This window comes from Cyprinus carpio, chromosome A18 (genome assembly GCF_018340385.1).
Source record: "Cyprinus carpio isolate SPL01 chromosome A18, ASM1834038v1, whole genome shotgun sequence".
Taxonomy (NCBI): Eukaryota; Metazoa; Chordata; class Actinopteri; order Cypriniformes; family Cyprinidae; genus Cyprinus; species Cyprinus carpio.
Genome location: NC_056589.1, coordinates 14,161,168 through 14,401,679, shown reverse-complemented (window position 1 = coordinate 14,401,679; position 240,512 = coordinate 14,161,168). Strand labels below are relative to the sequence as shown.

The 240,512-nt window shown below is 37.9% G+C and overlaps 3 protein-coding genes, 2 long non-coding RNA genes and 1 pseudogene across 8 annotated transcripts; 2 read left to right on the top strand and 4 right to left on the bottom strand.

The window, feature by feature from the left end:
• The first annotated feature begins 30,350 nt into the window (after positions 1–30,350).
• On the top strand, positions 30,351–32,417 carry LOC122148577. The gene is made up of 3 exons (XR_006162464.1): positions 30,351–30,540; positions 31,455–31,544; positions 32,296–32,417. It is a non-coding gene; the product is annotated as an uncharacterized LOC122148577 (long non-coding RNA).
• A 20,083-nt stretch (positions 32,418–52,500) lies between these two features.
• On the bottom strand, positions 52,501–74,696 carry LOC109110100 (TCDD-inducible poly(ADP-ribose) polymerase). Of its 2 annotated transcripts, none has more exons than XM_042775067.1 (6): positions 74,518–74,696; positions 72,131–72,999; positions 59,584–59,770; positions 58,633–58,820; positions 56,632–56,907; positions 52,501–53,545 (listed from the first exon to the last, which is right to left on the bottom strand). In XM_042775067.1, exons 2-6 carry the CDS (start codon positions 72,973–72,975, stop codon positions 53,098–53,100), a joined length of 1,944 nt encoding a protein of 647 aa, XP_042631001.1. In that variant the 5' UTR covers positions 72,976–72,999; positions 74,518–74,696; the 3' UTR covers positions 52,501–53,097. The 2 variants fall into 2 exon arrangements, with proteins under 2 accessions (XP_042631001.1, XP_042631002.1); XM_042775068.1 differs by lacking the exon at positions 74,518–74,696 and adding an exon at positions 73,936–74,495.
• A 13,257-nt stretch (positions 74,697–87,953) lies between these two features.
• Positions 87,954–89,840, top strand: LOC109109142 (translocon-associated protein subunit gamma). Its single transcript, XM_019122257.2, has 5 exons — positions 87,954–88,201; positions 88,523–88,649; positions 88,785–88,883; positions 89,336–89,467; positions 89,548–89,840. Exons 1-5 carry the CDS (start codon positions 88,069–88,071, stop codon positions 89,612–89,614), a joined length of 558 nt encoding a protein of 185 aa, XP_018977802.1. The 5' UTR covers positions 87,954–88,068; the 3' UTR covers positions 89,615–89,840.
• A 4,762-nt stretch (positions 89,841–94,602) lies between these two features.
• Positions 94,603–210,254, bottom strand: LOC109083017 (voltage-gated potassium channel subunit beta-1). 3 transcript variants are annotated; one of them, XM_042775064.1, is made up of 14 exons: positions 209,778–210,254; positions 150,821–150,864; positions 137,299–137,336; positions 121,511–121,590; positions 121,384–121,428; positions 112,498–112,542; positions 111,955–111,998; positions 107,836–107,922; positions 101,356–101,441; positions 97,549–97,669; positions 97,313–97,407; positions 97,039–97,159; positions 96,088–96,176; positions 94,603–96,007 (listed from the first exon to the last, which is right to left on the bottom strand). In XM_042775064.1, exons 1-14 carry the CDS (start codon positions 210,047–210,049, stop codon positions 95,918–95,920), a joined length of 1,257 nt encoding a protein of 418 aa, XP_042630998.1. In that variant the 5' UTR covers positions 210,050–210,254; the 3' UTR covers positions 94,603–95,917. The 3 variants fall into 3 exon arrangements, with proteins under 3 accessions (XP_042630998.1, XP_042630999.1, XP_042631000.1); XM_042775065.1 differs by lacking the exon at positions 209,778–210,254 and adding an exon at positions 205,084–205,591; XM_042775066.1 differs by lacking the exon at positions 209,778–210,254 and adding an exon at positions 177,650–178,709.
• Positions 161,955–163,342, bottom strand: LOC122148576. The gene is made up of 2 exons (XR_006162463.1): positions 162,815–163,342; positions 161,955–162,102 (listed from the first exon to the last, which is right to left on the bottom strand). It is a non-coding gene; the product is annotated as an uncharacterized LOC122148576 (long non-coding RNA).
• A 5,377-nt stretch (positions 210,255–215,631) lies between the features above and the next one.
• On the bottom strand, positions 215,632–234,141 carry LOC109110639 (annotated as a pseudogene).
• Positions 234,142–240,512: the final 6,371 nt, after the last annotated feature.

Sequence of the window (240,512 nt, the reverse complement as noted above, 5' to 3'; positions counted from 1 at the left end):
ACATAAGACACCAGATGTTGGCCCTGTTGTCTCAAAGCAAGGGTTAAAGAGACACAGTTCCACAGCAAGCAATGTCTGGCTCTTTACCTCACTTGTTGCTCAAATCAGAATTAGAGCAGAGCCTCAGACTGAGTACAGACATTCAGCTGCCTACGAAGTGTGTGTGTGTACCAAGAGATATGAGTCGTGATAATGGGCTGCAAATCTCAAACTAAAGACGACTCTGCTGTTCTCTCATCTACAGGACTGTGTGTGTGTGTGTGTGTGTGTGTGTGTGTGTGTGTGTGTGTGTGTGTGTGTGTGTGTGTGTGTGTGTGTGTGTGTGAGGAGGCTGTGTGTGTTTGTGATAACAGTGACCAACTGGCTGTGGTTGCAGCCATGTGTGTGAGTGACCCGGTGAACAGACCTGCTATGTCTATTAATGTGTGATTGAGTGGGAGGCTGAGTGTGCGGGTGCTTCTGTACATTTATCTGTATGACTACATACAACGGTGAATCACTATAATGATTTTATGCTAGTAATAGACATTTATGATACTGTGTCAGTAATTTTGTTCCAATTGTGAGTTGCTTGCCATCTACGGCCTACGTAGGCCGCTGCTGTCTAAGCTGAAATGGGACCTTATAAGAGAGTGATTTGAAGATCTATAAATAGGCAGTGAATTTGAGCTCACAGCCAAATCACAGTGAAGCACACAGACAAAACAATTAAATTCGAGAATATTTCTAAGCAAACAACATGATACTCTAATAAGCATAACAAATATTTGAGACATATGTCTGCAATTGGAAACTAAAAAACTGCTATAAAATATGGTATACTGTTTTCTGGGATATTATAGTGTATTATCCCAAGGTGATGGAAAACACCTCTCACTGATAGAAATGTATTGTGCATAAATGTTTAAAATATGTGTATCTCTGAATATTGGCACTTGCATGACAACTTGTTTGTAACTGAATTTTGGATGCTGAGGTAGGGGGGCCCAGGGGAGGATGGGAAATTGCATTTTTGCAAACTAAAATATTATTTAAAAAAATAAAATAATGTTAATATAATTTATTTATTAAAGGGATGATTGATTGTGATTTCACTTTTTTAACATTAGTTAGTATGTAATGTTGCTGTGCATTATCTGCTAAGTTGTAGCTCTGAAAGTAGAGCCCTGTATCTGCAAAGCCCGAGCCCGGCCCTGCAGCTCAGGCCCTGAAAGTCATCAGAATTATCAACGAGCCCGTGTTTTTATTTATTTATTTATTTATTTTATACCCAGCGGAAGCCTGCCCTATTTGCACAATAAAAAAAATGGGTCAGTTTTGTGTTATGTTTCTTTTCATTTCTTTATCAAGTTGATTTAGAAAAATGTTTGGAGCATTTTTTAAGCGAGTAGCCTAAAACATATTTAATCAATTAAACCTCTCAAATTAACGCTAATACTTTACTTGGCGACAATAAAATCCATATATAAAACACTTCAAGCATATCACACAGACAGTTTAATAAATGTTTATTTATTAAACCACAGTGAGTAAAATAAAATAAAAACATTGAAATACTGAGGCAGGCTCGCAAACGAAATGAGAAATAGTCTACAATCTAAACAAATTAAATTAATAAAAAACAAACTTGCAGGTTATCTTACCTCAAAAATGCACCACAGAATATGTCCATTCTTTTTTCCATTAACATGAAAATAAACAAATGGTTAGAACGTCTCTTACAGAGCATCGTGGTGAAAAAGAATAGCCTCCAGCTGCTTTTTTAACCCAGTCCTCCTCTCTTCTATCACCCTTCCCGCTGAGCTGAAGACACGTTCGCTGCTGCTGCTGACGGGACACTAAACACAGAGCGGTCTTGACAGTTGCGGTAGCAGGGTCTCGTGCTGTTTACATTTACATTACTTTAAGGCCTCTAATAGCTACTACTACAATTAAGTGTAGTATAATCGTGGGTCGCGCTGACGGAAAAGCGTGCGCGCGTGCGTGTGTGAGACTGTCATGTCAGTATGTCAGTTTAATTATAACGGGTTGAATGGTATGAGGTTATGAAATGTCTTTCTATGTTTGTTTTTCTATTGTCGACGTCAAACTCATGTTTTTATTTAATGTTTAAAAATATAAATAGAAGGATTCAAAAAAAGGCCCGCCCCGCCCGCATGTGAGCTATACGTGAAAATTGGCCCGAAGCCCGGCCCTAGGGGCAAATAACCGTCGGGCTCGGGCTGAAACAGGGCTTTAGTTCAACATTGAAATGCAGGGCTTTAGCTGAAAGTTCAACACAAACGTAGATAACATCTTTTAAAATTCTGGCGGTGCAATGCCTTGTTAAATTTGTATGGTTATTTTCTAATAGGAGTTTGTAGGGTTATACATGGACGCGCGTACGGTTGCTGTGTTGTATTAAAGCTTTAATAAGAAAAAAAGTATATTAAAACCTAACAGAAGCAGTGGCATTTACAAACAACAGCGTATCTAAAAGTATGAGACAACAACAAACAAACATACCATTAAGAGCCTTGCTTGCACAGGTTCTGCACAATTCTCTTCATTAATATTCTCTGTGTCTCAATCGGGCTCAAATTAATAAGCAATATAGACGACGCCCTTGTTTACAATGGAACCGCAACACATTTTGAGCTTGAGGGGCGGGATATTCAGACGTGCTCTAGAGGCGGTTTAGCGAATCACAACACACTGAGCCAGCTGACCAATATCAGCCCATCACGTATTTCTCAACCACTCCTTTAAACAAATAATAACAATACATTTAAATAATTATTAAATACACACAAAGAGATGCAAGACAGATGAATTTGTGCCAAATACTTTGACACAGCCTTTGAACAGAAACAGAAGGTTTATGGAAAGTTTTGGGAGATAATCTTATTTTTCTTTTTCTATTCTTATGAAGCAAAATCATATGGTAACACTTTAGAATAGGGAACACATATTCACTATTAACTAGGAGTTTTCCCTGAACAAACTCCTAATTTGCTGCTTATTAATAGTTACTAAGGTAGTTGTTAAGTTTAGGTATGGAGTAAGATTAAGAGATCTAAAGTATGGCCATGCAGAATAAGGTGTTAATATGTGCTTTATAAGTACCAATAAACAGCCAAAATGCTAGTAATATGCATGCTAATAAGTTAATAGTTAAAAGTTAATAGCTAGTTAATAGTGAGAATTGGTATTTAAAATGAAGTGTTACCAATCATATGTTATTTGTATTGTACTACTTAGCATAGTTTGTTCTCTGCCGCCCATGACCAAATCAGAACAAACCTGTGACTCATATTTGACCAGATATGAAGCAGAAGGATGCCAGATTAATAATTTGAACCAGAGTCGAATAATAACCTGGCAACAATGAAGTAAGCAAATGCCATGTGTTTGTCACATAAAGATCAATTAAATGAAAAGTCATCTTTTCATTGTCTAATTAAATTAGACAAAGACCTAATTTAAAATCAGTACCAATGAAACGGGTACACATCTGGACAGCCTATGTGTTGTAGTACTATGACATCGGTTGTCTATTCTGCCAACACATCCATCCTTCATTTGCCAGCCATTGTGATCAAAAGAAGCAATATCACACCATCTAACAGCAAACCAATTATGCAATGATTAACAAGAATGATACAGCATCATGCCAACAAAATGTCCCAGTTCCGCTTCTTTTAGCATGCCGGAAGACCCAGTGGGCTTCTCACCCCTCTGTTGAACAGCTCTGCAATTGAATGTGAGGTTTTGATCAGCAGTGTGAAGCTGGGGAGCATTAGAGTAATGAACACAGAACAGAGACGTGACTCATGGCCACATTCCCGATCAGTCGAGAAGCTCAAAGAGCTCATTTTAAATCACCATCTTACTGAAAGAACCAGGCTACTGGGAAGCAGCTATGTGGAATATTGTGGATCACTTCTCAAACCTCTGGAAATACAAAAAGGGTTGCTTTAATCATTGCAAGGACAAACAAAACCTATCCTAATTAACTGAACTGACATGTACGGTCTGGCTAATTTTTATTACTCTGCGTTGATGAGCAAATGAAGCGGTAATGTGTAAACAAGAATAGAAGTAGCACGCAAATTTCAAAGAGTAAGTGTTATGAAAAAAGTGTGTGTATGTGTAAAACAGAGAAACAGCCTGTCCTTCCTATCCTAAAGCATTTCCTTGATTATAATCATTGCTATGGCATCATGGAAACCAAACATCATAAAACACAAACAAGATGAGATACAGTACATACAAAAACTGAGGTGAGACACTAAACCACACACATTCACACTCTCTTTCACTCAGGGATGAGATCCTTTGATGTTATTTCAGTCAAAAAAAAAAAAACCTTTCTCCAGGCTCACTGAAGTTTATGCATTTGGGTCTTGAATGAGATCACAAAAAGTCTGGCTGAAATATGAAACTCATGTGCATAATTGTGACACTCTCCTTTCCTACAAAGCCACAACAGGAGGCTTTCATGCTGGCTTTTATTATTTATTATTTTTTGCAGTTTACTCCTCCTTTGCCGCTGCTGTTGCCATCGCATCAGTTGAGGAGAATCTTCAGTATGTGCCTGAAGCTAAATGTGTGACCTACTCATGTTTTCCCAGACTTCCTTATACAACCAAGAAACAAAACACACACACATAAAAAACAGCACAATAAACTGAGTTATTAATAATACATGCAGGTGTTAAAATGTGTTTGTGAGTGTGTTTCAATCAGTACACTAAATGTCTGAAGAAGGGCTGGATAAAACAAACATGGTATTACCGTAGTATGTTTTTCAGCTGTAAAGGTTAAATTAAGAATAATAAATAAAAAGTCAAGAACCCAAATAATCATAAATGAAAATCATTTTACATCAGAAAATGCCAAAGTCAAGCAGAAAACAGCTTCATTTAAAAGTTTTTTTTACTGGTAAAATCTCTTATGCTCACCAAGGCTGCATGTACAGTGGTGGCAGAAATTATTAGAATGCTAGTATTTTCACCAGCTAAAAATGGTTTTAGGTCAGTTATTTGTATCTTTTGCTGTAGTGTGTCAGTAGAAAATATCAGTTTACATTTCCAAACATTCATTTTTGCCATTAATTGTAATAATCCAGTGAGATTTTTGTTTGCACAAGGAGTCTGACAACAGCTAGTGCTCCACACAAAGATCTGTGGCAAAGTCTCCAAGATGCTTCAAGAAACCTACCTACAAAGCTTGTATTGATTGATTGTGATAGTGACTGAACTGGTGACTATGACAAAAAGATAGAAATAACTGACTTAAAACCATTTTTAGCTGGTGAAAATACTAGTGTTCTAATAATTTTAACCACCACTGTATGTTCTCAAAAATAGAGTCATACTGTGAAAAACCATATTTTAAAATATTTTAAAATAACTTTTATATTTGAAAATATATCAAAAATTTTATAAAATTTAATTTATTTCTGTTATGACAAATCTTATTTTTAAGCAGTCATCATTACTCTAGTCTTCGGTGTCACATGATTCTTCAGAAATCCTTAAAAAATGATGATTTGCAGCTCAAAAATGAAAGAATATTACCAATGTTGGCAACATTTGCTTTAAGGCTTAAAAACATACAAAACTGTGTTTTATGAAATTAAAAAATTGCCAGTAGTTTTCTGTAAGGGGTAGGTTTAGGTGCAGGGTTGGTGTAGGGTTAGGTAGTTATTTTAAATAAAATAAAATGAAACTTGGTGTTATGTGATGCTCAGGTAATATAATGCACACGGCAAAGGAGTAGAATCAAAAAGTAGAGCAGTTCAACAAGGAAGGGAAGGGCGGGGGTCCTGGAGGAGGACAAAGAGCAGGTGCAGGCAGGGGACAAAGGGAAATGATGGATGGGGAAACCAGGGAGGGCCTTGATGAAACCATGGGGACGAGCGATGGAGATGGAGCCGCATGAGGTGGAGAACCAGGTGGAGCCATGGAGACAGAGAACCAAGGTGACACCGTAGGCCTGGGTGGAGCCATGGAGATGGAGATGGAGGGTGATGAGGTGGGGAACCAGGTGGAGCCAAAACAGAAACAGGTGTATACTAATTAATAGTAGGGAGACAAACTAGGGAACTAATGCAGGGAGAACAGGAACAAAGAGAAAATTAAAACAAAAGAGAACATAAATGTGACACTTGGGATATTACCGTAGGCCTGGAGGCCTGAGGCAGAGCTGAAGGCTCACAGCAGAGCTAGAGCGACTCAAGACAACAGTGGAGCCGGATTGAAGGAGGAACTAGATGGTGCCTGGGGGATGGAGAAATGAGGTGAAGCCATGACTGACCAAGGCAGAGCCAGAGGGACGACGTAGCCCGGTGGAGACGAGGAAGCAGGAAGCCAAGGTGGAGCTGATGTGTCAGAGGGCCGAGGTGAAGTACGGGACTCAGAGCCTGGAGGCGAGGACAGGGGATCTTCATGCTTATGTGGAGCTGGTGATTGAAAGGCCCAAGGCGGATACGCACAACAGGATGAAGCGGACTGAAGATGAGACGAGGGACTGACAGGAACCAGCAGAGGCATGGATGTGGAACTGGCTGGTTCTAGAAGAGGAGGCCGGAGAAGGAGGCTGGATGAAAATGAGAGGAAGCCGTAGATGTGGAAATGGGTGGTTCTGGGATGGGAGGACGGAGAAGGGGGTTGGGTGAAGACTCAGGCAGGAGATTCAGGGCTGGGCAGACATACTTAACAGACAAGGGTTTAAATCATCCAAATATCCTCCAGAGAACATTTCAGAATCACACACAGTGACGGGGTTATAGGCGGAGTTATCCTCCCAGCTCTCGAGCTCCACAAGCATTCCCATGATGACATGCAATGTTGCTGGTTTGAAAAATGCTGCAATATCACACATTATCAAGAGAAACAGAAACAGGTGTATACTAATTAATAGTCAGGGAGACAAACTAGGGAACTAATGCAGGAGAACAGGAACACAGAAAATTAAAACAAAAGAGAACATAAATGTGACACTTGGGATATTAACAGAATATAAAATATACAGTATAAATATATAAAATTAATTAAAACTTGTTGGCAGAGACTGGTCTCTTTGTAGTGTTTATGTGTTTCAGAGTAGAGTATTACAGTAGAGCAGAGGCTCAGAAGTTATTTTTTATAATCACAACATGAAACACCAAAGGCTATTTATCCCCTTTTCCATTTCTAAAAGATACTTTGCATGTTTAGTCTATAGGCTGCAACTAAGATCATATTGCAGTACATCAAAGGAAAGCGTTTAGGGCAGTTTTGTGTTGAAGTGGCATGACACAGGCCTGATTTGAATCTCTAATCATTCCGTTGACTAATTCAGAGCTTCTTTCTGACAATCGCAAACATCATCACAAACAGCCCAAAGAGTCTGATTTACATTCTGCATGCGTCCTTTTTAAACCTGCAGGATCTCCAGTAGGGCCCCAGACAGACTCGAACTAGATGAATATATTCTGTAAACCCAGATTTCATCAGTCTTCATGCATAAATCCAATCCCATTATGCATCATTTGGCCTTTTGACCCTGTCAATCACAAAAATCTGACATGGATAATGATGCCCTGTGGGCGTGTCGGGGACTCATGAGTGGGGTTTAACACAGTTTAAAGCTACATTAACAATACCATGCTGATGGGGTCTTAAGCCCTACAGGGAGACCCAGGGGGTCATTTAAATTCACACACTCACACAACTTGGAGAACCACTTATCAATAATGAAAGAAACCATTGTGTGACCTCCGTCTGAACTCACACAGACAGAAAACGGTAACTGCTACACTGCTCCCTGGCTTACCAACTACATACAAAACATATTAGGTAAAATAATAATAATAATAATAATAATAATAATAATAATAATAATAATAATAATCTAAGTGAATTCCAAATATACACTGTAAAAAATGTCCACCTACTTGAACTTAAAAACAGAAGTACAGTTGCTGCCTAAAATGTTTAAGTATAATCAAATTGGTTGTACAAATTTTGGCTTTTAAAAGTCATGTAAACTATATATATATAACATTTAAAAATCGATTTGAATCTTGTATAACTTATAAAAGAAGAAGTTAAAACTGCTTAAATTTATTTGATGAGTTAAATTAATGGAAAATGTTGATGACATATATATCAAATAAGTGTAAATTATTGTAAAAATAATACCAACTGAAAAAGCAGAAAAATCCACATATAGTGGGTATAGAAAAGAAACACCCCCTTTAAAATAATCACATTTTGTTGCTTTGCAGCTTGAAATGAAGACAGACACGTTTTTTGTTTTATCTAGTTGTATTTACTCAGTGCAACTTATAACATGAAAGAAAGTAAAAATAAATAAATAAATAAATAAAAAATAACATCAGAAAAAAATCACTGATTTGGATAAAGGATCACCAACTTCTGTCAGTATTTTGTTGAACCACCTTTGGCTTTAATTACCGCCTTTAGTCTCTTTAAGATATGTATATAATAACATCAGAAAAAACTTTGCAGAACTGCTCAAGTTCAGTTAAATTTGATAGCAACCATTTTTGGACTGCAGTCTTCAAGCCATTCAAGAGATTTCCAATGGGGTTTAATCATGGAAGGACTTTCGCCTTTTTCTCCTTCAACAACTCTGTGGTCAGTTTTGCTGTGTGATTTGGGTCATTGTTATGTTAGAAGGTAAACCTTCCCATTGACAAATTCAGTCATGACTCCATGTGGCCTTTCTTTTTTTCTTGCAACCCTCTCATACAAGCCACATTTGTGGAGAATTTGTGATATTGTTGTGACCACAATGACCACTCTTTGTCATAAATTCCTGCAACTGCTTCAGAGTTGCTGTAGGCCTCTTGGTAGCCTCTCTAACCTGTTTCCTCCTGGATCTTTCATCCAGTTTGGAGCAACGTCCTGATCCAGGGAGGGTCTGTGTTGTACCAAATACATTCAACTTCTTAATAATAAACTTCACTGTGCTTTCCAGGCATTGATAAAGCCTTTTTGTGCCTGTCCACAACTTTATCCTGGAGATCTTTTGACATTGCATGCCTTAAGTTGCCACCCAGAGTTGATTGTTTGCTTCAATTGCACTACCAAGAACTGAAATGCTCCAGGAAAGCTCTTTCATGCTGATCACAGATGAAAGTCAAATGGCTTTGTGTGTCATTGAGAAGGTGATTAGCTAGACCTGACTGAGTTTACAAGTCATTAATGATCCTTTATCCTACTCAGTGAATTTTTTTTTTTTTTCTGACATGTTGGTGTTACAGTAGGTGGCCATCCAAAACGTTGGTTCTTCTGCCGCTCGTACTGCCGCCGCGGCATCGGCAAAGTGCATTTGCAGCTTTTGACCGCTGAGTGGCGCTTTAATCACAAGTTTTCAAACAAGCGCATCAAAGCACATTTTCGCAAATAGACGTCAGCTTTGCCTCACCGATGTTTTATATTTGACTGCAGTCGGGGAAAATGAAAGAAAAAATATTTAATATTCACAGATGAAAGTTTAGTCCTTATGAAGATATGTGCGTTTCTTAGAACGAATTCAAGCAGGATAAATATCAAGCCTATGAGCCTGTGCTTATATTTTCTCTACACCATATTTTAGATTTGACACATTTAAATAGTGTGCAGTATTATTTATATAATATGAATTATGTGTTATATTATTCAAAAGAAATTGTGGTTTACTTTGCATTGGAGCATTAAAAATGGTAGCATAGTGAGCTAGGCTTGCGTGTTTTATAAATTATTTTCTTTATTTTAGTAAAACGTGAGGCACTGAATAATTTCGCTTCCATTATTTAGGCCTAATTAAAACAAGAGACGAATAAATTAAACCTGCACAATTTAACTAAATCATTGAAACTCTAAAGAATGGACTGATTAATAAAACGTCCTCATGATTAAACTCAAGTTCTCAGAATACACACGATGTAAAAAAGAGCTTCATTAATTGACAACTTCAGTCTTCTTTACTTGCTTTTGTGTAATTTAAGTAAAAATAAATAAATAAATAAATAGATAAATAAATAAATACATTGTAGCCGCATTTAAATGCAGGTTTGTATAATATTCTGTAAAATATCAGTGCGCAAGATTTGCTCGGCGCGCATGTTGCTGAGTGCACACATGCAGCATTTATTCTTATTTGTCTACATATTTTATCTTCATTACAAATCTTGTTTGGTTTTATTTTGGATAATTGCATGTAAAAAAATAAAATATTTGCTTAGTAATGCATATGCAAAATGTGAATTATTATTCATATTCAAGTGTTTGTGCGAAAAATTATTATGCGTGCATGACAGGGAGGCGCCCTCTCAGTCACGTGATTTTTTTCCTAATAATGAAATAACTGAAAATTGTGGTTTCTCGCATACATGAGAAATATATCTACAGAAAGCTTGAAATGTCTTTTAAACGAATCAATTCAAAACGAAATCATTATGTAATCTGTGAAGGTTGCATTTCTCTCTAAAGACCATGTGGAGAGAGCCAGCACTGTGAATTTCATCTTGCAGTCGGCAAGAAAACATTTATTAATAAATAATTAAAATGTCTCCTTTTTTTACAATTATTGGGCTACTTCTGCCTGTGCTTTGTGGCAAATTTAATGCATGTGCTTGAGTGCGGGATATATTAAGGTTTATTATGGATTATAGATGTAAATTTAATATGAACCTGCGATTAGATGAATAATGACAAATGAAGGACTAGTAACTAGAAAAATCTTACATGGGGGCAGATCTATTAAATACCCTCTAGACATCTCTGTTAAAGTTTTTAAAGCCTTTTATACGCGTTTGCATAAATTCTTCTTTTAGAACGGTCTGTAATGGAGAGATGCCTTAACACTGATTTTTCCTCTGAAACACAAAAACGAAAATTGAAATAAATATTTTATGTTTTGAGAATGATTGGGCTCAACCCTCCCCGCGCGTCTGAGACATGCTGCCGAGCAGAGGATGAGCAGTGCGGTGTTATTCTGACTGGAGCGAGGAGCGGATCGTGATTTTCACTCGCTCCAGCACCGCTCCATCACGAGTACAATTCATGCCAACAGCCCGTAATATAACTGCATATTTAGCAAGAATTCACATGATAAACATATTTAGCTATAGCTTGATACACATAATCTCTCCGATCAGATTATAATGACAGCAATAGTCGAGCGTTGCAGGCTTGTTCTCAAGGAGTTTGTCTTCCTTTTACTGATTATTTTCGGGTTAAAGCGTGATTTAAACATTCACACACCAGCACATTCACCGCAATAATGCATTCAAACAAATGTTATTTTACAGTGCTGCTCCATATGTAACTGATTTTGAAATCTGTAAGAAATGCATATAAAATGAAAATGTACTGTTATTTTCATCACAAACAAAATTTGCACAGCAGAAAGCAGCAATTATACTTTTTAATGCTGACAATGTTATTAGTTTGGCGTTTGGTAGGAAAAAAAAGTTTGCACACAATAGCCTAATCCCCTTTGAAACTCTCTTGTTATTTTATTTATTTTTTATTTTATTTTTATAGGCTATGTTATGAACATAACATTTCAACTTTATCCACGGAGCGAGTGCGGAGCGGTGTTTCTGGTATCATTGAGCGCGGAGCGGAGTGATTATTAAATAATCGGCGCGAAAGGGAAATTGTTGCTGCTCCACTCTCACATACTCTGCTGCCGAGTGAGAGAGATGAACAAGACCGTCCGGTGTAGACACGGTTAGACAGTGTCTGCTATATTTACAAATAATTGATATAAGAAATACAAAAATAAATACATAACCTAAACCAGCGGCATAACGAGATGATGATAAATATAGAGTAGATATTATTTTTACTTTTTCTGTGTTGTGTATTGTGACTGTGTCTCTGTGGGGATGTTATTTTTTTTATGTGAAGATCTTTTAGCGGAGTGTGTGTTTTTATGTGTGTTGTGGTAGTATTAAAAAAATAAATAAATTAATAAATAAAATAAAGGTCTTTCCAGCATTAATGTAATAACATTAGCTACTGCTTTTTTTTAATCATCTTGTTTCAGTTATAAATTTGACTGGTAAATGATAAAGAATTATATTAAAACTTGAACAATTTATTTGTCATTTGAATCTTGATTTTAGGTAGGGAGGCAAAAAAATCTATTTAAATCATAAATCGGATTTTTTTTGTGAAAAAAAAAAAAAAAAAATCGCCCAGCCCTAATGCAACAGTTTTTTTTTTTTTTTTTTTAGTTAAGGCAACTCCCTCTGAAATTAAGTTATAATAACTAATAAACTTTATTGCGCTATACAGTAGTCAACATTTGAAGTGGATCAAACCTTTCTTTAAAGTTGGTTTTAAAACTAATATGTCCTAAAAACCTGTTCTGCAAGTTTGAAACCCTCATAAGACACTGTCCATATGAAAGACCAAGAGATTCACACTTTTATCTCGACCCCCACAAGCTATACAGAACTACCCCCCAACCCCCTCCAGCTGAATTGAATTCGGTCTGTTTTTTGGCTGTGAGGAGCGGTGTGTTCTCATGTTGCTGGGCTGAAACATGCCTGCACTCACATCATCCCTACTCTTTTTATTCATTATTTTCTCGCAGCCCATATTATTATTATCACTAGACCATAATAATAACAAATTATCTATTGATAATTAATCATTATTTTTGAGAAAATCGTAGACGTTTGTGAACGTAGACGTTTGAGGCAGGGTTTAAGACCAAGCGGAGTCCTCCATCAGCTGCTCCCGCTTCACAGCGAGCACGAGCTCTAACTGACCCAGCTTCACCTTCCGCATTTGGATTTTATAAAATCAGTTTGAGGCGAATGTTGATCATGAGCCCAACATTTAGCAAGGCTAAAAACACTGTAGGCTATTCTTAAATTTGGATCTCATTATATTGAAGTACAAATCCAAACACCAGAAGCAACCTACACTCTCAGTGTTCTTTCATTGAAAAGTATGCATTTTATTTATTCACAGGCCATACGGTTGAAATAATATTTTAGTTGAAAACTTTAAGTGCCATTGTTTAAAAAAAAAAAATGCATCATAGAAATGTTTCATAGACCTTCAGTTGTTATGCTTTAAAATCCAATGGACAGACATAGGCCTATATTATTGTACATTACAAATATTTGGATCGTCCCTTATTTTCTTAAAGAGTAATATAATAATAAACATTATAAATAAAGAATAAAAGAAAGAACCTCTATTAGCCCTTATTTTCTATTTCTGAAGTTAATTTGCAACTCTAATGATGATGTGACTCCCCTGACAGTGGCACGTTCCTCAAAAAAATAAAATAAAAATAACATAAAACCTCGTTAGAGCTATGTGAGCGATTAATTGTTTTAAAAAAGAAAAAAAATTGTGTGCTTGGTTTCCGAAATGGAAAATGAATACAGCTCGTAAAAAATGATATGATGAAAAAGTCATGATAACATATTTTTAATTCATAGAAATAATTTAAGCAATTAAAACCTTTTTTAAAAAAAAATACCATATTCAACTTGAATTTCAATACTATTAAACTGACTTTAAAATCTCAAGGAGTGTATAAGTTGAAACGGTAAAATGTCACAGTGCATGTTAAATAGTCTAAATGAACTTGTATCTTATATAGTATCTGAAGACCTTGATTGAATGTTAGCATAAAACTAACAATATATTTTGATGGTTTTTTTTTTTTTAATGAACAATTCCTGTATATAATATGTGACAGCAACCTTTATATCAAACACAGCTGAGCATCGCGGGATGCAGCTTGAGCACGCGGAGTGAATGCATGCACAAGTCATTTTCGGATGCAATGGAAAATAAAGCTAGATAAAATTATAGCTACACTAAACTTGTAAATAGTTAACAACATAGCCTAGATTAGGCCCATACTCTGTTCCTAAGTATATAATGTAAATTTGTTAACCCATAATAACACATTTTATTAAATGATTAAATTACAGATTAATCGAAAAAAAAAAAAATCATAATGAGTAAAAATATGTCAAAGTGGACCGCTGCTCGTGCCGCATGGCTCGTGAACGACTGCTGTTTCCAATGAATATGTGCGCGTGAGGCACCAGCGCAATTAAAGTCACAATTCACAATTTTTGGTCACATAGTAAAGGCATAATTCAAAAATGCAAAGTGTTAGCAGTTTGACAAATCAAGAATAATAACAGAGTGAATAAGAATTATTTGTAAATGATGCACCGTTCTCATTTCGCTCTGCAAATGGAACCTGAAGATTATTATTTAGACTAAAAAATCTGAAGGAGACTAAAAAATCTGAAGGATCTTTTAATCCGTGTATATATATATATATATATATATATATATATATATATATATATATATATATATATATATATATATACGGTCTTTCTTCAAATTTTTGATGAGTAGACTGTAGCCTAAGACTATCCTATTTTTTAATGGCTTTTTAAGGATGTTATAATGTATATTATAATGTTATTGTTGTTTTACGTCTTCCTTTCATTTTACAATTACAGTACATTCAGTTCGCAATCCGTCCCTTTGCGCCACCTGGCAGTAGTTTCGCGAATGACTTGGTACGTGCGGCGGTATTACCCATTTTGATTGTCCACCTACTGTATGTCTTTCACTAGGATATTAAAAGTTGCACGGAGTAAATACAGCTGGATAAAATAAAAAAACGTCCATCTTCCATCTAATCCAACAAAATGTGATTATTTTAAAGGGAGGTGATTATTTTCTATACCAACTGTATGTGAATATTTTAGGATGATTTTAGAAGAGCAGGTACCACAGCTGGCCGGTCGATCTTCATTAGTTAAGGTGACAACAAAGCTAAGTACAGCTCGGCCCTTTCTACATTCATATCTCAAAACTAATTGAAGCTGTCAGACATAATTTCATAAAAACAAAAGCCTTTTCCATCACAGAGAGTCCTTGCAAACAGGCATTAGCATATAAATAATGTACTGCCGAATAAAGCATGTTCACACCTTGATATGACAAGGAGAAAATCACATATGAATAAGTAAGTGTTTGATTAATGTGTGTTTGTGAAACATTACAATTTTCTTTATATTTCAGATCTTAATTAGAATGTGTTAGGATGTGCTTTTGGTGTAGTTGCATGGCAGAAAAGCATGTGGAGAAAAATAGAGCCCTTATATACTGCCCTCTTCCACTTCCTGCACCAACCACACACAAAAAGCATGTCTTTGTGCTTGCATGCTGTACGTGTAAATGTGCATTTTATGGCAACTGTGACACATATGCAATCATACAGAGATGCAAACACATTAACCCTCACACTGACAGAGGTATAGCCACGCTCACAGGCTCACCACAGATACAGAGTAAACATGCGTGCAAGACACACCGAGATATCAAGATCTCTACAGCTGAGAGATACACTATGAGGAAGAGAAAAACCACCAAACCCAGTACAGTGCTGTCAGCCCGATAAATATATATCATTACGAAAGCCACACACGCACACATAAAAACATAAAAATGCGTGCATATGCACGGCAATGGTGAAAAAATTATACACTTCAACTTTAACTTAATTGTGTTTGATTGAAAGGTCCCTGTACAGCTGTAATTTTAAAATATGTATCAGAATTTATTCATATAGCAACTGATGCATTTTTTCATAGGAACCTTGTCTACGCCATTCTCACACCTCTGTCACGGATGTTGTTGCCCACTAAACTATCTACATCTACCACATGTCCTCTCTCCCACGACCCATTTACTGCCATCTCACACCTGCATCTTCCTTTCTCTAGCTTTGAGTTTTGCTTTGCGTCACCTCAGAGGGTTCACTAGCAGGTCGCAACAATTGTCAAACTGAAAGTCTCAACTAGGTCTAGAGCTGTTTTCCAAAAAAAAAAAGCAGGTGTGACCCAGTTTTTTCACACCGATTTCTGATTTGATTGGATAAAATAAATATTATTTAGGTTTAGGTGTACAAAAATGGAGGCAATCTCAGAATATAAATATAAATCTGTCAGTAACAAGGGTACAAATACTTTGTTTTCTCAGAAAAACATAGGCACCTTCAAAAAATTAAAAATAAACAAGAATGCAAAAGCAAAACTAAACAGATTTGATTAAATATGACATCAAATAGAATGTAAAGCATCCAGACAGAGTCTCTTTTGCCTCCCTTGAGCTCATTATATTTTCATTAGGTTCCTAAACCAAGGAGAAATATAGATGGCAAGTCGAATTAAAGGAGGTAGTGCCATGGCTGTGATTGGCACATCTTGAAACAGGTGTGCTAATCTGTCTGAATGGGTCAAAGGGGAAAATGTACAAATTAATTAGAGATTTAACTACTTAAATACACACACACACACAAACACACAGTCATGGCCAAAAATATCGGCACCCTTGGTAAATATGATCAAAGAAGGCTGTGAAAAATTATCTGCATTGTTAATCCTTTTGATCTTTTATTTTAAAAAAAATTCACAAAAATCTAACCTTTCATTGGATAATAAGAATTTAAAATGGAGGGAAATATTATTATGAAATAAATGTTTTTCTCTAATACACATTGGCCACAATTAACGGCACCCTTTTATTCAATACTTTTTGAAACCTCTATTTGCCAGTTTAACAGCTCTAAATGTTCTCCTATAATGTCTGATGAGGTAAGAGAACACCTGACAAGAGATCAGAGACCATTTCTTCATCCAGAATCATTTCAGACCCTTTAGATTCCCAGCTGCATGTTGGTGCTTCTTCTCTTCAGTTCTCCACACTCATTTTCTATAGGGTTCAGGTCAGAGGACTGGAAGGGCCATAGCAGAAGCTGTGCTCAGTGACCCATTTTTGTGTTGTTTTTGAGGTTTGTGTTTGGATTATTGTACGGTTGGAAGATCCAAACATGGCACATTATAAAAGTCAGTCACTTAGTGATTTTTTTATCTGTTGGTATTTGATAGAATCCATGATGCGATGTGTCTAAACAAGATGTCCAGGACCTCCAGCAGAAATATAGGCCCACAACATCAAAAATACAGCAGTATATTTCATTGTACACATGGGGTACTTTTTATCCCTGTGTTCACCAAACCCATCTTGAGTGTTTGCTGCTAAAAAGCTAATTTTTTAGTTTCATCTGACTATAGAAGCCAGTCCCATTTGAAGTTCTAATTGTGTCTGATAACTGAATATGCTGGAGTTTGTTTTTGGATGAGCGAGGAGAATTTTTCTTGAAACCCTCCCAAACAACATGTGGTAATGTAGGTGCTGTTTGACAATTTATTTTTAAAGGTTTTCTGACCCCGAGACTCAACTTTTTTTCTGCAATTCTCCAGATGTGGTCCGTGGAGAGTATTTGTTGTCTGTGGATATCCTTCTCACTGTGCATTAGGACAATATAGAGACACGTCCATTTCCACACAGATTTATAACATTTTCTGTTGATTGGAAATTCTTAATTATTGCCCTGATGGTGGAAATGGGAATTTTTACTGCTCTAGCTCTTTTCTTAAAGCCACTTCACTAATTTGTGTAACTCAATTATCTTTTGCTGCACATCACAAATATATTCTTTGGTTTTTCTCATTGTGATGGATGATTAAGGGAATTTGGGCTTTGTTTTCCCTCATATTTATATTTCTGTGAAACAGGTAACCTTGGATGGATAATTTCATGTTCATAATCAACCTGGAGTGCTCAAAATCGTGAATATGAATGGGAATATACTTCTGAGATATTTTACTCATAAGAATTTCTAGGGGTGCCAATAATTGTGTCCAACGTGTATTTGAGAAAAAAAAAATATTTCATAATGATATTTCCCCCCATTTTAAATTCTTATTATCGAATGAAAGGTTAGATTTTTGTGAATTTTTTAAAATAAAAGATCAAAAGGATTAACATTGCAGATAAATTTTCACAGCCTTCTTTGATCATATTTACCAAGGGTGCCGATATTTTTGGCCATGACTGTATATATGTAATTAAATAATGAAAATAATAAATGGCTGTAACAGTTTTTAAAAAATAGTAATTAAAAATGTTCTCTTTCATGGGTTCACTCAATGCTGTGTAGCAGTGATGAAATGGGAATGCCCCTTGGGTGTGGTGATTGTCTGAAGCCCTTATGGAATCATGACAATTCATTGGTTAATGGCGCGGGTGCCAGCTCAACATTACTATGTCACCCACTCTCAGGGCTGGACTGGGATGCAATTTCAGGCCGGGAAATCTCACATTCATTTAGGCCATCCTAAACACAGATTCTAAAAACCACAGACAACCCTATTATTTATATGAGCATCACATAAAAAGGTCTAAATCCTTAGTCTGGGGCCTTGGGAAATAATTAAAGGTTGTCTCTTGAACTGGACCTTCACTTCACTTCCCTTTTCCTTTTCTTTGTTTTCCCCAATATCTCTGTCTCTTTCTTTTTTTCTTGTACCTGTCACTTCTTCACCAGTGAAGGTGAAGTGAAGTAATTTCGCTACATTCCACTGCTGCTTCTGGCCGCTTCCTCTCCTTCCTCGAGACCCACGCATCGATTACTCTGTTCAAAACCATTTGACGGGCATGTGGAACAGATAAGACGATTATAGCACAGCGCTGCCTGTCAAGACAGACCGATTCATGATTTATTATCTATTTATTATCGAATGACAAAATTGGAAATGATCACTTTGGTACATTAGAAAAAAAAAAAAAAAAAAAAAACAGGGCAGCGGGCCAAAGCTGCTGCCAGGCCACCGGGAATTCTCCCGGTGCTCCCGATGGCCAATCCAGGCCTGCGCACTCTAATACTAGTGACCACACAATCTGCTCCTCAGATTTTCTTCCTTCAGAAGTGGTCGTTTAGGCCTTCAGAAACGATTTATCAGGCCTGTGGTTCTGCTTATTTCTTCGAGTTTCTCTTTTGCACTTCAGCGACCGCATTCAGTGGAACCTTATTTCTCTTTGCGGTAAAGTGCTATGGAGTTTCTTCGTTGCCAGCCATTGTGCTCTCATTTTATCATGAGGAACGACCCGCGCAGTAAGTGTGTTAAAGGAGTAATATGACACTGCTAAAAAGAACATTATTTTGTGTATTTGCGAGAATAAAAGTTACACCTTCTTTCTTTGTGTGAACATTTGGGTGGTGTTATGCAAATTTTCCCACATCGTGATGTAGACATGTGGGGGCATGTTAGAATGAGCCTTTTTAGGAGGGTGTGGACAAGACTTAACTTGGAAAATTTTAAATCGCATCATATGACCCCTTTAAATGTATGGGTTTGTCTCACGTGCAAGGCTTTTTACAGCGCTTCAAACTGTAAATTTTGTTAGTTTCTGTTCCCAAACTCTTTGTGCAAGGCTTATGGTTTTTGAGAAGGAGTCTGTGATGAGTGGGGTGGGGCCGAGAGCCATGGGGGCGGAGCGATACTGGTAGATTAAATAATAATGAGCGACACTGTCACGATCTCCTACTGGAGTGCCCATGTGCTCCTATAGAGGGCACTCCATCCAATATCTGTAACCTTGCCATTGTTTCACGGACTACATCTCCCATAATACCCCATGCCAGGAACTGACTACACTTTCACATATTCTGACTCACACACAGCAATGACACTTTTCTGAAAGACATTTTTCGTACGGGTATAATTAAGGACATTTCATTTTTAATGGCACGCAAAAATCCTCATTGGACTCTTGTCAGTTATACTGACCTTGCTTTATGTTTGAGTAGATCTGCTTTTACAGTGAGAATCACAGATGAGGAACCCCACTTCCTTCAGTAGCCACCATGTCAGATTGACATCATGTAATGGCTGGCACAGTTCACAAAATGGCTGCCATACCAGAGCCTGTTCACGTCATGCCTACCAAGCCAGAGCCTGTTCACGTCATGTCTACCAATCTGGTGCCTGCTCACACCATGTCTGCCAAGCCAGGGCCTGCTCATGTCTTGTCTGCCAAGCAAGGGCCTGCTCACATCATGAGTCCCCGGCTAAGAGGACCCTTACGCCAGATTCCCTGGCCAAGATGGCCACCACGCCTGATTATTGACCTGTCATGACAACCACGCCAGAACCTCGTCACATCCGTGGCTATTATACAAGTTTCTCCTAAGATTTTTTTTTTGTTTTGGGGGGGTGCAGGGCTTGGGCCAAGACAAACAAGACTGATTGCCAGTGTGATGGACCCACCTTTAATGTCAGTGCGAGGTCTCTCTAGTAGTATATTATGATCGACAGTGTCATATGATGCAGCACTGAGATCTAGTAGTACCAGCACTGATATTTTGCCAGAATCAGAATTTAAGCAAATATCATTTATTATCTTAATGAGAGCCATCTCATTAAGATAATAAATCTTAATGAGATTTATTAAGAAGCGGTTGGAAACCAGAGGTAGAAGAGGGCAGTATAAGCGGTCGGAAAATTGTCCAGGTATCCATTTGAGTTTAAGTATTTGTTCAGCTGATTAAAGACTACCTTTTTTAAATAATCTTGCCTATAAAAGGAAGATTTGATATTGTTCTATAGTTGCTCAATACGGTGTTATCAAGATTGCTATTCTTTCTGAATGGGTTTAACAACTGCAGTTTTCAGGGAGTATGGAAAAGTCCCAGAAAGAAGTGAGGCATTCACCACTTCTAAGAGATCTGCTTCTAAACAATTAAGCACCCTTTTGAAAAAATATGTAGTAAGTGTGTCAAGATAGCAGGTTGACGATTTAAGGTGCTGTACTATTTCTTCCAAAATTTTGCTATCAATTTCTTCAAAAGCAGACATATCTGAAGTATCTTCTTTTTGATATTGCAGTCAAATCTGTCTGACCTCTGCATAACTTGGGGATGTGCTTATCGCCTTCCTTATATTATTATATTATATTATATTATATCTTCTCAGAAAAGAAGGAAGCAAACTCATTGCATTTGCTGTCGGAGAGCATTTCACTGGGAATCTGAATTGGGAGGAGGGGTGGGGGTTTGTCAGTCTCTCAACAGTAACAAAAAGAGTAAGAGTGTTGTTTATGTTACTGTTTATAAGGTTTGAGAAGAAAGTCTGTATAGCTGTGGCTAGGTTCACATTAAAAGAATGAAGGCTGTCTTTATATATGCTACTGTATAGTGAATTTCAAGTTTCGTCTTCCGCCACATCCGCTCAGCTTTTCTGCATTGTCTTTTCATACTCTGAACTGCTGTTGATTTTCTCCAAGCTGATTTTTTTCTGCCAGTCTTCTTGCTGACTTTCACAGGAGCAATGTCATCAATAACGTTTTTAACTTTTGAGTTAAAGGAATCAAGGAGAAGATTAACAGAGGCTGCAGAAATGCTTAGTGTTAGAGATATAGCCTTCATAAATAGCACACTAGTGTTAATGCATCTCTTTCTGACAGAGACCGATGTAGATTCAGTGGTAGCAGAGATCAATATATCAAAGAAAATACAGAAGTGGTCAGATAGTGCTACGTTCTTTATAACAATGGATTAAATGTTTAGACCTCTACTGATGATTACAGTATGTCCACAATTGTGTGTGGGTCCATGCACATGCTGCATCAGGTCAAAAGGATTTAAAAGTAGTTATAATTTATTTAGTAGTTTTGTTTTCTGCATTATCTATTTGAATTTTAAAATCTCCTGCAATAAAAAAACAGTCAAACTCTTGATTAAATCATTTTATAGCATTTCTGTGAACTCTTCAACAAAGGCTGGAGAGTATTTTGGAGGCCTGTAAATAATGAGAAAGAGAATGCGTGGAGCACCTTTCAACACAATCCCTAGATATTCAAAAGACAAGTACTGACCAAATGACACTTGCTTACATTGAAAGACATCTTTAAATAGAGCAGCTACACCTCCACCTCTCCTAACAGTTTTGCTAACACTCATGAAAGGGTGATCGGCTGTGACCTCTGGTCTTCCTGCAGAGGTTCAGAAAACAATTTATAAGTGGAAGGTTTTCGAGTTGTGGTGTTTGGCAAACCCGGTGAGCTGCCCGATTGGTTCGGTGCTGGAGTTTCTGCAGGAGAAATTTGCAGTCGAGGCCTGCACAGGATGGATTTATCAGTCCTGCTCCCACAGGATTCTGAATATATATTGTAAAATATATTTTATCTTGTCCTACTCCTGCCTGCAACATTCATGTTTTGTCCCGCTCCTGCCCACATAAAAGTAACCTATATAGATTTCTTTCAGTACATAGATGAAATGTACATGAAATAGTTCATGAAATTGGTTCCACGTGAGTGCAGGTCTCTAGTTTAAGGTCTAGAGGTTGCTACCACCCTAAGAGTTAATTTTGCAACTATCGCTGATTGCAGGTTTGCAGACGAAGTCCCCCTAGGTCGACATCTTTGGTCTCTTCATTTATGCGTGGGGTTAGGTGTTTCAGGCCGCTGGGTTCTATCGGTGTTCCTTCATGGGACTTTTCTATCATCCGGGAAGGCTTATTGGAGTCGTCGTTTGAGCCACTGGAGTCAGTCCTTGAATGGATTCTTGGACACTTGTAATGCTTCGTTGGCGCTGACATTGTATCTCCAGCAGCTACAGCAAGAAAATAGTAATGGTGGATTACTGCTTCTCACTGAGGATGGTGTCTATGCTAATAGGGCAGAGATTGTCACAAAGGGCTGGACAGAAATCTGGAACTGCTTGTTCAGAGAGACTGTTTATAATTTATTGGAATTATAAAAGAAAAATGAGTGGGTGGATTTTTACCATTATAGGTTGGTTGTTTTAACACACTGTGGCCACACAACTGTGTTCAAACACCTTATAAAAGTGATTTTTTGCATAATAGGTCCCATTTAAGGTGATGCTCCTGTGGGTGTTGGCTTCTATCAACACACAGGGGATTTGCAGTCTCTCTCTGTTAGCGAGTCATGCATGGAGTTTGCTCTGGGCCTTGTTAAGGTATTCCTACAGCCCAGACCCGGTTATGTCTCAAGGTCTTGTCCACATCATTTCGCTCCCAGCTGGTCGTGCTTCACTCCTTCTGTCCTCCTCCTTTTGCTTCAGCTGAGGATGAGAGGCTTCACTTGGTCTGCCCTGTTCGAGCTCTATGTTGACCGCTCTAGCTAATGGCGCAAGTCCTCCCAGTTGTTGGTGTGTTTTGGTGCTGGCCACAGAGGGCTTACCACATCAATTGGGTAAGGGATGCTATCTCACTTGCATATGAGGTGCAAAGTTTCTCTTCACCGCTAGGTATTCAAGCTCATTTTACCCGGAGTGGTGCTTCCTTTCAAGCTCTTTACAGAGGAGCTCCCCTGGAGGATATTTGTGTGGTGGCAGGATGGTCCTCTCCTCACACTTTTATCAGGTTTTATAGCTTGGATTTAGATGTAGCTCTTGGTTCCCATATTATCGCTGCTTGAACCACCCGTTAGAGGTTAACCTGGCCAGATATCAGGCCAGATATGGCAGTGCTTAGCATGGCAGGTGTGTATATCATTTCCATTGCATCATAGCTATGCATCGTTTAGTGAACCAACGAAAGAGAATGTCTTGGATTACTTGTGTAACCCATGTTCAATTTCGATTGAGTATTTGTTGTGTTTCTTTTAGTGGATCCTCACGCTGCCGACAGAACTTCTTAGGCAGGAAATCTGAGGAGCGGATGGCACTGAAATGGTGTGTAATTCCTAATGGCGGATGGCAATGAACTGGCATAACTTGTGTAACCCATGTCACAATTGGCACACCCAAGAGGTGTTCAAATTGCATCATAGCTACGCAGCATCTCGTTCCCTATTCAGAGAACATGGGTTACATGTGTAACCCAAGACGTTTTTGAAAGTAGTCTCTTGTGTCACCAAGGCTGCATTTTTTAAATAAAAAATACAGTAAAACAATAATATTATTGATTTCATAACATTAATATTATTATGTTATTCAATATTATTCCAATTTAAAGGTCTGCTTTCAAATTTAATATTTTAATTTGAATAATTTTGAAATCTAAATTCTTATTTTTATGGCAAAGCTAAATTTTCAGCAGCCATCACATGCTGAATTGGTGCTCAAGAAACATTTCTTATTATTATCCATGCTGAAAACAGTTGTGCTGCCGAATATTTTTCTATTCTCTGATGAATAGAATGCTCAAAAGAACATTATTTATTTGAAATAGGGTTTTTTATATCGTTTTATATTTCTTTGCTGTCACTTTTGCACTGTTCAAAAACATCATGATCATCCCCTCCTAGACAATGCAGCAAGAACATTTACAATGGAATAACAAAAAGCAGAGAAGTGACTTTGCATCTTCATTTTAGAAGTCCACCACATGCCACTAGCAAACACACAATCCAAAAACACACATTTTTGCCTTCTGCTCTGTCGTGTCTATCTGGAATGTGCTGGGTATGAATGAAATGGTGGGGGCCAATCTAGAAGCACAACTGCTGTGCTGTTTTTCTCGTGAGCTTATGCGGACAACACAACCTGCTATTATTATCAGCAACAGCGGGAGAGAGTGCTGAAATAGGATTCACAATCACACACTCGCTTTGCACCTCTCTCCTCATTCTATGAATTTCTGTCTGTGCTAAGCTGCGGAGGCATAGGTGTTGAGAGGTTTATTTCTGATTACAGTGGTGGTATAATTATGCCTGGCATTCACTTCAGCTGAAAAAGAAGACGTACACATGCATATCTCTCCCATAGTAACTCACAAGGGAAACCAGAGCTGAGTAGTTCAGGGCATGAGAATCTATTCCCAGGCCGGTGATGAGGGAGGCCTACTAAGGTCCTGTAGAGCAGGGAATCCCAAACATTTACATTAAGTTTTCATTTGAAATTTTCCAGAAATGTTTTAATAATTAAATATCATGTTTGCATGTTCTATAAAAATACCAAAGAATTTCTAATTTTCTATACCTGGAAAAGTCATGGAAATGTATAGCATTTTAAAAGAATTTTCTATTTATGTCAAGGTCTAAAATATATTATTGGGTTGAAATTGCTGATTAATTGCTATTTGTGGGTAAAATCATTAATTACTGGAAAAGTCATGTAAATTAATTTGAGACTAAGAATGTAAACCCTGAAGAACATGCAGTTATTGAAACTTCAGTTTAGGTCAGGTTTAGAATTTAAAATTGTATTTATATTAATGTTGTTTGTTTTAAGTAATGTATACTTATTCTAATATATTGTCCTTAATGTACATTTAAAAAAGTTTAAAAACAAGCAGCTTTGTCATTACAGCAGAAGTTCTAGAAATATCTCATCATACTTGAGGAATCTTTGTTAACTGTCTTGGACAATGTGGGGCCTTGGAGTATAAAAGTTTGAAAACCACTGCTCTAGGGTATATCCTACTCATTGAGATCGGAGAAGCCCACCCTTAAAAATTCTTGTCTTGGTCTTGGACCCTTTTTACTAATTTCTGTATACAAAGATCTACGTGTCTACAAACTGACACACCAATATATATGCTTGTAAACCAGATGACTAGTACATTAAAATTATTTTTTTTAGTCAGGACCTGACTCACTAACTAGTTTATCTGAGGTGGATGATGTGTGAATCCAAACTGTAGCACCATAAATGCTCTAGGTGAGAGGTGGGTGGATGCTGTATGAACTGAAAGACTGAATGTATGTTATGCAGTGTGTGTAAGACTTTCTACATCAGTAAATTCATATATTTTGGCATGTCGGTGCTTAACCACTTTGCAGCGGGTGAAAGAAGAGCACCAAGAGAAGCAAGAGGAAAATAGGAGGTATAAAATCATAGTTCTTCTGCAGCACTGACAGGTTATAGAATCTAACTACACTTTTAAGGGGAAGATGGGATTTGATGTAAGAAGTCTCTCTATTTGCCACAAGTCTCTTTGGTGGTTTACTGCAATGGGACGATAGACAGGAGATTTTTACACTTTCTGAACAAAAAATGTGAGTGGTGAATGTCAGTCCAAAACCTGCTATAATTCTGGAATGTCATGGGAGAAAATCTCAAAGCTCAAAGCACATGTCTCCTCAACAAGCCAGAATCTAGATGTCATATACCTCGCTATACAAACAATGCAAACATAATACTTTGGGGATTCAGCACTAGATGGTTCATGCACCAGATGAATGCTGTAACCCGTCAATATGGGCGGCAAAATGAATTGCATGCACCACGGATGCAGTATACGTGCAATAGGCCTAATAGTGATGTAAGTCAAGAGCACCAATGATAAATCAAAACTTAAGGCAAACATTGATTACCCAAACCTAAAAAAACACATTTATCTGCTAGAAATATTCTGTTTTATGTTCACGTAAGAGTAATGATATATTCATCCATCTATCTTTTTTTTTTTTTTTTTTTATATATATATATATATATATATATATATATTTTTTTTTATGTCTATCTATCCATCCATCCATCCATCCATCCATCCATCCATCTATCCAAATAATTATCATCTAGCATGAACCTAGCAGCACCACTGCACACACACCCAAAACTGACAGGAGTCCAGAGAGTGAAAATTTGTCATTGATTGCGTTTCAAAAATCTTATTTGCGCTATCACATAAGTCAGTTCTATACACTGTCGCACTTCACTGAATCCAGTGGCAGCTTTATAATGACCTTCTGAGAATGACAAACAACCAAGCCTTGCCACTCCACCCTGGAGTGAAAGAGACCTGTCATCGCAAATGCCACACCAAAGCCCACTAAACCTTGATCTGAACAGCACAATGCTGGCAACGTGTTTCCCTTTCATTTATGTTTGTGACTGTAAGCAACAATAACAGAAGAGGTCAGGCACAGCAGTGTCTTTTCTTTTTCTTTTCTTTTTTTTTTTTTTGAGGCAGCCTCAGTTTCTGTTACACTTACTGTAAGAAATCATGTGTTCATAATGGCTGGGCATGCCGCTGTGCGATCCAATCATTTTACTGTAAAGATATACGGTCTGCAGCTCGTTCTGATTATAGCGCTTGTGAAAAGAGAAGTGATAGAGATGTTCTTGCTGAGTGGGGAAGACGAATGATTAATTTGCATTTGTATCGTCCCATCTCTCAACAGTCATTTTCACCCCTTCCCTCTGTGTCGTTTATTTTCAGGTTAGGCTGTTGTGCTGATCAGCTCATAGATTCATAAATAAGTCATTACATTCTTTTAATCAATTATACAGTGTCTTGGATCATGGCTGATTTTTTCACATACACACAAATACAACACTGGGTTCTATGAGTTTGACCCTGTCTCAGTTAAAGCCTGTCAGTGATCCTGCTTACCTAACTATCCAAACACACACACACACACACACACACACACACACACGCAATTCTCTGCCTCCCGGAGAAATGCAGACATTTGCACGAAATCTGAAATCCCTGATCCTCCCACTTTCTCTCCCTCACGCATTCATTCGCATTAAGAGACAGGCACGCATGCATAGGCTTAAACACACACGCACATGCTGGCTTTAGGGGAGTATGTCTGCCACCAATAGGAACGTTTTCCCGTGACAGTGATGGCCCTCGGGGAGGCCTTTGCCCCGGGCACTGACACATTTGCTTAGCACTCAAACACACTTACGCATACACTGCCCTCCTCACACACATGCTTACACACATACCTTGTACTGCACTGGATGGATACTTCAAGACAGGAAAGGCCCTGTTTCTACATACCTACTCAGGAGAAAAATATAAAAGTTCACTTTGTATAACCTTCAATAAATAAAAGAAAAATCACACTTTCAGATTCAGTAAAAGTTTTTGACTGACAGGTTATGCCAACCACACATTTCTAAAAGTCAAATGAAAGGTGTAATTTCTGTGCTATTAGCAAAATTGCAAAAATAATGACTTTAGACAAGTCCTCATTTTCCATTGTCTGACAGACAGTTAGTCCCAAATCATGCTACTGTAGATGTAATGGCGAAAACAAATAGACCGAAGTTCCTTTTAATGCTGCTAGTTGTACAGCAATAACACACTTCCCATTTAAGCTCATTTGAAAGCCAAAATTAGTCTATTTTATGTCTTTTTAATTGATATGATGGCGCATGCCACAGTTCCCTATAGGACAGGATGAATTAAACATATGACTCATAGCAGGGGGCTGAAAATAACAGCAGAGGTCTTATCAAGGAAAGAGGCATAATTAATTTAAATGGAACATTTCTGCCTTCATCAAGCTTTAGGGGTTATCTTCTCATGCACACCAGGTAGGAAATATCAGTTTACATGCCATGGTCTTTTAAATGCCATGCATTTAAATAATTTGAGACACAAAGATGCTTGACAAATGACAAACTATGTAACTACACCTGAACTCCTATGTACGTTAAGCAACAATATAGCAGCATGCTATGCAGTATTTAAGGGAAATTGCAATTCCAGAACAACTGGCTCCAGAGTCATTTTCTTTGTTTTTGATCTTCCCTCATCCCCTATTAGCCATGAAATAGTCAAAGACAATGCTTATCATGTAAAAGGGTAGGTGGCTAAGGAATTTCTTCTTGATTTTTCTTTAATTTCTCTAAATTATGTTTCCAAGCAAATGGGTGAATAGAACAAGAGAGGACGGTTCATGACTGCAGCTTTGTGGATTTTCAAGGAGATAAAGACCCCCTGTGGTGCTCACTGTACCATGGGCCAATGCTGAGATTCTCATCTGGACCCACAGATTATATTACAGCAGGATGGCCGTTGACAGGGGAAATTATGGTGATTAGTCTACAAGTTGGGGATTGGGTTGTGTAGAAGATGGATTTTAGCAATCATAGGTGAATTTGACGCCTGAATGAGAATTCCCTCCTTCCTCTTCCACCTTCACACACACACTTTCTCGCGTGGAGGGAGAAGAAGGGCAGTGGCTGAGAAGTATCACCTTTGACTGCATGTTGATCTACAGCCCAACGCACACAGAGACAAACAAGCTGGAAATGATGGGGTGGAGCATTGTTTTCCATTGTTCTTATGGAAGAAAAATAATAAGAACACTTCTTTTTTTGCTATTGGTTTTTTTTTTTTCATTCAAGCTTTGAGCTTTAGCCATTAAACTATTTCAATTACAAAAACTATTATATAATAATAATAATAATAATAATAATAATAATAATATATATATATATAAAAGATGTGTGTATATTTACAAACCCGATTCCAAAAAAGTTGGGACACTGTACAAATTGTGAGTAAAAAAGGAATGGAATAAAATTTACAAATCTCATAGACTTATATTTTATTCACAATAGAATATAGATAACATATCAAATGTTGAAAGTGAGACATTTTGAAATGTCATGACAAATATTGGCTCATTTTGGATTTCATGAGAGCTACACATTCCAAAAAAGTTGGGACAGGTAGCAATGAGAGGTCAGAAAAGTTAAATGTACATATAAGGAACAGCTGGAGGACCCATTTGCAACTTATTAGGTCAATTGGCAACATGATTGGGTATAAAAAGAGACTCTCAGAGTGGCAGTGTCTCTCAGAAGTCAAGATGGGCAGAGGATCACCATTCCCCAATGCTGCGGCGAAAAAGTGGAGGAATATCAGAAAGGAGTTTTGTCAGAGAAAAATTGCAAAGTGTTTGAAGTTATCATCATCTACAGTGCATAATATCATCCAAAGATTCAGAGAATCTGGAACAATCTCTGTGCATAAGGGTCAAGGCTGGAAAACCATACTGGATGCCCGTGATCTTGGGGCCCTTAGACGGCACTGCATCACATACAGGAATGCTAATGTAATGGAAATCACAACATGGGCTCAGAAATACTTCCAGAAAACATTGTCGGTGAACACAATCCATGGTGCCATTCGCCATTGCCGGCTAAAAATTTATAGGTCAAAAAAGAACCCATATCTAAACATGATCCAGAAGCACAGACGTTTTCTCTGGGCCAAGGCTCATTTAAAATGGACTGTAGCAAAGTGGAAAACTGTTCTGTGGTCAGACAAATCAAAATTTGAAGTTCTTTTTGGAAAACTGGGACGCCATGTCATCTGGACTAAAGAGGACAAGGACAACCCAAGTTGATTATTAGCGCTCAGACAATCCAGAACCGGCATCTCTGATGGTATGGGGTTGCATGAGGGCGTGTGGCATGGGCAGCTTACACATCTGGAAAGGCACAATCAATGCTGAAAGATATTTCCAAGTTCTAGAACAACATATGCTCCCATCCAGACGTCTCTTTCAGGGAAGACCTTGCATTTTCCAACATGACAATGCCAGACCACATACTGCATCAATACAACATCCATGGCTGCGTAGAAGAAGGATCCGGGTACTGAAATGGCCAGCCTGCAGTTCCAGATCTTTCACCCATAGAAAACAATTTGGCGCATCATAAAGAGGAAGATGCGACAAAGATCAGAATGGTTGTTTTAGTTTGCTCAGTGTAATTTTGTAAGTTGACACTATCAACTAGTCGGTACGTTGACTTAACTAGAGTATGTGTCGCCTCAACTTAAAAACATATGCTGAACCATTAAGGTATAAGTTCTCATTATTTATCGCGAGATCACGTGAAGCGCGAAACAGGACTTGTTCATCGGCATTGCTGGCAGCTGGAGAGTTTGTCGGCACGTGGCAGATTTATCTTCCATCATCATCAAATCTGGTAAGTACATATTCTTTCATATTTGGGAAATGACTTGTAAAATTACATCTATGAAGTAATCATCCATGTATTTGTTTGCACTATCAATGTTTATTGATCACCTTGGACCGTTGCTAATCCAGTTCGGCCAGTTATGTAGCCTAGCTAGTTTATAGTCAGCAAACTAAAGCTAAAAATCTTTAAAACTAGCCAACTATTACTTCTTTTTCTTTTGTTTATTTAACGTAGGCTACATTATTTCATTAAGTTGACAAAATGTGGTGGTTGCTAACGTTAGATTTAATTTCAGGATATTTTGATATTTTTGTATTTAATTTATTTTTTATCACAATAGACAAAGTAATGTTAAAATATCTGCACCGAATTCAATTTGGTGTGTGTGTGTGTGTGCGCGCGCGCGCGCGTTTGTGTGTGACAGACTGAGCGGGAAATTTGTGGCATAAAAAAAATAACGCGCTTTCATGTTCACTCTCGTGTTGAAGTTCTTTACTCCTGAAATCAGCGAGTCTAATCACAATTTAAGCTAAGCAGCGTCGACGCATGAGTACGATAACGAGCTGACAAATATAATGTAATTTAATGTAAAACTGTGTGAGTGGTGCAGCAGAATTATCAGAATCCTCCGGTGTTCAAGCTGGATGCTCCATAACTGAAACGTTATTCTTAACAATGTCTTTTATACCTTTCTGGGCCTTGAACGTACATGAGTAACGTTAGTTCCCTTGCTGTCTATGCAGGGTCAGACAGCTCTTAGATTTCATAAAAAAAAAAAAAATCTTAATTTGTGTTCCGAAGATGAAAGACAAAAACTAATACTAAAGTAAAAAGTGAAACCGCTTCAATGCAACAGGCCAGTAAATGAACTTCTAATAACAGTATCTTTAAACTTTTTTTTTTATTTTCTTTGGGGGAAGGCATCAAATCAACGAAAGAGGGTTGCAGTACTGCAGAGGCTGCCATGGTTCATGCATGAGAATCCATCGCAATTCATAAAGATCTGTGAGGTATGTGGAAAGTATGGAGGCACGTTGGAGGCAGTTTAATAGTTAAAGTTAAAGGGATAGTTCACTTTAAATTGGAAATTCTGTCATATACTAACCTGGTCCCATTGACTTCCATAGTAGGGAAAAATATATACCATGGAAGTCAATGGGACCAGTTAACTGTTTGGTTATATTCTTCAAAATAACTTCCGTTGTGTTCAGCAGAAGAAATACATTCAAACGGGTTTGAAACAACATGAGGGTTAGTATATGATGACAGTATTTTTATTTTAAAGTGAACTATCCCTTTAATGTATTTTTTCTAACTATGTGGATGGAGTATGTATAAGATTAAATATAGCAGAGGCTATGGTATAGGACAATGTAATATCAGCAGTAGCACTCTTTGGACTGTAATTGTTTCCCTTGGGAACATCTTAAAAATTAATTTTCCTGGACTCTCAGTGATAAAACCCATGCATTTGAATGATAATTTATTCACACTGGAGAAAAAAAAATCACATACTAGCCCTTGTAAATGTTGAAATTCTTACATCCCCATGAAAAACAATTACTATCCAAATAAAGTTGATTTAGAGATTATATTAGAGAATGATTTAGAGATATTCTCAAAGTGATTAAACTGAGTATTCGAGCTCCACTTGGCATGAAGGTAGCACTTAACAATAATACTCATGTTGTGTTAAAGTCTTTGAGCTTCAGTGTTGTATGTGTGAAAGCACATTTTTAAGTTTGTCATTTTTTAATACAGCACACAGATTCCGAAGAAGAAATGATCAGGAGCATGACTCTAGGAATCATCACAGCGGTGGAAGATGTGACGGACCCCATTCCATGCGACTCTAATGATGTGGCCCTTGTTATAGAGGAAGCATTTGGTATGACTTGGTGACATACCAAATGCGTATGTGAACATGATGGGATTGCTTTATGCTCTTAACATAAACTACCCAAAAAACCTCAAATACACTTTTGAGGTAATTCAGCGGCTGCTGATGAACATTGGAGTGGATACGTGCAGTGCAAGAGTGCACTCTCTTAAAAATACATTGTTAAAGATGTTGTTGAGGTAAGGTGTTGTGTATTACTACCAAAGGCCTGTGTTTGTTGAATAAGAGTTTTTCTTTTCTAAGTTCTCTGCATCGATGGCCTGACATCTATTTTCAACAAGATCAGGGGTATTATTAATGTGAAAAGTCTTAGTGTTAGTTTACCCAAAATTAAAATTCTTTTGTTAGATAATCAACCTTATGTTGCTATAAACCTAAAAGACCTTTGTTTGTCTTTTGAACACACATCAAGTTATTTTTAATGAAATCTGCGAGCTTTCTGTCCCTCCTTTGACAGCCTACGCAACTAGCACTTTCAAGGTCCAGAAAGGAAGTAAAAGACATTCTTAAAGTAATCCAAGTGACTACAGTGGTTTATATATGTTTACATGCAACAGTATCTGCTTTCGCGTTCAAACAGGAAGCATGTGCTGTCATGTTCTTGTAAATATGCGAAGGAGAAAACTATTTAATAAATAAAATGGTATGAAACACTACCAATGATTCATAAAACTGAGCTTAAACCACTGAAATCACTTGGATTACTTTAAGGATGTCTTTTCTGGACCTTGAAAGTGCTAGTTGCATAGGCTGTCAAAGGAGGGACAGAAAGCTCACGGATTTCATTAAAAATATCTTAATTCGTCTTCCAACAAAGGCAAGTCTTAACGGGTATTGGATGGCATGAGAGTGAACAATTAATAATGGTATTAACATTTTTGTGTTAGACTTTTTTTCTAATGAATACACTTTCCATGCATTTTCTTAATAAATTTTCACCATTAAACTTTATGAAATTGCAATACCTTTTTATTTTACAGATTTTTCTATTGTTTTATTTTGAAATGAAATTTTTCTGTAACTACTATAAAATGTAGTTTTGAGTTTGTATTTACAAATATTCAGAATTGTTTAGAATTTCTACTAAGAGAAGTGTTCGCTTTATTTTACAGTTACAAAGAAAAAATTCATGGTAATCCTTTGAGTTTGCCCTTAACATTTATTGAATTGTAAGGGAAAATAAAATCGTTTGTATGGAAAAATCTGTTAATTATTTGGTTGAATGTGCTATTGCAAGTGAGGAAAAAATAAACAGTTTAGTACAGATAACTTGAAAATGTAAGTTAACGTATTTCAACTATTCTTTACAAGTCCAGGTTACCTGAAATAAGTTGTTGGGTCAACTATTTTAACTATGTCAACTAAACTTTTTAAGTTGAACATACTCAGTAGATTAAGTTAATAAAACTTAACTGAGTCAAAGCAAAAAGATAACTAAAAAATGTAAGTTGAGTGAACAAATTTTTTTTTACAGTGTGGCAAGTTTCGGTACTAGGGATGCAAACTTTTCACCTTTTGGTGAAATTAGCCGTTTTGAATTCAAAATGGGCCATTTGTGTGATTTGTGTAGATCCGCTGAGTTTTTAAAACTGTTTGGGTGGGGGGGTCTTTTTACAGTTCCAGACAGTAGTATCAACTTAATTCTTTAGCCGCTCGAAGTCACCCGCTTTCAAACGCTACTGTGTATTTTTGTGTGCACACTTTGGTTTCGAATTACAAAATCAAAAGTTTCCATTTACAACGTGTTTTGCAGCATTGAGTTTTGTAGCCAATCACAGCCATCTCTCTTGAAAGCAGTGGCAAGTCATAGGTGTTTACATTAGTCAGAATCCGCTCTGATCTAATTTTTGTTTTCACAAGTTTACGTAGTTCTACACGCTCACATATCTTCCTATTATAACAAAACAAAAAGAATGCATACACAATATAAATAAGATTTTCATTGTGTAGTTAGTTATTGATTATATCAGCAGTTTTCACGTGAGTAAGCTCGGACAGTTGCGCCATAATGGAAGTGCCCTTGGCTTGGTGTCTCTTACATATTACATTCACAGTTTGAAGAAGAGTTTAAGAGGACCATCCACGTGTACTGTTTCAGGAATGACAAACGCGAGTGTAAAAAATTATGAGAGTAAATCCACCAAATTTATCCGCTATTGACGGTGATAAGATAACTGTAGCAATGGATGAACAAACTATCTGACAAGACAAGCAACGTTGGAAAAATTTTTTTTTTTAAATTAAATCTAAAAAAATTGCGAAATATTTAATGCATTATTTAATTATTATACGATTGATAATTAACTTAATTTGTAGTTAACTAGTTAAGTATTTAAATGATTTACCATACTAGGCTGTTGGTGTCTGGGCTTATTTATTTATTTATTTTTAAATGTCATGAGACTTTGTGACTTCCTGCACTTACTATACTTCATAGTCATTTTATGATAAATCCAAAAGCAAGACGTGAGAAAAACTAGGGAGTTGAAATGGAAACTGAGCTAATGGTGTGATCCTCTGCTGCCATCTACTGGATATAATGGAAATGTCATGGCATTTTCATCTTAGGTCTTTGTTTTCCACCAGGAGACGATTTATTTTCCCCTGTCATTTTAATGAATGAAAGTTAACATTTAAAGTGAATTTTGGTAGAGTTAAAAAATTATAATAATGAAGGCTTTAAATTATTATAAGTCTTTAAAAAATGTGATTTAAAAAAAGGTGTTGTTTGTGCATGGAGCAGTGGGAGCAGCTGAGAATACTATCTTGCCATTGAACACGCAACACATGCCGCCATTATCCCTCCATGTCAACCAAGGTAGAAAAATGTGGCTGTTTTTTGTCCCATTCATTATTTAGAGAGCAGCAGAGCTAGAGAGAGAGGCACCATATTGAGACTTCTCTTGTCACACTGGAGCCACTTGCCACACTAACATCAAAAATAAATAGAGGAAAGGCTGAAAATTCTAAAACAGGCGAATATTGGTTAAAGCCAGGGAGGAAAAAAAGAAAAGAAAAAAAAAAACTGAAAATAAAGTGCATGTGTTTATTAAATGTCAAATGCACTTTGTTATTTTTGACTGTCATATGAGACAAAAATTATTTGTGTGAAAAACACTTTTTACAAAGCATATAAAAATAGCTAAATGAATTGTTCGTAGCCCAAGGATAATAATAGGCGTTCTTGACCTTGCACGCCATTGAATCTGACATTCACAATACACAATACTAAATACTAAATACTAAGGAGTTAATTTAAATGGGATACTCCCTATGTAAAGACAATTCATAAAGTAAGGGCAAAAAAAAAAAAAGGTTGGTGAGTGTAGTTTGGTAGCTCATTGACTTGAGTTTCAGTTCCTTTGTTGAATCAGAGAGTAAAAATATTCTTATGCATATAAATGGCTGATGTTCCTTGTAGACAGTCTTAAAAATATGGTACAATGTTCTAATTTAAAGGGGCGTTCTCTGCATCACTTTTTAAAAAAAATATATATATATAATAATAATTTGTCATTTCAAAAACATTGATCTGGTGCATTTTAATACTTTCCCATATTGTCACCCTGGCAAACTTTTATATGTCAGTGAAAATACAAAAGGTAAACTGGTTTAACAAGCAGGCCTGTTTTGGAGTTGTGAGAGAAAAATACAGGCAGAAAAAAGGCAAATGTAGAAAAAAGAATGTTTTTACTACACAAAGCAGGAAATGGCAAATGTAGAAAAAAGAATTTTAGGATACAAAGGCACCTGATTACAGACAGAAAAGCTGATCTTGTCATATCTTTGCCCCTGACTAGATCACGAAGGATACCTCCCTCTCTCTGCAGATATGTGAAATGACCCAGTGCAGCAAGATGAACCTCTTCTAGGATAAAACAATTGTAGGGTATTGTCAGGAGTAGGGGGTATGAGGGGATGTGTATCTCCACTTCTTCTTTATCAGCTGTCTCCCAGGGATCTCCTCTTTAGGATAGAAGAAAAAATTTATTTACTGACAGAGACACTATAATACAAGCCTTCACATATTACTGAGTTATTGTAGTTAATACAATCCATTAAAAAAATGTAACTCACATAAAATAAATGTTAACTGAAGTAACTGAAAATTCTGTTTCTAAGGCAACAATCTCGATTTAATGTGGCTTGATGTACTAAATTATAACTGAAATATCAATTCATAAAAACTACACACAAAAATAAAACATCAAATATGAAACTAAAAATTATTTTAAACTATTATTAATATTTAGTAAATCGTATTATATATTAGCATAATAGTATGACAATGATGCTAACTCACATAATATAACCAGAGCAATAAGTTGAATATTATTTTGTCTCATTCCATGACACTTTTGGATTTAATACAACAGATTCAGTCGTCATTTTGAGTCATTTCATTTAAAATACTTTCCCTATTAGCAGAATAGCAAAAACGCACAACTAAACACACTAGCTTGAACACAAGAACCTCCATATTTGGTGGAATTACTGATAGCTTTCAGCAGTTTAGTGAAAAGACTCGAATTTAAAAAGTACAGTTACATGTATATTATATGTATATATAGCAAATATACAAATATATATATATATATATATATATATATACTCATTAGTTTGTCCGTTTGCTACAAAAACGTTTCTAGTCGAGTATAAATCAAAGCGCGTGAAAAGCACGCTTAAGAGTGAAATTAGTGTTGTCAGGCACCATGGCGACAACGCGTTCCTACGCAAACAGCGTAAAGAATAGCGTGCACTTTGAACTGTTTGAACTGGCTCTATTCTCAGAGCGCATGAGCGTGATTCATTTACCCAGCCCACACACTGACAGAACAGCGTTTATTTAAGGATCCTCCTTAGATATTGTCGTGCCAATGTTTCGCTTCCTCGACAGAATGGGTTAATGAAATCTAGGTTGCGTGGTGCTTGATCGTAAATCGTGTCTAAAAACGCAGATGAGCTCGACTGCTCTGTGTGTGTTCGTGATGGCTGACCCGCATTTACAGCAGAATAGCAGGGATGCGTGTGATAAAAATAAAACAAGTGGGATTTGAAGGGATTTTTTTTAGAGAAAATCCTTGAAACCCCGTTCTTATGTGTCTCTCTACACTAAACCCGGGAAGGCACGCAACGTCCGTCAGAATTTACTCGAGCTCATTCAGCTCGTAATGGGTATTTTTGGATTTGTATCCTTTCAAGATTTAATAATAATGTCGTTAATGATAATATATTACATTTAGGATATTTAATAGTGTAGTAGCATTGCTTATTAATCGTTTGATTGGATGTCGTGTTAGTCCAAAAGAGGGCGACCACTGTTTAATGGCAGTGTGCCCGGGGCGAATGGGAAGCTTGCGTTTATAGAGTTCATCCAGGCACGCTATGTGTATGGGGAAGTGTGTAATGTAAATAGAACCTCGCCGAAAGGACAAGTGACTGAATGAGTGTGTTTGCGTGCGTTAGGAAATGACTGAAGAGTGTGAGTGTGCGTGCGATCCCTTGTGCGTGCCGTGGCGTAAATTTGGTCTTTCCGTGAGAGTACTGGATGAATTAGTGGAACCTAGAATAATAAAATAAAATTGAAAATGCACTCAAATTGTATTTGGTAATTTGTAAAATACATATCTTTTCGTGGAGGTATTGAAGATATCCGTATTGTAATTTTTGTTTTTACTTTTTTTTTTAGGCTATTTCTCAGAACCTCACTACAGGCTGCTTATGGTATATGGATGTTGTTCAGTCAATTAATCAGTCAAACTTTATTACAGACTCAAGGTCCAAATTTAAAAGACAACAGGACAGCATATAGGCTACAACCCATAACATCTATTACACACAATAATAATTTACTGTTGCTGAATGTTTGTAAGATTTTGTATTTCAGTTTAGCCTGAATAATTGTATGTGGAAACAAATAACAAACGCCATGCCTGTTTATTGCACAAAGGAAAATATGCCATACTAGCTAACCTATATATAACAGATCAAGTAAAAAAAAAAAACATAATAAAATGTGAGACAAATAATATAACACAGAAACACAAAAAGACACATATCGCACATATATTTTTGAATCATAGATGAATTATTCAACCAGTGCAGACTGATTTGTTAACAGCTCCTGTAAACAGTGACTCTATTATATAGGCCTACTGTTATTTCAGAAAAAATAAAATAAAATTCCATATACTTCATTCTGGAAGAGAGTTCAAGATGCCTCACAGTTAATGGAATATTCCTATACACTAAATAAGCTTACTGACATTCTCTGGAAATACTGAATATGCCCTTTCTTGACGGTTACTACACTGTGAATGCATTTTTATTTATTTGTATTTTTTTTCTTCAAATTTATAAATTGTACACACACACACACACACACATATATGTATTATACAAACACACACACACACATAACCATAAAAATAAAAATCAACAAAACAGGTATATGCCAGCTGTCCATATGGTTAATAATTAATCTATGACTGTCACAATGTGTGCTAAATGTGTCTAATTGTATATCTGTGTACGTTATTTTGTCAGATAGGCTAACATTTTATTTTGTTGTTTACTCATTCTGTTATTTAGTAGCGGATGTTTTCCTTTGAGCAATAAATAGGCTTGCTGAGGTTTGTTATTTGTTTCCACATAGAACTTTTCAGCCTTGTGCTCAGTCCTGGGGGATTTGTGCCTCCCAGGGAACCTAAACACCAAATGGTCTTTTCGTGCTGTCTGCACGCAAACGTGTATTAATCCAATCTCACAAATCAATTAAAGCTGATGGCCAGTATGTCGCTTTGCATATCAGGCCATGCACGGTAGTGGCGTGACTGCTGTTCACTTAACGTCCCAGTTCCGTGAGAGAGTGCTATAAGTATTAGGCACCTAACGTTGACTGGGCCACCTCATGCAAATCAACCCACACTTAAAGGAAATTGAGGAGGGGGGTGAGCGTGATGTAGCCTGTAATACATAAAAAAGTACAGGAATATGATATTACATTCATTTAATTTAATATAAAAAGACTGTTATTGGCCAATAATAGGCAATAGGCTTACCTAAATTTTTTAAGCAGACAGTTGAACTTGTGCGTGTCTGTGTGTTTGGAGTATGGAGGAAGGGAGGTTTAAAAGAGCCCTTGTGAATTGATTTGCATGAGAAATGCAGAGGCAACTCGGCTCCTCTCACGGCAGCGCGTTGTGTTACACATTCAGTGGCGGATGTCTTGACAATCCCCCGCCGTATCAGTTCAAATAACTGCTGTGACTTACTGAGCACAGTCACGCATCAAGCACAGGGGGAGTGGCATCAACCACTGCATCACAACTGCCAGAAATCCTGCCTGTTTTTCACCACAGAAAGAAAAACAACTGGTGTAAAATGTGGGCTACATTATGTTAATTGCTGCAGTTAAAACATACATATTATTTATAATTATATATAATTATTTTGGTTTTGTCTGTGAATTCTTCAAATTTAAATAAATCGAAAACAAAGCTAAAAGTATTCTGTTTATTTTTATAGTGTCTAAGTGTGGTTGTATTTAAGGTCGACTTGATTTTAATTTTAGTGCATGCATTGAATTAAGTCCATAAGTTCTTGGTTTTAAATCACATTAAGGAAGAATCAGTGCATAATTGAAAGCACGTCACTAACTGACCCTGGACACAATGTCATGGCCAAAAGTTTTGCCAGTGACATAAATTTTGTGTTTTGCCAAGTTTGCTGCTTCAGTATTTGTAGATTATTTTTTAAATGTTTCTATGGTATACTGTAAAACAATGATAAGCATATCCTAAGTTCCTCTTCAGGAACTCGAGCTGTGTCGAATCGCTTTGGGAATGCCCTCTGCGTGACCACACTCTGAGTCACATGTGTAATCAGTCCAATGGAAGGGCGAGACGCCATGGGCGGGTGACGTCATTGACCAGGAAGCTTAAAACCACATGCAGTGGAGCCTGTGTCAGCTTTCCTTCATTTAGCAAAGCGCTCTGTGTGTCAGTCCAAAACTCTGTGTTTGTAAGTCTTATTTACTGTTGTCTGTCCAAAGAAACAAACTAATAAGCTCCACTATGTCTAAAGCTCAGAAAAAGTCTAAGCATTTAGAAGGAGAGAGCAAGCCCCGTTATAGACTGTTCCTCCCTACCCACGCTACATCACGGGTTGGGATACAGACAGTCTGTGCGTGGTTTGTTTGGCAGCGGAGCACGCACAGTCGGCTCTCGAGGGGGCCGAGTACAAGTCCAACTCTCTAACCATTAGGCCACAGCTGCCCCAATCCTTCCTGTGATGAGGAAGGATTGGGGGAATTGACGGCGTCGCTTTGGCAGGGTTAAGTGAGCGTGGCTATAGGGCGATGCCCCGGGTTGAACAGACGCTGGCAAGCTATCTGTCCCCAGGTGCGGCATCATCCTTAAAGGCTCCAGCACTGTCCTCCAAGCTGCTGCATACAACATCAGCTCTGGTGGGCAAGGGGTACATAGCAGCAGGTCAGGTCGGTGGGTGTCTGCACACAGTGTCTGTGTTATAGGCGTACCAGGCAGACCTGCTTAAAGAACTAGACAAGGGCGAGGAGCTTAACTCTGATAGCATCGTGGAGTTAAGAAGAACTGCTGATCTCGCTCTCCGTGCCACCAAGGAGACCACTCATTCCATTCTGTAGTCCATGGCAGCTATGGTGGCAGCGGAGAGGCATTCGTGGTTGACCCTGTCAGACATGAAAGAAAAAACAGGGTCTTCCTCCTCAATGCCCCACTTGTGCCTTCTGGCCTATTCAGTGACGCCGTCAATTCCATCATCGACAGGTACCAGGAGGCTCGTAAACAGGCGGTGGTGTTTCAGCGGTTCCTCCCTCGCTGCATCTCAGTTCTGGGGGCTGCTGGGTAGGAGCAGTCCCCTCCGCGTACCAGCTCCTCTTACAGGAAGGCTCAGAAACAGAGCATTGCCGCCCACAATCCCCCGCCAACGCTCTGGGTCGGTTACTAAGCCTAAGCCAGATCTGCGAACCGTTCTTCAGGTTAAGAGGTTCTTGACCAAAAAGTCCTGACGTTTGGGGTTCAGGACAGGTGAGGGCAGGCCGTTCTGGGGAAGAGAGGTTCACACCGCATTACACGGTGCCCGTCTCCCCCCAGTGCCCTCAGGAGATCGACTTCCATGCATACTTCCATGTCTCCATCCTTCCTCATCACAGGAAGTTCCTGAGGTTCACTTTTGGGGCAAAGCTTACCAATATTGGGTTCTTCCTTTTGGCCTTCCGCTCTCACCCCGTACTTTCACGAAGTGTGTGGATGCTGCTCTGGCTCCATTGCGACACTAGGGCATCCGCATACTCAATTACATTGACAATTGGTTGAAATTAGCTCATTCAGAGCAGGTAGCGGTTCGGCATCGAGATGTCATTCTCACTCACATGAAAGAGTTGGGGTTAAGACTAAACACCAAGAAAAGTGTGCTTTCTCCATTACAGAGGACCACTTATCTGGGCGCGGTGTTGGATTCGACCATGATACAGGCACGTTTGTCCCCTGCTCGGATCGAGTCGATCCTCACTGCAGTCAAGAGAGTGAAAGAAGGCCAGTCACTCACTGTAAAGCAGTTTTAAAGACTGTTGGGTCTGATGGCAGCTGCGTCCAATTTAATATCTCTTGGCCTGCTGTACATGAGACCCCTACAGTGGTTGCTCAAGACCAAGGGCTTCTCCCAGAGGGGAAACCCGCTTTGCATGCTCAAGGTCATGCAGAGGTGCCTAAGTGCCTTAGACATATGGAGGAAACCTTGGTTCTTGTCACAGGGCCCGGTGCTGGAAGCTCCTTGAAGCCGTGTAACGCTAGCGACGGACCCTCACCGGTTGGGGTGCGGTCATGGGTGGCCACCCTGCCTGCGGTCTGTGGAGTGGTTGCCATCTGATGTGGCATATCAATTGTCTGGAGATGCTGGCCGTGTTTCGAGCACTCAAACACTTTCTCCCAGACCTAAGAGGTCACCATGTGACACATCACTGGTCTCGCACATCAACCACCAGGGAGGTCTGTGTTCGCGCCCCTTGTACAGGCTGGCGCACCAGATCCTTGTGTGGTCCCAGGGCAAACTCCTCTCACTGAGAGCAGTTCACATTCCTGGACATTTCAATATGGGAGCAGACATCCTGTCGAGGCAGGGGCCGAAGCCCGGGGAATGGATGCTTCACCCCGAGGTGGTGAAGCAGATATGGAGAGTTTTGGCTAGGCCCAAATGGACCTGTTTGCGACTTGAGAGACATCGCACTGCCCCCTCTGGTTCCTCTCTGACTTATCCAGCTCCTCTCGGACTGGACACTATGGTGCAGACTTGGCCGAGGCTTTGTCTGTATGCTTTTCCCTAGATTGCTCTGCTACCAGGAGTTCTGGTGAGAGTGTGCTGGGACGGGGCCCATCTGTAGTTAGTAGCCCCATTCTGGCCAGGCCGAGTATGGTTCTCGGACCTGATTTCCCTTCTCGACAACTCTCCATGGGAGATTCCCTTCAGGAGGGACCTCCTCTCACATGCAGAGGGTACGATAATCCACCCCCGCCCAGAGTTGTGGAAGTTATGGGTGTGACCCCTGAGGGGGCACAGCTCTTAGCTTCCGGTCTCCCAACCGAGGTTGTTAAGACCATCCTCCAATCCAGACCATCCTCCACGGGGAAACTGTACGCCTTGAAGTGGAAACTTTTCACTTCTTGCTGCGGAGACCACCAGCTCGACCCGGTTAACTCCCCAGTTGTACAGTGCTGGAGTTCCTGTAGGCCCAATTCTCCACAGGGTTGACCCACTCCACCCTGAAGGTCTACATAGTGGCCTTTGCGGCCTACCACGCTCCTCTATGTGGCCAGTCAGTAGGCAGACACACCCTAGTTACACGTTTCCTCCTGAGGCTGAGGCCTCCTCTACGATCTCGTCTCCCCACATGGGACCTGGCTGTGGTGGTGGGATGTGTCTTTAGGTATAATTTTGATTCATTTTGGGATGTGTCTTATGGTAAACTTACTATCTAGACTACCTTTCTTCTGGCGATATCTTCTCTAAAGAGAGTTGGGGATTTGCAGGCCCTCTCGGTGGCCAATTTCTATCTTGACTTTGCACCCGGTCTGGCTTAAGTGTTTTTGTACCCTCGAGTGAGGTATAAAGTCCCCTCATCTGCACCACGGCCTGTCGTACTTCAGGCCTTCTGTCCTCTTCCTTTCTGGTAGCCCAACCAGCAGAAGCTTAATTGTATGTGCCCAATGTGAGCACTGGATACATACATCCACAGAGCTGCCCTGTGGAGGAGGGTGGACCAACTGCTTGTTTGCTACGGTCCCCCTAACAGAGGTCTTCCAGCAACTACACAGACCCTCAGCCGTTGGATGCCATATCCATTGCTTATGAGTCCTCAGATTTCCCCTCGCCATTGTGGGTCAAGGCTCGCTTGACCTGAAGTATGGCTGCCGGTTGGCCAAAGTATGGCTAGTATTTCTAGCAGGTGTGTCTATGCAGGACATCTGCGACACTGCGGGTTGGTCCACGCCCACTATCTTCATTAGATTTTATAGTCTAGATATGCGAGCCACTCCAGGCTCTTCTGTTCTCTAACTACACACACAGGCAGGGATTTGAAATTCTGGTGGCTTGGGCATTCTCTTTATCAAAGCACTTTGACGCAGCTCAAGTTCCTGAAGAGGAACATCTCCAGGTTACGCTTGTAACCATGGTTCCTCAAAGAAATGAGACACTGCGTCTGGGTGCCATACTTCCTGCATCCCTGCCAGTGCTTGCTTCATTCCTAGAAGCTAACGCAGGCTCCACCTCTCATGCTTTTAAGCTTCCACTTCTCGCCCTTCCATTGGACTGATTACACATGTGATTCAGAGCGTAGTCACGCAGAGAGCATTCCCAAAGCGCTTTGACGCAGTGTCTTGTTCCTTCGAGGAACCATGGTTACATGCATAACCTGGAGATGTTTTAAAGGTTTTTATTTGCAAAAAGATATAATGAGTCAATATTTACAGTGCTGACCCTTTTTTTTCTTGACCTCTGCAATTCGCTCTGGCATGCTGGATATTAGCTTCTGGGCCAAATTCTGACTGATAGCGATCCATTCTTGCCTTATTCTGCTTGTCCACTCACCCTTTGAGAACTGACCACAGGTTCTCTATGGGATTGAGATCCAGGGAGTTGCCTAGCCATAGATCCATAATGATCTTCGAGCCACTTCTTTATCACTCTTGCTTTGTGACATGGTGCTCCATCATGCTGGAAAATACACAGATCATCACCAAATTGCTCATGGATTGTTGGAAGAAGTCGCACTTGCAGGACGTTATGATACCATTCTTTATTCATGGCAGTGTTTTGGGGCAGAATTATGAGAGCCCACTCCCTTGGTTAAAAAAATAAAAAATAAAAAAAAACACATGGACGGTCTCAGGATGCCTCACTTTTTGCACAACACAGGACTCATGGTAGCATTCACCCTTTCTTCTCCGAAGAATCGATTTTCCAGATGTCCCAAAATGTCGAAAGTGAGCTTCATCAGAGAAAATAACTTTGCACCAGTCTTCTGCTGTCCAGTCCTTGTACTTCCTGCAGAATTTCAATCTGTCTTTGACGTTTTTTCTTGGAGAGAAGTGGCTTCTCTGCTGCCTTTCTTGACACCAGGCCATTGTCCAAAGTCTTGGCCTCACTGTGCATGCAGATGCTCTCACACCAACTAGCTGCGGTTCCTGAGCAAGCTCTGCATTGGTGGTGACACGATTCCGTAGCTGACTCCTCAGGAGGAGACGGTCCTGGCGCTTGCTGGACACTCTGGGACATTCCTGAAGGCTTCTTCACTGCAGTCAAACCTCTCTCCTTGAAGTTTTTGATGATCCAGTAAATGGCTCTTTCAAGTGCAATATTCTTTGTAGCAATTTTCTTCCATGTGAGGTCATTTTGATGCAAAGTGATGATGGCTGCATGTTTTTTTTTTTTGTTTTGTTTTTTTTTTTGGGTGGTAACCATTGCTAATAAAAACACAATGATTGGCAGCACTTCTTCCCTCCTTTTATAGCAATCAGTCTGCTCATACAGTCTAATTAGTATGATAGTGATTTCACCTGACTAGTACTCATTCACACTTTCACATGTGCTGCTGTTATGTTTAGTCAATCAATGTTAGCTGGTCATTTTGTGTCACGATCAAAAAACAGCATCATGTCAAAGAATAGATTAAAATGTAATTGTTAATCATCAACAGTGTGTTCCTGGAGTAGATGGAAAAATCTAAGCAACAGGGTTTTCTTGTTGTTATATATCTAACCACAAGTAATCTGCCCCACGAGAACCACCAATCTCAAATCACATGTAACATTAATGGGATATTTCCACTTAAAATTCTTAACCCAGAACCATTCTAAATATTGGGATTATGTTTCATACTGTTTCACACTGTTTTTCACTGTACAATTGTAAACCTTGGGTCATCATTCTTATTTGCATATTAATTAAGTCAGTGATGTTGAATGAATGCAGGCACACAACATGTTTAAATAACCAAAGTAAGCACTATTTAGTTAATTATTGTTTGCCTTTTGCTATACAACTGACTATAATTTTCTAGTACCATTTCATGTTGTATACTTTTGGCACCACATTTAGTTTTAGCGCAGCAAAAGCAACATAGCTGTTAACATGCTCTGGAGCTGTATTTTCATAATATTTCAGGGTTGAAACATGTCCTTTCCCATTTTTAAATTAAAAATGTGAAACATTGCTTTACCCAGGATTAAAGTGGTCGCAGCACACGTTTTGAAGCAATCAATGTAGTAGTAGTTAATTTTTTCGATTGTCCAACAATAACTAACCCTATCCAGCCATTACTCTAATTATTCCATTACCTGAAATCTCTTTACATAATCAACTACAGTAGATTATAAATCCACAATATAACCTATAATCATAAGCCTTTATCAGGTTTGCCACTATCTTCCTCACCCTCAACTGCAACTGTTTTAGTGGGCCATTCTCCAGCCAGTTCTACCAAATCTGATCTGTATCAGCACCTCTCCGTTGGGTTATCTCCACCAGACCACCCCTGAGGTAGGCGGGAAAGGGGAAAAACAGTCTTCTAGCACTGAAAGAAAGAGATTCTTCTGTGAGAAGGCAAACACTTTCAGCAACAATAGCTCCTTCATTGGATTGGCTATTGTGTGGATGTTTACTACTAAGCTCTGTGAGAGACTGGTGGGAAAGATTGTTCTGGAAAGAGTCTAATCAAGCAGTTAAATGAGGGAAAGAGGGGGATTAAATGGATTGATTGAAGCAGACAGTAAGGAAGTAGTGTGTTTCTAGTTGATTAGAATCTTCCAAGTAAATGTGTGATGCATGATGATAAGGCAGGTTTCAGTTTGCCCCTCAATATTAAACATAATTGACTGATAATATCAGGACATTTGAAGCTTTGTGAACACAATGTTTAACAGGTGACCTTTAATGATTTTTTTTTCTGTGGAACAGGTTTATCTTTGTGAACGTTAAGGAGTTGCCATCACACATAATTTGTATAGATTAATAATTCACAAGGTTCTTTGCGTGTATTTTAACATTAATCAAGGTTCAGTGTCACTGCAATGCATAACCTCAAGTCAGCTCTATGGAAACCTTAGAGTAAAAGTTCTGACTTTATTTGTGGCAATATGAATTCATTTCTTATTTTAAACTTCACCCCACATTACCTTTTTTAATTTTTTACTCCGAGAGGGAAAAACAAGCTACCATGTGACACTGCATGTGACATATGAAGTGGTTAAGTTGTTTTTGTTGATTATTGTTGGGCATGGTAGAATTTCAACTCCAGTTTCCAATTAGGAACTGGTTTCAAGCCCAAGCCTCCGCGTCATGCAAACATAAAACACTGAATAAATCATGTCTGGTCAACATCATCTTACTATATCAGCCAAACGTGAATGGGAAATATTAAACACTATGAACATCAAACATTTGCCTTTTATTATTTTTATATTAGTATGCAACACATTTGTTTTACTTCATGAACTTAACATAAAGAGTAGCAGCATCACACGGTTCTGAAATAAACCCATTGTTTAAGACACAATCCACTATCCGTAATTAAAGCATTGCTGGAAACCCTACTTGAGATTCCAGCCAACAGCATTAAAATGGCAGCTCAGCAGAGGGACATGAATGTGAGGGGGATTTTAAGTTCTCAGCCTTTTTCTCCAAGGCAGATCATGAGAGGCTTCTTCTGCTTTAATTCAACATGAAGAACTGTTCAGTCCTATCACTTAAAAGCATACTCGCTTATACACACGCACACACATACATGGAATTCCGGTGACGCAGGTAGTGTGAGACTATGTGCCCTCACTGTTGCCGTGACAACCTGCCTGGGCTTGTTCTGTGTGTGTGGAATGAGCAGCACTCTGATGTTGGATCAGTTGAGTGTTTGTTCTTTGTCACCTGTTACCTCCTCGTCGATCTCATTGTCGTGCCCCCACACTCGGATACGCCAACGTGTCATCTCGCACGTGCCAAGCAGGAATGACACAAAGGCATGTTTTTGGAAATATGATTATAGGATTTGAGGTTGTAACTCGGAGACTATTCTTGGGGGTACGTGCCAGGTTTGGCCTCCATTTTTAAAGCTTGATTGGATTAGCAATATGCTTCTTTTTATAATGTTACTGAACATACTCAAAAGCAACAAGGAGCCTCTATTTGCTATGGTCCAAACCATGCATTTCCATCTTGCTTATGGGTTTATATAAGGTATTATGTACCTTCAATAAAAACTGTTACCAGTGACTAAGACTCAGGAATGTTTGAAGATGTTGGAGGCTGGTTAGGGGAAGTTACAGTTTTAAGCAACACCCTGGCAGGCTACCACTTGACACATCGGCGTGCATTCTGTACAACACAGGCCTGGAATCAAACTGGGCATTTGAATGTTAGTTTAGCGTGCAGGCTTTCATAGGAACATACATTTAAAAGACAACAATGTGGAACATCTGGTTCAAAGTGGACATACAGTCAAAAGTTTGAATACAGTTGACAGAATTTAAATGTCTTATGACTATTTGCTCTGAAGGCTTTTGTTTAAATGATTCAAATTAGTTCTGTAATCAAATATAAGTTTTGCAAATTCTTTACAAATGGATGAGTTGGAACAAACAGTGCAGGAAATGTTGACAACGTGTCCAGCATACATGAGAACTTCAAGATGATTCAAAAAACATTCCAGGTGGCTTCCTCATACTGTATAGTTGTCTGATAAGTCTGAAAAGCTGTTATCAAGGCAAAGGGTGGCTACTTCAAAAAAGTATTTTGTTAGATTTTTTTTTTTTTGTGTGTGTGTGTGTGTGTGTGTGTGTGTGTGTGTGTGAATTCAAATGTCTTGATTAAAGTTGCCATCTTATGAAGTTTTCATGTTACTTTGTCACTTTCTTATTATAATATATTTTATAAAATATATAAATATATAAATATAATAAAATGGTTTTGATTAAACATCTTTTGTTGCAATTTCTATATTTCCTTTTATGTTGCTGCATAGTTTTGATGAGTTTTCTATTACTTTAAAATGTGTGTTAAGAGTCATAAATAAAGAATAAGGACCTGTGACCATATATATGACTGTATGTATGTATATGTGTAAGGGGAAAAAAATCTGCAATGGCTCTAAAGAGTTTGTATTAAGCCAGATGTGCATGCCCAAACTATTTATTTTGTGTGTATTTAGTGTCAGTAAACACGACTTTTCATGTGTCCTTTTACTTCACACTTTATGTTAATCAGGAACATCCTGCACAGCGTAAACAATTTATTTTTCAAGTGCACACGTCAGAGTCCTGTGAATCACATTGGTGGCATGTTGATCAGCCCTGATTCTTGTGATAACCAGAAACTGATGCAACAGTCAACTCTACCCTGCAATTTTATCTTCAGAGATCATTTCCTTTACGATAGACACACCAGGTTCTTTCACCCTAATGCAGCTCCTCACTGACCCTGCCCTCTCTGTGTCCATCTTTTTCTTTCTCTCAGTCTATCGCTCTCTTTTTCCAGTGTGGTTGTGGGCGGGAGGGATGAGTGTTATGCACATACTGCCAGGGCGTATGCATTCCTGCAGGGCTCAGCATCCTGTTCCTTTTGTCTCCACCTCCAGCACCAGTCTCAAGCTGTGCGGCACGTACGCTGCCCCTAGCTTCACACCTCCCCCTTCTTTTTTACCCTTCCACTGGGCATCCAGCATATTCCAGAACCTCCCATTGCTCCAGTCAGGAAATGGTACCAGGGGGCTTGTCACAACCAACAACCCTGCCCAACCATAAACCAAGTGTTCATGAGGATGTATAAGTAGCACTACCTTCCTTAATGGTAGAAGTTTTGTTATTTGTTTCCTTGTCTTTTCATTTCACCTGCTTAGTGCTTCAAGTGGAAGGAAGCAAATAACATGAAAAGACAGTAGAGGCACAGTAAAAGACCCTCAGAATGAAACTATAATTGCTTGTGTGATCATAAAAATATTTCACATTTTCAGTCTCTAGATGCATACATGTCTTATTACAGCTGTGTTCAAATCCATCAAGCACTAAGCACGGACTGAGATCTGTCCTGCCTCCTCACATTTGCTCCACCTGAATACACTAGCAATGAGCCTCACTCATCCACCTCCTTCCTGTTCTCAATTCTCCTCCTGTCCTCACCTTTCCTCCCACCCTAATCCTCCAGATGGAGATTTTCAGAGAAAACAGAACTATGCGGTCTGTCAAGAGATGTCGAAACAGTATGAAATAACCATCATGTATGCACTGGCATGGTAATCATGTTTTAGGACAGCTAGCCTACTGAGTACGCAATTCATTCACATGTCTTCCACAAAACCCAAGAATTACTGCTCAGATGGAAGCATGAGTGAGTCAGCTATCGGCATAAAGCAGGGAAATTGAAGCTGAGCTCTGGACTTAGAGGAACTTGATAACCTGTTGGCCTCTAGATAGAGCCACTATATATTCTTCAGTCCAATTCAGCCTCCTATGAGTCCATTCCTGGATAGCCTTGGGTTAACCTCCCTGCTCCCCCTATCCACTGCCTGACCTACTCTAAAATCTAATTAGAGAAACAGATAATGACAGCTAGACAGCCCAAAGAAAAGTGAAAGAACAGCTTGATTGCTCCGTCAAACTGCCAAGTCCTTATAGAAATCCAAAATATTATTTTCCCACAAGAAGAAAAGAGATAAAACAGAAAAGGGCACTAGATAAAAGAAAATGACATGGCAAGATGAATTGGAAGCGTGCAAAGAAGAAAATCCAGGATGAAAATCCTGAGCTTGACCATGCATGGAAAACTCTGTTAAAGCCCTCTTCTTCAGGGCAGAAAGCAGAGGTCATGTGGAGCAGGGCTGCTTTTAAGGTCACATTAAGTTCAGGGCACAATCTCCTTCCCATATTTGGTCAGCCCCTGTTGCCCTTAAGGGTTTATGGCAGAAATATGAAATTATGAAAAAACTGAGCTGGAATGTTCATTGGTTGCAGCTGGGCGTCATTGGAGCAATATGGAACTGGGTTGAGCAGGAAGTATGGGGATTCAACCACCATGGAGCTCTCTATGAGCTCTTTTTGGCTCTCCCCAAGCATTACCCTCCTCTAAGAAGCAAACAAGAAATCAAATATTTGAAATCAACATAAGAAGTCAAATATCTGGAATCGCACACATTCTTTGCCTGTCTCTGCCAGACACACCTTAAACAAATATGTCTCTCTCCAATGTGAGATTTATAAATCATTTAGCAATCTGGTGACTTGGAATTACTGGGGGGATTGTGTCTGCTTCATCTCATCCAGTGGATGTCTGGTAAGTAATTCAAAGTTTTGGCCTTGGGCTCACGTCTTTGATTGCAGCTCTCCATGGCCTTTAGAAACACAAGATGGCACAGGCATTGGGGGAGAAAGGTCAGGGGGAAGTATGCAGAAAGAGAACTGGTAGTGGGTAGAAAGGAAGGGTAAGAGACCTGGTTTCCAATTTCTTAAGTTTATTCTTTTAGGGTCACATCCCAGCATGTTGTAATCAGTGACTTCCTTCAAGGAAAGACCCTTCTTGTCTTCTGCCTGCTGACTGTCCTTTGCCTTTCCTTGCCTCCTCGGTTGTTCCAGCTCTAAGGACGCAAAGCAATAGCGGCTGTATGCCAGTAATAATTCCACAAAAGTGGCAGACAAACAGCATCTGGCTTTTCTATGGGTTTCAGAGTTGTTTGTAAAGCCATCTAACAACACTTTATATCTGGTTAAAGTTCTGGACATCTGTCAGGGCCTATCCCACACTATGACTCAGATCATTCTTTGATACTGAAAATTACTTATCAGACACAAGGTCAAGGATGTGTTTAGTTCAGATGGAGAAACAAAAGGGAAGATTGAGGATTGGAATAGGGGTTGGGTAGCATGTTATCAGGCATATCGGCAGAGACTTTGAGGGACCTGATGTTTCCTAAACTGGCCAGCTTCAGGGTGGGAAGGGTGTTCCCTTGCTGCCTCTTTTCTCTTTCTGGTGCTCTGGGATTCATTTAGCATGGAGCTTAGGAACCCAGAGTCCTCTGGAAAGGAATGGCAAGAGAAAATGGTGTGGGTTAAGAGAGCAAGAGAGATAGATTATTCATTTGTAGAATATGCTTAAAGATTAATCACATCCAACTCCAGGGTTGGTTGATAAGCGTGTAGCATTCTGTAACAAGCAAATACCTGCAGTGAAATGTTAGCATTTTAGCAGTGTCTGACTTAAATCCCTTTCACTTTCTGAATGTCATGAGATGCCTTCAATGTTGTATCGTCAACTCCATCTATCTAGATACTCAAAGGATCAGCCTCTGTTCCTGTCATCATATTTTCATTTTCATGTTGGCACCACCCATGTAACAATGTTGTGTGAATTGTTAGAAAACCACAGGGTATGATTAAAAAGGTCAGCACAAATGGGGGCAAAGATGAAACTATATGAACCATAAAAATTGAATGTCGCATTACAACAAAATGCAAGTCAGGCTATATAAACAAACACCAACTTAACATCAGTCACATTCTCTTTAAATTGGTTTTATTTACTTGCAACATGGACTAACATAAATAAACAATTTATTTATGGACAAAAGGCACACAGTTCAAATATAAACAAGGAGATCATATTTACAACTTCGAACAAATAGCAAGTATGGAACGCGAATGGCAGTAATGGGAGCGGTGAGTTTTTTTTGAAAAAAAAAAAAGAATAAGAATGTGACGCTGCAACAACAGCCTCGAGTCCGAGTGGCAAGCCATTGACGTGACTCTTACTAATGTGGGTTCCAATCCATGGTCATCCATGGAAGCCACAGCAGAGACACTCATCCACACACATGATTCGCACGCTAAACTGTCCAGCACAGAGGAGGGATGCTGTACACACATACACACAATCCCCATTTGTATTCACTGGGGCATGAGAAGACGTGCACTGAAAGGTCACACAGAAACCCTCACACATGATTGAGGGTGGGAACCATATCCGAACGTATCCCATATGGTCCATGAGTTCTATTTGTATTGCCGGCACACAATTACTCCTGTCTCTTTTCAAACTGGCCGAATGTGCTCACGGGACTCTTGTGCAGGAATCTAGATGTGCAGTGATCTTCAAATAGCCACCGTATTGCCTACCTCTTCATACTGAATGATGAAGTAAGGATAACTCTGATCATCGCTGAAGATGACAAAGATCTGCGGGTCCATCCAGTTGTCCACACAGGAGTCAAATAAGTCGCTGGAGGTGTCTCTTGGATTCAGTGGGGGTGGGCGGCGCATGGAAGGGTTGCCCACTGTGAACTTCCCCGTCAAGACTTTGGCCAGAAACATGTAGTGAACACCGCGGGGCGAACGCTTGGAGAAGTTGTGAGAATAGACAGCCTTGCGTGCAAAGTAGCTGCCTTGGCCGAACATGGTAGCGTGCTTGCCGCACACACGTGGGTCGAAGTTGTGCTTACAGATGCCCTCCACCACATCCTGGGACGTGCCGTGGAACAGGTGCCGTTCGTTCAGCATGCGGTCCATCTCTGACATGTGCCGTGACATGTACTCCTTCTTCCTGTAAAGAGAAGGAGAAACAGACATTTCAGTTAACATTGTTAAAAGTCAAAACCAGAAAACGAAGCTAGCTTCAGACAAAAGTAAAGACAGAACAGACTAAGACTGTGTAAGGCAACCACGATTCAAACCAGTTGGCCAGTAACACAATGCATGGCTTTCATCGTATTGTAAGAACAATAATTTCATCCAAGTAGATGAACAATTGAAATTAAAAGCATACAAACCATCAACTAAAGAAAACATCTGTCACAACCTTCCAAAGAATAAAATGTAGCCATCATGTTTGTTAGCGCTGCAGTTCAGAGAGTTCTGTCAGTAGGATTTACAACACGTATTCATCAGTTTCTGCCAAAATACATGCAAGTAAGTGGCCAGTGAACTGAGCGGAGAATAGAGTGAATTTTAGTTACTTACACTGTGTATCTGATATGAATAACACACTTTGGCAAATTATATTAGAATGGATTATTATTGCTGCATCCATAGACAACAGTATGTATTTTACAAACTCAATGTATGGTTTTATTAGTATTTATGTTAATTTAAATGTCAGAAACTTAAAATAAACATTATGTGGTTGAAAACAATGCACAGCTGTGATTATATGACAAGCGCTGAATGCATCCGTCTCTGAATTTGGTTTGAATTTGGCAGTTACGTGATGTCACCGAACATTGTAAATGCCATATGTGGGACTGTACTCCCATGGGCACAGAAATAAAAATCCCACATGTGGGACCACACCATATCATACTGTTAATTCTTTGCCTTTACAACCTTACTTCTGGTAAATCTTCTCAATTCAGCCACCACTGACGGGTGTGGCAAAAAAAGTGAATTTTGAACCCTGATGCCAACAATTACTGTATGCAAACTTCTAGGACTAAAATAGAACACACAACTTTGTTGTGTCAGAGCACACCAGCTGCCCTTGCACAAAAACAAGACAACAAGCCAAACGCTGGAGCACTCAGCCTGTCATCTTGTCAAATGGAAACAGAGAAGTGGTGAGGGTACAGAAAGGGTGAGTAAACAGATGAGCGCCAGGGACCTGGGTGTACCCAGTCAGCAACAGGGCTTGATTAGCCTCAAGTCTGTGCCTCTATTGTTGTGAGCATAGGGGACGCAAGGTCAGCCTGGCTGAAAGAAACTCTCTGATCAGTAGAGTACTCAGTGTGACACCGCCTGGCCCTAACTGACATCAAATGACCCTACGGCCATTGACAAGCCCCAGTTGTCACAATCATCGACTGACACGCTCACGCGCACATTGCCAGGGAGAAGTGACTCCATATGTGTCAGTAAAGTCATTACTCGTGTTGTTTCAGCTTCTCCTTTCATCTCCTTTAAACTCTTTTACACCGAGCTACTCTGCCATCAGTCTGTTTTGTTCTTTCTTTTACTGAAGCAAACAAATCCTCTTTCATGCTTACCCAGTGACATTCTCTCTCTTGCTCGTTGGCCAACACCCTGGAAACACTCAGAAGTATTGTACAAAAGATCTTCACCTGCACAAGCATATGAACACACCAACCTTTATTCCTTCAGCTCTCTTTCCCAGGCTACTACAATAAGTGCTTGCAAGGATGAACTAATCGCTGGATTTGCCAAGCGTTGTGAGGTTCACTGCACTGAATCTTTGAATGAAATTCAAGAGTTTTGTTTTGAGACACGTAGTAGCATGTAAATAAGATATCCACACCTCTATATTCAGTTGGCTTCTCAGCGATATATGGGATTTCAGATTTCATTCACCTCAGTAAGCCAAGCAAAACCAGCAAACTATACATGAATGTTTTACATATTGATCAGTCTATTCTTGTCTAAGAGGATGGTTCTTGGCTAGATTTTTTCTTTTGTAGAGTTGAACAATTTTTAATTTGATAATATTAGTGTTTTATTATAATTTCTAAAATCTGTAAAAAGTCTTAAATCATGCAAATATGTGATTTTATTATATTTTATATAACATGTTGAAAATACAAAAACATAAAGGCTGGTGTAGGTTTTTATATATGTGTGTATATATATATATAATAATGACTTGGTACTAAAGTACCAGTGATTTTGGCAACACTATTTTATGCACTTTTTTTTTTTTTTTTTTTTTTTTTTGACAGAAAGAACCAGTTCTCACATAATTTTGTGTAAAAATGTTCATCACTCTAAAAATCGGTAGAAAAAATATGTTGTGACCTTATTCCTTAATACATACATTACAGAAACGATTAGTAATTTGTTGTGGCTTCAGTACAATGACTATATTACTTTTTATTTATTAATATTGTTGTCAAGAGTATAAATGGGTCGGTCTTTACACATTAAAATACTTAGCTGCCTTCATATTTTAAGAAAGGGGGTTAATTGTATTTAAGGGTCCTTGGCATAAAAAAAAAAGTTTGAAAATGCCTATGCTAGACTACCAAAATGTTATATACCTAATCTTCATCTCCTTCAACACATTATTGTATTTACAAACATACTGTCTACTGTGTGTTTGGAAACAGCAATCACTCCAGTAATGGCATTACTAGACACATGGAAATATGCAAGGATTAGTTAATTGTTCGCCTGCTTAAGATAGCAGTGAAAAAACAAGCATGCAAAAACACACCTCATGAGTCAACAGCAATAAATTTTTTTCCTGACTCATCCCTTTTCTGTAACCTGTCATCCGCAGATGAGGGGCACGAAAAGTCTTATTAAAATACACCAAGGCCCTACCACTAGCACCCTTTCCTCTCTCACTCACTTCCTCTATCATGTTCCACATTTCACACGCTAAGAAGTTCACCTCACAGACCTACCACAAAAACACATCTGTTTCCGACCAACAAAACTTAGTAAGAGCCGTTAACACGGTTGACACCTAGCAGCATGAAAGCAAACATCAAAGTCTTGTTCAGGGGTGTGGCTAAATAATCACTTTATAGACGTTTGTGAAACACGGATCTGTCCTGATAACCTTCAACCAGTTCGTTATGTCCGAGTTTACTAAACACTGCTTTGGCCCCGGATAAATAGTCTAAACAACTCTGAATAGCACAAAAGATCGAGACATTGTTTGAGAATCTCCTACCACACCTTTTGTACTTCTCCCAGAGGAAGGGGTTTTGGACACGGAGGATCTTCAGGATGCGGAACTTGGTCTCAGATATGGTCTTGTGGAAGAGGCTGTAGACAGTACGGTAGCTGCGGTCATCCCGGGAGACGGGCACCTGCAGGAAGTCCTGACTGGTATTCATGGGTAACCAAGTCTCAGGGTACACTTTAGAGGGGCCGCTTGACATAGGAGAGTGAGGCTGGTTTCCAGAACTTTCCAGGGAGGAGAGAAATGCTGAGGAAAGGCCACCAAGAGTCCTAAAGAAGAGAGGAAACATGAGATTAAATGATGAAATACTTAGAAATTAATGAATAAAAAATTATTTGGAAACATTAATGGTCATTTTTTTGCTGTGGTACTGAAATTGGTATTGAGAATCATGAAATTTCACTAATTTCTTCTGTGATTTTGGTACTTGTGTGTTTATGAGAGTCTGGAGGTTGTGGTTAAATGGAGGTCAGGGTTCAGTCCTGTGAATAAACATCGCACTTGATTTCTAGCAGGTAAAGGTTATCCCTCAATTCAGTGTGACTACCTTATGAGTCATCTTTTAACTTTTATCTTGTGCTACTTTCCTCTCTCGACTCCAGTGCTGGAACTTTATTCTGAAAGCGACTGAGGAAAACCAAATGAAAAGAAACTAGGGGAACTGTTTTGAAGAGATAACCAAACACTTTCTGGAAAGCAACTGTTAAGGGTCTGTTTGTTAAGAGTGTCTCTGTGTGAATGAAAGGGTGACTCATTCTGCTTGCTGAGCATTAACTCAGCTGGTGCAGGCAGCGGATCGGCCAAATTGTCAATCGCATTAATGAGTTCCACCCCTGTGCTCAGGACAATGTGTTCCTGACGCTGCAGGACCCTTTAGATGGGTGGACCAGCATTGCAGTGGCCTCTATCTGACAACAGGAGCAGACTGATGGGAATAAAGTTTACAATCCCTACTTGTCTTGCAACTTTTAAATATGAAAGTAATAAGATGACTAGCGTGTCTAATTTAAACATTAGTAGCAGAACTGTTAGTGACTTCAATTTATTTTTCATGATTCAGTTCAAACTGCCTGTTATTGTGATATAATACATAGTGATATATAATACTGTCAAAAGGCTAAAATAATATATCGCTCAGTCCTAATTCTGATCCATTAATGCTAGGGGACGAAGACTACAGCTAGACACATTGACTCTATTGAGAAAAAAAAATAAAAATAAAAACAGGGCGGAAAAGATTCAAAACTGCTGTTCGCTTAATTTACATGTAGATATAAGGGAACATACAGAAAAATATCCACATGTCTCTGACCCTTCACAGGCCTGAGTGACTTAGTAAATGTAAGAAATGAAAGACAGGACAGGAAAATGTCGCAAGGCCAAAAATACTGAGCTAGCCAGAAATCTGACTTTCATATGATCACGTTAGACTCTATTACACAGACCCTAACAGCTCTGGAACTAATTTAACCCTCGTCCCTTCTTCTGTATCTTTTTACATCTGTTGCATTCAAATTTTTTCTTTGTCCCTGCAAATAAGCACACATCATATTTCGTTTGACGACAGATGATAGATATAAAATAGTTTTCTCTCCTTATGAGAATTATGACAGACTAGCTTAGGCTGCAGTCCAAGTTCTAGCTTAAGGTGAGTAGTGATATTATGTTTCAGAAAAGTGTTCTGGAGGCACAAGCAGTACTTCAAGCTATTAAAATGAGATATACGCTTTAAACCCTTCACTGATGGGAATAACGCAGAGTCCAGTATATTCTCGGTGAGCAGAGAACCGCTTGCAAGTTATCTTGGTTGTTTCGGAGCACATCCAGAGAAAACAATCTGTATGTGAAATTCCTTTTTATTAACATGTTTTGAGGAACAAACCCATTTTTTGGTACAAAATTGGTTATTATGGGACATTCAGCATGAAATCAGTGGTGTCTAACAAGAGTTTTAGGGCACTTTGTGAGGGCTGAAGGTAAACGAAGATACTCACTGGAGGTCAGGGGTAAGCATGATGGAGGACCTGAACAGCGGTCGTTTTTTGATCTGCCGGCAGAAACCAAAAACTGCATTTTGCTGGAAGCCCTCATGAATGTTCAGGATGTACTGATTCTGCAGTGTGATGAAACGCACCTCCTTCAGACCTTGGCCACTAGCCTCCTCAATCAACCGAACCACTGGCTGTGAAACGGAGAAAGAGAGAGGAAATGAGTTCGACAGAGAAAGAGAGAGCAACAGAACATTTAAATGTGCTCCGACTCCTACTCAATTCATCCGGAGCACTGGTCAGAATATATCCATCATAGGAGATTTGTTTTAAAAGGAAAGCTTATGCAATGTTCTAGTTCAGGCACTTGTGAGTAGAACAGGATGTCTTCTCTGGTGTGTGCGAGCTTGAGACCCAAAGAGACCCAAAAGACAACGCAATCACACGTACATTTACTGAGCCAACAACACATCAAGAATGGGTTTAGGTTTTATTTCCATTCTAAAATCACAAAAAAGTCTGCATGATCTGTTAATGTTTTGAAAGATGTTGCTTATGCTTACCAAGCTGGCATTTATTTGAACAAAAATACAATAAAAACAGTATTATTGTGAAATATTCTTACTTTTTTTTTAATTCTATTGCAATAGGTTTTATGATGTATTTTATTCCTGTTACTGTATAAAAAAACTTAATCTTCAGCAGCCATTACTCCATTTTTCAATGTCACATGATTTGTCAGAAATCATTCTAATAGGCTGATTTGGTGCTCAGTAAACATTCCTTCTTATCTTCAATGTTAAAAACAGTTGTGCTGCTCAGGATTCTTTGACAAATAGAGAGTTCAAAATAACACCACTTATTTGAAATAGAAATCTAACGTTAAAAAAAATTATAATTGTCTAAAAGGAATTATAAAAGAAAGGGAAGAATGGATCAGATTGGTGTGATTCTCACCTCTGAATATTCCCTCCAGCCAAAGTTATCTCTACAGTAGTATTTCCACACAGTCAGGCAGTTAGGGGTGGGGCTTGTGTTTGTGGGTGTGGCTGTGGAGCTGGAAGGCGTGGACAGACGCCTGACGAGGTCAAACTCCAGGTCACAAACTCGCATGGCACTGAAGTCCAATGTAAACACTCGACCGCTGTGCGTGAAACAAAGAAAAACAGAAAGTAAACACAAAATCCCAAACACATATACATGACGGTCACTTACACAGAATAAAATTCAAATCCTGACAGCTAATAATCTGTTCTTGAGCCATGACTTCAATAAGCTTCCTAGGCCTTTCAAGAAAAACAACTTCTTACACCTAATTTAAATTCCACATAATTCCTTGGGCAGAAAACTCTCCCTTGGTCTTTGTGGTCATCAAATCCTGAAAAACCCAATGAGGGGTGAGACTGGCCTCCAGACAGAGGGGAATGGAACAGTGACCCCCACCACCCCCCCCGACTGCCCCCTGCGTTCAGACCTCGTCTTTTTAGGTCACCCTCCAGGGGCCGGCTCACTAATAATGGCCTCATCGATCACACTTACTCTCCAACACAAAGAGGATTTGGGGGTTAAAGGTGAAATGTCTGGGCAAAAGTGGTTCAGATAATGCTCAACCCACATGCAGACCCAAAATCCAACTGGTGAAAGAATAAGAGGCCTATACAAGGCCCTTTTTAATGGTCAAATCATATAAAACATTTACAAACACATATACTCAAATTGCTTCTGTTCAAAGCTAGTCACACACACACAAATCACAAATCATCCATTATTAATGCCCATTTGGCTTCCTAAGTGGTCAAATATGAAACTGCACAAAAAATGAATAGAACATATAACAAGATGTGAGAGAAATGACAAAGGGAGCAAAACCCTCTCATTCAAGCATACCTGTAAAGCTCAAAGAACCAGACAACTGCTGAGTGCACTAGACCAAAACTGCCCAATACACTCAAAATCAACACACCAGAGAGTTCTGAGAGCTAATCTCAGAAGCACACCAGAAGGACATGGAGCTCTGACAGGATGGGTGGACTGAAGCCTGAAAGATACACTCATAAGCGAACGTGGTGGACAGTTGCGAGGTAGACTAAACACTGGACGTCCAGAGCACAGCAGAGGGGGCCTAGCAGAAAGAAGACCTCAACAAGCTCATAAATACATACACACAAAATACAATTAAACAGCAAGAGGCCGCTTGTGAGCATTAACAAAAACATGACTATAGTAGACTAAATGAGCATAGTGAGCAAAAACAATCTATGTAGCAATGAATTGAAATAAATAAATAAATAAATAAATAAAGCAGAAAGCACCATAAAGTGCTGGGATGATCTCAGTCCTTTTTACAGATTTTAATGGTAACTAGAAAGACGACAGTTATAATCTAGGGATATTTTGGGTTGTATCTTAACCAACAAAGTAAGGTTTCGCCTTCCCTTAATCATGCTCACACAATGTCTTTTTGAAATCTCTTCTTTTGAAATCATGCCAACAGACACCAAATCTGATCTAAAAAATGCATGACAAACAAAACCAGGCCCAAACTTCACATGCACGCATGCGTGTGTAAGAGAGAGAGAGAGAGAGTGAAAGAGAAAGAGAGAGGGAGGAAGATGCTTATCATTGCTGTGTTAACTGACCTTCTGAATTGAGTCAGCCCAAAACACACGTATGCATAAACCAGCCATTCACACACACCAAATGTGGTTCCATGAGTCTCACCCACACAGAAGGAGTAAGTAAGAAGGTTTCCCAGGAGTCATTTCCAAAAAAAGCCCAATGTGTGCACAAATTAAAGGGTTACTTCATCCAAAATGTAAGATTCTGTCATCAGTTACTCAACATCATGTTGTTCCAAACCTGTATGACATTAATTCCTCCACAGAGCACAAAAATAGTATTTGGAAGAATAAAATTTGCAATCTCTGATGTACAAATGAATCACATGAATTTTGAGTCAGATTGTTGTTAATTAATCGATTGAGCTACTTCAGAACAGTGTTATAGTTAACTTAAACTATGAACAATTGTTTTCATTAATTGAGTCACTCAATGAGTCAGCCACAGTGGTTAACAGCTCATCGGAGTGGAAGATTAATAAGTAAGATCAGTGATTAATTAAAATTTGATGGTTTTTTACAATCACTATTGTGGCTTCAGATTACTTGATATATAGCAGACAAGTCACATGAACTAGTTTCAAGGCACTTTTATGGTGTGTTTTTTTTTTTGGTCCTCCATATTCACCTTATTCTTCTTCATTATATAAAAAGTGGCTAAAAAATTAACTGAAGGCTATAAGCCATACAGTTTTGGATCAACTTGAGAGTGAGTAAATGACGACAGAATTTCAGGCCCCGAAATCATCGCAAAACCTTCAGCATCTACCAGAATGGTCCTTACTCTCTTTTTCATAACGAAAGACACACATTGTGTCCTCTCAACTGGAACACCATGGGCTTCAATCATACACACCCAGAATCACTCCAAAGGAGCATGTTCGGGACAGCCTGTCTTTTACAGACAGTTCCAGGCACAAACACACAATCTGCCCTAGCAGGCGACTTCTGGCTCAGCCAACAAAAACCAACAGAGAGACCGGCTTCCCATGCTGGAGAGCAGAACACAGCAGTTTCAGCACCTCCCTCAGGTCATCAGAGCCAAGGAACCAGATAATACCAGTCTAGCAGGCAAACTTGAACATTTACAGGTGTTAATGTCCTTCAGAACACATAAAAGAACACTAAATCTAGGATTAGTCCCCCCCCACCCCCAGCTGCAAGGGGACAAAATGTAGATTGTTTGTGTAATCTCACGTCTGGGGGAAGGATGCAAGTTAATAAGGGGAGAATAAAACCGATAGCTCGAGAAAATAAAAACAAACAGCTTTGTCTCATATACCGGTAGCTAAAACACACAAAACCTGAACATCTAGACAAGGAATGTGAAAGCATAAGCCCAAAAGTGTTATAACTCAGAGGTACACCTCACTGGAGTTCTCATAAGATGACTTTGACATAAATAAAACCATTTATGACATATAGGAAGAACATAAAGCTGTAATGTGAATTGTATCCTTGCTTAAAAACCCTGCTTAAGCCAACCAGTGTTTTTAGCTGCTTTAGTTTTTGTAATTGTACTTAAACTTATTTTAGTAATTTTCTTTTTTTCAGTTACTAAAAACAATTTTTAAAGTATTAGTTTTAGGTAACAATAACTGGCTAAGAATTTGATTAAAAATGTTTGAGTTCATAATGAAATTTCTGAATTTTGAATAGAATATATGCTGGCAATTTTGAGCTCTTCTGTAAGATAACTTGGTTCTAATAAATGCAGGCGACGCAAGCAACAGTCTCTGTTTGCCTTCACTGCTGTGTAGGAGTGACAAATGAGACATTTAAAGAACTCATTTTGTGATTTTCTCACCTACAAGACGTGCAAAATATCTGAATCAATGATCCAAATCCTTCCCTTGAATGCAAAAGACATCAACAATATTATCTGATTTCCTGGATTCTATGTACAAAATGTCCGCCCTGACAACATCCCAGAAATAAAAACTCTCTTGCACAACAAATGTTTAGAAATCCACAGATGCAAAACTTAAGACAGGGCTGAACTGGAGTTTCTAAACAGAAAGAGCCACTCATGAGTTTCACAACCCAAATATCCTTCTGCAGGAATCATGTTGCTAGTTTCGCCCCGGGAAGTTGCTGACTCATGCTAAGTCATCTGCGCTCAATACAGCAATACAGCAAAGCCAGCATCTCTCCTCAGGGCTTGTGACTGAGAAGACCGGTGTGGAAAGCACACTTTCGGCATCTAAATCAGGAGCAAACAAAGGCCATTAACAAGAACGAAAGCTATCACTTCCCAGAGTGAAAACACAACAACAAAACAGATGAGAGAAAACTGGTTTGGGTAAATGAAGAGGCTCTTTATAACGACAGAAAGAAAGAGGGAGAGTTTGCAGTCTGTTGCTTTCTGTAATTTCTCTCTGTATCGCTCGTTCTTTGTCCAGAACTCTCTGCTTGTACAATGAGGTACAATGAGGAAAGAACAGGGCATTCTGGGATTAAGAAGGAATGGGTGGTTACAGAAGTGACTGCACTGGGAGGTAAAGAGCTAAGACGACATGAAATAAGAGAGTCCGAAAGGATTACACAGTGTCTCAGAACAACCAGAGCTCTCTTGCTACTATATTCGTGTGCAATGTCATTTATGAAGTCATTTGTCAGACACGATTATCTGTAGCAACCTGGTAAGCTGGCGGTGGGACGTAAGCTGGCAGTGGGACGTAAGCTGGCGGTGGGACGTAACGTGGCGTGGATTTCACAACATGGTGCACTTTAGCACGGACACATGCACATTTGTATAGTGCTCAGCTCATGTTACCTTTTTCTTTAGGAAAATGTGCATCAAGGTATGCGACACCTAGTAGCAGTGTTTCACTGCAGCACGCACACACACATTCGCGCCGGGTTTCCTGACAGACTAGGTTTCACTGTAGCTCACCCACACACACTTTTCATTTTCGCACAAGTGCTCGCTTCTTTTTCAAGCCTGGCACGCCAAGTTCAAGTCGGCCACCTGTGCACCACGTAACCATGGCAACCATTATCCGTCAGGGCGCCTGACCGACCGAGGAATAGCACAGTGATAACAATAGAAGTCCCAGTGGCCCCGTACCTTGCCTTGCAGACAAAGCGCGGTCACCCCATACAGAGGACCCCGAGACTGTTTCAATCCTCTCGTCCTTTCAGCCTCCTTCCCTCTCTCCGGTGCTATAAATAATCTTCCAGCAATTAAATTAAGTGCAAAGACTGAATCTCTCTGCACTCATCAGCACAACCTACTTATGAAGCCACAGGTTTTCTAGTCCACATCTGCACACACACAATTCTGAAAGCAAAGAGCTGTGCGAGCAGGGACAGAAAGATTGATAAGCGCAATATATATGTGAATGGGCAGACAGGAGAGACTATAATTAAAGGCAATGACGGGTGTTGAGGCAAACAGAGAGAAGGAGAGGGAGAGGGGAGCGGTTGATAAGCCAGTTTCACATCTCTTTATCTCTCTCGCTACCTGAGAGGTGGAGTCACAGGTGAATAACCTGTTCTGCTCTTCCTGCAAGCCCTGCTAAAGTGTTGCGTCACTTTGATGTCCCCCTGACCCAATCATGAGGCAGCGTTCATCGTTGCGGTTACCATGACCTGTAACCGCCTGATGATTCACCGGTGTCAGGCGCTGAGATCAGACATTTAACAGACTGATACACACCCTCATTTGACTCGACTCTGTGAGATATAAAAAGATTGAGGATGAGGAGCTTTTAAAACTCTATCCAGCAACATTAAATGACCTTGAATAACCAGAAAGTTAAATTGTTATATTGAAGGTATTTTTAAAATGCCTGTTTAGTGATTAAAAAAAATAAATAACTAAATAAAATAAGTAAAATCATTGACTAAAGCCTTAAAAACACTATGTTTAGCCAACGCTGGAGTTCAGAGGCAGTGGTAGGCCTATAAACTCGACATGCGTTTATATAAAGTGCTTTCTGACCTACTTTGTAATGCAATACCACATGAATCAGATAATAAAACTGTTTGTGTTCATGTACTTACTAAGAGTATGCTTCTGGCCTTAGTTTCACAATTTTAAATCCCATGTACACAACCGCATTTAAATGAAGTTTGAAATACCCTGAACGATTCTTCTGTATGCATACAGAGCCACTCCTGTTCTGATCTAAACCAGCGATAAGCAAAGCATCATTTTGGTGTCTCGCAGCTATAAACATGAAACGTGGATGCCAACAGTTTGTAGTTGTAGTAAAAAATATTGTAGTTTTTAAAAAATATATATATATTATTTAAATGTTAAATATCAATGATTATCATAATATATTGTAATAATATGCTTATAATAAACATATTCCTAAATAAATAACACACTTTTACGCTCAGTATTCTCCTTCTCTCGAACATATTCTGTATATTTCCCTAGAAAAAAAAAGTTGTTGGGAGCAACTACGAGTCATAAAATGTAAACTTCTGTGAATGAGTCAGATCAGAGATTTGACGTTTGACGTTTACAGACACCATATAAATAAATGAGAAGTATCGTAAGCCGAATCCCACCAGTCGCAAAAAGTCAGTAACTTAGGCCTATCTTATAAAACAGCATTTTTTTTTTTGGTGTAAACTCTAAAAATAGTTCAATCCAAAAGTATTGCTTAGTGTAAAACATGTTGAAGATTCATTAAATGATAAGCAGTTTCCTCTAAAAAGCTGTTTATTCAGCATAGTGAAGCCTCTCCTCCATTGACACCCATTAAAAAAAAAAAAAAAAATTAACGCTTTTTTGGCTAAAGGTTACAGGCTTGCCTTCTAGTGGCTTTGGTCAGATCACCCTTAAATGAAAGTGATGTCAATACATTAACAAGATGTTCAGTTTAATTTTAAAAATCTGTAGTAACATTTGAATTTTCTGCGTATTTTACTTTACAATACAGTTTGCAACTTGTGTAAATTCAACTGTAAATAAAAAAACTCTGAGTGTGCAAAATACGATTGAAGCCGCAATGAAAATGAAGTAAAAGCAGGCCCTTTCTTCAGTATTGTGGTGTACAAATAAGTGAAATGGATTATCATAAAATATGTAGGGTGGAGACTTTGTTCTATCCATTAGTTGTTGATGGGATGGAGGCAGATCTGAATGTGAACTTGCGAGTAATTGTAAGAAATGGGTGGGATTTAAGCAGACTAAATGACTGGAAAAGTCCAGCTTATGTTACTAGAATGAAGCCTGTTGTTTCACCGGAAGATCGATTTATGACATTTTGATTCAAATCAATTTTTAAAAAAAAGAAATGCATGGATAAATTTTTCTCAATTAGACAATAACATAGCTAGGATGCATTTTCAATTCACACAGTCTTTAATTTAAAAAAACTGCAGTCACCATTTAATTTTTTCCAGAGCTTTTCGACTGTATGATTCTTACTTCTGCAAATAAACAAACTCTGTGTGTACAGAACAATATTAAGAACTCAGAACAGGAGCGACAAGCACATTTAGCAGCAGTGTGTCACCAAAGTGAATTCAGATTTTTGGCCTTACATAAACTTGCCCAGTTTAGGCCATTCTCTTGTTATCCAGCACTTCTGCAAATCAGAGGAACTTGAGCCCAGCTGGCAGACTAAAGCACTATACAGTTCTGCTTTTCTGAAAGCTAAATCATGGTTCTGCTGATTTCACCAGCTTTAAATGCACACACGGCCAGGGTACTGAAGAGAAACAGTGGTTAAAGGGTCAGAGCAAGAGGAGGGAGGTGGCTGAAAGTGCGAGCGAGAGAAAGAGAACACATGAAGTGTGAAGGATTAGCAACCCCCTTAAAAACCCTGTGCGCCACTGAGCATGCCCAAACCCAAGGTCTGCTTCGGGACTGGCATGTTCCACACATACAACCACTTCTAAAAGACATGCACCGATAATTAGCCTTTAACCCGGCGACCCCGTGCCCCCCGGCACACATGCTCCAAACGCAAGTGAAAAGGCACCTCTGAGCTGGTGTGGTTTGCAGTGTCAGATGGTCAACTGGGAAACAAACTGACCAAATGCCAAATATGCTATACTGCATCTCATTCCAGAGCAGCAAAATACAGTCCGATCTTCTTACCTACTTAATCCCATACACACAGAACAACTCACTTTTTCATGCTCAGCTTGAGCAGCCTGCATGCCAGCATTATTCACACCCAGCACAAGCATCGTAGTCTGAGAAGTATTAAACAAACATACACACTCACATATGCACCTGATCACACACTACCAACCCTGAGATAAGGCAGTCACCTCTGCGGGTGGTAAATTCAGCAATGAGACATACTCAGCAAACAGACACTTTTAGAAAACACACACACAGTGACACATAGGGAAGCTGCAGAGGTCGTATCAGTAATGTGCAAACACCTTTTATAGTATATGCTATATAGTTATACATTTACACACTCAGACAAAGCCTCTGACTGTGAAGCTATTAAAGGAAGAGTTAAAAACAGAAAAGAAAATTCCTGCCATCATTTACTCAGTGTCATTCCTAACCTTTATGACATTCTTTATCCTGTGGAACACAGACAAAGATATTCTGAAGAATGTTTCCGTCCATACAATGAAAGTCAGTGTGGTCCAAAACAACATGATTTGGACCCCATTGGCTTTCTTTTGAAGGACACAAAAACACAGACATTTTTAGAATGTCTTTTTAATGTTGCACAGAATAAAGAATGGTTTGGAACAACATGAAAGTGAGTAAATGACGAAAGAACAAACCTCATTGGTTTATTCTATCAATAACAGAATTTTCATTTTTGGGTGAACTAGCCTATACCTTTAAATAAATAACAGCAATGGTTAAACCAGGAGATTTTTGGAAAATTCATAGCTTACATTGGCTTACGAGTAAGAACATTTATACAACAGATGACTGATTCCCTTCATAAATCTGCCAAACACTTGAAGTTGGGCAGCACAATCCGACCAAAATATATTGCTTCCAAAAATAATCGATGTAGCTGTCTATGTTTTTTAGTTTTATTGCGGTACGGAAGGATGTACCCGTCATTGAACTAAAATAATCAGGTGCAAATAGACATTTATGGCAAAAGTGGTTTAAGTAAAGACATGCAAGCTTCCACAACACTGATCCAGAAACAAGAGCTATCATTTAGTAATAACTTGATATGTTCACTAAAAATCTGCTGCAATAATGTCTCTGACTGGCAACTGATTATAAATTGCAAAGGGCTTTCCATTCTTCCTCTTCAAGGGAATAAATCAACCTCAATCAACACTCTTGACTTCTCGTTTTTTGTTTCCATACAGGGAGGATGGGCTCAAAAGAGCTGAGGGCAAGTAAATGCTCTCGTTTCCCTCTTGCTCTCTTTCTTTACGAGAAGTAAGAGAAGTCTCCAAAAAGTCTCAGGCTGTTCTGGAGGCCACAGACTGACGGGACGTGCGCTACTGAACACCATGCGGGACTAGGACTGAACTGTTTGTTCAGACAATCCAGCCACTATTTGGCTCTTTCTCTTTGTCCCTCTCAGCAAGAGAGGAACACATAAACATACTTTAGCTGCAAATTTTGACAGCTTTTGTTTATGTTAGAAAGCACATTTAAAAGAGTGTGAGAAAAGAGCACGTTATGATTTTACTCACAAAAGACAAAAAAACTCTGATAAGCGAATGAAACAGAGAAAAATGCCTGGTAAAAATACTGTTACTATGTTGTATCACATGGTAATATCATTGTACTTTAACAAAAACACTACATACTAGAATACTGTGAAAACACTACGGTATAGAGATAGTACCATATGGTAATACTATCAAATATAACATGGTACTAAAATAATAACATCAGGTACTTCCAAGAATACTTTGATACAGTCAGATGACAGTACCATGATACTTTGATGTGTACGATAGTACAGAAATTCATGTATCATGGTAATCACAGGGTACTCCAAGAATACCATGGTTGTATCTTAGCACAAATGTACAAAAAAAATTTACCATGGTTTGTTTTTGCACGTGAAAGTTCATTTACATGCTACATATCCAAAGGTATGGATGTTATTACCATGGTACATTTTTATAAGTGTAAGTGAGAAAGAATGCAGGAAGAACAAAAGAGTCAAACCGATGGTGAAAACTCAAGAGACTTCACCCGTGTGAATAATTTCATGGCCTGTCAAGGCGTTATCTCCTTTCTCACACAGGCAAACAAACATGCAAACACCTTGGTTTCAGGTCACCATGCCCTTGGTGCACAGTAAAGGGCCGTACACACCGGGACGAATATCGGCGCGCGTTATTCGCCAGCGTTTTTATAATTTTCGCTAAGTGACCGAGTGAAATGCAAATTCATTCCCTGCAGGAATGTAAAACAAAAGAAATACTAGTTCTCTTTTATCAAGAAACCGATGGTGAAAATTCAAGAGACTTGCACCCTTCCCGGCAAGTGTGCTACTTGGCGTATATCTTCTTTTCATGGCCAGTTTTGTGTTTCAAGGCGTAATCTCCATTCTCATTGGTCTGTTTCTCACACACCAAACAAACATGCAAACACCTTGGTTGGCAGTGCACACCATTGCCCTTGGTTTAGTCACGATGGCGTGGCGTAAAACGTCACAGTGAAACGTCGGCGAATATCGCGCGCGAAATTCGTCCCGGTGTGAACAGGCCTTAAGATTGTGTGACGAATACAATCATCTCACCGTCAGCTGCTCCCATGGAGACCAAACCTTCAGGATCAAGGGTCACGGTTCGCACACACTGCAGCACAATGACACAAAAATGAAAAACTATTGGGGTGCCTGCTCATACATTTCTTAGGATAAATACAAGAATGAAGAAAGCCTCTGATCCTGGGGATTACAGCAAACCAGTGTAAACAGTAAGAGCCTGACCAGTGAGCCTGTGTGTTGGCGTTCAAAAGTACAATGGCCCTGGGGTATTGGAACACTTTGGTCGCATTAATAATGATTTGCATTGCATTAAAAACAAACTTGCGACCTAAGAAGCACTTTTTAGAAATGTTTCACTTTGTCTGATTACTGTCTCTCAATTCTAAACCACATATCTACTTATCTATAAATTAAAACCCTTGTCTTTTTCTGAAATCTAAAACTGGAAAAGCCCCTGTCTACTATTTGTCTTTAAAATGGCAATATGTTTGATACTGTGCCTTGACATTCAAAAACACAGCGGCCCGAAGCATTTGGACATTTTGTGACCAAAACATAATGTCAAACCAAGATCTAAGAACTTAGACAACCAGAAAGGGTCTAAATACTGTATCATAACTCTAAACGGTTATCATTTAAAACCTTTGTAATTTTCTGAAACATTTCACTTGAAAAGTCCTTGCCATTTTTCTTCAAAATAAAAGATTCTGAGTTTGATTATTATTACTATTTAATCTAAATCAATGACAGTCATACATATTGTGTCTAAATTATCCAAATTTGTTCTGGGGCAACTTCACATAGCATCTATAACACAGACCCTCTCATTTCTGCTCTAAAATGGTCTGTATAACATTACACAGTGAATTCTTCTAGAGAGAAAAAAATAAATAAAAATCCTCCACACAAACAAAAAATATGGGTGGGGTCAGCAGATAAGGGTGTGGTTTACAGGCTCTGTGGGTCTCACTTTACCCCAGAACTACTAAAGTCAGCAGGAGGTTAATTGTCGGCTTTAGCTATTAACATGAAATAGGTCGCTGTGAGCCACAGTTTTGAGAGCAAATGTGCTAAACGGGCCAGCAGAGACAATAACGTGGCCATTCTTTCTATTAAACTCTGTAGACAAAGACCCCCTAAATAGTCGGCTGTCCCACTGGATAATTTCCATGACAAATCGACAATGCTATCTTCAAGAAGGAAGCAGCCAGGAACTGTGTCATGGTGAGCAGTAAAAATCACTGTCTCTTTTGCTTTGTCATGACCAAGTGCACTTCCCTTTGCAAACCACTTTTGCATACAGATCAGGCTTGGGACCTAAACAAGTCTCTCAAACAAAAGGGCCCTTTTGTTTACGCAAAAAAAAAAAAATCCAGCTGGGTCAAATCCGCCATAATTGCAGCTCAGGGATATAAATTGTAGCAATTGAGTGTATGATTGATAGGTCTAAGGATGTTTGTGTTTGTGTGTGCGAATGATCAATATAATAAAATAAAAAAGGCATTTACAGAGCATTAATGTGTGCGTGCATGCCAGCAAGTGAGGGTGGGTGAGCATGTGCATAATTGCCTCTAAAGCTCATTTATTTGTGTGTTTGTGAGCAAGTCTGCATGTGAGCCCTTCTCTGTCTGTGCGACAAGTGCGTGTGACCGCCTGAGCGCAAGCCGCAGTGAGTGGGAGCGTGCACGTGTATGTGTGTGTGTTTGACCAAACTGAGCAGAGGCGGGTCGAGCAAGTTCACGGCTCACAGCTGTCAGTATGCTTCCACACGTCATGTCAGCCGACGGAAGGCTTATGGGAAAAAAGCAATCTCTTAGTCACATATACCTCATCCACAACACACACGCTCCTACATACAAGGCAACTTCCTGTCACGTACCGCTCTCTTTCACTTTAACTAGGTGTCTCCTTCAATATGCCTGAAAAACAACAGCCTAAGCTAGTTTGCTGGTCTCTCTGGTTGTAGAATGGCTTTGGTCACTTTTTAGCAGGTCAGACTGGGAGACCAGCTGGCTGGTCAGCTAACCGAGATAAGACCAGTCAACCAGACAGGTTTAGGCTGTTTTTTTTTTTTAGTAGGGCATCATACCAGTCCCTCCCTTGCACCATTTTTTCTGTTTTCTCATTGAACTGCAACCTCAGCTTAGCTGTACTTCCGTATCCTTATCGGGTAAAGCATAAATGATTGAAACTGCTCAAGAGGTTTCAATGAAAAGTGGCATTAACCCATAGGGCAAAACCAGAAGCACTTACAGAAACTTAAGTCTGACATGTTCATTGTCAGGGTTGCAATAAAGCCTTTCCAGTTGTTCTTGAGAGTCATCCGATATGCTCTGCCAGATCTGCGTATCTGCTCTGCGGATTTGCCAGTGGTAAGGTAAAACGGTGTGATGGTGGGCACAGTCACTGCCATAGACACAAACGCCCTGGAGGAAATCCACACAGATCGATACAGCGTCCCCTTGATGCGTGTGATACTGAAGCTGGGTCAGGAGTTCAAACACTAGATCCAAAGAGGCCTCCTCGCTTTTATCCTGAAAGATCTCGCCCTCTTTGATGGCACGGCAATTTGCACCCTGCAAAGTCTCAGTGGTGTAGATGTCATTTAACTTCGACCCTGAAACATCAGAGGAGGGCGCCGCCTCGTCGCGCTCCTGGGGCTGGAAGCGTCGCTCATTAGCGTCTATTGACACCCGCTGAATATCCGACACCTTCTGTTCCCCCGCGAGCTCGCTCACGGCCACATCGGCGTCTGTGCTCTCCTCCTCCTCATCCTCCTCCTTCAGGCACACCTGACTAATCCTTGCCTGCTTCTCCACGGCGGCGGTGCATATATTCCGCTGCGGTCGAGCTGGGTTACGCAGAACAAACACTCCGTCGCCTGACACGAGAGCGTCTGAGTTCAATAACGTGCTCAAAATAGGGTCATCTAAAGCACGTAAGCATTTTGTGTCCAGTTTTCTCTGTGCGTGTTTCTTTTTGAAGTAGGGCTTCACTAACGGGATCTTGTTGGCCAGTCCCATCTGCTGCTCGGTGAACTCTCTGGTCCCCATGGGCAGACCTAAAGCGGGCACAGCGCTGTCAACTGCCTCCTGCATGGTGCAAAAATGTATCCAGGATACCTATTAAAAAAAAACAGAGCAACACGATTAACTTCATGTCTATAAGCATGGAGTGAGCTGGGGGGGGGGGGGGTCTAAAGTATTCAGTGTTTTGTTTATTCGCACACATTTTCAAAAATGTGTGATATTACACATTTGTCAGGACAGTGTAGCTAAACAGCTTGCGGAAGAAGAAAAATGAGTCGCGTTCACCCGAATTGGTTACTATAGCAACACTACGCTGCTCAAGCGCTTCCCATATATGACATCACATTATCAAAACATCACTGCCATTACTTATCTCTTTACAGATTTAAATGTTTATTAAATGTTTAGTGTTTTATTTAACACGTCTTTATGTTAGTTAACGGTTAGCTGCGAGTGCAAGAGGTACAAAAAACACGAGATTAGAATTAAACCTGACTCTCCTATATGTCATTGAATAATTCGCTCACTGTCTACAATGCTACAGTTCTAATGTTGTACCCTCGTAATGTACACTGTGTACACTGCGTGACTTGCTTATCATGTACACCTTTTGTACACGTTTTCTCAGAGTGTACAAGTGTCCAAAACGACACATTAAAACGGCATTAAATCGCATTAGACATTTATCAATAGGCTCGATAATGTGCGCTATAGGTTCACTCCTTGACGGGCATTAGTAGGTGATTAATCAATACTTTTAACTGGGAGTAAGATGAAACCTTTCCTTTCTCGAGAAGAGAAAGGTGGCATTAGTGATGAAACAGAAAGTTTCTTTCAAGTCCCCCCTCCCCCAGCAAACTATATATATATGTAATTATTATGATGATGATAACAACATCGTTGTTCCTATGCATTTAACCTGTAACAATCATTTGTGTCATTTTCCACGCATTGCGTGTTTTTGGACGTTTCAACAAGCCTTTTAACAATAAATAAACAAAAGTGAACGAAAAGATTAAATGGACTTACCAATGCAGGTTATAGCTTGGGTTTAATACAATTTCAGGAATTTAGGACAGCAATCAAAATTAAGCTTTCATTTTTTACTTTTCTTTTGCTGTGGATGAACATAAGATCATAAACAAATATTATTAAAAAAACAATAAAAAAAAAAAACAATATCCGTCTTGATTTATCCTTTGCGAGCGAATATCATCGTTTAATTACGCTGCTCCACGCGATAAAAATCAGTCAAACGCAGGCCAAACGATCTCTTGGGAGTATTTTGATGGCTTGATCTAGATACTGGAGCTGGGAGCGTACGTGCCAGTTGCCAATAGCTGCTCGTTCGAGTTCGCACGTACTGCCTGTGTTAAAGCGATCGCTGCCCACTGCGGCGCCTGGCCCCCATTCTTCAACAAATATACGAGAAAGCTACATTACAGATAAATCTACCATTGCACAAAGATCGGGGTCAGTCAGACGATTTATTAGAGTCCGATTTCAGCCTTTTCCGGTACGCAATGCAGAAAAAGCGCTCCGGTTTTGTTTTTCCCAGTGGATTAGGCTCGGTTAAACGCTATACATATTCCGGATTCTTTCCAAATGTACCTGTAAAACTTCCCGACTCCTTTGATTCTACTGTCGAAGCCAGTAGCCCGTCCCGGGGAATTCGCACTCCTTTCTCGTGCAGGACAGACAAAGCATTCATCCAGAGAGCGAAGCGTCCGCGTCCATCTCCCGGAGCTTCTGAGCGGCTCGCGGCTGTTGCAGAACACAAGCGCGATAAGACTCGCTCGTCCAATCACGGCGCAGTGTGGAGCGCGAGGGGCGGGGCTTTGGCTTCTGCTGGAGCGGAGGAAGAAAAAAGATCAGGAAGTGGTCCGATGCGTGCATGTGTTTTTATACAATCTATGGTTTTGACCTGGTTTTGATTCACCCCGCTAGTTTCCTTAAGACAGAAATCATCAGGTATTGTAATTATACGGCGTGTTTAAAAAAGAAAAAATATAAGAGGAAAAGTGGGTATAAACCACAAACATCCAGCAAAGAAGTGGGTTTCTATAGGGCAGTTTTAAGGAATGTGGTCATTGGGAATGTTAGGAAAATTAAACTTAGACATCACTTTAAAAGACCAAATAATCATGTAAATAATTTATATGTTTAGCGCGACCATAAATCAGTGGTTCTCAACCGGTTTAGGAAGATACGCTGGACATCAAATTCCGACCCAACACATTTCTATAATAATTGCTTATCATAAAAAAAAAAAAAAAATCATTAAAATAAACCAGCAAATTGTAGGAGCCCAATGTGAAATAAGCTGAAAAATAGCATGCATAAACAACATAGCCAGATACACTAAACAAACACTAAGACAAATATTCACTAACTACATACTTTAGAAAATAACAGTAAAGTATGCATAATTACAAGTAACAAACCCTAGTAAGTATGCTAATTAATATCACTGATGACTTATTTGTGTTATGGCACTGTAATAAGGGCACCTTAAAATAAAGTGTAACTAATATTGCATTGGGTTGTGACCTGCCAGTTGGAAACCCCTGCCATAGATCATGGTGTGACGTGTGACTGAAATGAGGTGAAAGGTTATTCATTGCACTAATGACATAACCTGTTTTCACAGCAACTTTACTCCTTCACTTATACAAACTGCAAATGAATTCTAAAACAACCACCCCGAACAGTTTAGGACAGTCAGTAAATACACACCAGACCATAGTTCAAGTGTAGACCCGTCAGACAGAGGATGTCATCAGACAGACAGAAGATGTCGTCATTCCATTTAAAAAGAAATTGCCTTCACTGCAAAATGATATTTGCCATTGAAAGGAGTAAAAAGACACAAATGTTTAATTGCATAGCTAGGCCTCTGCGGCCAAGTTCACATTGTACCTCGCCCAAAACACGTTCTGTATCTTGTGCATAGACATGTTGGTACGAGCCCTCCCTCACAGCGGAATCTACAGTGAAATGGAGTGACGTCTGTGTGTTCCCATGGCTCTGCCCCTGAGAGCACTGCAGTAGGACACACACTGGAGCAGCTCATGTTCTTTACACTCTCAATAATCATCATTTTCCCTTTTGGGTTTTAAAAGCTCCTAACCTGACATAAAGCGGCTGACAAAAAAAGCTGACAACTCCACATTTATTACACACTGCAACGTATATTTATAATGACGAGAACAATACATATTCAAAGTTTTATAATAACATAATTGCACCACATAGACTGGAACATCTTCCATCAGAGTATGTTTAATGATCGACGTTATAATTATACATAATTACTACACATTAAAATGAAACTGGTACTTATTATTTTGGGAGTGAATTCTACTTTGTGTGCCTGAACTTTCTGAAGTAGGTCATCGGTGACTTTATTTGTCAAGCACTGTAAATACAAAAATTAAAGCTAGTGACCTGGCCATTTTGAACTGCATTTAAAAATATAGTTTCATGTCTAGTGCTCATAGAAATCATTTTTGCATTCTATTGCAGTGCATCACTGTGGTTGTTCACCAGTGCACTTAAGTCTGGCATCGTTTGCAGTTTCTTGTGCATGACACAATGTTCCAAAAAATGCAGTGCCCAAATTATAAGGGGCACCCCCCATGTTTTTAATTCATGCTAACCTTGTCATGTGCAAGATGCTTAAAAAAACACATTACACAACAGTCAAAACACGTCCGTCTAGCATATGTTTGCACAGAAAAAAACAATGGAAAGGCAGCACAGTGGAATTGAAAAATTTATATAACCCCTAAGAAGTATAAAATATTTTGTTTTTTGGTATCGAATTTTAAGTTCATTTAAAATCAACAATAATCTTGCTTTGTCTGCCATTTTGGATCTATGTTACTGGGCTTGTCACACAGCATTCTGTTTCCATAAACTTCATAAACACCCTATGTCTGCTTGAAGGATGTCTGGGATTTTGACCTCATGACCTTGTCCTTGTTAAGAGTATGTGTGTCTATAAACAAATGAATGATTTCTTGAGGATACTCTACAGAGGCCCGTGAGTTGCTGGGGTTTCAGTGGGGGGTTTATGAAAAGAGGTGGAGATTGAGAGGCAGGTGGCAGGGGCAGAGCTGACCGAAACAAAAAAAAGCTTCTGTAGTGATTTAGCCCGGATAGGACAGGAAGGAGGGAACAATACCCTGTTCTTGAGTTGCTCTCTCCCTCCCTCTCTCTGCCCTCTTCTCTCATCTGCACATGACCAGGTCACCCAGTGTGCACTCACAATGTGCTGATCAAAGCCCTGGGTTTGATCTGGCAGGATCTTGTTGAGGCCACCAGGGATGCAGGAAAATTTAGGCTAAAGGTCACCTGAAACATCTTCAGAGCCAAAGTCATGTATCTGTTTCTCCCTTGAATGAAGTTCACCTCCCTTCAGGGCTTTTACCTCTTTTTCATCTGGCTGAAGGTTTCTGTTACGCCCTGATCTAAGAACGGTTTCTGCTACTAATGTTCCTGTCAATATTTTAATAAGTGAAGAAGCAAAAGTCTCAGATCAGTGCAAAAGGGCAGATTTTTCCAGCACAAAAGAAAGGAGATGGACATGAGCCAACATGTAGTTCTTAGTAGCAGAGGAGAGAACAGGAATTTTAATGACCCTACAAAAACCCGCCCAGCAGGTTGTCATCTCACAAATGCCACAGATGTCTCTAAAAAGACAGCAGAGAGAAGTGTAAAAGAAGCTTACCTGACCCTGAAAACTGGCTTTGGGTGGTTTTAAATCAATTAGGAATATGAAACTGAACTGTACATTCTCTCAATACGTTTAATTCTTCAAATAACCATCATTTTTAATGTAACTAACTCCATTTTAACAGTTGACAATGACGCCATTGGAATGAACCATAAACAAACAAGCATCAGAAAAGAATACTAAAAGTGCATTTTCTTGACGTGTGAGCGGAACCAACCCTAGATGACACATTAACCCATGAACTTGATGACAAACCATTTGTTATCTCAAAACCAGAATTGCTACAAAATTTCCAAAGAAACCTACAGAGATGACAAAATAAAGACATTCAAAGTTAGGTCTCACATAATTTAATGACCACTCACTCTCTGGGTGGCGCCAACATGGTGCTAGTTTGTTTTAAAAAAACCATAACCTATTGACTTTCATTTCTCCACATGCATATTCATAAACTGGTCATAGGAAAGTTTACAGACACTCAGTGACTACAAGCATTGATAGGAAAACGAGTCTGCTACTTTCCTTTCTCGGTAAGGCTGTGAGGCTGTAAGGATCTTATGTTTCCTTTTTGTCCCCCAAGTGAATAAGGGGGCCTATATGTTCTATTTTCTGTTCATGACTGGTCCTCCTGTGACAGGGGTTGCGATACGTGTATCCCTTTCCCCGTCATCTGCTAGGAATGTTTCTCAATTACACTATTAAAGGGGTCCTATTATGCACTGTTACAAAGTCTTGATTTTGTTTTGGGGATGTACTAGAACAGGCTCTCATACTAGGTTGTTCAAAAAACACATTATTTTTCACATATTTTACATTATTACAGTACCTCTCTCCCCAGTCTGGAATGAACAGCTCGAATAGTTCCTGTTAAAATGAAGGCCCGCCTTCTGGAATACGAGATGTGCTGTGATTGGTTAGCTGGGCCAGTGTGTGATGTGATTGGTTAGCTGGGCCAGTGTGTGTTGTGATTGACAGCAATCGGCGCCTAGTCGGGAAATGTCCGGCCTCTTACCATAGCTGCCTGCTGCCAGCTTCAGTTTAAATATTGTGTCAAAATCAAATCAATTTGAGCATGATTTAAAACCGGATGATTGTAACCACTCTAAGCTCGTCTGTATTGGGAACACTAGCGTGTCTACGACATAGTGATAACACTCATTGTCTTCTCTAGTGCAGCTCAACCAGGTCTAGTCCCATTCGTCGATCTTTGTGATATCACAAATCCCACAAAGTTGTCATTCGTTGTAGTTTTTGAAAAGTGGTTTCTGTTAAATACTATTAAATAAAATATGTTGGACTTTGAGCTTTGTAACTTTGCAGATCTTTTTATGCTCAAACAGCAACAGTACAGACTAATTAAAGTTGAAAAAGTGAAAAAGCATAATAGCACCCCTTTAAGAGAAACTCAACTGATTGTGAAATGCACAAACTATGTGTTGCTTGGTCAACAAACACACACACTGGGTCTGCTTGTCAGCCTGATGGTGTGGTTTAAGGGGAACCTCCCTGTTCTATTAAAAACTAACTAAAAAAAAATGACTGAAATATCCTGTTCTTCCAGACAATGTGCTGTCATCCTTAGAGATAAGGTTGCATTTACCTGTCTGGGCTTCCATGAAATAGAACTGACAGATCCAGCGTTGGTTCAGGGACTAAATGTCTCCTGTTTTAGATATCTGAGGCTCTGAATATCCCCTTGGACCCCTGTGGGATACTGAGACATGAACTGTCTGCTCTTCAGATCCACAACAGACTCTAACAAGCTCTCTCTGACAGAAGCAATGGAACTGGGTATGAAGACAAGACTGAAAACCAGCTAACAAAAATAAATAATGGACACAGAAGACAAAAAAAAAAAAACAAAGATACCAGAATATATTAAGGAGATGGCTTAGGTTGAAAAATATTTTTTGGGGTGGAAGCAAAGAAACTATATTCCCATATTTCCTGGAAGGGAAACAGATTCATGGAATGCTGGGTAGAAAGGAAGCCGAATGAACCCCAGATGGACAACATGCTGGTGATACAAGCAAAAATGGGTTGTTGCCAAAGCAAAGTTTTCTGGTTGCTTCCTCTTCAGAACGGTGTACACTGACCACAAGGCTGATTCCAATTCAGGAAAATGTTTTTTTTTAGGACTTGGAATTACTCTAACCTGTTTTTTAAAGCAAGATGGCAGACACACTTTGAGCCATGTAATGATTCAACAGGATAAATGTAGTGATCACAGGATCAGATTAGAATAATAAGTGTCTGATGTGACCTCTTATGAAACGTTTTGTCTCCATCTTATGGCTTTAAATACAGAATTAATTAGGGCAACTGTCAGGTCAGGAGTAATGTAATTTAGTGGGGAAGTCGTGGCCTAAGGGTTAGAGAGTTTGACTCCTAACCCTAAGGTTGTGGGTTTGAGTCTCGGGCAGGCAATACCACGACTGAGGTGCCCTTGAGCAAGGCACCGAACTCCCAACTGCCACAGCATAAATGGCTGCCCACTGCTCCGGGGTGTGTGTTCACGGTGTGTGTGTGTTCACTGCTCTGTGTGTGCTCTTTGGATGGGTTAAATGCAGAACACGAATTCTGAGTATGGGTCATCATACATGGCTGTATGTCACGTCACTTTAATAATACAGTACATCTGATAACACACACCTCTTGAATCCTGAAGGATAACATCCCACAAAGCATGAGCAAGATTTGCAAAGGAGATCAACATGTTCCAGGAAACCAAATGGAGAAAACAATCCTGCCATCTATTGGTGATTTGGGGTCATATGTGAGAGGGGTGGAAAACAAGTAATGATGTCTTTTAATGTTATGTTTCTAGAATGCTTTATTAATGCATTAATAAACTAATGGGGTGTCTCAGGGCTCAGTTCTTGGACCACTTTTCATGGCATCATTAGGTTCTGTCATTCAGAAACACAGCTTTTCATACCACTACTATGCTGATGACACTAAACTCTACCTCTTATTCCATCCTGATGTTCCGACAATAGCTGCTCGCATCTCAGCTTGTCTAACAACTAACCTTGCCAAGACAGAACTGCTTGTGGTTACAACAAACCCATTGTTTCATCACAATTTCACCATCCAGTTAGGCACATCAACCATAACTCCTTTAAAAACAGACAGAAACCTTGGAGTTATGATTGACGACCAGCTGACTTTCTCAGACCACATTGCTAAAACTGTCCAGTCCAGCAGATTTGCTTTATTCAACATCAAGAAGATCAGGCCCTTTCTTTCGGAACATGCTGCACAACTCCTTGTTCATGCTCTTGTTCTGTCCCAGGCTAGACTATTGCAATGCTCTCTTGGCGGGTCTTCCAGCCAGTTCTATCAAACCTTTACAATTAATCCAGAACGCGGCAGCAAGATTAATTTTTAATGAGCAGAAAAGAATGTACGTCACACCTCTGTTTATCAATTTGCACTGGCTACCAATAGCTGCTCGCATAAAATTCAAGACATTGATGTTTGCATACAAAACCACCACTGGCTCTACATCCCTTTACCTAAATTCATTAATTCAGACTTGTATGCCCTCTAGAAGCTTGCATTCTGCAAGTGAACGTTGCTTGATTGTGCCATACCAAAGAAGCACAAAGTCACTTTTACAGACTTTTAAATTAAATGTTCCCTCCGGGTGGAATGACCTGCCCAACTCAATCCGAGCAGCTGAGTCCTTAGCCATCTTCAAGAATAAAAACACTTTATTTGACCCTCTAACTCTAGCACTCTCTATTCTAATTCTATTCTTAAAAAAAAAAAATAACTAACTAGCTTTCCAATCTTTTTGTATTCTTTCTGTTTTCTTTTCATTTATTATACAATTAACAAAAGCAAGCAAGGACCTCAAACACTAGCTTGCTCTATTCTTTTTCTATTCTGTTTTCTTTTTATTTATTATATTATTTAAAAAGCCCTTGCTATGTGTGCTGCGTTAAGTTAACTGAGACTTGTTATAGCTCTTGTATATCATTGCTCTTTTGTTGATTTTGATTGCATCCATTGTCTTCATTTGTAAGTTGCTTTGGATAAAAGCGTCTGATAAATGACTAAATGTAAATGTAATGCTTAAGTTCCTATCCTCTTCTAACCCATCTAACCACAACCAGAAAATATCTATTAGCTGGTTATACATAGTTATTTAGAATATTTTTGATTGAATTCTGCAATGCAATGCTCACTGCATAGTGAAGTGTTTCATGAGTGTTTTTATTTGGGTCTTGAGCAACTTATATTAACATGCAGGCAACCTGTTTGTGGATGAAAGGGAACGTCTGTGGCGGTATTCCAAGAAAGCTCTAACACGATAAAGATGCTGCAGCTACTGGCACGTAAAGAAATCGTACGATATACAGCTTCTTATGACTTGCCTAAAAGACATTGAGCCATCTGGAGTACAGATGTAAGCCTAGGAGTGCTATTTCACCTCTTCTTGGCTGAAAGGTTCTCAAAGGTGCTAGAGCCAATCTCAAGAAGACACATTTTAAATAATAAAAAAGCTGTAACTGTCTTATTCTAACAACTTTCATATGTAGCCCTACTTAAATATCTGGAATATACCCATCATTTTGCCAATTTGTCTTATAAATGTTTGATTCTCAATAGTGAAAACAAACCCATGTTATTTTTTTATTATTTGTTATATAATATTATAGTTTTTATTAATATAAAAATCTAAAAATTATATTAATATAATAATTATTAAATAATATTACAATTATTTTAAAAATATTAAATTAAAATTAGCATTTATTTTTATATTTTCAGTTTCTTTTTTCTAATCTTCTTAGGTGCTTTTGACATTTTAATTGGTTTTTGCTCTTTTTAAACATTACAGTTTAGGTTTAATTTATCATTTAGTTCAGTTTTAGGCTAGTTTTAGTTCGGTTTCAGTTTTATTACTTAAGTTGCTAGGGAAAGATTTCTCATTTTCGTTTAGTTGCAGGTTTTTTTTTCATCTAATATTTTCCTTTATTTCAATTAGCAAACATGTTTTTAATAGATTTAGTTAACAACAGTTCCTTTTACATCTCACATCTAATGCTTTTGGTACATTTCATGTAGAATGGACTCCCCAAGTGGTACTTAACCCCCCTCCTTCCACATTATCTGGCTCCCAGGCTTCCTCTCTGCCCATGTGCAAGCACGTAACTCACATAACACTCGTACAGTGGGATACATGCATATATACAGTAGAAACACACCCACGCTTTCCTTGTTGACACAACTCGATACTTGTTGATACAACTCCTATTCACTAATCTCGCTTATGCACACCAACAATGAACTAGAAAAACTTATGGAAACTGCTGCCAGCTCAAAACTGTTCCACAACTACATCTGTCATTTGCATTTTTGTTGAAACCTGTTTCCACATACGGATATTAAAATATTTATATTCATTGACACCACCTCCAAATCGGTCATGGATGTTTCCAGACCACTGAGGAAAAGAAAATCTTAATGGGACCCCTCAATATATATATAGAAAACGAACACATAATGAGATGATCTTATATAATAACTCAGCAAGAGCTTTCAAGATTATCTTGTGGTATGAGCTATTGATATGAGCTTTTTTTTTTGCATAATAATATAAATATTAGAGAGAAAAACTGTATGTAGAACTTAACATTTGTAGTTGGGCTTTTCAATAAAAGCCGAAAAGAATGCATGTCACACCTCAGTTTATCAATGCATTATGATATACATAATCGTACGATAAACAGCTGCTTATGACTTGCCTAATAGACATTGAGCCATCTGGAGTACAGATGTAAGCCTGGGAGTGTTATTTCACCTCTTCTTGGCTGAAAGGTTCTCAAAGGTGCTAGAGCCAATCTCAAGAAGACATTTTAAATAATAAAAAAACAACTTTCATATGTAGCCCTACTTAAATATTTTGCCAATTTGTCTTATAAATGTTTGATTCTCAATAGTGAAAATATATAATATATATAGTTATTATAGTTATTATAGTATAGTATAATATTAAAGTTTTTATTAATATAAAAATCTAAAAATTATATTAAATAATATAATAATTATTAAATAATATTACAATTATTTTAAAACTATGAAATTAAAATGAGCATTTATTTTTATATTTTCAATAGCTCATACCACAAGATAATTTTGAAAGCTCTTGCTGAGTTATTATATAAGATCATCTCATTATTTGTTAACATCATTCCATCATACTTTTTGACGCACACTGAATGATACCTTAAACTGTACAATTTGTTGAGGAAATTTAGCTTTTTTTGAGCAATTAGACATTTTTTTATTTTTCTCTAGCAGATGATAAAACATGCAAACCACCTTGATAAAACAGTTACCAGTTAACCTAGCAACTGCTTATCAAAGCACAAGTAATCACTAACAACACCGACTGCACAGAAATACCCTGGAAAACACCCAGAATATGAGAAAATATCTATTTTTTTTTTTTTTTTTACTGAAAAATATGAAAAAAAAAAAAATATATATATAATATAGGAAACAGATTACCTCAATTTGTTTAATTTTAGAAACTAATAGTTATGAGTAACTTATTTTATTTGAGTTCATTAATATATATATATATATATATATATATATATATATATATATATATATATATATGAACATATACAGTTAAACATTCCTCTCAAATACTTTGTGTAGCTGTAACTTCAGTGTATGTGTTAAACATTAAATTTATTAAAACAGTTTGTAGTTAAAGGGGTCATATGATGTTGCTAAACAGAACATTATTTTGTGTATTTGGTGTAATGCAATGTGTTTATGCGGTTTACGGTTCAAAAAACATTATTTTCCACATACTGAACATTATTGTATTATCTTTTTTTTTTTTTTTTTACAAAACTAATTGTTCTGAAAAGCGAGGTGTGCGCTGATTGGCCAGCAATCCAATGCATTGTGATTGGCAGAATTCCTCAAGCGTGTGATGGAAATATTACACCCCTTAACATACTGTGATGCTGTGTCCCAGCGCGGCAAGACAAAACCAATAAAACCCATTTCAAACGAGGCATTTCTTGCATCCAGTGGGCACATAATTACTGATTATAATGACTTATACTATCTTTTTACATGTTGTGTATTACGCTACTTAAACATAAAACCATGTCTGCATTTGTGATTGAAGAAATGACAAACAACAAGCGCTACTCTACACTGCTCAAAACTCACGTTTGAATCATTAGTGGCAAATTCTTTAAATATGTAAATGTACTTACAGACTGTGAGTCAGAAGCATCAGACTGTCCTGGCAAAGTTGAAATTGCCCCACTTTATAGAATCAGACACTGGCATTGTAGGCTACTGGTTCAGGAAACAGTCGTCGTCCTCCGTAAAATGCGCTGCACACATCTGAATATTTGGGTTGAACCGTTCTGGAACAGTGTTGTAAATACAACTTAACCACTGCTTTCTAGTTGTATCCTCTTTTGGAAGGCCAAACAGAGTAGTTTTGCTTTCACAATGAAACACACAGCGACGCCACAACATGGTTGCGGCGATGGCAACAGTATGATAAAAAGTTATGCCTTCTTTCTTTGCGTGAACATTTGGGCGGTGTTATACAAATCTTCCCACATCATGACGTAGAGATGTGAGGGCATGTTAGAATGAGCCGTTTTAGGTAGGCATGGTTGACTCTTAACTTTTGTAAAGAACATCTCTGGATTTGAGACTTTAGTCTTTGCAACGTCACAGATCTTCTTTATGCACCAAGAGTTTGTAACACTCCAAAGGGAAAGGAAAAATTGTAATCGCATCATATGACCCCTTTAACTGCTTGTTTGGTAATGCGGAACCACACATGCCTGTAACTAGCAAAAAGATTGCTTTAACAAGTGCTGTTACTGCTTTTTAAAGAATCATATTATTCTTTGGCCCATCCTATGACTAATTTTGGTTTTTGTTTGGAACATAGTGGTATGTTGAACCCCAAAAAGCTCATAACAAAAAACCCTTTCAGATCAAAAACTTTTGTGTAGCATAACAGAACATTAAAGGGATACTCAACCCCAAAAGGAAAATTTTGTCAATAATCACTTATCCCCATGTCGTTTTAACCCTGTAAAAGCTCCGTTCATCTTTGGAACACAATTTAAGATATTTTGGATGAAAACCTGGAGGCTTGAGACTGTCCCATAGACTGCCAAGTAAGTAACAGTGCCAAGGTACATAAAAGGTATGAAAATCATCATCAGGATACTCCATCTGCCATCAGACGTGCAATTTGGGTTATATGAAGCGACGGGAACACTTTTTGTAAGCAAAGAAAACTTGGGAAACAACAAATCAAGAATCCATTTGCCCTTTCTTTAAACTGCTTATCCTCCTGTAAGGTCACAGGTATGCTGGAGCCTATCCCAGCATCTTGTTCTGCAGGCAAGGGAAACACCCTGAATAAAGGGACACTTTAAAAAAGGCACCTGTAAAAAGATATCTAAAATACAGATGCACCGGACACATTAATGCACGTGCTTATACTGTTTATGCATCTCAATATAAGCCTGAACATGAGCATGAGATTACTAAAGGGATAGTTCACCCAAAAATGTCTTTAACCTGTTCACCACAAATCGTTATTTTAATGTTGCATTTGGCTATCTGCCATTCACAAATCCTGTGTGTTTTGAACACGCCCTAGATCTAAATATGGCAAGAGAACAAAAAGCAAGTCCTACTGACAAAATACACAACACTGTCAGCACTGTCATCATATGCAACCTCGTAAAGTTGGGTGCTTTCGGTTCAAAGCACCATCACATGCATATCTGGCTGCCATTGTATGGCTCCACCCATTCTCCAGAAAGAGGTGCAAATGTGATCAAACAAGCTGCCATGACTAGGCTGCAAGTCATTCTAATGCTGAATAAAGAAACAAACCCTGAGGTCTACGCCCATTTCATAACTGCCATTTGTTGACCAAGGAGACCCAGGATGTGTTTACATGAACTTTGCCCTGACTAGTGTCTCCCTGGGGCTTTCTGCTTTTCTTTACCATCTACAGCCTTTACGGAGTTATGTGTACTGTCAGCTAGTTCTCAATTCACTTTCACTCTCCTCACAGTTATTGTTATCATCTGCTTCTGCCTTTCCAAACCCAGCTCTTAGTTGTCATTATGTAAATGGCATAATCAGGTGACTTGGTGGTACAAAGTGTAATTTATTCTTCTTTGTAGATTACAGACATTCACCAGCTCCAGGGTACCTAAAATCCCTGCTGAATTTCCATAAAAAATTATCTGTCCCAAACTTCTCTTCACAGAGGTATGATGTCAGACATTATTTTTTTTATTTTCTTTAAATCTGCTTTTCTCAGACATTTAATGCTGGTTAGGTGGCAGACTGAGTTTCTTGCCTGAAGAACCAGAACGATACTGGAAAATGTTGAGGTGAAAAAGAAAAGTAGACAGAGAGACACGATTGTCTGAAGTCTTTCTGGATTTTGAGTCAGCAATGAAAGTCTACCTTTATTATATTTCAAGTTAAATTTTAGTATACTTGGAAACCTGTCAGTGTCACATTTTGTTTTCCATTTTTAACAGCCTGCCCTGGGTGAGAAGAGTTAGGATCAGGTTTTTTTAATTGGGATTTTTTTATTTTATTTTATTTTTTTATTTTTTTATTCACAATGAATCAGTTTACAACAAATGAAGTAAAGCAAGACAGAAACTTGCACGTTAGAGTTAGAGCACTTAACAACAGTGCTATTCTCTAAAATACTTCCAAATAGTGAATTTACTATTTATCAAAGGTGCATAGATACATTAAAACTGTTCAGACAATAAATAAATAAATAAATAAAAAAGAAAAAATAATAATTTAAGGAATAACCTCATAAAATAAAATTTAAATATTAATGTTTAATGTTTAACATTAACTTAGCATCTAATAGATAATTTGTTTATAAGGGCAATATTTCCTACTAAGATAATAACAAAGGAAGGTCTTATTACCATATTTAAACGTTCTTTAACTTAACTTTAACTTAATATTTGTCTCCATCTAGTGGTCAACGAATATATCAGATTTTTTTTATCAAACAAACATAAACATTATCTTGAAATCGATATATATATATATATATATATATATATATATATATATATATATATATATATATATATATATATATATATATATATATATATATATATATATCTCTGAAACAAACATGAGTGTTTTGGGTAAACTATTCTTGTAAATACGGTTGCTCCTCCCAGAAACTAGAGGGCAGCAGCTCCGCGAGACTCCTTGAGCTCTGCGTCTGCGCGCATCAATTCTACGTCACTGTTTGTGCTGACGCGGCGTAAGCGCTTCATCCATTCGGATCACATACGTGTCTGCCTCTTTTCACTCAAGCCAAGAATCAGAGAGGAGCGCAGACTGGAGACATGGCACCCAAAGGCAGCAACAAACAGCAGTCAGAGGAGGATCTTCTCCTGCAGGACTTCAGCAGGAACCTGTCGGCGAAATCCACGGCGCTATTCTACGGCAATGCGCTAATCGTGTCCGCAATCCCCATCTGTAAGTTCCTCATCTGTTCCTGCTAATGAGACTCCCAGCATTCCTCCTGACGTGTTTCAAAAGTTAGCTGCCTACATAGTTCTATTCTATTCTATTCTATTCTATTCTATTCTATTCTATTCTATTCTATTCTATTCTAAAAATAAAAAAAATGCTGTGGATTCTCACTTAATGTGTACAGTTTATTTGTGGTCTTTGATGATTGATGACCACAGTTATTGTTTAATTTATTCATTGTGATAATTTCATGAATAAATTATAGAAAAATTCCTGTATTTTGTTCTCACCTGTTTCTTGCAAATATATATTATTTTGTATCAGGGCTGTTTTGGAGGATCTGGCATATGGATTTGGTCCAGTCTGCAGTGCTGTATGCAGTCATGACTCTAATCAGCACCTACCTGGTTGCCTTTGCTTACAAGAACGTCAAATTTGTCCTCAAGCACAAGTGAGAATACCTAAATGAAACCTCACACATTGTCTCATTGCATTCTTTTTAGTTTCTCTCGGTCTTCAGAGACCTTTACGGCTTTAGGGAACTTTACTGGAAGACTGAATTGATTTTGTGGAACTGTACTTTCAGGGTCGCTCAGAAACGTGAAGACGCCGTGTCCAAGGAAGTGACCCGCAAGCTCTCTGAGGCTGACAACCGCAAAATGTCCCGCAAAGAGAAGGACGAGAGGTATGCTAGTCGTGATTGTAATATATTCTGTTATCGATTAAAATCTTAATATTTATATGGTGTTCATTATTTTAAATAGCTTTTTTATTTTTATATTTCTAGTTTTCTTATTTTTTTTTTATGTATTTCTGTATAGCTTTTTATAGGTTTATTTATTTTATTTCCGTTTTAGTAATTCTAGTACTTTAACTTGAGCTTATTTCTGTTGAAGTACTCAAGGCAGCATTTCTAATCTTTGTTTGTAGTTTCATGTAATATTTTATTGTAATTCAGATTTATTTTAGTTACCGGAAAAGATTTTTAATAGTTTTGATTTTAGATAAAAATAAAAACACTGGTGATTATTTAAGACAAGGATTGAATTAACCACTTTATATGTATCCCGTTGATCTGGCGTCTTAAATATGGCACAGAACATGTACTTTGTTGCTGACAGTGAGTCTTTGATACAGGATCCTGTGGAAGAAGAATGAGGTCGCTGATTACGAGGCCACTACTTTTTCCATCTTTTACAACAACACTCTGTTCCTCTTGATTGTCATCGTTGCCTCTTTCTTCTTGCTGAAGAACTTCAATCCAACAGTGTAAGTTTACGGTAATGTTTAGTCTTTGTGTCTGTTGAAGCCTATTTATGTTTAACTTGAACTTTATGTGTCTGTCACAGGAACTACATTCTGTCGATTAGTGCCTCTTCAGGTCTGATCGCCCTGCTGTCCACAGGGTCCAAATAAAAGATTGATTGCATTAGGAGGAGAAGATTGAGGAACAAACAAATGAGAGGATTATGGGGCTTGGAGGGAGGGAGGTGTGGCAATGTGTTAAAGAAAGTTGTTATCTTTTGGGAGGGTGTTTATCTTTTCATTTGTTAAAGTTTCATGAAATTCATGATCCGTTAAGGCCTTTTTTTTCTGGTCTTCTCTTGTTTTTGTTTTGTACCAATAAAAGACTGTTAACTCATGTATTTTTGTCATATTTTACTGCAGGGAATAGGGGAGGATGATGTGACCAAATGTTAGATCATGATACAATACAGTTATTTCGGCTGGAAATATGGATTTTATGATACCAGGAAGACAAGTGAATACAATACAACAGGGGTCCTCAACTCTGGACCTCGAGATCCACTTTCCTGCTCTAATCAAACACCTGAACAAGCTAATCAAGGTCTTCAAGATTACTAGAAAGTTGCAGCTAGGTGTGTTTAATCCAGATTGGAGCTAAATTCTGTAGGAAAGTGGATCTCAACGTCCAGAGTGGAGGACCCCTGCTATAGATCAAAGATACAATTGCAATAAATTCAAGTAGTTAAATGTAATAATAAAAAAAAAAAAATGAATTAAAGCTGTGTGTATATTTTCTTTTCTTGCTTCACTAACATTAGTGGTCTGTTCCAGAAATGACATATTTTTGTAAGCCAACCCTGAAGTTAGCATCATCCAGGTTCCCTCAATATGATTTTCCATTGGTTTTTGAATTATTGCAGAAAATAAGATTTGTGGCCAACAAAAATGTATGAATCTTATGTGTTTTATTCATCATGGTAATCTTCAAAAAATTGAAGATGTTTGGATTTTTGGTGTTTTAAAATGTATGCCGCTTTTATGAATTTTTCAACCTTAATACATTCGACAGAAGTAAAAAGCTATAGGCGATAAACAAACTACATCACTGTTGTTTGGCTTTACTGTTTCTACGGTTTTGATTGAAGTCTTAAAAAAGACTTTTCCTGAAAGTTTGGGTTAGAATTTTTTTGAAGGTTTTTGTTTGGAATAGTTTGAGGGTTTATTATAAGGATAATGAGTTTACCTGTTTTGTTTAATGCCTGACAACCTCTGTAGTCTCATTTAGCCACTCATCAGAAACCACCTTTTTCAAGACAAGTAAAAGCTTTCCAAAAATCACATTTATTGAGCTTGTGTTAACCACATAGGATGCATTGGATGCCTGTTTTCCACAAGTTAGTATGAATCTTTAGGGTCTTCACGAACTGTCTGCAACAAACTTTGGTTAAAATTCCTCAATGGTTGTGTAAAACACCACCCTTTTTACATTGTCAAAAACCTGTTCACAGCGATCCGTTTTGGTGCATGTCTCTTTAAATGCTGATGAGCTCTGCTCACCCCGCCCCTCTCTTCCTGAAAGAGGAAGGGCAATTTGCCAATAATCATAATATAAGATAAGAAATATAAAGTGTGGGACTTACTTCTTCTAGAGGCGCAACTGGATCATGAAGAGTGGGTACTACTGATCCATCCTTGAGTTTTAAGTTTTAGTAAAAAAAAAAATTGAGTTTTAAGTTTTAGTAAAAAAAAAAAAAAATTGTTCAGAACGCAGTCTGGAGTAAAATGATTTGTGCAGACGTTTAAACGCATTTAGGTAGATGGGGGGAGGGGTGCATTCACTTCAAAAACAAAGGTAATCTACTGCATCTTCATCGGCTCAGATGTCGGGAGTAAATGACGACTGTTCAGTCTTACATCCAACAACAAAACACCTCAATCTCTTAGAGACTTTCTTGTCTACATTTGCTCCGGCGTCGAAACAATGGTGGACTGTTGACAGCTCACTCAGGGCGGGTCTATGCTAAAACGGCAGTGTCTGTGGGAGGGGTCTGTGCAATATGAGGTCACTTTGCCCAGATCCTTGTGAACGGCTTGTTCTAAGAAAGTGCTTATGATTTGTGGGGATTTTGTAATTTTTTTTTTAATAATAATAAAAAAAAAGGGCACTGGGTGGATTTTTATCATATATGGAATTATGTAAGGATTGGATTATTAATCCAAAGGGGATGGTAAGGGGGGATGCTTTCTATAATTTTTTTCAACCGGGGGGAGCCACCCCCCCACATCCCCCCTCAATTTGAGCCCTGATTATTGCTGTTAATATAATTATTGCAAATAAATACACATTTTAAAGTTAAGTTTTCAAAATATGTTTATACAATATACTTGCCATCTCTTCTTTGGATCCTGCAGGTAATCACATTTGCCTAATGGTATCGACTATTAAACACATTTCTTTCCTATTAAACTTATTTAAACATAAAATGAAATTCTTGACAAAAATGGTGTATTTATAATTAAATTTGTGTACAACAAAACAAGTTTACATAAAATTATTTAATTGTTATTGAATTATATGTGAACTCAGACTCTTCTGCTATCTACCTTTGAAATTAACCGTGAAGACTCACCACCCTGGGTTGCATAACCATAAAAAATAAAATTACTTCTTTGAAGTGACCATCACATGTACACTTTTCTAATGGACTTGTGGAAGGGACCTTAGTGAATGGATTCAATTCCATTTGGAGTGCCCCTATAAATAGGGTCCCCTTCTTGAAGTGCTCTTTATTCACCCTATATTAGGCTGCTGTCACATTAAGACTTATTGCATTTTAACTTATAAGCAGCACTTCGGATTTCAAATGATAGTGTTGCATTATAAATATACCCAGTCAGTTTGACTGAATGAAATTTTAATTTTTTTAGTCATGATCAAATTTATCGGTCAGGAAAATATGTGACAGCATCACATAAAAATCTGTGGAAAGTGTTTTTCTGTCTACTAGCTGTGTTCTGTTTCACTGCGTTAATATGAGTAATAATGTGTATTAATATGCCAGGTTTGGAAGATTGAGCAAACCACTGGGCAGAAAATGTATTGCTTAAAAAAACTGAAAAAAAAAAAAAAGCTCTCAGGCATATAAACTCTTGACATCTGGCAACAGCAACAATGAAAAAAGATCATGGAGCTAGTTCCCAATGCAAGATAATGCAAATGCTAAGTTAAAATGAAATGCCTTCAGGATAAATAACTGGCAGGGGTTTATTAAGTGCAATTATGATTTGTATATTAAGAGAGTTAGAAATCATGATGATGAATAAAATACAATTCGTTGTGCAGTTCTATCTGAACAAAAGTGTAAAGCCAAAACATTTCAATCGCCCCCTGGTGGATGGCTGCAGTATAGGTAATTAACCCACCGTTTACATTCATACAAATGGGATGTTAGCCAAACTAAAAAAAAATCTAATTACACTTCAAATAAATTTTTCCCAAAGATGGTTTCCATCATTTTAGGTGGATCTTATCATGCTGATTAATATTTTTCTGTAAATATATATATTATATATTATATATATATATATATATATATATATATATATATATATATATATTACAGTTTATGAACAGAACCAACTCTGAAATGACTTCAGCTAAATAATGACACGGTTGTGACAACACAGAACTGCAATGTCATCTGAATGTAATGGTGATGACACAAAATTTCTCCCAGTTGTCAAATTTCCACCAGTTTATTGTGTCTTCCGGTATATTGCCCATCCCTAACAAGAAAACACACATGGGTTTACTGGCCTTATGTCTTTTTATTTCAAGCATATATCTACCTCTATGTACTGTTTACATATTTCTATTTACAGAAGTCACTGCTGCCATACAGGGAGAGAGATGCATGATATGGTAAAAGACCCTGAATCCAACAGCTCCTCTTTTCTCAGAAACAATGTTACAAACTTTAGAAAACAAAAGTCACCACATGGTGTGATTTCTTCGTTTTTGTAAAAGACATCATTTACAAGCTCACAGTATTACACTCATGGACCCATGGGAGAATGGGCGAGCCCTAATGTTCATGCAGGTGAGAATCAAGGCACTCCGCAGGGAGACTAAAGGTAACACTATGTACACACAGATCCCATAAAATCCTCGGTGTTTCTTTGAACACGATTTTTGACATTTTATTTTTTTCTATACAGAACCATCTTGTTATCTCAAACCAAATTCTAACAGGTTTAAAATTAATCTAAACATTCTGAGAATTTAAATACTACAGGGTAAAGCAGCTTGTCTGTGTTTAAAATACCGGGTGTGATAAAGTATGGCTTTCAAGTAGGGCAAGCAAAAGCTATAAAATCAAACATGAGACACCCACAAACAGTAAATCAGTTTCACTCCCATTATATCTTAATGCTGCCATGCATATCAGGAGCACCTTGATTCTTAAAGGGACAGTCCACACCAAAATGTAAACCTGACCCTCATGTTGAAACCTGTATGACTTTCTTTTTAAGCATCTCCATGATTTGGTCTTATGGTCACTTGTTGTTATTGACCCAAATGGACCTTCATTGTATGGACAAAAACAGTTATTCATTTTAAAATCTTATCGAAGAAAGAGATCGAGAAGTCATTCAGGTTTGGAACGGCATGAGGGTGAAGTAAATGATGATAGAATTTTAATTTTTGGGTGAACTATACCCTTGTGAAAAAGAAGACGACTTTAGAAAACAAACTGAATTTAATATTTGTGGACACCTAACTGCATGTTAATTACAATTAAATGAAAATGTTTTATAGTTTAAATTTATAATAAATGCAGTCAGCCAAACTTTAGAGAGTTGTTTGATCCACTAGTGCAGTGGTTCTCAACCACATTCCTGGAGGACCACCAACACTGCACATTTTGCATGTCTCCTTTGTCTGACACACCCATTACAAGTCTGTGAGTTTCTACTAATGAGAAGGTGACCTGAATCAGGTGTGTTTGATTAAGGAGACTAATGTGCAGTGTTGGTGGTCCTCCAGGAATGTGGTTGAGAACCACTGCACTAGTGCATATTTATTTGAAATTTCATAATTATTCTTTTGTCTTTGAAATGTGGTGTACTGCCAAATGTACTGACAAGCATTTATGGTAAACTAAAATGTACTTTCTTGTAATTTCTATTGAAACCTATACATAATGTATTTAAATATATATGTAATTACACATTTGTAATGACAAAGCTGCAATTCAGTACATTTAAAATATAGTAACTTTAAAGGAATAACAAACTACATACTATAAATAACACACTACAGTTAAAATTATAATCAAGTATTTTACATGTGCTTTAATATGTTACTCAACCCATCAAAATAATTGTACCTCTTCAAAGCACAACAACATATATTTAAAACTAAATTATTTAAAGTGTACTTTAAAGTAAATCTTTTCATTTAACTTCTTAAAAGTCTTATTAAGTGAATTAAGAAACATTGTCATGAAAGTGTAATTTCATTGATAATATATTGTCTAGAAGAACAGTTTTTAAAAAACATACTTTGCAAATTTGAAGTACACTAAAGGCGTGTATTCAATAAAATTAAGCACACTTCTTTTCCACAAGGGTGTCGCTTTAAGTTGTTTTCCTCTGAATATCTTCCATACTGTTACTAAAAGAAAAAACAAGTCACTCATTTATAATCAAACATTACCACGAATGCTGCTGGCATAATATACTCTATGCATGTCAGATCAATTCTAATACTGTATATTTATATTGCAGTGCGGATTGAGGTCGGTAATACAGTTGCATGTTCATTAAGCATGTACTCATAGATTTATGCTACCCTCGTTCAAGTAGTTAAGTCAGATGTGTGCATTTATTTATTATTCTACCACATTTACCTGTGGCTCACATTATAAAGCAAACAAGAATACACTCTTTAAAATATCCCTCATAAAATATCAATACGGGCATTCTTGCACAGGCAAAACAGCTTGAATCTTTGTGAATGCACATTGTTCCACTGAATCTGTATTCTACAGTCTGTGAAACAGGTTTGCAATTGCTGCATTTGAACACAAGAGGGCGACATGCTCTGTTTCTCCACTCTGTGTGCTAATACAGCCAGACATCCCTGTGGCTGATAGTTTTCAGAGCAGAGGCCAAGCTTGGTTGTTTATAAGGTTCATAGATCACATTTGTGAGTGAAGCTCTCCTGCAAGGTGCCATTACAAGGTGACACCTAGACACCAGTCGAGGGGATTCTTGCTGTGCTGTTTGAGTGCAAAGGCACACTAGCAGAAACAGAGGGGATGCAGGTACAGGTTATGGAGGACGGCACTCTAAGGCTTCAGAGAGAGGTCAGACCGATAATGAAAACAGATTTGGAGCAGGAACCACTAGGGCATGGACACTGCTACACATATATCTTTCTTCACCCTGAGCCTGTGTCCAGAGCCCCTAGGACCGATAGTCCTTCTTACTGTATGGCCTATTCCCAAGTATATGATCAATGTCTGAGACCACGTGGGATGTCATCTTTGGAAGGACCTGAAAGTGTAAAGAAATTAGTCAGGGAACTTCTGGAAAATGAACAGATGCATAGAAAGTCAACAGATTCCTTTCCTCACCTGTATGGCTCCCAGGTTTTCAGTTAGCTGCTCTGCATTTGAAGTTCCTAATAGTACCGAGCTCACTCCCTCGTTCCGCAGACACCAGGCTGGAGAGAAAAAGTGACAAAAGAAATCTTTAAAACAGTCTTCTCTGCAGATTATAATTTTTGGACATTACTGTAGGTGGCACAATCTAAAAACTAAAAGTAAGTTGTGTTCGGTTTGTCAGCATGAGCAGCAGCCCCTGTAATAACACCATTATGTGGTCAAAAATCATATTTTTTCATTGATGGCAATTCAAAAGTACTTATGAATTCTAATTATTATATAAACATGCTTATTATATAAATATTTTTAAAAGTTTGATTGAGTTGGTAAGATTTTTTCATGATTTGTCTTTTATGCTCACCAACGTTATATACTTGATCAAAAATACAGTAAAACAATAATATTATGAAATATTATTACAAATTCGATTTACTAATATATATATGTAATTTATTTTGGTGATGAAAAAGATGAATTTTCAGCAGCCATTACAGTCTTCAGCGTCACATGATCCTTCTGAAATAATTCTAATATCCCGATTTGGTGCTCAAGAAATGTTTCTTGTTATTCTTCATCCTGAAAGCAGTTGTGATGCTTAATATTTCTGTGGAAACAGTAAAACAATTAATTGCTGACCCCAAACTAATTATAGGAGATTTTACCAGTGAGGGCTCTTAAAAAGCATGGAATAAACATGTTTTACCCATTGCCACCAAAAATGCTCACAAGGAATGCTAACTTCTTTTTTTTATTATTATTATACATTTGTATACCTTCTTGGTTGTGTCAGTGCAGCAAATTCTTTCAACACCTCTTCAGCAATAATTTAAGAACAAGCACCAAACCATGCATGAGCTCTGCTCTGCTCAAATGTCTACACTGAACTGGCAGCTCCACTGGTGTTGATGGGAGAATTCTTACCTACGGCGAGCTGAGGCAAAGTGCAGCCCAGCTTCTCAGCAATATGACTGAGTTCTTTCAGCTTTGCCTGCTGCTTTCGTCCATCCTCACTAACAATCTTGTCTTTCAGCCACTGGTATGATTCATGACAAAAAGACAAGAGAAGTAGACGAGTTGAGTCAGGTAGGAAGAAGCAAAGAATATAAATATTTGATTTATCATCATATGCATGCAGCAGTATGTTTCTAGAAAATTCTAACTTTTTTTTATTCAATTTGCCTTTAACTCTGAGTACCTTCATAGCTGCCCTGGAGGATTCTGGGATACCATTTTCATACTTTCCAGTGATGATCCCACATGCCAAAGGAGACCATGTCATGGCGCCCACACCTACAGTCCCCCAAAGAATCAAGGTAATATTTATGATCAAGATGAGCAGCTGCTGCACGTTCTTACTGACGAATTCTCTAAATTTGACAGTATCATATTCACTGAGATTGAGTGAGTAAATGCTGACTGATTGACACCTGCCTATCTTATGGTAGAGCTCAGGCAGCTGCACTTCGACCTTCTCCCTTTGGAAGAGATGATACTCAGCCTGCTCACACACTGGAGGAATCAGGTTAAACTGCCTCGCTACAGAATATGCTTCCTAGAAAGAGAGAATAAAAATTACATTACACTTTCATATCAAAATATATAGGCTACAGTACAGTATATTTGTAATATCTAGAATTTCAACATATGATGTACACATTCTTTCTTAATTTCTCTACTCGACCATCAGACCAGCAGATATTGCAGATATTACACTTGCTGGTTTAGTTTAAAATATTTACAGAAATGCTTGTTTTCTCAGCTTTACATTATGCCATTTTCAAATGCATTTCTATCCTTCAATCTAAAAATTCACTTGTTTTATCACTGATACACGTAGATAGAAAGTTTACAATAAAACCACATTCAGGCAAGACAGAAAGGTTAAAATGTGTTCTCATAAACAGTACTGTTCAAAAATGCTTTTGAAAGAAGTCTCTCATGCTCACCAAAGCTGCATTTTTATTTATTTATTTATTTATTTATTTATTTATTTATTTTGATAAAATAACAGCAATACTGTGAAATATTATTACAATTAAAAACTAGATAGTAAAGTTTGTGAACAAACTTTGAATTTGAGTTTGATTGATGTATTGTAGCCTGAAAGTTTGGAGCTGTTGTAGATTGTGGTTTTTGAGTTTTTTGTTTGATTAGATATTGATAGCATGCTGAAAGCATGTTGCTAGCATGATTTAGCACATTGTTAACATGTTACTAGCATGTTGCTAGCATGTTTTTAACATGATTAGAATGTTGTTAGCATGTTGCTAGCATGATTTAGCATGTTTTCCTAGTATAGCCATTAAAGGAGCTCAAACATTTTGAGCATGCAAAAGTGTGTTTTGCACGCACGCAAACTGAGTTTTGTGGAGAAAATGTTTGTCTCGCAAAGAAGAAAGTATTTAGAACGCACAATAATCAATTTTGCATTTAAAATAAGTTTAGATTTGTGCAGAGTAGACCTTCTCTTTTGCGCGTGCCATGTTTCACTAGCTTGCTCCCTTGATGCCTGCCCTCAGTGCTCTCTAAATGCCGACGACTCGCTTGCTCAACATTTTGCATTTAAAATAGCTGCTAAATTCTGATTGGCTGCTTTGACAACCAATCACATCATTCCTTGCATTACCATGACAGCAGAAGAGGGAAAGTAGAGTGGGTAATTGTAAGTGGAAAATTAATGTGTATTTTTTTTGATGGTTGATATTTTGATCATGACAACCAATCACATCATTCCTTGCATTACAATTCCAAATGACATCAATCTACTATTAATCTTGTATTTAATCATTTATAATTGATATACAATTATTCATGAAGGCTGGAAGTGAAAAATGGCTTATATTCAGGTGTGCATAATTATTAAGCAGATTTTCTTTTACAGATAAAATTAACCAAAAAAAGAGATTTAACTCAGACTGTTTTACAGATAAAATTATAAAATACAGTATAGAATCCTACAAAATGAGCCCTACTTAAAAAGAATTACATACTGAAGTGTAGATAACCTGCTTAATAATTATGCACACCTGAACATAAGACGTTTTTCCACTTTCAGCCTTCGTGAACAACTGTATATCAGTTATAAGTGATTGATTAAATGATTGATTGTTGTTATTTATTTTGATTTTTTTTGGAATTTGTAAAATGTGCTTGGAAAAAAATAGAATCAGAATATCAATTTGCATAATAATTATGCATGCACTGTATTTTTCCTCTTCTGCTATCTTGGTAATGCAAGGAATGTTGTGATTGGTTGTCATGGCAGCCAGTCAGAATTTAGCAGCCTCGTCTCTGATTGGCTAGAATTATGGCATACTGTTACACTGGGTTGTGTTGAGCAAGCGAGACGTCGACATTTAGAGAGCACTGAGGGCGGGCATCAAGGGAGCAAGCTAGGGAAACTTGGCACGTGCAAAAGAGAAGGTCTGCACACATCCCAAAACTTATTTTAAAGGCAAAATTGATTTTAGTTAGCTCAAAATACTTTTTTCTTTGTGAGACAAATATTTTCTCCACAAAACTCAGATCGCACACGTGCACAATGCACTTTTGTGCACTCAAAATATGATCTTTCGCGTGCAGAATTGTGGCAGATATCTAACCCGATAGCCGCCCTGCCATTGAAGATAGTGAGGACGGAGGAAGGAGATGAGCGGCTTCTTGACATAAAAAGGGGCTGTCCATGACTACGTCAATTCCTCATGCCCCTCCGGGAAGAAAGGAACCACAGTACAACGTGGTTATGAGCCACTCTCTGTACTGAGAAGCCTATCGTCCAGCCGAGAGCGTTTAGGGCTGGGCAGTGTATTCACCTCCAGCCTGATGCTCACAGCTGCCCGGGCAAGCATGGTGGTCAGTTATGTGTGGGTCGGTTTTAGAAGTGGTGAGCATGGGGGTTGCCCCATAAAATCTTCATCCTCAGAGGTCGATAGCCCATCCCCCGATGCTGCAATCGACATCTGATCCCCCCGGGGCGAAACGAATGAAATTCTGGGACCGCCATAAGACAGCCCAGCAGAATCACCCAGCAGCCTCACAGGACGAGTGCTGCGGGAGGAGTGAGAGGTCCGTGGGGCATGGCCCAGCGGAGAAGCTCTCACTGTCACCCTCAAATCTCCCAGGGCAGTAGCCAGCAGTCCCTAGATTAGGCCCCTAATGTCGTCACGATATAACTCATAGTGACCTAAAGATAGTCCTTGGAAAGCAACTTTAACTGTGATGCCAAAACTAATTTTCCTTCAGATCCTTCAGAAATCATTTTAATATACTGAAACTATTGAAAACAACTGTGACATTTAATATTTTTTTTTTGTGGAGACTGTGATACATTTTTTTCCCCACTATTCTTTGATGAATGGAAAATTCAGAACAGCATTTACTTGAAACAGAAATCTTTTGTAATATTATAAATGTCTTTATTGCCACTTTTGAGCAATTCAGTGTATCCTTACTTAATAAAAGTATGAATTATATAAAAAAATACTTAATATAATATAATATAATATAATATAATATAATATAACAGCCTTTTTCCTATGTAATAATGGTGGAACTGTTCAATAGCTTTTCTGTAGTCAGGTCTTTAGGTATGTACACCATGAGAAATACTGACATGAATTATAAAAAAATTAAATAAATGGTTTACATTATATGAATTTTATAGTATTTGAAGTTAGTTCTGGTTTCCCCTTTGTGTAGTTTTTTGCATATGCATGTACAGAGCTCATTTCAGGCTGTGAACACATGTCCTATTTTAGGAGGTATGTTTCGGTGGGACAGATCTGATGTGACACCAGAACACAGTATTATCACAGACACATAAATTACAGCTTATCAGTGTGTGTCCTCTCTCTAAAAACCTTGATCAAGCCTCCATTTATCGTCCATGAATTAATAATGCCAGTGCTTAATTACAACATATCAGTTTGGGCCAACTTGCTTTGTGCTACACTGCAATTACAGCAACATACAGTACTGCAAAACACTGCCTTTAGTCAAAGGACTAAAAATATGTGATGTAGCCAATATACACTATAGAGGAGCTGAGATACAAGAGGGTACTTTGTTATCTCTGCAAACACTGTTTGCTCCAGGATTCAGTCCTACAGAAAGCCAATCATCAGTAATACTCTCATCTCATGTAAGTGATACACTTGAATTCTCTTGAAAGCTGTGCCCCGCAGGGTGACATGTGAAAAGTTCCTTATGACAAATGCTGTTTAGAAAAATGTTACGTACCATTATTTCCATAGCTGTCCATCGTGAGGTCCCCCAGTACATGGACATGCCTTGGTTTATCACGTAGGTCATGGCTCTGACGATCTCTGCAGAGAAGATCCACAAATTCTGATATTACACTTGTAAAAAAGCAACAACCTTAATTTTATTGAATGTGCACCTATAGTGTTTTTCAAATCTTAAAAGTAATTATATATACATTATATATAATATATATATATATATATATATATATATATATATATTATATATATATATATATATATATATATATATATATATAAATTCAGATAATATAATTTTAATGAAATCTTTGCAACTATGAGTCAGCTAACTAATTTGCAACTGCATGTCAACTAACTCTCATTACTCTCTCAGAGTTTTGTTAAGTTAGGGTTAGGATTAGTAGAATACATGGACATATACGGTAGCTGCAAAGTTACTTATAGTCAGTAGAATGTCTGTTAAGGATCATCAAAATGATGTTTTAGTAGATAATAAGTCTAAAGTCGGTTTGATTTCTTAGAATGATTATTAAAATGATAACTATAAAGATAACGATATTAGTGTCCACACCAGCGAACGATATCATTTTGTTATTCTAAGAACACATCGTCTGCCTCTTTAAATTCTCGAGCGCGTTACAGCAGGATGGATCTGATTGGCTGTCAATTTTTTATCGTTCATCAGCTGGAAAAAAAATCGTTTTGAAAGTGATTCCAACTATATCGTTTTTCTTTGTCTTTATTTATAGTTGTGGTGTGCTGTTCTTTAATACTGAAAACGATTTTTAGAACTATATCTTTATCGTTATCTTTATAGTTATCGTCCTTGGTGTGAACGGGCCTTAATTGTCAAATGATTGCTAGTTGACATGCATTTGCTTGTAGTTAGTGAATGTCTAAAGTGGACTATCAAAATAAAGTGTTATATATAAAATTTACTATAAATGCTTGTCAGTATATTCAGCAGTACACTTTAACCACTTCAAAGACAATAAAAAAACACTTTAAAGTTCAGGTAAATTCATTTAATATAAAGTTAAAATATAATACATTTTCATTTAATTGCAATTAGCTTGTCAGAAAACATTTTGGTAACACTTTATTTTACAGTTACACCTATTAGTTGTTTATTAGCATGCATATTATTAGAATATTAGCCATTTATTAGTGCTAATTAAGCACATATTAATGCCTTATTCTACATGACCTTATTCTACATCCCTAATCCTATCCAATACCTAAATTTAACAACTACCTTACTAACTATTAAGCAGCAAATTAAGAATTTATTGAGAGAAAATTCGTAGTTAATAGTTAAAAGTGTAACCTATTCTTAAGTGTTACCAACATTTTTAAAATATCTATTAAATACATTTGTAAATATATTATTTCCACAATAAGTACTTTTTTTTTTTTAAGTATGCGAAAATGAAGTTCTTTTTCACAAGGGACCACTGCATTCTGAGAGTTTAATCCTTCATTTTCTTTCCATTTATGTTGAAAAGCCAGGAAAGGTCAAATAAATTAAGCTATTAATAAAATATAATGATAAACTAGTTTTGCTGGTCATCAAAGATAAATGTAAAATTTGGTGGAAACTAGCTAAATTTAGTAATTTTCTAAAGCTATGTGTATAATGACCACTTTCTCCATGCTCAAAAATGTTTTTATGGATTTTCGGTGATTCACACATGTTGAACTTTGAGAGAGGTCAAACTCGATTCCCTCCTGTTATGTTCTGATGCTATGCACTTAAGAAAGTCCATAAAAAAGTATATATACTGTGTTAATATGAAGGAATTTTCAGTATTTGTGTTTTCCCATATTTTGAATTGAATTGAATTGCATTGCATTGCGTTTTAGTGCTAAAGGAAATGTCTGTAATGTCTGAAAATTTCCAGAACATTTCCAGTACCTTCTACTGATTGTGTATACCTGTGTGTGCTATCTCAGACTCCAGGTGGTGACTTAATCATGTATTGTACAATATAGTTTCATTCACTGTGTGTCTCAGCTTGGGTGGATTATGTTCAGCTTGACGTACTTTTGTGTTTTGTGTAGTTTCACTTAATTCAATAAATGCACTCATGAGGAAAAATGAATGATAAAGTACAGTGTAACTTTATATTCCCTTCAGTTGTAATCAGGTAAGAAACAAAAAGCGAGAAAGCAGGGCCAAGAGAGTCAGGGGACTGCAGAGCCACTGAGGAACTTTAATATGCACTGCACACAGTGAGAAGCGCTAAACTCTGGATACTTTTCGCATCAATGCAGCAAAAAAGCACTGCATAGTGATCTGCCTGCCCATGCCTATGAGACCGACAGAGAGAGAGAGAGGCATCCACATCTGTTCCATGTTTAAAGATAAGAACAAATAATGATTAAGGAGTCTAGGCTTGCAATTTTCGTGGCACTTTCAAAATAGAATGTGTGGTGAGTGAGAGAAAAAGGTTAATGCATTATCACATTTGAAAACAACATACCACCTTTACTAAACCCTACCTAAACCTAACAGATAATGTTAACAAAAGCAAATGTGAGGTTTGTTACTGCAACCATGCAATTTTGGCTTGCTTCTTTAAGTCTTTGAGCTCTTCTGTTGAGTGTTATGACTCATGTTTCACAAGTTCAGTGCTGTACCAGGTGAGCTACTGAGCAAGTTTACTATGTCAGAAAAGGAACTGGTTATGTGATGCAATTGCAAGCTAAAAATGCTAGTTGAAGTGTTGAGGTTATTACGTATAATGCAAGGAACTGTGTGAAAATATGTTTTTGATAATAGATAATCTTCTCCTGTAATAATTTGTGTAAAATGGAATAAAACACCAGTGGTCATTTAAGCTGGAAACTGCAGTGAATTGCATCTACATTTTTGTAGTTTAGCAAAATTGTAGCTAGAGTATGGCGATAGAACTGTTGCATAATGAAAATGTAACATATTGAAAGATAAATAGAATGAGATCTACAAATAAATCTAAGAGATTTACAAATTATTAATATTACAAAAATTTGTATTCACAAATAAATAGAATTAGATTTGCAAATTAAAAACACATTCACAAATATATTTTAATGTCACAAACACAACTTTGCCTGGCATTCATTTGTGAATCAGGTCCTGTGCATTTGTAGATCGCTGCGTGCATTTATGTATTGTGAAACATTTCCAGCATCAAGATGCTAACAAATCAGCAAATGCGTGGACTCCACTCAGCGTACACACAAGCCAATCAGATAACAGCCACATCTCGGTGACTAGTCGTAGCATGTTTGTAACAAATTATCATTTTTACATATTTTGTTTTGGGAAAATGTAAAAACAGTACAGGGAAGTAGCACTTAAAAATCAATCAAAGCTAGCTGGTTGGCAGTCACTGTGTTAGATTTCATGAGTCTGAGTGTGAAGTGATGGAGTGAAAGCAGAAAAGCTTGTTAAAGTAGAGAGGTCTGGAACAAATGGCTGAGTCAGGGTGACCTTGGCTTCCAGCGCAGAGCTTTGAAATATAACCAAGCCCTGAATGCTACAAAACAGAACAGCTATAAATGGTACATACACTACCAGAGGGCCAAACTGATCCGCTTCTAACAAGAGAATATTGATTGAGCCCACGAAAAGAGAGTGACTATGAAAATCTTTTGAAAATCTCCTTTTTGGCTTTACAAGATGCTATAGGTAAGCTATACCAGCCATTATGCTTAATTTGCTAACTCCATCCTCCACAGACACATCATCAAACCTGCACTGCATCTGAATGCATATTTTCCTACTATGTAGTTAGTGAAAGACAGTAGCTATATGTGGAAAGAGTAGTATGACAAGGTTTTTTTGTTGTTGTTTTTTTTTGCATTTACAGTGCCCAGGCCTATAGTTTCACAGTCAAAAAAGAAACTGATGAGACAGAACAACAACATGAACAAGGATGAAATGTTTTATTGTGCATGCGTCGAGCACCTCTGTTCATGCACACTATCAATAGCGTATACTAATTGAAAAGGCTGTGAGTTCGGCTGTCATACTGTGTATACTGTAGGCAAGTCACATGACAATGGCAATGTGTTGGTGTTGTATCTACGGATTTCGTTAATTTGATACACATTTATACTATATAGAACATACTTTTTAAATGGTCACTTTTTTAACAAGTTGTCTTCATTAAATTTACAGGTAGTACCTACTCATACAGTATATGATTTTGGATGCAACAAGCCTGCATAAAATGATTCACAGTCCGAGGTGTTTCTGGTTAGCTAAAGAGTGACTTTTTTGCTGCTTACAGAGTTTAGAGCGGTCACACATACTATACATTACTCTATGGTTAATGTTGTGGTCACAGTACAATTTGAGCATGCAAAATTTCTTTGGATAATGCGTCGGCCGTGATATAACGTCACACTCTGCAATATCTTTTTAAAAACTTAAATTCAACACATAACAAATAAAAATAAATCCAAAATTTAAAAACATACAATCTACTCTGCTAGAATGCTTCTAGCAATGCAGGGTCAATGTAATTGATAAGACACTGCATCTTCTCATTGCAGGTGAATGTGTTGTACTTCAGCACTTCCACTAGAGGCACTGTAGAGGGGTTAGTGTAAATTCATGTTTATTCCGATTCTTTGGTCAGTCTTCTCTTTTAGATCAAATACTGTTATTGTAGTGCAACTGTCTGTTGAGCAAGTAGGTTAAAATGAATGAAACTATTGTTGCCGCATCAGTGAAGCAAGAATGCAAATCAAGTATGTACTACGATAGTTGCAATGTTTGCATCTATTCTGGCTTTACTCTTTGTTATTGTTCAGCAGAAAAACTATTTTGAAGCTGATCACTTCCTCTACTACTATCTGTTCTTCCCTCTTCTTTGCATGTGTTTAAGCATATGTCTGGACTTAATAGGATGGATAAATGAAAGAGAGAAGCTGTTGTTGCAACAGCTGGTAATTTCTTCATAAGTACTGAAGGTCAAAGAAGCTGGCTCACTTATCTTTCTTCCTTACCTCTCAATTAAAAAAAAAATGGCATCAGCAGCAGAAACTCTTTTTAATGAACTATCCTCAGACTTTCTCCAAATCACTTTTGATGCAGTTGTTTCTCTCTGTATCTACCTCGTATGTTGTACCCAGCTTATAGTATTCAAGAGATTTTGCTGTCCTGTGGTTTGTACCGAAAGCACATTCTTAAACAGTAGATTAGATTTTCAGGCTGACTGCACTTGAAGCTTTGGGCAGCACAAAGCTTTAACAGCAGCATGGTAGCCTTTGCATTGTGTACTTTGGGCAGAAGTTGAAGTCTGGTTATTCAGAATTCTTACCATGATGGCACCTCGGGGACTGCACTTAATCGTAACCCTGTCATCACAAATACATCTTTCGGAGAACTTAGATGTGCCTGCAGGACACCAACCCTTTCAGTCTGACACACTTTTATTTTGTACGTTTCTTTTGATACAGTATTGTCATTTTCCAGAGAGTGTCCCAAAGTGCTTTGTTGAAAGTCAAGTAAATTCCTTCAAGAGGAAACTTGTATGAATGACTAAACCTATCAAAGTCTACTAAAATCTTCACAATATACACCGAACAATTTTCATGCACTACCATTCAAAAGTTTGGGGTCACAAGTAATTTATTTTGTATGAAAATTATTATATTCAGTGGCTTCTCCTACTTTTCTTAGTGATATTTAGTGCCAGTTTATCAGGAAGTGACGACTTTGTTCTGTTTGACGGAAACGGTGCTTATTCTCAAATGTTTTATGCGATATTCCAATTTTGCACAAATTTGGATGGAAACACAGCTACTGAAGACATTAATAATAAAATATTTCAATTTAAAAAAAATGCTGTTTTTGCACTTTCTCTTCATCAAAGAGTTCTGCTTTTTATATATATATATATATCTATATATATATATATATATATATATATATATATATATAATAGGTATATAAACACACACATAATTTAAACAGCACAACTGTTTTCGAGATTAATAAAGCAGTATTTTTTCATCAGAGTTCTGCTATATATATATATATATATATATATATATATATATATATACACACACACACAATACACACACACACACACACACACACACACACACACACACACACACATACATATTAATTAAACAGCACAACTGTTTTCGACATTAATAAAGCAGTATATAAGTATTTTTCAAAGATCATTTAAATGGAGAAATGGAAAATTATTTACAATCACAGAAATAAAAATGACATTTTAAAATATACTGGAAATAGAAAACATTTTTTTTAACTCTAATAATATTTCACAATAATACTGTTTTACTGGATTTTTTTGATCAAATAAGTGCAGCACTGGTGAGCATAAGAGACTACTTTCAAATACATCTTATCAAAAAAAAAAAAAAAAAAAATCTTACCAACCCCCATTTTTTTTTTTTTTTTTTTTACTTTTGATCTGGCTACCCTCATTTTAATGACCAAACTTACCTTCCATCGGTGTGTTACTATCAGGCCGGTTAGCAAAGACCACATCTACATATTCCAGCTGCATCCTCTGCAAGGAGCCCTTAAGACCTGAAAGATGAGATGTATATTGCGAGTCAGTCTGGGTATTTGTTTGTCTTTCCTTTCAAAAAAGAAATGTGTTATCTGTTTATCTACCAGTGCATTATTATGTAGTTATACATTAGGGACATTTTAGTGCTAATTGAAAAGTTGCATGCTCTGAGAGACAACAGTTTGTTGAGGACAGTTCTCTTCACAGACAAGGGACCCCCAGCTGCGTGAGTTTGGAGGACTCTGTAGTAATCAAGTTCGTCCTGTACAGGGCCCCAGGGCTCATTCATTCTTTGTGTCTGTCTTTAATTCAGCAGAGTGCTGGATTGATCGTCAAGTGTAATGAAGAGAGTTTGGGACTGGATTCCCTCCTGTGTATACCTTTAGAGGTTCACTCTGACAGGGTCAGCATCTTGAGGTCAGCTGAGACTTTACAGTCAATAAATGATGGTGGTTGTCAGCAGTTTGAGACACAGTGGGCCAAAGAGATATGCGATTAATTATGTAGTGCAAAGTAGCACAACAAATGTCAACATAACTGACAACATCCTATCTTTCCCATGACACCCCAGTGTAGATTTATTCTGTTTGTTTTGGCGCAGCTAAACTATTGCTTTATGTCATCTTTCTCTAAATGTGTATGTGTGACTGCTTAAATCAATTCAAGATAAAGGAATCTACGTTGTTCAAAAGTTTGGGTTCAGTTGGGTTTTTAATGTTTTTGAAGGTCTCTTATGCACATAAGAGCTGAATTTATTTGATCAAAATACACTAAAACAGTAAAAATATAGTGAAATATTATAATTGCAAATATATATATATTTTTTCTTTTTTAATACATTTGTAATAATGTAATTTTCCCTGTTATGGCAAAGTTTTTTTCAGCAGCTGTTACTCCAGTTTTGGTGCTTAAGATAATTGGTGCTTAAGATATTTTAGTTATTGTTATCAATGTTGAAAACAGTTGTGCTGCCTAAATCTTTTTGTGGAAACCACAATACATTTTTATTTTCTTTTTTCAGGATTGTTTGATGAATATAAAATTCAAAGTTACATTTTTAGAAATATTTTTGAATCCTTACAGAATGAAATGAAAATTAAATATATCTATCTGACCCCAAACTTTTGAACTGTAGTTTTAACACACAAAGCAACTACTGTTTACATTTGCATCAATGACTAAGAACACAAGAAAAAGAATTGTAAAAAATCTTTTAAAAAATTAGTTTAAAGTCTTAAAAATTTTCTCTTAGAAATGAACTCAGGTGCAGTATATATGGTACAAATGGTTTATACTATTTACAACAAAAATATACATTTATAAATGATTCTAAAAATATCAAACGGTGTGGACATCATGTAAAAATAGCATTTTCCTCACACCTTGAAAAGATGTACATATCTTCATCATTATCATTAAAAATGTGTTAAATGTGTTAAATATATTTTTCAAGGTAAAAGTCTGAACCTACAGTATATGCCAACAATGTGTCCCAAAGTCTCAGGCCACCCTTATTGGTGTGTGTGTGTGTGTGTATATATATATATATATATATATATTATATATATATATATATATATATATATATATATACATATATACATATATATACAGGTCCTTCTCCAAAAAATTAGCATATTGTGAAAAAGTTCATTATTTTCCATAATGTAATGATAAAAATTAAACCTTCATATATTTTAGATTCATTGCACACCAACTGAAATATTTCAGGTCTTTTATTGTTTTAATACTGATGATTTTGGCATATAGCTCATGAAAACCCAAAATTCCTATCTCAAAAAATTAGCATTTTTAATACTGATGATTTTGGCATATGTGTTTTTAATACAAAAAATTTCTATCTTAAAATATTTGTGTTAAGTTGTTGATTCAATACTTGGTCGGGAATCCTTTTGCAGAAATGACTGCTTCAATGCGGCGTGGCATGGAGGCAATCAGCCTGTGGCACTGCTGAGGTGTTATGGAGGCCCAGGATGCTTCGATAGCGGCCTTAAGCTCATCCAGAGTGTTGGGTCTTGCGTCTTGCGTCTCTCAACTTTCTCTTCACAATATCCCACAGATTCTCTATGGGGTTCAGGTCAGGAGAGTTGGCAGGCCAATTGAGCACAGTAATACCATGGTCAGTAAACCATTTACCAGTGGTTTTGGCACTGTGAGCAGGTGCCAGGTCGTGCTGAAAAAACGAAATCTTCATCTCCATAAAGCTTTTCAGCAGATGGAAGCATGAAGTGCTCCAAAATCTTCTGATAGCTAGCTGCATTGACCCTGCCCTTGATAAAAACACAGTGGACCAACACCAGCAGCTGACATGGCACCCCAGACCATCACTGACTGTGGGTGAACTTGAGCACTGGCACTTTGATTTCCGACTCTGGCATGATTTCCGAATGACATGCAAAAATTTGCTTTCATCCGAAAAAAGTACTTTGGACCACTGAGCAACAGTCCAGTGCTGCTTCTCTGTAGCCCAGGTCAGGCGCCTCTGCCGCTGTTTCTGGTTCAAAAGCACACGCCTGTGCACGGTGGCTCTGGATGTTTCTACTCCAGACTCAGTCCACTGCTTCCGCAGGTCCCCCAAGGTCTGGGAATCGGTCCTTCTCCACAATCTTCCTCAGGGTCCGGTCACCTCTTCTCATTGTGCAGCGTTTTTTTTGCCACACTTTTTCCTTCCCACAGACTTCCCACTGAGGTGCCTTGATACAGCACTCTGGGAACAGCCTATTCGTTCAGAAATTTCTTTCTGTGTCTTACCCTCTCACTTGAGGGTGTCAATGATGGCTTTCTGGACAGCAGTCAGGTCGGCAGTCTTACCCATGATTGCGGTTTTGAGTAATGAACCAGGCTGGGAGTTTTTTAAAAGCCTCAGGAATCTTTTGCAGGTGTTTAGAGTTAATTAGTTGATTTAGATGATTAGGTTAATAGCTCGTTTAGAGAACCTTTTCATGATATGCTAATTTTTTGAGATAGGAATTTTGGGTTTTCATGAGCTGTATGCCAAAATCATCAGTATTAAAACAATAAAAGACCTGAAATATTTCAGTTGGTGTGCAATGAATCTAAAATATATTAAAGTTTAATTTTTATCATTACATTATGGAAAATAATGAACTTTTATCACAATATGCTAATTTTTTGAGAAGGACCTTTATATGTGTATGTATGTATGTATGTATGTGTGTGTGTATGTGTGTTTTGCATCCTGACTAGACCAATGATTGAACCAAATGCAGTGGTGTGAATATAATAAGGCCGGCGTGTTCACAGACATGCTCCAAATGCAGGGGGCTGCAGGTGGGCGAGAGCAGTGTGTATACTGAGCTCTATGTTTGTAAAATAGGTGTCTGGCCCCAAACTTGCTGCCATGGAAGAAAAATAAGGGCCAGTGCGGAACAGCACACACAACCGATATTTCATCCTCTCTCTAACCCTGAATATCTAGGCCAGAGGTGTGAATTATTTCCGTACTTTCACACCAAATGTAACTCTGACCCTACTGATAGCATCTACTGTATGCAACAGAAAATAACTACTGTAGCTTTTTCAAGCAAGTAGTTCACCCCCAAATAAAAGGGTCTCATTATTTACTTAATTTTCATTATGCTTTTAAATGTTTCCTCTACATCTTATGGGTTGAACCATTATTTTGATGAAAGCACAGCATGCTGAAATGTAACATCACAATACAATTCATGGTGCCTGCTGGTGTCAGATGAAATTAAGTCAGGGGAAAATTATGCTATTTTATTTATTTATTATTATTATTTATTTATTTATTTTTGAGCCATTCTGATTCTTTATTCTGTGCAATGTGTGTTCAGTTACTGATGCCGTTACGTGAGTCACTTGTGTCTACATTGTATTTAGTCCTGTTATCTGCTAGTTCTGCTTGCCAGAGCGACACTAACACTAAATCCACTCAGTGCCCAGCGAGGATTTGAATACGTCACACACATACAAACACACATGCACACAAGCTATGATCACAGAGTGAGAGTATTTAGAAAGTGAATGTGTGTACTGTACTTTACCTTCAATAATGTGTTTCCTAGAAAGGCCTCGTTCAGTCTCGGCTCTGTGGCAAAAAAAAGAGACAAACAGAGACAGAAGTACATCAGAAAGCACAATTTCAAACAGAGCTAAGTTTAGTCTAGCATATGAGACATGTCCTCCTTCTGCCAGAGTTTCTTGCTCATCTTTTTTTTTTTTCTTTCAAACAAGCCCTTTTGCATGTTCATCTTTTAACTTCAAATAAAACCCTGGCATATTTAAATTCTGATTATTATTCATGAGAGAGGATTTGTGGGGAAATGGGACAGTCCTTTTCTTTAGTCTTATCAAGCTCTGCAGCTGCACTTCTGCTCACTTACTTCCAGAATACTTATACAGAAAATGCTGGGTCAGCGCTTGACTTGAACCAAGGTATGTAATTACATTTATGAAATGTGGGAATCCATGGATGTCTGCATTAAGTGTGCTGCCCTTTAGAATATGCAACAGTGTGAGAGTTATGAAATAAAAGTTTTCATGACTGGACGTGACATTCACAAGAAGAAAAATGACAGTTAACTCACTTTCCACCCCAGTAAAGCTTTGTGGTAATAACCAGACTGGATCGCCTTGAGAAAAGATAGAAGGGGGAAAAAAAGAGGAAAAGGGAGTTAGGATTTGCACTTAATTATTCCATAATAATTTTTAATCAAGCAAAAAGTTGGTTAATCAATATTTACATGTGCAGTTATAATCAAACAACAGGGATTTTTTTTGTTTGTTTGTTTGTAGTCAAACTACAGTTTATATCAATGAGACAAAATTTCTAAAATGAATACTTTCATCCAGCAAGGATGTATTCAATTGATTAAAAGTGACTGTAAAGACATGTTACAAAAGATTTCTATTTCAAAAGGATTTTCCCCCCAGAATTCTGTGACACTGAAGACTGGCTAATGGCTGCAAATTCAGCTTTGCAATTACAAGAATAAATTGCATTTTTCTTGTCGTACATTTAATCTTCCATGCTATACTAATTTAATTTGTCTGCAGAATAAAAACAATACTAAGATACCAAATGTTGCTATGCAGTTTTTATGTTACCCCTAATTAAATTCAACAGATTCAATTTTTTTTTTATTTATTGTTTTATTGTTTTTTTTTTTTTTTTTTTTTTAGTTCATCATACAATTTTACAACAAATCAGTTTGCTGTTTTTATTATTTTATTTGGGCCAAAGAATGTCAATGAGCTGCCATATAGAGCAGTGACATGTTTGAAAAGGATAAATTATATAGTGACAAGTTGAAAATGATTTAGTAATTCTCTAATCACTTATAGTTCAAATATGTTTTAAAGCATATTTTCTGTAGGAATTGTGTTCATTGTAGTTTGATTTTTCAGTCTAAATGTAAGTGACAAAAAATATTGCCAACCCCAAATGTTTGAATGGTAGTGAACTTGACATTTTAATGCAAATATTGGAAAGAATTCTTTAGAAAAAGACATATTTTTGGTTTAAGTCAGACAGATATCAAATGGTTTGTATCTATTTTGACCAGTTAGTCCCTTGTTCAATAGTTTTATGACTTCATCAAACAGGAAGCAGACTGTTGAGGCTGAACTGCAGAGATAGTGATGCTATTGCTCAGTGATGATACATGTGTAACCTTCGCCTGTAGCTGTTTTGGCAGTAATCTGCAGGTCTCTCAGAGTCACTCTCATCTGCATTGTAAATGGGTGTAAATGAGCTTTCACTGGTGTGAACTCTTGCTGTGTCCTACATTCACGACTCATAAAAACTGCCCTCTAAATTTTGGCCTTACAAAATAATTAAGATTTTAAACAAGAAAGCTGGGGCTGTGAAATTGAACGGATATTTTAGGCCAGATGTCATATTATAAGTGAATTCAATGGGTTTGGGTTCACACACAAATTTCACTGTGTAGCAAACGAGCAGCTGGTGTAGAAACACATGAACTTCACACTGTTATCTCCATAGAGGGAATGAGTTAATGAAAAAGATGACGAAATGAAAGAGAATGAAAGAAAACTCGGCATGGAGTAATTTATGATGGAAATGGGGAATGGGACACAAATTAGAATATTGAAGAGAGAGAGGGAAATAATAAACTGGGAAGATATGAAAGATTGAGTATGAAAGTAAACTGCTGAAAAAATAAGAGAGGCCAAACTAGTCCCACAGCGTAACATCTCTGCTCTGTTAATTAAAACTGTTGATCTCAGGGGTCACATCTTTAATGTATATCCATCAAACATTTATAGAAGAGATCCATACAGAGTTCTTGAACTTTGATTGGGGATCATGTGATATTAATGTATGTTCACTGCAGTGGGATGAGCAAATTTGTCAGCATAACAGAATGATCCGTTATACAAATCTTGTATCTGAGAAGATTATGGAGCTTTTAAAGGTGGCCAGATTAAATTAGTTTGGGGACAGAGAAGATCTGAACTCTACAACTCAGTCTGATAGAGAAAGAGAGAGGGAGAAAAAAAGAGAGAAAGAGAGTCTATGGCGATCTTTGGAATGGCATTCTACCATAATACTTGTGCATATTTCATACAATATAGAAATGGCACATTTCTATCCAGATAAAAGATACCTGCCACATGTACACTATCACTGAAAAGTTTGGGGTCAGTTTAATTTTTTTTTTATGTTTTTAAAATATGTTTCTTATGCTAACCAAGGCTTCATTTATTTGATCAAAAATACAATAAAAAGAGTAATATTGTGAAATATCACTACAAATGAAAATTAACTGTTTTCTATCTTTATATATTCTATTAAAATGGAATTTCATATTTATTTTATAGTTAAATGTATTCCTTTGATGGTAAACACTGCTGCATTTTCAGCAGCCATTATTTCCGTCTTCAGAATTGCATGATCCTTCTAAATCATGCTAAAATTTGGTTGCTCAAGAAATATATTACCTATTATTTATCAATGTTGAAAATAGTTGTTCCCCTTCAGGAACTCGAGCTGCGATGGAAACGCTATGGGAATGCCTCTGCATGATCGCGTACTGAAGCACATGTGAAATCAGTCCAACAGAATAGTGAAACATCACGGGCGGGTGACGTAGAGACCAGGAAGATATAAAAGCTCATCAGGGGAAAACAGCATCACCTTCTGCTCTTCAGCAAGTGCTATGTGTTGTATAAATGAAAAACAAAGTGTTTTTGAAGTGTGTGTGTTGTGCCGGTGCACAAATTCAGTTCATAGATATGATGAGTGACAAGCAGCATTTCAGTTCAGGTGTTCCTCCCTGTCCTTGTTTCATTACAGGTGGGGATACACATAATCTACCAAACGTCTCACAATGGGTCCTGCAGACTGTAGAAAGCGGCTACAGAATCCAGTTTAGTGCTTGTCTGCCTCGTTTCAACAGGGTTTTGTCCCACTCATCCTGAGCAGGCTTTCGTAATGGGAAGAAGTAGACACTCTCTTGAGGAAGGAGGCCATACAACGTGTATCTCCCCTTGAGAATGAGTCCAGGTTCTACAACCGGTACTTCATCATTCCGAAGGAGGATGGGGGGTTGCATCCGATTATTTATCTGTGTCATCTGAACCATTCTGTCAAAGCGTTCAAGTTCAAGATGCTCACATTGAAACAATTCGTGATTTAAATCAGGTCAGAGGACTGGTTTGTCCCCATAGACCTAAAGTATGTGTACTTCCATGTTTCCAGCCTTCCCAAACACAGGAAGTTCCTAAAGGATCACTTTTGGGGACAAAGCTTACCAATATCGGAATCTTCTGTTTGGCCTAGCACTGTCACCCTGCACTTTCACCAAGTGTGTGGATGCAGCTCTGGCTCCTCTCAGACTCCAGGGCATTCACATTCTAAACTATATCAGTGATTGGTTGATTCTGGCTCAAACAGGGCCTATGGCGGTTTGGCTTTCGAGATGTCATCCTCGCTCATATGAAAGAACTGGGGTTAAGGCTAAATGCCAAGAAGAGTGTGCTTTCTTCAGTTCAGAAGACCACTTATCTTGGCGTGGGATTCACGTTGATGTAGGCACATTTATCTCCTGGTCATATTGATTCGATTCTTGCAGCCGTGAACAGTATCATACTAGGCCAGTCGCTCACTGTGAAACAGATTCAGAGACTAATGGGTCTGATGGCAGCTGTGTCCAGTGTCATTCCTTTTTGCCTGCTCTACATGAGACCCTTGCAGTGAAGGCTAAGGGCCAAAGGGTTTTCCCTGAGGGGCAACCCATTTCGCTTGATTAAGGTCATGCGGCAATGCCTTTGTGCCTTAGTCATGTGGAAGAAGCCTTGGTTCCTGTCTCAAGATCCCATGCTATGAGCTCTTTGTTGTCATGTAATGCTTATGACAGAAGCTTCCCTCACGGGCTGGGGACTGGTCATGAGTGGCCACTCTGCCCAAGGTCTGTGGGAAGTTGACCATCTCATGTGACACATAAATTGCCTGGAGATGATAGCTATGTTTCAGGCATTAAAACACTTCCTTTTAGACCTGAGGAGCCATCATGTGCTTGTCCGCACAGACAACACATTGGTGGTCTCCAACATCAACCGCCATGGGGGTCTGCGTTCGTGCCCACTATGTAAGTTGGCACAGCAGATCCTCCTGTGGGCTCAGGGAAATCTCCTCTCACTCAGGGCAGTGTACATTCCTGGGCACCTCAATCGGGAAGCAGACATCCTGTCAAGGCAGGGGCAAAGGCTGCATCCTGCATTCTTGTGAGTGCTTGTGTTAACCTGTCAGCTGTTTTAACTGGATGCACTTTTATAGCTTCCTGGGGGCGTATAACAGAAAGTTTCTTATCTTAGGTCTTAACCTTTTCAGTGGTGAGTTTAAAATATTCCAGCGGTCCCCCCAGAGTGAGTTTTTTTAAGACGACGGTTATTTTGGAACGTTCCCCTTACTGTTTCCATTGCAACGCGTCAGGCTTGTCACGTGACACACCGGGTCTACAATAACACTGTATGACAGATGGATCGCTTTTATTTCGTTTTTCCTTTTTTAATTTCAAATATTCACAAACTTGCATGAACAATCTGAAATTCCGATTCACAAATATGTGAAAATGAGTGTGTTTGGTCATTTAAAAACCTTTCTAAATTATCTTGATCATGATCTGTAATCTGAGATGGGCGCCGCCATGTTTGTTCACACTGCAGTTCAGAGAGTCCTTTCAGTCGGATTTACAGCACGTAAATTCATCAATCTCTCCCGAAATAAAAGTAATAAGTGGCGGGTGAACTGGGTGATGAATAGAGTGAACTGTATAGTTATTTACACTATTTGTATCTGATATGAATAAAAAACATCTGCAAATTAAATTTGAATGGATTGTTATTGTTGCTTCCATAGACATATGCGTGTATTTTTCAAACTCTAAATGTATTGTTTTACTAGTATTTATGTGTATTTAAAAGTCTGAAAACTAAAATATGAATTATGTGGTTAAGAACACTGCATAGTTGTGATAATATGACAAGAGCAGTGCACGTCTGTCTCTGGCTCAGCGCCAGCCAACGCGCGAAAACGCAGTTTGAATTTGGCAGTTATGCGACGTAACCGAACGTTCTAAATCCCATATGTGGGACCATACGCCCAGGGGCACGGAAATTAGAATCCCATATGTGGGACCGTACCGCTCAAAAGGTTAACTTAAGATGTGATGTGTTAAATTAGGATTTTTCAGAAATTCGTATTACAGAAGCAAATCTTAACTTGATTTGGAATTCTTATCCTATCTTACAAAATGGTATCTTATCTCTAGTTACAGTAGGACATCTTAAATTGCATTATAAAGCTCGACAATCCACTCTCAGGTCTGTTACCAAGCAAACAACACTGTGCAAGCTGCTGATGAGGTAAACAAAATCACAGAAGCTACTTCACTTTGAAAATCGCCTTTTGCAAAAAAAACATAGGCTATTAGTCACTATAACCATTAATTCTCTGTGACGCTTTGTTGATCTCAGTAATGCTGGTTGCAGTTCCTGTGCTAACTGTAATATCATGTTGCTCGGCAGTCTGTAATTACTTATAAGTGTTTTGTCATCAAAATGTAACATCTTCAGGGTCCTCCAAGAGTCTTTCTACCATTAAACATCTCCATTCTTCATTTTCAGTTATTAATAAATGTAATACCATTGTTGGACAGTGCAATTGTAAGCGGTTTTTCCGTTAGCTTTCAAGTTTTTGAAGTTAGGACAGCTGTGGGGATGTCCTAAAGTTAAGACAATTTTTAGGATTTTTTGTCAAGTTAGAAGGTTTCTGTAATACCCGCTTCCTAACTGTAATTAAGATAAGATAACACACATAGGAAATGCTATTCTGTAATAGCTTTTGTCCTAAATGTGGTCCTAACTGAAAGACAAGATAAGACAAGATTTTAAAGTTAGGTTCTTTCTGTAATGCACCCCCTGGTCTATATGTCGCCTGCCTGGTGACGTTTTGCAATTCTTTTGGAGTGATTTCACATTTGCTTCAGTACGCGGTCACACAGATGCATTCCCATAGCATTTCCGATGTAGCGTCTCATTCCCTTTGGGGAATCATGTTTACATGCGTAACCTAGGGATGTTCTGCTTAATATTTGATACATTAAAACATGATATATTTAGTTTAATTTATTTGAAATAAGTTTTTTTTTAATAACATTATAAATGTTTCACTTTAATTTGATTAATTCAGTGTATCCTTGCTGAATGAAAGCATTAAATCTTAAACGGACCCAAAACCTTTTTTAAACGCAATGTACACTAACTGTAAATTTCAATGTGTTAACGTTACTTTAGCAAACTTATTGCCTCTAATTAGGCTGCACAATAAGTTTACTCATGAGCCATTTTAAGGAGTAGTCTGAACTAGATTTTTCTGAGGCAATAGGTTTGCAAGAATTTTTCAAGTGAAGTTGACAAATTGAAATTTACAGTGTTTCCCATATTTCAATACACTTGACTTGATCTTTCAGATGAAGTGAAATAACTGGAAATTACATAATTATTTCATTTTCTTAACAAACTTTTACATGATAGAACTGTCTGTCATGAGTCCGAGCCCTGAGTTTCTCCCTCTCACCATCAGAGGTTACCATCTCCCGTCCTCCCGGACTCCATTCCCTAAACTCCACACACCTGTCACTTATTGCACCTTCAGCTGTTTCTCATTGTCATGGACTATTTATACACCACACTCCCACCACTTTGCCTGGCTGAATTGTAATTGTAATTATTTGTTTGAAGGTTTAGTTGATACAAGCTATTGTGCGTATTTGTATCCCTATCCTGTTATTCGGTTTGTAACCTGTTTTGTTTCTTTTGTCTGTCTTTCTGTTTATTAAATTGATAAGAAGTTTCTCCTGCATTTGGATGCAGACCCTGTTTTTCTATGGTGCTCCCTTACTGCACTGTGACATAATTCAGCCAGCAAACATGGGTCCAGCAGGAAAACTCTTGAACATCCATCAGGGAGACCAGAGTATTGATGAGTACGCCATGGACTTCTTTAGAGTGCCTTATCAGTCAGCAATGGAGAAGACCTACCTCGCGGTCATCTTCTGGGGAGGCCTAGCCAAGCCCTTCAAATTCCTGATGCTATTCTGGGTCACTGGGGAGTTGCTGGAGGACTACATTAACCTGGCTCTGCATTTGAGCGGCTCAGGCTTCAGGGTGGAGTTAGCTGAGGAGCCCGCTCACAGTTCTACTGAAGCGGCAATCCAAGGGGCGTCAGAGACCTTGTCTGCCGCACCCAGTACCTTACACCCATTCCCAAAGCGTCCCTGGCTGATACACAGTGTGCAGGAACCCCTGATGATGTCGATGCGAGCGGCGTGGTCTCCTCGCAAAGCCCCTGAGGCAGAGGTGCCCGCTCACAATGCTCCCATTATGGCGGAGCTCACTGATTTTCCCTCCGAGGTAGCAGAGCTTGTTTCAGGCCTTCCCAAAGCAGCGGAGCCCGCTGGTACTCTCTCCAAGACGGCAGAGTTTGCTTCAGGCCTTCCCGAAGTGGTGGAGCTTGCTGATGTTCCCTCTGAGGCGGCGGGGCTCGCTTCTGGCCTTCGTGAAGCAGCATTGTCTACTCACACTTCCTCCAAGGGTGTGGAACTCGCCTCTGGTTTTCTCAAAGTGCCAGTGCTCACCTCTGGGGCTCCCGAAGCAGTGGAGCCTGCCATTGCCCATTCCAAGGCGCCAGCTCTACACACACTGCTGTGGTGGCCGCTGGTTCTGCTCTGGGTCCCCATCCCGCCGGCTCTGCCTCAGTCCCCAGGCCCCCCTACAGCACACGGACCTGCCCCCACCCCCCTCCCTCCCCCTGCTCTGCCCCTGCTCTGCCCCTGCTCTGCCGTCCCCCTGGTCGGGTGCTTAGGAACATGTGGAAGCCGTTCCTTAGAGAGGGGGTTTTGTCATGAGTCCAGGCCCTGCGTTTCTCCCTCTCACCACCAGAGGTTGCCATCTCCTGACCCTTCCGGAATCCATTCCCAAAACTCCACACACCTGTCACTTATTAAACCCTCAGCTGTTCCTCATTTTAATGGACTATTTATACACCACACTCCCACCACTCTGCCTGGCTGAATTGTAATTTTTTGTTTGAAGGTTTGGTTGATGCAAGCTCTTGTGCCGTATTTGTATCCCTATCCCGTCATTTGGTTTGTAACCTGTTTCGTTTCTTTTGTCTGCCTTTCTGTTTATTAAATTAATAAGTTTCTCCTGCATTTGGACCCAGACCCTGTTTTTCTATGGTGCTCCCTTACCACATTGTGACACTGTCAAGAGTTAATACACTTTATTGCTTTCTTACAATTTTATTTTCCAGATGATAACTGGTTGCCTGCTAACTTATTGCTGCCTTCATGTATTTGGAATTATTATCAACATAAATTGCATGATGTACATGAATGCTCCCTCAAATCATAGTTATGACTGGTAACAAATGGCACATAGTTTCCAATACATTAAAAAAAAAAAAAAAAACGGCAGGTTAACAAGTATTCTGCTTTCAACTTTTCAACTCTTTCCCCCACTATACAGCTAATGTGGAAACTGCTGTGAATCTCACAGTAAATAATAAATCTCACTTCAAGTGACAAATCAGCTGAGTAATTTTTCATAGTTTTCGGAGTCAGCAAAAGCACGGAGTCATTCCAGAAATCATGGCAATCACAGTGGGTTGTCATCTGTTGCTATGGCAACAGCACTCACCAGGATGCATCCTTCTGCTGGCATTGATTAAGTGATACAAACTGAGCAGGATCCTGGTGATCAAAGTCCCTATCAAAAGTGTGTGTGAATGACACATAACCGATGCCAGAACCAGCAGGTACACAACAACTACAAAGGGAATAAAAGCTCTAGTTCCAATCTTTTTTTTGTTGTTGTTGTTGTTTTTGTACGTTCTTTATCTTGTATTACAGTTACACAGGTGTGCTTGACACACAAATCAACCATACCTCCAGCCCTTCTTTTTGATGATGTTTCCCAGTATGACTTCAGCTCTGTAACAGACAGAGATATTAATAATGACTCATGGAGTAAAGTGAATTATGGGTGATCTTGCTGATGCTGAGTCATACTCACTTTCCAGCAGCATACACCTCTGCGGTGTCAAAAAGGTTAACCCCGCTCTCATATGCTATAGTCATCAGCTGCTCCGCCACCTGGAACACACACACACACACACACACACACACATATATAAAAATAGATATAGAAGGGTCAATCTACAGTATATATGTCACAACTATATGTATAATACATTTCATTGCCATTTAGTTTCACTCCAAATTTCTCAAATCTTATAAATCAGGGAGGCAAGGGTGGTGTTTGTGGAATATTTTTTATTCAATATTTTATTTTACAATACAGGGCTGATTCAAGCATTCAACAACCATGTACTTTGAAATAACTGAAATAATTTGTCAAAGTGATTTCAGTTATTTCAAATGGCCTTACAACCTAAAACAACAAAATAACTAAAACCCATAGTGACAATGACCAAGCAAATAAATATAGTAAACAACAGGACAAAATCCACAAATTATTTCCATGTTTTTGCCACAAAATTATATTTTATTATATACAGAAAGCACATACTCTCTTTCTCCCGCTCTCTCCCTTACAAATGGACACATATAGTACAGACACACTCGCACACACAGAAACATATATGTGCATGTGTTGTTACTGCTACTCTGACAATTTTAACTGTAAAATAGTTTAGCAACTTAAATGCTACTTGTCATTTATTACTAGTGAGGTAATAATGTTTTGCGTCATGGCCGCATCACCACCTCGGGTGTGTATTCTTTTATAATAATTCAACAGGCCTTTATTCCTTACGTATTTTATTTTTTAATATATAGGAAAGGAAAGAATGTGACGTGTAATTTGTGCTCTGCATTTAACCCATCCTAGTGCATACACACAGCAGTGAGTAGTGAACACACACATTGGTGAACAAGCACCTGGAGCAGTGGGCTGTTACAGTACAGACAGGTTGGAGAGGGGAGATCACAGGTAAGGTTGTTTATTGACACAAGCAGAGGGAATAGCGAACATAGGTGAGTCAAACTGAAGTGGCAATCGTGAATGATAAGTGAAAGAATGATGATACTGTCCTTTGTCTTTTGGCAGAGTGAAGATCCAAGTGGTAGTGGAAAAGTTGAGATGTAGGAGGATGACGACACATACACACACACGAAGAACACAGGAGGTAACTTGGGATCGCTGGAGACAGGTAAGTATAACACTGGTAGTCCTTGAAGTAAGCATGTAGATAAGTCCTAGTTGCGAACGAGACCGGACAGTGTCGGGGTGTGTGTGTGTGTGTGTGTCTTTTATGTGCCAGTTAATTAAGGTGCTGATGAGGTGCAGGTGTGTGTGCTCAGTATTCTGGTGAGGGAGTGCGCTGTGATTGGATAGTGTTGGAGCCTGGCATGTCTGTGACAGTTCCCCCCCCCTCCCCCACGGCCCGTTCTTGACGTCCGACGTCGTGGTGGTCTTCCTCTTCCCAGAGGGGCAGGTCTGTTGGGATGAGCAGCGTGGAAGGTGTCCAGCAGGTTCGGGTTGAGTATGTCGTTGCGTGGAACCCATCACCGTTCCTCAGGGCCATAACCTTCCCATTCCACAAGGTACTCGAGCTGCCCACCAGGGCGCCAGGAATCCAAGATTTCATGAACCTCGTAGGCAGCACCGTCATCCAGGATGAGTCGAAGGGGTTTTCAGCCAGGCTCTGTGGAGAGAGGAACAGAAGGATGGTGAAGTTTCAGGAGTGACACAAGGAATGTAGGGTGAATGCGATACTCAGGAGGGAGTTGAAGTTTGTAAGTGACCAGGTTGATCTGCTCCGTGATGGTGAATGGGCCAGTGAACCTGGGACTCAGCTTACGGCATGGTAGACGCAGTAGAATATCTCTGGTTGATAGCCAGACCTTCTGTCCTGGTTGATAGGCTGGAGCTTCAGAGCGGTGAAGGTCTCATGCGTCTACGTAGAGCACGTTGTAGTTGGTGGTGGGCTGAGTCTAGTGTTGCTTTCGTCAATGAAAATTATGACTAAATATCATTGTCAACGAACCTTTCGCATGTGATGAAAACGAGACGAGACGCAACCTAAATGCTGGTCATGTGACGATGACTATAATTAAATGTATAATGCAATATTGTTGACGAATAAAAATGAGACTAAATGTGGTTTACAAAATAAAAACTATGCTAAAATGTCTCTTCATTTTTGTTGACCAAAACGAGATGAAACTAAATGTTTTAACGTTATTTCGTCTCATTTAGTTGTTGTTATTATTATTATTTTGCAGTATTTCTGTTTCCTGTGTCTCACTGCGCAGAGGCGACCGACGTCATTTCCTCAAGTCCCACTCACGGCATTATTTATTTAAAAGATGACAACAAACAAAGTTAAGCGGGATTTATACTTTCGCCTGGCTTCGCTGACTGCGAGCGCACCTTCCCAAATGGATGAGGCTTTTATACTTGTCGCGTTCGCCGTTGTACTGTTCTTTGAAATGACAGGGGAGCGACTAGGAGTAATTGTCCTCTAAAATAAATAAATCAGCCTTTACTCAGAGAAAGGGACCGATGGCCAGCCAGCTGGGGTTCGTCTTTGGGAGAAAAATTAGCAGATTATTATTATTATTTTTTTAAATTGTTTTTATTTATTTTATTTAAATTTATGTGTGTGTACTTCTAACATGTTTGGTTGGTAAAATAAATGTGGTAAATTCAAATCAGAGAGGGGTCCATGTCTGGAATGGATGTATTCTTGAGTCTATAAGGTAAAAATAATAGGCTACAATAAGATAACCTTGTTTGAAATGTGTTTGGCTAAAATAAAATTTTGGTTTCGTCTATACTTCTAGGTACTTGTACTATATTGACTGGGTTAAATAGAATTGCATTACTAAAAAGAGACTAAAATACCATTTTCATTGACTAAAACTAGACCAAAATGTCATCAGTTTTCGTCGACTAAAACTAGACTAAAATGTCATCAGTTTTCGTCGACTAAAACTAGACTAGACTAAAAAGAGTATGACCGTGACTAAAACTAATAAAAACTAAAATGACAGATTCACACAAAGACTAGACTAAGACTAAAATTAAAACAGGCCGCCAAAAACAACACTAGCTGAGTCCCAGACCCTCTCGTTCTCTTGGAACCAGTAGTCGACAGATGGTTCGTCCAAGGGTTCCCCTGACCAAGGAAATAGTGGAGGTTGGTAACCAAGTACGCACTGGAATGGTGTGGGTCCGGTAGATGGTTGGCGCAGGGAGTTTTGTGCATACTCGGCCCACCCCAGGTACTGGTTCCAAGAGTCCTGGTGGCCATGACAGAAGGTACAGAGGAAGTGACCGATCTCTTGGATCTTTCTCTCTGTCTGCCCGTTCGACTGTAGATGGTATCCCGATGATAGGCTGACGGACACACCTAGGAGTGAGAGGAAGGCTCTCCAGACCCGAGAGATGAATTGAGGTCCTTTGTCTGACACAATGTCCTTATTGGGTTGATAGGCTGAAGGTTTTTGGTTGGGGTTAGATGGGGGATTGTGAAAATAAAGCGGGTAAAGAACAAAGCCCAACGGGCTTGTCTGGGGTTAAGTCTCTTAGCCACTTGCAGATACTCCAGGTTCTTGTGGTCAGTGAGTACCACAAACGGATGTCTTGCTCCCTCCAGCCAATGCCTTCACTCTTCAAGTGCCAACCTGATGGCCAGAAGTTCTCAGTTGCCAATGTCATAATTCACCTCCACCGGGTTGAGCTTGCAGGAGAAGAAGACACATGGATGGAGCCTGCTGGGGTTCCCCTCAGCTGTGGAAGTACCGTTCCTACTCCTGTGGTGGAGGTGTCAACCTCCACGATGAAAGGCTTGTCGGGGTCGGGATGGACCAGGAGAGGAGAGGTAGTGAAGGCTTCCTTAAGAGTGTTGAAGGCTTCTGTGGCAGCTGGGATCCAGGACAGAGACTTGGGTTTATTTCAAAGGAGGCTTGTAAGTGGACTGGTGATGGAGCTGTAATCCTGGATAAAGCAGTGGTAGAAATTGGTGAATCGTTGGAGTTCCTTTATGGTAGTGGGTGTTGGCCAGTTCCTAATGGCATCCACCTTCCCCTCGTCCATCAAGATGCCACTGCTGTTGATGTTATAGCCAAGGAACTGCACTGAGGACTGATGGAAGGAGCACTTTTCCGCTTTCAGGTAGTTGTGATTCCCTCAGGTGTTTCAGGACCTCCGCAACATGGTGACGATGTTCGGCCATGCTCCGGGAGTAAATCAGGATGTCATCGATGTAGACTGTTACGGCCTTTAGGCCGTGTGTGGGTATGTGTGTGTGTGTGTGTGTCTGCCTAGATGTACTGCTGCTTGTCTGTCTTTCACAGGCCTTTGTGCACACCTGTTTTCAGTTGGCAATTAATTAGAGGAATACCTGTTGGCAATCGGCAGGAGAGCGGGAGCTGGTAAAAAGGGAAGAGAACAGGCAGAAGGTTTTTTTTGAAGTGGGTGGAGAGCAGACGTCTAGATGCATACAGCTTACTAGAGCTGGGTGATACTGAAGGGGCGTTCGTGGAGTTCCTGCAGTAGAATGTACCAAGTTTGATCCTCGTGTTGGGGGTTTACTCTCTCGGTGGAGAGAGGGTGGTAAAGATTAACATGTTTGTTCTCTTTCTTTCCTCGTTGTAGTTGTTTGTATCTGTTGTATCTTTTTGGGTTAATTAAATAAAACGCCATATTTATGGAAAACCAGTTTCCTTTGTTTCTTCAACCCAAAGTGTTTTTTTTATTATTGTTGCAAACCTTCTCCTCCTCTGGACTCTTCACTGGAGGTTCGTAACAATTTGGGGGCTCATCCAGGATCTGGTTTTCCAAACACTTCGGGTTGCATGGAACAAAGTTGCAAGTAGTTATCGTTGGTGTTGAAATTGTTTTGTGTGGGGTTTCACTGTCCAGTCTTTCCAGAGAAGACCTTTTCCCCAGCTAGTTAGAAGTGTCTAGCTAGGCTGTTCTGCAGTCTTTCCATCGGGCACTTGGTTGTTATTTTTCCTTTATTATTTTCGGGGCGAATCCTGGGTGGGGACGAGATCCCTGTCGAGGTAGGTTTTCGGGGCTCTGGCCGCTGAAGTTTGCCTTTAAAGTCGCCTCGAGCCCGGCAAGCCCCAGAAGACAGATTAGGCTAAGCTTTTTTTTGTGAAATCTGTTGTGTGATTGTTCTACTGTGTAACCTATGCAATCTGTTTTTTTTTTTTTCAGGTGTGCATACGTTTGTTGTTTGTTGCATTATTGGTTAGTGTTAGCATTTCCGTTTGTGTTAGCCAGGTAGATATTGTGGTGAGGATGGCTGTGTTTAGTTTAGAAGAGTTTGTAGCAAACCCTACACTAGAGCAGCTGGGTGTAAGTAATAAAACTGACCTGTTTACTATTGCTAAACATTATGTTTTTTTTGTGTCTAGCTCCCTGGTTAAAGCGGAGTTGCAAGCAGCTGTGACTGATGGGTTAGTGCATGGGTTAGGGTGATGAGGGTAAGCAGTTCACTCTGCCGAAGTATTATCCATTGTCCGTGGAGGGGACGCGCAGCTGAAGGTTCGTTTGGCTCGGCTCCAGTTGGAGAGGGAGAAGCACGAACGTGAGCACCAGTTTAGGAGGGAGATAGAGCTTAAAAAGATAGAAGTTGAGTCAACCAGGGTGGTGGAGTTAAAGGAGTTGGAGGCAGAAACAGCCATAAGAATGCGTGAGTTGGAGTTGCGGTCAGCGCAGCTTCCAGCCGCGGTGGCCAGTACAGTGTCATCAGGATCTAATACTAATAGTAACTTTGATGTGAGTAAACATATTTCTCTGGTCCCTGTTTTCCGTGAAACCAACATTGAGTGCTATTTCATTGCATTTGAGTGCATTGCTGTTGCCCTGAGTTGGCCAAAAGATCCTGGGTCATCCTGTTACAGTGTAAACTGTCAGGGAAGGCTCAGGAGGCTTGCTCATCGTTGTCTGTGCAAGACAGCCTCTCCTATGAAAAAGTTAAGAGCGCTATTTTGGGGGTGTATGAGTTAGAGCCAGAGGCGTATAGGCAACTTTTCAGGGCTCTCAGAAAGGGGGTAGGCTAGACATACATTAATTTTGCTAGAGAACAAGGGATTTTGTTTGATAGATGGTGCACTGCATGTAAAGTTGATGATTTCTCTTCAGTTTGCGAGTTGATGCTTTTGGAAGCGTTTAAGAACTGTGTGTCTGAAAAGATTGTTGTTTATCTCAACGAACAGAAAGTAACCACGTTGCAGCAGGCTGCTACGCTTCCTGATGAGTTCGCGTTGACACACAAAAACACGTCTGTCAGATAGTACTCGTTCTCTCATGATGATACTGTAAAGAAGCCTAGTAACCCTCAGAGTATTAATATTAGCTTAGGGGCACAGGGGGACAAACGTTGTTTTTATTGTAATAAATCCGATCATCTTATTGCAGACTGTGTTCTGTATAAACGAAAGCCCCAGTCTCCAGTGGCTAAACCACCAAAAGGAGTTGGGTTGATTAAAACTGTATCTACCTGTGGTACTCAGCTGGTTTTGAAAGAACCTGATGAATGCTTCAAGCCATTTATTTCCAAAGTGCTGAAAGACACAGGTGGCTCAAGCTCATTCATCCTGGCTAGCGTACTATAGTTGACTCCTCAGTCTGCTTGTGACATGAGCACTGTAGTTCGAGGGATAGGGATGAGTTTTGTGCCTGCTCCATTACATTCCATTCATGTGCAGTCCAAGCTAGCATCTGGTTGCTTTCCTGTCGCTGTTCGGGTTTGTTTTCCTGTTGATGGTGTAGATTTTATCATGGGAAATGACATTGCTAGCTGAAAAGTTTATCCGGACCTAGAGATGGTGGATACTGCTATCTCTGAAACTGAACCTGATGAGTTGGTTCAGAAGCACCCTGAAGTGTTTTCGGTCAGTGTATTGACTAGGGCACAGGTCGTAAGTAGGCCCAAGGGGTGGATCTCGCGGATTCACTTTTCTCCTCTGTGTTTAGGGAGGACCAGCTGTCCTCTAGTGGGGAAGCAGAGAACGGTCTCGAGAAGAGTCCTGTAACTGATACTCCCTCTGTCACTGTCTCTAAGGAAATTTTGCTGTTAACCCGCGAAGTCCTTATCGAGGCTCAAAAGAGTGATCTCACTTGGCTAAATGTTTTGCCGCAGCTGAGTATGATGTTAGTGGGTGTTCAAGTCAGCAGCATTTTCTTATTGAGGATGGAGTGTTGATGCATAAGTGGGTTCCCTCAGGTGGGACGGCAGATGATCTGACTAGGTGTTGTGACACTGTTTATCAGGTTGTAGTCCCGGCGGGATGGCGCCAGTACATGTAAGGGTTAGCGCATGAACATTTGTGGTCAGGTCATCTAGGAATCACAAAAACTTACAATCGTGTGCTCGAGCATTTCTTCTGGCCAGCCATTAAGGCAGATGTAACATGTTATTGCAAAACTTGCGGGACATGCCAAATTGTTGGTACACCAAACCAGGTCATGCCTCCTGCCCCGCTGCATTCAATTCCAGCTGTTGATGAACCATTCGAGCATGTTATGTTATTGTGGATTGTATTGGTCCCTTGCCTAGGACTAAGTCAGGGAATCAATTTTTGTTAACTGTGATGTGCGTGCTCACCCGTTTTCCTGAGGCTGTGCCATTAAGGAACATCACCGCTAACGCCATCACGAAATTATTTACTACTTTTGGATTACCAAAGGTTGTACAAACCGACCAAGGTACCAATTTTCTGTCTAAGATTTTCCGTCAGACGTTGAAAGCGCTGGGAATTTCACATTCTGTTTCTAGCGCTTATCACCCTGAATCACAAGGTGCGATTGAGCTTTGGCATCAGACGCTTAAATCCATGTTAAAGAAATTCTGCTATGATACAGAAAGAGATTGGGATGAAGGTGTTCGAAATGCTAAACAAGAGTCTCTGGGGTTCAGTTTGACTGGTTCGGACTTGAGTTCGGACATAGCTTGCGAGGACCACTGAAGGTGTTGAAGGAGCAGTTGGTGTCTGGCTCCTTGCCGAAGGTTAATGTATTGGATTTTGTATCCCAGAACTGAGAGCGGTTGCACCGTGCCACCTCCTTGGCAAAGAGGGCTTTGGCTCTGTCACAAGAAGGCATGAAGCAGCAGTTCGACAGAAAAACGGTTGAAAGGCAATTTAAACCAGGTGAACAAGTGTTGGTGTTATTGCCGGTGCTCGGCGCTGCCCTTACTGCTCGTTATTCAGGACCCTATGTGGTGGATAGCAAAGTATTGGAAACTAATTACATCATTCACACACCTGACCGTAAAAGAAAGAAACGCCTGTGTCACATTAATATGTTGAAGTCCTATTATTCCAGAGACGTGGCTCAGGAGAAGCAGGAAGAAACTCCGGAGACTGTTGCTCCAGGCAACACCATTGCTTCCTTGGTTTGTGACGGGGGGGAGCTTGACGATGGGTTAGCAGGGCTCGGTGAAGGTCATCAGGGTGGTAGGTTGCCCAATTCGGAGCTCTTGTCTGACCTAGAGGCATATTTGTCATACCTCTCCCCGGAGAAACGTGATGATGTAATTTTGTTAATAACTTCTCATCTCTCTCTGTTTAGCGATGTGCCGTCCCAGACCACTGTACTGCGGCACGATATCAACATTGGGACAGCGGCCCCAATAAAGCAGCATGCCTATCGTTGTCCGCTGGTTAAGAGAGAGAGAATGAAAGAGGAAGTCGACTACTTAATACGAAATGGGTTAGCCTGATCTAGTTGTAGCCCGTGGAGTTCCCCATGTTTACTTACCCTTAAATCTGATGGTACGCTACGGTTCTGCACAGATTTTCGTAAGGTAAATGCAGTGACAGTCCCAGACTCGTTCCCTTTGCCCAGGATGGAGGACTGCATTGATAGTATTGGTCCTGCGGAGTACATCACTAAGTTAGATCTACTGAAGGGGTACTGGCAGGTGCCATTAACCCCTCGGGCATCGGATATCTCTGCGTTTGTTACCCCTGATCACTTCATGCAGTATACGGTTATGGCCTTTGGGCTGAGAAATGCACCGGCAATGTTCCAACGCATGATGCTGATAGTATTAGGGACTGTACCAAACTGCAATGTCTACCTAGATGATGTGGTAGTGTACACAGATGACTGGACTAAATCACATGTCGATTTTGGCCGAGGTATTTCAGAGGTTGGCGGCGGGATCACTGACACTAAACTTAGTGAAGTGCGAGTTTGGAAAGGCCACTGTGACATACTTGGGTGAATAGGTGGGCCATGTCCACTGCACTGAAGGTGAAGAAGTGGTGGCGTTGTTACCGGAAGTTCTCGCTGGTGGATTGATGGTGAGTGTTCGATGCAAGGCGTCCACGAGGTCCTAAAATGGGTCTGGATGGCTCATACTTGTGTCAGGTGGTTTTGGTCCAGTCTTCTGGTACAGTATAGACAGGTCGGAGACGGGGATCACAGGTAAGGTTGTTTATTGACACAAGCAGAGGGAATAACGAACATAGGTGAGTCAAACTGAAGTGGCAATCGTGAATGATAAGTGAAAGAATGATGATACTGTCCTTTGTCTTTTGGCAGAGTGAAGATCCAAGTGGTAGTGGAGAAGTTGAGATGTAGGAGGATGACGACACACACACACACGAAGAACACAGGAGGTAACTTGGGATCGCTGGAGACAGGTAAGTAAAACACTGGTAGTCCTTGAAGTAAGCATGTAGGTAAGTCTTAGTTGTGAACGAGACTGGACATTGGCTGTGTGTGTGTGAGTGTTTTTTATGTGCCAGTTAATTAAGGTGCTGATGAGGTGCAGGTGTGTGTGCTCAGTATTCTGGTGAGGGAGTGCGCTGTGATTGGATAGTGTTGGAGCCTGGCATGTCTGTGATATGGGCAGCCATTTTTGGTACAGAGATTTGAACCCATGACCTTTGGGTTATAAGCCTAGCTCTCTAACCATTAGGCCACAGAGTTGGTTAGAACTAACTGAATTTAATAGAACTTAATAATAATAATAATAATAATAATAATAATAATAATAATAATAATAATAATAATAATAATAATTTACTTTATTTTAATAACTGACTGTACAGTAATATTTTAATGAATACTTCTGGCTTAGAAGAGTGACATGACTAAACATGCTGTCTTTATAATAAAATATAATAATAAAAAAAAAATTCAGAGTTTTAAGGGGTCATATGATATGATTTTTATTTTTCCTTTTCTTTATTTTGTTATGTAGCCATTTGTGCATGTATTAGATCTGCAGAGTTACAAAGCTCAAAGTCTCCCTCAAAAGGATTTATTCTATCTAAAAGTGAAGGCTGATCCAGACCGGGCTAAAACACCTCATTCAAACACGCCCCCACATGTCTACATCACGATGTGGAAATATTCGCGTTAAGCTGCCCAAATTTTCATGCAAAGAAAGGCGGCGTGGTTTCAGGAACCGCAATAGTGTTGATGCAGTCATGTCAGGGAGATGCTGTGTGTTTCTGTGCGAAAGCAAAAACACTTCATTTGGCCTTCCGAAATGAGATGCAATGAGGAATCATTGGTTAAGATTTATTTACAACAGAACAGCACAACCCAGATGTTCGATTCTGTGCAACGCATTTAATGGACAACTGTTTTATTAATCTAGGGGAGTAGCCTACAAGGGTGGCTGTGCAAAGACTATTTCTAAAAAAATGGGTCAATTCCGACTTTGCTACGACAATCTGGTGCTTATTCTGAATCAGCTACTGTAAGTATGTTTTCTTAATAGTTTAAGTATTTGCTATTGACTGTTCAAATGCAGAGTTTTGCACCATATAGAGTATTGCGTCACATGTGTGTGAGAGAGAGAGAGACAGTGTCACTCACAGTGGAGTCAGCTTTCTTAATCGCGGCTTGTCTACTGCAAATACATATGAGCATCATCACTGTGTCCGTCTCGACTCTGTTCCACTTTCGGGCTTGAACTGATGGTAAAACTAAGGACATTATTTACTGTCTTTACATTTATGTTGAAAGCTGAAGCTCACGATTATGGAAAGGGGCGTTACATTTCCGACTCGTGCTTGTGGTGTTCAGCCAATCACAATGCCCTGTGCCAGCTGGCCAATCAGAGCAGACTGTGCTTGTCGGAAGGAGGGGCTTTGTAGAAAATGACGAGTTTGAGAGAGGCGGGACCTAGAGGAACTACAATAATGTACAGTATTTGAAAAATGATGTGTTTTAACAACGTCAACATATTCGGTTACACCAAATACACAAAATAATGATCTTTAAAATAGCATCTTTTGACCCCTTTAAATGGTTCCTTGCACATGAAAATGCTTTTTTTTTTTTTCAAGGGTGTCCCTCGTAAAAGGGGTTATCATAATTAAAAAAAAAAGATTGAAAACCCCAGAAATGACACTGAAATGAAAACCTTTAAAATGTTATTCTTTAAAATCATTAAACGTAAGATGCCATCATTACTTTCCAAAATCATTGCATGCAAGTGTCATTACTGTTATAAACCAGCTTCCAGTCCATATATATCTATATGGACAGAAAATGTTTGGTGCTATTGCAAATTGCAACAAGACCAGGCCAATCATTCCACATAAAATAATATTAATATAAAATTTACACTTCAAAACATATGTGTCACTTGCATATTTTATTTCCAGCATTATTATAGAAATCTTGTAGACAGTTAGCAGCTTCTTAAGTGTCTTTGGTAAATCTCACAGTAGCTGTCAACAGGCCATTAACCTTTTTTTGTCAGTGTGTTTTGTTTTTCAGTGGGCTACAAGTGAATTTGCAGCAAAATCTGATGGGTGATAGTGTGTTTGTGGGTGAATATGTTTGAGTATGTGTGCATATTTGCATAAGTATGGGTGTATGTGGGGGCTTATTTGATTGTTCTCCTGCCTTCTGAGTCTCTCATGCTTTCCCTCAGGGCTAAATCAATTGATGAATCAGCATAAAAGGGGGCAAATGTAAACCACTGGAAAAAGGAATGAATTTTTTTGAAAAAGTACATAAGATAGAAGAGTATGAGTTTTTAGATATTCACCTTAATTGTCAGTGCACGTTAATGTAACATTTAAGTGTGGTAATGTAAATGGGTTTGACTTTCTTTCTGCTTTTGATATTCTTTGCTTTGTGATTAAATTATGTTCCTCCTAAAGTTTTCTTATGGAACGCCACTGAAGGAGCTCCAAACTCACTGTAATTAATCTTTAAATTCCCTGTCAAGTTCAGCAAATCTCCCAGGTCATCAATGAAGACTTACTCAGTCAAGAAGATGACCCTCAGAAGAAAGGAAAATGGAAAAATGCCAAATACTTTCACGGAATATTAAAGATGAGGAAAGTTTAATGATCAAGAACATACTGTGATAAAGTTGCTGATATAGGTGAAAACAAGACAAATTTACACAGTAAGTGTTTGGGATTGAAAACCATAAGTAACAGGTGCGACTACAAGTAACAAAAAGTAACCCCATTCTCAGGATACTTTGTATTGAATCTTTAAGAGTTGGATTTTTATTCTAAACTACAAAATTTCAGGTTGGTTTCAGCCAAAAATTAATTGATTGATTTATTGACTGATTGATTCTCCTGTTAACAGAAGTTTTGGTCAAACAATATTGCTTTGATTTTTCAATTACCATTTAATTCATGCAGCACACATCATCTGAATATGCTCTCAAAATTTGGTTTTGCTTCAGTTATGACTTCATAATCAAACTAATGAGCTGGTCATGTCTAATGAATGCATTCATTTACGGTGTTTAGAAAAATTAAAATATGACAACCCAGTAATTCTTGGACTTCCCTGGCTACAACTTCATGAGCCTCAAATTTCCCAGACTAATGGCCTGATCCCACAATGGTCAGAGAATTGTCAGGAGACCTTTCTTACATGCTGCGGAACCACAAACCCTTCAGGCAGCCACTGTCAAAATAGAGACCCAACCTGACTTCGGAGTATGCTGATCTTGCAGAGGCATTCAGTAGGACCAAAGCTACCCAATTACCTCCCCACAGACCCAAATGCAGTGCCAACAAGCAGCGTCCTGGTACAACCCCTCCTAAAGGCAGAATCTTCTCCCTATCTCAACCCAATTCAGAAGCCATGAGAGTCTACATTGAGGAGTTAGCCAAGGGTTTCATTCATCCCTTCACATCTCCTGCTTCCACGAAGTTCTTCTTTGTCAAGAAGGACAAAGGTCTCCTTCCTTGTATCGATTACAGAGGTCTGAATAAGATCACAGTCAAGTTTAATATCCCTTACCATTAGTACCGGCAGCAATTAAACGGCTTCGCCAGCCAAATATTTCACAAAACTGGACCTATGCAGTACCTATAACCTGATCCGTATTCGAGAAGGGGATGAAAGGAAAACGGCCTACTCCACCATGTCTGGGCACTACAAGTACCGGGTCATGCCATTCGGGATGGTCAATAGTCCCTCAATGTCTCAGGCCTTCATCAGTGATGTCTTCCGCAACATGCTCAACAGACTGGTCATAGTATTGATGATATTTTAATTTACTCAGATTCCCTCAAGACACATTAATCATGTTTGAGCTGTCTTTCAGCATTTGATTACCCATCTCAGCAAAAGCTGAGAAATGTGAATTCCACCAGACCTTGTTGACATTCCTTGGATATATAATCAGCCCGGAGGGCGTGGCCATATACAATCACAAAGTGCAAGCAGTTTTGAACTGGCCTCAACCCACTATAGTGAGGGAGATGCAATGTTTTCTTGGGTTTGCAAATTTTTATAGATGTTTCATCAGATACTTTAGCCCTATTGCAGCTCCGCATTAGTCCATGATTAAGAGGGGAGGGTCTCTGTCTATCCTGGTCACCGGCAGCCAAGACTGCATTCCAGCACTTGAAACAACAATTCACCACTGCACCCATCTTGCATCATCCAGACCCAGAACGTAAGTTCATAGTGGATATAGATGCTTCCAGTACAAGCATAGGGACAGTCTTGTCTGAAATGCCATGTTAATCCTACTAAACTCTTTCCATGTGCCTATTATTCTTGCAAGCTGAACTAAGCTGAGCAGACCTATGAAAGCTGCATTCAAGGAGTGGCTGCATTGGCTCAAGGGGGCAAACTTCCCTTCCTTGTACTGACTGACCATCGCAACCAGGAATACCTTAACACTGAAAAAAGACTCAACCACTGGCAGGCTAGGTGGGCATTGTTCTTCACTTGCTTTCCCCTCATGGTAACTTACCACCCAGGGTCCAAGAAAAACAAAGCAGATGCTCTGTCACATCAGTTTAAGTCCACTTATCAACCCCTCTCTCCCGATCCCATCATCCCATCCACCCCCCCCTCGTCTTTTTTGCTGTGGGATATGTGGGATATAGATATATGGTGCTTCGATGATTGTCAAAGAATGGAATCTTCTCCTGCAGAATGCCCACCTGACAAGACTTATGTCCTTTTTCTGTGCAATGATAATGCTGCACGTTCACAATCTGCGTGAAAAAGAGTCAATTGCGGGTGTCTCACTCCAGTCATCCAGGACAATGACCAATGATGCTGCACGTTCACAATCTGCCTAGCTCCAGTCATCCAGGAATTACTGCATCCATCCAACTCCTTGCTAATAAGTTCTGTTTGCTCAATGTTATGTATGTTAATGCTTTGTTATATGCTATATCTACCCATCCTTTAGCGTCCATGGTGACACATCACCAATGATTTCATCACAGACTTCCCTTATTCCATGGGCAACAGCACCATTCTGATGGTTATCAATCATTTCTCCAATGCCTGCCATCTGATCCCTCTGCCCAAACTGCCAGTGGCTTTTGAGACTGTTGAACTGCTTTGCAATTATGTGCTCTGTTTCTATGTGTTTCCTGTGCCTGATTTTCCTGTTTGGTTTACATCTCGAGTATGGACTGCCTTCTTTAAACTTCTCGAGATTAATATAAGTCTCATCTCTAGCTCAGACTTGAGCAGATATCTGCTCAGAATTCACTTCTAAACTCATTAATCAGACTAACACCCTTCCAGTGTGGGCTCAGATTCCAACCTCCTGGTCTGGAACGAAGAGAAGAGCAGTTTTCACAGTCTGTATTCTCTCATTTAATACAAACGTCAACTATAGTTAATTTAACAGAAGCATCTTAACACTTCCTTTAATCCTCCTCCTACTACGTCCACACACTCCTACACTCCAAGAGTGTTACTCAAACAAAGTGCTAACAAAGTCCTGATTCAGACGTTGCCCTCTAACACCCCAATGCCTCAGAGAAAGCAAATCCCTTACGACGGCAGAGAAACAAACTGCCCTGTCACTCTATGTTGGGAGTCCAGTCAGATCGACTCAGCCGACAGGAGTCATTCCACTGCCAAGGGAAGGTTAAAACTGTGTGTGTGTGCGTGTTTAAGACGGGATGATGATTCCAACATTTCATGCTCTATCTCTCGACAACCAGCAAAGAAAGAAAGGGGCTGTTTGATTGCAGAGACTCAGGACATTTTAACCCTTCCATCGATGCAGAAGGACAGCAGGCAGTTTTGTATAAACTTACATGCCCTCATAAGCAAATTATCATACGCACTTGTCCTCCAGTTTGACGTGACTGTCCCTTCCACAACGTGTGTGTGTGTGTGTGTGTGTGTGTGTGTGTGTTCCAGTTTGATGTCTCTCTCTCTCTCTCTCTCTCTCTCTCTCTCTCTCTCTCTCTCACACACACACACACACACACACACAATTTGCCATCTGCAGGGTTTACTTTTCACTCTTGCTGTTATTTTCACTATGCTGTGATTTTGACAGTTTCAAACTTTCATTGCTTCAGGTGCATTAAGAAAGCAGAACAATTTTCACTTACTTCATCTGAAATCTGTCCTCCAAATGTCACCCATGTGCCTGTAAATGAAAAAAAGAAAAAGAATATTAAGCTCTTGTAAGTATGAATTGTGATATTTCTTTCAAAACACTAAAAACAGTCATTTAATGACTGTTTCATTATTAATTGGAGAGCAAAAAGCAGGGAACCAGAGAAAACCTGCTCATTTGTGTTTTCTGTATTGTCAGAATCATTCTCCACAAGGCTCTACGAACTATGCAATTAAGCAGCCAATTCTTTCTCGACCTTCAAGATTTTCACGTGTGGTGTGGCTGAACATGTACAAATTACGGGTTGCCAAATGTGAAATAATAATGCTGCAAATGACAGCCAGTTGTGCCATATTTTACTCAAAGAAGCTTTAAAAAAGTAATTTTCCAATGACATTAATATAAATTATGGCTTGCCACATAACACTGAACTCTGTTAACTTAAACTGAAAAGATAAGCTGATTTTTTAATTACTATTATTTTCAAACTTGTTTTTAATTCATATAAAATTTTAATTAAATTATTATATTCCCTTTATGTTCACGGTATATTAATTTGGGGAATTTATTGTGTAAATACTGTATATTTATAATTACAAGTTAACTAATATGATTAATCTCAATTGATCATCACAAATTGTGACTAATTACATAATTGCTTAAAATTACAATAAAAATGCCTATTCCAATCAATCACCATCTTAAATTAAATTTCAGATATGTAAAAAATTAAAATGAAAAGCTAAATACTGTCAACAAATTTTTGTAAAAAACATATCCATTTTGTTAACAACTCAAATCCTTTTCAAGGTTTTCAAACTGATCACACCTGTGAGTTTGCTCTTATATACTAAGATTCTGCTACTCTCTATTTCCCAACTGCTAAAGGTCACATGTATATTAACTGTCTCAGTTCCTTTAATGCAAAATCTACCGTCTACTAAATCGAATCCACTTTTACATTTAACATTTACATTTCATTAGAATGGATCATTTATATTTACTTTTATACTCAACCTTAAAAATATTTACTCAAGCCCAAATGTATTAAAAATTGTGACATTTGAAAATGGTACAATCTCTCCTAAAGCACGATCAGGCTAATTATGGCGTCACTCCAACTGAATTATGGATGTACTGTTTTTAGCTGGTTATGTGCTCCAGCAGTGGGAACCTAGAGCAGAGAAGCTTTACCTATTTCTAACAGCTGCAGATTCAGAGAAAATACTACAAAGAAAATAAAGTAAATCTGTAAATCCAGGCCAGCAAAACATAACTTATAAGCTCAGCCAACAGAGCTTATAAATAGCAGCTGTTTTCTGACTCAGAGATGTAATGTTGCTGTGGTTTGACAGTGGAGAAGACCCCGAATTTACGACACATTGCTTATGAAGCACCAGGATGATGGGAAATATTCTGCGCCTCTGAGGCTGTTTCACTATGAGTTTTAATGAGGGATGAAGATCTATTTTAGTGCAGAGAATTATCATAACTTTATTCCTGCCCACTCACGCACTGCTGCAGTGGGGTCAAGTAAAGCTGTCCTATATTTAATCGCACTCTTCTACAAAATGCTGCTGACATCAGCAACCATCTTCCTATTTCTAGATGACCCAATAGGTGGTTTTAGGAAAGCAAAGCAGTTTTGTATAGCATTTGTACTTCAGTGGAAACTGGAAGTGGCATTTCTATTTCAAAACCATGTGATTTACTTTCTTCAGTCAAACACAAAAGGAAATGGCTTGAAAAAAGGATGCAGAAGCGCAATGAAATGATCTTATAAGTATCATAATAATCCAAATGACTTGTGTACTATATTCTATAATATAAAATAGCTTTGGATGATGTTATATTATATATGATATATAGATATGTAGCTTTTGTTTCTATATTGTGTTTAACTTCAGTTGAGGGTAGAAATGTCACAATATGCAGATAAGAGGACAAGAGGAGGGGGAGAAGGCCAGTGGGTCAGTGACATTAAGGCACTGAGCTGATGGCAAGAGCGAAACTGGGAAAACAAGGGAGCAAATTAACTCACACTAGAAGGCAGATATATGATGGGCAAAGCAAACGTCACTTATGGGTAGGACTGACAGCGCTTTGAGCAATAAGAGTCTTTCACACAGAAAAACTCAACATTTCACAAGCAGAGGCTGACAGGAAGACACAAACATATTTTGCACTTGCTTTTCAGAGTGCAGAAACATTTGAATAAAATACCACATTTTATCCAAATAGATCCTGAATGAACTGCCTGATCAGTTTGATTTCACACCCTTGACCTTGATACCAAACTCACAGCATGTGTAACTGAACAGACTAGTTTAGTATCATCCATCTGATTGACACCACCGTTTTGTTAATCAGCATTATGTCAGAATGACTTCATTGTTAATGCTAAGCGTCCGCTTCCTCTCTCTCTCACTCTTCCTCTTCAGGTACATTAGTATTTTGCTCCAGCACGCACAGCGGATGTCTCGGCTTTAAAATGTTAATAGTCTGATGTTAACCTTCTCTGTTTGATCTTTTGTCTTTGTGCAGGTTGAATAATTCTGATGGGGTTTCAGATAAAGATTTTCCTGAGAGTTCCTTCAAATTGACCCTTGAAAAATGAGGTGAGAATTTACCAGTAAAAAACAGTCCAGAATTAAATACTGAGTATTGATTTTATTCACATTCATTGAAGGTGTGGCCATATAAGTGAAATTTCAGTGTCTGTGTAGAGTTGTATAAAGCACAGCTCACATGAAATGTCACTTTGTTGATCAACATGGTGAGTTTGAGTGACCAAGCAAAATCTGTTTTTGCCTGTACATGAAACTCCCAATTACATGGATTCCTGGTGAAATATATTTTAATACTGAGAAATTCACAATGCAATATAAATTTTTGGTACTTTATTGTGTATGCTAACAAACATGCTAACTTAGCTATGTCTTTAAATTGCTGTCTAAATATATAATCTTACACGTACTGTTATATGAATTAATCAATGTCATTGGTGTATCATGCATTTGGGTGAATGAAACATTTGGGGAATTTTGAATTGATTGACTGCATTTCATATGTCATGCCTATGTATGATATTTGTCATATAATTATCACAAGAACTCAATCTGATACCAAACACATTAATCGTAATCCTGCTGTGAATCAGTCTTGAGCATGACTGAGCTCCAGAATGCTACATCACATTCAAATCCTCTGCTGTTAGGCAGATCCATATGCAGCTAATGTAGACACACACATACACACATACATATATATATATATATATATATATATATATATATACACACACACACACACACTCACCTAAAGGATTATTAGGAACACCATACTAATACTGTGTTTGATCCCCTTTCGCCTTCAGAACTGACTTAATTCTACGTGGGCATTGATTCAACAAGGTGCTGAAAGCATTCTTTAGAAATGTTGGCCCATATTGATAGGATAGCATCTTGCAGTTGATGGAGATTTGTGGGATGCACATCCAGGGCACGAAGCTACCATTCCACCACATCCCAAAAATGCTCTGTTGGGTTGAGATCTGGTGACTGTGGGGGGCCATTTTAGTACAGTGAACTCATTGTCATGTTCAAGAAACCAATTTGAAATGATTCGAGCTTTGTGACATGGTGCATTATCCTGCTGGAAGTAGCGATCAGAGGATGGGTACATGGTGGTCATAAAGGGATGGACATGGTCAGAAACAATGCTCAGGTAGGCCGTGGCATTTAAACGATGCCCAATTGGCACTAAGGGGCCTAAAGTGTGCCAAGAAAACATCCCCCACACCATTACACCACCACCACCAGCCTGCACAGTGGTAACAAGGCATGATGGATCCATGTTCTCATTCTGTTTACGCCAAATTCTGAGTCTACCATCTGAATGTCTCAACAGAAATCGAGACTCATCAGACCAGGGAACATTTTTCCAGTCTTCAACTGTCCAATTTTGGTGAGCTTGTGCAAAATGTAGCCTCTTTTTCCTAATTGTAGTGGAGATGAGTGGTACCCAGTGGGGTCTTCTGCTGTTGTAGCCCATCCGCCTCAAGGTTGTGTGTGTTGTGGCTTCACAAATGCTTTGCTGCATACATCGGCTGTAACGAGTGGTTATTTCAGTCAAAGTTGCTCTTCTATCAGCTTGAATCAGTCGGCCCATTCTCCTCTGACCTCTAGCGTCAACAAGGCATTTTCGCCCACAGGACTGCTGCATACTGGATGTTTTTCCCTTTTCACACCATTCTTTGTAAACCCTAGAAATGGTTGTGCGTGAAAATCCCAGTAACTGAGCAGAAATACTCAGAGCGGCCCGTCTGGCACCAACAACCATGCCACGCTCAAAATTGCTTAAATCACCTTTCTTTCCCATTCTGACATTCAGTTTGGAGTTCAGGAGATTGTCTTGACCAGGACCCACACCCCTAAATGCATTGAAGCAACTGCCATGTGATTGGTTGATTAGATAATTGCATTAATGAGAAATTGAACAGGTGTTCCTAATAATCCTTTAGGTGAGTGTATATAGATTACTAATTTATACTCCATTTTAGAAACCTCAGAACAGTGGTGGTCAACCTATTAGGCCCTGTTTCTTGGGATGGGATGGGATGGGACAGGGCGGGACAGGGTGGGCGGTGGATAGGGTTTCAGTTTACCAACCTGCATAGACAGAGTGTGTAAAACTAGGAAAGGTTTAGCTTTTCCCTGGTGTATATACACATCCACAGGTATAAGGTGTTTATATGTGTCACGATCACCAGCTGGAGTGCCCATGAGCTCCACCGGAGGGCACTACTTGCCATTCCATTTCAAATTACATTCCCCATAAACTTTTGCCTGGACTCATTGCTGTGTAATCACTGCCACCTGTGTGTCATTAGCTTGTTTAGGTCTGTGCTTGAGTTTGAGCTTGACCTGTGCTTTAAGGTCTGTGCTTGAGTTGTTGTTTGTCAGTTGTTTCTGTATGCGTGCTCCAGGTTGATGCTCTCTCTTGCCTTCTTGGAGTAGATTATGTTCCTGATTACCCTATGTGGATTGCACCCTGGTTCTTGGTTTGGATTTTCTGTGTTTCTGGTTTAATAACTTTTGTGCTTACTCATGCCTTTGCATGATCGTCACTGGACTATGGAGTTTTCAGTCATCATAGACGCCACACCAGTGCTCCTGGCCATCATGAGCGATGCACTTGAAGCTAACAAGGCAGTGCCCAGGTAACTGAGAGTGATCTCAAGTACGGTGGACCCACCACTGAGTTCGGCCAGAACAGCTGGCATCCCAAGGTCCTCAGCACTGGCTATCACAGAGACTGTTCCCATATCCTCAGTGCTCCCTGTAATGTTGGAAGCCATCCTGTGTTCGGGCTACACACTGTACTCTACTCCTCCTCCAGAGCCTGCTCCAGTCCATTAGCCTACTTCTGAGCCCACTCCAGAGCCCGATTCAGCTCCTCCCAAGGTGGTGGCTTCCATTGTAGAACCTCCCAAGTTTGCAGCATCCACTTAAACTACTTTCAAGGAAGTGACGCCCTCTTATGAACTCCATGTCTACCCTGCCACAGTCAAGGAGACTGTTTATGATTTCTCTGCCGGGACTTCCAGTCTCCAGCGACATCGTGGTTGGAGGATCCCTGTTCTCTGCCTCCAACCTTTGAGACCCGGATTCCACATCGGCCATTTGACCCATGGCTCCACCTTGGCTACTGGCTCTGTCATTTCCACTGTGGCCTGTCAGCCCACCAGCTCCACCGGGCTCCCTCATCCCGTCGGCTCCACCTTGGTCAATCGTCCACCTGTCTACACTTCTGGGCTACATTCCTCTGGTTTTGTCTCATCCCTCCGTCCTTCTGGATCCTTTTGAATCCTCCCTCTCCCTGGCTCCACCTTGGTCCTCTGTAACTCTGGCTCCACCACAGTCTTCTGGATCCCCACCTGTGTTCGGTCGCATGAGCCGTCAACTCCGCATTTGCCCTCCGGGTCCTCAGTGTTACCTTGGATCTGAGGCTCTCCGTCTCTGTCTTGAGCTCCTCTTCCATCAGTCTGCCCTCTGGTGTCGCCAGCCCTTCTTTCAACATGGGTCCTCCGCCATCATGACTGTGGTCTGTACTCCGCTCTGGCTCCCTGCTCTGCCTCAGTCTTGAGGTCCTCCACTACATGGACCTAGCCCTCCGTCCGTCCTCCTGTTCCACCTCTGCTCCACCACCCTTCTAGACTGTGTTGTTTTTGAAGCATCTGGAAGCTGCTCCTTAAGAGGGGGGCTATGTCACATTCACCAGCTGGAGTGCCCATGAGCTCCACCAGAGGGCACTGCTTACTACTCCTTTGCCATTGCGTCACAAACTACATTTCCCATAAACCTTTGCTTGGACTCATTGTTGTGTGATCACTTCCACCTGTGTGTCATTAGCTTGTTTAGGTCTGTGCTTGAGTTGTTGTTTGTCGGTTGTCAGGTTGTTCATACATTACAATATGAACCAGTTTGAAGGGGAATTCTGAAGCTGCTCAGGGATAATACTGTTCATTGCTGCTGGTGTAAGATCAATTTCCACAACACCATTTATAGCACACACTGTAAAATGTCTTCATTTCTGAAATTTTAAATAGGGATGTGCCAATACTGTGCTCATGTACCCATACTAAAAAAATAAATAAAAAAAAACACTGATTCCAAACTTGTCATCTGTTGCTAATTTGTGAATGTGCAATCCAATATGGAGATGTGCCTTTTAAATATTTGTGTAGGATGTGTGTTTAATACCCTGAGGGTAAAAATCTTATCACAAGCAGTACTGGAATCTTTCCTCACAAAAAAACTGATACCACACAGGTTGTGAACAGTGCTGTGTCCAGACAAAGAAACACAGACAACAGAACAACAGAGAGTATAATAGAGTTATTAGATATTGAGGATGTCTATGAAGTACATATGTAATTAATATATTGTTAAACATTCAGTATTCTCCTTGAATAGCTGATCTGAGCAAGCTGTTAACAAAGCACGCTTAGCACATGCATTGTTTAGATTACAACTAAACTGTAAATATAAAACAAACTAGATTGATAGTGGCATTCACTATAAACATTTATTTTAACCTCAAGCCTATAGAACTTTATTTAAAGTGGAAGTTGAACTAGCAGCCTGTGTGAAATGCGCTAGGCTATAGGCGTATCTCTCATTCTGGACCAATACAAAATTCTATGTGCATTGTGTAGGTTTTGCTTCCTTGATGTCAATTGCATTATATTGTCTCTGTCACCAGTCACCAGCTCTAAACTCTCTAAACAATCTCTGTCACCAGTCACCAGCTCTAAACTCCATGTCCCAGAATCCTCCCCGGCTCACACCTGTTCTCAGTCACGATCACCATCACTTGGAGTTCTAATCACTCGCACCTGCTGCCGCTTGTCAAGCTCCCCTTTATCTGCTTACTATCCACACTCCCTCGTCATCAGATCTACCGTTTACATCACTGAACTATACCAGACTCACTACCTGAACTTACCTGTGTTTGCTTACCTTTGATGTTCCGATGTTCCTGTGCTCCACTGATCCCGCTCCTCCACGTTTGTCCTCTCAACTTCTCCTAATTCGTCCTGGCTCCTCATTCAATAAATACCTCTGTGTTGACCACTAACCTCTGTGTCCCTAGCCTGTGTTGTGACAGAATACTGGACCCACAAGATTTGCCTTACACCATGGGCATTCTCCTCACACCTCAAGACCCAGCAAACCTTCTCCTCATGCACTTTCAAGATGGCTGCCCGATTGAAGACTATGTAGAGGAGTTCCTCGAGCTTTCACATCAAGTGCCCTGGAACGATGACACTCTAAAGACCGTTTTTTGGTGTGGCTTAGATGATCACCTGTATCAACAGGTTCCAGCAAGTGCTACTCCTGGTTCTTTTCAAGACTATATTGATGGTATTCTGTGGTTGTGTGGATCACCGTTTACAGTAGAGGAAGCACTTCCCAGGTCCTCTTCCATGAGTAGGGATCCTGAACCGGTTCCATTTTTCACCGCAGAGCCCATTCCTTAGCCAATTGTCCCCATGACCTCTGCCAGGAGAAAGAAGTGGAGAAAGGATAAGCTTTGAGTGTCGGCTCCAGCCCACAGAGCTCGCTCCAGTGTCAGCTCCAGCCCCAGGGCTCACTCCAGTGTGGGCTCCAGCCCCCGAGTTTAGCCCACGGAGGGCACCTGTTCCTGAGTTTAGCCCAGAGAGGGCTCTAGTCCCCGATTTTAGCCCAGAGAGAATTCCAGTCCCACAGTCTAGCACAGAAAGGGCTCCATTTCCCACGTCCATCCCAAGGAGGGCTCCAGTTGCCAAGTCAAGCCCAGGGCGGGCCGCAGTTCCCAGTTCAAAAAAAGTTGCGTTCGATCCTCCGCTGGCTGTGCTGATTTAATCTAGCGAGTCTAGTGTCTTGTGTTGCAAGTTCAGTGACACAGGCAATGATCAGCAGAGTTTACACATTACATTTTGGTAACAGTATGGCTCACTTGGAACCTCAGCCGAGGTGTTACTGAAAAAAGTACCAGGTACCAGGTACTAATCACAATGGAAGACCCCTCAAAAGCGAGCCATGCCATACCATGCAGTGGAAAAGCACCATTTGACTTCCTTTGACCTCCGTGACAAGCAGGTGTCAGCGCCACCTCCAGAGAGTGAACTTGCAATTTTATTCAGCCTGTTTGCTGCTTTTGTTCAGATCAATGAGAAAATCTGACCAAACTTTATGCAGCAAACTTGCAGTGCCATAAAACTAAACTGGTGGATGGAAAATAAGAATGTGTTTTCTAAAAATCTAAACCATTAGAATAAGAGATCTAGAATTATTCACATATTTTGAAGTGACCATGAAAATAATACCATTCATTTTCACTGTTGTTGGCACAGCACGTCTTCAAAGTGTTTGTAGCACGATGTAGCAACTGCCATTTCAACAATTTATTTTCAAAATCCATAGCTTAATCTTATCTTGTTCACTTTCTTTTCTATATTTCCACTTCTCTGCAGTCTGCACCAGTTTTATAGTGCCGCCTTTTCATTTTCAAATATTAACACAAGCGACTGATACTCTTTCAAATTTGTTATTATTACAGGGCATTACTGTCTGAACCCTGACATGGGCCCCCCTAGTGGCCACAGGGCCGTATACAACCTCTTATTTCGCTTATTAGGTCAGGCCAGCTCTACTACATCCCTTAGTAATCTGTAAGGAGATCTAACTTTTCCCTCTCTAGTGAGAGAGAGAGATTGCTGTACAGCACTTCAAGTCCATCTGCTTAACCTTAGCCTGAGGGACTTGATTACAAAAGCAGCAAAATGACAAAACTTTTATGGTGATGAAATTCTGAGGTCTTTACAGCAATAAATGTTTCTTAGCCTCTGAAACTTTTTCATGAGTGATGTTTTGAGGTGAGTAGACTTTCTCCTCGGGGTGTGGGAAATGATCCAAAGGCCAATATGGAAGCCCGTTTCCGCCACTTTTTTCTCAGAATTGAAAGTTCATATCTTGCAATTCTGACTTTATAACACACAATTGCGAGTTATAAAGTCAAAACTGCGAGTTATAAAGTTAGAATTGCGAGATAGGAACTTGCAATTCTGACTTTTTTTTTCTCACGATTCAGAGAAAAGTCAGAATTGCGAGTTTATATCTGACCTTCTGACCTTCAGTTCAATGCCAGTAAATCACATTTTCTCTGAATTAAGAGAAATTACCTGAGAACCTCTTTTTGCGTGTATGCTTTTAATAACATGCTCCACTGGCTCGTCTGATCTGCTGTAATGAGTCCACTGGAGGCGAGCGTAGTGAGAACCCATGTGCAGCTTTATTCAAAGTGATCATAATCCAAACAACAAACAAAGACTAGACTTGACTTGGCATGAGCAGATATAGCATGAGCAGACTTGACAAACAAAACCACTAACTTACCAACAGAGGTTACAGGGACAATACTCAACGAGAAACAATGGCAACATGAGGGCTACTTATACCAAACAAATGCAAAACACATGACACAATCCAACCAATGGGCAAACAGGACTGAGAACCACATGACAAGACCATAAAACAAGAGGTGCCTTCGACTTCATGAAGCGCTGCGTAAACCGATCGGAATCTGACTTGAAGCAGTGCATGCCAATTAGAAATTTTGTCTGACTTGAGACGGCACCGACGCCACATGACTGTCACATGTGGCATCAAAGTACCGCAAGAGCGTTTCGAGAGCAGCCAGCTGACTCAGCACCCCAGACCAACTGCAGGAGCGCTGATGACGACACAGCTGTTTCACGATTGGCCAGATTCACCGCATGACAACGATCACGTGTGTTTCAGGTTTATTCTAACCTTTTCAATGCACAAATCTGTGGTTTTAGAACGGTAAAAGCTTTTTTACTGTAGTCGCACTTTTGTATTGAGTAACATTTATCATACAACACCGATAAAAGCATATATACACCCACTTGGTTAGTATTTAAATAGTATATGATTATGTTGAACTTTATTCTTGAAAAAAATGGCGCTGTATTAAGCAGTATGTAACTGTTTCTGTTGCTCATGAAAACGTTTCTAAAACGTCTGTGTATTTGACAAATATTGCATTTAATTCACTTCATCTGAGATAAAGTATGCAAACACCACGTGAGTGTCACTAACGGGAGAAGAAGGTGTCCGGCTTGATGTGTCTGTTTTCAACTCCGCCCCCGACTGCAAGCGGCTACTCGTTGATCGCCGCCTGTAGCCGTGTTTCAAGTCGAACGCACCTTATAAGCACAAGACACATGACTAAGACAACCAATCAAAACATGACATATGAACCAAAGAACCAATCAGAACATAACACACAGACAAGGGAATCACATGACAGAACATGGCTGTGGCCTAAATACAAAATATAATAACATGAAAACAATGAACAAGAAACAAAACCCAAAACAGGCCTTACATCTGCAAAGTCATGGGAAATTGTGAGAATCTGTCGGTAGTGATGGGCAAATGAAGCCTCGTGAAGCACTGAGGCTTTCCACTGACTGTTTCGGGAAAAGATTCAAAGCTTCGCTTTGGTTAATAAAAAATATAGCAGCCAAAAGCCTGTGAAAGGTAGGATGAAGCAGCGACAACAAATTCCATAGATCGACTCATGTTACATGCACAAATAAAAGCCTTACAGTGTGTGTGTGTGTGTGTGTGTGTGTGTTGAATTTCTCTCTCTGATAAAATAATTTACCCATTAAACTGTGGCATTAAATGCCACTATTAATATCGATATGATGTTATAGAAGAATAATGTACACATATATGTATTGCATATGCCAAATATTATATTTTTTCTTAAATAATTTGTATTCTTCATATTACTTTTATGACTGGGTATTTAAAAATGTAATTGAATAAGTCTGAATGAAAACCTACTCGTAAAGTTAGATCTAGGGATTCAAACATTCCGACGCGCACGTGATTGGACAGAAAGTGAGGCTTCGTTTTTTGTTGATCACATGATTCTGTGAAAACAATATGCGCTCCGGCACAGAGCTTCGTGAGAAATTGCGCTGCTTACTCGATACATGCTTTGAAGTTTCAGTGTCATATTTAACTTCACTAGCTGTCGGTGTGTTGAGGTGTTCTCCTGCTTTGCCTAATGCAGTTTGGCAGGATCCACGGCGGGCAGCCATCTCTGAGCGAGCTCCCTGCCTAAACATTAGTGTAGCACCACCTGCTTTGCGCACTTGTGGCATTATGGGAGATAGTCAGTTGCCAGCATGCTGACCTTTGCATGAGACGGCATCCTGGGCTCTCAATTTTGCTCATACAAAAATTATTCTAGCATTGTAACATTGAAGTTTTTTGGCTTGTGACAGTTCTCATATAGCTCCTCATCTACTTGCTTTAAATTGAAGTTTCCTTTAGAGAAGCTCTGTGAAGATAGAAAATTTAAAGAAGATAAATAATCTCAAACTACCATGATACGTGAGGTGGTTCATATAGATTTGCTGTACAAATTAATGATTCACCAACAAATTATTTAAATGTCTGTACAAAAGTCCCTGCATCTTCTAAATATTTAGTAAAATGTTACTGTCCATCATATATTTTTAATCAGTTATATAAACTACTGTTTCTAAGTTTCTGAGTTAATTTATTGTAAATTAGATTTTTTATAAAAAGATATCACCGACTAATTGTCTCTTTTTGTTATCAACTTTTGATAAGTGTAGCTAAATACATTTTCATAAGAGTAGCTTGTACTTTAAAATACTGATGTTTGTGTAAAAAAAGAAAAGACACATAGACAGATTTATATAAGTTTATAGTCTTTTGTTGAATAAGACTGAGGTGAGTCTCCTCCTGTGTTCTCCAAACAAACCTACACAGTCTCTGCTGCACACTTAACCTGCCTCTTTCTATATTTAACTCATTATGTTCCTTCTCTGCAAGAGTCAGATATCCTTGTCTCTTTCTCTACTGTTTGATTGGAAAAATCTGAGTTACATAAAATATTCTTCACTTGTTGTGGAGGCAGACGTGACGGCACTATCACCTCAACCTGTCTGGTGTGCTCTGTGATAAATACAGATGTGACACAGCACATGAGCCATTAATTTGCCTTACAGAGCTGTGATATGACTAACATGCACTTTATATTTTTAAAATAGCTTCAGTAAAAGGAATGCAATTATAAAGTGAAGAGCTTTTGACTTCAAATCATTCATGTTCTGTGGATTTCTTAGAAACAAAGAGGATAGGATGATTTAGACCAATACTTCTCAAATGGTTTCACTTCAGGACCCAGATTATTAACATCAGACATCACATCGAGGCCCAAAACAGTACTGTGTTCTTTCAATAAAAAAAACCTTAAAAAAAGGAGAGAGAGAAAGAGGGAGGGAGGGAGAGAGAGAGAGAGAGAGAGAGAGAGAGAGAGAGAGAGAAGAAGAATGGGATCATGACCAGACAGAGGCCAGATTCAAACCTGTGTCTCCTTTTTGAGCATCGCTTTCTGAGCTATTTATTTTTCTGGATATTTTTATATTTAGTAACACGCATACACTGTAGTGATCATATTTTAAAAGACACACACAAGCATATGGAGTCCCTGTAGCGTTGGCCTGTCTCACTCTGAAAGCTGAGTCTGCCGTTTGTCATCTCAGAGGTACCGAATCTGACTGGCCAACTCCAGTTACTGAAGTTCAGCTTTTGTAATTGCCTTTATATATCCCACTGTTCAAGTCCCAGCCCTCCTTTCCAGACATCAAGAGCCAGATATTGTTTTTTTTGTTTAGTTTTTTTTTGTGTGTGTGTGTGTGTGTGTGTGTGTGTGTGTGTGCGTGTGTGTGTGTTTGTGAAAGAGGGAAAATGCTAGAGAGAGTCAGCGTAGTATCATGATTAATGAGCTGTTAAACAGAACTGAACTCTGCAAAAACTGTCTCTGCTGCTATCTGCTGATTTACTGCACCAAAAACATACAGCATATGGAAACATCTTTTTTGATATAAAAATACTCACCCAGACCGAGGCATGATACTCTCAATCCAGATTTCCCAAGGTTCCTAGACAGACAGGAATAGAGAGAAGAAAGAGAGAAAATAAAACATTTATATTAGATAGTACATTGGTGTCCTTCTGGATCAGGCTTCATGGAGCTAAACAGTATTTCTCAATGTAGATTCTAGCTGAAACACAAATGTAAACAAAAGTATGTCAGATTTGAGTATGTGTATATATAAATACACATACTAAACATTATGCTCAGCTGTCTCTTTCAGGTCAACTAGTGTTGTCTGAGAAAAAGTTAGTTTTAACCAGTGTTAATCTAGAGATGCATGAGATGAAGCTGAACAGTGAATGAAAACCAGTAAACTATCTTTGCTGGCAGGTTAACTATTATTTTAGTATGGAGACATATAATAGTTTTTATTAATGTTTTTAATAGTTTTTGTTACTTTTATATTTACCATTTTCTTTTCAATTTTAAAGCTTTAGTAATTTTGTTTTTGTTATTTTTATAAATTTTTTTAAAGGGATACTCCACCCCAAAATGAAATTTTTGTCATTATTCACTTACTCCCATGGCGTTCCAAACCCGTAAAAGCTTTGTTTGTCTTCGCAACACAATTTAAGATATTTTGGATGAAAACAGAGAGGCTTGTGACTGTCCCATAGACTGCCAAGTAAATTACACTATCAAGGTACAGTATGAAAAGCATCATCAGAATAGTACATCTGCCATCAGTGATTCAACCGTAACGTTATGAAGCGTCGAGAATACTTTTTGTACGCGAAGAAAACAAAAATAACGACTTCATTCAACAATTTGTCTACTCTGTGTCTCTCCACATCACCATAGCACCATTTTGGAGAATATGAGCTGAACGCAGGCAGCATATGCTCTTCTGTGTCAGCCGCACCAAGTGATTAATGACAAAATTTTCATTTTGGGGAGGAGTAACCCTTTAATGTCTGTATAGTTTTTATTAATGTTTATTTCATCTTTAGTTTTCATTATTAGAGTACATCAAGTTAAGTAAATGAAAATGTATTTTATTATATTTTAGTTTGTTTATTTTAAGCAAGTTTTTTTTAATTCTAGTTTTAGTGAACTATAATATACAATGACTTTTAATGCCACATAAAATGTAAAAAAAAAGTGAGATTACAAGATTAAAGTCATAATATTTTGAAAATAAAATCTGAATTAAAAGAATAAAGTTATAGCCATATGAGATTAAAGATGTCATATTTTGAGAATAAAGGCATAGCAATGTGAGATTAAAGTCATAATATTTTGAGAATAAAGAATAAATGTGTAGCATTATGAGATTAAAGTCTTAGTATAAGAAAAAACGTCAAAAAACAAAGTCGTAGCAATATGAGATTAAAGTCATTATTTGCTGAGAACAAAATCATAGCAAGGACAGTATTTTGCATGAATAACTTTAATATGAAAATTCCACCACCTACTCTGCAAAAACATCTGTGGCATCCAGCCTTTCATTCTTTACATTTATTTAATTAAACACAGCAATAAAACGTTCTACGGAGTGAAGTGGGCTCATGACACATGGTATGATTTCTGCTTACATTTATTTAATTAAACACAGCAATAAAACGTTCTACATTTATTTTCTCATAATAATAAATTTGACTTTATTCTCGTAATCTTTTTTATATCGTATATGGTTATATGTATATATATATATATATATATATATGTGTATGTGTGTGTTTGTGTGTGTGTGTGTGTGTGTGTCTCTAAAACGCCATTGTTGAAACAACCATGACTTACTTCAACACATTCTATACTAATCATTCAGGAACATAATATTATACAACTTACATCTGTACAACTTAAACTATTTACGTGCTAATATGAATTTGTCAGTCAAGTTGTGACTCATGTTGTGATGCATTTCAGTAACAATACACTAAAACAAGGAAAATTAATATCATTTTAATTTTATTTCAGGATAACACTGACATTTTTCAAATGTTATTTGTTAAATGTTGGTATGCAGTTTATAAATATTTTAATATAAAATATAATTAATAGATCAATTGTTTGAATATTTGGTTTAAATCTACACTGCTTGTCAACTGAAATGTTATTTTGTTGACTAAATTTAGATGCCATTTCAAAAGATATTTTCACTTTTCATTAAAAAAAGGCTAAAAGAAAATCCTTAAAAAATGAACACTGGTTTTAACATTTTTTTTTTTTTAAATGCTTGTGCTTCCTAAACAATAGCATTGGGTTTAATGATAAAGGTTTATATGCATGTGAATGCAAAGTCAATATTTACTGACACTTTTGAATAGCCCTCAACCGAGAAAAAAAAAGTCATTTAGGTCCAGGTGGTGTACAGTAGTTACAGAAATCTACCAGCAGAGGTTTACTTGTTCATGCTAGCCAACCAAACTTTGAGTTGAATAGAAAAGGCATTGCTGGGATTCTAAACACCACAAGGGAAAAAAGCACTGACAATGTGTTGATAAAGTATGTTTCTGGTCATAGTCTCAGCGTCAGAAATGCAGTGTGCTAAATCCCATACACAGTTCAGAACATAGAGATTTTGAGACTCCACAGCAAGTGTAAAGACTGTCACAACAGCTGTTTGAGCACCATGAACCAGATTAAAGGGAATTCATTGTTTTTAATAAGATGTATTGATATCAAGTGGGTTGGGATTAGCGACAAATTTTGCAGGGAACACAGAAAAGTGCTGACAGAGAGAGAAAATGAGGATGAGTAACTTAAGAGAGAGAAAATGCAAGCCGGTGCATTCTGCTGAGAGATTGTATTACCTCTCTGCTACTATCAGTATGAATTTATATCTCTGCATCAAGGCCAGAGAATGAAGGTTCAGGATAGTAACAGATTCACCGTGCTGCAGATAATAAGCCTGCAAGTGTGACAGATTACACATGGCTAATGCAAACTTACACAGCACGTTCTGTAATATACACCCTGCCGTTACCATTAGTTTCCAGGGATCCATCTGTCAACTTGTGACAGTTCATGACAACATTAAGTCGAAGAGTGTGACCGAGGAGATGGCACAATCCCCTTTCAAGACCCTGACCAAGGTAGAAAGAAGCAGAAACAATAACATGCCTACAGGCTTATACACCAAATATTTGTTGTGGATGTTTGATGCAAACATTTTGTACAGGGAAAAAAAAAAAAAAAACAAAAAAAAAACTTTCCTATCGATCTACAGTACTGAAACCGGGTACAGAAAGTCATTCATCAAAGGTTTTTTTTTTTTTTTTTTTTTCAGTACATTAATATTAGTTAATGGATAAGGTTTCATGAATAGCAACTATTGCAAAATTTAATAATCTAGGAGGTTAATATTTATAATTTTTTTTTTGTACAAAATATATACATTCATCAAGGAGGCATTCAACTGAAGTAACAAAGACATTTATAATGTTACGAAAGATTTATATTACAAATAAGTGCTTTCCTTTTGACATTTTGATTTTACCAAATAATCCTGAAAAAAGTATCTTGGTTTCCACAAAAATATTAAGCAGTAACAACTATTTTCAGCATTAATAATGACAAGAAGCATTATTAATAATTTAATAATTGGATAATTGGTGAGGATAGGATACATCAAGGCAATATATGTGTATATATATATGTATATATATATATATATATATATATATATATATATATATATATATATATATATACATACATACAGTATATATAGATTACAGTATAGATAGATAGATAGATAGATAGATAGATAGATTAACTGATTGGAGGGGCATAGATTACGCGGGGGGAAGTCTTAGCTTTTGAATGATATAGTGTTTTATGTTACAAAGGATTTTTATTTTAAACATTTCTGCCCCCCTCACTTCGGAAAGATGGCTACACCCCTGACTGATTGATTGAATATTGTGGTGCAGTTATATTGTTAGTGCACATGTAGTTGTGAACTGTAAGTCTCTGGGGTGAATTTGTATTTTGCAAATAACAACACAGCAGAAGAATGCTATCTATCATTGAAACAGTGAGAGGACAAAATAAAAATAAAAATGATTGGGTTCCAGTCAGATTGTGAAAGATGTTTAAGATTACATTAAAGGGGCTGCTCAAAGTAAGCTGCACCAAAGACAAATGGTGCATTGCACACTGCAGAAATACAGAGGATCATGACCACAACAGTGGCATAGCTCAAGGAAACGAGTTCTAGTGTCTAGGGGACAGCATGTAATGTACAATTCTGTGTGTACATCTACAATGTGACTGTCAATCTACACTGACAGTATCAAACAGAGCAGAACCATCCAGAGACCAAACATAGCTTTTGAAGCAACACACACACACAGTTTGTCTCAAGTTAAAGTGAGGGTGTTTAATCCTGAGAGTGAGCTAGAGGTGCTAAAATCAGTAGACGGAGTTTAAACGATGTAATTAATCATCATAATCATGCTCTTTAAAGGCACTCCTGCAGGCCGTGTGGTCAGTGGCTCTGAGGGGATTTGAGAAGTTTCTGCACCAGCAGCTCCTTTCAGCAGACTTGCACCGATCACTCACATGTTTCTCAATGAATAATTAAGGGAGTAAAGCAGATGTATTGTTCTGATGTCAAACAGCATCAGAAAGAGTTGTATAGCATAGTCAGGGCCGGTCCTCGCATTTTGGGGGCCCTAAGCAGATATTCAAAAAAGTGTGTTTTAGCATTTCTTATTTTATTTCAGTTAACATTTATTTTATTTCAAGTCACTAATTATATATATATATATATATATCTATATATATATATATATATATATATATATATATATATATATATATATATATATCTATATCTATATATATATATATATGCGCAATTTTAGTTAATTATAATAACTCCATTGTAAAAATCAGTGTCTACTCACTATTTACCTTTTAATATATATATATATTATATATTTATGTATTGAAGATATAGATATATACTTTTTGAGCACTGTTAACAATTTCAACTACTTAAATTGATTTTAAAAAAAGTATGAAAATTTAGTGAGATTAATACTTTACTAAAGCAAAAACACCTGGATTATGAAATCGCTGGCATGATTTATTCCTGATTAAAAAGCAAAAATGTATAAGTGTAAATAAATGTTATAATAAAGATATGGCTAATTCAGATATAACATATTATTTGACGTTATTTGAAAAAAAAAGACCAAACTTTTATACAGCAAAGGCGCAGTGCTGTAAAACTTAATTGGTGGTTCGAACAGTCAGCATAAAATGAAAATTTACTGTATCTAAAAAAAAAGTAACAAATATAAAGACAATTCTGTCTGAAACTGTTATTATCTTATGGAAATTTTCTTCTAAGCAAATGCACTTTTTTCTTTCAGTGAAGGTAAAATTGAATACTTCAGTATACCATGACATTTTGTACAATGCTTCCAACTTTGTGGGAGCAGTTTGGTGAAGGCAATTTTCTATTCCATAATGACTGTGCCCCAGTGCAGAAAGCAAGGTCTAAAGACATGGTTGGATGTGTTTGGTGTGGAAGAGAGCCCTGAACTCAGCCCCATAGAACACTTCTGGGATGAACTGGAATGGAGATTGCAAGCCAGGTCTTCTCGTCCAACTTCAGTGCCTGACCTCACAAATGCACTACTGGATAGTTGAGCAAAACTTCCCACAGAACTACTGAAAAATTTTGTGGAAAGCCTTCCCAGAACAGTGTAAGCTGTTTAAAAAAGGTTTTAAAAACATACTAAATGGTGTTTTTTGAAAATCTAAAAATGCACAAGGTTTCCTGTGAGGGGTAGGTTTAGTAGGTGTAGGGTTGGTGTAGGGCGATAGAAAATACAGTTTGTACAGTATAAAAACCATTATGCCTATGGAGAATCCCCGTAAACAACCAATACAAACTTCTCTAATCTTTTTGTATTCTATGTATTTTTTTTTTTTTTTTTTATTATACAATTAACAAAAGCAAAAAGGCCTCTAATACTAGCTTGCTCTTTTCTTTTTCTATTCTATCTGTTTTCTATATATTTATTATATTAAAAAAAATACTTTCTACATGTACTGGGTTAAGCTAACTGAGACTTGTTATAGCACTTGCATATCATTGCTCTCTTGTTGAATTTGATTGCTTCCATTGTCCTCATTTGTAAGTTGCTTTGGATAAAAGTGTCAGCTAAATGACTAATATATAAAATGTGTGCGTGTGTGTGTGTGTGTGTGTGTGTGCGTGTGCGTGTGCGTGTGCATGTAGATGGCATACAATTTAGTTGGAAGCTGAACTGTCATGATTACTTTAGAAAACATAACCCATAATCTGAGAAGAATAGAGTGAATCAGACTCATGAAGTATTCATGGAGCAATAATCAGAGAACAGCTCTTCCGCCCATTGTCTCTACTATGTGTCATAATAAAGTAATGTGGTATAATATGATGGTGTAAAGTGAAGATGTGAATTGGGTCAATGTGATCATGACCTCTGGTGATTTTGAGACCCCAGGTGCTTCATCTGGAAGCAGTCTGAGTGCACACGTGCATATAAGTGCGCTATCTGCTTATGTGCTTTAGCATCTGTTTGTATGCATTGGCTCTTTCCAGAACAACACACCTGAGCCCTCAATTGGTTTATGTTTTCAGGGTCAACCTCAGTTCCTGCAGCACATAGTTTGCCTCAAATCTGTACTCAAATCGTTTCTGAAATCTCAGATGTCCAATCCATTCGTTTCATTCGGTCTCTCTTGACACCTTTCCAGTGTTAAAAGTCATTCTGGTGTGTCGGATCCATGTGCCGTGGTGTTATACATGAACTGAATGTGCTAGAGGAACTGTAATGGGTTCTTCATGAAGGTTACAGTCACCGCATGCTATACTTAGAGAATCACAGTCTCTTCAGACACACATCTCTGACCAATACAGGCCTAATTAGGTAAGAAGTCCCCGTGCACATGAAAAATCATTTCATGTTTCATAGCAGAAGGTATGGTGACGTGAGAGAAGCTGGTGAAGTACAGCATGATATAGTTATTATATAAGTAACAAAGACAGAAGATAGGAATTTGATGAAATAAAGTGAATAAGGAAAAAAAAATCTGAAAGAAAAGGACATGGTAAAAGGCATATACAGTTTTCTGATATGTCAGGGGAGACTCCATCTGTCTTCCTTACAAAACTGTCCGCATCTCTCACTTGCAAACATGCTTCCTTATAAGAAATGCCACTTGGTTATATGATGCAGTGAAATGTATGCATTTTAATTGACACTTTAGTTTTCAAATGTTACTGTACACTTGAAAAACAAAATACCACACTAAGAATTTTGCCTCTTGATTTAATAAAGTCCACCCAAACAGCAAATGTCAGCACTCATAATCCATTCCAGAAAAAAAATTATGACGCAATATCTATGCCCTCATTCACACAACGTTCCTTCACTGGCTTTGCTTCCTGTCAAAATAAAGCAATGAATGAAACCTTAAGTTAAAAATAAGCCATAGTATGACACTGTACTTAATGAAGTCTGGCGCTTGGATTATTGAAAACAGAACTTTAATTCATTTCTTTAGAGGCTTCAGTAAACAAAAAATTATTTGAGTGTCATGGGGCAATCAAAACATTATACAAGAACTCAAATAACTGCCTATACCAATCACAGTGAACACTGCAAAATAAAACATCTAATATCTGGATATATTTGCTTTGCAGCAGATGAGAAAGAAATATCAACTGCCAGATGCTCAATAGGGTATGGATGCAGTGCCTCTGTGCTAGGCTAGCACACATAAATCAATCTGATTTTCCTTCGTACTCTGATGCTGATAAAAGTCTGAGATGTTGGGCTGCATGTTTAATGGACAACAAAATGCATAGAGGTATAATAAGATGAAGCACTGCAGATAATCCACCCAGCAGTAAGAAAAGCGAGTCATCTCATAAGGAAACATATTATATGTGATGTTAATGTTTGGAGTTATTATATGTTATACTGAATCTGAAATTTTGACTAACCAGGAATCCTGACTGAATGGATCTTGCAACACAGAGAGAAATTAAGTAAATAAAGTGTTGAAAATGAACAGTTCTGCTTGCCTGCCACATTGAGCAATGCTCTGCCTTGTGATCTTCTCAAAAGAAGAGGGAGCAAACTGCATAAATCAGGAGCAAATCACCTCCATCCACAGCTTGAGCTGTACTCAATGGAAACTGTTGCTGTGGACTCCAAGAGCCAAGAGATCTGACTGATGTAATCAAATATATTAAAGGTCGACTGAAGAATAAATAAGTTTAAAGTATTGTTGAGGTAAACTGATTTGTAAAATGTGAGCTTGGAAAAGTAAACAATAAATGCTGTGCTCTGTTCAATGAGTAAATATTTTCAGGGTGATCTCATTTGTATTCATTGTGTAAGTAATGATAAGTGGGTAACAGACACTGGAATGTAAGTGTTGACAGAATCTGAAATGTAAACCCTTTTATACAGTGATTTACCAAAATGAATTTTTGAAACCAAAATTAAACTTTTTATTTAGCCAAAAAGAATAAAAATTAAATCGAAGATAAAGTGTCAGTGCAACACATTTTCTAGATCGGGAAGGAGGAGGCGGGAACCGGCGAACATTTAAACAAAAAACTTAAATAAATAATAAATAAACAAACCCAAAATGAAAGTAAATGTGGCAGCACCTCACAGACGACTGCCGCACAAAACATAATTTTGTCACGCTAAGTAAATGATTGTCACTGTCAGTAATTTTGTGCCCTCTAAACTATTTATTCCAAAACTGAACTTTATTTATTTATTTTATCTGTTTCGGGGGAATATTTTTGGTTGCATAAATTTCAGTGCATCACTACATTTTTGTTGTTGTTGTTTATACTAGGGCCAAAATTGATAATTTAAAAAATTGGCTCCTTTTGAATTCATGAGTTTCAAATTTGTGGAATTTGAACTGGGAATGACTGGAAGAGGAATAATCTATCAATCTGTCTATCCATCCATCCCTCTCCCTCCTATTAAAACCCTAAAGATTAGTTCAGGAGCTTAAAAAAAGTGTTTGATGGCTTCAAAACTTATTATCAAGTCTTTTCAAAGAGTTTTCAAAGTCTATATTGAAAAACTTTAAGTTAAAATTGACAGCTACTATAATAATGTTTTTGAATTTCAATTCAGTTTAATTCTACTTTTTGACATTAAAATACAGACTGCATTTGCAGATGTGCATCCTGTTGACTAATTTAGGAACTGAATTGCAAATGAAAAGCATTCTCACTTCAGTGTCAGACATACAAATTTTTAAAAAGAACCTGAAGACTGATTTGAAAAAAATATCAGTGGAACTCTCATTTATATCAGCAAACATTTAGTATAATGCAAATTTTAAAAAAAAGTAAATTATGAAAAAACTAAGAATACTAATCAGATCCCGTTGGTGTTTTATGTTTCTGCCAACTGTCCAACCAATTGCTGACTAAATGAAAACAGACTTTTTCCAATCTTTTTCTATGTAAACACACTAGATGGACATCTCTGACCACTGCGCTCAAGTCTCACATCTTTTGCAGCACAAGACAGGTCACAGGAGTTCTTAAAAGGCAGCGCTCAAGTTAAAAGGAGTTCAACTTTTAAAAAAACATGACTTGAGACCTTGTGTATTTTCCTTATTTCACTGCCCATGTCTCATTCTGTGTGAATGACCTCTTACTCATACCTTTGCTGAACTGAGGATATCAGGATCCTTCAAACAGCATAAAAGTTACATCTACATGATTCAATGCAAATTACAGTACAGTTACAACAGGAACAGTGGTGCTTTGCTGCAGCGGACAATGCATTATGCATTAGTCTTTGCAGGGTTTGAACCTACAACCTTTCAGTTACCAGTCCAGATCTTTGACCACAAGACTACATCAATCTAATTAAACAAGGATCTCCAACTAAGAACAGGAACAGCTGAACTCTAGTCTTTTGCTATGTACAATGTCCTCACAGAAGAAATAATTTGGCATGCATTAATCTGTAAGAGAGGTGTTATTTCTCTTGGGTCTCATTTACACCTTCACATGTTGAGCTGAGCTGTTTCCCTCCCCATGAGACCAGGATGCAGTTACCCTGTGATTATTCCTTCCCCTTCTGTGTGAGTCAGAGGACAGTTCCCGAGTTCAAGCACACACTCACAAACACATACATCAAACTCTCACATGACTGCAGCACAGGCACACTAATATGTACTTACAATCATAATTGCACACTGAACAGGACTGAGCAAGAGAGAGAAAGAAGGTCATCAAGCAATGTTGGTGCGAGTGGGCAGAGGAAAAAAAAAACTCCACTGACTTTAGTGTGGGGATTCAAGTATCCTCTTAGTGTTAGCTTCCGGCGAGACTTCAGCACCCTGTGTGGGTGTCTGATTGAGTGACTGCTTAAAACATCACACACTGGTCATTTCATTACGCTCAATGAAAGTATAGGAACTCAGTTTCTCAGTCAAGAAATGAGCATATCTCATCCGCATATCTACAAATGTTTGTGATTAAATCAGTTTCTTATTTCCTTTCTCTAGCTTTTTCTATATAAACTCGACTAATATATTGCGTGTCTTTTTTTCTATTAATGCGATATAACGACTGGTAACTTTCGATTAAACTACAATGAGTACTAAAATTCATTTGAATGAGTTATTGTGTCATATGTTCAAATGTCTAGCCAGTTCACATTCCTTGTCAGATTTTTAACCCTTTAAATTTCCAAAACAACAAATAAAGTAAATAAATAATAATTCTAATATTTAATATATATATATATATATATATATATATATATATATATATATATATATATATATATGTAATAAAAAGTAAACATATTAATAATCATGGATAATATGTTTGCCTACAAAAAAATGCTAATTATCCTAATAAAATAAATAAATACATAACATAACTGATTACACTGTGGACCGTGTGGTGCTTTTACAGCAGATGGAATTTGGGGTAAGTAAATACACACAAAAAATTAATAAAGATAAACATAAATAATAATAATAAAATAATCACTATAAAGACCCTTATGTGCAATGGAAAGTTTCTATAGATATTAAAGGTTCTTAAATGGAACCACCAATGCCAATAAAGAACACAAAGCTGCATGTTGCGTGAAACCATTTATCATTAGACTGGTTTGGTAATTATTCAAATGTTTCGACAAATGCTCATGGGCTGGAGGCATCTCCAAGAAAAAAGGAATGTGATTTGTAGTGAAAAGCTTCCAAAGGTCTTAGTGATAATCACTGACTCCCTCTGTAAAACACAAAAATAGATCATAAAGCCCATACAACATGGCATAACAGTACTCACAATTTATTGGTCCAACAACTGTGATTCAAAAACTGTGAAGGAATACTGTGATATGTAAATATCTGGCAAGGTTCAGTTCAAGAATCTCAGAAAATGAATAAAGCCTTTTGAAAAACTGTAATTATGTAAATCTTTCCCCAACATGAGTGCACATTTTTTCATCTAACGAATGAATGTAAAAAGCACACAGAAGCAAAAAATAAACGGAGCTGGAGAGCAAGAGTCAAGAACAGGGCTATGGAGAGTATAGAAAGGTCTGAGGTCAAATTTAGAAACATTTGTCAGCTCCCTCAGGTTTTTCTTTTTCTGTTATTTCTGATAGTTGTGTACTGTAACTGTAATCAAAAGACATGCAGACACTCAGTTGAACACTGTCTCATCGGATCATTTCTGAACAAAACCACTGTGTTTGCATGCTGTCAGCCGGTCTGACACAGCTCTCTCTTTTGTTGAGTCTGGTTTACGTGAAACACAGAAAGAGAGAGTGATAAAAAAAAGGCTGAGATGGCAGTAGTTCATGCCAACACTGATTCAATTTTTTTTACCATCTCATTGCTTGTGTAAGCGGTTTGTTACGCAACTGTTCAAGTTTCATGTGAGGGAGCAATAAGCCCCTGTAGAGCTCAATAAGCCTTTTTATGAGAGAAGCAATCACCTGTATCAACTCCAAGGCTGTTCCACGTTGGACTGACTCATAATCCTGCAGTTCCTGATGATCCATGTGTGTGATTTTCTGCTGTATTACATTTAGCCCATTTAGGCTGCTCATTATTGAGTCAATTTACATATGGAAAACAAATTATGTTACTGGGGCATAACTTGTGAAAAAAGACCTCGCTATGAACATGTCACATTCAAATGACAAATTAAAACATTTTCTATAGTTGTTATGGTTATGTTCTGTTTCTGCCTCCACATTTCACTATGTACCATTGTCTATATGTTTCCATGGTTTTTGATTAATTTGCTTGTTAGTCATTAGTTAACTCCCTTCACCTGTTTTCCCCTCATCAGCTGCCCTACTTAAAGTCTTCCTTCTGTTTAGTAGTTTGTTGGTTATTGTTTTGTGTTACATGTGTTTCTGCTACCCAGAGTTACTTCCTTGTATTCGTGTGGATTATAATTAAAGTCATTTTGTGGATTATCTTCATCTTCATCGCCTTTATTATAGTGACCGTTACAATAGTTTTGCATAGAAATATAATTTATACAAATACATTAATTAAATGTAGTATATAATTAAATAATTCATTATGTACCGTATAGTATTATACACTAAAATTATTTTGAAAGAAGTCTCTTATGATTTCCAATATTGCATTTAGTTGATCAAAAATAGTAATATTAAGCAATATTAAAAATAACTGTTACATATATTAATATATTTAAAAATGTAATATATTTCTGTGATAGAAAAGCAGAATTTCCAGAAGCAATTGCTCCAGTCATTAGAAACAATTCTAATGAGTTCATTTGGTGCTCAGGATATATGTATACCCTACTGCAGGGTTATTCAAATCTTACCCTCGAGGGCCAATGCACTGCAGAGTTTAGCTCCAACCCTGATCAAACTCACCTACCTGTGATTTTCTAATGAACCTGAAGACACTGATTAGCATGCTCAGGTGTGTTTGATCAGGGTTGGAGCTTAACTCTGCAGTGCACTGGCCCTCAAGGGTATTATTTGAATAACCCTGCCCTACTGTGACTAAACACTGTAAACCTGTGGCGCACCTTTAAAATTGATAGTTATTGGTTTTGTTAAACACTTAATCAGTCAATACAAATGTATTTTTCCACTGGCTCCAGAAACATTCCAGGTGCCATAGAGTTTAGAATATTTGTGTGAAATTTTGCATGTAGTTGATGAATCAGCCTTGAACCCTAGACTGCCAGGAACAGTGCACAGGGTATTAGCATGGACCCTGAGATGAACACTGCATGATGTTAAATGTTAAGAGATAAGATGCCTTTCATTAAAAGGCATTTATCATTTCTCACACGCAGAGAGATTGATTTCTTATGTTAAGATCATTTATCATAATAATCACAGTAATTACTACTCACATTACTCACGTTAGTTCTTTTAAAATCAAATAGATTTATAGACCATATAAACTATCCTCTTAGTACTTTTGAATGATACATAAACAGTATTTAGTCATTAATGTCCACTTGTCACCCACAAATGAAAATTGTCATAATTTACTCATTCTTATGTCGTTCCAAACCTGTATGTTTGTCCTCCTTCTGGGGAACACATATAATTAAAGTTTTATGTGAAAAAAAAGAAAAACAATGGGAAGAACTGTCTCTTTTGGAAAAGTGGAATTCATTCATGACTAAATGTTGTGAGTAAATTATGACAGAATTTTCTTTTCTTTTTTTAATGATGTTTCGCTCTCTCTCTCTCTTTTTCCTTTCCCGAATAAGCTGCAATTCAGACCACAGCAATGCTATGACTATAGTGCACAGAAAACCAGACAAAACAAATTGCATATTTGGATCTGGTTGTAATTATTCAAACATATTCTCCTCTTGTCATTTAGTCTGCATGTAAAATGGATCAGCTTGTGTGCATGCTGCTTGTGTCATTGGGCGCAACAGAGCCTGAAGCCCAACGGCTTGACAAAACCTGTTTGTCATGTAGCGTTTGATAGAAAAATAAATAAACAGATAAATAGAGAAAGAAATGAAATTCCCCCTCCAGGACTTGCATTATTTACCAGTGTGCTGTTTCTGCGTGTTGAGATGAATGAAGTGGTGCTGAATAGACACTGAGACCAGATATCAGCAAACGCTCACTACCAAGAGTGATATCATTCATTATTCACCTGCCCCATAGCATGAGGACAACTACGTTCCAGGGGTTTATTAAAGCCAAATATGCCCCAATGTGCGCTGGAAATAGTCTATAATAAATGAGGTGGAGTGTAAACCGCTTACTTGACTCTGAGATCTAAGGAGTTCTGGGACACTGGGAAATACAGGTTAGCCATATTCTTCATAGTCAGCGATATTCATTGCTCGGGTACATCAGGGGTAACATCATCACTGTATCAAATATCAACATCAAACAGTAATTCTTGACTTGTCGAGCATATCAAATGGCACGTTGTATATCAGTAAATGTAGTGTGTTTGGTTGCATTTTATTTTGCGCTTTGTTGAATGTAGAGATCTCAGATGAGAAATATAGAAACGCATTGTGTGTCTGTGACAGCCGGATTTTATCGCTCATGACAGGGTCGTCACTTACTAGAGGGAAAGTTAACTTAAAAGTTTGTAAGGGGAGGATTCGGGGGAATTAACCTCAGATAGCTTACTGCAGTCTCTGTTTTCAGAAAATGTAAAGAGAAATCACCATCACAGATTTTTAAAAATGGGAAAGATGAAGGGTTAATTAGCCATGCATACAAATTATACATGTATAAATTTAAGGTTTTAGCAAAGTAAATGTTTTCAATGTTTTTAAGTCTTCATTTATTTTATCAAAAATACAGTAAAATCAGTAATATTGTGAAATATTATTTCAATTTAAAATAACACTTTTTAATTTTAATATATTTAAAATTTTAATTGATTCCTGTGATGGCAAAGCTGAATTTTTCTTCAGTGTCAGATGATATTTCAGAAATCATTCCAATATAGGCTGATATGATGATCAAGATTTTTTTTTTTTTTTTTTTTTTTTTTTTTTGCAGAAATAGTTTTTTTTTTTTTTTAAGGATTTTGTTATGAATAGAAAATTTAAAGACACAAAATTTCTTTGAAATAGAAATATTATAAAACAATATTAATGTCTTTATTGGCCCTTTTCATCAATTTAATGCATCCTTGCTTATAAAAAAGAACCCCACCTACCCCAAACTTTGAAAAATTAAGTTCAATTATACCTGACCGTCTCTGCATGGCAGATAAATTATTTTGGTTGTCATATTATGCACATATACTTAGGGCAATTACACATATATCATGTTGGCAGTGCGAAAGCCCTCTCAGCAGTGTCATACAAAAGGTGGGAGAAGGAGGGAAGGTCATGTATGTGCATATATGCTTTTAATGTTAGACATAGAAAAAGGCAAAGAGAGACAAAAAAGTGAAATGCACCGTTAATGTGCCAAGAATAAGCGTTATCTAAGACTTTTAATTATTGATTGCTTAACTATCATTGAGGTATCATTGAAGTCAGTTTATCTAAGAGCATCTCCATTCTCCATAATCTACTTCTTACTATCTCACACTGATAAAGATGTGTGTTCATGGACGTATTCATTTTTGTTTGTAATGGGCTGAATTTGAAGCAAGCATGTTCTGTATGCTGGCTCTCGAGTCTGGGTTTTGTGTGTGTGTTCTCAGAGATAATTAACACTCTGACCTCAGTCCTGCTGATGGTGGAGAGAGTAATGTGTGGTATCTGTCAGACAGACAGGAGTCTAAAAACAGAAAGCTTTTGTTCACCTTTCACACTGGCTCAGCTCTATTTAATGCATAATTACTCATGTTAATGCAATTTTTCAATTGCAGTGTTTAAACTGCAATGTAGCCTATTGTGTCAATGGACAATCTTTTTCACACATGCATACATACATGAATACATGAACCATTATATATTTCTCTTTCTGTTTTTAATGATTAAAATTGGCTGGCTCTCATGATAGTGTTGCAAATCACTGGGAATGCTCAAAAGGTGTGAAAATACACTAAGAAACAAATATGGTCATCATCAACACACTTGTATTCAAGATGAGTGAATATAATTTGGAGCAAAGCATCACAGGAGAGTTTAGCTGCTTTTCGTCTCTACACACACACACACACACATTCAAACCACTTCATTCATTCTCTTTAGCTAATGAGGTTTAACTTTTGTGGTTCTGTTTCCAACTAAGACATCTGAGCACAAGGCTGTTTCATTTTAGCTTCCCATAGGGTGGACAACACAGATATATAGGTGAAATAGGTGAACTCTTTTCAATTCCCTGTTTTTGCCGTATTGAGGCAGATCCTTACTTTTTCTGCCCAAATATTTATTCATTCGGAGAAACACGAATGAAACAACTTCAATTTTACAAAGGCGTGAGGGGTGTATTTAAGAGATCCTACCACTTGCTTTCTCTCTCTCTCTCTCTCTCTCTCTCTCTCTCCTCTAGTTGTGCTGTGGTTTTACTTTAAATTATTGGTCTTTATAATTTACATCTTATTGTACCTAGTTTATCTAACTAAATGCTTAATTGACATTAAACAAAAATATAAACAGATTTAAAACTCATTCTGAACTAATGAAAGCGTGGGAGGTTTGTGTGGAAAACCACCAATCGATGCAAAAGCAATAAGCAAAACATATTCTGAGATTTTTATTTTTCCATCTTTTCCCCTTAAATGGTAGACTTTTCTTTGATTGTTAAGATGCTTTTCCGGAGTTTTATCTAAATGAAGTATGCATTCTTATTTCACAAAATGCAGTTATGCCATCAGCAAACAGAACTCATCCTGTGCCTCGAAAACACTTTCATTATCACACCAGCTTCTCATTTAATGTAAAACCTCTTTAAATGTCTCAGAAAAACAGAGTAAGAAATAAATGCGCAGTGATTTTTGAAGTCAGTTCATCATTCTCCTAGGAGAGCAGTTTTTAAAGAGTAAAATGCAATCTTGCCAGCTTGGGATTTAACAAAAGTATATTGGTGCTAAAAGACGACACTGAGAATAGCCATTAAAGTTTTAAAGTTATGACAGAACTGTCTATGCTCAAAATGATGTGTTTTAAAATCTCACAGTTGCCACCTAGTTTTGAGGTTTTACTGCCTGATCTTCACTAGAATGTCTATGTAAGTGATAACAAACAGTCAGATGGTCATTATAGCAAAATAAACCAAGACAGGGAGCAAAGGCCAAACACATTTTAATGGTCATTAGACTACAGAATACTGTGACTGACCAAGAATCAAGAATTCCAGAGAGTTGTGCAATTATGAGTCTTATTTTCCAGTATTTCACACGTCTCATACGCTGTTGACTAAAGAGTGTATTTTGTGATGCAGCAGGTTTACATAGAGACCATAGTCATTAGTCAAAAAGAAACGTAAATCAATTTTTTTATTTCAAACAAGAGTGAGATTTCACATTGAGCTGAAGGAATGAACCACAAATATGTTTGTTTAAAGACAACAGCGAATGGGTAGATAATGAAGAGAGGCAGGCAGTGCTGTGAGGAGATGAACATGACAGCCCACCATTACCTCCAGGAGGTGTGAGAGATGTCCATCAGACCCCAGGCTGTATCCTGTCACCATCCATAGCTCTAAATCCATTTCATTTTCTCATTTCAGGCAATGGCAGCTGGCCATCCTACATGTTGTATAAGGTAGAATATCAGGAGTCAGAGATAGGAGAGGACATAAGTATTAAAGGGATAGTTCACCCAAAAATGAAAATTACCCCATGATTTACTCACACTCAAGCCATCCTAGGTCTGTATGACATTCTTCCTTCAGACAATACAATACAAGATTATACTAAAAAATACAATCAAACTGTATTTATAAATGTCCTTGCTGTTGTAAGCTTAAAGATGGCAGTGAATTGTGAATGAGATTTTGATTGCCAAAAAAGTGCATCCATCCATCATGAAAAGTGTTCCACATGACTCTGGGGGCGGGGTGGGGGTGGAGATGTTATTAAAGGCCTACTGAAGCAAAGTGATGCATTTATGTAAGAATAATATCCCTATTTAAATAGTTTTAAAGCGTAATATTTAGCTTCCGCTAAATGTCATATGCACGTTCACTAGAGAAGGGCATTCCAGCAGGTGATGTAGGACACAGCATAAGCTCTGGTGAGAATTGCATTCTCTCCTATGAATGATTGTTTAAAGGTGCCATAGATTGCAAAAATCACTTTTATAGGGTTTTTAAACACAATTGTGTGGCTACAGTGTGTGAAAACAACCAGCCTATAATGGTAAAAATCCACCCATTCATTGTTTTATAATCCCAATAAATCATAAACAGTCTCTCCACACTAGCAGTTCTGGATTTTTCACTACTATGATGTCATACTCGGGAAAGTCCCACCCATTTGTGACGCTCTCTGCCCTATTAGCACATACACAGCACTGAGTGAAAAGCAGCAGTCCGCCATTACTGTTTTCTTGCTGTAGCTGCTGGAGGTACAATGTCAGTGCCAAAGAGCCATTAAAAGTGTTGTGTTGGGATGCACCAACGAACATAGGAGTCTCCATAGACTGCTGAGGACACGGTGGTTAAATTTTATTTTTGAAGGAAATATCCCGGAAACCCCCCCCCAGAAAAGTCATATACGTTTGTGCTAACATTTTACGCCAGACTGCCTCACAAACCGGGGATCAGTTCAGCGCTGGAGTTGTGCAAAGATTGCTTCTGGAAGAGGGAACGATACCAACACTTCGTGTGCAAATGTCCAGACTCCAGACAAAGTAAGCATCACGCCTCATATTTTGTTTTCGAGAAGACCTTCTTGGCTCTCTGTAAGGCTAATCCTGCTTCCATTGTCTCTGCCTGTTTTCACTAATGCTACCTTAACGTGCTACCAGAATGATCGTAAATAGGAATGTGGTAGTTAAAAATTGTATTTGGAAGCAATGTGAGGTCAGTAACACGTTCACCACCAGTTAGGCCGGGTTCACACCGCAAGCAGCAGCAGAGCAGAAGCAGCGCATATGTTAACAGATGAGAGCGTTCACACCGCACGCAGAGGCTGCACGGCAGAGCGTTGCAGGAGCAGAGCAGAAGCAGCAGTGCCGCGATCGTTTCAGCGCTGGGTCTATTTTTGCTGCGCTGCTGATGCTCAGTTAAAGTGAAAGTACACCTTTGATGGACAAAATAAATATGATTTCACACAAAAAGTGCTCTAAATGCACAAAATAAGCACATCTAAGGTGTTCTAATAAGAACTGGAGTATGTTAGGAAAGAAAATTAATATTAAAAATATGTATAGAAGATAAAGTGACAATGATCATGGGCAAAATACACATGTACTGACACGAAAAAGTAATTTTTCCCCAAAATTTGCATTAATGATATCTACTGTGTTTTTAGCTAATTACATTAAAAATGTATGATATTTAAAATTCACATATTTTTTTATTTTTTTTATTATTATTAATATATATATATATATATATATATATATATATATATATATATATATATATATATATATATATATATATATATATATATTACAAAATCTGTCAAAGTACTTACAGTTCTATCCAAACTTTTTGGCCGAAATACAAAAACAACTTTAAATAATTTATACTGCTAGTTTAGCCTTAGAGATTTATTTATTTATTATTATTAGTAGTCGTATTCTTATAACTAGGCCTATATATTGGCAGAAGAACGGATGTTCGGTGGCTCTTAGTGCAGATGGTAAGTAATTGTATAGTGTTTTTGACGCTTTCGCTGGCACACGAGCAAACAACTCAATATAGATAGGCAAATAGCATAGATTAATATAGGCCTAGCACACATAGCTACAGTATAGACATCTATGATCTGCGTCTTTTTTTTTCTGTTTTCGAGAGTTTGCTCATTTACATTGTCTCTGTTAAGAAGTTTGCCGTATGCATTTATGAATTATCTATAAGCTTTTTATGATGGGTAATGTATGTATTTGATGTGTCAGATATTCTGTGTGTATCAACATATAAAAGAGTTTTTTATGGAGGTAAGAGCTAATATAATAAATATAATTCGGATTTTATATATATATATATATATATATATATATATATATATATATATATATTATATATATATACATATATTATTATTATTATTATTATTTTTATTTTTGTTATTATTTTTCTTATTTTTTTTATTATTATTATTATTATTATATTTCTACCGCAACCTCAAAAGCCTGCCATTTTCCTCTAATACATTGGAATGTTCAGCAGAAAACATGTGTTGGCTACATAAAACCAATGTGTGAAATTGTAGAATTATTGTCTTTTCAAGACGAAAAACAAAATTGATTCAATTGGAACCAATTGACAGTACTCTGTCCAAAATCCGCTGTTCAGTTGCGCGCTGTCTCCGCTGCCGGTGTGAAAGCAAAATAGCCGCGCGCTGCTTCCGCTCTGCCTACCTGCTGCTAATGTGCTGCTTCTGCTCTGCTGCAGCTTGCGGTGTGAACCCGGCCTTAAACCGTAACACCGGTATGCCAGCGAGCATGAGCTCTTGAAGCTCCACACTCTTCTGAAAAGGGAGGCAGGAGCAAACACAAAGGGGACAAACACAAAAAACAGTGTGTTTTGGCTCATACCCTAAAAGTGGCAATTTCAACAAGCTATAAAAAATTATCTGTGGGGTATTTTTAAATAAAACTTCACATACACACTCTGGGAACATCAGAGAACAAGTTAAAATATTGTATCAATGCATTCTTTCGAAGCATATTTTTTTTCCTGAAATTAATAAAGCTGAAATTTCTTATTAACAACAATAACCATAACAGACAAACCCTAGAGTAGTCAAGCAATTGTAAATAAATAAACACATACATACATGCATGCATAAACAATAAAAGGATATTCTTTTACTGAATGGATGTGAAAGTTCAAAAGGGTAAAATAGCAAAATATATATATATATTTTTTTTCAAAAGGTTAAGAAAAATTAAATAAAATCAGCACTGTAAAGAAGCAAAAATATTGCTGAAACTTTAATATTCATTCACAACACATGACCAGAAATCTAACATTAAAGGGATGGAAGAGATTTTGAAAAATGTCTCAAAATAATGCTGTTTTTGTTCAATACAATAAAAGTCATTAGTTGCAAGAACTGATTGGTTTGCAACATTCTTTAAAATTTCAACAGAATAAACAAAGTCAGGTTTGGAATGACATGAGTTTGAATAAATGAATCATTTTTGGGTGAACATCAAGAGTCATTTCTATCTTTGAAGGATGCAATAATTACAAAGTGAGACACCTCAAAATCTAAATGTTGTCATGGAAACTACTCGGGCTAATTTAAGGTTTTAGCTGCAGGGCCACTGGAGGCCACAAGCAACAAGATGTTCTTCATTAACACTTTGTAAATGACAGTCAACAAATCACCCCCTGCTTATGGGTCTTCCATTTATCTCCAGCCAGTTCATTTTATACTTTAATAGATGAAGGGTGTATCTTTGTACTTCAAGCTCTAGAGGACAACACTCATCAATACAGCTGAGCTGCTAGTTTGGGGATTTTATTAATCAAATCATAATTAAATTTATGAGCAATTCCAAATAGTTCAGCCTACTTGCTTTCTCCTTTAGATGTTTGTACACATGTTTGTCTTCCCACATGGTTAGTCTTCTCTCAAAGGCTACAGGCATCATTAAGGCCTACATATTGAATCAAAGTTTGAACTGCTTTGTCATGGTGCAAAATTTCTTTGGGTTTTTGTAGTGATATGCAAATTTCATTGGGATTTGCCTCAGTCATTAAGTACCATCCTATTATTCGCCATCCTTAAAGTATGTGTGAATATTTCGGCTTGACTATGTGAGCGTGCATTCAATTATTTATTCATCAGTTATAGGCTCTTGATGCAAGTATGGGTGCTTGTCTTGCCGCTTCTTATTTTCTTTGCCTTAGTGCTGCAGTGGGAGGTCAGGTGACTCTGAGCTCTCATGCAGATAATAAGACCCCAGAGACAAGCAGTTTGCACCAAAATACTGATACACATAGACAGAGAGAGAAAGATTTGATGAAGTATGAAACAATGTTGACTAAATGAAAACTGCAGTTAACAGATGTTAAATAAACCCTGACCCAGACTTTATGTGTACAAGCATGTACGATTGGAAATATGATCTAAAAATTTGTAGTCTGTGAAGTACAATATGAAAGAATTCAAAATGTTGAGAATGAGCTACATGCAATTAATTCTAACCTTAACATCGACTGCAACATCTTACAAAGCAGGATAAAAAATGCATGACTATGTTGGAAAAAAAAAATAGGTAGCTAGAGCTCTTGGTTGTTATCTGACTAAAATAACATTAATGGGTGTACTTTTGACCAAACAGCCTCCCTTGTGATAAATGAGAAATAGATTATCTTTTCAAAAAACAAATTTTTAAGACTTGCATTAACTGATATTGAAGTAGTTGCTGTTGGTCAACTGTATGCCCTATACATATATACATACATACATTTATTTGTTTGTTTAAAGAAATACACTTCTGTTTGTTTATTTAAATCGATAATTTCTTCATTTCTCTAAAAAAATGCTTTGAATTTATTAATTGTAACAAATGAACGTTAAATTGGCACCCCTAATAAAAAAAATAATTATACAATATTAGACATCTTTACTCTACCATTCAAAAGGGTTGGTAAGATTTATAATGCTTTTGAAAGAAGTCTCTTTTACCTTATGTTATTAATAAAAAGATTAAGAAAAAAATTAAATGAAAAAACAGTAGTACTGTAAAATTTTATTTTAACATTTTTGCAATTACAGTTTTAACTGTTTTCTATTTTAAATCATTTAAAAATGTAATTTATTTGGTGAATGTATGCAGTGTCACATTATCTTTCAGAAATAATTCTAACATGGTAGTAAAAGTTTACTAGTAATTACTAACTTTTTGTTAAACCCTTTACATGCTACAAGCACCTTCATTCTTATTCAGGGATGTTAAAGGTGTTTAATGAAACTTTTGGGTGAATCTCTTCACTGTGACCTTTCAGTCTGATCTCCTGCTTTGAGATCTTCACAGAGAAGCTCTTCATTCCTTCCATATAAATCCCTGTAAAGGTCAGCCACGACAAATGGAATATTCACACCAGAAGAAAAATTAGTTGTTTTATTTATTTATTTATTTAGCCACTCCTACATCTTTATTTCCTCAGGGCCAATACAGACACAGGATAGATCATTCTCTGTTTGCCTGTTCTCTATTACAGGATCCTTTTCAAAGGTACTATTGTTGCCCCAATACCTATTAAACCTCTGTTACTTGTAAGTGATTTCCAAAGGATTATTGGTCATGATTGCCAGCTTCCTCTCATTCTTCATTTACAATTTCAAACTGGACAGTGATCCTGTTTGATCAAGCTGGCCTTGGTTTGGAGCTGGTTTAATACCAGTTCCAACTTTACTGAGGTATCATAGAAAGGTTTTGACTCAAGTTCCATGCAGACTCATGCAGTATTTTTAGTCAGCAGTTCTTATACAAGATTGGTGATGAACTGTTGAAAGGAGATACTATGAAGAGAAAAGAAATACCTCATCTAATGGGTCTCCAGGGTTTCTACTGTGGCACTAAACATAAAGACACAATGAAGCCTACTGGCCTCCAGTGTTTACTATGAGTGAGCATGTATGAGTGTGTGTAATGAGGGCAGTAATAGAAAGTTTCTTCCCAGGCAGCTCCCTGTCAGGTCTGTACAATGAAGTCATGATGGACATGCAAAGCTATAAGTATAACTTCTAGAAACCCAATCCTTCTCCATCTGCTGCTCACGCATACACTGTATGTTGCATCAGTATGCTCTCCTGCACTTTTAATGTTGTTCTGATGGGCTGTCAACAACACAGAGATCACTATCATCACAGACAGGGAAGAGAGAGAAATGGGAGAGTGAGACAGAAGCGTAGATGTGTAGAATGTAGTAGATATCAAGCGAAACATTCAATCTGAGCAACAAAGATGATTTTTTTTTTTTATTGAAAACAAGTAATAATGGATGGGAACCTTGATCAGAATTTAGTTTAAGAACAGGTGTTAAAATATTATAGACAAATTATAACTATTATTAGAGATTCAAAATATACAAGTATTATAACTATTATTAGAGATGCACAATATAGTTGTTCCATATTCAAGTATATATATATATATATATATATATATATATATATATATATATATATATATATATATAAAAGATACATTACAGAAAATTTAATATTTTTATGTTGGATATATTGTGTAATATTCAATTGGATATTCAATATAAAACTTAAGTTAATCTTTAAAAAACACTAACATATTGAATAACAAATGTAATCATTAGCGAATCTCAAAATCCATATCCATTTTCATTATAATGCTGTAGTGCCTAAATTTGTTCTTAAAGTAACTGATTTTAGTTAAGTGTTTTATTTTTAATTTAATTAGATAAAATAGTATAGAATTTATTTTTTATTTATTTATTTTTTTATTATGTTATACTTGATTGATTTTTTTTTTTTTTGTTTTGTTATAATGTAAATGTTTTGATGAAATGATATTGGCTGTAAGGAAAAGACTACCATCTCATACATTCACTAGATTAAATAACGGCGCATATGGACCCACCCCCAAATTAGTTAGTTGATTTATCTGTTGAGTACTCAAGCAGACAAAATGACCAAAATATCCATCTTTAGAAATGACAGGGCTGGTCTGAGGTCAGAAATGCCAGGGGAGCTAATGTAGAGGATCAGAAGAAGAAACAAATTGAAGACGTTAGAGTCTGTATTGTCAAATACACATATACTTGTTCAAACTTGTTACATCTGCAATTAAAAGTGAAAGTGACGTGACATACAGCCAAGTATGGTGACCCATACTCGGAATTCGTGCTCTGGACTTAACCCATCCAAAGTGCACACACACAGCAGTGAACACACACACACCATGAACGCACACCCAGAGCAGTGGGCAGCCATTAATGGTGCGGTACCCGGGGAGCAGTTGGGGGTTCGGTGCCTTGCTCAAGGGCACCTCAGTCGTGGTATCTGTTTACCTGTTCAGTGGGTGTTTGAACATATTTCCAGAAAAAGAATGCCACCTCAGATAATAAGATAAATGCAACGTAAGAGGATATTCTATAAAAATTTAAATCAGAACTGATCCTATTTTCTTTCCAAATACACCTTACTGATCTTACTGTGCATTATTCAGGGTGTGCGTTTTCAAAGACAAATGCTTTTCTTCAGAATTATTTCATCTAAATATAATAACTTGCCAGAAGTTCAATTTTTCAACTTCACCAATCCAATCTCCTGTCATAAATCCCCATCCCGTTCAACCTCCTGTCACTTCTCACATTCCAATCAATTACCAATGGATAAAATCAGCTTATGGCCTTTATTTTTTTCTCATTGTATATCCTGTTTCACTTGGAAATTTCCATTCATTTTCATATGCAGTGTATGTGTACGAAAATGTACATTTAGTGAACTCTGAAATGTGAATTGAAAATGTGTCAGAAAAAAAAAAAATAGTAAAAAAAAATAGTTTACCTTTAGGATTATAACAGCTTGTCACAGTAGCAGTGCCCATAAAGGGACAACTTTGTACCATATCTACCCCTAAAATATGCATATTAGCACCTCAGAGCAGTAATATGTAGTCTTATAAGGCACTACTATGAACCTTTTGGGGTGAATAAGGTACAGTATAAACATGTCCATTTGAGGGTGCTGCCCCAGTGACAAAATAATACAATTAACCCTAGAGGTAAATTTTTTAGAGTGTAGTGTTAAGATTGACCAGTAGATCTAAACAGCACAAATTGACCTCTTGACTACAAAGAGTCCAAACATCAAAGCTACAGTGTTTGCTATGTTGCAGGAGCATGAAGTAAGTAGTACATTTTATTATTATTATTATTATTTGTAAATTATTTAAAAATAGAACCCATGGAGACCTAGAAGCCATCATCATTGCAGGGTAATGATGAAATCATTTGGTAAACCTAAAGCCTAGTGTGACCGCTTCTTCAAGGTTCGGTGTGTGATGTGCTGATTCAGCACATTAGGTGAAAGACACTAATGTGGTCCACACAACATCTGCATTTAGAAACATTAATTCTGCAAAAGCACAGGCACCTGTGCACACTCGCATACAAGCAAAGCACATCCCACCAGAATCCAGAACACGTGCAGCAGAGTAGGTATAAAATACCCTGAAATCACTGAAAATATTGCATCAAATCAAGCAACAACACATACTGAAAAATGATCACAGATAATCAAAGAAAAAACTACTGCAATTATGCTTTGCTAGAACAGGGAGAGGGAAAACACTCCAAAGAATCAACGGTCTGGATATTCTCCGCACGTAATGAAGCATCAATCTGAGAACTGTTCTTCCTAGAGTGTAAATATGAAATAGCAAACAATTATGGTTTGTTTGACCCAAGGAACTCAGTTAGTGAAGATGAACAGAGCAAGGAGATCAAACCAACATATCACACTGATGAAACACTCTGATCTATTATGAACAGTAGCATCCTTTAAGTGATGATCAGTAACAAATATATTGCCTGGACCACCACAATTCAAGCCAAAACCTTCACCCAACTACTGATCTTCTTAAAACTGATCTCAGAAGAGCTTGAGAGGATCCAAGCCATTCCAGCAAGAGAAAAAGCCACAGGTGAAGGCATCTGTGAAAGGAAGAAATTGAAATGAGGGAAAGTGGTTAAGGAGGGAGAGAGAGAGAGACGTACCGGTATTTCATGCCGGTGAGCTTGCCAGTGGACTCTTTGAGGGAGATGTGGTGGCGTGGAGTGAAAGAACCAAAGCTCCGGGCGATGATGGCAACCGTGCGGAACTTTGCCCTTGCCGCGTTCACCACGTTGGGGCTGGTGGTGTTCGTTTTTCCGTGGTCCCCATTCCGACCCTTCAGATTGTGGTCCGTGCAAGCAATTGAGACCTGCATGCTGGATGTGGAGGACGTAGAAGATGCAGTCTACAACACAGAAAGGACACACTGAGGGTTCATGCGGGGGTCACAGTCCCAACCTTCCTGCCTGATCCCGTCCTGTGGATACCGTCAAAGCAGCAGCAGAGAAACTGCATTAATTATTGAGCACAAGGAAAAAGGAGAAGTCTACACAGTCCAAAAGTTGCGCTGTGCCTTGTCCAAGACGTTCCCTCGTGAAAAAGATAACTGTCAAAAGCTGCGTCGGGGTCAATGAGCCACGAAAGCTGCAGAGCTATCCGGAGGAGGAGAGGAGATTCCCGCAGCACTGAGAGGATCCTCGCATGGTCAGCCACAAAAAGCCCGCCTGCTGAAGGGGGGAGGAGAGGAGGAGGAAAGGAGGGAGGGATGTCAAGACTGGACAGCATAAATCCACAGCTCCGCTGACATTTATCTCCTCTCTTCTGAGGTCTTCCTCTTTTCTCACACTCTCTCCCTCACACACATTCACTCACTTCCTGCAGCTGATAATAATTTGAGCTTCTAATGAGCGTCTGTCCTGCTTTTTCTTTATCTGCTTACTATCTTTTCTCTTAAGAACCGGAATTTTTTTATTTTTATTTTGGTGAGCTCAGCAGTGGTGCTTCATCTGCACTACAGCTCTTGGGGAATGAGCAGTAGGCAGCCGTCCACGTCTGTTTAAAGCGCTCTCTTCCTCCCTTTATCTGCCTCGCTCTCTTTCTTTTCCAGCATATCGCACTCTTGCTCCACTGCTGTTGAGTGTAATGTCTGTGACACGCACCAGACACAATGCTTCGCACACCTGTGCACACATACGCTCAACACTCTTTCAGTGCTAAGCCTAAAACCAATAAATGCTAAACTGAAAGCTTTTAAAATATCATTTGAAGAAATCAGTAAGTTAAAAACATATTCAAGCCCTTTAAAGGTGAAGTGTGTAATTTCAGGTTAAGATACTTTCTTGTATCACAGCTAAACATGCAAAAACAACTACAACCCTGTTGAAAAAAACAGCATATGCTGGTTAGGTATGTTTTGAAGCTGTGATGCTGGTTTGAGATGGTTTAAGCTGATCCTTTGCTGATTTATGCTGGTCCTTAGCCGGTCATGTGCTGGTCTTAAGCTGGTCGGACCAGTTTAGGACCAGCACATGACCAGCTAAGGAACAGCTCAAACCTGATTACAACACAAAGTGTACCAATGTGGCTGTATCAAAACATTGGTTTGTTTGAAGATCCCGATCAGCAACACTGACTCAACCAATAGTGTCAGAAAAAGGCGTCGTTATCTGTTTATGACTAATGGGAGGTTTGTTTAGGAAACCTATTTGAAAAAAACAATTATTCCCTATGTCCAAATACATCTACTTCCATAGTATGCGAAAATCAGTAGTATATCCAAAATCATAATCCTCAAGATAACAGTGAAAATACCTTTAGTAAACTACTAGAATAGTTTGAGAAAAATACCTTTAAGGCTTACTACTTCCACCAAGAGTAGATAATGCTCATCTGACAGGAAAATGGTACGACTGACATCGTAGATCACATGACAATGTCAGCATGTAAATGTAGTATATTAAGGTTGCACTCATACTACACACATGCATACCAGTATAGAACATACTTTCCTAACAGTTGTGAAGGTCTTCTTCAAATAATATTTATAATTATTCATAATTTATATTATGATTAAGATTATTATAAAATGCAAAATAAAATCCTATTATGCAGGGAATGAGGTATAAAGGTAATTATAGAGTTTTCCTAAATCTTAACAAGAAGGACTACCCTATTAGATTTATGGATTCAATATCTAATTTAATTGGTGTTAGCTAGATATGTGTAAAGAGAGAATATTTAGCACATCACAAATCTGCAGACCCACACACTTATATACAATCTCATAGCTAACATACAAGTTTGAGACAAATGAAAGAAGACACAACAGTTTCTATTATTAATTCTAGTATATTAGCTACCTTGAGTCGGTTGACACTATTCTGACCTCATTTAAATCCATTACAAATCAATTGACCTCTGCTTGAGGGCAGGAGTGCTAATTGAGGCTCCCGATCTGGAATCGCTCTTATTTATGACTCCCCAGTGCCTGTACAGTATTCAAATTAACTTTGGGGACAATGTTTCCCTTGTAAAGTTGAATAAAACTGCTGGTCTTGTTAGCATCCTGAAAGTATAAAAGGAAATGAGACTGAAGGCATCTCTGGGTGCATTTACAAGTCGAATTACCACCTGCCAACTGCTCCTCAACCACAATCTCCAGTCCTTTTCCACGCTTTTTATCACCAGAAACAGTAATTTGCTGATCGATATGAGATCACACATGCACACTCAGCGCAATGTTGTTTTCATATACTCGCCATGAAATATTTGCACTTTACTTGTGGGTCTCGAATCAATATTGATCAATGGAGTAGTGAAAAATGTATGACTCTTACCATTCGCCCAAAGGTGCTCATTAAACCAGGAAGCTCTATGAGATTACACCTCGAAACGCAGTACCCGGCCGTGTCTATGGAAACCACAGCGGGTGGAATAAGTTTCCATTAAAATGTTTACACAAAAGGCACTTTTTTTTCAGTAGCAGCAGTTACATCTATATTATTGCTCTGTAAAAGTCAGCTAAACTTCAAACTGTCTCTCGCTTTTCACACTCTTGTTCTTCTTCAGGATCAAGCATGTTAACTGATAAAAAAAACTTGCTGCAAATAAGATGTGAATGAGTGCCATCACAGTGCATCTAATTTCTCAGATCCAATTTCTGCCGCCCCCATGAATCACAGAACAATTATTGCACAGGCCAACGACCTCAAATGTGTCCTAGTTTTTTTTCTGGATCGTTCTTTGGACCATACAAGACATTTTTTTGAAATTTTGTGGCTCTCATATGTGAGCTGTGTGTTGTAGTTTTGTGTTTTTAATGTTTCTGCATATGATACATAATAATAGCAGGACATACTTGAAGAGGGGTGCAATTACAGATGAGGAACATGCTGTGGACCACTGTATTCAAAAATGCAATTAAACATACCTGCCACTCTGCTGCACTGGGTGCTGCACTGCACAGACCATGTCACACCATAAATACTCAATCAGCAGCTGAGTGTCCAGGTGTATGTGATTTAGAGGACTTCTTTTGAGTGGTAAGGGGGTGGTGATTCTCTATAAACCACTGAAAGACGTTCTACAATAGTGTTTGATGTGCATCAGTACCTGTACCAGTAATTACCATGCAAGGCAATAAAGGTGGCCTTGAGTTACTGCATCAGAGACATTTTGCAACACAGCAAGATGAGATCCCTCTATCCTCTTCCTGATCCCGCAGCACTGACATGGTTAACCTCTCTGCTAATGTAACAGAGTAAAAGACATTTTTCACTGGAGAATAAAAACTGAAGCTTGTGTTCTGATTGGCAAAAACTTTGATGAAGAAGAAATGAAAAAAAGGCAAGTTTACGGAAATCTTCCCACAGAAAAAGCCATTTTTTTGCCGTGGAGCTTTTTTGGGTCTATAATGTTTATACTTGGCAAATATACAGTGGTTCCAAGAAGTATTTTGTAACTACACTAACCACTGTTGCAAGTGGAATTTATTTTAAATAATGTTTGAGTAAATCACAAAAATATTTGAAATTTGCCTTTTAAAAGATAAAAACCAAAATTGTACTGACTGCAAACTTTTGAACAGAAGTGTATATTTTGTCATAATTCTAAGACAATACATTTGCATTCAAAAGTTTGCAGTCTGTACAATTTTTTGGCAACACTTGATAGTCCACTTTAGGGATTCTACAACCTATAAGTAACTTTGCAACTACATGTCAACTAGCAGTCATTAGACTGTCTGCTTAATATCTGCTAACACTGTATTTTGATGGCTGCTCAACATACTGTCACAATCTGTGATGCCTAGAAACGATGGAGACAAGGAATAAACAAAACAGTCTTTAATCCAAGAAACACAGGGTACATCCAACAGTGGGAACAGCAGGAAACACATGAACATAAGAAGTAGACCCAACAGAGACAGACCACACAGAGTAGCTCTGTGTCTCAATGTTCATACTATCCATCCTAAATAGTATGTGAGATTAGAATAAGTGTGTCCCAAAGCAATGTTGAAAAGAGTATGCCAAAAGTCCCCAGATGGTTTACTATTTCAGGTCGATTTTTGAAGAGTGGATCCATGCACACTCTAATAGCTAAAATTGCCCACAATCCATTGCGCTTTGGCATAGGATTTGGTCCAGAACCACAAACATGAATAAAACGTGTTAGAAAAACTACAAATGTGGCGGATGCGGGTGATTGATGGTTAGGTATAGAGGTTTACAAAAATGGGTTTGAGTTACTAATAATCAACATTTAACCTGGTAAAAAATATTTATTTATTGTTATCCGTGTTATATTTCATCTGCAACAGTGATGTGAACTTTTATAAACATCCATTTGGTCGTTAACTTTTAAATGCATCATTATGCAAAAAATATGAGCAGAGTTCTCAGCATGAAAGACCCACGACTGGCAGACCAATGTGCTACTTCTTTTCCCTCCAGTACGGTAGGAAGTTAAATGAAATGAAATGTGGAGGATGTTAACTGTGACAAGATGATTGACAGGCCAGTTTACAGTGACAGGGTGCGTGTAAACAGGTGCGACAGAGCGGTCCTTTAAAGACGAAATTGTGTGACGTGACAGTATGTCCCAAAGCTTGCCTACTCTTCTACTACACACTCAAAAGTGTGAACTTTTTCTTCACCAAAAGAGTACACACTTTAAGGGCGTAGTATAAGTAGGCACATTGAGACGCTGGGTAGGACTTAAGTACACAGAGAAATTTACATTTATGCATTTAGCAGACGCTTTACAGTGCATTCAAGCTAACATTTTTTACCTAACATTTGTTCCCTGGGAATCAAACCCACAACTTTTTGCACTGCTAACACAATGCTTTACCACTGAGCCACAGGAACACAATGTGGATAATTAACTAAACATAGCTGGAAACAAATGATGAACTAATCAGGGAACCTAATGGAAACAGGAAGGACCAAATAAGGAAACACTGGAACAGAAACGGGCAAAACATGACACAGAACAGTCTAGAATCCTGACACATACGTTCAACTGACTGTAAGCAACTTTGCAAATACGGCAACTTATCATACTAACCCTAACCTGATGTCAATATTGATAATAATAAGATTTGTTTTCTTGAGCACCAAATTAGCATATTACACTGATTTCAAAAGGATCAAGTGACACTGAGAACTGGAGTAATGACTGCTGAAAATTCAGCTTTGCCATCACAGGAATACATTAGCTTAACGTGTATTAAAATAGAAAAAAAAATGGTTTCTTGTGTGTTAAAAAGTAATAATGTAATATAAGTAATAAGTAAAAAGTAATAATGATAATGTAAAAAAGAAATAATGCAACAGCATTCATACAGTATGACTTAAGTGTCCAAATACTTTTGTATTTGCATGAAGAATCACAGACTATGAATGCTTACAACACATGAATGCCAATTTCTTTCCCCACTCTATCACTAGCATCTTTGGTTGTGGTCACCTTGATCTCATTTTTGAGAACGGATGAGGAATCCCAGGCAATTTCTTTCTCAAGGTTGTTACAGCCATGCAGTCAGGCCGAGACCTTGCACAGAGACACAACAACTAACCGAATGTGAATGTGACATAAGTCTAAAATGACAGCAAGGCTAAGCATAACCTGCCCTCTTTCTTGTGCTTTTAAAGAAAGCGAATGTAGAAGTCATGCAATCATATATCACTCATGCAGTTTATCAGGTTTGATGAATGAAATGAAAGGTTATATTAGAGTAAATGACACCAGTTATTTTTTAACACTGCTACTTGACCAGAACAATACGATAATATCTTGTTTATATGTATGTCAATTAATTGTATGTATGGCAATAACGCTGAGAGGGACACCATTACACAACCCTGGATGCCATGGTGTCTGAAAAGCCTATTTATTTCCAGACACCCATAACTCACTGCTTGACTAAACTAATGAGATTACAGAGTATATTTTGAAGCATGAATAATTAAAAACTCCTGGTGTAATCCCAAAGGCTGAGGCACTATTGACATTTCTGCATTCCCAAATCAAAAGGAATCTCTGGGTATACTGTGTATCGAACTACTAAGTGCATAAACAGCAGACGATCGTGGGTAATATTGATCATGATGATCTTATAATGTGCAGGGCAATTGCTGGGTATGTGCAAGGAGAAAATCCGATTTTAATACAAATGAGGCTGGAAACAATTAGCTTTGGCTTACAATATTTCCGAAAACCACTGATTGATCCCAGTCCTGTTAACATATTGTCATATGTGCATGCAGTGTGTTTATGATTTAATAAAACATTTATGGGCAGTGAATGGTGTGATTATACATAAGCATGCGCTATACTTCCCACTAGAGAAATGGATTGTATTTGCTACAGTTTTCCCACAGTAGATTTATCCATAAAAAAAAATTAAAAATAATAATAAATTAAAAAACAAAAACAAATATAAACATCAAGGCCCAATGCCTTGGTTTTGTTTGCCATTGTGTTTACAGCACGAGTGAGAAAGAGCACATTTGGACCCTGGTGTGATGAAAAATGAGGTGAAAAAGACCGAAGGGCAGGCAGAATCTCTCTCAGCTCTCCACAGTGTGGGAGGACAGATAGACGCTCACTCAACAGCACTCTATGAACACCTAACACATTTATGCACACACAAACACTGGGCCTTAGGACATGCATGAACATTAAACTCCATGAAAAATGAAGTGAAATGGCGAATGGAGTCCATTTCTATGCAATTTTACAGTGAAGGCAAATATTCTTCTTCATTTCAGCACACTACAGATTAGTATTTAACTCAGACTCACAGAGCTTATGATGTTTAAACTCCTGCTGCCTCATTAAGCTCAGAAAAATAGCTAGCCTTACATGAATGTAAAATGTCTTGAAGTCCTCATATGACACATAAGACCTACTAACAATAAAGAAGAATATTTAGGGATAAATAAATAAATTTTTCATGTATTCTACTTTTGTAAATTAAATCAAATTAAGTTAAATTAAATTTACATCTTTATACTAATGTTATGTATAATTAATTATTTTGTGTAATTACTGTGGTGGGGGCAGGGAATTTAATTTAATTTAATTTAATTTAATTTAATTTAATTTAATTTAATTTAATTTAATTTATTTTTATTTTGTTTAATTTATTTTGTTGGGGATTTGTATTTTATTTAGATTATATATTATCTTTGATTTTTTGTAGAGAAAATATTATCAGGGCAGGAAAAAAAAATTATAATTTACTCGCCTTCCAATTGTTCCAAACTAGTATGAATTTCTTTCAGCTGTTGGACACAAAATATATTTTGAAGAATATGGGTAACCAAACAGTTGACTGTAGCCATTGAGTACTACAGTATGGAGAAGAAAAAAAAAAGATGAAAATCAATGGCTAACGTCAACTGTTTTGTTACCAACATTCTTCAAAATATCTTCTTTTGTGTTCAGCAGAAGAAACTCATACAGGTTTGGAACAACATGAGAGTGAGTAAAAGATGACAACATTTTTATTTTTGGGTGAATTATCCCTTAAAGCAATTCTATATTACTTATTTCTTAAACCCTTTCAATCAGCACTAAGCAACACAACCAGTTTCACAACACTAAAAAACAACCATATTCCCCACAGCATTATGACAGATGCCATACATTAGAGAAATCTGTTATGCAGTTTTACTTATTTATTTCAAATCACCATGGCAACCTTGCTGAGAAAGGGGTAAATGAGATTGGCTGTTAGTGTGTCTAGGAAGAAATGTGTGTAACACCAAGTGTCTGAGAGCAGAGACTAAAGATGTGGTTCTTCGCGGTATTGAAAACCACTAGTGTGTGCAGTTTTTATTATTGAAATGAAGACACAAATTGGGGAATGTATAAAGCTTGATCACAGACATAAACGGAAAGACCTCTAAAGACAAACAACACATGACTCTGGGAGCTTCTTAAATTACTTGTTTTTTGACCTTGCATAACTTCATTATTTCTCTCCTGAGACCATTTATCTCTTTGTCTCCTTTTCTCACTCACTCCCTTTTTACTGTCATTGATTCTGCAAACACAATCCTTCTCTCTGCTGTAGCAACCAGTAACAGTGAACCCTCATGGCGTCCACTACAGAAGACTTAAGCTTAAAAGCCATTTATTTCCATTAAAGTAAGGTGTGATTTTTCATTAAAACCAACATGGCTTTGGTGACCCTAACCCATAATTTTATATGACTGCCTCTATAATATCTATATCGAATAACACTGTATTATTTATGACCCCATTAATTCTAAGTGGCAGATAAAAGCGTTGAAGTACCTCTAGAATATCTACGGCTTCAATTCAAGGTAATTCATATCAGTAAAAAAAAGATTAAACAGAATAATATATAAAACAATAATTTTATTGAGGTATTAAGGAGAGTCTTAAATGTTTATCAACTTCACAAGGAAATGTGTGTATGATTACAGCTTTACGATTCCCCCCAAAATAAAACAGCCGAGCTCCTGGAGGCGTGCCCTAAGGTGGAGCTTAAGAGTAAGAGCTATACCAAAAGAACTTTGTTCATTGTGATATTTTTTATGAAATCCGAGTGCTTTCTGATCCTGCATAGACAGCAACAGAACTACCACGTTCAAGGCCCAGAAAGTTAGGAAGGACATTGTTAAAATAGTCCATGTGACATCACTGGTTCAACCTTAAAGGGACATAACACACACAGTTTCAGCCAAACCTCATGTTAATCTTCAGTACCTATATAGAGTATCATTCATATCTCCGGAGAGTCTTTAGTGTTTATCAGATTTATAAAAGAAAGATACAGCTTTACGATTCCCCCCGAAAACAGCCGAGCTCCTGGAGGCATGCTGTGGGCGGAGCTAAAGAGTCGCAAGCATATACCAACGAATCAAATTTGTTTGGTTTTTGATTAGTGCTTTTGGATTTGATGAGGTTTTGCTTGCTTATTGCAGTTCAAACTCATGACTTGGCTCCAAAGTGTGCAATTTGTTTTTTCGACTTTGGCCTTGTTTTAATGTATAAAACATCTAACACTGAAACGATTTCCTTAACCCAGAATGAATGAATTTGCATTGGGTGTGCTCTTGGCTCTGGTTGATGTGTGCATGCGCTCTTCCGGGAGAAGTGCCCATACAAGAAATTCACCCTTCATGACAAATCGTGAAGGGCCATGTGGTGCTGCTGACAGGAGCCGGTATTCTGATGTAGAATCTGGATGCACTGTGCCTTTTTTGCAAGCAGAGGAATGCAAACGCATGATTCATGGTACTGTCATGAACGTGTGTCAAAGACTGACACAGAAGAGAAGAAATTTATATTTTTGTTTTCTTTGCGCACAAAAAGTATTCTCGTTGCTTCATAAAATTAAGTTTGAACCACTGATGTAACATGGAATATTTTAACAATGTTCTGTTGCTGTCTATGCAGGGTCAAAAAGCTCTCGGATTTCATGAAAAATATCTTAATTTGTGTTCTGAAGATGAACGAAGGTCTTAAAGGTTTGGAACGACATGAGGGTGAGTAATTAATGACAGAATTTTCATTTTTGGGAGAACTATCCCTTTAAATACTTATTATAAATGCCCATATTCATGCACTGTAAATAAATAAATACATAAATCCTGTTATATTTAAAGCAAAAACAGAGGTTGCCAGAAATGTACTCTTAAAAAAAATTGGTGACAATCTTTCAGGTATTATATCATTGCATATTGGTGCCTGTGCATTTTACAACTTACTGTATTTATATTTTTAATAAGTGATGATGTTAATTTATCAATCTACTTGAAATACTTGAATGTACTGTATCTGTTTTTTATCGTAAAAAGTACTGATAACCACCATAATAGATGGTAAAACTGTTTGATAAATCATTGTTCACCATACTTGGCCTGACCATAAAAAAAAAAGATGCACACAAGATGCACACACAAAGACAAAACACTATTCGGAGAAACACAAATGATACTAAAATAGGGCAATAAACATGAAACAACAAAAAACAATGTACATTACTCCGAACAAAAATGAAAAAGAAACAAAGCTACTAAACAAAAAACACTTTTGATGTGTCATGTAGGGATTTCTGGGAAAGTAATTTTACTGTTATTCACTGAAATGTATACAGTAAAAATGCAGATACAATTTTGTGAATGTGTGTGTGTTTGTGTGTGTGTGTGTGTGTGTGTGTGTGTGTGTGTGTGTGTGTGTGTGTGTATGTTGTTGTTTGTTTGTGTGGAAAGGTGTGTTTATGTTATTCAATTTGCCATTTGACATACATTACAATACAATCCTGAATGCATGGTGTCCACTACTCTCTCAAAATGTAAGAAAATGTAATTGTAAGAAAGAAAGTATGAGAAAAATATTAAATTAATTAATGATTTAACAATAAATGCATCAGAGGGTGAAAGAGAGATGACCAACATAAGATCACTATTAACCAATGCCTAATTCTCTGATATTCAAACAGAAATTGGTTACACATTATTTTAAGGTGTCCTTGTTACAGTGTAATTATACATTTAAGTACAGACTAATATTAATTAACTACATGTACTTACTATAGGGTTAGGATTAGGGGTAAGGGATTGGATTAGCAGCTATCGCTCTGCAGCTCTCATGGTTGCCCACTGAAGCTGAGCAGGGTTGAGCTTGCTCAGTACCTGGATGGGAGACCTCCTGGGGAAAACTAGGCTGCTGCCGGAAGAGGTGCTAGTGATGCCAGCAGGGGGTGCTCACCCTGTAGTCTGTGTGGGTCCTAGTGCTCCATTAAAGTGACGGGGACACTATACTGTCAAAAAGCACCATCCTTCAGATGAGACATTAAACCGAGGTGCTGACTCTCTGTGGTCATTAAAATTCCCAGGATGTCTTTCGAAAAGAGTAGAGGTGTGACCTCGGCATCCGGGCCAAATTCGCGCATTGGCCTCTGACTATCACAGCTTCCTAATCATCCCCATATAATGAATGGCTTCATCACTCTGTCTCCTCTCCACCAATAAACTGGTGTGTGGTGGGCGTTCTGGCACACTATGACTGCCATCGCATCATCCAGGTGGATGCTGCACACTGGGGGTGGATGAAGAGATCCCCCCCACAATGTTAAGTGCTTTGAGTGCTTAGAAAAGTACTATATAAATGTAATGAACTATTATTATTATTATAGGGTAACTTGCATGTAATTATGCATAATTAACTGTTATCATAATAGTAAGTACATGTAATGTCTTCAATGCACGTTTCCCCTAAAAGTATTGTGCCTGTCAGGTTGTTTGGCAAGACTTCTCAGGGATGATGGAACTTATCATCATGGTTTCCTTAGGAAAGATTCAGTATAGTACCACATGATTAAAAACAGTCTGATGGAATGACTGGAGGCTTCCATGAATATGCCTACCAACGCAACTCAAATACATGCAAAATTGCTCTGTGACAGCTGTTTGGTGTCTGAAATTGCCTATAGGCTGCAGATTGGTTTGGATGCAATGATGACTGAAATGAGGAGTATCTTGTACTCTGTCTGAAATCTGTGTTCTGCTCAAAAGAATGTTGTATTTGCTATTAGTTACATTATGTACACTGCCTTTAAAAGTATTATTTTTTCAAAGAAATACATTAATACTTTTATGAGTGAAGATTGATCAAAAGTGGCACTGAAGATTTTTATGATGGTACAACATTTTGAATGCAGTTCTTTTGAACATTCTATTAATAAAAAGTTTTCTGGGGAAAAACATGTATCACAATTTCAACAAAATAGTAACTGTTTTCAACACTGATATTAATAACAATAAAATTTCTTCAGCACCAGATCAACATATTAGAATGATTACATTTTTCTGTCATTTAATTTCAGTAAACAGTGGCAGTTTATTTTAAAGAAATTAATAGTTAACCCATTTTTGTCCAAATTTTTCTGAATGGTTACATGCATATAGTCATGTTAATAGTGTCCTATGTGAACATGTTCTGCATTTATTTTTCCCAGGTTTTCATTTTTTTTTCTTGAAAATCGTATTTGAATGTGTGGCAACTATAGTTGCCGGTGGGTAAATATGTTGTATTCACCCCTTCAATGTCAAATTTGAACAGGAGGAGAGCATTTGACATCAAAATAACTGCTTTCAACAGATCAATCTTTATTCATAAACAAATTTATCATGCATAAAAGTCGAAGAACATTTGATGCAAACCCAAAAAAGGCTGCATCTAGCTTATAATCTCTTGAATATGATAACACAACAAATCTGTTTGTCTTAAAATGGTGGAACATACTGCAGAACAAAGCGTAGCCATTAAATTGACCCAACGTTGTATTGTGTATCAATAAGTTAAATGAAAATAAACAAATAAAAATAAATAGAATTAAGAAAATATTACATCTATATAATAAAAAGGGTATACCTGAATGGAAATTACGCATTTACTGTAACTGTTTGGTTAACAAAAAAATACTTATTATAACTTGAAAATTACATTTCTTTGGGAGGGTTTGCCTTCGCCATGCTTCCTGGAAGTAGGGGTAGGAACTTGACAGCCTCATGTAACAGTAAGGAAATGAATACCTTTTTTTTTTCCTTGAAATCCTTTATTTGGTTGTTTGCTTGGATGTCATTGAAAAATAAAACATGGATAACATCTAGAAAAATATTTACAAAAGGAAAATGACAACTATAAACTGCGGCAACTATAGTTGCCGGTGGGCTTAAATGGGTTTTAATTCAGCAAGGGCACATTAAACTGATCAAATGTGAGAGTGAAGGCATTTACAATGTTACACAAGATTTCAATGTCAAATACTGTAAATGCAGTTCTTCTGAACTTCCTATTCATTACAGAATCCTGAAAAAAATATGTCATGGTTTCTAAGTATTAAGCAGTTGTTTCTTTAGCATTTAAATCAGCATATTAAAATGACTTCTGAAGGATCATGTGACACTAAATTACTTAAAAAAAATAAAAATAGAAAACAGTTATTTTAAATAATATTTCACAATGCTACTGTTCCAGCATATAGACTTTAAAAACATTTAAAAAGTAAAACACCATAACTGTGAAAAGTAGAGTAAATTAATTGCTGTATACTGCACAAAAACAAATTGCAGCTTAAATTGGACAGTTTTTCTGTTTGCCTTCCCTGGTTGTGCATTAGAGGCTTGGCCATAGGTGATGGCAGGTGGTACTATTATTTATTTCCCTGAAAGCTGTGATTGTGGTGTGAAGTGTTTTTGTTTGCAAGCTAAAAAGGCAGAATAATCATGCATAATCTTGTCCAGTGGCCTTAAAGTGTGTGAGCTTATGAAAAAGAGACAGGAATGTTTGCTGTGCTCACTAATTGAATGCATAAAGAATTGCATTTCTCCACAGACTAAACAGACATAAGAAGACATAGCTAACAGGCAGATGCTCGGAGAGCGTGACCTCTTCACACTGCATACCAGTGTGTATCACTCATCGTGCTTGCATTCAGAGTGTCATGCGCATTTCACATAAACAAGGCCTCAACATTCTCTCACATACACACTCAATCACACATGCTTCAGTGGTAACGAGTAAGAGGGACAGTCTAATGAGAGGTGTGTGATCTCACTGAGCAATCTCACGGGTGTAATTACTGCAAATGGAACACACTGTACTGTAGCATACAAAGAACGAGAGAGGGGTTTAAAACACCTGGAGCTTCTGCAGCAATTCCATCACAACCGTATAATAACCCAAAGGGGAAAACTTATTTTAATTGTTCAAAAGAGGAACTGTCACTTTAGGATATGTAACCCCAGAACATTCAGACATAATGTATTGCTTTGAAAATATGGTGTTGTTAATAGAGCTACATGCTTTTAAAGATTCTGAAGACAAAATTTCTCAATAAACCCAAGTAGAGGACCATTGCTATGTTGGCAATGGAAAATTATACATTTATTGATGTTATTGTGCATTATTAATTAGATTTTTGTGATGTTTTATACACTGTTGTTTGACATCATGTAATGGCAAAAATCCCATGATAGTCTCAAAGCATCAGTAAGATGCACCACTTTTCTCATCATGTGACACTGGCATAAAGGCTGCTGAAAATTCAGCTTTGCCATCATAAGGAGATATGATATTTAAAACATATTAAAATAGAAAACTATGGAGTCCCACACATGACACAAACAAATGCAAACATATATTTATAGTGCAAAAATATATTTATAGTGGCAACAAATTAAGAATTAATTTTCTTATTAAATTTCTTATAAATACTTTTTTTATTTGTTTTATTCTTACAAGCATTCTTTTTTTATCAACACTTGAATTTTGTTTTGTTTTTTTATTGAACATGCAAAATATATATATTTTTTTTATGTTTTTTTTTTTTTTATAACATGCATACATACGAGATCGCTTGTTTCTGCATCTTCCTCGCATATGTTTTTGATCGGCACATCCCTTTCGAAAATTAACCATGCTTTTACTACAGTGCTACAATAAAAGTGTACCATTTGTATAACCACAGTTTTACTACAAATACCATAGTTAAACATTGTGTAGCAAAACCATGGTTAATTTGTGGTTACTATGGTTTAACTATAGTAAACATGGTTTTTCATGTTTTATTTATAGTAAAACCATTGTTAATTTTTGGAAGGGATTCTAGACTCATTCTGGAGATGCGTAATAGCGCCCCTGAACATATAACAGTGAGAACGTGGACACCCGGAAAAAAAAAATGTGTGGCAAGGAAAGAGTTAAGTAAATTGTGGCCATGTTATACAAATGAAATCCCTCATTTTGATTTACTAAAATGAGGATACAAATTAGTATAACAGGGCCACAATTTACTAAAATGAGGAAACAAATTCATCAGACATTAAACACACACACATAAAATTATATATATTGTAAATCTACAACTTACAAATGAGCCCTGTGCAGCAGATATAAAGTGAAAGAGCTCAAGAAGAACAAGAGCTGACTTAGTGCACAGTGACCTCAGCTGCTAACTGTGTATGAACGTGTACAAAACTTCAGTTGCAATCTAGTGACCTTCAACTATGGAGTCTTGTGTTGATCTAAATGAGAGGAAGCCAGGAGGAGAGTGAACGGTGCGTGAAGGAACATGGTAGTAATAATGATGGAGAGAGTGTGTTTGAACAGAGAGAGCAGGATAGTCATATTAATGCACACTACCTGCTCATAACTCAGGTACTTATTAAAAAATATAAATGAAAGTCAAGCCTGGAATGACTGAGGTGGCATTTATAGAATGTGAGTGTGTCTTTGAGAGTATGTGCACGTTAAACCGTGTATCATCTAAGATAAAACTGTCATACATCAGAGGTACAGTGTGTGTGTGCGCGCGCGCGCGCTTCAGCTCTTTTATTTTTATTTTTTTTATACAGTGACATACAGAACAGACTGACAGGGCACATTTCACATCCAATACAAACTCTGAAGCACACACATAGTACCAAAAGAGAAAAACACAGGTTGCTTTTCAACCCCGTACCATCCACAACAGATCCCCAGTCAAACAAAATAGAAACTTAACACTTTCACTCTATCAGCTCACAGTATAGTGCATTGACTCTATCGGCAGTTAATTAATAAATACAGTTTAACTCTCTGGTGTTGCTAACGTTGTGGTCAAAAATTAGTTTTTTTTGTTGTTGTTGTTGTTTTTTGTTGTTGTTTCTTCTCTCAATGCAGTGAATGTAATACATTTTAGTTTGATGTTTTTCTTTTTTTGTCTTTAATATTTTATTTTATATAATTATATAATAGTATTATGTTATCATACTAAATTATATTTATTAAATAGTTATGATCCATTTATTTCCTGATAACCACTTTCTGAGCAAAGGCCAGAAAATAATGTCCAACATAAACTGTGGTAAATCTTGAATGCTTTGGAGCAAGTGATAAAATTATTATATATGAAATATATATTTTGAAATATATATGTTTCGCACAAAAATTACAACAAAATTACAGCCATAAATCTAAACAAGTCGTGTTCCAAATTTAAAATAGATATCTGAAAAAAATGAGCTTTCAGTGAGATTTTTTTGGGGTGCAGTATCAAAGGTTTTCATTAGATGACATTCACTCCCTTTTGTTTCCAATGTGTTCATTTTTTTTTTCAAACAGTAAAAGTGTGACAATTTTTTTTTTCAGGACCATTTAACTTTTTTGAATCATGTCAATGATTTGTGTGTGTGTGTGTGTGTGTGTGTGTGTGTGTGTGCAGTTCTATTTGGCACCATTCAGTTGAAGTAAAAAAATTCTTAAAAACCAAAATATATATATATATATTTTTTTTCAGTCTAAAATGACAAAAACAATGCCAGAGGGTTAATAAACACACATTCACACACTGTTCATGGGCCACAGTCTTGTTTTAATCACTAGCCCTCTTTATTCACCTTGATATATTCCTGTGCTAATAACCTCTAAATGTCTAAATTCTAAATATTACAATTCTATAGTATTGTCTAAATAAATAAGAAATACTTTGAAAAAAATAAACACTAAAATCAACCACTTCAATTTCTACAAGTTAAGCATTACAATATTATAATGAACATTAAAATATATGTATTCATGTATATAAAAAATATAAATTTTGAGATTTGCTAAAGATTACATTTGACAGCATTATTAATTTATTAAATTCAAATAAATTACAGGAGTTTTTAAAGATTAACGTTGCGTCATTTACTGTTCCTTTGTGAAATTTCACAGGTGAAATCCAATCATTTCAAAAGGGATACACAAAACTGGTATTTTAGTGAGGGGGCATAAAAAGTTCCTGTTGCAGATTTTGCTCGTGGTCAAGTTGGTCATGAGAATATGCCGCATTGACCAACAGAAAGTCGATGACAATGGACCTTTTCGTTGCCAGCAAAATTTAGCTAAAGTTTGTTAACATGACAGAACATTAACTTTAAGTGTGCGTTAGATGACAGCAAAGGCAATCTACATGTAAAAATAGGGGATATTAGCATGAACATTTACATCAACTGATACAATAAATAAAACAATAGCATCCAAGAACCGATATGCTGTACAATGCATCCTTCTAAAAATTTTGTCAACAGCAATTTGATCAAAGGCAGCAATGTTCAGCAACTACATCTATTAATGTTATTACACCAGAGTAATATAGTTAATCAGTCTAATTTTTGTAGGCTTTTTACGATTGCCAAGCAGCTTGGCACATAGTAACAGAGAGTGTGATCACAGGTGTGCATATAATGGTGTTATAATGGCCTCAAATATGGTACATCCAATTAGAATCCACATTACAAGTGTTTTCTGAGGTCATAGAAGGAGGGGAAAATGTTTGCAAACACAAATAATGCTATCTGAAGCACATAATGAGTGGACATTTCCTGATGTATATTTACATGTTAAGTGAATGAAAATGAGAGAGCTGCATTAGGGACCCATCTGTTTGCCTCCGTTTGCCCCAACCACCTGTGTTTAAATGCTCAGACCACAATCCAAAAACACTATTATATCAAACACATACACACATAGATGTATGTGGATGTCATCTGTATTGACACAGAATAACAAAGACATGTCCATGTTTGATAGACAGGAATAGAGAGAGAGAGGAAAGCGAGACAAAGAGTAAGAGGAGATGAGAGGAGAGGAGAGAGGAGAGTGGGTAAAACAGATTGTGCTATCAAATGGGATGGAAAGGGCTTAATATGACGTTGCCCAGCAATGCAGAGTGGGACAGAATAAAGTAGCTCAGTGTATGTGTGTGTGTGTGTAAGTGGGCAATACATATTTCCCCTCGCTCCCTGCCTGACTCACAGCAGCATAAATACTGCAGGCACTCTCAAAGGCAATGCTCTCATCTGTCCTCTGTCTCTATCCTGCCCCTCAGGCCTGACAACTACAGTCTCTGTCACACACACATGCTGAGGCATTTTACGGGACAGTAGGATAAGTGCAGTACAAGACTGATGAGACAGAGGGCAAGAAATCCTCCTGCGCTTGACTGTATGTGTCTACATACGTAAATAAGACTTGTGGCCTTAATTGGAATTTAGATGGTTGGACGATGGCATTCAAAGCTGTTTCTGAAAATTAAAAACATAATTAGAGGACCCTCTCATTTTGCAAATGCAGATAACTTTACATGTCAGTTAGATGACTGATTACTATTTTCATTTTTTACAAATGGTTGAAAACTAAATTGTGTGTATAAAGGTTAGTTTTGTTTATGTGTACACTAGTAACAGAAGTTAAATAAACTTATATATATATATATATATTTTAATTTAAATATTTTCTATTTATATTTTTATATTTACATTTTAATTTTGAAAAATGATTTTTTAAGTTGATAGTATGTTTTAATATTTGTTTGTAAACAAATCAGCATATCAGATTGATTTCTAAAGAATCATGTGACTTTGAAGACAAGAGCAACAGCTGCTGAAAATCAGCTTTTCCATTACAGAAATAAATGACATTTTAAAATATATCAAATTAGCAAAAAGTTTCAAAATAACTTCTCAGTAATTTCACAATAGTCCTTTACAATATTTTTGTTTTTACTGTTATTTTCTGTTTTTTAATCAAATAAAAACAGCCTTGGTGATGTAATAATGGCTTCTTTCAAAAACAATACCCACCCGAAATTTCTGAACAGAAAAAACTGTAACCAACTGTGCAACTCTTGTAATACAAATACAAATATATTTAATGCAATAAAAAGTCATTTCTAACAGTCTGATTAGATGCATTCTCAATTTAATTATGGAAACATGCTTATGTACACACAACAAAGTAAACCTAAGTAAAGCCTGACTACTAAGAGTTACAGGGCCCCCTGTCGGTGAACAAGGGTACAATCAGTTCAGTTTACACTCTTATTTGAGCTCAACTTTACCTACTGCAGTGTTTGCCATAACATGCACCTACACAGAGCCATCCTCACCCAGGTAGTAGAAAGCATATTGTTACAGTCTATGCCGCCATCAATATCCATCTGCTCATTAAGACACCTTCTAATGACTCTCTATGAAGAACAACTGCTTTTGTATCTGTCAGATTCTTCAGTCCAAGTCTGTTTTACTTGTACAATGAATGCTGAATGCTGATGCCAAGTTTTTGCGGTGAAGGATCTGTCTTTGCCAATTTGCCTGAGGTGTACCCATTTAGACTGTCATGGGTGTGTGAACATCTCAATTACCATGAGATTGTCAGACGGTTTGGTTAATAATTCACACACATCACACACTGCATTAGTCTGACTGAGGTTTGAATGTCACAACACTGACAGAAAGCTTTAATAACATTGCACTAGTAATGAGCTACAAAGCAGACAATTGTGAAATGCCATGAACAGAGATCTTTAAATGGGAAACTTAAGCATTGGCTATTCCTCAGTATGCATGCACTGATCATTAAATTACATAATGTCTGTGCATCTGCTCTTGGGTTAGTACAGTGGAGGTTATGTAAATAAGGGACTAATCCCATGTATTCATGGAGCAGGAAGAGAGAGTGAGAGAGAAGAAAGTCATAGGCGAACAGTGAAAAAGAGAGGTGGAAAGAGAGACACAGAGTGACCGCCAGGTTTACGTGATTTGAAACTGATTGTTGCATTATTGATTGTGTTTAAAACCCGATGCCATGATCACATCACTGGTAGACATTTCTCCAACACCACTGCCTACTAAATAACATCTAGTCAGCATTGTTAGTGGACAAAGACAGTGCTATCTAATCATGTTATTAATGGTTCTTAATACAAGACCCTTCGCTCACTTCACTTCGTTCAGGCTAAACAGTGTGGATGTGAGAGTATATGCTTATACCCATACAGTAGCCTACATTACTGTTCAAAAGTTTGAGGTCATTATTTCTTTTTAAAGAAGTGCTTACCAAGGTATATATTTGATCAAAAATAGAGTAAAACAGTAATACTATGAAATATACAAAGAACTTAAAATAACTTTTAACTAGTTCAATGCATTTTCTAATTGTTAAAAAAACAAACAAAAAAAAAAAAACTTTTGAATAGTACTATAGTTTTTCTAGTAATGTTGCATAGTTTTTCACACATTAGACTTTTTTTACTACTACTACTCACTATTTGATATTGATTTGATTCTGATTCATTTGTAATGAATCAAAATCAAATAACAATTGTAAATGATTTTGCCACTGTAAATTATACAGGGAACCTACCAACCTAGTATACTACAAAAATATTAATTAAAAAAATAAATAAATTAACATCACCAAAACTGTGCAGTTCAATTGTTACTTATTTAATAGACAAGTTTATTTGAATGTTTAATTCAAATCATTAAAAAAAAAAAAAAAAAAAAAAAAAAAACTAATTTGTTGGTGAATCAGACTACTCTGGTTGCTCTGTATGCTTATTTACTGGTTTAAATAGCCATTAGTTTTAAACTGGTTTAAAGAGCCATGTGTTTGTGAATTAGACTACACTGTAACGCTGTACTGTACATTATTGCATGCAGCATATGCATATGTATTTTCTTATTCATTTTAAATGTAAAATTTGTAAATCTACTGAACACTGTAATGCTGTACTGTACATTATTACATGCAGTGTATGCATATGTATTTTCTTATACATATGTATTTTCTTATTCATTTTAAATGTAAAATTTGTTAGTTTAATGTGTGTCAATTTAATTTTAATAAAAATTGATGATAAGCTATTAGTATTTTAGCAACTCAATGCATTTAGGCATCTAGATGTAAAGACAACTTGCTGAAGTTCAAACCAAGCATCAGAATGGGGAACAAAGGGGATTTAAGTGACTTTGAATGTGGAATGGTTGTTGGTGCCGATGAAGTTCTAGCTCTGAGTATTTCAAAAACTGCTGATCTGCTGGGATTTTCACGCACAACCATCTCTAGGGTTTACAGAGAATGGTCCGAAAAAAAGAGAAAATATCCAGCGAGTGGCAGTTGTGTGAACGAAAAATGCCTTGTTGATGTCAGATGTCAGAGGAGAATGGGCAGACTGGTTAGAGATGATAGAAAGGCAGCAGTAACTCAAATAACCACTCGTTACAACCAATGTATGCAGAATACCATCTCTGAACCCACAACACATCGAACCCTGAAGCAGATGGGCAACAGCAGCAGAAGACCACACTGGGTGCCACTCCTGTCAGCTAAGAACAGGAAATGGAGGCTACAATTCGCACAGGCTCACCAAAATTGGACAATAGAAGATTGGAAAAAAAACGTTGCCTGGTCTGAGAGTCTCAATTTCTGCTGCGACATTCAGATGGTAGGGTCAGAATTTGACATAAAGAACATGAAAGCATGGATCCATCCTGCCTTGTCTCAGCGGTTCAGGCTGGTGGTGTAATGGTGTGGGGGATATGTTCATCCCTTTATGACTACAATCCTGCCCCATCTTCTGTGTATGGCTACTTTTGACTAGCATGGACTAATGCACCATGTCACAAAGCTCAAATCATCCCAGACTGGTTTCTTGAACATGACAATGAGTTCACTTTACTCAAATGGCCTCCTCAGTCACCAGATCTCAATCCAATAGAGCATCTTTGGGATGTGGTGGAACAGGAGATTCGTATCATGGATGTGCAGCCGACAAATCTGCAGCAACTGCGTGATGCTATCATGTCAATATGGACCAAAATCTCTAAGAAATGTTTCCAACACCTTGAATCTATGCCACGGAGAATTTAGGCAGTTCTGAAGGCAAAAGGGGGTCCAAAGTGGTACTAGCAAGGTGTACCTAATAATCTTTCTCAAGCAGTATACAGAGGACATCATTAAGGTACATTCATATCCAATGAATCCAACTTGCGATTCAATTTCTAGCAGGAAATAAGCACTCCAGTCATTAAATTCTCACTTGGCTATCTCTAAAGTGCACTTGAATTTGTTGTCGATCTTTAAAGGTGACATTATGGTGCCTTGCAAAGCAATCTGAAATCAGTTTTCTTTAAATGGTGCCTTCAAATGCTGCCAGTAAAATAATTGACTGTCTGGGCAGCAAGTCAGCCAGACAGCTGCCTTCAGTTTCATACACAACCTGTGACTCTGTTTGCTTGAACGGCCTGACATAAAACTTCTGGCCAAACCAATGGCATGAGTTTGGCTGTGACAATGGAAGATTGGGGGTGGGGGGGTTGTTGCTGTTAGAGGCGCATAAATTGCACACCTCACCTTTTAAGGTCAAGTCAGAAAATATCCTCAATCCCGACACCCCAAATTACACAGGAATTATTTCATTAATTATGACCAAAACAAAAAACAAAAAAAACTGCTAATCAGTCAAAACCAGTAGCTGTTTTGAGTTATCGTGTCTGAACGCGGTAGGACTGATACCATTCTGTCTATGTCACCCTGCCTCTCCCTTCAAGCCTGTATGAGACACAGGGGTGCAGAGTGACGTGGAGTCACAGGTTTATCCCTTATCTAATTGCGAAGGCAATTAAGTATTAAATGGGGACACCTGGTGATTGTTCCTCAATCATTTATCAGCTTTCCAGGATGAATAAATTATCAGTTACTGGCACTTTCTTGGTGATTTCGAAACTGGCAATTTAAAGCTGTTTGTGTTAAGGCCGGGGTAAACTATCTTAAAGGAATAGTTTACCCAGAAAATTTGCTGAAAATGTACTCCCCCTTAGGCCATCTAAGATATAGATGAGTTTGTTTCTTCATCTGAACAGATTTGGAGAAAATTTAGCATTACATCACTTGCTCACTAATGGATCCTCTGCAGTGAATGGGTGCCGTCAGAATGAGAGTTCAAACAGCTGATAATAGTGTTGGCTGATATGCTACATAGTCATATCGTCCTATCGCCAATAGCCGGAAAGTGAACCAAATCCAGGGTAAGGCTAAAAGCAGCCAAATGTTAGTGTATTCTATTAACTACACATTATACCTTTTTAGTCAAGTAGCATATGGATGTCATGTTATAAAATATTTTTAATTTAATTGAATTTGTATTTAACGTGATAACAATTTAATAAAAACATTGTAAATTACTAATTATAATGCTTACAGCAGCTACAGAAAACGAGCAAAGAACATTTACATTATCAAAGAACATCATCACTGACTTCAGTCTAGTGCGAGTTTATGCACTTTAAAAAACACTCCTGTTATAATCAGTGAAGCTGTCTACACTGTACGTACATCTGCACTTTGTTGTTTTGATAAAAACATCACAATAATCCATCACAATGAGTCCATCAATTAGCCTCTTGAGAAGCAAAAATAAACAAATCCATTGAAATGTTTTTAAATTCAAACCTTTAATTCCAGCTAAAAGACACAGTAAGACAAAGATAACTTACTGTAATTGATCTCCAAACTCTAAAAATGACAGAACAGGCCACAACAAACAAACCTTTGAGGAGCATTGGAAAACAAAAAACTTGAGGTTTGTGTATTTGATGGGGCCTGTTTTTTTCTTGATGAAAATAAGACCGGACAAGCCACCTTTATTTAATGACACAATGTAGTAAATCACAAACAACCACCATAAATGTCTTCTGGATTGACCTGTCAGAACCATAAGTCAGACAGAAATTGCAACTACAACCCAGCGCCCTGAGAAGAATGCAGGGGCATAAATAAATGAACAAAGAAAATGATGACAGAAAGTAGATCGAATAGATTATGCCCTAAAGTTCTTTCCAGTCAATTTTATGAATCGTGTTCCTTCATCTGACAAACAGATATTAATCACCAGTTACTTGTCCATAAAAGTGTATTTAACAACACCATGCTGGCCCATAAATGTACAACATGTAGTAGATCTAATGGTTATGCACTATATAGGTTTTATTTTATTTTTATTTTTTCACAGGCCTTTGCATTGCACCAGGATGTAAATCACTGCACTTGGCAGCCACTGGGGATTGTAAATGCTTCATTTTCTGTTAGTGTTGTGGATCTGAGATGCCTCAAAGTTGCATAACAAGCTACAAGTGCACTATGACCTCCCTATGGAACTGTTTCCAGGCATCAACGTGCAGTTGCTACGGTGCAGCAAGATGAGGTCATTGGACTTATTGGGTTTGAGGTCAGTCGTTAATGACAACATGTCATTGACTGACAGACTATGATGTCTGGTGGCCTAGGTCACATGCCAGGATGTAACCCTTATTGTCACAAGCCTCAAAATGGGGTGTGGCTCATTTTTTTTATTTTCTTTTCTGTCTATTAATGCATTCAAAGAAGCATAAAAATGCATACATATAATAACCTGAAATACACCTCATCTATAATAAACATGTATTTCATTGTGAATTAAAATTCATTTAGATATATCTGGGGTGGCATGGCAGGGTGATACAACTGTCTTGATATCATAATGAAGAAATAAACCTGATTAAGTAGTTTGACAATATTTTATTATTATTTCTTAAAACATATAAAACTTGTTTCACTGCTTCTTATTCCTTTATGACAAGTGAAAGTTAGATCAGGTTGTAAAATGTAATATGGATATAATAAATATATTTATGAATTAGTAATTAATGATATTTGTTAATATATATATATATATATATATATATATATATATATATATATATATATATATATATATATATATATATATATATACATATACATTTTTTTTTTTTTTTTTTATATTGCACACTTAACATTCAAGGTGTTAGTAAAATGCTTATTTTTACTTGATGGTTACCCCAAATGAAAATGAAAAACTATCAGTGTTCAAATATAATTCAATAATTCAAAAATAAATAAATAAATAAATTTGTTATTTCTTATCATTGAGAAAACATAATAACTTAATGAACGTTTGTCAGTTCCAAGATAAAAGCTTTTTCAATATCAGTTAATTAGGTGTAACCAAACAATCATTAAGCAAAGAAGAATTAAATATCTTACCCATTGGTAGAGAGTGAACCAACTACAGTGTAAGGCTAAAGTAGCCTAATGTTAGTGTAATCTGTTAACTACCCACATCATAAACCCACCTGTTTAGACAAGTACCAGACATGGTGTCATGAAATATTTAATATGACTGAATTTGTATTTAAAGTGATCACAATTCAATAAAAGTTTATTATTTAAACACGTAATTATAACACTTTAGTTTTCAGTTATTCAAAACAGCGAGTAAATTATGGAGCAAGCGAGCAAAAAACATTTACATTAAAGATCACTGACTTCAGTCTAGCCAGAGTTTAAGCACTCAAAACTCCTTTTATTATCAGTGAAGCTGTCCATACACTTTATAATAAATTAATCTCTTACTTTCATCGTACGTTCATCTGCACTTTGTTGCTTTGATGATAGAATTCGCGAGTTTCAGTCAGAATTCATTCAGTGAGTGCACGCACTGAACAAAACTCCGGCGTTTCAGCGATGACTCATCTGAACGCTTCTGATTGGCTGTTGCATTCATAAACTCAACAGAATCATGTGCGATTAGTTATAATGCATTAAAAAGAAATATGATGTAACATGAGCAGGTCTAATTTAATATAGTAATTGACCCTTTTCGTTTAATTTCCATTTTCACTAGTTTCATGTTTTAAGTAGGTATTATAGTTTTATTGAAAAAACAGGGGACCCCCCAAGTAAATTTTTTTGGGGCTTTATATGGGGTCCCTTAATGCTTATGGGAGGTCCGGGACACCCCCCCCCAGAACCCCCTCAATTCAAACACTTACTATAGGCCTAATGGTTACAGTACACTTTAAATGTAAATGTTTATGTAAAAACAAACAGGAATGCAAAAAGTACATTCAGAAAATCTTAGAAAATTTCACGCTGTATTTTTAAAAGATTATTCCTTTGTTTTATCATTGACACTCTTTTATGTCACTGACACAGAGTGGTATCCATGCAAATTTGTGTGTGGAGAGAGAGCTTTGACATGAAAGAGAGAGAGAGAGTCACGATAAATGACCTTCATGGGGCTCAAAAGAGTGCAACAGACAGTTTACAGTCCACTCCAGTAAACTGTCGCTGAACCAATATGCCCTCCAGCCCTGTTAAGACACCATATGTTATTTGAAAGTAGAGCAGCCCTGTTATGTCAGAGTCTTACTTGACAGTGACTTTGACCATATGTCCACTTCCTACCTAGAGCATCAACTTTAAGTCCAATACAAACCAGCATGATTTATCTATTGTCTGTTTGTCTGAAACACGTGTCTGCCTCATGATGTCACTGGTTTTTCAGCCGTGTGACCCATGGGGAACTCTTCCCCGAATACACCCCAGAGCCATAAACCACAAAGCAAACCACTAATAAATGAATAGACTAATAAAAGCTAGTGCAAATCCTTTGGTATTGGCTCTCCAGCCAGCTCCAACACTATCCAGTTTAGCCAGGAACATTTTGACGCTGATGGCCAGCTGAACTTCATGGACCACATCACAACAACCAGTTGGTCATGCAGATTTGTGCAATGCCACATCAGGGAAATCTGACCTTTTTTTATCAGACCATGCTCCACAATTCCTTGTGCAGTCTCTTGCCACCTCTAGAATGGACTACAGCAATGATTGCACTTTTCTAAACATCTCTGAAACCACTGCATATCTAATGTTACTGTCTCCTAGGATTAATTGCTTTAGCATTCTTCTTCTTTAAGTCTTTTTGGATAAAAGCCAGTGCATATTTAATTTTATCTTTAGGTTTTTTTTTTTAATTTGGCACACTTGATGTTTATGTTTAAATGACAAGAGATAATATAAAATGTGCTGAACAGTAATGAGAACACAAATGAGAACAATGAAAACATCTTCCTCCTCTGTTATCTGGTAACATCACTCAGAGGAGAACACAATATGCAACCACATGTGGGCGAAAAGAGGAACAGCGCATCACAGGAGTTTTAAAAGACTCTTTCCTCCCACTCTCGAAACTTCTTTGTTTTTGATAAGTTCATTTAACAACAACTGTCAAAGAGAAAGTTTCAAGACAGGTAACAACATGTAAACTGAAATACCGAACACAAACATAGAATTAGAAATGGTATCAAATGAAATCCCAAAGAGATACTGAATAGATTTTATGTGCATGTGCACGTCTCTTTGCACTGTACCCAGTGTGTACCTGTAGGCCATCCCAGTCCTGGCTCGGACCGAATCCTGTAATGAGAGTGTGTGTACGTTGAGGAACTCCTCCAGATGTTTTAGTTCTACCTGAGAGTTGGAACGCAGGCACACGAGTGGAGGATAAAGTTTCCCTCCAGCGTTCTCCTTGCTGCAGCGGTTCTGACCCCTTTCCTTCTGCCCACCCTTCTGCTTTGGAGTGGGGATATCAGGGCAAGTGCCTTTGTACAAGTACATCTCTAATGCTCACGTCCATACAAAGTCCAAGCAGGCCCTCAGGAAACAACCTTCTCCTGTTTCTTCAGTATTCAGCCTTTTAGAAGAAACAAAACAGCCTAGATGTCCCCTTTAGCCAAGTTTCCCAGAATTCTGTTGCTCTTGTCTTTGCCAGTAAATATCCTCTGATTGAATTTGTCTCTCTGTTCACCGTCTTGTCAGTTACACATCTGACTGCAGTCGATCGACTCTTAGTTTCACTCTCTAATAAACACCATGGGAATCTGGGACATTTTCCCTGCCTGTATCTCTCCCTCCATCCCTCCCCCTGCTAACCCACCCTTTCCATCTCTGTCGCTCCACCTCTCTCTCTCTCTCTCTCCCTCCCTCACTCATTATTTCATCCCCATACTATTTTCTGATCCTACTTTCATGCCTCCACAGATACAGTAGACCTAGTCAACAGTCGATCTTTGACCCTCGGCTAGTGCTGGAACTTCAACTCTGACATGGTGTCTGTTCTAGAGCATTGTGGGAATGAGATGAAGACTTTCTTTCCCATATCTAGATATATCAGCATGCTTGAGCATCCCAGCCAGAATTCCATGGAGACAAGCCAACAAACACACTCAGAGGGGCAGTAATCCATACACGCTCACTGACAGACCCTGACAAAATCATACACATATCACAAATTCTGTAGAGACAGAAGAGTACACAATGAGGCATCGATGGATAGCTGTGTCTATTTAGGATCAGAGGCTGTGGAAACTTGGTCAGCTACAGAGGTGTCAGCAGAGGTGGTGTAGTTGCCAGTTATGCTTTTGTTTAAGTTTATTTTTAGATCACAGACAGAGTCTTATAAATAACCCCAACGAGTTTTCACACCTGCAGGACTTTCCCAAGAGCACACGAGTTCATGACTGAGAACAGATAACTCACTTTCTGCTATCACAACATAAACTCTAACGCAGTGAGCAGGATCATTCCTCAATCACACTGAATAGGTTTATTGTGCAGTAATGACCGGCTGGGGTGCACAACACATCGAAACCAAAATTAGTTATCTGCTAATTTAAATTATATATATTTACTATTATTTCATGTGGTTCTCAACCTGAGGGCCCACTAGTGGGACTCAAGATGAATAAAGAGTATTTAAATTAATTAAATTATTATTAATATATTAAAACTCAAAAAAATTCCAAATGCTTTAAAAAATCTAGATGAATAAAAATATTTTCTTATATAATAATAATAATATGTAAAATGATAATTAAAAAATACTGAATTTAAGAACATATACTATTTGAAACTTCTGAAATCACATTTAATATATTATAATATAAATAATCAAATTTAATATATTATAATATACTTATATCATAATATACTCCCAAAACAATATCATAATTAAATAATTACAGCAAAAATACAGGAAATAGCCTATATCTTGGCACTTTCGAATATTGTGTGGGAAAATGGGGGGCTTTCAGGTAGATTTAGAAAATTTAAAATGAATATCCATTTTCATACTGTAGACTACACAGGTTATAGATAATTGTTATGATTCCTAAATTCAGTTGTAGTGTCTGAAGTATTCCTGAGAGCTTGCAATGTACTATAAACAACGTGACACCTAAGGGCATTCAGGACCCTCTTTTTATTAGTTAACCACCCATTGACTGTTCCCATATAAGCATCCATTTCTGCTCCATTTTTAAAGTTCTTTGCCATTAAAAGATAATGATCTACAATTGCATTGCTACTTGGATTAATGATGAGGTCACCCCTGGGAGAGTAAAAATTTGGAGTGAAGACAAGTGTGCCATCCTCAAAACCAGTTCAAACACAAATACCTTTTATACAGCCCCAGATTACAGACATCTCATTAGAAACTGTAAATATCCATATCTGCGATGTAATACAGGGAAACCTTGCAGCAGAAAAATCATTGTAAAATTTCTTAATGTAAATATAGGGTGACCAATAGTATGTGATGTTTGTTTATGTGGTTTCAGTTGTAATTGCATTGTTTTGTAAGTGTAAAAGTTTAGTACGAAAGTTATTGGTGAATCATGATTTTCTCATGAAAACATCTGTGCACAGATTTCATGCACAGTAAGTGAATAGCACCCACTGTTTCTAAAACTGTAGAGTACTTTAAAAAATAATTACTGATCAAGACAAGTGCATTATCCACTTAATAAAAAATAATAATAAAAAAAGTAATACTATAATAATTGTGCCATTAAACTTGGCAGCTCCATCTCCCCTATCAAAGTTACATTTTCTCACTGCAGCCACTTAAATATCCTTAATTGCCTTTTATTGATTTTTCCTTGCAGGTATTAAAACTTAAGAATTAAGATCAGTAAGAAAATTTCTCCAGAAAAATACAGGCATAATAACTGTGTGCCACAAATAATAATTAATAATTAAACCATTACTGGAAAACCAAATATTCTGTGAATAAATACACAGTTTATATTACAAATGAAAATGTAAATAATTGCAAACAAAAAATAAAATGAAATAAATAAAATTAAATCTGTGCTAGGACACTATTACTGTATATCATCAATAAATGATAAATAATAAAAACTAAATTTATTTTAGTTCCTTATAAAATGTGCCAACTGAAATAAATGATGAAGCTGTAGTAAAATAGCATGAAGCATGGTAAGACTTAATATACCTTGCTTCTCTCTGTCTGTATATCATCAGATACATTTTCAGCTTTAAGAGAAACAGAATAAAAGGCGTCCAGCATTCTCGCATCCTACAGCTGCGGGGCTCCAGCTTTAAACCCTTCCATTAACCTTTTTTTGCATGCTTCATTTTCTTAAAGACATAAAAAGCAAAATCAGCTCAAGGACAGGCTTCTGAAGCTGGAAGAGGTAAAAGAGAGACATTCACAATCTGTGGAAGAATGAAAGGATTTGGGGTGGAACACTCACAATGGCAAATGTCCCAAAAGAGAATTGGATTATAATATCATAATTAAATTAAACAATTCAATTTTTGTTTTTGATTTCGTGGGGGGGATATCTAACAAACCAGCCAGTGCTGTATCATGAATTGAATTCCTCAGGAGAAATAAAAATAGAAACAAATAAGACTACTGTTGATGTACAGTACAACTATAAAATGAAGCAAATTAATGTAAATATAATAGATAATTTGATGAAATATTTGATGAGAAATGTTTGAGTTCATATTGAAATCTGTCAGTTTGTCTCAGTTTGCTTTCATTGCTGTCTATGAGAATCAATCTCCTGTGGAAATATGTGATGTCAGTATACACACAGGTGAGAATGTCAGTTATTCAGGGAGTTTGAGGGTCAAAGCCCAGAAACGGAAAGGACTGCTGTGTCAGCATGCTCAAGTTTCAACTTAGCCATTGAATTCCATATTATTATTATTATTATTATTATTATTATTATTTTATTATTATTATTATTATTATTATTATGTTGTTAAGAGTTTAGTTTTTTTTGTTTTATTTTTTTTTCTGTTTTTTTGGGTCTTGGTGAGCAGAAGAGAATTCTTAAAAAAGAAAAAAGAAAAAATGTGCCTGTGATGGCAAAGCTGAATTTTCAGTAGCCATTACTTTAGTGTTCAGTGTCACATGATCCTTCAGAAATCATTCTAATATGTTGATTTGCTGTTCAAGATTATCAGTGTTGAAAACAGTTGTGCTGCTTAATATTTTTTGTCTATTTATTTTAAATATAAATATTTAGTAACATTATAAATGTCTTTACTGTCACTATAGACAATGATTCCTTGCAGAATAAAAATATTCTTGTGTGTGTGTGTGTGTGTGTGTGTGTGTGTGTGTGTGTGTGCATGTGTGCTTGCATGTGCGCACTTTACTATATTGGTTATATCATTATTAATTTGCAGAGTCACATTTTTTAAATGAAACCGAACAAATATATATTAATAAATAATAAAATAAAAAATGTAAAGAAAAAATACATTTTAGAATAAAAAATCTTAAATTGAGAGGGTTAATGGAGCATTACTTATTTTTACCTGAAAATTTAATTAATATTGTATTTCTGTCTAATGCATATTTTCATTTCATCATAAAATTAGATTGAGATCAAACAACTGCAGTACGACTGCAGCCCCCCGCTGAGGACCCCTGACCTATTTGTTTTTAATTAACAAATGTCAGACAGCAACTGCTCATTGCAAGATTTCTTCAACATTTCCTTATTATTAAAACTATAAATTAAATCACACATTCAGGCAAACATTATTTTCTTGTGCATCAATACACAGCATAAACAGCAATAAAAAGCTTCTGTGTTCATGTTTTTACAATTAAATTCATATTAACAGAAGCATGGAAAGAGATAAAGATCTCATACCTGAAAGTTTTTTTGTCTCAAACAAACAAAAATGCACAGCGGGAAGGATTTCTCAGACATCAAATCCACCCACGAGCAAACAGCTGACAAAACTCACCGGTAAGGCATGCCAGTCTCATAAGCAACACTATCTTCTCTGGCCCGACCACACAGCTTCAAGTACCAGTTGGTCTCCATCTCCCTGATAAGAAACGCTTTCCTCGCCCGCAGCAGCGCCCCCTGCCGGTGCTGAACATGGCTATCACGAGTGCTCTCTTGAGAGTTGCGGTGCCCACGGTGCCCTGCCAGAGAAGCAGCTGACTGTCTGCGGTGCCTGGAGTGCTCCTCAGGTCCCCCTCGACCCACCGAACTACTGCGAGCTGCAATCATGGCCGACAGGGCCCCCTCCCCACTATGAAGCCTGGGGGAGTCTGGGTGCAATCACAGTATGCTAAGACCGTTCAATCAATAGCTGAGTAGCTTCCTGACTGAGACTTACTGACGGTCAGCTTTTCATCTCTCTATGCATTTCTCAGTCTTCTTTTCCTTCTCTTTCTATGTGCGTTTGATCTTCTTCTCCAGCTTCTCTTATAACCTCCCTGCGTGCTGAGGATGAAACCAGATCTGGCTGAGCTCTCGGGTCTGGCTGTGGGGCTGGGCAGGGCCGGGCTGGGTTGGGTTGGGCATGGCAGAAGACAAAGTCACCAGGCTAAGCTTGGGTTTTAAAATGGCTTGCAATATAGTTAACGTTATTAAAAATCAGATGAACCCAAAAGAGGAGTTTAGAGGCTTTTAGCCCATGCTACTGTCCTAAAAGTTGACTAAATGAACATTTAGCTTAGATTTTTTTTTTAATGGCAAATTGACCACATAAATTTTAAATAGGGGTGGATTTATTTGACAATAACAATTAAAATAAAGAAATTAATCATTCAAATAAATAAATGATACATGACTATGGCCAACTTTTTTAAAATGAAATTTTTCACAAATATAACAAATAATATAGAAATAATGCCCGCGTGCCATGGCAAGAAAAAAAAAAAAATCTTACAAATGTTACATTTTATTTAATTTATGTTTAACAATTTGTGTTTAAAAACTCCAAATAATAATGGGTCTGCATTAAATTGATCAAAAGTAATTTATAATATTACAAAAGACTCTATTTCAAATAATATTGGGTCTGCATTTAATTGATCAATAGTCATTTATAATATTACAAAAGACTCTATTTAAAATAAATGCTTTCTATTCGTCAAAGAATCCTGAAAAAAAAAAAAAAAAAAACAGTTTGCACAAAAATATTTTCAGCAATGATTATAATAAGATTTTTTTTCTTCTGCACCAAATCACTTAAGACTGAAATAACGGCTGCTGGAACTTCAGCTTTAGCCATCACAGGAATAAATTACATTATATATATATATATATATATATATATATATATATATATATTGTAAAAATATTTAATATTACTGTTTTTTTACAGTACTTTTGATCAAATAAACCAGCCTTGATGAGCACAAGAGGCTTCTTCCAAAAACGTCTTACCAACCCCAAACTTATGAATGGTAGTTTATATCATGCACCCCTATAAAATGCTCTAAAGTAAGAATAATCCTCCCTAAGCAACAGTTAGTGGCAAAGTATGGTGTGCGACATAGAGGGGGAGGGGGGGGGGGTTTCAGGGCTTCAGTATGTCTCACAGACAGGAAAGAAAATTGCAATCATCAAGCCATTTCATAGGCTCTACTTTCACAGGTTAGCGCCCAGCGGGTCCCAACAAGATCTCATAATCTCCTCTTAGGTTGACTGCGGGTGCTCTGATGAAGCTCACTGAAGCTTACACTCACCAAACAAACAGAAAGTTAGAGCTCTGATAAAAATGGTTACCTTTTAAAACACTGATTTTCTGTATTTAACCATATGGAATAGTCTTCAGGGTCTGTGCACAATTTCTGATGCCATAAGACCAGCAGTTTTACTCCTAGGAGTGCTCTGTGGCTTGGTACTTTGATGATATCATTCTCAACTGCACCACTTATAAGCCTCATAAGACATTTTAAGACTGCTGTAACTTGCAACCTATTCACTTTCACACAGACAAACACCTGAACATCTGCTTCTTAATTAACGGGGGGAAAATAAGAGAAAATGGATCCTTAGCATGTTTTAAAACGCTCAGTTTGAAGCAATTAAAATATATATAAATATATATATATATATATATATATATATATATATATATATATATATATTAGAACGGCCATTTGGGTCGTTTATAAAACTAGGTAATATAATATTTAAGTAATCTGCCTAATCAATTCATGCTTACCTCAAGGGTCCAATTGAGATGAATATGAAAATCATTCAGTAAATTGCTTGCTTCCCCAGAAATTTGTCTTCCCCTGCCACCAAAACCAGCATAAAAACGAATCCTCCCTCTGATTATCAGCAAAAAAATTCAAAAATCTGTTAAAATTTCCTCTCAAGTACTTCAGAGGAGTATGGTACCTTATTTCATGCTTGACGAGTTTGAAAGCAACCAGAAAGTCTCTCACCTGAAGGTTACAAAAAAAAGGACATCCCAAGACAGGCTCTCTTAATCAATTTCAGCAATGTGCCAGCATACATGCCAATGGGTGCAAAACACGAGTGATCGTTGTTCTCTGTGTCCATCAAATCTATTGTCAGAGGTGTGCCAACGCTGATACCAGAAAAACACAGGAAAAATAACAAAGCGCAAAAACAATTTGCCGACTTTCTTTAGTTGAGATGTGAGCAAGTGCCTAGCACAAACCTGTATGTTGAGAAAAACAGCAAATATGATATATATATATATACGTACATTATTCTCAGTAAGCTTGAGTATCACCTTGCTAATGTTGATGAGTCACAATCACTTAGGAATTAATGGGTAATCAAATATGAATTTTAGAGTAACTCAATGCCACTCTTTCAGACATTCTCAGCCCACAGGCTCTGACTTCCTGGGTCACATTTCCAAAGATGAGTGCTATTCTCAAGGCTTAATAATTGATACAGGTAATTGATAATTGATACTGGTCTGGCTGATGATTGGGGTAAAGAGTATATGTGTGTGGGTTTTTGGTTTGGGCAAAGTGGTTTGTGAGATGGAAAGTGAGAGCTAGCAGAAGGATAAGCTGAAGAAACCAGAACCATGCCGAGTGGACCTTAGATGTGCCATGGAGAGGCAACCGGAGCACGGCTAGGTCAGTCTTCGGCCCGATGACTGGTGAGAAAAGGTGAGAACGCCGTCATTCATGTCTAAAGCATATTGGACTCGTCTCACACTATGGGCAAGTGTGAAACAATATGCTGAAAATGTACAGCAAAGACACTCACGCACAAGTATACTCATATACGGGGGCAGAGGTGAAAGTATTCATGACCATTTGAGTTACTCGTTCAAGACAAGGTAACTAAACTCCTCTTCCACCAGTAACCATTACGTCTCCATACATCCATCAACAGAGGTTACGACCTCTGCACCCAGTGTTACTGAGCTGACTCTGCTAAAGTTGCTGTGCCATTGCTCAGTAAAGCCTGTTACTATGACAGCAAACATAACATAGATCACAAATAAACTCACACATGCAAACAAAAACCAAACAGTCACATTGTAGACCAGCTCTGAAAATGGATATGGCCCAAGAGACTAATCTAAAGAAATCTACTAGAGTTCCATTCACTTCCACAGTCACTTTACACATTCTAGAAGATCTATCTGTTACTTCTCATGAGGCGCTAAAAGTTTCCCCTGAAACAGAGAGAAGAGATGTGTGACTTAAAATGATTCCATTTCCCAGAGTTAACTTAAGTCCTCAATGAAACTGAGAGTTTAGAAACTGGGTTTCTTTTAATTCCTTAGTTGGAATTTTAATATGATGTCTTATGTCTTTAAAATATTGAATTGAACATTAAATGTTATAAATTAAATGAAGAGGAATTTACTTAATTTCAGTTAAAAGATATTCAGCAATTAGACGACAAGGAAATTTTATTTGTACAAGACAAAGTTTGCTGGAAACATATATAATTACTACAGTAAGTCTGCTAAAGTATTCTTACTTATTCCTTGATATGAAAAATATATGTATTATAAAAAAAATTAAAAGTTTGGGGTCAATACGAAAAAAACAAAAAACATACTAAACATACTAAACACGTACGTTGTATTCACTCAGCAAGGATGAATTAAATTGATCAAAACTGTAAGTAAAGACAATTAATTTGTTCACAAAATTAATTAATCATGTTACAAAAATGATTAACTACAAAAAAAAATCCCCCATCAAAGAAACCTGAAAAAAGCTTAAAAGTTTTGTGGAAACTGTGATACAATTGTTCCCTTTAAGTCAGTCACTCTCGACGTCACGTCAGTGACCAATGAATTAGGATCACACTTAGAGAGACCAATCTACTTTGAGTGTAAACTAAATAAGCCAATGCACATTGGCATGTGATTATTGCATCCAGCCGCTGATCACAGCATCAGCATAAAAAGGCAGCAGGTGCAATGCATACCTGCTTTTCGCTTTGGAGCCAAGCAACAGCATCGTTCTGCTCCTACCAAACTGCTTAGTGTGTGACGAGTTCAGCGCGCTCTAGGGAGCTACTTGTGTTGGCGGAAGGCGCTTCAGCGGTGGTTGTTCCAGTGTCGAGTGGGTTGCACACTTCAGGCTGCACTACCCCATGTTGTGCTGCAAACGGCAATTTCCCCTGTGTGTCTTAGCACCTACAAGAGCATTTCCCTGAAAGAGCCTATTTCTCTAAAAGTGCTTACATGGGTGCATCTTTGTAAAGACGATGGATCGTCTTTTTAAAGACGCCGTTTCACCCATGAGTTTCTGGATGCGGTCATTACCTGGCACCGGGTGATGGTCACAATCGCTGCCTCACGTGTCTGGGCATTAAACACACTGAGATGGTGTTTGCGGTTAAGTCATGTTCCCTTTGCGGAAGATGACCATCTCAGAGCTGCAAGCCATGTTCCGTTTCCTCCAGGGAGGCGGAGCTCGATCACCTCTGCCGCGATCTAGTGTTCGTCCTGGCAGCTGCCAGGCGAAGGTTATTTCCAGCAGTAGCACGGGTGGTTCAGTGGCATCTGCTTCACAACAGTGAAGGCGGCTGATGCTCCTGTCTTGCGTGCAGAGATCGCAGTCCTACGGGCTAAGGATGCGATAGAGTCGGTCCCTTCAGCCGATATGAGGATGGGGTTTTACATCCCTTACTTCATTGTACCCAAGAAAGGCAGTGTGATGTGGACCGAGAAACGCATCTTCAGGTTCATCCATCCCCGAGATTGGTTTGCAGCAATCGACCTGAAGGATAGATACTTTCATGTGTCGATCCCTCTGCGCCACAGACCATTTCTGCGGTTTGCATTCGAAGGACATGCATTCCAGTACAAGGTCCTGCCCTTCGGGTTGTCCCTGTCTTCCCGTGTCTTCACAAAATTCTTGGAGGGGGCTCTTGTTCTCCTCAGAGAGCAGGGTCTTTGCATACTCAACTATCTTGACGACTGGCTCATACAAGCACAGTCTCGAGATTAGTTGTGCGAGCACAGGGACCTGGTGCTCCTGCACCTCAGCAAGTTGGGTCTTCGGGTCAACAGTGAAAAGAGCAAACTCTTCCCGATGCAGAGGAACTTTTTTCTTGGTATGGAGTTGGAGTCAGCTGAACAGACAGCACGCCTCACAGAGGAACTGAGGTGCTGAGTTGCTTGAATTTGTTCAAGGGCAGGACAGTGGTCCCACTGAAACTATTTCAGAGGCTCCTGGGGCCTTTGACAGCTGCAGCAGCACTTACACCGCTAGGGCTATTGCATATGAGACCGCTTCAGCACTGGCTTCATGGCTGAGTCCCGAGGTGGGCGTGGCAGTGCGGCACTCACCGGTTCCAAGTAAAACTGGCCTGTCATGAAACGTTCAGCCCGTGATCAGATCTTACATTCCTCCGGGCAGAAGTTCCTCAAGAACAGGTCTCCAGGCATGCTGAGGTTTACACGGATGCCTCCAGCAGCTGGGAGAACACATACAATGGGCACGCAGTGTTGGGGGTTTGGACGGGCCCCCATCTGAACTGGCATATCAATTGCCTAGAGTTGTTAGCAGTGCGCCTTGCCTTGAACCATCTCAAAGGGCGCTTACGAGGCAAGCACGTGCTGGTCCGAAATGGACAACACAGTGACCGTTGCATACATCAACCGACAAGGTGGTCTGCACTCCCGTCGCATGTCGCAACTTGCCACGCCACCTCCTCCTTTGGAGTCGGAAGGTTCTGAGGTCACTTTGTGCTATTCACATTCCTGGCCTGCTTAACTGTAAGGCCGACGAGCTGTCTCAAGCTATGCTCATGGATAGCAGCAATCGCAGTGACATAGACTTTAAGGGTCTCACTAAAAAAAAAATATCTCACTGCCAGTTGTTCTCGGCACGGACACACTGGCACACAGCTGGCCACAGGGCCTGTGCAAGTATCTGTTTCCCCCTGTGAGCCTTCTCGCACAGACACTGTGCAAAGTCAGGGAGGACGAGTAGCAGGTCCTGCTTGTGGCGCCGTATTGGCCCACTCGGACCTGGTTCCCCGAACTAATGCTCCTCATGATAGCCCCTCCCTGGCGGATTCCACTGAGGAAGGATCTACTGACTCAGAGGGGGGCACCCTGTGGCACCTGCATCCAGAACTCTGGAAACTTCATGTCTGGTCCCTGGAGGGGACGCTGAGGTTCTTGGTGACCTACTGCAAGAGGTAGTTGACACCATCACTTCGGGGAGAGCACCGTCTACAAGACACGTTCATGCCTTGAAGTGGAACCTGTTCATCGACTGGTGTGCTTCTCATCGAAAGTGGTGCTTTTCTTTTTGCAGCAAGGGTTGGAGCGAAGGCTGTCTCCATCCACCCTTAAAGTCTATGTCACTGTGATTCATATGTGAGACCTAAGTGGATCCACGATGTGTAAAGTCCACGGTATAGCCTAAGAGCCCGTTTTTCCCCGGCTGACTTCTGCCATTTCCAAGAGGGTTACAATCACCTCCAATCTTCCATATGCACCTAAACGGATATTCATGTGTGTATTTGCTTCGAAACCTCCTTCGGGAAGGATGGGGCTTCCGCAACATCCTTGTTCCAAGTGGAATGGGTATGTTTTCCCAGTGTTATCCAATCTTACTGAGTGGGTAGTGCTACAACAACACTGAATGGACTTCTTGTTGCAAAACCCCGGCCTGCACCAAAAAAGGGGCACAGGTGGCTCGCACAGGACACTGGAAGTGGCAGCATCCATGGCACTTTGGTAAGGGATTCCAATTTGTCGGTCACCGACATGACGTCGAAAGTGACCTACTGAAAGGGAATGTCTCGGTTACGCTCATTCCTTATAGGGGGAATGGAGATGTCACATCCCATCGCAGAAAAAATTATTGAGCATTAAATCGGCATATTAGAATCATTTCTGAAGATTCATGTGACGCTGAACACTGGCTGCTAAAAATACTGTATTATTTTTATGTCAGAAATATTAAATTATAACTGAATAGCTATTTTAAATTTGTAGTAATACTTCACTGTATTATGTTTTTTTCTGTATTAAATAATAATAAATATTATAAAGTAAATATTAAATATAAATGTAGCATTGGTGAGCATAAGAGAGATAGTGAATGTATGGATGTATTTTACAAATAAAAATAAATATAGAAACCAAAGTTTGAATCTATTGATAATGTAAATGTGCCAGTTTAACTATTCCATCTGATTAATTATTATAATTAAAACTACAATTCTGCATCCTGAACGTTGCACAATCTTGCACTGAACAGATGGCTATATGGTTTAATATCCTGCTATTTCCTCATATTAAAATATGTTTTTCATCCTGAGAGTGAAATGATACATCACTTCAACATTGTAAAGAAAGAGACTGGAAATGAAGCAATGATGAGGGACAAGAGACTGCGAAATACAACAGGAGAGTAGGGATAAAAGATAAATTAGTGAGCAATAATTTGAGCCGTGATAATAATAAAAAAGTGGGGCTAAACAGAAAAAAATCTCCTGGACTCTATTGAACTCACTGGTCTGTCCCTGGACTCTGGCTCTGGGATCAACACTTAGTTTATGCTGTTTGGCATTAAAATGACTGGTCATGTTCTCTTCTTTAACACACAGACATGCACACTGTGCTGTTTGAGTAGGGGTCAAATAGGTTACTTAGTCTGATATAATTCATCAAACCAAATCATTTTGAGTCAAAATTGTCTTGGTCCCAAGGGCTCTCATTCAGCCAAGTGATTTTATTTCAATTGTGAAGGCTGTAGATTAAAATGAAAGGGGGGAGAAATAATGGAATGATGTCTGCTTCTTATCTAAAAGAGCCAAGGGAGCAGCTTTATCTCTACTGGATATGCAGAGCAGGAAAAGAAAAAAAAAAAACACAGCAGTTTCCATAATTAGTGCACACGAGGAGGCATCAGAGATGGTACTAGAAGAGAGAAAGAAAAGAAGCAAGGAATATGATTCTCTCTCTGTGTATACAAATGCTTAAAGCCAGGTCCTTCCATTCTAGAATGGTAAACAGATTCTTCTCAGCCACTGTATAGCAAAGCTTTCCTGACAATCTGGTGTCTAATTACTTCAGTGTGCCATTCTAACCAGACAGAACAGCTGTCACAGGCTCCAGTTCTTTCCACACACATTTTTAGATTCATTCTGCACCATTTCTCACCTCCATGCACGATCCTAAATTAACACTCACCAAGGATTTGGTTAGTAAAAATAAAACAGAGTTACTCAGCAATTGGCCAGTAACTTTATTAATAAACGTAATAACTGCAAACATTATAGGCCAATGGATTGATCTGTAAGAAAGACATTTGCTGGAACAAATGTTAAAACACAAGTAGGCCTATGTTTTAAAACAATCATGAAGTAAAAGACTACAAAGACCTGTGTACATGACATATTATACACATACATTTACCAGGGCCGTTTCTAGCCTTTTTCAGTAATAAGGCAGAGGCCATCATCAAATAAACACTTATCTTGGGGAGTCTGGAGGCATGGTTGATTTCTAAAATGTTTCAGTACAGTTATGTCACTGATGTGCTTCAGTGTTACTGTTTTCGGGGTAAATATTCCTCTCCATCCAGTGCTCCTTGTTCTGTGTTCAGTTCTTTTTGTATTGCATTATTACTAGTTTAACGTTTAACAAATCCTTCCAAACAACGTAGTGCATAGAGAGCCTGTATCTGAATTGCAAACCAATTCAAGCTTTGCTCATCTGTTATATTTAAAACAACTGACTCACTGGAGTGAATCATTCACAATTCACAATTTTTTTTAACAGCGGGCAGAAATTAATTCAATAGTCAAATGGCCAAAATTTTATCAATTTTAAAAGGTTTTAAAGATACATTTTTATTTGGACTACCTCAGCGGGCAGTGATCATGTCAAAATGAGATCAAATCAAGGCTTTACTGAAGCCGGTTTTAACAAAGAGATCTTGTTAAACATTTAGGCTTAACACTTGTCAAGTGTTTTAAAAGCTAAACAGCACAATATTATTTAAAGATGCAAACTAGCCCTACTCAACTTTTTGTCAAATTTCACCGTATTGAATGTAAAATATAAGCTATTTTACATTATTCATGTAAATTCAGAATTGAATTTAGGTTTTTGGCCATAGTAGGCACAAGATGATGTGTATTTTAAAACAAAACAAAACAAAAAAAAATTATTTGCAAATTTACAATAAATTCAAGAAACAATACAATAAATTACATTTTACTGTTTTTGGTTATGTCCTTGGTTTTTAAGTCAAAATGTGATTCAAAAACTGATAGAATAAGGTGATAAAGTAATATTGCTGTTACTGTGTTCTACAGCCTCAGTAATTCAATATGTTTAACTGCTTAACATAAAAGTCTTTGTTCTGCCAGTTTCTCTCAAAGAGAGAGGAAGGAGTGAAATGACTGCCATGCAGGTCATTTATTTATTGCAGCAGATGTTAGATCTGAACATGATTTTCTCACCTGTAGGGCACTTTTGATCTGTCATATCTCGTTCTGCCTCCATTTGATCTGAAAAACATTTAATATACAACACTTGAGCAGAGATGGTGTAAGTTTTAATGGAGGTCTCTCAGAACCTCTCAGCATAGAGCAGCACAAGTTTCTGTCTCAGACAGTTTCTGTCAGCATAGAGCAGCACAAGCTAACTTCCCAGCTAACAATCTGTTGTTGATGATGATTATCCGCTTAGTAAATAATGTGTCTGTAAGTGGTGTGCTTTTTTAAACTCTGATTCATTCCCATCTTGTCAGTTAATAGGACTTGAGCTTGATGGATGTTTACTGAATTTATTTTTAACAGTCATCACAAAGTAAAGCAATGGTGCCCTTGAGATTAGCTAGGGTTTTTTTTTTTTTTTTTTTGAACATCAGTTACAAAATAACATTCATATCTAAGGTATTCTAATTGACTGATTACCATATATAAACTATATTTGATTAGCCAAACTAAGTGTTAAAAAAGGCCTTTAACTCAGGTTAAAAAAATAGAGTTTAATGTATTGTGCAAAATGAGCTTTTTGAGACTTGTGATGTGTACAAAGTGAAAAAAAAAGGTTTAAGTACATTTTAAGAATGCCGAACACACATCTGAACCTTTGTGCTTTGACCTTCTTGAACACAATCCTAAACACTCTTACAACTCTTAACCTTTAGATATATATTTTTGATGCAGAGTTCATATATCATAAACATACACATCCCCCTGCACAGTATTCAGTATCTGACAGGTTGGAGAAAAAAACAGACCCCCCCCCCACACACACACACACACACACACACACACATACACACACACACACACACACACACACACACACAAACACATTCACTGTGAACTGAAGGGCAACCCTTGATATGAATCCCGCCCTCCAAATTAGTAGCAAGTGCATGCATCCTAACACCTCCTATTGGATTGCATCTATTATTAATCTCACCCCTTTAACGAGTTGTTCACAAAAACCTGATGAATTATTAAAATCATGCCTTGACAGGTCAGTCGTCAGGTTTGCGTTTATCAGTGCTCAATGTTTAGTCCAGAGTTGGGCACTTGGCCTCTCTGCCAAGACCATATTCAAATATTTTGTTTACACCAAAACCAGTTACCAGCCACACACACACACAGATAGACTACAAAGGTCTTCCTGAGACATTTTTCACTGAGGGTGTGTTGTTACATGTCAAATTATAGAAAAATATCATCACTCCACAAGGCATTTAGAGTGGAAAATGGCATTAAGTGAACCATGCACACTCATTCTCTCTGACACACTATTGTAAATATTGTAAATGTGATAAATAAAAATGGTAACACTTTATAATAACTTTCATTTATAAATCATTAACAGACATTATATAATGCTTGACAGATCATTAGTTAATATACATTCACATAGCTAGAAATATGAGATTATGTTCTTGTTAATGTTTCCTAATGAACTTACTAAACATTACCCAATGATTAACATACCATTATTTAATGTAAATTGAAATGCTAACAAATCTTAGTAAAGTTTCAGTTCATGATCTTCATTTGTTGGTCTTTGTTGTGTAGACCTCTATTCACACATCTTTACTAATCATTTATTAATCATTTGTTCATGTTTTTGCAGTAGCCAATCTAAAACTATTCATCATTTGTAAATGTTTATAAAAGATTACTGATCATGGAATTTCTTTATGGGCATTGGACTTTTAGCTTATGTAACCAGGTTTTTGTAAATGGTGGCTGGTAAAGTTTAGCTAAATGCTTGCTGAAGACAATAGATTGTAATTTTGGTGCACAAAAAAAAAAAAAAAAAAAAAAAAAAGATTGTATTGCTTCAACACTTACATTAGTATACTACTCTTCAGTATGTTACTAAACAGGGTATTCATTGAATCATAAATAAACAGGAGAAAACAAATCTTTTTTTTTTTTTTTTTTTTAAGAAAGTACTTGTTCATTTATCAAAACAATATAATATAAACAGATTGAACCATGTTCCCTTATAGTAATCAAACTGACCTCTAAAGAATACTTTTTTTTTTATCAAAACAATATAATACCTGTTCCTACCTCAATAGCAGCAGAAGTGGTGTGCATTAACACATAAACAGATTGAACCATGTTCCCTTATAGTAATCAAATGTAGATTTTCAATAAGTGCTTGATCATATTGAATTTAAAGTTTAATGGCATTTGTAAGGATTTTAACTTACATGACATAATGAATTGTTTGAACATTATCTAAAGTTTAATAAGTGTATTAGCAAACATTAACAAGCACATTGTCTCACGTTTCTAACTCTTTGAATATATATTAACTAATGATCCATTAAGCATTATGTAATGTCTGTTAATGGTTTATTAATGTAAGTTATCATAAAAATTATATTACCAACCCTAGAAATCATGGTCCGGGGGCACCTAAATCGAACCAAAAGGACACTTTTGCATTGGCGATTAAAGGGCAGGGGCTTGAAAATCACTTTCAATGTTGTCTCAGACATTTAAACCCCACTTTACGGTTTAAATGTTATATTTTGTCTCTGATTTTTGGGCAGGGGTTTGAGGATCACTTTCAATGTTGTCTCAGATGTCTATTTTATATGCTTTTTTTGAAACACCAAGTATTAAATAAATAAAGAAAACATGAACATGTTCTTTACAGCAGGAAATGTTAAGAGTCTGTGAGGGGTTTAATCACCCATTCTTAAAAAGTCACACTTCACATAGTGTCTGGAAAATAAAACAACTGAAGCAAAATAAAAACAGCATTTTGAAACAGGACATTCTTGTAACGTTTATGAATAAGATAAATCAAAGAGATAAAGCAACACGTTTTTATTAATACTCTTTACAAGCAATCCAATGAAAGCCTCAGTAGAGTCCTGTTCAGAAGTGAGTGTACTTTTAAACAGTTCACATTTGATAAATCTATGATGCCTCCTAAAACACACGCAGTCTAATCTATATTTTCAAATTCATTTTCAAATTCACAAATCAATTAACAGCATAGTTTACAGAATTTTCACAAAAATATACTTCATTGTATGACAGCAAAACTACAGTATTACAATAACTCTTTTATGTAACAAATAGGAGAGTTTAATTTATTGTGTCCTCTCCAGTGGAAAGAGATCTCAGTTTATGAACTTCCAATGCTTCCACCTGCTGTCAGACCTCAGCATTACATTTACCACTTTATTTTTCATCCCTTTATGACTAGAATTTGCCTCTGAAAAAATGTTTTATTTTGTAGTCAGTTTTCATGTAATTTGAACAACTAAGCTACAAACATAAAAATATCCCTGAGCGCAAATGTTGCTCTTTTAAGGGGTCATATCATGAGGAATCTTTTTCATTTTTCTTTTTCCGTCCTCTTTATTTTATTCTTTCTTTCTCTCTCTCTCTCTCTCTCTCTCTCTCTCTCTCTCTCTTTTATAGTGTATCTGTTGTTTAAAGTACTAAAAAAAATAGGAATCAGTTTTTCCTTGACAATTTGAAATATAATTTGTGTATGTAGTAGAATGAAAACATATTGTAACTCTACTGTACAAAATTCATGAAAAAAAAATAATTGATTAATTTATTAGAGTAAATATAATTATTAACTGGGTTTAACATGGCTTCATTCATTTATTACATTATATCATAAGTTGGATATTTACATTTTTTGGTTGCACCTCCTCTACAGTTGGTGCAATTGGTCTGCTTTCTATAGTTTAATTTATTGAAACTTAGCTCCAAAAATTAGTCTCTCTAGTGTTCTAATATTAGATGAATACATCGGGATGTGACAGTTAAAAAATATTTCAGAATTGCCAGCAAACCCACAGTTTGATATTAAAATTGCTGCAAAGCACTGTATCTCATTTCACATGCAAGTTTTAAAAGTAAAGCAGCAGGAACTTCTGGGATGGTGGAATTTGGTCATAAAAACTATGATTATGAAAAAAAAATTGTATTATAAGAATAATACATAAAAAAAAAAACTATGCAAAAAAAAAAAAAAAAGATACAACCCCCTTAAAAGCCCTTCATACAGTGCCCAGGAGGTGACATGTTTGGTTCACTTAGTTTTGTTGTGGCCACGACATAATAACTCATTGGAACATGATAATATGTCGTGGCCACAAGTTAATTTTTTCGAGGTAGCGACATCCTTAGTCCATGGCCTCGAGATGCTATGTTGAGGGAACGACATCCATTTCTCATGGCCACGACTTCTTATGTTGAGGGAATTACATTTTTCTCTTGTGGCCATGAGTTTAATGCGTAAACAAACCTGCGTGACCATAGCAACCCGGGATTATCAGAGATGGATTCATTAATATTTTATTTTCAATTAAGAAATTATTATATTAATTATTATAGAAATGATTACATCATTAAATTATTATATTAACCATAGGCCTTTGCTACCGGGCTGTATTATGTGCGATAGTCGGCATTCAAATGAAGCTTATCATGTATAAATGTTACATAAAGTGCATAATATAAAATAGGCCTACAAGAAACCATTTTTATCCATCCTACAGTGTTGTAAGTCCATTAACTGATTGTCTTTTTTCCCATAATATCTGTATATTATTACTATTATTATTATTATCCTGTTATTATTGGTTATATTTGTATATTCGTTTATATTAATTTTTTCCCTTCATTTCGATTTCTTTACTTGACGTTCTGAATACTTTTGTAAATAATAGCCTACTGTAAATGCTTGACTGGCCAATAAAGCTTTGATCATTCTGACTGGAATTTTTGCTGGAATGCAGTTTAAACACCAAAGGTGTGTTAAGGTGCATCAATAAGATAATCGCAACTGCAATAGTTGGTAAAGCCCCAAAAGCAGCAATGGTGATCAGTGTGATCCCAAGAGATTCAGCAAAGTCCAGGAATTCAAAGGTCTTCTGCACATATGCATCATGATTGGGACTGGACCAGTAGTCTTCATCGCACTGGATACAGGCTTGTGCATCTGTTGGAAATGTATGTGTTGTTAAAATTGACAAAATTGTCAGTTAAAAGTAACCAATTAAAACATTTTTTTTTTTTCATGACCTGTTGTGTTTGAGATCTCGCCATCTGCATAGAGGATACAGTCAAAGCAGCAGACTGGTTCTCCCTGCCGGATACCCATGCTGGTGCTGGGCAGGCATCATTCACTGCACACAGATTGTGCGAATCGGGGGCCAAGCATATCCACAAACTCATAGAAAATAACCAAAACAATCCAAGGTTTTTATTTAGCACAGTGGCTTGACTAACAAATAACCAGACGCCACCCGATCTAAATATTCCCTCACAGTTAAATAGTAATGACTTTATGAATTTCTTCACTGATAAAATAGATAACATCCGAAATACAATAGCAATAGATTCTACAGCATCTAATACTTCAGTTTTATCCATCACACCCAAAGATAAACTGCAGTGCTTTACAGCTATAGGAAAGGAAGAGCTAAATAAACTTATCACTCCATCTAAACCAACAACATGTTTATTAGATCCTGTAACCACTAAATTACTGAAAAAGTTGTTACCTGTAGCAGAAGAACCGCTTCTCAATATTATTAACTCGTCGTTATCTCTAGGTCACGTCCCAAAACCATTCAAGCTGTCAGTTATTAAGCCTCTTAAGAAACCACAACTAGATCCTAGTGAACTGGCAAATTACAGACCCATTTCAAATCTTCCATTTATGTCTAAAATTTTAGAAAAAGTTGTGTCTGCTCAATTGTGCTCCTTCCTGCAAAAAAAAATTATCTCTATGAAGAATTTCAGTCGGGTTTCAGGCCCCATCATAGCACAGAAACTGCACTTGTTAAAATTTCAAATCACTTTCTTCTTGCGTCAGACCAAGGCTGCATCTCATTGCTAGTTTTACTTGAACTTAGTGCTGCTTTCGACACCATAGATCACAACATACTCATAGATCGATTACAAAACTATACAGGTATTCAAGGGCAGGTTTTAACCCTAGTTAAATAGTTAAAGAGTTTATTAGGAACAATCAAAGCTGACTTTCAAACTGAATTTTTTGCATCATTACTCGTCACACAATCCTTCAGAAATCCTTTTAACAATCTTATTTTCTACAAAAAAAAAAACATTTATTGTTATTATTGTTATTATTATTATTATTATTATTATTATTATTATTATTAATGTTGAAAAGAGCAGAGAATATTTTTTTACGTTTTTTTAGGGGGGATAAATTGAAAGAACAGCAATGATTGTTACATTTGTTACAGTTACATTTATTGTTACATTTATATTATTTACATCAAGCTTTTGAAAGGTATAGTAGTGTATATTGTTATTGAAACTTCATAATATTTCACTTGATTATACATTTAGTCAGGAATTATAGTTTGGAAAAAGTCTTTGGAAAAAGTCTAACTAGTAAAATGTTTACACGTTATGTGAAAACTAGTACAAGTATATAAATAAAAAGAGACTTACTCATGTTTATGATCTCTGCTGAATAAAGTGCTTCATTCTTTCCAAATCTCAAATCCTCAACCACATCACATCTTTTTGGGGTGAATTTTGTCTTATTCCTCTCATCGCGAATTAAACAGTAAAATAAAAAAAACTTGAAGAACAATCTCGCTGCGTTGTCTTCTGTTGTGTGGGCGTGTTCTAAAGCCGCGCGCTTCAGTGAAACATTTGAATCTCAAAAGCGCGCTCGGCGCGGGGGCGTGGTCGCATTAGAAGATAATGAAGGGAGACGTGAAAAACGGACATCGCGTTGTTTTCATATGGATTACTTTATCACAGAATATTTGTTTTCAGCAGCACTTGTTTAGTTTAAAAGTAGACATGTCAGGCTTTCTATAGATATCTCTCTCATGTCTCTTCGTTGAGTATTCACTGAGGTTACGGTTCATTTTAATGACGCATTTGTAACTGAAGATCAGCGCAGACAAAGGCTGCAGACAGCACTCCTTGTTTGTTATCTTTATTTTGTAAGTGCACAAAGTTTTGTTGTTATTATGTCTGTATACAAAAAAGTAGACCCTTTACAGATTCGATTGATGTATTGCTCTTATCTGTAAGATCAAAACTGAAAGTGTAATTTAAGTTCTTTTCGGGGTTATCAGGAGAAAATACCCCAAAACGCGTATACGAGTTAATCGACTTCAGAGGGTTAAGATGGTTTAGATCCTACCTGTCCGATCGCTACCACTTTGTTTATTTAATTGGGGAGTCATCTCATTTATCACCAGTAAAATATGGAGTGCCACAAGGATCTGTCCTAGGTCCTCTGCTATTTTCAATATACATGTTGCCCCTTGGTAATATTATTAGAAAACACGGGATTAGTTTCCACTGTTATGCTGATGGTACACAACTATACATCTCAACAAGACCAGATGAAACTTCTAAATTATCTAAGCTAACAGAGTGTGTTAAAAATGTAAAAGATTGGATGACCAATCATTTTCTCCTATTAAATTCAGATAAGACAGATATATTACTTATTGTACTAAAAACATTACACAGAATCTCATAGATTACAATTTGCAACTAGACTGATGTACTGTTACTTCCTTTAAGTCAGAAATCTGGGTGTTAAGACAGCAACTTGTCTTTTGAAAATCATATTTCACATGTTACAAAAACAACATTCTTCCATCTTAGAAACATTGCCAAGCTACGAAACATGTTACCTGTTTCTGATGCAGAAAAGATAGTTTGTGCATTCATGACCTCTAGACTGGACTATTTTAATGCACTGTTGTCCTGCATCTTCAATAAACAAGCTACAGGTAGTCCAAAATGCAGCCGCTAGAGTCCTTACCAGGTCAAGAAAATATGATCATATTACCCCAATACTACAGTATTTGCACTGGCTACCTATTAAGTTCCATATCAGTTACAAAATATTATTAGTAACCTGTAAGGCCTGGTTTAGCTTCTGCGTACCTAGCTAGTCTTCTACCACGCTACAATCCATCACGCTCCCTTTTTGGTAGTACCTAGGATAGCAAAGTCCACTAAAGTAGGTAGAGCTTTTTCGCATTTGGCTCCCAAACTCTGGAATAGCCTTCCTGATAATGTTCGGGGTTCAGACACACTTTCTCTGATTAAATCTAGATTAAAAACACATCTCTTTGGCCAAGCATTCAAATAATGCATCTCATAATTTTGACTGCAGTTATAACTGATCAAATGCAGGTTATTATTCTTTAGCTTGGGTTAAACTAATTAATTTTACTTGGCTGGAACAGCAGCTACGCTAATTATGTTTCTATTTGTTTCTCTGTTTTGCCGATTTGCACAAGCTTCAGTCTGGATCCAGAACATATATATGTGTGTGTGTGTATGTATGTGAGTTTTTTTTTAGTTTTTTTGTTTTTTTTGTTTTTATTCTATAAAATTTAACATGCAATAATTTCAGACAAACTTTAACCGGTAGATTATATCAGAACATTGTTCTGATCTTAGTTTATTAAATATAAATATTCTCAAATATTTATAAAAAATAAAGTGTAATCGATAAATAGATATGAAATACAGTATATTATACATTTAATGTTATAATCGACAGATCAATATTTTTCAAATATATATTAAATTCTGATAAACAACAGTTACTTCTGGTCCTCGAATCTGTCTGGCTAGGTCTTTCTAGCCATAAGATATTCTACCAGCATCGCCACGGGAACCATTTCACCATTTCTATCACTCAGCTTGCATAATTTCTCACATGGCGTACAACCAAACCCAATATAATTTTACAAATACTGCTGTTGTTGTGTCAAGGAATGCAGTTTGAAACATTTTTAAAGGAGAGAATGTAGTTGTTTGAGCTATAAATATGCAGTTTATTAATAAAGATATCACCTTTTACAGCACATAGTTTTGGCTGAAGGCAATGTTTCACAACTTTATATTTGTATACAACTTTGATAATGTTGTATCAGAGTGCTGCTTCTGTACTTTTTAATGAATTGTTTAGCAATTGTTTTTATAAAAAAATATATAATGGCTATTGTTGTTCATTAAATATTAATGTGCAATAGAAATAACAGCATTTAGTATTGAGAAACGGTCTATGTGTTACTGATGTTGATTTTGGTTACATTGTTAACAACCACGACCACGTGACATTAAATATGTATTAAATAATAAATGTTTAAATATAGCTTTTATTTAATATTTTAATCAATGGAAGGCATTATTTCTATTACATGTTCTAATTCATGATCATGTTAAATTACACACATCACATAACATTCCTCACCTCCAGAATATCGTTGTTTCATATGATGGAGCCAGTATTGATGATCAACTTCTCTTCAGGAGGTGCTGTGCTGTTGTAGTAACTGATGTGGTTACAATCCCCCTTCTGAATCACTCTGCCAATTTAAGATTTCATAAAAGCTGTCTACTTCACCATTATTGAAGTATATATCTCCTCACCTGTGTGAGGAACAGTGAATCTGAGATTTTTCAAGTAGTACCTCAGCTAAAAGGAGAGCACAAGAGTAGTCATAAATGAGACATTGAAGATTAAACAAAACACATCACTGTCCATGTGTGTTGTACTGGCCAAGGCTTGAATTTGGTAATGTCACACACTTCTCATTCTCAAATGGGCCACTCCCGTCTTTACAGTGCTCTAGGTTATGCAGGGCATGTGCCACGGCATATACAGCCTTACAAACATATGTAATCCTTAACTGTGACATGTCCGTGAAAGTAGTATTTAACTTCTCTAGCATCTCTTCTCCAGTGCATCTCCTCATGCCTCTCAATACCTGCCTATAGTTCATAGTACAGTTGAAGACAATTCCTTATATGATCATTATATGGACTAACGCTCAGCAGATGCTCTCTCAGGCCAGGTATATCTGCACGTTTGACCGCAAACCCTATTTACCTGAATGAGTTTTATTGTAGATTTGAGACCCCCAACACCCATTCTGACCATCTCTCTTCACAACCGTTAACACCTCCTGCAATCCCCCTCTCCACACCTCCTGCTCTTCAAATCTGTGAAGATGATGTGCGCTAGGTCTTCAGGAAGAACAAAAGAAGAAAAGCACCAGGCCCAGATGGTGTTACACCTGCCTGTCTGAAAACCTGTGCTGACCAACTGGCCCCCATCTTTTCACAGATCTTCAACAGATCTCTGGAGTTGTGTGAAGTGCCTTCCTGCTTCAAACGCTCCACCATCAACCCCGTTCCAAAGAAACCCAAGATTACAGGACTTAACGACTACAGACCTGTGGCTCTAACATCTGTCGTCATTAAGTCATTTGAAAAACTGGTTCTGGCTTATCTGAAGGACATCACTGGACCCTAACTGGACCCCCTGCAGTTTGCTTAACGAGCAAACAGGTCCGTGGATGATGCAATCAACATGGGATTGCACTTCATCCTGCAACATCTGGACAAAACAGGGACTTGAGGATCCTGTTTATGGACTTTAGGCAACAGCTAGTGAGACTGGGGAAGTTCATGTCAAACAGCTGCTCCACCAACACTGGTGCCCCTCAGGGATGTGTTCTCTCCCCACTGCTCTTCTCACTGTACACCAACGACTGCACATCTAATGCCCCTCTGTCAAGCTCCTGAAGTTTGCAGACGACACTACTGGTCATCTGCCTCATACAGGACGGTGACGAGTCTGCTTACAGACAAGAGTTTGAGCAGCTGGCTGTCTGGTGCAGTCTTAACAACCTGGAGCTGAACACGCTCAAAACAGTGGAGATGATCGTGGACTTCAGATGAAACCCTACTGGACTCCCCCCACTCACCATCATGAGCAGCACTGTGGCTGCAGTGGAGTCATTCAGATTCCTGGGAACCACCATCTCTCAGGACCTGAAGTGGGACAATCACATTGACTCCATTGTGAAAAAGGCCCAACCAAAGGTTGTACTTGCTTCGCCAGCTGAGGAAGTTTAACCTGCCACAGGAGCTGCTGAAACAGTTCTACTCAGCCGAAATTGAGTCTGTCCTGTGTACTTCATTAACTGTCTGGTTTGGTTCAGCTACAAAATAAGACATCAGAAGACTACAGAGAACGGTTCGGACTGTTGAAAGGATTATTGCTACTCCCCTGCCCACCCTTCAAGAACTGTATACATCCAGTGTGAAGAAAAGGGCTCAGAAAATCACTCTGGATCCCTCACATCCAAGTTACCCCATCTTTGAACTTTTGCCATCTGGCCGGCGTTTCAGAGCCGCAAATACCAGGACAGTCAGGCGCAAGAACAGTTTGTTCCCCCAGGGAATCTACCGCATGAACAGTTAATAGTTCCCCACTTATGCAATAAAAATGTGCAATATCCTTATATTTATTTGTTACCCCTCCATCATAGTACATCCCTGCATCTTACTCAATCCTATCCCATTATCATTTATAGCACAATTGTTTATACACTTATTTTTTTTTTTTTTTTTGACAGTGTGTTGTTGTCTCTGTGTACTGGAAGCTTATGTCAATAAAAAAAATTCCTTGTATGCGCAAGCATACTTGGCAATAAAGCTCTTTCTGATTCTGATTGTACCTGCCAGGACAGGCAGAATGCCCCAGGCCTCACTGGCGATCCAGGTGTGGTTGGTGACGTTGTTATGTAGCAGTTCCCCCACAAGGGGGCTCTGATCCACGTCAGAGGAGAACACCACGATGATCTTAGCCGTGGAATCCAGCATTGCCTGCATGATGCGCTTGATGGCCTCTGGGTTCCTGATCTTGGGGAGGGTTTCAGAGAAGGATATGCAAACTCCCGCCTCCTCCTCCACCTCCTTGAACCTCTTGACCACCCAGGTCCAGCCAAAATGTAGCACTAGTTTTGCCATAGCGACAGATTGGTGCTCGTCATTAGGGATGGTGCGGAGGAAGGTGGGGTACTGAAAGCTGCTTTCAAGAACTGAACATTAGGACACGTAGCTCATCTAGAGGAGTGGAAAGACAAATTCGGCTCAGTTTAAACACTCAGAGATGTATTTGTTGATGGATTTCTGATGTTATTAAATAGTAATTAAAAGATGTAAAAAAATAAGCCTAAGAAAACATGTCAATGAAAAATAAAAAGTCTTTAAAAAATCTGGTTTAAAACATGTGCCAAGTTATTAGAAATGTCCTCAAGAAAAGTTTCAAATGAACGGCTCCAAAAAAGTAATGTGGTATAACCATCAAGTAAAAAGCAATACTTTTTTGAATGTTTTGAATCTTAATCATTGTTTTTAATATACACTACCATTCAAGTGTTTTTAAGATTATTTAATGTTTTTGAAAGAAGTCTCTTATACTCACCAAGGCTGCTTTAATGTTATCATAAAATACAGTGAAAACAGTCATTGGCCTACTCCAAGATATTAATACAGCAACTGTTTTCTATTTTAATATATTTTAATATTTTAACATGATCCTTCAGAAATCATTATAGAAAGGAAACATTTCTTATTACTAGCAGTGTTATAAACAAAATAATAGAAAGGTCAAAGAGCATTTATTTGAAATTTTCAACAGTCTTCACTGTCACTTTTGATCAATTTATTGCATCCATGCTTAATAAAAGTATTAATTTCTCTCTAAAAAAATCTCAAAATCTTACTGACACTTTTGATAGATAGATAGATAGATAGATAGATAGATAGATAGATAGATAGATAGATAGATAGATAGATAGATAGATAGATAGATAGATAGACTGTAAACTATACTATTTAGTTTTTAGAAATTTACCTTTTTTTTTACCAATTTACCAAAATATAATTTCCTTTTTTTCATTTTTTTTGCATGCTTCTACTTCTACTAATGTGTGTGTATATATATATATATATATATATATATATATATATATATATATATATATATATATATATATAATTTATAATTAATTTTAATAGAATTTAAACAATAATTATAGTAATAATATTTTAACAAATAATAACAAAAGATTGTCAAACTACTAAATTTGTTTTCCTTTTCAAGAATTTCCTATATTTATTGAGGATTTTTTTTTCTTTGCTATGATATCAGGGCAACTTTATCCTTGATTTAAAAAAAAAAAAAAGTTATAGATAAGTAATAGATAAGTAATAAATCTGAATCAATAAATGAGTATCATGCCATTGTCCCAAATACAGTGGTAGTTGTGGGAAATAGTATAGGCCGAGTATCCTGGCTGTGGCTATGAAACGATCAGAGCCTCCAGTCCCCACTAGAGCAGAGAGAGGGGGTCCATTCCCACAATGGCAATTGGGCACAGCCTCATCCTGGCCTGTCAGGAAGGTGAGCGTTCCCTCTACGGCTTTGGAAATGATGAAGCAGGAGTCATAGATGACGTAACCCAGCTCAGTATCAGGTAAGATGTCATTTCTGTTGTTGATTTCATTCAGGGCAAACAGCATGGTCTGAGCCCAGGGGAAAGTAAGGAAGTTAAAGCTGAGGGACAATTCTCATGTTAAAATTAATTGTTAAAATTGTTTCCCAGACATAATTCACTAATAGTGCTAGACTGAATTACATTCTGTGTTTATTTCTATTTGTTCACTCGGGTTACATGACTGAAATGTTTAAGTCTTCCATGTTCTTAAAATTTAATACATTTGCTTTTATAAATCTTGTTAAATTGTATGTATGATCATGTTGATACTGCTCTTATTTCTCCTTGAATCTACAGAGGATACCATAACATGTAATACCAGCTGTCACCACTTGATGTCAGGCAGGTTGATAAGTACAATAAATTGTACAACAGGTTATTTTCCATTGATAAGTTTATGGAACATAAAAGAAGTCTCTCAGGAGGGCCAACTGTGATTATTCCTTGGACAACAGTTTGATTAATTTTGCATGACCAATGATTTTGTAGTCATTGCAATTGCAAAGGAAAGGCGCAATAAATGTAGTAAATTAAGCATTTGTAAATAAGCCTCTTTTCACTTTTAGAGATACACATTTTACATACACACAGGTTACACATTTCTCTAATAACCACAAGCAAGTATGCACATTTTGTTTGAGTACACTATTGTGACAGTAGGCTTAGGCTACACATCATAAGATATCGACAGAATAACTTTATTGCCCATCCAAAAAAAAAAAAAAAAAAAAAATACGTAGCTGCTGGCGAGGTTTCACTTGTAAAATAAATATCAAATATCTTACTCCAGAGGACTCTGGAGTGACTGTGGTGTTGCTGTCAGTGTCAACTAAGCGTTGAAACTTCTCCACTTCCTTATAAGCCCTCAGGTTGAATTTGGCCTTGAGTTTGCAGATCCTCTCAGTAGCGGTGGATTTGTAAAGGTAAGAAACTATACATAAAGCCATTAAAACACGTCTTTTAGAGCTCAATCCAGTTAAATCCATTTTAGAGTAGGAACATGTAATAGACATGCTGCTTCAATGTGCATGTGTTTGTAGAGGTACGCCATCAGCTCTCCTGGGACCTCTGAAGATTGCAAAAGACAACTGTTCAAATCTGTTTTCAATGTGAATGCACATCAGGGTTAGAAAATAAGCAGGGCTCAAAGTAACATGTTACAAAGTAACAAAATGTCTTTCATTTTTTATTTATCTATTTTTTTAATTATATTGAATTCTGTGCTTATTTAGTAATGTACCACTGCTTATAAAGTGTAGATGCAGTAGATATCTGATATCATCTCGGTTACATATGTAACCCTCGTTCCCTGAAGGAGGGAACGGGGACGTCACATCGGATGACCGACAAATTGGGATCTCGCTTAGAGAGACCAATCCACTTTGATTGTAAACTAAACCAGCCTATGCACATTGGCATGCGATAATTGCATCCAGCTGCCACTGATCATAGCATGAGTATAAGTAGGCAGCAGGTGTAGTGCATATTCAGGTTTTCACTGAGGAGCTGAGCCGTCTAGGAGCATATGGAAGATTAGAGGTGATTGTAACCCTCTTTGAAAATAGCAGGAAGTCTGCTGGGGAAACACAGGGCTCTGAGGCTATACTGTGGACTTTACACATATGGGATCCACTTAGGTCTTTACATATGGAACCCAGCCCCCTAGTGGTTCTCAAGGTTTCTTCGAGTGAGGGCCTGGTGCCGGACACTCCGCCATGTCTTGCTGCTGAAGGGACAGAGGAGCTCAACAGGGTCTACGATATGGATTATCTGGAGCGGTTTTAGCAAGCCGACCCAAACCAGGGGCCTCCCATTGCTTCTACCTATTTGAGGTGAGAACACAGGAACACAGGGTAACACTGGCTCCACTCCTCCTCCGGGGGCAGCACTTGCAGGCTCACCACATGATCCTTGAAGGGACTAATGGGAACCTTGGGCACATAGCCAGGGTGGGGCCTTAGGGAGTCAGCCGGCCCAAACTCTAGGCACAAATCGTCCACCGAAAATGCGTGAAGGTCCCCTACCCTCTTGATGGAGGCCAATGCAAGCAGGAGCAGAGTTTTCCTTGATAGAAACTTAAGCTCGACTGTCTGCAAAGGCTCAAATGGGCCCTGTTGTAGTGCTCTGAGCACTAGAGACAGGTCCCAAGAGGGAATAGAGGGGGACCGTGGAGGATTTAGCCTTCTCGTCCCCCTAAGGAACCTGTTGATTAGGTCATGCTTCCCCACTGACTTACCTTCCATGGGGTCGTGGTTGGCAGCAATCGCAGCCACATATACTTTAAGGGTGGGGGGAGACAGCCTTCACTCCAACCCCTGCTGCAGAAAGGACAGCACGACTCTGATCAGACATTTCCGGGGGTCTTCTCAGTGAGAAGAGCACCATTTGACGAACAGGTTCCACTTTAAGGCATAAGTGTGTCTCGTAGACAGTGCTCTCGCCGAAGTAATGGTGTCACTTACCTCTTGGGGTAAGTCACCTACAATCTCCGTGTCCCATCCAGGGACCAGACATGAAGTTTCCAGAGGTCTGGATGCTGGTGCCACAGGGAGCCCCGTCTCTGAATCAGTAGATCCTTCCTCAGAGGAATCTGCCAAGGAGGGGCTGTCACAAGGAGCAGCAGTTCCGGGAACCAAGACCAAGTTGGCCAGTAAGACACCATGAGCAATGCCTCACGTCCAGCTGTGTGCCACTGCATCCATGCCAAGTGTTCCCTCAGCAAGGGGGTAGAACAACTGGCAGTGAGAGGTTTCTTGAGAGGCAAACAGTTCTACCTGAGCGTCTCCAAAATGACTCCAAATCAGCTGGACTGTCTGGGGATGGAGTCTCCATTTTCCTGGGAGTGCAGCTCCTGACAGCTCGTCGGCTTCCTGGTTGTGCAGCCCAGGAATGTGAATGGCACGAAGCGACCTCAGATACTTCTGACTACAGAGGAGGAGGTGGCGGGCGAGTTGCGATATGCAACAGGAGCATAGACCATCTTGTCGGTTGATGTACACAATGGTCGCAGTGTTGTCTGTACGGACCAGCATGCGCTTGCCTCGTAAGTTCCTGCTGAGATGGCTCAAGGCCAGGCGTACTGCCAGCAACTCTAGGCAATTGATGTGCCAGTGCAGTTGGGGGCCCGTCCACACCCCCAACACTGCAAGCCCAATGAACGTGGCCCCCCAGCCAGTGGTGGAGGCATCTGTGTTAACCACTGCATGCCTGGAGACCTGTTCCGGGGGCTGTGCTCGACTGAATCCAACTCCATACTGAGAAAAGAGATCCTCTGCACCAAGGAGAGTTTGCTCTTTTCCCAGCTGACCCGAAGGCCCAACTAGCTGAGGTGCGAAAGCACCAAGTCCCTGTGTGCACACAACTGATCCTGAGACTGAGCTAGCATGTGCCAGTCATCGAGGTAGTTGAGAATGCGAATGCCCTGTTTTCTCAGTGGAACAAGGGCTGCCTCCACAGCTTACGTGAAGACATGGTGTGACAGTGACAGCCCGGAGGGCAGGACCTCGTACTGATATGCTCGTCCTTTGAACGCAAACCCAGACACCATACAATCTGGACCCGTGGGACTTCGACATACCTGTGGTGGGGCAGCAAGGTGGAATGCACGGACCTGAAGAGGGGTCTGAGTGCGCATTGCAACACTTACCTGGTTCCATGGTTCCATGGTTTCGCCCCTTGGAATTTTCCTTACTATGCTCTATGAAGTCATCATTTATGTGGTTTGGAATGCAGTGGACTTATATATTTCAAATATGAACCTCACTAATAGAAGGCTGCTTTCAATTTCAAATGCTGACTCACGCTTTGTTTGTGAAGACTGCTCACGCTTGCGGCTGTGCGCGACTCAGTGTAAGTGGTTTAATGCACTTGCGTGTCAAAATGTTTTTTTTTATGATGAAAAATTAATGTAAACACAGCCAGTTATTATGGTTGCCCCCCATCCCTTAAAATACAGAATCGTCCCGTATTTAAGGTAAAATGATTTGTCCCGTATTTTACAAAGGCCAACACATATTTATAATATTAATAGCAATTATAATTAAATGAATTTAATAAGAAGTAGCCTATTAGAGAAGCTCATTTACTTTAAAAGCCCTTTCACATGAGCGCAGCATGCGCTAAACAAACCTGCGTGGTTTAAAACATCTTGGAGCTCACATCTGCCCTCTGAACACAAGACTCTCCAGATGTAGGGCTGAATGGGAAAGTTTCAGTGTGTCAGATGTTCAGTGTGTCTGTCCTGTAACTAATGAAGTTGTTCACGGTGGACTGTCTGACTTAAATGGACAGTTCACCCAAAAATGTCACACCTACAAGTTTTTCTAAACCTGTAATAATTTCTTTCTTCTGTTTAACATAAAAGAAGATACTTTAAATAATGTGGGTAACCAAACAGTTTCTGGTACCAAATGATTCAGATGTTTTTTTTTTTTTTTTTTTTTTTTTTTACCGTACTATGGAAGTTACAACCATCACATTCTTCAAAGTATCTTCTTTTGTGATCAACAGAAGAAATAATTTTATGAAGGTTTAGAACAACCTGGGTAAATTATGACTAATTTCATTTTTGTGTGAACCATACCATTAAAGTGACAGACACACACGTGCTTCTAAAGGTATAGGCCTATTGTTTTATTAACATTTGGATAGTCTGTTAATATTATATTCCATTATCAGAGCTTGGTAGACATAATTATTATATTTTTAGACATGATTAGACAGATAAATTAATATATTATAATTCATGTTAGTTAGTAATGTTTTAAAGTTATATTAGTTTAGAATTCTTAACTGTTTTAATTTTTTTTTTTTTTTTCAATTTGCAATTATTTTTAAAAGTACTTAATTACTTATGTAAGGATATGTAAATGTAAGGATTTTAAGATTCTCAAATCGGTACACATATTAATTAATAAGGGTGAAAAAAGTAGATCAAGAATCGTTCTGGAATCAGATCATGACTCCCAGAATCGGATCGGATCGTGAGGTGACTAAAGATTCCCAACCCTAATGCCAATGTGCATTGGCTCGTTTAGTTTACACTCAAAGTGGATTGGTCTCTCTAAGCGAGTTTCCAATTCGTCGGTCATCCTGACGTGACGTCGAGAGTGACTGACTGAAATGAAAATGTATTTACTCGGAGGCACATTATAATGAATCATGTAACTATTATAACTATTATAAAAAAAAGCTCTATACACTAAAAAAAAAAAAAAATCTAGCCGGGCAGAATGTTGAAATCTGTATAGTTGAGCTGCATTATTTACAGCTACTTTTGTACTGTTTTGATTGAGAATTTAATTTAATTGATTCTCTTGAAGTATTTTTTACATACACTGCTGTTCAAAAGGTTGGGGTCAGTATGAGATTTTTTATTTTATTTGTTTTGGAAGAAATGAATACCTTTATTGAGCGATTAAATTGAGAGAAAGGACTTTAACAAAATTTTAAATACATTTTCAAATAAATAAAAAAATAAAATAAAACAAAAAAAAATTACTTTTGAATGGCAGTGGAAAAGGACAATATTAATACGTTTCCGGGGAAATGCCTTCAAATATCATTGATATGTTTTGCTAGCAAATAATTAAATTATACAATACAAATAATTTAATTTTACACACACAGATATATATATATATATATATATATATATATATATATATATATATATATATATATATATATATATATATATATATATATATATATATATTATAGATTATTAGGTCAAATGGACATGCATGGACAAATATAAACAAAATATAAACAAATTGAGTATATTTTATTTTTGTCTCACAACATGCCAGAAAACTTGCAGTTTGTGGTCCATGGTGCATGTTTTTTGTTTATTGCAACATTAATATTTGATATCTCTCTCTCTAGACTTAGTTTGTCTCTAAAGATCTCTCCAACAAGTGAAACAGTGAAGAAAAAAAAACAAAACTTTTTTTCAGACACTGAAAACATTTTAATTACAGATTAGTCTACTGACTGGGACAATTACTGTAGAGACAGATGAAGGTGATGGGGTGAACAGCACAGAACCAGCATGGGGTTCAATTTAATTGTGATCGGCATGCTTCAGCTTGTTCGGTGACAGCACTGGTGCTTGAACCTCCCCTGCTGTTTAGCTCTATAATAGACTTGATACTATATCTTTACTTTCCTTTGGGATCTTGCTGTTTGTGGATGTGCTTGTCACTACATGCCCTTCAATCAGCACAGCGACACACACCTGAACCCTCTTCTCAAGTGAAAGGGAGAAACACACACAAGCACACTGAGTTCACAAACAAGAGCCTGTCACGTTACACAATATCTGCTCTTAACACTTCAATGAAACGTCACTAGTCATTACTTAAACTACTAACATGTTTTAACTGTCCATTTTAGCTGAACATATTCTGTTGACACAAAGGAGGACCTTTGATGTAAAAACAAAAAAAAAGAAGAAGAAGAAAAAAACATTATTATTGTTAGATATTTTCAACATGAAGAGACCTGATTTAACACATAATGATCAATCTGGCAAATGCTTACTTACCTCAGTGCATGTTAGGGCATCATAATGAATTTTCTAATAGAGCTGAGAAATTGGCCAAACAATACATTTATGACATTACTTCCTTCCTTGAGATTGCACTAAAGGCATGAGTAGATGAATAAATATTTAAGCCATTTAATCCCACCAGCATGTATAGTTGCCACAGTTTATAGTTGTCATTTTCCTTTTGTAAGTATTTTTTCTAGATGTTATCCATGTTTTATTTCTCAATGACATGCAAGAAAACAACCAGATAAAGGTTTTCAAGGGAAAAAACAAAAAGGTATTCACTTCCTTCTTGTCACATGAGACTGTCAAGTTCCTACCCCTACTTCCAGGAAGCATGGCGAAGGCAAACCCTCCCAAAGAAATGTAATTTTCATGTTACTAATAAGTATTTTTTTGTTGACTATAGTTGCCTGTGGGTAAATGACTTGTAAGTACATATCATGGGGAAATGGGGTATATTGTGTTAACAGGTTAATAAATCAAGGTTATTGGTCTTGTTTAGTGCTTTTTGCTTTCATAATATCTCACCTTAAACATAACTTAACCCTTTAACTGGCATCTCTACTGTACAGTAGACCTTAATTTGATAGGGAATAAATCTGTCAAAAGGAGGAGATGAGAGAACAATCTTTCCACAGCTCTACTGCCCCACTTCTGTGTCTGCTGTGGCCATGGGGGGTGGAGATTTTCAGTTTTCAAGTGACAGCAGCAGTTTACTAACTTCAGTCAGTCACACAAAAGGAAGAATGGAAAGATAAAGAGCTTGTGCATGTTATTTGTTTGTTTTGGTTATCTTTTTCTCCCTTTTATGACATTATGTCTCGTAAGGGGCAAAATATTGAGGCCCCTTTATCCAGTTTGG

Coding starts and splice junctions, on each gene's coding strand:
- LOC109083017 (XM_042775064.1), bottom strand. CDS start 210,049: ATGATTGCAGCTCGCAGTAGTTCGGTGGGTCGAGGGGGACCTGAGGAG. Junction 137,337..150,820: donor AGTATCATGCCTCGGTCTGG/GTGAGTATTTTT, acceptor TTTCATTTACAG/GCACATGGGTGACATTTGGA. Junction 97,670..101,355: donor GGACAGCTATGGAAATAATG/GTACGTAACATT, acceptor CTCTCTTTCTAG/GAAGCATATTCTGTAGCGAG.
- LOC109109142 (XM_019122257.2), top strand. CDS start 88,069: ATGGCACCCAAAGGCAGCAACAAACAGCAGTCAGAGGAGGATCTTCTC. Junction 88,884..89,335: donor CGCAAAGAGAAGGACGAGAG/GTATGCTAGTCG, acceptor TCTTTGATACAG/GATCCTGTGGAAGAAGAATG. Junction 89,468..89,547: donor AAGAACTTCAATCCAACAGT/GTAAGTTTACGG, acceptor TGTCTGTCACAG/GAACTACATTCTGTCGATTA.
- LOC109110100 (XM_042775067.1), bottom strand. CDS start 72,975: ATGCAGGAGGCAGTTGACAGCGCTGTGCCCGCTTTAGGTCTGCCCATG. Junction 59,771..72,130: donor CATGTCAGACTTAAGTTTCT/GTAAGTGCTTCT, acceptor TTTCACGCACAG/CGGTCGAGTGTTTACATTGG. Junction 58,821..59,583: donor GCTGGAGGGAATATTCAGAG/GTGAGAATCACA, acceptor TCCGTTTCACAG/CCAGTGGTTCGGTTGATTGA.